The following is a 249205-nucleotide window of genomic DNA, read 5'->3' as shown; positions in this document are numbered from 1 at the left end:
CCTACATCCTGCAGCAACATCTCAGGACAAGTGCTGGATTCAACCACTGCCAACCTCTCAGGACCCTCATGCCATCTTTCTGATCCATGTACAGGATGCTTCTCCAGTTTAAATCTGCACCTTGGATGCACTGGCAACCATCATTGCAATGTGGCTGTATGGACACTTTTCACATAGGGATAGTCATTCAGCTCACCGATTGGACCAGACTGCATCTACGGGCATTGTGCTTGCTCTCTTGACACTCACTCACCTTTAGTCTCCCTGGATGTTCATGGCGTCTCTTCCATGCCTTACTTTTTCCCCTCAGTCGGAGATACCACGCTCACAATATAGTTTTTTACCTGGATTGAGAGAATGGGAGGGATTGAGTGAAATGAAAGAGATCAGCACAGCTAGTACTGTGGGAGAAAAGTGGTGAAGTGCCCTGAGTAAATGAGTGGGCAGCATAGAGGAGACATAGGGTTAGGAGGGAGGGGGGATAGGGTGGGTGTCAGCGAGTGAGAGAAAAGTCTGTAAACAACAGTGAGAGTTGTTAACTATGAGCTTTGCTGGAAGGTGGGTGGATACATCAGCAGAGATGGATTGAGTGTGAGATAGCAGAAGGAGGATGAGGACACTCTCAATGGGTATGCAGAGAGGATCATTGACATTCTTCCTTCACTGCCGGCCAGTCCTCCTGATGGCAGAGACTGCAGTGATCTATGTCGCAATTTTGGACCAAGCTAGCAGGGTCTGGTATCATGGTCTCCTTTGCCAGACCTTGGCATCCACCCCATCCACTTGACCTCAACAACACAGGGCACCAATTTCCCCTTACCTGCCGCATCTGGGGCTGATGTCATAAATTGTCCAGCGCAACTCTAGTGGTACCTGGCAGCCTTTGGAAGATGGCATAGGCATCAGCGATCTGGGATATCCTGGCAGCAGCAAGTTCTTCTGGCTACAGTGAGCAGTAGGATTGGGCTCGTGCTGGATGAGAGAGGTGCCATAGGGATGCAGCAGGTATTAATAAGGCAACCTTAAGATTAGCATGACAAAATTGTGAGGCTCATTGAGAAACCCTCCACTCACACATGATACTTGACAAATCTGACACTAACTATTCAACTGGCCCCTCCCAATCTACTTCATTCATTCTCAACTATTCTTCCTACACAGCCCTTCTAGCCCTCAGACCAAGACCTCATATTGCCTCTTTCCACTTGAGACCTGGCACCTCACTGGCCTAGGACCCGAACCCCCAACCCACTAGGCACCCCTCCATAAATAAATAATCAAATAGCAGTAGGGAGGGACTGTTAGAATGAAAATACGGCTCTGCATTTCTGAAGGAGACTTGACTGGAATCTCTTGCTGTAAATGCGGAGCATGTTCATGGTTACAAAAAAGAATGATTTATATGGCAGTCTGCGTGTGATTGTCACTCCTTGGAAAATACATCCCAAAGGCTTTTGTTGGCCTGTCTACTATGGTTGTGGCTGTGTATTTGGGGTTTTCAAAAGGGTATTGTTTAAGATGTATTGTAGTAGGTAAGAAATCCTTTCTTATTCTGCTTTTATTGCTAAAGCCAAGTGTCTTACAACAAATAGAGTTTTTATTTTCTGCTGCAGTCAAAACCTGGTAAGAATTACTTTTGTCCTGAATAGTAGTCAATCAGGCGAATTTGTTCTTTTGGTGGTCTAATTGGGAATTGTACATTTTGTAATGGCTTGTGGAAAAATAAGGCTTGATTATCAGTGAACTATTTCCAGTAAAGTTATAATAATCCTTGGAACTTGGAATGATATCGGATATTGTCGTGTACCCAGAACAATTGGGCATAGTCTTAAAATTCCGACTCGGATGTTTAGAATGGAAACACTTTTCCATGCAATGTTTGGTGGAAATTTGGAGCTTTCTCATCCAAAGGCTGTGAATACTGGCTCTCTTAACAATTTTAAGGTAGAGATTGACAAATCTTTGTTCAGCGTTGGTATCATGGAGCAAAGATACCTAACTGGAATAGGCTTGGAGTTCACTTATAATTTACTTGAATGGTCAAACAGACTAAAGGGACTGAATGTCCTCTTCCTGTTCCTATGCTCCTATATTTAGGAATTTGTGTTTTATAGAATAAAGCAAATGCTTATTTTTGTTGTAATTTAAAAATAACCTCGAGTCAGTTTTCTGACGAAAAGGCAATTGCATTATTAATTTTCATACAGAAGAAGCATGAAAAGGACCTTCCAACTGTTGTCTTTTAGCACTCTTAGTATATTTTATAAATAATATTTAAATATTTGATGTGAAATGATTTGAAAAATTACAATATTGAAAATATCTAGCACGAGGTAGGTTCTAGAAGATGAAGACTATTTGTAAGCTGCCCATGTTTGAACAATCAATAACTTCAGTATGGAGAGACCTTTCAATTCTGGTTCTCAGATGTGCAAGCAAAGACTGTGTGCCAAAACCATTCTTAATTTGTGAAAAAATTATGCTGGGGAGAAAGTAATCCTGCTTGTCCTCCCAAGTTATCATCTTGGGTATCAGTTGGATTAGAGCTGAAAATGTGTTGCTGGAAAAGCACAACAGGTCAGGCAGCATCCAAGGAGCAGGAGTTTTTTATTTAGCATCCAAGGAGCAGGAGTTTTTTTTCCCTTTTAGTTGGATTACTAAAGTAACTCCAATCAGCACCATTATCAAAATGTTACTCTCGGGTCCGGCCCAGGATTCCAATGGGGTTGGGGTGATGACTCCTTGAGCCCAGAGCTGCGAAATGGACTAAGTGCACTTTGTCTTAGATTCACTCTTTTTAAAAAATGGCTCTTTTATTCCTTTATTAATTTATCGTGGAAGGATGGTTATTCTGAACTTTTTAATCTTTTTATTTTTCTTATTATTATTGTTTTGTATTTTTGAAGCTCCGTAATACTGGACCTTATTTCTTTATTTTCAAACGTTTTGTTTTCTAAGAAAATGTGGACTCAAGAACCTATACCGAGGTACCTTTGTACCTAAGGTGGTGCCATAAGTGGCAATTTGTAAACTTTTCACTGTACTCATGAGAACATGTGACAATAAAGCTAATTCGATTTAAAAAAAATGTTATCCTGAAGACTTGAACTAATGCTTCAGAGACTTACCTTCAAATCCCAGTTCCACAATTAGGGAACTTTAATATCGTAAATTAAATAAGTTGGAGTAATAATGGCCTTTATATATAAAAAAAACTGATATGCATACCTAATCTATTCAATGTGTTATTCCAGTTCCACAGCAATGTAATTTTCTTTAAAATGTCCTTTGAAATTATTTACTCAGTCATTTGGTCATTTTTCATGGAGGCAGTTCATTATCATCTTCACAATAACAGTTAGGGATGGGCAATATATGCTGGCTTTACCACTCTGAGAGTAACAAAATAAATTAAGGAAAAAGGTGGATTTGTGAGATATTAAGGAAAGCAACAAATGCTTGTGTTAACAACCATGGTCCCCACAAATAATTTTGGGGAGGACTAAAACATTTCCCCCCAAACGTAACAAGCGTTTATACTTAGACTTTACCAAAGGTCCTCAGCAACGATCATAACCAACTGCTTCACTGCAAACAATGAAAGGCGACATTCAGGTTAAATGCCTATTCAAAACTCGAATCAAATGAAGCTATCAACAAGTTTTCTTCTTAATGGGTATTCAAACTAGAATGTTAACAGTTCCTGTGTAGACTTTTCCTTTCATCACACTTTGATTGTTGGTTGAATGATTGCTCACCATTTCATCAACACTTTTTTCCCCACACAGAAAGAATAATTTTATTATGTCCGTCACATTTTTAATTTCACAAAGACTAGTTTTTACAGAGTTTGTGTAACACAGTAAGCCAAAGAGAAGATTTAGTTTTAATTTTCAGTATGTTTGCCAGTCATTTTTGAATTTGTAAATTTGAGATTTAAACTGCCCAACCCCCACAAAAAGAAGAGTGAAAAGAATAAAATCGGACCAATTTAGGATGGATATTTCTAAAAATAATCCAATGTTACACATCAACTTGAGCTAACAGTCTCACATTATGTTCAACTATCAACTGATCAAGGAGAAACAGCCAAGAAAAATCAACAAATGACAAAGAAGTAATCAATTGAACCTCTTATTCCAAAACGAATAGAAAACAGTCATGAATAAAGCTATATCTGAATTGCCAACTTAAACACTATACATTAGGAAGCAATACTTGGATGCAATAATAATTTTTGAAGTACTAGTATGCTTACAAGTTAGCTTTATATATACGTATAGAACTTTCAAATGGACAAATGACACTGGAAACCAGATTGAAATGATTTGGTTTCCATGGTGTGTACTTAAGAGATTTCAGATAATGCTGTCCTGAGATTTTTAGACAAATTCTGACATCAGAAAGCTTGAACACAGTAGGAACACTGGTACCACTTGTGAGCTAAACATTTCCTTCATAAAGCCCTGAGCCAGAAATTACTGCTGGAATGCAGAGAATAAAAGGTATCACATCAGTTAGACACATTATGGTAACAGTACATCATATGCTTTGCAATAAAAGTTGCTATTGGCTGATGTCCCTATAAGTATTACAAAACCTGGTTGCACATTGCAGAAAGTTAGCTCTAGGCTCTGAGCTCTAGGAACCAATGTCTTATTCTTAAGCAATTTTGGCAGCACTGGTGAATCCTGGCCTCAATGTCCAAATTAAGTGGTTTTGATGCTCCATCATATCTTGGGTTCACCATCAGTTATATCTCAGTTGGAGATCTCACTGGTATATTGTTCTGATTCTGTTCTGGTAGTACCTGCACCAGATGGACTGCAATAGTTTGAAGAGGCAGCTCACTACCACCTTCTCAAGGTCAATAAGGGATGGGCCACAAATGCTGGTTTTGCCAATAACATCTTCATCCCACAAAAGAAGCCTAAAGAATAATAATCTGTCATAATGTTTAATTGGGTTGGAGTTTTCCTTTTGCATTTGGAGTGTTTTGTCAACTGAGATTCATGGCACCTGGTCCATATTGATTCAGAGCGATTTATCTCATCCAATCTTCACCCCATTAATTGTGCAACCAGGCTTTTCAGTGTCCTTATTGGTGGATGTGCTCACCAATGCCAGCACTTTTGAAGTTTATACTGTTGGTGTCATACTTAAAGCTCAGCTACAAGCCAGTAACTGCCTCTCACACTGTGATACTGGACAATCCTGGCACAGACAGGAAAGCTTATATCTCATTAGTGGACAGAGATCTGGAGGTGTTGATAGATGAGTAACACCAGGGATAACTCATTCTTAATTTGCACAAGCCTTTATCCTCTATTACAACCAGCTTCCTAGTGAGGTTCAATAATTTGTCATGGTTCCAGAAGGGATAGCATAAATCATTGAGCTCCCAGGTAAGCTGGACTGGTTCGCTATTCATCCTATCCATGATCCATTTCCCTCTGACTAATGCACCTAGCACTATTGACAAGTAAGCATGGCCAATTCACCTGACATGCACACCTTTGGAGTGTGGGAGGAAACCGGAGCACCCGGAGGAAACCCATGCAGACACAGGGAGAATGTGCAAACTCCGCACAGACAATTGCCCAAGGCTGTAATCGAATCTAGGACTCTGATGCTGTGAGGCAGCAGTGCTAACCATTGAGCCACCATGCCCCCCAGAAGTGAAACATAGAGAGAGCTTATTGCCAAAACTCGGATACGAACCGAGGTTGCTGCAGCCACAATGCAGAGTACTAACCATCGTACAAGCACGGCACCCAGTGCTGGTCCTTGACCCACCACCTGAAGTGATAGATTACTTGGACCTTCATGTGCTTGCTGTTTGCAAGATTGACTATTGGGTCAGCTGACTGCATTTTCTGGAAGAGGGCTTCCAGTTGCTCGAAATGCTTTTCTCATGTATCACGATATACCATACTGATATCACGATGGAATACCAGGCAGGAGTCAGGTCTGGTCACTGCAATAACTTTTTACTCGCCCATGCAGAGCCTTTTGGATCCATTTCACTTGGCATGAGCAAAACCGCACATAAGATGTATCCTGTGCAGATGCATAGAATGTATGCCTGTCCTCACATGCAAAGCAACCTGACAGAGGCATGGAGGTTATAGGTGTCCCTGAGCTCCACAGTAAGGTGTTGAAGGGATGAAGAGATGTGTGAGTTTGTTTGAATGGATATATGATGTTGTGGTAAGGTCAGTGGTTTGCCAAGGACAATACAGTCAGTGGAGCATGCTGGGACTTTGTGGTGAAGACAATGTTGCCTGATGGTTGGGCCAAATTGCAGCAGCCAATTATCTGGTCTGATTTATAATGAAATGCAAATAAAGGTAGTCAACGCTCAATTGTGAGTCTCTGAAGTTGCCATTTTAAGCTCAAGAGAAAAATCAGTAAAATTTTTCTCAGGGTCGAGATTCTGATTTTTTAAATTCTTGCTGTATTTTCGGAACTTTCTCACCATTGCTCATGCCGCACCAGGAAGGAGAAAATTCTGACCTGAGTCTTAAACGAAATACATTAAATACAGAGAGGTAGCAACATGCTCATAGATTATGAGGTCCAGACAGCTGTTACCACCATCTACCCTCCTCCAAAAAAAAATCACATTCATCCATCCTCTTCCCATATCCTTCAAACCCTATTTTTTCATCCAGATACTAACCTAATGTTGAATATTGATAGATTCTGTCTCACTAGCCCAAGCAATGTAGACTGTGGCCTCAGATTTCTGTGCAAAGTTTCACTTGCCTTGTTCTAAACCCCCAATTTTACAAATAAATGCCTCAAAAAGACTACAATAGAATTGAATCTCAAGGCCAGTAATATTGAACTTATCCAAAAGTAGCCAAGAATCGTTACGTATAGTTTAAAAAATCAAATAAGACTGATGAGTGATGGATCAAGAAGACAGGTAGAACATAAATCAGGGGAATTCATTTCTAAACTGTGTGGAGTTCTGGTCAAATTACACCTTGATTGTTGCGTTCAGTTCAGGACACCAAATGCAAGGGACATTCAAACATTGGAAGTGTTCCGAAGAGTCACAAGTCGGGTCCCACACATCGGAGGATCGAGTTGTAAGCAGAAGCTTGTCAGCTTTAAAAGGAGGTGCCAAAAGTGGATCTTATTTGCAAGAAAGCATAGAAATGGTACATGCAAGACACTATTTCGAACTGACAGCAGGAATTGATGCCAAGAAATTCTGCTCAGTGGAGAAGTGCTGATTCCACAACCGGACAGGGCAACACTTTCAGGAAGGATAGGGTGGAAAATCACAGCCTGGCATCGATTGATTTCCCAGCCATTAACATTTCCTGATTGGCTGCTATAGTATCTGAAATAAAGCAATATGAGTTTAACAAACCGTGAACACTAGACTCTCTCGAGATTGTTTCATAAAGGGAAAAAGCCATAGCCATATGTTGTTTTCATTATTTTAATGCTCATCTTTTTTTATCTTGTGCTGCTCTGCAGCAGACTGTAGCACACAGTCCTTTTGAGTTCAAACAACATTAGAAACTTTTGATGGCGCTTTTCTGGCAATAAAATTCTAATCATGTCAAAAGCTTTCAATGGTAGGCTTTTTGCTTTTTGTGCTGAAAATAACTGCTGTCATCTTGTAAATGCTTTTCCAGACAATAATAGTCTAAAACAGATTATTCAGGTTTCTGCGGGGCCTTTACGATGAATGCCATTTTCCTTTGATTACCACTTGTCTTGAATGGAAAAGTCATTTACATAGGTCAAGTGCTTTCCTTCATGTACTTAAGGCAATAATTTCCAATTATTACATCTGAATTTGGATTGATTACCTTACAATCTGTTTACAGAAATGTGTATGCTATAGTGGGCGATTCACTAGAGAACACTGGGTGGATTTCCCCACCCCTTAAACTAAGTTTAAAGGTGCTTTCCTGTTCATCACCAGAAGATGATCCACCAGCAGGAAATTCATCAAGAAGAAATTACTAATGCAAGAACCACAAAACGTTCTCACGAACAATTATTCATGATTACAGAAAATACATGGATTCACCATTTTCATAAGTGAGAACTGAATGTATTGATGACTTCAAGTTTCATTTACTAGAATTTAAGCATCCCACAAGCAGTGATATTTCTTCACTGATTTCGAAGTGTAATAGTATGTTTTTCCCCTCTGCAGTTATTCTCTTACTGAAGGTTCTCCCTCCTCACACATGGGGATGGATAATGCTCTGGGGAACACAGGACTCCCCCATCAGCTGCAGAATTACAGAAATTGTGTGTTACTTTCAAGGGGGAGGCCTGTGGCAATTGAGTTCCTGTCAGGCACTTGATTGACCAGTATCAGGCCTCCCACATGAATAAGGCCCCTGGGGTGGGGACAGGAGCAGGGGCAGAAAGCTTGGCCCCCCAAAGCTACCAGCCAATCAGAGGTCATTAGCTCTACATTATAGCCGGTGACCCCAGGAGCAGTGGTGACTGTGGGTAGTGCAATGAGGATCAACCCCAGGATTGAAGGCCAGATGCTAGGCCAGTGACAGTGAGTCTTTTTCACTCAAAAGGTGCAATGGAATAAATTGCAGGGAAACCATCCCAACAAGATAAACATTCCCAAAAGACAATGGGCAGAATTTTCCCAACCCAGAGACAGGTGTTCCTGGAGACAGTGTGAGGACAAGTCCTAGAAAATTAAATTGGATCTCAAAGCTGCTGCCATCCTCTTCTCCTCTGGCTGTCTCCCTAGTCAGGTTCCAAGACCAATGAGAAACCCTCACAGATCTGGCAGGAAAGATATTGAGGTGACTGAAAAGGGTCATGAAGAGTTGGTAGGAAAACGTTGTGAGTCAACGTTGGGGGTTTTGGCACAGGGAAGTGCTATGCAAATCATCTGTCACGGCCTGCCGAGGTCCTGCATTCCCTTAGAGCACCATTTCCAACTTAAGGAGGCCACATATCAGCTGCTAGTTTTCTTGGCCACTTCCAACAAAGCTTGGTTGGTTGAAAAGCTAGTCCTCTTCCTCCTGCCCTTGAGAGAGCTGATCCCACTGTGACTGCTGCAGTCAGACCTCCAGGTCAAAGTGATTCCTAGCCTCCTCTCCATTCCTATTGTAGCTGCAGCCTCAAATATCCAGGTTCCTGTGGGGTCCTGTAATTCATGTCTCAGTCCCTTTAAACAGAAACCCTTCTGTCCACACTCCCTGACTGGCTAGAGAACCCAGAAGCACTACACTAACGGCAACCCTTTGGAATGGAGTTTTTGCAAAGCTCATCCATTCGGAGATTGGATTCCTGACAAAGAAATAGCCCTACCATTAAAGGTGGCATCAAGTTGTGTTTCTGAGCAGGTAAGGAATAATGAGTTACATTACTGGGTCAGTGGGGTTGATCTACAAGAAAGTGATGCATTTGATTTGGTCTACTGACCTTTTCTCATTCCTGAAAATCTTTTGTCCTTACACAAATAAGTAGCATGAGACAAATATTTCTTTTGTTCAACTTACGTTCAACACAATTTATTTGCGTAATCATATCTGACACACAGAGAAATCCACAGAGTGATTCCAAGTACAAACATAAATCTGTTCAACAGCAGCTGTAAACTGACAGAAAAGATAACTAATGGAAAACAAATATTATTAAACCTCAAAACTATCTGTAAACCACCTCCTATTTCTTTCAAATGTTTATCAGTAGGTGACAATATATTCCATAATTAACTGTCTTCACTGTAAACTTAAAGGCATGCCCCTTTAATCAGCAGTTGAAAAGTATTTAATAATGTAAAGCAAAACCATTAGTTAACGTGTTGGTTCATTTCCTATTCCTTCAGAATTATTGTTGATGATATCAGCATTTACATGTTTATAGATTGAAATCACTCTTTTGCTTTTATAATGAAGATATCAGCCCATGAAAATGAAGAAAGAATATGATTTAAATCCATAACAGTTTTATTGGGTGGGGGTTGTGTGTGCAATTAGCTCAGTTATCTTTTATTTTTTCAAGGGCTGCGATTGTCACAGGTCAACACATATTCCCCGTCCCTAATTGCCCTGGCCCTGTTTGGCTCGATGGCTGACATATGGTTCAGAATGAGTCAACAACATGGGTTCATTTCCAGATCCAACCAAGACAGAATTGGGATCTACCCTGTCACCTGCCCCATGCTTAATGTGAAATGGTGCCTGTCAGAACTATGTAGCCAATTGTCTCTAATAGAGGTAGATAGATGCCTGTGGTCCCTCATGGAATATGACTAATTATCAACCTATCTTCTGGTTTGCTAATAATGGCAGCATAATTTCTAGCTTCTGATTGCATTACTTACACAAGGCTAATTATGAAGTCAATTAACATTCTGCTAGTCTGTGTATTAAACTGACCTTTGAAACTTTGCTGTTTAACCTTTGGAAGTTTAAATGATTATAGTGCTTTAACTTAACACTGAATTTAATTCCAATTATTTTTAAACTTTATATTGCTTAAAATTTACTTAAATTTACAGTTTTGCCTGTAGAATATAAGGTGAGAACTACAAATATCTTCTGGATTCCCCTCCCCTCCTCAATCTGATTAGCTATGCCTCATTAAGGAATGAGACAGAAAACATGAAAAGGACCACGAGGCAAGGAAAAAAAAGTAGACTGTTTACCACTGGTCCTCAGGGCATGGGGTAAATGTGTAAGTGAATACCTCCTGCTGTTAGCTAACTGCACAGTACACATGTTCACAGACACAAAAAGAAGGCAAGAAGAAGGAAGGGGCTCAGTTTTCCACACTCTGTTCTAGAAATAATGCCTGAGAAGAAAAGAAAGATTGGGCAAACTAGGCCCAGATTTTCGAAGAATGAGATGTGACCTCATTGAAATATATAAAACAAGTAAAGGGATAAACAGGATATATGTAAGGTAAGATGTTTCCCTTGCAGGGAAGGTTATGCCAGGTGGTACAACTTAAAAATAAAGGGAATGCCATTTCGGACTAAGAGGAGGAGAATGTTCTTTTACTCACACCGTGTTCAATTCTTGAACTTGTCTTCCACAGAGGACTCAGGCTTTGATGTTGATTTTTTTTATTAATGGGGGTAATAGGTATTAACGTATTCATTCAGCCACGAGCTAATTAAATGGCACAGCCGAATAAATGGGCTGAATGCTCTACTTCTGTTCCTCTGATAAACGGCAGCCCTCAAGTTTCAAAGGCAGTCAAACTATATACCATTATATACCATTTGCCACATCTTTGCTCACACACTTAATCTATCAATATCTTTACATAACCTCCTTACATCCTTTCCTACCTGTTTTTATGTTGTTTTCAAATTTGGCAACCATATCATCTATTCATTCATCAAAGTCTTTTTTTTATTCATTCACAGGATGAGGGCATCACTGGCTAGGCCCAGCATTTAATGTCCATCCCTAATTGCCCAAAGAGTAGTTAAGAGTCAACCACATTTACTGTGGGTCTGGAGTCACATGTAGGCCTAAGGGAGTTTAGTGAACCAGATGGGTTTTTCTGACAATGGACAAGTGATTCATGGTCATCATTAGACTCATTAATTCCAGAATTTTCTTGAATTTAAATTCCACCATGTGTCGTGGCAGGATTCAAACCCAGGTCCTCAGAACACTGGCTAGGGTCACTGGATTAACAGTCCAGTGATAATACCACTAGCTCACAGCCTCCCCAATTTATCTAAATTGTAAACAATTGAAGTCCAGTATTGGTTTCTGTGGCTCACCATTTGTTATATGTGGCTGACCTGAAAAAGACCCATTTACATCTACCTTCTAATTTCTGTTAGCCAGCAAGTCTCTATCCACGTTAGTATGCCACTAGACGCACCATGAGCCTTTATGTTCTGCAATGACCTTTGGTGTGACACTTTATGTACTTAAATTTCCAGAAGGCAATACGTCTTTCCACTGATTCCCCTTGATCCACAGCACGTTACTTTCTCAAAGTACACCAACAGATTGGTTAAACATGTTTTCTCTTTTACAAAATCATTTTCATTCTGCCTAATTATCATAAACTTTCTTAAATGCTCTACTATAACTTCTTTAATAATTGTTTCTGACATTTTCCCTATGATAGATGTTAAGCTTAACTAACCTGCAGTTTCCCACTTTCTCTCTCCCTCTTTTGAATAAAGGAGTCACATTTGCTGTCTTCCAATGTAATGGAACTGTCCTCAAATCATGGCATCTTTAGAAAAATAAAACCAAGACCTCCACATTAGCCATTTTTTATTAATACCTTAAAAAGAACTCTGTCAGGATCTGCTCACATCTCAGCCCTCAGCTTCAAGAATTTTCTCAGTAATATTTCCCTGGTGATTTTCAATCATTTTATTGAGTTGCTTCCTCCATTCCATTTCCTGATTCATAGCTACTAATGGACCACTATGTAGCCTCTGGAATGAATACGTTCAATTCATCTACTATGTCCTTAATTCCTACCATCAGTTCTCCAGACTTCTTTACTGGATGTCCAGTGCTTACTTTGTGAAGTCTTTTCTGTTTATAGAATCTCTTTTTTTGTTTCTTCATTATTTCTCGCTAGCTTTCTCTCAGATTCTAACTCTTCCCTCATTCATTTCTGGTCATTCTTGGCTTTTAAAAAAATATTCTGACTTGCCACCTACTTTTACATTATTATATGCTTTTGCTTCAAGCTTGATACTATCTTTAACATTTCTTGGTGACCACAAAAATTGCATCCAAACCTTGGAATTTTGCTCTCTTGCAGGAATGTGTTAGCTCCACGTAAATCAACTGAAGAATGTCAGTGTCCTTCATGATATTAATCTCTTAAACTGGGAGAGATTTTCTTTCCATTCAAAAAGATGAACCTAAATTAAAATGTTCCATTAAGTTGGAAACTATAGTGACTACAACGAAGTGGACTACTGGAATGCACTATGGAAAGCCAACAAAGAAATCTGAATGATTTGGAAAGCTCGGACCAGACAAATTATAGCATTTGGCCAACTAAAGGACTGTAAAATACTTGCATTTTTCTCAGGTAGTGTAATTAGGTGAGCGAATGGAGCACTGGCTTCTTACAACCTGAGGCAATAGTGCTGTAAGTTGTAATGAACTCTGGAAATGACATCAAAAAGGAGTTGGATGACTGTCAACTCGAGATGCTCTTTGAACTCTGCAAACCCCGCACAGTTTGCATGGCATTTTCGCCTACCGAGAAAAGTGAAGGGAAATGTGGCAGGAGGGTAAGATAATTAGACAGGAGGGCTTCAGGAAGATTCCTGCTGCTTTCCTGTCACTACAGAAAGTAAATTCTAGACAGGAAAGCCCAAGTTCAACTTTTCCACCCTGTTTGACGACCTGCAGTGGTCAATTCACGACCGCATAGAGGCCTTATCCTGTCTCCACGGCAATTCCTTCAACTCCATGCAGGACACAAGAGTTGCAGAGTTTACATTGCTCTTGATAAAGATGCATGGGAGACATTACCATGGGGATAACATTATGCCAGAAACTCTGGAAAATGGCTTAAAGATTGCTCATGGAAATTTGTTCCCCAGAGCACCATATAACTTGAGGCGAGTTCTAAAGTGGGTTTGACTATAAATTTGAAGTAAACAAGCAAAGTATTCTACTGTCTTAGCTATAATGCATAGCAAGAATTGAATCTGGTACCAACTCATACTTCGTGTTAAATTTAATTTGACCATTCTAACAGCCCGTCTATCCTATTTATAACCCTTCCAAGTTGTATGCCACCTGCAAATTTCAAAATTATACCATGCATTACCAATTCAAGTCACTCAGACAAGTTAGTCTGTATCAGTGCCAGTCAAACTGGATAGATGGAGAGGGGTCGGGGCAGGGAGGTAATCTGGATGTGAATCCGCCAAGCAAATCCAAAACAATTATAAGAAAGAATGAGGAACTAGCATTGTGCCAACCTCATGCAAAATGGGACATCCCCACAATGTGAGTGAATTAAATCAGGAGGTTGTCCTTATACTAAATCAAGGGGAAAATCACTATACACTTTCCCCCAGCCTGTGAAACAGCCAATTTTCATAACATTCCATATTCTGTCCCTTCATCCATGCTATTACTGACCATTTTGCCCCATGGGCTTCAATTTTGTTAACAAGTCAGCCATGTAATATAATTTTATTAGCATCATGCAAAGTTGAAGTATTTTGCAGTGGAAATTATAAGAAGAGTTTTAAGCCCTTAATTGGCCACAGGAGAATGCTAAACTCCGAAGATTTAAATTATCCAACAAAAACAAAATCTGAGAATTCACTCGGGACTATAAAAATGTAGCCAAGTGACCTCAAAGGTTGTTAACCAAGGGTAAGGGTGAAAGTGCATCAGAAAGGAAAAGCAATCTACTTTCACCTTTCCGCGAGGACATATTTTGCCTCAAGTTTTGCTAAGTCTTCTCTAGTAAAATAGGGGTGTATTCTGGACTTCAATATGCAAAATATTCCTACGTTTACTGAGCAACACAACAGAATGTCAAGAATAACTTCCTCAGAGGAAACAAAATCTGCTCGTATTCAATGTGTGCTCTTATCCACACATTTGTTGTTTGCAGTTTCAATATTTTATGCAATAACATTGCAGAAACTTGAAAACATTGAATTCTGAACTGCTTATATATGAATTATTCTTTCATCTCTATGTGTCTCTCACTTCATGGCTTAATGCACCTTTCATTATAAGGCAACTCCATCCATGGATCTGAAGTACAGGATGAATTTATGGGCGTGTACCACAGATAACATTGAATACTGCAGCTCAATCACAAACCTGGTTTAATTTCCAAGATTTTATTATGACTTACAGCATATAATATACATTTACAATATATGTGGAGCCAACTAAGCAGATTCTTATAAATTAATGGCAAGTCCAGTTGCACAGGCATGCAAATTAATTCAACTCTGCACTTGATCACTTGTTCATTCAATTAGAAATGCCATCCAATAGGTGAGGATAACAATAACATGGAAGAAAAAAAAAGAACATTTGGGGTCAGGAGTTTCTCCACCACCCCAACATCACTTCAGCACGTGACTATCCAAGATATCAAAGGTGCTACAGTACTTCTGAGTCCCGCACAGTTTGCATGGCATTTTCTCCTACCGAAAAAAGTGAAGGGAAACGTGGCAGGAGGGGAAGATAATTTAGAAACGAGGGCTTCAGGAAGATTCCTGCTGCTTTCCTGTAACTACAGGAAGTAAATTCTGGACAGGAAAGCCCAAGTTCAACTTTTCCACCCTGCGACTGTTTGACGACCTGCAGTGGTCAATTCACAACCGCGTCGAGACCTTATCCCGTCTCCACGGCAATTACGTCAACCCCATGCAGGATGCAAGAGTTGGCCTAGCTTCCAGGTTAACCAATGGGGGCAAGCTGCCACTTTGGAACAGGGAAGGATATCCCCTGAATTGCATTAACTTGCGCAAGACTGAAGGACTGGATCGAGGTCAGAGGGATGTCTGGTCAAAGCCAACTCAATTCTGAATATTCGAGGGACAAGTTTTTCAATGATGCATATTTTCAATGGCTTCCCCACTGTGCCAGTTCTTGGGACAATACCAATATCCTGCCTTACATGGAAGTCAAACTTACTTCACAGAAGTTAATATGATTTTATCTATCATAAATAATTAATATTTGACTGTCAATAAAGAATTCAAGTTTTTATCCAACAGTTTACTTGGGTGCTGAAACCTTGAAAAAAATGCATAATGTTCTTTCCGTAATTATTTTAGACAAAATATTTCAATTAAAACTGCAAAATAACTGTTGGACTCATGCCAGGAAACTCTTCAACACAGTCATTTCTACAAGTTATGAGTGGGCCTCCATCGCTGACATATCATATTAAAATCTGCTGTCATTAAAATGCCTAAAAAGTAATTTGAATGAAAAACTGAAAAAGACTGGAGGTGTTAAAAAAAAAATCAGCTCAATGAGAAATTTGACACAAAATGTCCTGGGGCAGGCCCGAGGTAGTTCACTGTTTTCAGACTGCGGGAGGCAATGGTGAACGATGATCCTGGGAAAGGTGTGGACTGAAGCTATGAGAGAGGGTGAGCCGAGGAACCCAGGCTGATAGCAGCCTCCTGTAATTTTGTGGGAACCCATCAACACGACTAAATATGTGTTGTCTTATGCATCTTATGAAGGGTTTCCCATCAGAAACAGACAGGCTTCTTCAGTCACCCAGTAGCATGCTCCAGTGAAAATGAAAGCAGGTTGATCATCAAGGTTAGTGACTTATCGAAGTTGACGCAACACATGTTGAAGTTATGTAACCACAGTGAATGGATTAGAATTGACGATCTATAAACTTAATGTTGGCAGAAAGTCATATCCTTCAGTCACTAACATTATTAGGAATAGGAAACACTTAGCACAGTTTCAACACCAAGGCACTCCAGTACTTTCAGTTACAGAATTGTCCAGAGATGCAAGATCAAATTCCATGCACCCATGGTCACAGTGGCGACTTCATGTTCACAGGCTATTGAATCAGGGATCCAGTGTTTGAGTGGCCGTACTGTGATCCCCGTCTGGCAGTTTCCCCAATAGGAGTACAAGTTTGCAGAATTCACTTTCAAAATTTCGCTTTTGAATTACCTTCAAAAGAATGAAGGAAAAGAGGATCATGGGAGGTGGAAGATAGTGTGGTGAAGCCCCTCAACTTTCTATAGGTAAGGTGAGAATTCTTCCTCAATGTAAACAGAAGAACAGCCTTGCTGTCATTTCACATGCAAGCCATATTAGAAAATAACAGTGTAAGGCACAGGAGCAACACAAAGTTCTAGTCTGTACACAGATTCATAACTGGATCATATACAGAAAATAAATGTTTTGGAGAAAGAACTCTCAGACAATATGGACTTAATGGTGCAATGCAATTCCTATAGTTACCTACAAAACACTGGAATTCCAACACAGCAGCATATTTTAGGCTGTAATCAAACTATGGCGAGAATTCAAATAATAAAGGAACTAGCATAAAGGAATTCTCATCAGAGGCAGGAAGTTTAAGTCGTCGTGGAAAATCAATGCCTTAGGAATGATGGGTGCAGCTCTATAAATTACAGCGAGGCTGTCGTGAGTGAACAACTGAAGAAAGAAAAGAGACCGAGGGAAGTGGAGAGAAAATCAGGAATTGAAAAGTAACAATGTGATGGAGAAGGCAAACTAACCAAAAGGAATAAACAGAAATGGTGACACTGTAGGACCAGGAACTGACTATCAGTCATTTCTTAATATCCATAAAAACACAGGAGGGAGAATGTTCATCTACATACTTTTTTGGGCGTGCTCATACATTATTTATACGGAAAGTCACCGAAATAAAACAGAGGAGTGGGGAAGGTAATAACGGACATTTCAGAAAGGTCCGTGTTTGATACGACAACTAAGAGTCAGATTAGATGTTTCACAAAAATTTCCAGGTCGTAAGTGAAGGCACAGAACGGCCTGTGTAGAAACGAAGCCACATCTAAAGGGTATTAGATTGCATGACTTGGTGGGGTAAGTGGGTTGAAAACTATGCAGCAATTTGTATAAGGCAGAAACCAATAGGGAAAGAAAACAAACACTAGATTTTTCTCTGCAGTTTCTCCAGCACATCCAGGCACTGCCTTCCTCCCAAGGCATGTGGTCACCATATTAAAACAGTATGCAATATTTATGGAGCTGATGGAAGATTGGCCTTAAGAAAAGCAAAGATGGAGTACGAGCTGGATAAAAGTCTTTATAAATAACCTCCCGAATTGTACATGCCACCTCATACAACTCCATTTATTGCATCACAGCACGATGTCCTTCGTTTTATTTTCATCCGTGATGGACTGTTTTCTTTTATTTGTGTTCAGAGATGGGAGACCGGTAGTTTCTGTGCCATTGGCGATTTCCTCATCCCTTTTTCGTTTACACTTCAATGGATTTTCTCCATCACACAATTTTCCCTCAGAGAGTCCGAGAGATCGCAGACACACTATAGCTGAGGATTGTTCCACTACCTTCTTTGTCTTATCCCTGAGAAAGGAAAAGAAAAACGAGGTTCATTTTATAAATATACAAATCAGGAGCTGGAGTAGGCCATTTTAACTTAATAGCCTCCTCCATCATTTATCAAGATCATGCTGGTTTGATTGTGGCCTCAAATCGTGCATTGCCTCTAATAACGAACTCTCTCATAGGGAGCAAGTTTCAGATCATTATCATTCACTTATGTGTGAAAAAGGTCTTCCTCACATCCCCCTCCACCTTTTGCTGAAAGCCTTAAAATCTGCATCCTTTGCTCCTTGTATTATCAGTGAACAAAAATAGTTTTTCCTAGTCTACCTTATCTAATCATGTCATAATCTTATACTCACTTTCTCCTCGATAATCTTACACTCCCCTTTCAAATCTTCCCTCAATCCCTTGTGCTCCAAGGAGAACAACTCTAGCTTCTCCAATCAAATCCTGTAACTAAAATCCCTCATTCCTGGAAGAACTTTGGTAAATCTCCTCTGCAACTTCTCAAAAACCCTCACACCCTCCCAAAGATGTGGTGATCAGGCTGAGAGAAAACACTCAATTTGAAGCCTCAATGGAGTCAAAGAACTATACAGCATGGAAACAGACCCTTCGGTCCAACTGGCCCATGCCAACCAGATGTCTTAAGTTAATCTGTTCCCATTTGCTAGCATTTGACCCATATCCCTCCAAACCCTTCCTATTCATATAACTATCCATTGCCTTTTAAATGTTGTAATTGTACCCAGGCTCCACCACTTTGTCTGGCAGCTTGTTCCATACATGCACCACCTTCTGCATGGAAGTTGCCCCTTAGGTCCCTTTTAAATCTTTCCCCTCTCACCTTAAAACTATGCCATCTATTTTTGGAATCTGCTACCCCAGGGAAAAGATCTTGTCTATTTATCCTATCCATGCCCCTCATGATTCTATAAGGTCACCCCTCAGCCTCTGACGCTCCAGGGAAAATACTCCCAGCCTATTCAGCCTCTCCCAATAGCTCAAAACCTCCAATCCTGGGAACATTCTTGTTAATCTTTTCTGAGCTAAGTTTCACAATATCCTTCCTATAGAGGAAAACCAGAATTGCACGAGGTTCAGGACAACTCAACAAAAACTGAAAGAACCGCAAATGCTGAAAATCAGAAACAAAAACAGAAATTGCTGGAAAAGCTCAGCTGAGGAAGGGTCATCAGATCCGAAACATTAACTCTACTTTCTCTCCATAGATGCTGCCAGACCTGCTGAGCTTTTCCAGCAATTTCTGTTTTTGTTCAGGATAATTTCACTTCCTTTGTATTCAATGCCTTTACATACATACTTCAAGTCTTCATATACTTTGCTAAAAACTCTCTCAATATGTCCTGCCACCTTTAAAAGCCTATGCACACCTAAATTCTTCCGTTCCTGCACACTCTTTAGATATTTGTCACAAAATCTACTTGGTATTTGCTTAATCACCTGCCAAAATGCAGAAGTACACTTTTCTATGTTCAGCTCCATCTAACACTGGCCTGCCTATACTGCGAGCTCACCTGTATGCTGTTGCGGTCAATTGGTGTTATTCTCACTGCTTGTCACTCCCCAGGTTTGGTATCATTGGCAGAGCTTGAAATTTTACTCTGCACTCCAATATCCATGACATGTATACATACCTATCAGAGCACTAGGCCTGGCACCGATCATTGTGGTCTATCACTGTTCACTTTCCTATCTGAAAGCTATCAGATTTAGTTTATTTTTGTTCTTAAGCCTTTTTCTCCAAGTTGACAATCATCCTCCTCCTTGACTTTTTCAACAAGCTTTTTATATATTTTGTCAAAGTCTACACAGACCACAGTCACTCTGTTCCCTTCAAGAACCTTCTGTGTTTCTCCATGAAGAATATTCAATTAAATTGTAACATTTGATTGCTTTATCCTATAAAAATTGTTATGACTTGACAAAGCCAGCATTTATCCAAAGAATTACTGTGTATAATGCAATAGCTCCAACAAAAACTTGAAGTTGAATGGAAATGTGATCCTAACTAAATGTTATTTTAAACTAGCTGCATAAATGCTGCAGCGTACAAGTGCGCCTCAGTAATCAAGCAAGGACTAAGCACATTCCAAAGAAATTCAGTATGTGACTGATTGTCATTTGAACATATGAACCCAATAAAAATTAACCCTCAATCAAACAGATTACAGAATTGGTGGACTCAAACCACAAAGGGCAAATTAATTTATTAAGGTCATATTTTTTCAAAGCAAAACAACTCTTAAGCAATTAATTCATAAATAAATACATAAAGGAATCATGCAAAGTTTTCAAAATTCAGGCAAACTTCTGAATATTCCAGTTCAGGAAAAGAGTGCATATCAAGTCAGAATTTGGGAAAATGATAGCATTGTTGTTTTGAGGTTTTTTTTCTTATGTTAATCATTTGCTTGGAGGTCAGTTATTTGCTGCTACCAGACTATAAATAGTTGCAGTTTACCCTTGTACATTGTACCAGGCAAGAAAGACTAAGGAACCATGCCAATATTAGCGAACATCCAGTCTCTTGTTAAAATGAACTTCGGTTAACCCTCAGATTATTAACTGACTGGACAGAGTCAGGATCAAGTAAAATTTCACTTGCTCACACAGCTGGAAAACAAACTGATTAAACTTTCTGAACTTGTGTTGGTTCCTCTTTAAAGTATGGTGCTGGAAAAGCATAGCAGGTCAGGCAGCATCCGAGGTGCAAGACGGTCAACTTTTCAGGTAGGTAAAAAACAATGACTGCAGATGCTGGAAACCAGATTCTGGATTAGTGGTGCTGGAAGAGCACAGCAGTTCAGGCAGCATCCAAGTAGCTTCGAAATCGACGTTTCGGGCAAAAGCCCTTCATCAGGAATAAAGGCCAAGATTTTCAGGCAGGCCCCATCATGGCCCCGGTCAACTTTTCAGGCAGGCCCCATCATCAGGGCCAGGGAGGGTGAAGGGGGCTGGGGAATAAAAAGAGGGAGGAGGGGTGGGGCTGAGGGAAAGGTAGGTGGGAAGGCAATAGTTAGATGCTGGTGGGAGGTGATTGTGATAGGTCAGTGGGGATGATGGAGCGGATAGGTGGGAAGGAAGGTGGACAGTTAAAACAGGTCAAGAGGGCAAATCTGAGTTGGAGGCTTGGATCTGGGATGGGGTGGGGCGATTTGGAAACTGGTGAATTCAAAGTTGAGGCCATTTGTGGTTGTAGGGTCCCATGGCAGAAGATGGGGTGTTCTTCCTCCAGTTTGCGGGGTGGCCTTGTGAAGGCGATGGAGGAGGACCAGAATGGACATAACATGGAAGGGGGGGGGGGAAGCAGGAGTTGAAGTGGAAGGTGGAGTTGGTTGGTGTGGATGGATCAGAGATGTTCCTTGAACTGTTTCGCGAGTTTGCACTGGGTCTCTCTGATGTAAAGGATACATCGTGAGCATCCGATGTAATAAATGAGGCTCGAGGATATACAAGTAAATCACTGCTGGATTTGGAATGACCCTTTGGGGCCTTGGACAGAGGTGAGGGGGGAGGTGTGGCCACAGGTTTCACACCTCCTCTGGCAGCAGGGGTAGGTGCCAGGAGTGGAGGAGGAGTTGGTGGGGAGTGTGGACCTAACGAGGGAGTCGCAGATGGAACGGTCCCTATGGAATGCATAGGGACGGGAGGGAAAAGTATTTTTGGTGGTGGAGTCTGACTGTAGGTGGTGAAAATGGAAGAGGATGATACACTGCATCTGGAGATTAGTGGGGTAGAAGGCGAGAATCAGGTGGATTCTATCCTTGTTGGAATTGGCGGTGTGTTTGAGGGTGGAGAAGCGGGAAGTGGAGGAGATGCACAGGAGGGCATTGTTCATCATGTGGGAAGGAAATTACAGTCCTTGATGTGGGAGGCCATCTAGGGTATCCTTGAGTGGAATTGCTCCTCCTGGGAGCAGATACGGCAGAGGAGGAAGAATTGGGAGTAACGGATAGCATTTTTACAGACCAGGGTGGTGGTGGATGGGGGGGGGGGGGGGGGGGGGGGGGGAGAGCGGTGGTGGAGTTAGGAGGAGGTGTAGTCCAAGTAGCTGTGGGAATCGATGGGTTTGAAAAAAAATGTCAGTTGCTGGAGACAAAGACGGAAGTCCAGGAAGGGGAAGGGGAGGGAGGTGTTGGAGATGGTCCAGGTAAATTTAAGATCAGGGTGGAAAGTTTTGGTTAAGTTGATGAACTGTTCAAGCTCGTGGGAGCACGAGGTGCCACCAATACAGTCATCGTAGTGGAGGGAAGGGGGGGGGGGGGGGGTGTTGATGTTGCCGGCGTAGCTACGGAAGAGGGACAATTCCACATATCCTACAAAGAGGCAGGCAGAGTTGGGGCCCATGTATGTGTCCATTGGTTTGTAGGAAGTGAGAGGGTTCAAAGGAGAAGTTGTTGAGGGTGAGGACCAGCCCCAGCACCACTTCTCCCCCTATTTACTTCCCAGCCCCCTTCCCTGTCCCCAGTCCTGATGAAAGGTCCTGCTGACTTTCCTGCTCCTCAGATGCTGCTTGGCCTGCTGTGCTTTTTCCAGCGCCACAACTCTGACCCTCTAGCATTGCAGTCCTCACTATCTCCTGGTCTCTTTTTAGCCCCATTCTTCAGTTTAGCTCCTTGAATCATTGCACAGTGTTGCTCAGCTCCAGAGGGAGGGGGAGGCAGGTCAGCTCCCACGTGGTATAGCTATTGCTGTTCTGTATCTGATTGCTGCTGCAAAATGCCCACTATATCGTCCTGTACTGCGGGGATGCACCAAAAGCCCAGGCAGCAGACAGCTATGTGGGAGCATGGCGTCCATCAGTGCTGGGCTGCTCAATGACATTGCATGGTGATAGATAAACCTAACTGCAAATTTTCAGACAGAGCTGTCATAGAGTCATAGAGATGTACAGCAGGGAAACAGACCCTTCGGTCCAACCATCCATGCTGACCAGATATCCCAACTCAATCTAGTCCCTCACGTCACTCAAATGTACAAGATGTGGTTAAAGCAACTTTAAGATTAAGTATAGGTGTGCATGCAAAGATATTCTCAATAATAAAGTTCTATTACTTTTATAACAATGTCATATTTAAAACTCTGAGCTTCAGAACTTGCCATTTTCTGAAAGCGAGTGGAGATATGAAATAGAATACATGCAGAATCACAATACAAGAAAAAGCCAGTCTTCACAAGAGAAATCAGTGGCAGCACTACTGTCTTTGTATCAGACGTGCAGAATTTGAACTCCAGGCCAAACAGTCCCAGCAATTGGTGCCCGGACTCTGGCTTGATGTTCATGATTGAGATCCAGAAAGATGTTCATATCTGGCGGGTGAGGGAAACCCACATCTCAAAGTACAGGAAGAGGGTACCTAGAAACACTACATGTGTAGGGCTAATTGTTCTAGGAATGCGAGACTCATTGGCAAAAATCAACATTTCTTTGCCCATCTTTAAAGTTATGTTGAGGAGCTGACGGTGAGCCACTAACTGAATGCACCTCTGTCTGTGGGGTGCAGGGACACGTGGATTGGACCTACCACTGAAACTGGCCTAAAGTCAAAGTTAACAAATATATTGCTGAATGTCAATCCAGAATGAAGAGCCAGGGCCATGATGCATTACCCTCTTCTTCTCCCTCCTCAGAAAGGTAATGGCGCAGTGGTATTATCACAATTGACATTATTATCAACCACAGTTTCATGGAACAGCATTAAAATCTTTTATCCAGTTTTTTATTGAATAAAATTCCACTGTCTGCTGTGATAGGACTCAACTCAGTCTCCAGAACATTACCTTGGTCTCTCAATGAATAGCCTAGTGTCCCCTAGGGAAGGAAGGAAATCCCCATCCTGATCTGGTCTGCCCTACATGTAACTCCACTCTCACAGCAATGTGCTTGACTCTTAACTGGCCTCTGTATTGGCAACTAGGGATGGGCAGTGAGTGTTGGCCTAGACAGCAACGCCCATATCTAATGAATACATTTTTAAAAAAATTCTGTTTGTTGCTTTCTTCACACCAATCACACTACCCTTTTCCAGCACTCAACTCATGGCAACTGATCCTTGCATGTTCATTTCCAGAAACACTCAAGGTTCTGTCTTTTTTTTCCCCTTCTCTTCCTCACTGTATGTTGGTCCTTGGAACACAAGCAAACGCACATGGGCAGGCCATGAACTGTGACACTGAGAAATGCAGCAGCCAAAGTTTAGATCAAACTATCCACTCATTTGTTTTTTTAATATCTATTTGAAAAGAGGAGAAAGTGAGGACTGCAACACTGGTGATCACAGACAAAGAGCGTGGTGCTGGAAAAGCACAGCAGGTCAGGCAGCATCTGAGGAGCAGGAGAATCAACATTTTGGGCATAAGCTCTTCATCAGGAAGCTCGAAACGTCGACTCTCCTGCTCCTGAGATGCTGCCTGACCAGCTGGGCCTTTCCAGCACCACACTCTTTGACTCTATTTGAAAAGAGTGTAATAGTTAATATGTAGATCCCTAAAGTAAAGCTGTGGGGTCTTTAACTGCACATATTAGGACAGTCTGTTCCTTGGTAGTTACAGCTTTAAACTTGCTCATCATTTGATTATGTAGCTTTCAAGTCAAAATTCCTGTGCTTCGATGTTTCAGACAGAATTTATTGTCTGACATGGCAGGAATGATAGCCCCCCTACTGCTCAACATCATGAGATGCTTTATCAAAATATCTGGCCATGGGTTTTCCAATTGCTGAAAGTCTGCTGCTTGACTGAAATCTGCTGGGAAGCCAACATTTCTAGAAGTGCTCCAAAGAAACCGTTTATAATCTAGAAGGGAAAATGAGTTTAGAGATTTTCGAAGCCTAAATGTTTCTCATATTTTTGCAACTTAAGCGGATAATTTAAGATTTTATAAATGCTACTAACATGGCGGGTGGACTATTACAAATATTTGCTCTTCGATTCTGCGAGAATAATGTACTTCATAAAGTTGTTTTCTTCCCTGCCCTCATTGTCATGATGCAACACTAGAGCCTAAACAAACAACCTGCTCCAGTGCTAAGTCCGTGCTATTCTGAACTGATTGACAGGATGAGAGAGAGAGTAGGACATCAGGGATTTGGTCTCCAAAGTTTCTGTGGGAATGCACTTGGCCCCTGGCCAGCTCATCCTTTCCTTCCTGCCAGCTTTTATTTCCAAAGGACAAGGGGGTGGGATATTAGACTGTACCCCTTTCAAGGGAGCCTTTGATGAAATAAAGGCCGAGATACGGAGTGGCACCATGCAATCTGACCTCAAATGGGACAGCAGGATAAGTCTCCCTCTGGGTTGATCACTGGTGAGCATACGAAAAAAACCCAGTAACAAAAGGATAGGATCAATGATCATTCTCCTCCAGAAGAACAAAGCCAACTGGAGCATCCCAAATTAGCACAGTCCATATCCACACAGGAGAAACCTCGGTCTGTGCATCCAGCCTCCAAAATATCATTCCAATGAATTACTGGGGGTAGTGGGAGCCCTATCCATTCTGGCGGTGATGTAGCTAACACCCCAATCAACACTTCCCATCACCTAACAAGAATCCCCAACAAATTCCCATCTGCTCACATTCGGAGTTCAACGCCTGCAGTTATTTGGGATTACAGAAAGTCGACACTGATTGAGTTCAAAGTGTTGCAACGACTCTGACTTGTTGCAGAAGGGAAATCTCCCAAGTCACAGAGGGGCCGTGGACACAGATAGAAGTTATTTTGTACCATGCTGCCATGCAGAACCGTGATGATAATTCCCCGAATTTGTTTCACCAGAAGAGAAGACATCCACTCAGAACTGTATAAATAGCTCATGCAGTAAGTTCATTGTTGGCCACTCACCTCTACAAATGTAGAACAAATACAAATCAGAAAGATGAAACAAAGGGCTCCATCTGCTGGCAGTAAGAGTTCAAGACAATGTCAGTGTTTTTTTTAAATACAAAAGCAGCATTGCTGGCAAGGTTGTTACCGTCCTGAAGTACCCTTGAGAAGGCAGTGATGAATCGGTTCTTGAGCCACTGCAGTCCAGGTGATGTAGATACACCCACCATGTATATGGAAGCTCCAGGACTTTGACTTGGCTAGAGTGAACAATCAGCGATATAGTTCCAAATCTGGATGGAGAGTGACTGAAGACAGGTGCTGGTGTTCCCATGTGTGTACTGCCCTTGTCCCTCAAGGTGGTGCAGGTTGAAGGTTTGGAAGGATGTTTTGAAGCAGTCTTGAGGGTAATTTGTTGAAGTAATCTTAACTACAGTACACAATTCTGCAATTGTGCACAGTTGATTGAGGAAGTGAATGTTGGATGGAAGTACCGCTGATCAAGTGTACTGCTCTGTCTTGGATGGGGGTGAACATCTGGAGTGCTTTTGGAACCACAGTCATTGAGGCAAATGGAGAGCATGCAGCTAAAGTATTGACTTGTTGTTGGTGAGGTGGACAGATTTCGAGCAGTCACGTTATTCCCTGCAGAATTCCTAGCTTCTGATCTGGCCCTTTCACAATCATTCATACGGTAGGTGCAATGCTGTTTCTGGTGTTGATAGGTGGGGAATTCAGTGCTGTTAATGACATTGAGTATCAAAGAAATATGGATTATTTGTTTCTGTTTGTTATGACCAGGTGAGGCGGGTGAATTGCCTCCTCCTCAGTTGGGTTGCAGCAAACATTAAGTTATTTTTAGCACATGGCTTTATATTTCTCCAATTAATGTGTGCTTAACTATTTCTCCTGTAAGCTATGAGCCATTACAACATTTACTTGAGTGAACGAGAGAGCAATTTTATTACCTGCTAACCCAGAGAAAAATAATAAGGGCACAACATCAAGCATATGGACTCCATGCAGTCACATCAGCACTCCCCCCCCCATCCCCACAACCTCTCTCACATACACACACATACCAAGCTAAAAGCAAGATAAAACAAAAATTTAGTTTTTTAGTAAAAACTAACAATGCTGGAAATCACAGCAGGTCAGGCTGCATCCATGGGGAGAGAGCAAGCTCATGTTATGTGTCAAGATGACTCTTCATCAGAGCTCTGAAACGTTAGCTTTCTCTACCTCCACAGATGCTGTCTGACCCATTAGGATTTCCAGCATTTTTCTGTTTTCAGTACAGATTCCAGCTTCTGCGGTAAGTTGCTCCTTTATAGTTTTGAGTCCTTGGTCATCCTCGAGGCATTAAGTTTTAGCTCAAAACCACGGTTGTCTACTTGCCTTCTTGGATCATCAGCTGGAGTAAAGGTCGTGGTTACTTGTAAAGGTTGCAGCTCCTTGCTGTTTTCATTAACTGCTTTCAAAGGGTGGATTTCTTTGAGGAACAGAAAGAGAGTCTTCTCTCACCTGCTTCTGTTCTGCAGTCTTTAAAATCCATCTCTCCTGTTCTACCAAAGAAACTCTTCAAAATAGCAACTGGTTGTACATATCCTCTCCGTTCAGGTTTGGTTTTTGGACTTAACAATTGCATGGATGTTTCAATTTCTCATAAGGATGTTAATGAGACACTAAATGAGGACTCTTGATGGTTTCATTGCCTTTGGTTAAAATGTTAATTTCAATTCAAGCCATCTCTTGTTTAAGCTACATTGATTTTATTAAAGGTGGCTATTTTAAATTAGTACTCTCAGTGCCTCTTTAAAACCATTCCAACATTTCAATGGAAACCAGGTACTAAACTGGATGATGGAATCTGAAGGTCATTAGCTCACATTTTGTGTCACTGTGATATGGTGTAGATGGTTATTGCTTCAGGTCCTTGTACAGCCACAACTGGTGACTGCCACAAATCTGCCCAAGCCAGAATGTTGTTCGGGTCTTGCTGTATGAAGCTATGGAATATTTGAGCATCTCAGGAGTTCTAAATAGTGTTGAATGTCTCCACTTCTGATCTGGGAAAATTACTGATGAAACAGCTGAAAGTGGCTGAGGCCAGGACACTAACCTGAGGAGCTACCACAGTGATGTCCTGGCTTGAGATGATGGGCCTCCCAAAACCAGAACCATCATCCTTCATGCGAAGGATTATTTCAGGCAGTGGAGACTTTTCCCCTCAACTTACATGGGCTTCATTTTCACTGGGGCTCCTTAAGTCACACTCGGTCAAATGCTGGGTTGGTGTCAAAGGGCAATCATTCTCCACTTACCACAGGAGTTCATCGCTTTGATCCCCATTCAGGCTAAAGATGTACGTCTCTATGACTCTGTAATAAAGCCAGGAGCTGAGTGGTCCAGGCAGAACCAAAACTGAATATCAGTGAGCGGTTTGTTGGGAAGTACTATTTGAGTCAGCACGTCAATTCCTAATCAACCTGTCCAAGGATGTTGCAACACATCGCTGAGGTACCTTTAACCCTGGCCTCCTAGCTCAGAAGTAAGGACACTACCACTGCCCCACAAAAGCCCTTGACGATACATTCCATGACTTTGTTAATGGCGGAGTACAGACCCTGATGGGGCCTAACTGGCTACATTCCAGTTGTGTAGGTGGTGAGAGTCACCATTATTTCTGGAGCACAAGTCTTCAGTACTTACAACTAGAATGTTGGAAGGACTCATAGATTTTGCTGTTTTTTACACAACCTTAATTAAGTTCCTAGCAGGCATGAGTATATATTGTTCTATTCAGAACTAATTGACAGTCCTACTCAAATGCCAGACAAAACTTTACTGCAGGGCTTGACTTTAGCATTAGGTTGCGCTATTTCTGGTGGGTTTACTTAATGTCAATGCTTCCTCATCTCCCCTCGTTTCACCTCATCCCAGGTCCAAACCTCCAACTCGGCACTACCCTCCTGACCTGTCCCATCTGTCCATCTTTCTTCCCACCTATCCGCTCCACCCTCCCTCCGACCTATCACCTCCAAATGCATCGACCTATCGCTTTCCCAGCTTCCTCCCCCCACCCCACCTTCCTATTTACTTCTCAGCCCCCTTCTCCTCCACCCACGCCCTGACAATCCTGATGAAGAGTTTATGCTCAAAATGTCGACTCTCCTGCTCCTTGGATGGGGCCTGGCCTGCTGTGTTTTTCCAGCGCCACACATTTCAACAATGACGTAATGTCAATGTGACTGAAACAAGGAGAGTTTCATTCCCTTACCTTGATGAGCCCCCCAAAAATTCTTTGTTTCTGAACATGTGAGCTGAACAAGTTTAACAACCAAAAGTGAACTATTTACGCTGTCAAATGAGATTTTAGTTACTGAAATCAAGCAACAAGCAGTGGAAAATACATATATTGCAAATGTTATCTCAAATACCTCATCAAACAGCTAAATAGCAATAATTTCTTCCAGGTACTGAATACTGCGCATTAACAACTGAAAACCAGGAAAAGACTGCTGCATTGTCAAAAAGATATCAGCAAAGTATACAAGGTGAGTGGAATATAAGGAGGCTGTAGGAATTTCACCAACTGCTTTCAGGAAATGACCAGGAAAGTATGAGGATCTAATGGTTATTTATGAAAAATATCATCGACCTGAATGAATGAATTGATCAGGGTAGAATCCAACAGTTAGTCCACCCCACTGGAGAACGATTTGACCCATTTTACATACATCTAGCTTTTGGAAATTTTGATATTTGCTGCTGCGTCAAAATTCTGAAACTCTGCTTAATAACAGTGTCCTTACACTGCAAGGCAGCTAACCAACATCTTTCCCTGGGCAACAGGGACGTATAAAAGGCCCAGTCCGCAACAGCCCTCCTCAAGAACAAATAAAAGAAATTACATCCTCGGTAGATCATAAAACTGAGCAAAGTAAGCTCATAAAAATAAATATTCTCACCTCATGTGTAGTTTCTATTTTAACTAACTAATCTTTAGCACAATTTTCTTTCCTGGTTCAAGAGTCTGCAAAGTTTTGCTTTCAGGCTAAAAATCCATAAAGTGAGATCTTAAATTCAGTGCTTAACAGTAAAATGAAAACACAAGTATAGCTTAATGCACACCAAATCAATGCTAACAGCCTATATAATAATCATAATTATTTAACTAATTGAACCAAAAATGTTAACATGGACAGATGAAACTATCTTCGGGATATTGGACATCAACTTGATTTTGGAACCAGTTGTAGGAATTAGACAGAGGCAGAAAATCCAACGCCCCATCACTTACCAACAGGAACTGCTGTAGTGTTTGTCTGCTACAGTCACGACTGAATTAAATAATCTGTCTGAAGGTCTCTGTACCTAGCACAGAACAAAACATGCAGTAAAGTAATCTCTCTGAAGGTGTTTCGACCCAGTACAGAACATCCAGTAAAATAATCTCTTTGTAAGCCTTTGTGTCTCATACAGAAAACATTCAATTAAATAAACAAATTACTGTAAACACTCAGCAGGCTTGGTGAAGCCTGTGGAGACAGATAAACAGTTAACATTTCAGGTCAATGACCTTTCTTCAGAACCAGCAGAAATCAGGCATTCAACAGTTTTTACCTAAGCATAGAACTCCATCATAACTATAACTTCTTTCTGTTCGGATAAAATGCTCTTGAACTGAAAGGTGGACTCGCTTCTTGAACTCTGATTTATATTTTCAGCATCCACAAGTCTTTGAGTAAAGTTGTTCACTTGGGTGCTTCGATTTGATTTGATTTATTATTGTCACATGCACCTAGATAGAGTGAAAAGCTTTGTTTTGCGTGCAGTATAGGCAGATCATACCATACAAAGTGTGTAAGGGTAATAGAACAGAACGAGGTATACATTACAGCTCCAGAAAAGATGCACAAAGAGTGAGATCAACATGAGATTTAAAATTTGAGATGTCCACTCAGCACTCTAATAACAGTGGGGGAGAAGCTGTTCTTGAACCCGTTGGTACGTGTGTTTAAACTTCTGTATCGTCTGCCTGATGGAAGAGGTTGGGTGAGATTATAACCAGGATGCGAGGGGTCTTTATTGACGTTGGCAGTGAGATCTATGGATGGAGTCAACGGATGAGAGGTTGGCTTGTGTGATAGATTAAGCAGTGTTCACAACTCTCTACAGTTTCTTACAGTCTTGGGCAAAGCAGTTGCCATACCAAGTCATGATACACTCAGATAGAGTGCTTTCTATGGTGCATCTGTTAAAATTGGTAAGAGTCTTTACAGACATGTCAAATTTCCTTAGTCTCCTGTTGTTGTGCTTTCTTGACCATTCATTGACATTGGTGGACCAGGACGGATAGCTGGTGATCGTCACATCTAGGAACTTGACGCTGTCGACCATCTCCACCTCAGCTCCAGAGACGGGCATATCCTTCACTCTGTCTCCTGAAGTCATCGACCAGCACTTTTGTCGTGCTGACATTGAGGGAGAGATTGTTTTCTTTACACCATGCCACCAAGCACTCTATCTCTTTCCTGTATTGTTGTGTGCTGGGTACCATCATGTCAGTAAGTCATCTGAGTTAGAACAACAGTAGAATGGCAACATCCACCCTGGTGCAAAATAAAGGAACATCCCAGTGCTAAGTGTGGTTCCTATGACCCACTGCAAAATGCGCGGCTTACTTGTTATCACATTAAAACCTATCTTAAAACTTTCAAATTATACACATTTTTGTTTCAGACCCAAATGTTTTCTTGCAGGACAGTCAGTACATGTGAATAGTAGTGAACAAATAAACAACTAACAGGAGACTGAGCTCCACAAATATCCCTATCCACACCAAGGCAGAAAGACAACCTGAGGAATTTGAAACCATCTTCAGCCAAAACTGACAAGTGCATTATATACCTCTGCGTCGACCTGAGGTCCCCAGCACCTAAGTGCTAGTCTATAACCAATTTGATTTGCTCCACATGATATCAAGAAACAGCTGAAGACATTGGATACCACAAAAGTATGGGCCCCAACAACATTCCAGCAATAGTCCGCAAAACTTGCCCTCCCCAACTAGCTGTACCCATAACTAAGCTGTTCCAATACAGCTATAATATAGGCATTTAATTGAATGTGAAAAATTGATCAGGTACACCCTGTGCACAAAAGGCAGGACAAATCCAACATGACCAATTACTGCCCTGTCTGTTTACTCTCCATCATCTGCAAAGGGATCACCAACCAGCACTACAAAGGACTGCACACTGACACTCTGTTTGGGTTTTGCCACGACCATCTGGATCCTGACCTCTTTACAGATTTGACCCAAACATGGACAAAACAGATGACCTCCAGAGGTTAGGGGAGAGCAACAGCCAATGACATCAAGACAGCACTTGACTGAGTACCGAATCCAGGAGCCCTTGTTAAAGTGGAATCAATGGGAATCAGGGGGAAAACTCTCTGCTGGTTGGAGTCTTACCTGATACATAGGAAGATGTTTATGGCTGTTAGAGGTCAGTCATCTCAGCTCCAGGACATCTCTGCAGGAATCCCTCAGGGTAGTGGGCTAGGCCCAACCATCCTCAGCAGCTTCAGTGATGTTCCCTCCATCACGAGGTTGAAACTGGATGTTCGCTGATGATTGTGAAATGTTCAATATTTTTTGTGACTCCTCAGAGACTGAAGTGGTCCATATGCAGCAAGATCTGGACCATATTCAGGCTGGGATTGATTAGTGGCAGGTAACTATCGTGCCACACAGGTGCCATCCCCTAAGAACAAAGTTAACCATTGTCCCTTGCTCCATTCATTCCCCACAGGTTGACTCAAAAAGGCAGCAGTACATACTATCTACAAGATGTCCTGGAGAAACTGAACCAAGGTTCTTCTAGTAGCACCTTCCAAACATGTGAGCCCTGTCACTTAGAGGGACAAGGGCAGATGTATAGGAACACCATCAACAAGTCCGTCTCAAGACACTCCCTGTCCTGATTTGGGAACAGATTGCCGTTCCGTCAGTGTTGCTTGGCCACTCTCTAACAGCACTATCGGTGTCCCTACAAACCAAGGACAGCAGCAGATCAAGATGACAGCTCACCAGCCCCTTCTCCAGGACAATCAGCGATGGGTAATAAACCAATAAGAGACAGTAGTATTTTACAGCTTTTGAGATGTGATCAGTTGATTTCAAAGCAATGCGCATGATAAAAATTCAACTTCTATTAAGAAATGAAGCAGTTCATTCTTTATCTGCTGTAGAACAACTTTTACTTTTCAGTTCTATTTAAATGGATTTAAAGATCTAACACTAACACTCAAACAAAGTTCCTAGACACGACTTCTAAGTAGCATTATTAGCGTATCAATGGAGAGTTCAGTTAAAAACACGCTTGCCTGTACAAAAATGTAAATCACTGTATAAAGTAATGGATGACACTTACTGTGACATAGACTGGCTGAGGAAGCTTCTGTTTCCGACACCACTCAAGTAGTATCATTTTGGGTGTGATTTGAGGTGGGTATTCACGTCTGGAGGAGGCAACATAAATTAGTGACTGGAAATGTGAATGGTACAAAATGACTTTATACTGACCCCATCTCAATTTGCTGGGGATTGACAAAAATAAACTAAACTAAATAGTTTCAATAAAACATTTGTTGAATGGATAATTCCTTGGGCATTGACTTAGATTTGGAGCAGAGCTTAAAGACAGGATATCTGGTGGAGGACTGATGATGATGGATTTTGGCTGCTTTGCAGTTACCTGCTCAGTCAGCACACTCACATTCTTTGGCAAATGATTGTGGCTGCAGGTCTCATTAAATGGTATTTAAAGCTGCCAATTGGCTTCTGCGGCCAGTTGGAAAACATGGAGCATGATGGAAAAGTGGTTAGTGGACAACTGCCACTGGCAGCAGCTCCTTCTACATTCCGTGAGCCGTTTTTCTTGATTTGTTTTGTCCTGGGTTCACTCAAGCTTTTCCTTCCCAGAACACACATTGTAATCCCTGACTCAATGCATTCTGTATTCCAGCCATGATCGATGTGCAATAAGACAGAACATCATTACTACCCTCTGTGTACAACAGGCTGTGGAAAGGATTCTACACTGCAAGGCCAGGGAAGAGCTTTCCCGATATGTATGTATGTCTGCGCGCATGTGTAATTCCTGTGAAATTTCCATCTTGACAGCTTATTAAATTTGAACCTATGACTCAGCCATAGGCTACATTGCCTCACATGGAATCATATTCCCTTATCCAGGCACCACCTATATCGAGGTTCATGAGAAATATGTCTCAATTGTAACTGATAGGACTTTGGTCAGGAGCCAAAGCCAGGAGCTGTGTATTACTTCTGTATAAATCTGTTACGGTTAGTGGTTGGTGCAGTTCACAGACCTTCCTGCAGGGAGACTGAAGCCCCCAGTGTGTTGATCTTCAGTCACTCCTTTCAGCAGTAGTTGCTGCACAGTGATTAGTAAACCCTGAAGGTCCCTCATGCCCAAACCGCTACCCCCCTCAACGTCACCACCACCCTCCTTGCCCAGATCCAGAGAACCCAAGTGGGAGAGCCATTAAGTTAGCAAACTTTTTATGCAGTTAGAGAAGGCAGTTTAATCGATGACCTTCCTATACCTCATCTACTTAATAAACAACCACACTGAGGCATCCCTGTTAACATAACATTTACCTATTCTAATCAAAATAATCATCATCCTTCTACAGTCTGAAAGAAACCAGTTTTGAACCCATTCTCTTTAGTCTATTTTTTTAAGATTAGATTCGATTGCCCGCAGCGTGGAAACAGGCCCTTCGGCCCAACAAGTCCACTTTTGCCCTGGCTCACTCACATTATGAAAAATTACTATAAGAACAGGTGACAGTAGGTGTAGCTCTTAAGAGGCAGAAGATCATAGGATGACAAGGTTCTCCTGATTCAGGAAGGATTACTCAGCAACAACTAAACATCTTCACAGTTTACCCAGACTATGGCGAGGAAGTCGGTTCTTGAGATAAGATTACACTTTTCTACATCTCACTAAGTTAAGACAAAGTGCTTTGAGTTAATACATAGAGCTAAAAATACTAAAACTTGATAAATATACATTAGGAAATCAGGGGAATCTAATTATGCGGAAGGCTTCAAACCTGATATATGTTTTCCTGTTCGCCTTTGAAATGTGATCAGCTACAAAATCAATTGGAGCACTGCTTGTTTATTACCGTGAGCAGGGTGAAGAAAGTTAAAAATAGCAGCAAAATCCTGGAGAAGTCCCCGTCCAATCAATTAACTCAAGAAATCTGATCAGGATTTCAAATGGACTTCCATCAGAATGTCCTGTTGGCAATGGGCAGAACATATCGAACAGATTTTGCAATACAAAGTTTGATTTAAATCTGACGAATGACAGGATAAGACTATATTAAAGCTATTAAATAAATTGATACCAAAGGACCATCCTGAAGAAAAAAATGCATTTGCATTGGACATCCCAAACATTCTCTTATTGCACCGTAATAATCGTGATTGTACTGAGTCCTTACTTGTTGAACCTGACTGCCATTTGTATGGTATCAGGTGATCCGTTATCTCCAGGCAAATGTTCGGATTTCTCTTGATTTATTGTGTTTAACATGTCCCTCTTTGCTTCCATGCAAGCCTTGGCTTCTTTATAATACACATCCATTTCAAAAGCCTCACTGTGCACAGGAAGAAGGCAGCAATGGTTATCAAACATGAGTCACAAAACTGGAATGAGATTTAACAATTTACATTCCAAACATTCCTAACCCTAACCTGGCAGAGTTTGCACCAATATCTGCGTGCACAGGGGAGATCGTAAGCCAAAAGTATTTTCATTGTTAGATATATTTTGGAGTTATCACATTAATCCTATGACAGAGTTGTTAGCGACGGTGTTGCACCCCAGGATTAAGACAAACAGTCTTGGGGCATCACTCTGGCTTTCGTACCTGAACATTGTGACCACAAGCCCTACTCCAGGACTTGCGCACATAATTTAGACTCACACTGGAGTAATCGGAAATGAGGAGTGACAGGATTAAGAGTAGCTCTTCATATTCCTGAAGAATGAAGCAGGACGTGGTTGAGTTGTCATCCACGTGAAGCCAACATCACAGTAAAACGCGGCAGGAAGTTCTGCCAGGGAGCTTGAGGAGGCAGGGTTCAAATTAATGAGAAAAAAACTTCATGACTTGGTTGGTATTTCCGAGCAAACTGGCACAGAATTAAATAAATCATGGCTGAAAATGTGGCACAATGTGCAAGACAGGGATGATAATTCAGGGTACGCGAACACCAGCAATCAGCAAAGCGGTGGCTGTCGCTTTGGGATGGGGTCCATTTAAACTAATTTGGGATTAGAGTCCTGTTTAATTAAATGAAAGGGCTTCAAAATAAAAAATATTGTGTATGTGTTTGGGGGAGACGTGAGAAGGTTCCGATGAAAACTTATTTATAAACGTAAAGAGAAAATTCAACAGCAAAACTGCTTGGATAAAGATAGGCAGATTATCACAGGAAAGAGCAGAGATTAACAGTGATGGAGTTCCAGTGAGTAAGACTAAATCGGGAGAGGGGGATGATAAAAAGTTGAAGTTATCATTGTTTTATTTCCGTGGGCAAAGCAGTTGTAATGCACAAAGGTAAATCCATCTGACAGCCATTGGGTTGATGTGGTGGAAGGGGACCTCACTGAGAATGAAATATTCCAGTAATCTTGGTGTGGCAAGAATAGAAGACTGTGGGAGAGGACTAGTCCTGGCAGTAAAGCCTGGTGACATGGCAGTAGTAAGGAAGGATGGTGGCTCAGAGAAACAGGATGTAGAGTCAATGAGAGGAGGTGAATGATAAGGGGTGGAAAATACAACTGTTAAACTTTGGCTACAAGAACAGGTCAGGGGCTAGGAATCCTGCACCATGGAACTCACCTCCTGACTACTCCAAGCCTGTCCAACATCTACAAGGCACAAGGCAGGGATGTGATGAAATAGTGCCTACTAGGTTGAGTTCAACTCGGAACAACACTCAAGAAGCTTGACACAATCGAGATAAAGCAGCCAGCTTGACTGGTGTCAGATCCCAAACATTCACTCCCTCCACTACTGATGCACAGTAGCAGCAGAGTGCACTATTTGCGAGATGCATTGCAGAAATTCACCAAGGCTCCTTGCTGTTCTCGAACAGTCCTAACCCATGGCTGCTACTGTTTATAAGGACTAGGGCAGCAGATACACTGAAACATCAGCACCTGCAAGTTCCCTTCCAAGCCTCACACCATTCTGACTTGAAAATATATCACCGTTCCTGCCCTGTCACTAGGTCAAATTCCTGCGACTAACTGCATTGTGGGTCTACCTACATCAAATGCAGTAACTCAAGAAGGGAGCTTAAGGCAATTAATAAATTAGCAATTAGCTTTAATCAATCACAGCAGCTTGTAACAAAGCAAATTTTTAAAAAAATCTTTCGTGGGGAATATTAGCATCACTGGCAAAATTTACAGTCCATACCTTGGTGCCCTTGAACTCATTGGCTCTTTATGCTATTTTGGAGTGGGTTAAGGGTGAGACCAGGCAAGGTTGGCAATTTTCCTTCTCAATCGCAATTGCTGTAGTCTAAAGTCTTCCTCCTCACTATTCACCACATCACCATATTTTTGTGTCATCTGTACACTTACTGATTACACCTCCTCCATTCTTGTATGGATCTTAAAAATGTACATGATGAACAAGGGGCCTAATACTGAATCCTGTGCTCCACCACTAAGAAACAGGCTTCTAGCCATAAGTACATCTTTTGACCATCACTCTCTGCTTCTGTCCATGAAGCCAATTTTGGATCCAATTTGCCAACCACATTTATAATCTTTGGGATTGAGAAGAATGAGAGTTATTTCACAAAACATAAAAATACCTGTGAAGGCTCAACAGGGTAAACATGGAGAACTGAGGTTTCCCATTTGTGGAGTCTCAACAAGTACACATGGTTGCAACATAAGGACAGATTTTGCAGTCATTGATTTTATTGCTGTTTGTTGGCGTATTCTGTGTGTGCAAACTGACAGCTGCATTTCCCTATACTGTATATTTACAGAGACTACATTTCAAAGGCAAAGCACTGGCTGCAAGTTACTTGAGGACATCTGAAGAATGTGCCATGTTACCTCAGTGCAAGTTGTTCCAGTGGAAAATGCTCTCTTCAGACCAAATCTCACCTTGGAAGGACAAAAATGCATAATTTTATTTTTGGTGTTTTATTTCAGCCAGAATGGAAATACAGGAGGAACACATCGGTATTTGCTGTCTCAGCAGGAAAATGTTCAAATTGGAAATTCAGATGTAAATTGCCTGCAATTTGCTGTCTCCAAAGAGGAATATTTTGGGCAGTGCTACTGCTGGAACATTTACCAGCAACAGAAGCTCCAACGTTCATATCCTAGTTCTGTCTAACATGCAGTTATTTATTTAGGTTTCTGCAATAGATTGGGAAACTCTTTTTAGTGTGTGTCTTAAACTGAATGGAAACTTTAAAAAATGAGCAACTCCAACTTATTTTCTTTGGACTTACTGATCCATTTAATTTTACCTGACTGAACAACAACTTAGGCCTAATCAAAGTCACAATATAAATATACGGAGGAAATGTTTTGATAAGTTCTCCAGAAAATTTCAAGGATGATTAAAAATCTTTTTTTCCCCCCTCATTGCTGACACAGCCTGATGGATTTGAAAAAAAAAGTAGTGGGTGCAATAGGGTAGCACTGAACACCTCTGAGTTAAATAGAATGTAGAGCCAGTAGATTGGAAAAAGAGTTTTCCATTAGCAAAGTTTAAAAAAAAATTCTAACTAGTCCTGTTTATACATAAATGATCTGGAAGAGGGCACTGTTGGTATGATCAGCAGGTTTGCAGATGATACAAAGATTGGTGGAGTAGCAGAAAGCATAAAGGACTGTCAAAGAATACAGGAGGATATAGGTAGACTGAAGAGTTGGGCGGAAAAGTGGCAGATGGTTTTCAATCCAGACAAATGTGAGGTGATGCATTTAGGCAACTTATCCTAGAGCCGATTATACAATGAATGGAAGAGCCTTGGGAAAAGTTGATGGGCAGAGAGATCTGGGAGTGCAAGTCCATTGTACCCTGAAAGTTGCTGCACAGGTGGATAGAGTGGTCAAGAAGGCATATAGTGTAATGACAGGGTAATGAGTAAAAGAGCTGGCAAGTCATGTTAAAATTGTACAAGACATTGGTTCAGCCGCATTTAGAATACGGTGTACGGTTCTGGTTGCCACATTATCAAAAGAATGTGGACGCTTTGGAGAGGGTGCAGAGAAGGTTTAAGAGGATGTGGCCTGGTATGGAAGGTGCTAGTTATGAAGAGAGGTTGAGTAGGTTAGGTTTATTTTCATTAAAAAAAAAGGAGATTAAGGGGGGACCTGATTGAGGTTTACAAAATCATGAAGGGTATAGACAGGGTGGATAGAGACAAGCTTTTTCCCAGGGTGAAGGATTCAATAACGAGAGGTCATGCTTTCAAGTTGAAAGCTGGAAAGTTTAAGGGGGGTACACACGGCAAGTACTTCACACAGAGAATGGTGGGTATCTGGAATGCACTGCCAGCAGAGGTGGTAGAGGCAGGCACGGTAGATTCATTTAAGATGCGTCTGGACAGATGCAGGAGTAGTTGGGGAGCAGAGGGATACAGATGCTTAGGAATCGGGCAACAGATTTAGGACAGTAGATTTGGATCGGCTCAGGCTTGTAGGGCCGAAGGGCCTGTTCCTGGGCTATAAATTTTCTTGTTCTTTGTTCTTTTAAGACTTTTGAAGTCTTTAGTGAAATACCTCATGGTTTCCTCTATTCCTTCCAATATGGTCATTTGGTCATGTCTTAGGTCAACATTTAAAACTGTCCCTTGAAACAGTTCAGCTGGAAACTGCATGTGTAAACCATTGCCTGTTACACTGCTGTTACAAGGTCTGGTAAGTCCTGGTGTTAAAGAGTGAACATTTAAAGCTCCCTCCCAATAGGAGAAATAGGAGCAGGAGTAAGAGTAGGCCATTTGGCCTGTTGAGCCCACTCTGCCATTGAATAAGATCATGGCTAGTCTTTTCGTGGACTCAGCTCCACTGACCCGCCCGCTCACCATTCCCCTTAATTCCTCTACTGTTCAAAGATCCACGCATCTTTGCCTTAAAAACATTCAATGATGTAGCCTCAACTGCTTCACTGGGCAGGGAATGCCACAGAATCACAGCCCTTTGCGAAGTTCTTTCGCAGCTCAGTCCTAAATCTGTGCCCCCTTATTTTGAGGCTACGCCCCCTAGTTCTAGATTCATCCACCAGTGGAAACAACCCCCCCTGCTTCTATCTTAGCCATTCCCTTCATGATTAGATTAGATTCCCTACAGTATGGAAACAGGCCCTTCGGCCCAACAAGTCCACACCGACCCTCCAAAGAGCAACCCACGCAGACCCATTCCCCTACATTTCCCTCTGACTAATGCACCTAACACAATGGGCAATTTAGCATGGCACATCTTTGGACTGTTGGAGGAAACCCACGCAGACACGGGGAGAATGTGCAAACTCCACACAGACAGTTGCCCGAGGCAGGAATTGAACCCGGGTCCCTGGCGCTATGAGGCAGCAGTGCTAACCACTGAGCCACCGCGACGCTATGTTTCTATAAGAGATACCCCCTCCCTCCAAATGAGTATAATCCCAATCTACTCAAATCTCTCCTCATAAGATAACCCTCTCTATTCCAGAATCAACCTAATGAACTTCCTAAACTTCCCTTTAACCTCACACACCTTAGCATCCACTCAGCAACAAGAAAGATCCCTCTGCTTATGCTATTTAACACTGCTAAGTTACTAGAAGGTTGCTGTTTACCGACTGTTGCTGACTTTGTAGGCAGCTTATTGTATGAAACGTCAACAGGGGGAGAAATGGCATGTGGTAAAGGCATGTGGTAAAGGCATTAGTTTCAGCTGCAAAGGTTCCGCCTGGGACCACTTACTGACAGTTACCATTCTCCTTGGAGAAGGCAAAGAGGAGATTTGATGGAAGTTTTCAATGTGAAAAGAAAGGTCAGACCGAGAGTAGTTGTGGTGTCGAAGGCACAGCCTGGAAGTGTAGTGCTGGCAGGTTCAAAGGATATTGGATGATTGTACAAGACAGGAAAATGGCATCAAATCATCAATCTCCTTCAGAGAGTCAATGTAGGAATCCCAGGCTGAATGGCATTCTGCTGCACTGTAACAGTTTACTGTTTGCCTAATACAGAGTTCAGGTCCTGCTTTTTTTGCTTCATAATGTAATCTTGTTTAGAACTATCCCTTCTGATTACAATAATGATGTGAACTTTAGTGTAAACTTGAGTGAGGGACAGTAGCAACGGCCTGTTGCATGTACAGAGATTGAATCAACGCAACGTAGAACAAGAAAAGCTGCTGTCTCTGACCCATGGAAGGGTAGACCGACCCTCACCAAGAGGCCCAATTGACTCTGTGCCTTCGGAAAGCAACTCTTGTTAACTCAGTGTCAGCGAGAAACATAAACCCACTTTAGAATAGTGCATACACTGTCACTGTTTAACTTAGAAGGTGCTCACACAAGCTAACACCAATTGCAGACAGCAAGACAGCAAGGAAAGGGCAACACAGCCAATGGCTGTGGACACCTTTGTTTTGGAATCATTCCAAAATGGTTATGTGCCTTTGGACTGCATTGTCTCACCATGAACAGCAGCAGCCCCACTATCTAGGTTGACTGGCTGGGCTGGACAGAGGGAAAAGGACAGCAAAGGTGCCAGCTCACCAGAGATTTTGCTGCAAGGGAATTTTGCTGTGAGGACCTTTGATAGGGCAAGGAACAGAGAAAAAATGAAGAATACAGATTCACAAATGCTTAGTGCATTAGGTGTCCTGCCAGATAGCCTGCAGTCACTCTTATGGCTCTGCCCCAGAGTGGCAATTCTCATTGTTCACCACTGCTACTCCACAAGGGCCCTTGCTACTGTCCCTCATCCAAATCTACACTAAAGGTCACATCATTACAATAAACAGAAGATATAGTCCTGTTACATCATTAATTACATTATGAAGCAAAAAAAGCAGGACCAGAAATCTGTATTAGGCAAACACCAAAGACTGTTTTGCTTCCCTCTACACCAACTTAGACTGCAATTCTATATCTGTGCCATTAGGTGGCAAGCTTAGTTGACCAATGTAGTCATGATTTGGAGATGCCGGTGTTGGACTAGGATGTACAAAGTTAAAAATCACACAACACCAGGTTATAGTCCAACAGGTTTAATTGGAAGCATTAACTTTCAGAGCACTGTTCCTTCATCAGGTGGTTGTGGAGTACACGATTGTGGGACACAGAATTTATAGCAAAAGTTTACATTGTGATGTAACTGAAATTATACATTATACATTTTTCAATCTATAATTTCAGTTACATCACACTGTAAACTTTTGCTATAAATTCTGTGTCCCACAATCGTGTACTCCACAGCCAGCTGATGAAGGAGCCGTGCTCCGAAAGCTAATGCTTCCAATTAAACCTGTTGGACTATAACCTGGTGTTGTGTGATTTTTAACATCATCAATGTAGAAATGTTTTTTAATAAGTGAATGTAGAAATGTTAGTTGCCAGTAATAACTGCACAAATCAACAACTCCAAACCCATCTCCACCAATCCTTAAATTAGAAATTGATTTTGCAGTTATCAGAGCAAATTATGAATTAATCAGCATTGATTCTTTTAATGTCTGGTGAGGCCAATTATTTTCTTTCTAGTTTTCCATTTCAGAGCTTACTGCAGTTTGTAACTATATTTTTCTTGGGAATACAGCAACTGTAATACAACTTATTATTACCCTCATGTCATTAACAGCTGAATACAAAAAAAAATCAGATCGTTGTGAATTCAGTAAAACATGGAAGCACTATCAGTGTGAGTCACACCAATATTAAATGCAACTCTACAGATCAGGACACTGTATGAGACACCAAACAGTTTGGCTTGGACCACATACTTCAATTCATTAGAGAACTATATGTGAGTTGAGACAATTCAAGATTTAAAATTATTTTAAAGGTAAAATCTTACAAGTCTAGGATTCTCTGTGACAAATCTGAAAGTGAGGCCTGCAAATGCTGGAGTTCAGAGTGGAGAGTGTGGTGCTGGAAAAGCACAACAGGTCAGGCAGCATGCGAAGAGCAGGAGAACTGACGTTTCGGGCAAAAGCCCTTAATCAGAAACGGCATGAATACGGATTCACAAATGCTTAGTGCATTAGGCGTCCTGCCAGATAGCCTGCAGTCACTCCTGATGAAGGGCTTTTGCCCAAAACATTGATTCTCCTGCTCCTCAGATGCTCTTCTCAGTGACAAAGCCTGCTGGCAATTTGTATTTAGTTTGAGTCTATTGTCTCTTGATGTTGAAAGGGCAGTCATGCAGAAATGCAGTAAAATGCAAGTTTTGTCATCTCCAAGGAGAGCTTATTGTACCTGAGGTGTCAAACTGTCATTTCCTTTTTTTATATAGGAGCTGACAGGTTTTGTATTCACAGTAAATTGTTCTCTTCTGATTTCAGTTTCCAACATTTGCAGTATTTGATTTTGCTTCTTTAGCTGTTTAAACCTTGCATGGTTAGTTACAGTGTAACCAGCTAGGCACCTCAGTCTAAAGAGCCAAACAACTTACAGCATGATAACCCAATTGAAAAAGGCATCTATGACACTATAATGTGCAGTTGTCCTTTGATCCAACTGAAAGTCAGTCAGTTGATTACCCTCCAGTGTTTTGGAATGCGTGGGTTGTTAGGATATTTGACTTGTTGACCTAAATGACTTGTGGCAAGGTTAAGCGAAACAATTTCCAGTGTAGAAAAAAATCCAGATCTATCACCTCAAGTTTAGATTACTACTAGAATGCTTTTGGAGCATCACTAGGTCATTAATATGCTAATTTATTAAAACAGGTAAAAGAAATCTGCAATTGGAGGCTTTAAAAGTGCAGCAGCGCCAAAATAATTAAACTAACATCTCAACAGGTTGTGACAGCAACATCAGAATATCACAAATTGATCATCATGAGCTAACTTGCCCCCTTTTTTTTTTAAACAATTCTGGTGACTCTAATGGTTTCTTTGCAAATCTCCATTAAAACTACAGTTATTTATTTATTCCTCAGCTGTTTACAATTGTAGGGTTTAACCAAAGTCACATTATCTATTTTGTGCAACTCTACCTTACATGGTTCAGGTTAATTTTGTTAAGATGCCAGTAGGTAATTGCCCCAGGAATTCCACATTCTATCAACAAATGGCATAAACTCAAACTTAACAATCAGCCAGTTCATCTTACATGGTTAACTACTGACCGAGCTACACATCTCTAAATAATGTCAGTAATAAAATCGTTAAAAATGCTGGAGGTTTAGCACCATCTGTAGCGAGCGAGAAACAAAGTTAATGTTTCAAATCTAAATGACTCTTTGCCAGCAATGTCTGGTTGAGCAGGATTTGAATATGTTGCATATTGTGTTGTCTTCCATTGTTAGACTGGCTGTAATCCAAACAAAACTTTCAACTGAATGTATGTTCATTTGAATTAAAGAAAAATACAAATAGATTACGCTGAGTGAAATGGTAAACTGCTGCTTCTCAAACAAAGGCACAGAATTGAGTCAGAGTTCATCAGAGGGCCATCAAGAGAAAACAATATTATTTTAAAATTAGAGTTAGGTCATTCAGAAGTGAAATCACAATGGGTGGTAGTCACAGAGTCTTACAGCACAAAAATAGACCCTATGGTCCAATTTGTCCACAGTGACCCAACACCCCAATTTGACCCAGTTCCATTTGCCAGCATTTGGCCCATATCCATCGCAACCTTCCTACTCACATACCCATCCAGACACCTTTTAAATGTTGTAATTGTACCAGCCTCCACCACTTCCTCTGGCAGCTCATTCCACACACACACACACACACACACACACACACAGTGTGAAAAAGTTACATTTCAGGTCCTTTTTAAATGCTTTCCCTGTCATTTTAAATCCATGCCCTCTAGTTTTGGACTTCCCCTCCCTAGGAAAAAGACCTTTGTAATTCACCCTATCCATGCCCCTCATGATTTTATAAACCACTACATGGTTACCCCTCAGCCTCCGAAGCTCCAGGGAGAAAAGCCCCAGCCTATTCAGCCTTCCATATAGTTTAAATCCTCCAGCCCTAGCAACATCCTTGTAAATCTTTCTGCACCCTCTCAAGTTTAACAATATTGTTCCTATGGAAGGGCAACCAGAATTGTACACAAGCTTGGACCTCCAATTCGATCATCTCTCCCCATTATTCAAAACTCCAGATAATATGGTCCCAGTTTCTCTTCATAGCACAATCTCGTCATCCCAGGAACTTATCTGATGAACCTTGTATCCCCTTCTTCAATGGGGATCTCCCCTGAGGTAAGGACACCAAAACTGCACCCAGTTCTTCAGATATGGTCTTACCAAGCTCCTATACAAGTGAAGCAAGATGTGGTTACTCTTGTACTCAAGCCCACTCTTGTACTCAATAAAGGCTGGCATTCCATTAGTGTTCCTAATAGCTTGCTGCAGCTGCATGTTAACCTTCAGTAACTATTGACAAGGACACCCAGCTCAAATACATGTACCAACAGATTCAAAAACAGCTTCTTCCCCTCTGTTATTAGACTTCTGAATGGACCTGTCAAATTTTAAAACTTTAATGCTGATGTCGCTCTTTTGTGAACCTTCCCTGCAGCTGAAACATGGTAGTCTTCACTCTGTCCTATTACCCTAATGCACTTTGCAAGGCATTATCTGCCTGTACTGCACACAAAACAAAACTTTTCACTGTACTTAGGTATGTGACAATAATAAATCAACTCAAAAAATCCACACTTTCCGAACTCTTACCATTTAAGACATAGTCTGCACATTTGCTTCTCCTATCAAACTGGATCACCTCACACCTTTCCATATGATATTGTGCAATCACTAAGCCTGTCCAAATACTCCAGAAATCACTTTCCATCTTCCTTGTAACACACTTAGCTTCGTATCGTGTGTGTGTGCGCGCGACCAGAGTGCTGATACTTCTGCTACCCAGCTACTCATATAGCCTGCTAAACAGAAATTGACCATTTATTCCTATTGGTAAAGACAATAACTGCAGATGCTGGAAACCAAATTCTGGATTAGTGGTGCTGGAAGAGCACAGCAGTTCAGGCAGCATCCAACGAGCAGCAAAATCGACGTTTCGGGCAAAAGCCCTTCATCAGGAATAAAGGCAGTGAGCCTGAAGCGTGGAGAGATAAGCTAGAGGAGGGTGGGGGTGGGGAGAGAGTAGCATAGAGTACAATGGGTGAGTGGGGGAGGGGATGAAGGTGATAGGTCAGGGTGCTCTTCCAGCACCACTAATCCAGAATCCATTTATTCCTATTATCTGTTTGCTGTCTGTTAGCCAATCATTAATCTTTCCAGTACATCACCTCCTATCCTATTCCTTATTTTTCCTCGTCACTTGGATCTCTAGCTCTGGGGAAATTCTGATGTCTTTTTCAATGAAAACAGACACAGAGTAATCATTTAGCTTCTCTGAGCAGTGGTAATGTCATTTGAGGTGCAGGTTTATGCTTCGTGGACATGAGTTGAAATCCCACTTTGGCAGCAAGTAGTGCTATAAAAAATCTGGAATTGAAAACTAGTCTCAGTAACGGCAACCAAAAAAATAGCACTGTCTGTCGTAACAAAAAAAAACCTAGTTCACTAAAGTCCTTTAGGGAAATGAATTTGCCATCCTTATATGTTCTGATCTACAGGAACCTTTGAATTCACAGCAATGGGACTGAGTCTTGAACACCTGCCGTTCTGGCTTGGTAAGGACCAGGAGTGTTAAAATATAAAATTAAAACTGAATAGCACTGTAACCTGAAATGGTGAATGTCTTTTTCTTATGTTCCAGGCACTAACAATAGATACTTGTGTAAGTAATCACAGGTTACTTTACATTTTTAAGAAGGGTGAAAGAGGAAAACTAGGGAATTACAGACATCGTAGTCCTCATTCTGTCCTATTACCCTAATGCACTTTGCTTAAGTCTGCGGTGGGGCAATTGTTGGGGTCTATAATCAATAATGGGGCAATTGAACATATCAAACATTTCCAGTTAATCATGGAGATCCAGCTGCAGATTTATGACAGGTAGGTCATGCCCGACAAACCCCACTGAATGATTTGAAGAGGTCACTCAGGTAGTGGACAGAGGAATGTCTATGTATGTTGTTTATATGGACTTCCAGAAGGCACTTGATCAAAGGCCTACATAAAGATTCCATTAATTCAGGTAGAAGCCCACAGAATTGAGGACAAATTAGTGAATGGCTGAGAAATTGGTTGAGTGGCAGATGACAAAAAGTAGAGATAACGGGTATGTATTGAGATTAGCAGGATTAACACAAGGATGTGTGTCAGGGTCTCAATTATTCACATTGTTTATTAAGAACTTGGATAATGGCTTGGAAAGTCATATATCCAAATTTGCTGATGACACAAAGTTAGGCAGCACTGTAGACAATGTAGATGATATCATAAAATGATAAAGGAATATTGATAGTCTAGATGAATGGGCAAAACTGGGACAATTGGAGCTCAATGTAAGAAAATGTAAAGTGGACTATTTTTAACTGAGAAATGATAGATCAGGGTACTTTCTAGATGGTGTGAAGTTAAATACAGTGGATGTCCAGGGAGATTGGGGTTCAGGTGTGTGGGTCCTTAAAATTCCAGAAACAGGAGTCACAAATAATCAAGAAAGCTTATGGAGTGCTGGCCTTTATAGCTAGAGGACAGGGTAAGGATGCAGAAGTTATACAAAGCCCTGGTTAGAGCCCATGGAGTACTGTGAGCAGGTCTGGGTACCGCACATTGGAAGGAGATATTGGCTTTGGAGGGAGTACAACATAGGTTTACAAGAATGACATCTGGACTTCAGGAGTTAAGGTATGAGGAGGGATTATATAAACTGGGCCTGTTTTCTCTAGAATTTAAAAGGTTAAGGGGTGATCTGATTGAAGTTTTCAAGATATTAACAAGAAAAAAAACAGATAAATAAAGATAATCTATTTCCACTGTCTGGGGACTTTAGAAATGAGGGACATAGGCTGAAAATTAAGGCAGACCGTTCAGAAGAGACGTTAGGTAACACTTAAAACAACAGAGTGATCAGGTTTAGAGCTCTCTTCCACAAACACCAGTTGATGCTAGAGAGGTCGTTAATTTTAAATCGGAGGTAGACACATTTTTGTTCAGCAAAGGTATTAAAGGATATGGTCCAAAGTTCCTAAATACAAGTCAAATGTAGACTACATCATTTCTCGAGAACATGACTTTCCTTGTTTGTACAAAGCCTTCTTATTCACCATAAGATACAATATTCCTTCCTTAAATTAAACATTAATGAAATATTTACCAGATCTCTTTATTCGATTGTGCAGCATGCAACTTCTTCCCTTGAGCTGATTCTAATTTCTCTCTTAACATTTGGCACAGACAGTATTTAGTATTTGTGTAATGACTGTCATATTTAATTGCCTGGAGAACAAAGAAAACACAACAACATCATCCTTCTCTAAAACAGTGTTTGCTGATTTACAAATCTCTATCCACTGTTTTATAGTGTGGCTCAAACCATACAAAATTATTTGTAATGTTCATAGAATTAATATAACAGAAACTATAAAGCATAGAGTAGTTCTCCTAATCATTGAACCAAAACTTTTCTCCTTTTTTATGGCTTTTTCTTAATTCGGTGTCTGCTGCTTTTCATGGGACAGGCTAATTTGCATTGTGGGCAGGGCTTGGATTAAAACATGGGATTCCTATCCGCAAGGGGGATAAACCACTGAGCAACTGGACTTGGGTTTTGTTCTTTAAGGAGTTCTGTCACTTTCACCAACCTGTTGGCCTCTATAAGCAACATTCATGTTAACGAAAGGCAAAGAGAAGTAAGGATGCTGGGAGAATGAAGGATGGTTGGATAGTGATTGGCCATTTAGTTGTAAATAGTACAAATAGGACAAGTTAATAAAATATGATAGTTTCACATTTAGATACTCTTTTAAGAAAACATTTACCAACGATTTAAGATATTTTTGATAAAGAGACACAATTTGTTTTGTCCTTGAGAATTATACTGAGCCTTTTCTCTGTTTAAGTTTATTTAATTATTCTGTGGAGTGCTGATACTTTGCCAATGGGTTGGAAAGTTTTCTGGCTGAAAAGGCGGTTTCACACATGACAGTGTTATAGAGATGTACAGCAAGGAAACAAACCCTTCAGTCCAACTTGTCCATTAATCTAGTCCCATTTGCCAGCATTTGGCCCATATTCCTCTAAACCCTTCCTATTCATATACCCATCCGGATGTCTTTGAAATGTTGCAATTGTATTTGCCTTTACCACCTCCTCTGGCAGTTCATTCCATACATGAATCACCCACTGTGTGAAAAGTTGCCACTTAGGTCCCTTTTAAATCTTTCCCTTCTCACTTTACACCTATGCCTTCTAATTTTGGACTCCCCTACCCTCAGGATAAGACCTTGGCTGTTCACCCTATCCATGCCCCTCATGATTTTATAAATCTCTATAAGGTCACCCCTTGGCCTCTGACGCTCCAGCGAAAACAGCCCCAAGTCTATTCAACCTCCCCCCAATAGCTTAAACTCTCCAACCCTGGAAACATCCTTGTAAGTCTTTTCTGAACCCTTTCAAGATTCCCAACATCTTTCCTTTAGCAGGGAGACCAGCAGTATTCAAAATATAGCCTAATAAATGTCCTGTACAGCCGCAACACGACATCCCAATTCCTACACTCAATGCACTGACCAACAAAGGCAAGTATACCAAATGCCTTCTTCCCTACCCTGTCTATACCACTACTCCACTTTCAAGGAACTATGCATCTGTACCGCAAAGTCTTTTTAGTTCGACAAGGATACTGTTTCCATCAGATTTTGTTGATGGCATCCTGGCCAATTTTGCCTTAATTTACAGTTACAAAAAGCTAAATAGACAGTAAGGCAAAAAGAGATAGATAATAAATTTGTCAAGGGCAAAAAAAAACCCTTTAGCCCTTTTTCTTTAAGTCTTCCCCCTATCTGGCTATTTGTTTCTGGATTCAAAGAAGATCCACTGAACATTGAATTATAAACAATTAGAATTGAACAAATGGAAAGCAGACAAATCGAGTCCTCTTGTGTTTGTGTTCTCCAGGTTTTTCATTTTTAATGACTTTAATCAACAGTTCACATTAACTATGTTAAATTGACTGCAAGGCAGTGGCAACAATAGATACTCACATATGTTAGATATTCCTTTAGAACAGTCTCTGTTGGTAACAATCCATCTTTTCTGAAGACGGAAGGGTTCCACATGGCTGCACGAGCTACCATGACTGAAGACGCATTTGTGACCCGCTGAAATTCTTCAATGCCTGAATATTCTTTGATGATCTCCTGAGATCCGCCACTAAGGTGAACAGTAAATTGATCGTAAATTGAACACAACTGCAGTGATAACAGAGCACACAAAACATACAGTACAGCAAAACAAAACAAACAAACTACTTGACTAGTGGAACATTTTAGAACTGAGATAACATAACATTAACCTTTGGACAAACCCTACTTAACTAATAGCTGACTGGCAAACCCCCTGATTTTTACAACAAATATGTTACAAATCATGTACAATCCTTTCAAAAAGATTAAACTATATCTTTTAGCTATGTAGATGGGTCATAGAATAAAATCCCAACAGTGTGGAGGCAAGCTAATCAGCCTATCAAGTCCACGTCGACCCTCTAAATAGCATCCACCCTTACCCAACCACCACCGCCCCCATCCAATCTGTGTAACCCTGCATTTCCCATAGCTCATCCACCTAACTACACATTCCTGGACAGAATGGGTAATTTAACATGGCCAGTCCATCTAACCTGCACATCTGAGGGGTCACCAGAGCCAAAATGTTAACTCTTGTTTTCTCTCCACAGATGTTGCCAGACCTGCTGAGTTTTCCCAGCAATTTCTGTTGTTTCAGATTTCTGAGACTGTATAAGACTGAGACTTTCTAAGACTACACAGCAATGGAACGGACACCCACCCTTTTAAAATAAAGACTTATCTTTTTCTCCTTCCAATTCTCTGCACTCACTGCACAAGCTGGCATTTTTGACAATCTGCAGAAACTAAAAGTAGAATGCTCACATTCTTTGAAACTCTCTTGCTAAGAGACCTGGTTCAAAATAACCCACGTTAAGTTTCAGGTTTCAGCAGTAATGCCATAAAGGAAATATCCTCTTATGGCCTTACGGTAAAATGTACTTTTTCAGGCAAAGAAAGGAAGAAAAACATAAAAAGAGGGTTGTTTCGTTCACCAAATCATCTGAACACTTTTTCATTTTATACTGGGGGTTTGTGAAACCACTGGAACTAGGAAACAATGAACGATGAAAATATACATGCTGAATTTTATTAAGCTAATTATGAAGAAGCAAAAATTGGCCTAAACTTTACTGCAAGGCACTTAAGCTCAATGTTTTGCTCTGTAAGTTGCTTCTAGCAGTAAGCAAGGAGATTCAAGGCTTGAGATTGGAACAGAACACAAATGGAGGAGCAGGGTAAATTAGATACAGAAAGAGAAATAATGATAGACACCCAAAGAAGGACGGCACGATGGCACAGTGGTTAGCACTGCTGCCTCACAGCGCCAGAGACCTGGGTTCAATTCCCAACTCAGGCGACTGACTGTGTGGAGTTTGCACATTCTCCCTGTGTCTGTGTGGGTTTCCTCCGGGTGCTCCGGTTTCCTCCCACAGTCCAAAGATGTGCAGGTCAGGTGAATTGGCCATGCTAAATTGCCCATAGTGTTAGGTAAAGGGGTAAATGTTGGGGAATGGGTGGATTGCGCTTCGGCGGGTCAGTGTGGACTTGTTGGGCCGAAGGGCCTGTTTCCACACTGTAAGTAATCTAATCTAAAGAATAACAGAACTGGAAAAGAGTTACAGAACTTAGGTTGACAGATACTGTACTTTATTAACAGTTATCATTAAATAATAAACCAAAGAACTGTGGATGCTGGAAAAGGTCAGCAGGTTTGGCAGCATCTGAGGAGAATTCTGAAGAAGCGTCATTGGATCCTTAACATTAACTCTGCTTTCTCTTCACAGGTTTTACCAGACCTGCTGAGTTTTTCCAGCAACTTCTGTTTCTGTTAACAATAATTACGTTATTAAAGAGGGAGTTGTTAAGTACTAACTCTGAACTGTAACTGATTTTAGAAACAATATAATGCTATTTTGTTCCATCGAACAGAATCTAAACTTGGGAAGATGAAAGAAAACCCATTACTTAGGAGTTAAGAAAAAGAGTTAAATAAAACAGCAGTACTTCTACCTGAGCATGAGAGCAAAAAATGAATTTCTCCAGACCAAATTATTGGCTGCCTTACGATAACAAAGTCTCAACAGAAATCAGAAACAGAGTTATCTAGACAAAACACTAAAACAATTAACATCAAATCCTGCTAAGATACATGCAAAGCTGTCTTCAATAGGTTGTTATGATGAGAGATTGCTGGGGCTTATTGACATGTGTGTTAGCATTGACCTCTCAGCTACCGAATCCCTCAAATTAGCTGAAATTTGGCAATGGCTACAGATTTTGTGTTTGCCAATATTACCGCGTTGTGCAGCACTGGATGATGCTGTAGTATAATGGGCAATATTTGCTTTATGATAACCAATTCACCCACGTCTTTTCTGGATTCAATGTTACCCTATTGGCTGAACACTTGTGATGTTGAAATATAGATTTTCGGCCTTGGAAAGTGTTGGGTCGAAATCAGCCATCTTGTGATTTATCAACCTAAACAGAAGAAGTTTTTTTTTGTTTCAATTTAACTAGTTACAAATAACAATTAGTAAACAGTGAAATAGCTCATCTACTGATTCCCAAAATATTTACTGAAATACAAGGTCATTCACTGGTACTGAATTTGAGTATTGCTGAGAAGACATTTTAAAAAAATCATTCATGGGGTGTGGACGTCATTGGTTGGACCAGTATTTATTGCCCATCCTTAGTAGCCCTTAATAAAGTGGTGTAGCGCTGCTTTCTTTACCGATGCAATCCACTTGGTGGAGAGGATTTTGACCCACTTACAGCAAGAGAATAAGTGGGTCAAAAGCCACTTTGACCACTAAATCCACTTTTGCTGTTGTTTCCTAGACAGGGTAGTGTTTGGCTTGGAGGGGAACTTGCAGACGGCAGTGTTAACATGTATCTGCTGCCCCTGTCCTTCTAGACGGTAGCGTTTGTGGGTTGGAAGGTGCTGCCTAAGAAGCCTTGATGAATTTCTGTAGTGCATCATGGAAGTGGTACACACCGCTGTGATTGTGTGTCAGTGGTGGAGGGAGTGAATGTTTATGGATGTAGTTCCAGTTAAACATGGTTTTCTGGATAGAATTAAGCTTAAGCAGTGCTAGAGCTATACTCATTCAGGCCAGTGTGGAGTATTTCATCAGACCCTTGACTAATATTTTGCTGATGTGGATAGCAGGCTAGTTCCTCGCTGTAGGATTTCTGGCCTTTGATCTGTGGAAAACTTTTGTTACATCTTTTCATCCTGTACTCATTAGGATAATCAAGTATTACCAAAGGGAAAGCAACACTCATACTGTATGAGAGGAGAGTGCTGATTGGCTGGCAAGTGAACTTTGATTGGATATGGAAATTTCATAGAGAATGCACCAGTTAACGATGACTGGCAGTCAACTGCCATCTCTTAAAATAAAATCGAAAAGGTTGACTCTGATCGTTTAAGCATCATAATGTGAAATTACTCAGAATTGCTGTCACCTATTTTATCGAGTAAAAACAGGTGCAGTGTGTGTGTACATGCTCTTACTGTGTGTAAAGACGAAGGCTGTGCTACAATATATAGCTTCCAGTACACGCAAGTGCAACGCATTATAAACTCAATTAGCAATCTTAAATTGATTGTCAGTGTAACTCTTTGTACACTGAGAACTATTTAGCAAATATTGTCCAATCAAAAAAAAACTACCCAAACTACTTTTCTTTTGGATGGCACGTAAAAGGCTGGTTCTTCCAATACTGCATGTGTCTTGCAAACTATAAATAGTCCTGAAATGCCTGTGGACTTACCTTTGTGCATTAATGGACTGGTTTATTTTACTTACTTTGCTATCACAGGGATGGACACAGCTTCAGAGATGGCTTTAATTACATCGCAGTGCACAGGATGTTGTGGTCTCTCTTCTTTTCTCCTGTGGAAAAGATATTTTGAGATAGTACGCGATAGTTACAGATGAGCAAAGTGTTTCAACATTCAATGTTACAAACACATCAAGCAATTGGGGCCACTATCCTTGCAAATTCCTTTTCTGTAACCTCTGATAGATGGAGTTTAATTTAGATAAATGTGAGGTGCTCCATTTTGGAAAAGCAAATCTTAGCAGGACTTAAACACATAATGGTAAGGTCCTAGGGAGTGTTGCTGAACAAAGAGACCTTGGAGGGCAGGTTCATTGTTCCTTGAAAGTAGAGTCACAGATAGATAGGATAGTGAAGAAGGCATTTGGTATGCTTCTCTGTCACACTCACGCAACTCTGGCCTCTTGTACATTTCCAATTTTCAATATTCAATCATTGATGATGTCTTCAGGTGCCTAGGCCCTAAAGCACTAGAATGCTTCAAAGCCTTCTCTGAAAGTTCCCTCAGACCTGTGACCATCTGTCCTAATATCTCCCATGTGGCCCCGTGTGAAATTGTGTTTGGTAATAATCCTGTGAAGTGCCTTGCAGCTTTTTTTTTTAACATTAAAGACATTTAATGATGGTCAAGGTTTATTATTCACTGCGGTGATGTAGTAAGCAGCTTTACCACAAGGACAGGGGTAAGGGAGCACAAGGACGGGAGGGAAGGGAGCACAAGGACAGGAGGGAAGGGAGCACAAGGACAGGAGGGAAGGGAGCACAAGGACAGGAGGGAAGGGAGCACAAGGACGGGGGAAAAGGGACTACAAGGACAGGGGTAAGGTAGCACAAGGACAGGGGTAAGGGAGCACAAGGACAGGGGTAAGGGAGCACAAGGACAGGGGTAAGGGAGCACAAGGACAGGGGTAAGGGAGCACAAGGACAGGGGTAAGGGAGCAGGGGACGAGGGAAGGAAACACAAGGACAGAGGGAAGGTAGCAGGTGGATGGGGGAAGGGAGCACAAGGACGGGGAGAAGAGAGCAGGAGAACGGGGGAAGGGAGCAGGGGGACGGGGGAAAGGCAGCGCCAGGACGGGGGAAGACAGCGCCAGGACGGGGGAAGACAGCGCCAGGACGGGGGGGAAGAAAGATGTTGTGAAACTTGGATTCAGAAAAGATTTACAAGGATGTTGCCAGGGTTGGAGGATTTGAGCTATAGGGACAGGTTGAATAAGCTCAGAGAGTAGTAAGGGTATGGAATGCTTTGCCTGCAACGGTAGTAGATTCGCCAAGTTTAAGTGTATTTAAGTCATCATTGGACAGGCAAATGGATGTACATGGAATAGTGTAGGTGAGATGGGCTTCAGATTAGTATGACAGGGTGGCGCAACATCGAGGGCCAAAGGTCCTGTACTGCGCTGTAATGTTCTATGTTCTATAAGCTGGGGCTGATTTCCCTGGAGCATGGAAGGCTGAGGGATGACCTTACAGAAGTTTATAAAATCATTAGGGGCATGGATACGATAAATAGACAAGGTCTGTTACTTGGGGGTGGGAGAGTCCAGAACTAGAAGGCATAGGTTTAGGGTGAGAGGGGAAAGATATAAAAGAGACCTAAGGGGCAATGTTTTCATATAGAGGGTGGTACATGTATGGAATGAGCTGTCAGAGGAAGTGATGGAGGCTAGTACAATTACAGCATTTAAAAGGCATCTGGATGGGTACATGAATAGGAAGAGTTTGGAGGAATATGGACCAAATGCAGGTAAACGTGACAGATCAGTTTAGGATATCGGGTCGGCATGGACGAATTGGACCAAAGATTTGTTTCCATGCTGTACATCTCTCTGACTGGTTTTGAAGTGGAGCCAATTGTAATTTCCGCACTTCACTTATACCAAGTTATCATCAATAAGAGAGTGGTGAATGTCACAGAATCGCCTACCATCACAAATATTTTAAGTTAGCAGCATCATGTGAAAGCTCTAATTTCAAACTGAGACTGTCACAACAAACCTGATGGAAGAAATATGACAACAATGTTTTGAATTAAACATTGGATGGTTGGTACAAAGTGCCTCAGTCACAGTTCCTTTGTGAAGCCCCAGGAATACCAAACACACTATATTCCAATTGATTATAATCTCACAAACCAGATCTACAAAGATGGCCTTCTTTCTGAATACTGTGTACAGGAAGTCTGTTTCAATAGCTCCAGGTCAGCACTGAACCAGACTCAGTTATGCCAACTGTTACAAAGGGCAGCAATACCTTCTTCCATCCAGGGGTGGCACTGGTTAGACATGAGCTGAAACCTAGCTCCAACACGGTCTCTCTGGGATAGTGCTATGGAATAGTAAATGGGGCAAACTCTTCAGAACTTCCCCCAAAGTATCACCAACGTCACTCCGACAACCATTAAACAGAGGGCTCAGAATCGCTCACCTGCTCTGTCACCCACATGCAAAATGTGCCTTTCCTTGCCATTCAACTTAGATTGTCAATTGACAGCCCAGTCCCCCCCTTTAACCTGGGCTAAGGGCTGGTAAGAAGCTGATAGGCCTTTTGAATTTTTACAACCTTTGAAAAGATCTTGATCCCCTTTCTATTTCCTTTTAATTATTTGCATCCGCTTGAACTTTTTATTCATTACCATTTTCGAGAAACATGTCAGAGTAACTACACAAATGGTCTGTTCCAGTCAATGCATGCAGCTGCAAGCCAGTAACTCTTGTTCTGTGGTGTAACAGATAGCAAAGCTTCTTGGGAACCAAAGTTCCAAGGCCAACCTCATGACTGGATGGGAAGGTGGGTGCTTTCATACTGCAACAAACGTGATGGGAAGAAAGTTGAAGCCTCCATCATCACAATCGGTAACTCCAGACTACAACTCCTATGTAAAAAGTACATGATGGCACAGCAACTTGGACTTCAGACAGTAGTGTGCAGTGACACATGTTGGAGAGACTTCATTTAACACTCCACTGTTGAGTGGAGTTACGATATCAGGACTGGAAACCTTTAGCATTCCTATTTCTATTATTTATGCCTTCACTGCTGCCATCACCCCAATGATCCTGTGCAGGAACCCCACATTGCAGGCTCATATCAGAGTGTGTAAGACATAGAAAGGGCATGAGTGTGAGAGATTTACAGAGAGAGGGAGAGAGAGAGAAAGAGAGAGCAAACAAAAGAGCATGAGAAAGAGTGGGGAAGAGGAAGAGTGAGAACATGGAAAAGAGTGAGAGCAAGCAAGAGAAAAAGTGACAGTGAGAGAAGGTGAGCAAGGGAGAGAAGGTGAGCGAGGGAGAGCAAGGGACAGAAAAAGTGATAGGGAGGGAGAGAAAGAGAGAGAGTGCGCAAGAGCAAGAGAAAGAACATGAGAGTGAGCAAGGAAAAGAGTGAGAGATCTGCAGCCAGCCAGGGAGGACACCCCCATGAAGTGATGACTCTAGCAGTAGCAGTAAGGAGGGTTGCTGCACTCTCATGTTTTAGTCACAGTGCAGCGAGGGACAAGCGACTGCCTCAGCAAGTGGCCAGACCTCCTCAGTGAGCAAAGACCCCCACTCCTTTGGTGCAGACCCTGAGCAGTAGCCCCCGGGCTGCACTCTCTGAGGGTCCAACTACAGGAGGGATTGGAAGTTGTGTGTTTAAATTTAGAGTACAGTTATTACTGTATTTCAACTTAGGATAAAGATTAAACATTTCCCATTATATTCCTTCTAAGGAAGGCATTAAGGAACCTACCTCCATCTTTAACACTTATTGCTGTGGAAATCAATGCTTCACTTGAGTCATGACTAAAGTCATGATTTTCAGGAACTTGAAGTGAGGGCACCCTGTACCACTAACACAACAGCATAATCTATGACAGAGGCACTACCTCCAATAGAGTAGCAATACAGCCTGCTTGAGTCCTTACCAAGGATCAGTAACCATTACTCATGTGTTATAACACAATGTCAGCCTAGGCATTAATGCTGTTGTCTAGACAACAGTTTGAAAGTAACGTGACCAGCTTGTGCCAGCAAACAGTTCCAATTAAAGGTCTTCTCTTTTGGAAAGTCTTCGACATGCCAACTACTGATAAGCAGTGCTCTCAATTATTGGGGTTTTGTCCAGGCAAGTAGGGAAACAATTTAATTGGCTCATGAATCAGTAGTTAAATTAGCATAAGGTTGTCAAAAATGGAAAACAAAGGTTGCTAATCCAGACAGTAGTCAAGATTTGCAGTGTCTTCGCACAAAGAATAATGTAAGCAGAATGCAGAAAGGAACTTATAACTCGTGTGGATAGTTCAAATACTGAGGTAAAATACTAAAGCTGAAGCAATGTGCCACCTCTTCAATTCAACCTTTATTTTATATATTTCTTACATGAGCCAAGAAAGATTAAAATGCTAAATTTGATGATGATGGCTCTCTAATGTCCACCTGATCAAACACCAAAAGGACTTCCATTTACAGTTTCAACCACAAGGCAACATATTCCAATTGCAGCACTCCCTCAACGTGAAAATGAACTGCCAGTCCAAATTATGCGCTCAAGTCCTGGAGTGGAGTTCATGATCAAGTACCTCAGAGCCTCAAGTAAATCAAGCTAATAGCTGGATATTGAGGAAAGGCCTCTATATTATCAGAGGAGCCTCTACCACACCAGCTTCATACTTTTGTGTTTTGCTAATTCAGTCTTCTTACTTATGAATGTGGAGGAAGGTGAAGTGGTATTAAAGTGCATTGTTAACACATGCCAATTAGTCATCTCGCTGAAAGCTGTAGAATTCCAATCTGAAATGAACTAAATACTAGTTCTGAAAGTAACTGGACAAGCCATCTCCTCAAACTTCTCAGGTGTTCAATCCATTTCACTCAATAAACATTCCTATAACTTAGTTTACTCACGAAACCAGCAACCATAGCAGAACACCTAGAGTTCGCTTTTACCTTCCATGCACTGCCACAGCTGCAACCCCTGTCCTTTCAATACGTTTCACGAGGTTAATGGTGTCCTCTAGCTGCAAAACAAAATTAAAGAATCATGAGATTGAGGGCTAAACATCAGTTTTATATTCTGCTTCTTAATTTGACGAATGACAGTTTAAATTGTGAGTGTCACCATTATTATGCCTTTTAAATGTCCAACACAGAATTGTAAACAGCATTGTTTGGTGACCTTTGATCGAATATCTGCTGCTGCCATTGGCTTTTAAATAAAATCAAAGTGCTGGAGAAACTCAGCAAGTCTAAAGCATATATTCTGCAATTTCGAGACCAACACGGCTCTTCTGACATTGTTTAGCAGGATTACTGAGCTAGTAGTGGGAGGTGGTTGAAGAGAGCTCCTTTTACAGTATACTCATAGGCCTCGAGGCCATTTTTCCGAAGAAGAACTATGACGTTTATTGATTAGAAATATTCAGCAGTTGGTCTGGAAATGGCAGCTAAGGGAGAAGCTCTGATCAAACAATCGCTGGGACCATATGCTGCTGAGGCAGACGTGGGTACTGCAGATGCTGGAAATCAGAGTCAAGATTGGTGCTGAAAACGTACAGCACGTCAGGCAGCATCCGAGGAGCAGGAAAAGTGACATTTCAGGCAAATCCCTTCTTCCTGATGAGGGGCTTTTGCCTGAAACGTTGATTTTCCTGCTCCTCGGATGCTGCCTGACCTGCTGTACTTTTCCAGCACCAATCTTGACTATATGCTGCTGAGTTTATTCTTAATTTCCTTTCTGGTGTATCTAAAGAAAATGTGAATATCAGGTTTATAGAGGTAATTATTATATGAACATTAAATGATGGTCATGGTTACAATAGCAGAGTGAAAAGCATCTTTCAGTGGAAATGCAGGCGATTCAAAGTTGAAGATGCTGGCAAAGCATATACAAAAATGTGGATTAGCCATGTTAAATTGCCAATAATATCCACAGATGTGCCATGGGAAAGGCAGGGTTGCAAGGACTGGGTAGCAGGGTAGGTCGAGGTGGCATGGGGACTTGATGGGTCAAATGGCCTGCTTCCACACTAGTGATTCTACAATCTCCTCTAAACCAAAAGCAGCTTTTTTGGGTTACAAATTAAAGTTGGGCCAGATTTTCTGAGGATTTGCAACCGAATTGCTACTCTGCCCAGTTTGTTATTGTACAAAACCAGAGAGCTCCTCATTTTGGAGAGGAGATTTCAATGAGGCCGGAATGAGCCTCAGAAACGAACAGCCGGAATGCAATACTGTCAGGGGAAGGTAAACCAAGTCTCCTTTTCATAGTAATCAGTTGACATACTCTCAAGTAATTAAACTTCATGCAGAAAATCAGCCAAGGTTGTTATTCGTGATTGTAAACAAGGAAGAGATCACTGCACTTTAAAGCACTTGAGCTGTTTCTGACAGATACAAGGCTGAACTGGAGTGGAATGCTTTAATTTTGTCATTCTTGGGCTGTTAGCCCCACTGGTATGATTAATGTTCATCGCTGATCTGTCACTGCTTTTGAAGAGAGTGTGTTCAACCTTCTTCCTGAATCAATGCAGTTGAGAATTTGCTCAGCTACTTCAGAAGGAAGCTCAGAGTCAACCATATTGATGTGTGTCAAAGAATATTAATGAAGTATTTGGGTTTTTAAAAAAATTCAAAACCTTTGCCCTCGTTTTTACTCCTTCCAGCATTTTTATTTACTTATTTTCAATTTAAATTTCAACTGAATGGTTGGATTTTAATTTACTTCCTCTGGGTCGCAAGTCCAGTTCTTTGGCACCCCAGACCAGCAATGGCCACATGACTGCAGCTTTTCCATTAGTTGCAAAAGCAATAAAAACAGATTATGAATGTGCAAGTTACTTTAGAAAGAAGAGGAGGAGAAAATACAGAGTTGCTTACAGACGGCAAAATTCGAATTTTGCAGGTCACTGGCTTTGAAATTCCTTTGACGAGAGTGGATAAGATCTGAAATTGGAGTACAAAAGTGTACAATTACTTTAGTGCCGTTACTGATAACTCCATCAAATTGTGATCTGCTATAGAGTCTATGAGGAATAGAGTGAATAGATCCGACAATTGGTGTGAAAGTAGCCATGTACAATAGGCACATCGCCTCTGATTGAAACAAGGGCTGCACCCAGGTTTGTGCTTCCTGCTGATCAGTGCCTGTTGAAACCAGGCACCAGTAACCATGCTCTTAACTGGCTGCAGGCACCTGCAGGGGAGGCCACAGTTATGACATCCTAGCACCACTGTAAGCTGGCTTACACTGGCACAAGCAAACAGTGGTTAGCACTGCTGCCTCACAGCGCCAGAGACCCGGGTTCATTTCCCGCCTCAGGCGACTGACTGTGTGGAGTTTGCACATTCTCCCCGTGTCTACGTGGGTTTCCTCCGGGTGCTCCGGTTTCCTCCCACAGTCCAAAGATGTGCAGGTCAGGTGAATTGGCCATGCTAAATTGCCCATAGTGTTAGGTAAGGGGTAGATGTAGGGGTATGGGTGGGTTGCGGGTCGGTGTGGACTTGTTGGGCCGAAGGGCCTGTTTCCACACTGTAAGTAATCTAATCTAATCTAAGTTCACCATCCCATTTTTCATAAGAGTTTGTGGTTTGCTAGTTCATTACAGATGGCAATTAAAAGTCAATCGACTGTTTTGGATCAGAAGGCCTGGCTGATTTCCTTCACTAAAGGACTTTATCTAATTAAATCGATTAATTTTTCATGAGTTGAGAGCTCTGAATTACTAGGCCAAGAATAATTGCTACACCCACTGTGATTTATCTTTCGCTTTATAAAACAAGATTCAATTCTAATGTCCATAATTTTTGGCAGCTCAGATTAGACTCTCTGATCATTCTCCAAGTCATGCAGTATTTCAAGGGGACTGCCAATCCATTGCAGCCATGGCTGGGATCAACAGGTTTGTACAAAAGTTGTGAAGTCAGCAAAAAGCTCCTTTCATTCACCGTGAAACTGTGCAACCTGAAGGAACTATGGAAAGTCCCAAATACTTGGAGAGTCATAGCAAAAGTCAGAAGAAATTAACCAGAAACAAATGTGTCACTAGATAGTGATCTTAGCGCTGACAGGGGAATAGGCGTAACAAATACATTCACAAGGCCAAAAGTACAATATGAAATCACATAAAGCAAAAAGGTGAAAATCTTGTTTTTGTACCAGCCAACACTCAGGAAAAACGAAATTAATCACCCACACAGTGTAACAATTAGAAACACTCCAGACGCTGTTTCTCTACCCAAGTGAATCCCAGTGACCTGAACAAGCCAATGCTTCAGAACACAAGGTCAGAACATTCACAGCACCGATTCCCAAGGTAAATCAACAAACAGCAAAACTAAAGCTTACTTTCAAATCTTCAACCCTCTCACATCTACTACTTGGTAAGTATCAAGTCAGATCTGCTACAAAGGTACATATTTTATATATTAAGAAACCTGGGAACTCACAAAGCAAATTGCACACGGACAATGATTAAAACTAAGTTTATTTCCACTTTGATTCGTTCATTTGTATTCAGAGAATGAAGTTTTGCTTATTATGCATTTATGCTGAATTTCTGTCATGTGGTAGTTTGAATAATATCTGCCAATAAACAGTGTACATATTTAAAACTCATTAATTCTCAATCACATTTCTACTGCACAATTTTGTAGATAATATGCAATATATACTCAGCTGAATAATACATTTGTCCCATGTGTATTATGAATAAATTTGACAATTGTTAACATTATTCATGAACATTAACAGCTTAAAACATCTCCACACAATGAAACCAACTTTTAACAAAAAGCGTGATTTTAATCACAAGTGATATGCAGATAATGTCCAATTAAAGTTTACAGATTTCCACTGTCACATGAATTATCTGCCTCACTAAAAACACGTTTAAAAAATCCCACAACACCAGGTTATAGACCAACAGGTTTATTTGGAAGTACTAGCTTTCGAAGCATCGCTCCTTCACCCACACAGTGTGGGTGGTTGTGTTTTGGAGCGGTGTTCTGAAAGCTAGTGCTCCCAAATAAACCTGTTGGTCTATAACCTGGTGCTGCGTGATTTTTGACTTGTCCACTCCAGTCTAACACCGACACCTCCAAGTCATAAAAACACAGTCTGACAGAAACCAGTAAGGAACACTACCTTTTTAGAGCTGAATTGACCAGCTGTTGTAATAGTGATACTAAGGCCTGGGTATTTTGGGTAGAGCGCTGTCACCAATCCTCCTGCCTGTATTAGTCTAAGGGCTTTCCAGGAGTTTGTGGTGAAAGATGAACCACAAATGAGTCTTAGGTAATAAGACAAAGCATCTGAGTAACTATACACAGATAACATTATACACCTGGTAACATGAGGCTGAATATCATGATGTCTCCAGTTATGGCTGACATACAGTGTGCGAAAATTCAACCGAAACTCTCAACAACTTCAGCAGTCCACAAGTATATGGAATAATGCAGCAATCTACAGGCTGCAGTAATTTGAATCAACTGCAATGAATTAATAAGGACCTCCACTTTTACACTGTTTCACTGTGAAAACCTCTAAAAATTATATCTTGTTAAATGTAGTACAATTGGGTTTTTAAATAATTACCGCTAAACATCTTCACTGAGAAACCGAATCTTATACTTGTGGAACATCGATACAAATGCCCGAGGGCCTGTTTACCTTCCTAATTTGTATATTCGTATGCAAGTTGTACTTCAGGGACTGGAACACAATCTAGGCTGACACTCTGCTGCATCTTCATGGCCAATATGTATCTCACAACCAACTACCAGGAGACATCATGAAGTGAATTTTAAGAGGGAGTCAATTCTGAGAACATTTGGTTTGAAAAGAACTGCCTCACAGTGGTAATACAATGGATCGAGTGTAACTGGATGATAATGGGACTGCTGCCCTTCAACAATATGGGGCTTGCTGTCCAGAGCCACTGGGCAATCAGAAAGCCAGCAGCTGCAAAAGTTCCCCATGCCTCTTTATCTCAAAGCAATATTACACTCGGTATTTGCACTACAAGGAAATTCATCCATTTCAAATGAATAAATCACACCACCCCAAAACAGTCAATAGGCCCACTATTTAAATGAGCACCTTTTCCTCTATAAAGACCACAGATAGTGGAAGAGGAAGAGGCCATTCAGCCCCTTAAGCGTGCCATTTGTTTACACCATGGCCTAACTGCATTTAAACTCCATCTATCTGTTCCCTAACTATCTTGTCACTCAAGAAACCTCATGAATGAAATTGCCAAGAATTGTCACCCTCGATCTTCGCGCTCCCACCAAAGGGAACAGTTTCTCCATTTTAAGCACTTTAATTGAAGAACAATATTAAGAACATAGTTTGTAAAATCTATTGCCCTCAAAGTTCACAGTGCAAGGTTTGCATCAGTGTGGTCAGAGTACAGTTTAATTTGTGTGCACTAAGAATCATGCAATTTCCTTAGAATTATAGAAGGCTTAATGAAGTGGAAAACTGGTGAAGCAAGTTTAAAAAAATATAAAATGTGACTTCTATGTTGTCCACTGAAGAATGTAATTTTCCACTATTCCGATATTACAAGTTGCAATAAGTTTACTTCAATTGTATGTAAGGACGGTGCAGGTTTATGCTCCCAACCCCAACTCTGTTACATGGTAAAATTGCACAATTTCAATATTCTTTCATTATGGAAATCTCTAACTTCTAAATCCAAATTGCGCTCTGAATGGCTTGGATTGATAGGAAGGTGTGGTGATAGTAGAGATCATTCTTGGTTAGCTTGCACCAGTCACAATCACATCACACACACATATTTCCAGAAAAATGCAACGTAACCAGATTATTGTTTCCCCTCCTGTCCTTTGCACAGCTCAGGTCACCTCAGTCCAGGTCACTTAGGTCACCCAGGTCACTCGTGCTCCCTGATTCTGAGCTTGTTGAATTCCACTGAGGTAAAAACAATGACTGCAGATGCTGGAAACCAGTTTCTGGATTAGTGGTGCTGGAAGAGCACAGCAGTTCAGGCAGCATCCAAGGAGTTCGAAATTGACGTTTCGGGCAAAAGCCCTTCATCAGGAATGAAGGCAGTGAGCCTGAAGCGTGGAGAGATAAGCCTAGAGGAGGGTGGGGGTGGGGAGAAAGTAGCATAGAGTACAATGGGTGAGTGGGGGAGGGGATGAAGGTGATAGGTCAGGAAGGAGAGGGTGGAGTGGATAGGTGGAAAAGATGATAGGCAGGTAGGACAAGTCCGGACAAGTCATGGGGACAGTGCTGAGCTGGAAGTTTAGAACTAGGGTGAGGTGGGGGAAGGGGAAATGAAGAAACTGTTGAAGTCCACATTGATGCCCTGGGATTGAAGTGTTCCGAGGCGGAAGATGAGGCGTTCTTCCTCCAGGCGTCTGGTGGTGAGAAAGCGGCGGTGAAGGAGGCCCAGGACCTCCATGTCCTTGGCAGAGTGGGAGGGGGAGTTGAAATGTTGGGCCACGAGGCGGTGTGGTTGATTGGTGGGGGTGTCCCGGAGATGTTGAATTCCATTGTTGAATTCCACTACTGGCTCCTTCAGCATTTCAAAGATCTTAGCAGTTGTTCAACGCTCTGACCTGTATGGAACCTAATTAGGTTAGGTTCCCCTAATTAGCCAAGCTCCTAAGCTCATACACCTCACACAATGAACTATTCTGTGTATCTTTTTCAGATTAGATTAGATTCCCTACAGTGTGGAAACAGGCCCTTCGTCCCAATCAGTCCACACCGACCCTCCGAAGAGTAACCCATCCAGACCCACTTCCCTCTGACTAATGCACCTATCACTATGGGCAATTTAGCACGGAGGAAACCCACACAGACAGTCGCTCAAGGCTGGAATTGAACCTGGGACACTGGTGCTGTGAGGCAGCAGTGCTAACCATTGAGCCACTGTGATCTATTTTTCTAATCAACCTGTTTTTGCTATGATTCACCTCTGGACCAGGTGGGACTCGAACCCAGCTGTCTCTGTCCAAGGGTAGGGACTCTACAACTGCACCACAATAGGGCTCTCTTTTCTTACCATCAATTTATAAACTTGCCAGAGTAAATCATACTCCTTGTAAGGCTTAATTAACTTTATTTATTTATTCATTCACGGAATGAGGACTAGGCCAGCATCTATTGCCCATCCCCAATTTCCCAGAGGGCAGTTAGGAATCAACTACTTTGCTGTGGGTCTGGAGTCACATGTAGGCCAGATCAGGTAAGGATGGCAGTTTTCCTTCCAAGCGGGTTTTTCCTGACAATTGGCAGTGGATTTGTGGTAACCTTTAGACTCTTCTTCATCTTTAAATCTTTTTTTTTTGTAAATATATTTATTAGCAATTTTTTTTAACTTTACAAACATATAAAATTATTGAAAAACATCAATAACAATTATCAGTATAACAAAAAGAAAAAAACCCGCAAATTACAATACAACTATTATCTACCAACCACTAACCTACCCAATAATACAAAGCAAACCCTAACACTGTGCAAAGCAACACCAAAAAAAAGAAAAGCAAATAAAAACAAAATACAGAACAGCTATGCTCGGCGCAAAGCTCCCAAACAAAAGAATGGGAGCATTGTATATATACCCATATTAACTCAGGAGACCCCCCTCCAGAACCCAGGGCTTGACAAACCTAACCATCCTGGTTAAACAAACACCCTAGTTAAGATAACTGACAAATCTATATCCAAATAACTCAAGTAGGGCTGCCATGTCTTATAAAATTTGTCTGTTGTGTAGTGCACAATGTTTGAGAAAAAGTTCAAGGGAATGTGCTCCATAATTAATTTCTGCCATCCTAGCAAGCCCGGTTTCTCAGACACCCAGTTCATCAGAATATTCTTCCGTGCACAGTATGCAAGAATATTAAATAGTTTTTTCCCATGCCCATCTAAAGATGGTAAATTCGGTAGACCTAAGATGAGAGATATTGGGTCTACTTTGACTTCAGTCCTCAATACCCTCCCTATCTCTCCTGCCACAGCACTCCAATAAACACGGAGCCTCTGGCATGTCCAGAAGCAATGGGTAAGAGTACCTACACTTATTTTACATTTAGGGCACACTGAAGATGCCCCTTTTTTAAACTTCACCAGACGGTCTGGTACCAGATGAGCTCTGTGCAGAACTTTTAACTGTGTAGCGCATGTCCTGTTACAGATTGAGATCTTTCGAGTATTCTCCCATATGTTCACCCACATTTCAGAAGAGATCTTCACTCCCAACTCTTACTCCCTGACCTCACATAACCGGTTAATATCCTGCCAGGCCCTGCCACCCAGCAGGCAATAGAGGGCACTAACCGAAAGGGTGCTTGTGGAACGTAGCAACAACCTCTCTGTATCGGGCTGTTAGGGCTTAGTGAGAAGCATAGTCTTGCGGCTCAGTTGCTCAAAAGACATCATAACCTCCCCCTCAGTCACGTCTCCCAAACTAGAAACTCCTTTCGCTGCCCATAGTTTGAACCCTGAGGTCTCCATCATCCCTGGTCGGAACCCTGGCATGCCAACTATAGGTGTAAGTGGCGAAGTCTTGGATAAACAACCCTCACTCTGACGCTTCGCCCTCCATGCCTTGACTGTACTAATGACAATGGGTTTCCGGTAGTAGTCCATAACTGTCCTCGTCTTATCCATGAACAACAGGTTAATAAGAGGGCACTTTGCTTGGGAAGCCTCAATATCCAGCCATATTGAGTTTGGATCGTTACCTACCCAATCGCAGACAAAGGACAGCAGGGAACCCAACTGATACCTCCTGATGTCTGGGAAATCAACTCCTCCCCCTCCATGAGGCAACTGCAATTTAGTAAGTTTGATGAGGGGCCGCCCACGATGCCAGACAAAGGAACCAAACCACGCCATAAGCTTCCGCAGCATTGACCTGGGAAACATTATAGGGAGCATATGCATGGGATAAAGCAAACGAGGAAGAACATTCATCTTAATGAGAGATATTTGGCCCAGCCATGAAACTGGAAGAGCCTCCCATCACTGGAAATCTCGTGTAATATTGTCGAGCAAGTGAGCAACGTTAGTCCGAAATAACAGATCACACTTGGGGGTAATAAAAATGCCTAGGTATCGGAACCCTGCCCGTGACCATTTAAAAGGGAACTTCTGGCACATCCTTAAGGTTCCCCAAAGGCGTAGCCTCCGATGTTGCAAAGTTAATCTTATTTCCTGAAATAGCCCCAAATGAATTGATACATTGTATCAAATGGGGTACAGAGGTCATCGGGTTCGATAAAAACAGAAGAACATCACCTGCATACAGTGTAATCTTGTGAGCCCTCGATCCCACTTCCGGAGCGGTTATGTGGACGTTCTAACGAATGGCCTCTGCCAGCGGCTCTATCACCAACGTAAACAACAATGGTGAGAGGGGGACAGCCTTGCTGACTACCCCTACCAATCCTAAAATTCCCAGACTTCACCCCGTTGGTGATGACCGCAGCCAGAGGTTGGCGATATAAAACCTCCACCCACCTCGCAAAGACCCCCCCCAACCCAAACTGTTCTAAGACATAAAAAAGATACGGCCATTCCACCTGCTCAAATGCTTTCTCTGCATCTAAGGAAATCACCAACCCCTGAAGCAATCATTGCTGACGAGCTTGGACCACATTCAGCAGCCTTCTAATATTATTAGAGGACCTACGGCCCCTTATAAAACCTGACTGGTCCTCTTTAATAATATGGGGCAACACCCTTTCCAATTTCAACGCCAGGATCTGAATTGAATAGAGAGATGGGCCTGTATGAGGCACAATCCTCAGGAACCTTCCCCTTCTTAAAAGTTAGGGAGATTTTAGCTTCTCTCGAAGATGGTGGTAAGCATTCATGCATATAGGAGTGATTGTACATCTCCAACATCGGCCCTGACAGAATCCCTACAAACTCCTTACAAACTAAGTTGCCTAGCTGCCTCCTGTATTTCCTGAACTGTCAAGGGGGCATTAAGGAGAGAGGCCTGTTCCAAGGTTACCCCTGGGAGGTCCAGGTTCTTAAAAAAGGTCTCCATTTTAGCCCCCCAGTCCTCGCAACCTTCAGACCGATACAATTCAGAGTAAAAGCTCTGAAAAGCCACATTAATCTTTTTAGCATCGTATGCAAGGACCCCGGCGCTGTGTCTGATTGCAGTAAAGGATTGGGGAGCACGCGTTTTCCTAGTCAGGTATGCTAAATACCTCCCTGGCCTATCCCCATATTCGAACGTCCTTTGTCTAGCAAAAGCAAGTTCTTTCCCTGCATTTTGTATCGGTATTGAATTCAAGGCAGCCCGGAGGGCCGTGATCTGCTGTAGCTTAGTCACTGATGGCCGCAAAAAATGTGCTGTCTCGGCGGCTTTCAACCACGTCTCAACTCGACGCTACTGTTCCTCCTCCTGTCGTTTCCGGCTAGCCGAATAGGAAATAGCTAAACCCTCAGCAAAGGCCTTAGCGGTCTCCCACAGCATAAATGGACTACTAGCCGTGCCCGAGTTGATAGTCAAGAATTCCCGAAACTCTTTCAAAAAGTATTCCACAAATTTGGAATTCTTAAGGAGAAAAGGGTGCAAACGGCAGTGCCGCAAACCAAGCCTCTCACTCTTGGTCTTAACCTCCAAATATACTGCTGCATGATCAGAGATAGCTATATTCCCAATTTTACAATCGAATCCAGAAGGGCCGAGGGAGCCAGAAAGAGGCCAATCCTCGTGTGACATTTATATGGGTTTGAAAAAATGGTGAAGTCCCTGCCGGTAGGGTGAAGACATCTCCAAATATCCACCAGCCCAAACTCCTCGCATAAGTCAACCACCTGGTTGGTCTGTGAAGAAATAATTGGGGGCCCACAAGGCATCCTGTCCACTGTCAGATCCAAAAGATAATTAAAATCTCCCCCCTATAATAAGGTGCTGTGTTCTTAAAGCACTCAACTTAGAGAGAGCACTAATCAAAAATTTGAGGGGATGCGCCGGAGAACAGTAGACATTTAAAATGCCATATTCCTCCCCATGTATTAGGGCTTTAAGTATCACAAACCATCCCTGCTCATCTTTCACCTGCTCTAATAATGTGAACGGAAGATTTTTCTGGATAAGTACCGCCACTCCCCTACTTTTAGTAGTAAAGGATGAAAAGAATATCCGGTCATAACTCCCCTGTTGTAATTTCAGGTGTTCCCCATCATCAAGATGGGTTTCCTGCACAAAGCGATATCAACCCTTTCCCTCTTAAGGCTAGAAAGCACTTTTTTCCTTTTAACAGGTGAATGACTTCCCTTAATGTTCCAGATGCGACATTTAATAAGACACTTAGCCATATCCCCGTTCAGAGACCCTTGAACCCCTGGGAGGGAGAACCCTGCTTACAAAGCGCCAAGCATAAGTAAATAAAGACTCAAGAGTCGAAGAACTACATATACAAAAACTACTCTATCATAACTATAAACTATTACTACCAAAAACCACAAACAAAACCCAACTCTAAAACCTTGAATGGAAGACTCTTCCCCCTGCCCAGAGGGGGCACTCACCCTACCCATCCCCTCCTTCACAGCTCCTTCAAACCCAGACTGTGCGCCAGCCTTAGGCCAGAAAAAACAACAAGGAGATGATCGTTAAGTCAACAGAAAAAAGACCAAGTCAGGATGAGCACTCCAGCTATCCCTGGCTTCATGTCACCCCTCCTTGTGACTAAAAGAAACAGAAGAAACAAAAAAAAAGGGAGAGAGACAACAAAGAACATCCACAAAATTTCCCAACAGAAAATCCAGTTATTAAAAAAAAAGGAACAACTTATTCCAAAGTCTTTTCCCCCCTTTCCAAAAAGGAAATTATTAGGGAGAAAGAAAGGAATTTTAAAAAAAGGGAAAACATGGGGAAAGATAGAAAAGAGAACAAATATTAACCATATTCTTCAGGCCAATCCATCTATTTTAAAGTGTCTACAAAGTTTTTACTTTTATCCGCGAGTCAAATGTATAAACTGAGTCCTCGTGGCTGAAATGGAGCACTGTGGGGTATCTCATGGAGTATTGGATGCCCAGGTTCCTCGGCCTCTTTTTAACTTCATCGAAGGACTTCCTCTTTCGAATTAAAGCTGCAGAGAAATCCTGGAAAAACATGATTTTTGACCCCTTGTACAGCAGTGCCTGCGGGTCTTTTCCCAGGGATCTGGAAGCTTCTATCACTTTTTGCTTGTCCTTATATGAGTGGAAGTGCACTAGGACTGGCCAGGGGCGCTGCACCGGCCCTGACCTGTACACTGTAACCGGATAAACCTTTTCAGTCTGTAGCCTGCTGGACTCGATGTGAAGGCCTAAAAACTTCAAAGAAGCTGACTGACTGCTCACCTTCCTCACCTTCAGGAAGCCCGACAATTCGGAGATTTATCCCCCGACCTCGATTTTCGAGGTCGTCGATATGGTCGCACAAGGCCCGCACCTCTCGCTCCAGCATCTGGATCCGACTGGATGAGGACTCCATCGCAGCTTCCGAGGCCTTAGTTTGACCCTCCACCTCCTCCAGCCTCTCCCCGAGGCCCTGGATCTCCTGCTCGTGCTTCTGCAGCATGGATGCGATAGGCTGGACCTAGGCACGGATCTCCTCAATCGCAGCCCCAGCTTTCAAGGCAAGTCTCTCCATCGCTGCAGTCAATTCCTGTGAGTCTGTCAGGTCTCCAGGGGGTTCAGGAGAGGCTGCTGTTACTGCTCTCTCTGGTATTCCTGGTGTTCCAGGGGAGTGTCCTCCCTTGCTGCTGCTTGCTTGCTCCCTTTCCCTTTGGCATCCTTCCCACTGCCAAATTTTAACAAATAGGTGTTCTGTAAGGTTTTAAACTAATATTTCCACCACATAAGTTGGCCAGGGATGGAAAAAAACACCAGTATGCCTTGGCTGTTAGGCGGAGCTGTCCACAGCAGTTCTACAGAATCGCCACCATCTTGCCGAGTCCCATCCTTAAATCTTTAATTCCAGATTTTTACTGAATTCAAATTCCACCAAATTGAAATTTGTGGCAAGATTTGAACCCAAGTCTCCAGAGCACTAGCTGGGTCTCTTTATTAACAGTCCAGTTATAATACCACTAGGCCATTGCCTGCCCTCACGTTCTCACTATTTATAATTGTTAAAAAGATTTGTAAATATATCGAATTTATTTTAGTTGGGTGTCTCAATATCAGCAAACCAGATAACGACTCAGATTTTGGGGAGGAAAACAACAGTGTTTTAAATCAGTGAAAGAACATAAACGAATAGATTTAAGGATAAGTAACTTTTAAACAAAAACTACTTCTATGATGTTTCAACAAACACTCTTCAGAAGGAAAAACACCAACTACTGATTCATCTAAAGCATAACCAACGTGAGAAACCTCTGGCCAAGGTTTCATGCAATTTTTTGACATTTTATAAAACATAGTAAATTTTAAAAATAAAACCAAAACCAAATCCTGTTCAATTCACCAATTCCTACCCACCACCACGAACTCCCAGCTTTCAGAGAGGTAAGGCCTCTGTACACAGGAAAAAGCAATGGAGATATCCAATTCCAGTAACAAAATACATTACAAAACAGCACAAGTCACAGGCTTATATGAACTCATCCTCCACCAGTTTATACTTCTCTGTCGCACCTTTAGCCAGATCTGGAGTTTCTTGCCTCACAGTGCCATGAATCCGGGTTCGATTCCAGCCTCGGGTGACTGTCTGTGTGGAGTTTGTACATTCTCCCTGTGACTGCGTGGGGTTCCTCTGGGTGCTCTGGTTTCCACCCACAATCCAAAGATGTGCAGGTTAGGTTATTTGGCTGCACTAAATTGTTCCATAGTTTTCGGGGATGTGTAGGTTAGGTGCATTAGTCGGGGGTAAACGTAGGGAAATGGATCTGGATAGGTCACTCTTCGGAGAGTTGGTGTGGACTTGTTGGGCCGAAGGGCCTGTTTCCACACTGTAGGGATTTCTAATGATTACTTATATTGATCCCAAAACTGTCACCCTCCCAAATAGCAACGAAGCAAAGAGCTGCGAATAACCGGGGCACCAGCAGAACTCAGATAAGGCGATTTGTAACCAGAGCACTGCACATGCTCAAACCACAAACACAGTGATCCCTTCTCCTCTGTCACCAGCAGCAACAATGAGGAAATTAATTGCTATCGCTGCTAGACTCCCCTCCAAACTGGGTAGTGTTGGGAACTCTACCTCTGCTAGGAGAAGGTGAGGAATGCAGATGCTGGAGATCAAAGCTGAAAAATGTATTGCTGGAAAAGCGCAGCAAGTCAGGCAGCATCCAAGGAGCAGGAGAATCGACATTTCGGGCATAAGCCCTTCTTCAGGAATTTTTCTGAAGGGCTTATGCCCGAAACGTCGATTCTCCTGCTCCTTGGATGCTGCCTGACCTGCTGCACTTTTCCAGCAACACATTTTTCAACTCTACCTCTGCTGCCAGACATAGGTTCACATTAAGAAAAGGGTTTGGAGGAGAAGATGTTCCTTTCCAATTTTGCTTTTCCTTTCTAAGCTTTACTGAAGCTTGCAGATTTCTGTAACTGGGGTACTTTGCCTGCAGCCAATTTCTGAATTGTTCCTGAAATGTTATTGCTATTGCAAGGTGAGCTCAACGATAGAGCAAGACCCCACACAAACCACCAGACTGTTTTTTTTTCAAAAATTGGCTTTTGGAGGGTTGACGTGTTTTGCATTCCCCTGATGATTTTTTTGACATCTCATCCAAAGGTCAGCACCTCCAATAACCCAAACTTTACGGTGCACTGAAGTATCAGCTGAGATTGAACGTTCAGGTCTGTTAACTACAGGCAGTGTCCTTCAGCTACCTAAGATTACTGCAGTTTGTTATTTGTCGATGCTTAAAGAATAATGTGCTCAACTAATATCACACAAGTGAGACTTAGTCTCATCTTACAACAATGGAAAAGATAATATCTGTAAGCAGTTTGATCAAATAAACAGCTGCACACTTAGCACAGCTAAAAATTGTAGATTAGATGCTTTCCCAGCCAATCTTCAACAAATTGAAACATAGCAACAGATTTCACTGCAGCCAACACTGTCTGTTGGTAAGGCTTTTAATTACAGTGACACTTTGGACAGGGAGTTATTGTTCATGGGAGAGGAAATTACCATAGCGCTTATGAAGGGCGAGCGATGTTAAATGTCATTAGCCGATCAGAACAAAAAAGATTGTGTGGCGCAGAATCTGAAGCAAACAAGGTAAATTAATAGCTGATCCAGAAAGGGAAAGAAAGGGAGGGAAAGAAAGAAAGATTCAACAGCGAGAGAAAGACAGGGAAGCAAAGAAATTTCTTCCCTGTGCCTATTTATTAAAGAAAAATGCTAAATAAAAACCATTTACGTTTGTTCCAGAAAAATAACAGCCCATTATCGTGGGAAACTATTTGAAGGATTTGGAAATATTTAGAAGAACTGTAAAAAAACACATCAAACATTTACTACATTCCCTGTTTTCCTATTCGCCTGCTTCTGTACTGTAGCCTGGCAATGATTCAGCTCCCTTAACCAAGTAATGATGCTCAGGACAGACAGGACCTTTTTGTTTAATTTGAACTGTTGAATCCCACACCTTCCCACTGCTTTTTTGACTAAAACACTAATGGATACAACACTATAATGAAACCATCTTTGAGAAAGCTAAACAAAGTTGACAGATATTCTGCAATGACTTGTTGGCAATTTACCCAATAATAGCACAGAGGACAGCCTTCAACCAGAGAGAGAGAGAGAGAGAGAGAGAGAACAAACAACCTTTCAGCACACTTTTTCATGGACACGGAGATTACCTTGGAAATGTCAAACCCCTCTGAACTTCAAAAGATTCAGAAGGAAGAATCTGTTTAATTTTGCTACTGGGAACATCATCTGAACTGCTTTATGGCATAACCCAAAATGTATGAAAACGGCATAAGGTGATGTACCTAGCCCAGTGAAATGATTTATATGGTCAGTCTTGCTCTGACTGATGTTGGAGGTTATCCATCTTTCTGCAAACCACCTGAAGACTCTGCATTATTAAACAGTTATGAGGGGAAGAAGGGCATTCATCATCGGGTGAACAGTTCAGTGAAGTCAAAGAAAATGGCAGAACTATTCTTAGTCTGGATCAGCTGAGCAGTGTACAGGAATGTTCTGCTGACATGACATTCAGAATCTCTCCGCACATAATTTTTAATGATATTTTGCAAACAAAGGCAGGACTAGCTTTTGTGAGCCTTCCAGCCTGCTCCACTATTTAATCTGATCTGATTGTCACCTCAACTCTACATCCCTGCCATCCCAGATAATCTTTCACCTCTTACCTGCCCTGTTGACCAAACATCTATTCGCTTCTATCTTAAGAATATTCAAAGTCTCTGCCTCCACTGGATTTTAAGGAAGGAAGTTCTAAAGACCCACACCCTCATCGAAGGCCCCTTATTTTGCAATCAGTGATCTGTGGTTCTAGATCTTAACACATTCTTTCCACATCCCCTCAGTCAAGTTCCCTCTGAATGTTTTAAGTTTCATTCACACTTCTAAACTCCTTGCCTGTCCAACCTTCTGTCGCAACCTGGCCACTCTAAGTACTCGTCTTCCCTGACGTGTTCTGAAGCAGGGTCACTGGACCCTACCCATTAACTCTGACTTCTCTCCACAGTTGCGGTCAGACCTGCTGAGATTTTCCAGCAGCGTGTGTTTCGGAATTCCAGCATCCACTGTTCTTTTAGGTTTTTTTTTGTCTAGTACATAAGCTCCTAACTTTTATATTTTATTTGTTTCAGAATAAACAATGATATTCAATAAACTTTGCTCATGACTTGCTGCATCTGTACACTGGCCTTTTGTGATTCATGCACTAGGACACCAAGATCCTAGATTTAAAAGCTCTGCATTCTCTCACTAGTTAGACAACATGCTTCTTCTTATCCTTCCTACCAAAGTTGACAATTTCTAATGTGCTTACATTATATCCCATTTGGCACATCTCTGTCCATTCACGTAACCTACGTATATCCCATAGTGGCCCCTTAAGCCCCCTTCACAACTTACTTTCCTATCTACCTTTGTGTCATCAGCAAACTTAGTCGCCATACCTTTGATCCCTTTATCAAAGTCATTTGTATTAATAGTAACAGGTTGAGGCCCCAGCACCGAGTCCTGTGATATACCACTTGTCAAAGATAAATTACCCATTTATAATTACTGTCCGTTTCTGGTTAGTGAGCCAGTATGCAACATTCTACACTAGAAGATTTTATGTTCTACAATAAGCTTTGATGTAACACTTTGTCAAATCTAAATGCAATACACTCTTTGGTCCCCTGTTATCCAGAGCACATGTTACTTTTTCAAAGAACTCCAGTAAGTTGGCTAAATATGATTTCCCTGTCACAATCACATTGACTCTGTCTGATTCCTTTGAAATTCTCCAACTGCCCGGTTATATGTTTAATAATATTTCTAATGACAGATAGATATCAAAACTGTTTCCAGTTTTCCATCTCCCCCCGCTGCACTTTTTGAACAAAGGGAGGTTACACTTGCTGTATTCCAGTCAAATGGAACCTTGACTGAATCGAGGGGTTTTGGAAAATCAGAACCAAAGCATCAATTATCTCAGTCGTCACTTGTTTTAATGTTTTGGGATGAGGACCAGCTGGATCCAGCCACTTGTCAGGCCACAGTTCCAACAATCAGCTCAGTAACACTCCCTGGTGATCATAATTTTCCCAAGTGACTGCCTGCCTTCCACATCCTGTCTTAGTTATTTCTGGTATGTCACTCTACTTATATTTTCTAAAAGTGAAGACCAATTCAGCAAAAAAAAAATTCAGATCATTTCCTATCTACTTATTTCTCAGTATTAATTTCTCAATTCACTTTCTGTTGGACCAATCCCCACTTTGTTAACTCTTTTTAAAAAATATTTACAGAAACTCTGATTTTATATTTTTGGCTAGTTTTCACTTCTATTCCAGTTTTTAAAAAAAACTCTTTAATAATTGTTTTTGCTATTTGCTATTTTTATTTTTAAACATACTATTGAATCTTCTGCCCTATCACCTATCTTTACACAATTATATTTAATTTGCCAGTTCACTTTAGCTAGCTACTGCTTTCATGACCTTTTAAGTGCCTTTATTTAATATACAAATTGGATTCACGCTTTTCTTCCTCAAATTCAATGTAAAATTCAATCATATAATGCTACCCACCTTTACTCTGAGGACAGGAATTAATCCTATCTCATTACACAGTGCTAGATCTAGAATATGGGAAAATTATGATCACCAGGGAATGTTATTGAATTAATTGTTGAGACTTTGGCCTGACAAGTGGTTGGGTCATGGTTGGTTTGAGAAACCACCATTCTAAGACACTACTCCAAAACTGTTCTATGAACTCATCAAGACTACCTTCGCCCATCTGATTTTTCCAATCTATTTGTAAATTAAAAACTCTCATGACCAATGTGGTGCCTTGTTGACAATCTGTTCCTTTATCCTTGGAGTGCATGGAGCTGGCAGCCATAGTGGCTGTTCTTCAGTATTCTCTAAGAAGTTGGTGCCTACTGTCCAACATGGAGGCCCAATGCCTGTCCTGAATTTCATGTTGAGAGTTCTTGTTGCCTAGCTGGTTCGACAGAAAGCTGAATATTACTGAGGTGATGATTTGGAGATGCTGGTGTTGGACCGGGATGTACAAAGTTAAAAATCACACAACATCAGGTTATAGTCCAACAGATTTAATTGGAAGCACACTAGCTTTCGGAGCATCGCTCCTTCATCAGGTGATAGTGGAGGGGTCTATCCTAACACACAGAATTTATAGTTACATCACACTAAAGTTTTGCTATAAATTCTGTGTGTTAGGATTGAGCCCTCCACTATCACCTGATGAAGGAGCGACGCTCCGAAAGCTCGTGTGCTTCCAATTAAACTTGTTGGACTATAACCTGGTGTTGTGTGATTTTTAACCTATTCCTGAGGTGAGTTGTGCCGTCAACAAGCCATTTAACAAGCAATAATTCCCCGATAGTTGGTAATTTGACACTGCCCAGCAGAAAACCCACCACACCCACTCGGTAGATATATGCAGCAAGATGCTCTTGACCTTGAGACAGGTCCTGTTGGATATCTCCTCTGATTTAGCCACAAACCTCACCAAAGGCCACATCACTCAGGCCCATGTAAAACTCCTCCAAGTCTCTCTTTCATATTGTTTCATTACTTTTGTAAATGCATCAATTTTCATCCCTGAATCATCACAGAATCCCTACAATGTGGAAACAGGCCATTTGGCACAACAAGTCCAAACTGACCCTCTGAAGAGTAACCCACCCAGACACATTCCCCTACCCTATTACTCTACATTTACCCCTGACTAAGGCAGCTAACTTACACATCCCTGAACACTATAGGCAATTTAGCTTGGCCAATTCACCTAATCTGCACATCTTTGGACTGTGGAAGGAAACCAGAGCACCCAGAGGAAGGAAACCAGAGCACCCAGAGGAAACCCATACCGACATGGTGAGAATGTGCAAACTCCACATAGACAGTCACCTGAGGCTGTAATCGAACCCAGGTCCCTGGTGCTATGAAATAGCAGTGCTAACCATGGAGCAACCATGCTGCCCTAAAAAGGAGCATCCCAAAAAGCGCTGCTCCCGTAATCATTGTTGAAGGATCTATACATTATTAGACCAATTGTTTGTCTAACACCATTGATTGAATCTGAAATCTCAAAAACAAAACAACCAGAAGCAGTAAATTTGACCATCTAAAATTGCTAATCTATATTGTATCAAGCTATAGTTATCAGGTTACATTGTGTGGCTTTCATTTCAGATTACAGATGATGACTTTGTTCTGCTTTATTCGAGACTTATTGTTTATCAGCATTGTTTCTACACCTCTTCCATCTAAAAATCGGCATGCCATTATTCTTGGCTGACTGGACCAGTTGAACTCCTGCAGTTATATGCAGTGAACCATCCATTGGGAACACATCAGCCCTTACTTTAGAGAGAAACCTCCCCTCCGCCTGCAGACATGTTAATCCTTTCCCTATCTTTAATGTTCTTGCATTAAAAGTGGTGCTCCTTCGAGACAGCGTAACAGATAATGATTTTAAGTTTCAGAGTCATAAAGCATGGAATCTAGCCCTTCAGCCCAACTCGTCCATGCTAACTAGTTTTCCTAAGCCAAACTAGTCCCATCTGCCTGCGTTGGCCTATACCCCTCAAAACCTTTCCTATCCACATATCTTTTAAATCTTATAATTGTACCTGCCTCCACCACTTCCTTTGGAAGCTCGTTCCATATATACCACTACCCTTTATGTGAAAAGGCTGTCCCTCAGGTCTCTTTTAAATCTTTCCCCTCTCACCTTTACCGTATACCCTCTAGTTTTGGACTCCGCTACCCTGGGGAAAAGACCTTGGCTATTCATCCTTTCTGTGTCCCTCATGATTTTATAAACCTCTACATGGTCATCCCTCTGCCTCCTACACTCCAGGGAAAGACATCACAGCTTCTCCTTGTATCTCTAACCCTCCTGTCTCGGTAACATCCACAACGTATTTTTATCACTGGCTGGCTATCAGTTACTACCCATCCCTAACTGCCCCTTGGAGATTCTCTGCTGCAGTTCATTCAGTGTGGGTTTATCCACTATGCAGTTAGAAAGGTGGTTCTAGGATTTGGATTCAGTAACAGTGATGGAACAGGAAATATTTTCCAAGAATGGTGAGGGACTTGGAAGTGAATCAGTGCATTGTACCAGCGTATTGTAGGTCATATTTGATCACTTTTCACTTTTTTACAAAATAAGCACATCACTGCTTATAAACTGCTGTGGGAACCCCACAGGTCATGAAAGGTGCATGAGAGCTATCCCAGGCTATTGAGAGAGGCAAGAGAGGATATTGCTGGAGCACTGACCAAGATCACTGTGTCCTCGCTAGCCACTGGACAGGTCCGAGAGGACTGATGAATGGCTAATGTTGTTCCTTTGTTCAAGAAGGGAAATGGGGATAATCCAGGAAACTGTAGACTGGGGAGTCTCACAATGGTGTTTAGGAAGATATCAGAGAGAATTCTCAGGGAGAGGATTTATGCACATTTGTTAAAGCCTGGCCCAATTATGGACAGTCAGCATGCTTTGTGCAGAGTAGGTTATGTCTTGCTAACTTGATTGAATTTTTCAAGGAGGTGACAAAGGTGATTGATGAGGGGACATCAGTAGTTGTTGTTTACATGGATTTTAGTAAGGCTTTTAACAAGGTAGGCTCATCCAGAAGATTAACATGCATGGGATCTACAGTGACTTGGGCACGTGGATTTAGAATTGGCTTGCCCATAGACGGGAGGGGGTAGTGGTGGAAGGGTGTTTTCCAGGCTGGAGGTCTGTGATTAGTGGTGTTCAGCAGGGATCCATACTGGAACCTCTGTTCTATGTGATATATATAAATGACTTGAATGAAAATGTAGATGGGTGGCTTAGTAAGTTTGCAGATGATTCAAAGATTGGTGGAATTATGGGTAGTGTAGACAGTTGTCAAAGAATACAGCAGGATATAAATCAGTTGCAGATATGGGTGAAGAAATGGCAGATGGAGTTTAATCCAGGCAAGTATGAGGTGCTGCCCTTCGGGAGACCAAATGTTAAGGAAAAGTACACAGTTAATGGCAGGGCCCTGAAGAACATTGATGTACAGAAGGATCTTGGGATTCAAGTCCATAGCTCCCTGAAAGTGGCCACACAAGGTGGTAAAGAAGGCACACTTAATTTTATTTGTCGGGGCATCGAGTACATGAGTTAGGATGCCGTGGTACAGCTTTATAAGACTTTTTGAGTATTGCGGTCAATTCTGGTTGCCACATTACAGGAAGGATGTGGGGGCTTTGGAGAGGGTGCAGTATGCTGCCTGGATTAGAGGGTATGAGTTCTAAAGAGAAGCTAGTGATATTCAGGTTTTTTCCCTGGAGCAGTGGAGGTTAAGGGGAGACTTGATAGAAGTCTTTAAAACAATGAGATGCATAAACAAGGCTGGCAGTCAGAACCTTTTTCTGACAGTTGAAATGTCTAATACTCGGGAACATGCATGTAAGGTGAGAGGGGGAAGTTCAAAGGTGATGTACGGGCAAGGTTTTTTTTTGCAGAGTACAATGTGAACCTGGAACTTGCTGCCAGGGGTGGTGGTGAAGGCAGATAATAACAGGGGCATTTAAAGGACTTTTAGATAAGTACATGAATATGCAAGGAATGGAGGGATATGGACTAAGGATAGGCAGAAGGGATTAGTTTAATCAGGTGTCATGTTTGGCACAACATTGTGGGCCGAAGAGCCTGTTCCTATGCTGTTCTGTTTTATGTTTTAACTCATCTTATTTAAATGTAAATTTCACTCATACATTCTGTATGGAGGAAATCTTTGTCAGATAATACTTTTGTACGCTTGAGTGTGCACGTTGAAACACCTCGAAAATGCTACATTTTAATGCAAATCTTGCCTTTATTGATTATTAATGAAACTGTAGCATTTTGTTCTTTAGAAAACAGAGAAGATAAAGGTAACACCAGTTTCCAGCAAAGTCATTTTTTTCTCTCTCAGAAAGTCTTTTGTCAGTTGGACATGTCACTTTACCAGATACAATGTGAAACCCTCTTCAATATTATGACACTAAGGAAATGAAATATAGAGTCAAGAAACAGCCATTTAACCCAACCAATTCATATCAGCATTTAATTTCATTTGAACCTTTTACCGATCCTTCTGACCTTAATCTCTAAGTATAACCCACCATTCCCTCTCCCTCCACGGTGAAACAGAATCTGAGCAAGCTGCACAGTTTGAGCTCTGTGATGAGCTATGAGTAACAGGTGGTTTGAAACACATTAAATTTCCTCAGTAAACCATAAGAGCATTTTCACAAAGAATTACTTAGTTGCTTACAAGCTGACAACAAACAACTGAAAGAATTCAGCCCAAGTACTTACAGCTTCAATTTTGTCAGGGTTGGACAACAGTGCTACTCCCATACCGCCCTACACAAAAGCAGAGCAAAACAAAGAGATTAGTTGGTGTCAAAAACTGCTTACATTAAAAGAGAATGTACTGTATATAATAAACAAACCATAGTAATAAACCTCACATCTTGAACGGCAAGTATGAAGTGCAAATGCCTCAGCAGATTCCAACCTCCTCCTAAAGAAGTGGTCTCTCTGAAACATCTTGAGACAATATGGTATTTTACTCTGTTAATAACGGTTATATAAATGCAAGTTTTTTCACTGCATGCCTCTGAAGTAAGGCTGATCTTATTAAATGTTAAATTCAATATTTCTGTCTCAGAAGTAAGGTAGCAGGTGCAATCTTCACTGTTTCCAACAGTACGCTGGAATGCAATTAGAAAGCCAACAGAGGAATTTCATGTGTAAACATTGATATAGGATTGTGTCCCATGCATGTACACTTCAGAAATGCAAAATCTAAGGAATTTAAGATGCTAAGCCCACTGGCAGCTTTATAATGTAATGAATGGAACACAACTAATCTTAAATTGGAGGAAGGCCAATTTTGACAGTATTAGGCAAGAGCTTTCAAAAGTTGATTAGGGACAGCTGGAAAATAGGAAGCCTTCAAAAATGACATGAGAGTCCAAAGACAGTGTATTCCTGTTAGGGTGAAAGGAAAGGCTGGTAGGTGTAGGGAATGCTGGATGACTAAAGAAATTGAGGCTTTGGTTAAGAAAGAGAAGGAAGCATAAGTCAGGTATAGACAAGAGAGATTGAATCAATCTGTAGAGTATAAAGGCAATAGGAGTATACTTTAGAGGGAAATCAGGAGGACAAAAAGGTGACAGGAGATAGCTTTAGCAAATCGGGTTAAGAAGAATCCAAGGGGATATTATAAATACATGAAGAACAAAAGGGTAACTAGGGAGAGAATAGGGCCCCTCAAAGATCAGCAAGGCAGCCTGATGGGGGAGATAATAAACAAATATTTTGCTTCAGTGTTTACTATAGAGAAGGACATGGAAGACATAGAATGTGGGGAAAGGGTCTCTGTCTGTATTCCTGATGAAGGGCTTTTGCCTGAAGCGTCGATTTTACTGCTCCTCGGGTGCTGCCTGAACTGCTGTGCTCTTCCAGCACCACTAATCCAGAATCTGGTTTCCAGCATCTGCAGTCATTGTTTTTACCTACATCTTGAAAAATGTCCGTATTACATAGGTAGTGGTGTTCGATGTCTTAAAATACAGAAAAGTGGATAAATTCCCAGGTCCTGATCAGGTGCACCCTAAGCTCTGTGGGAAGCTAAGGAAGTGATTGCTGGGTCACTTGCTGAGATATTTGTATCATCAGTTGAAATGGCGGAAGACTGGAGGTTGGCTAACATGGTGTCACTATTTAAGAAAGTTGGTAGGAAAAGCCAAAACTATAGACCAGTGAGCCTGATATCGGCGGTGTTCAAGTTGTTCAAGGGGATCCTGAGGGCCAGGATGTACATGTATTAGAAAAGGCAAAGGACTGATTAGGGATAGTCAACATGGCTTTGTGTGGGAAATCATGTCTCACGAACCTGAATGAGACTTTTGAAGCAGTAACAAGGAGGATTGAGAACAGAGCGGTAGATGGTGATCGATATGGACTTTAGTGAGGGGTTCAACAAGGTTCAACAAGGGAGACTGATTAGCAAGGTGAGATGTACGGAATACAGGGTAAAAACAATGACTGCAGATGCTGGAAACCAGATTCTGGATTAGTGGTGCTGGAAAAGAGCACAGCAGTTCAGACAGCATCCGAGGAGCAGTAAAATCGACGTTTCGGGCAAAAGCCTTTCATCAGGAATACGGGCAGAGACCCTTCAGGCTCTCTGCCTGTATTCCTGATGAAGGGCTATCGCCCGAAACGTCGATTTTACTGCTCCTCAGATGCTGCCTGAACTGCTGTGCTCTTCCAGCACCACTAATCCAGAATATGGAATACAGGGAGAACTGAACATTTGGATACAGAATTGGCTTGAAGGTAGAAGGCACGGTGGTGGTGGAGGGTTGCCTTTCAGACTGGAGGCCTGTGTCCAGTGGTGTGCTGGGTGCACTGCATTTTGTCATTTATATAAATGATGTTGATGTGAACATAAGAGGTAGTTAGCAAGTTTGCAGGTGACACCAAAATTGGAGGTGTAGTGGACAGTGAAGGTTACCTCACATTACAACGGGATCTTGATCAGATGGGCCAATGGGCTGAGGAGTGGCAGCTGGAGTTTAATTTGGATAAATGTGAGGTGCTGCATTTTGGGAAAGCAAATCTTAGCAGGACTTATACACTTAATGGTAAGGTCCTGGGGAGGGTTGCTGAACAAAGAAACCTTGGAGTGCAGGTTCATAGCTCCTTGAAAGTGGAGTCACAGGTAGATAGGATAGTGAAGGCAGCATTTCGTATGCTTTCCTTTATTGGTCCGAGAATTGAGTATAGGAGTTGGGAGGTCATGTTACGGCTGTACGGGACATTGGTTAGGCCATTTTTGGAAGATTGTGTGCAATTCTGGTCTCCTTCCTATCGGAAGGATGTTGTGAAATTTGAATGGGTCAGAAAAGATTTACAAGGATGTTGCCAGGGTTGGAGTATTTGAGCTATAGGGAGAAGCTGAATAGGCTGGGGCTGTTTTCCCTGGAGCGTTGGAGGCTGAGGGGTGACCTTATAGAGGTTTATAAAATCATGAGGGGCATGGATAGGATAAATAGACAAAGTCTTTTCCCTGGGGGAGGGGAGTCCAGAAGTAGAGGGCATAGGTTTAGGGTGAGAGGGGAAAGATATAAAGAGACCTAAGGGGCTGTAGGATTCTAGGACACTAGGGGCAATTTAGCACGGTCAATTCACCTAACCTACACATCTTTGGACTGTTAGAAGAAACTGGAGCATCCAATGGAAACCCGCGCTACATGGGGAGAACATGCAAACTCCACACGGACTATATTCCTTTAGCCTATTTTTTTCACGCTGAGGTTGGCGCATGTATGGAATGAGCTGCCATGGAAGTGGTGGAGGCTGGTACAATTGCAACATTTAAAAGGCATCTGGATGGGTATATGAATAGGAAGGGCTTCTTTGATTTTTACAAATTTAAAAATCACATAACACCAGGTTATAGTCCAACAGGTTTAATTGGAAGGACACTAGCTTTTGGAGCGTCGCTCCTTCATCAGGTGATAGTGGAGGGCTCGATCCTAACACACAGAATTTATAGTTGCATCACACTGTAAATTTTTGCTATAAATTCTGTGTTAGGATTGACCCCTCCACTATCACCTGATGAAGGAGCGATGCTCCGAAAGCTAGTGTGCTTCCAATTAAACCTGTTGGACTATAACCTGATGTTGTGTGATTTTTAACTTTGTACACCCCCAGTCCAACACCAGCATCTCCAAATCTTGATTTTTACAGGTTTAGATAGTGGATCTGGACTGGCGCAGGCTTGGATGGCCGAAGGGCCTGTTCCTGTGTTGTAATTTTCTTTGCCCTTTCTTCTTTAGAGGGATGTGGTCCAAGTGCTCACAAATTGGACTAGGTTAGGTAAGGATATCTGGTTGGCGTGGACGAGTTAGTCTGAAAGGTCTGTTTCCATGCTGTACATCTCTAGGACTCTATGGAGTGACACATCTGACCACACAGCTCTAGATCAATGTTCACCAACAAAGCCACAACTATGGCCTATTCATAATCAAAATGTGTATATTTCCAATGTTTTAGACTCCCAATCCAATACTAGAATACACAGAATTATTTAAATTCATGGTTAAGTAAATTGACGACATGTTATTTTATTTCCTTAGGGGCAGATGTTTACTTTGATTTTAAAGCCATATTTGAGATATGCAGCAAGGCATTAGAAAGGTTTCCATATTGTAAACAGCCCAAAAGGCAATTTGTCATCTGCAATGAACTCTTGATGTGAAGATTACTAAGAATGCATGGATCTGTTCAGTGGACTTTAACTATCAATATTACAGTTGTTCACAACCTTTAACAACTGACTGGCCATGATCCATTTTGTTAAATGCATTTTTACGTACTCATGCATTATATTAACCATTATTGGAAAATTTTAACGATATTAAAAATTGTAACGATTTTGCTGAAAATATATTTTACTGCTAAATTGTAAAGAATTTTTAAAAAAACAAAATAATGATTTAGCCACTGGCGTGAAGCTTGTGACTGCATTTCAGTGATGTGTTAATAACTCAAAGAGCTGCTTCGAGTTGGAGACACTTTCTTTCCTGCGTTTTTATGGTTGTCATGGCAGCAAAGGCTTGCTCTCAAAGATACGTGAAGGACAGGGTAGTGGTTTCTTCATAACCTTTTTGCTCAAGTGTTCACATCTAGTTTCTGATACAAATGAGTACACAGTTAATACCTTAACTTTTATTCTCAATGCCATATTTTTTTCAGAATTCTTAATAATTATTTTTGAAATTGGGCATCCCACTTACATGCCCCACTGGTTTGGGAACATTGCATAAGTGGATGCAATTCCACAAATTCTACCAAAGTAACAGCGTTATTCAAGAGGAGTTTAAAATCCATCAAAGCTATTTCAGTGGAACATAATTTTACAAGGAACTGAATAAATTGAACAGCTTGAAAGTGGGCATTAATAACAGTAAAAGATCCAATTCATTGCTATTGCTGATCATTGAATGCTAATATTCCCAGAAATCTCCATTACTGAAGAGTAATGGACGGGCAAAAGCTGATTCGATTCATAACTAAGTGGCTAAAGCCAATACTTGAACACCATGGTGAACATCTTGAGAGTATTTGTAACTATCACGATTAATCTCTAACCCATTTTAAATAATTGAAAATCAGTTCAGTTTAAAAAAAAGACTGAATCATTTAAGTTTTGTTGGTATATACCAGTTAGCTTTTTAAAAAACATAACTTTTTTAATAAGATGAACTTTAAAATGTACTCCAAAGACCCTATACATCTAAGAAAACAAGGGCAGTTGGCAGAGCTTTCCAGAGACTGTGCCTTTGGCAGAACCTTATGACTTATAGAGTACAGCATGGAAACAGACCCTTCGGACCAAACCGTCCATGCCGACCAGATATCCCAACCCAATCTAGTCCCACCTGCCAGTACCTGGCCCATATCCCTCCAAACCCTTCCTATTCATACACCCCTCCAACTGCCTTTTAAATGTTGCAATTGTACCAGCCTCCACCACTTCCTCTGGCAGCTCATTCCATACACACCACCCTCTGTGTGGAAAAAGTTGCCCCTTAGGTCTCTTTTATATCTTTCCCCTCTCACCCTAAACCTATGCCCTCTAGTTCTGGACTCCCTGACCCCAGGGAAAAGACTTTGTCTATTTATCCTATCCATGCCCCTCATAATTTTATAAATCTCTATCAGGTCACGCCTCAGCCTCCGACGTTCCAGGGAAAACAGCCCCAGCCTGTTCAGCCTCTCCCTATAGCTCAAATCCTCCAATCCTGGCAACATCCTTGCAAATCTTTTCTGAACCCTTCTGCAGGGTAGTTTGGCCAATTTTGGAGTGTGGGGCCTGGTTCAGAAAAAAATTCATCTTGTGTCAGTGTAAAGGATCATGGTACAAATGGGTGTGCACTTTCGAACATCATTGCCTTATGTTTAAGATGCCCCAAACGCTTGCACTGATTTGATCTATTTCATCTGAATTGTGGCAACAGAACTAGCAAGACCTTAGCCCCAGTATTTAGCATTCGACAGGCACCGTTTTTTATAAATGTATTTGCAAATCTTAAAAAGGTTCACCAGACATTGCATTGCAATTGCTACAAATGATCGTAGTAACTGACGTTATTTACAAGATACCATGCAAGAACTGTAAAAAACACTACAATGGACAAACTAGCAGGAAACTAGCCACCAGGATACATGAACCCCAATAAGCCACCAAAAGACATGACCCACTCTCACTAGTTTCCCTACATACAGGCAAAGAAGGACACTACTGACTGGGACAACACACACATCCTAGGACACGCAAAACAAAAGAAACGCATGAGAATTCTTAGAGGCATGGTATTCTAACCAGAACTCCATCAATAAACACATCAATTTAGATCCTATTACCTTCTCTTGACAAAAGAAAAACTGGAAATAACATCTTCCACCTTAAGAAGCCAAGACCGATAAATAGAGAGGCGGGACATACCACCAGGGCTTCACCAGAGACTCTCACTGATGACATCATCTAGTATGGTGACGAAACGTCTGAAAGCAAACTTTCCAGCTCAGCGAGCTAACTTACATACTAGTCATAGTAACTGATCACAAACTACTCTGGTGGTACGGTAGGATGATACATCCAATTGTATCTGCCCCAGTTCTTTGAAAGAGTGAGCCAATTATTCCCACGCTTCTGCTGCATTTCCATGGCTCTGCAAACTTTCACCTTCAAGTATCATCCAATTCCCTTTTGAAAATCATTGTTCAATATGCTTCCTTCATTGTTTCAAGCAGTGCACTCCTGATTCAGTGTCAATGCTTATTTCCTCTCACCTCAAACTGTCTCTGGTAACTTTGCCAATAATCATCAAGTTTGTTTCTTTTTACCCTTCTGCCACTGGAAACTGTACGCTTTGAACATGTGGCAAATATTCCCATCATCATCTTTGCTCCAAGTAGAACAGCAGCAGTTCCTGTTCCAAGTCTTTCACCAAAAATTCCATCCCAGTAGATTTCCTTTGCGACCTCTCCTTGACCTCCTTTCTAAAGTGTTGAGCCCAAAATTGGTCACAGTACTTCCACTGGGACCGAACTAGTGGTTTTTAAGAGGTTAGTGTAAGTCCTTGCTTTTTGTACTCCATGCCATTAGTTAGAAAACTAGGAATTCTACATGCCATTGACATAAACTTCAAAAATCCTTTTTCCTAAATATGCATGTTCTCTGTTCTTGCACTTCCTTTAAAATTTAAGCATTTTGTTTATGTTGGCCCCCCCCCATTACTCTTCACAAGTGAAACTCTTCAGGTTTCTGTGCTCAATTTTATCCACCACACACCTCTCCATTTCATCACTCAATCAGAAGCTTAGGATCATTGTAGCAGAAAGGATGTAGGTGTTCTATAAACTGGGCAACCATTTTGCAGAACACCTAAATTCTGTCCATAAAAATGACTCCGATCTTCCTGGTGCCTGCCATTTCAACACACCACCGTGTTTCCTGTTCAATGTCTCTGTCTCAAGCTTGCTTCAGTGTTCCAGCGATGCTCCATGCAAGCTGGAAGAACAGCTCCTCATTTTCTGCTTGGGAACTTTGCAACTTTCTGGACTCAAGGTCGAGTTCAATCATTTTAGGACTTGACTCACCTTCTCCCATGTCCTTACCCCCAGCTCCCACACACCAGTCCTTGTCATCACATGGACTGCTACCACCACTAATGGTCCCAATTAGCAGCTATTCACTCTCTCAGGCTGACCTTTACCCGTTCCTATGTCTGCCCAATTGTTTTTCTCTCTCTACCTGAGCTCCATCTCCATCTATCATCAATTCCTTCTCTCTCCCCATCTTTAGCATATATAACAACCTTCTCCTAGCTAAAATCAGCTCTGAAGAAGGGTGACTGGACCCAAAATGTTATCTCTGCTTTTTCTCCTGGTGAGTTCCTCATTTTGTTTCTGACTTCCAGCATCGGCAGTTCTTTGCTTTGTTGTGTAGCCATGAGCAATCTTTGTTCAATTGGTATTAAAGATTTCAATCAGTAGTATGGGGTACACTCTCTCCTGATAGAAATCACATGAATATAATTCTTTAAAGTAGGGCATAGCCACTGTGATGGTCGAAAGCTAAGTGTAGTCTTACCTTGGTAGAATATTCTTTCGGACAGCCCATATTCACATCGATTCCAGCTACATCATTTTCTCTGTGTGAAAAATTAGAAATATGTTTATAAAAATATAAATGGTTTTCAAAATATTGACCAAACACTCTGGTTTCATAGTACTTTCATAAGGAATATGTTTTCAGCTAAATCCTGTAACATTGCATTCAGTTACACACAAAATGCAAGAACTAAAGTGTGACAGAGTGAAACATTTAGGGAGTAAGTGCAAGACTCTTAGGTAAACAGAATGTTCCTTTTGCATTGCTTATGATGAATGAGAGGAAATGCTGTCTGACAATAAGATAATTTGTCATCACGCTATTTTTGTGTTGCTTATAGATTTATCTTTGAATTGAGTGACTCAAGAGGGCATTATGAAAGTGGAATCAATATTCAGCATTATAGGGGAAAATACAGAAAAATGGCATTGAGTCATAATGCTCTCTTTAGAGAGCCAGCACGTTCATGATTGGCTGTACCAATTCTGTGATTCTCTAGATTTTCTTTGTACAAAGCCAGAAATATTGCTTTTAACAGAATTAACAGAATTTAGCCAAGAAAGTGGAGTTGAGGCCACAATCAGGTTAGCTGTTACCTTACCGAATGTCAGAGTGGGCTTGAGGGGCCATGTGTGCTGACTGGAGGCAGGAGCTGTGAACCGGAACACGGAGGTAGTGAGGAAGGTGGCCACAGCAGTGATTTTTAAAATGGGGGGCTCCCTAGACATGATCCTGGAGGGGTGGGAAGAGTTACTGCTGCCTGTGTGAACGATCACTATCACTCGATCCTCTCCCTGAGCCAAATATGGCTGCTCGCCAAGCAAAAGCCCAGTCACCGCAGGAATTGAGCCTTACCAGGCCACTTCATTCAATTCGCAGGTAACTGGCTTTTTGCACTTGCCGTCAGTCAACTGATCCAACCCAGTGATGGTGTCTTTGGAAATGGGGTCAAGATCATGGCAAGGAACTAGCACAATGGCCAAAGACACCAAGGTGTGAGTCTACCCAACCCCTAAATCGCAAAGGAAAATTCAAGCCCTATTCTGCATGGTAAGGTCACTCAATGAAGAAACTCAATAAGCCAGCAGGTTATATTGATAAATACCTTTGGTGGAAGTTTTAAAGCAATATTTCTGGCTTTGTACAAAGAAAATCTAGAGAATCACAGAATTGGTACAGCCAATCATGAATGTGCTGGCTCTCTAAAGAGAGCATTATGACTCAATGCCATTTTTCTGTATTTTTCCCTATAATGCTGAATATTGATTCCACTTTCATAATGCCCTCTTGAGTAACTCAATTAAACCTGCATCCACCACACTTCCAGACAATGTGTTCCAGACCCTAACTACTCAGTATCATACAACATAGAAATGAAAGATTATGCTCGTATCACAGTTGCTTCTTTTGCATATTACCTCCTATCTGAGCAAGCACGGTTTCTGTACCTCTACCCAGCACACAACCCTCATGGTTTTGAAGACTATCAAATCTTCTTTTAGCCTTCTCCTCTCCGAGACAATCAATACCATCATGTCCAAACTGTCTGAACTGAAGCTTCTCATCATCCTCTTAAACCTCTTCTGCACTCTCTCCAACGGCTTCATGCCCTTCCTGAAATGCGCTCAACTAGTGCAATATATATTAACTCAGCCTCCTTGCCCTGAAATAAAGTCTGGTGTACTGTAAGTTTTACTAACTGCTCGCTGTACTTGTCCTGCCACCTTTAATAAGATCTCTCTACTCCTGCACACACTATGGGACGCTGCCCTTTATACTGCCTTAACGTGTTCTTTCCACCAAAATGCATCTCCTTACACTTCGCCCCACTGAACTTCATCAGCCACTTATCAGCCTATTCCACTAACTTCTCAAAGGTCTTTTGCAGTTTTAAATTTTCCTTCTCACAGTTTACCGTGCTTCCTAGTTTTGTATCATTTGCAAATTTGTCCCCGGCAAAACCTAGATTATTACCATACATCAGGCAAAGCAAGTGCCCCAAACCCGACCTCAGAAAAACTCATCTACAAACTTTCTTTCTGATAAAAAAAAAATCCACGAAGCATTACTCTTCATCCTTTACTCTCTCAGAAAACTGTGTGATTACGTTGCTACTGTCTTGCTTATTCCATGATTCCCAAATGATTGGTTCACAAAGTTTCCCTACCACTGAAGTTAAATTCACTGGTTCATTCTCACAACCGGTTTTGAAGAGGATGGTACATTCCCAATTCCCCAGTCCTCCAGCAACTCCCTCTGAGTCCTGGGAAGACTAGAAGATTATAGCCAATGACTTCAATTTCAATTCTCACTTCCTTCACTTTCATTGGCTGTCTCTCATTTGGGCTCCGAGCCCTACAGCTTTCAGTACCAAAGGCCTATCCAATACCTCTCTTCTTATCAATGTTAAACACTTTTCAGGACTCAGTTTCCTCCTCTGTCACTATGGCCTGGGCAGCATCTCCCTCATTCGTTAAGACAGATACAAACCATTAATTTAACATCTCAGACATGACCCTTGCCTCCAATTCCCTTAAGGTCCCTAATTGGCCTTTCTCCTCTCGTAACCAGTCTTTTACTATTTAATGTGTTGACAGAATACTTTAATTTAGCTACTTGTTTTTTCACATAATTCCTCTTAGTTGTTTCTTCACCACTCTTCTGAACCTTTAAAATTCAGATTGGTTCTCAGTTATAGCTTCTACCCGATACCTGTCATAAGCACACTTTTGCTTCTTTATCTTAATTTTGTTATCTTCTTTCTCCAGGGAGCTCTGGGTCTGTTCAGCCTATCCTTTCCTTTTAAGGAAATAAATGTTGACTGTGCCTGAACACCCTCCTCTTTCCATTATTCCATAGTTTTTACTGTCAATCCACCTCTAGCCTCGACCAAACATTGTCGGCTGCTCCTCAGTTATTTCACTCTCACTCTGGATTGTCTTTTTCCACCGTCATCCTAAAACTTATGACACAATAATAACGATCTCAAGAGTGTTTTCCCCCACTGTCGTATGGTCTACTTGGCCCATCCATCATCACTGGAACAGCCACAATATAATTCCAATATCAATCTGCATAAGTGACTCACCAATCTCATTGACTACACTCTGTGCATTCACATACGTGCACACTAACCCTGATTGAATTTCCATTTCTTTCTTCTTTTCTATAACGTTACCTATTAATGTATTATTCTCCATTCTAATATGATCAGTCTCATAAGAACATAAGAACTAGGAGGAGGCATGGCCTTATAAAGGTTTACAAAATTATGAGGGGCATGGATAGGATAAATAGACAAAAGTCTTTTCCCTAGGGTCGGGGAGTCCAGAACTAGAGGGCATAGGTTTAGGGTGAGAGGGGAAAGATATAAAAGAGACCTAAGGGGCAACTTTTTCATGCAGAGGGTGGTACATGTCTGAGATGTCAAATTAATACTTTGTATCTGTCTTAATGACTGAGGCAGATGCTGCCCAGACCATAGTGACTGAGGAGAAAACTTCACTTCACATGGAGGTCGCCACTGATGATGTTACCTAGCCTGGTAATGAAACGTCTGGATATCAAATCTACAGCTCAGCGAGCAAACCTACACCCTAAACCTCAACCTGAGCTACAAACCTTCACAAACCTTGCAGAGGAGAAAACTGCTGTAGGCCTCCGGGCCCAAATAATAGACAGCCAATAAAAGTGAAGGAAGTGAGAATTGAAATTGAAGTCATTGGCAATAATCTTCTAGTACCCTCCCGATTCAGAGGGAGTCATTTGGCCCATCAATATATGCCCCAGGCCTCAACTCCTCTTCCAAAACAGCTCCTCACAGCTCTCAACTCAAATTACTTCAAACTCCTCATTAAATACTTTCAGTAATCTAGCCTTCATAAAACTGAGTAGAGAACTCGAGAGGTTCCCTATCCTCTGAGAGAAGACATTTCTCTGATTATTTAAATGAGTATCCCCTTATTAGAGTCATAGAGATGTACAGCATGGAAACAGACCCTTCGGTCCAACCCGTCCACGCCGATCAGATATCCCAACCCAATCTCGCCCCACCTGCCAGCGCCCAGCCCACATCCCTCCAAACCCTTCCTATTTATATACCTATCCAAATGCCTCTTAAATGTTGCAATTGTACCAGCCTCCACCACATCCTCTGGCAGCTCATTCCATACATGTACCACCCTCTGCATGAAAAAGTTGCCCCTTACGTCTCTTTTATATCTTCTCACCCTAAACCTATGCCCCCTAGTTCTGGACTCCCCGATCCTAGGGAAAAGACTTTTGTCTACTTATCCTATCCATGCCCCTCATAATTTTGTAAACCTCTATAAGGCCACCCCTCAGCCTCCGACGCTCCAGGGAAAACAGCCCCAGCCTGTTCAGCCTCTCCCTGTAGCTCAGATCGTCCAACCCTGGCAACATCCTTGTATATCTTTTCTGAACCCTTTCAAGTTTCACAACATCTTTTCGAATAGGAAGGAAACCAGAATTGCATGCAATATTCCAATAGTGGCCTACCCACTGAACTGTATAACCACAACATGGCCTCCCAACTCCTGTACTCAGTACTCTGACCAATAAAGGAAAGCATACCAAACGCCTTCTTCACTATCCTATCTACCTGCGACTCCACTTTCAAGGGGCTATGAATCTGCACTCCAACATCTCTTTGTTCAGCAACACTCCCTACGACCTTACCAGTAAGTGTATAAATCCTGCTAAGATTTGCTTTCCCAAAATGCAGCATCTTGCATTTATCTGAATTAAACTCCATCTGCCACTTCTCAGCCCATTGGCCCATCTGGTCCAGATCCTGTAGTAATCTGAGGTAACCCTCTTCGCTGTCCACTACACCTCCAATTTTGGTGTCATCTGCAAACTTACTAACTGTACCTCTTATGCTCGCATCCAAATCATTTATGTAAATGACAAAAAGTAGAGGGCCCAGCACCGATCCTTGTGGCACTCCATTAGTCACAAGCCCCCAGTCTGAAAAACAACCCTCAACCACCACCCTCTGTTGTCTTCTACCTTTGAGCCAGTTCTGTATCCAAATGGCTAGTTCTCCCTGTATTCCATGAGGTCTAACCTTGCTAATCAGTCTCCCATGGGAAGTCCATATAGATCACATCTACCGCTCTGCCCTCATCAATCTTCTTTGTTACTTCTCAAAAAACTCAATCAAATTTGTGAGACATGATTTCCCACGCACAAAGCCATGTTGACTATCCCGAATCAGTCCTTGCCTTTCCAAATACATGTACATCCTGTCCCTCAGGATTCCCTCCAACAACTTGCCCACCACCGAGGTCAGGCTCACCAGTCTATAGTTCCCTGGCTTGTCTTTACCACCCTTCTTAAACCCTTCTGTAGCACTGATCTCTAGTTTGAGAATTCCCGCACTCAGGGGCACATCTTCTCAACATCGACCCTGTCAAGTCCCCTCAGAATCTTGTATGTAGCAAAGAGATCACGTTCATTCTTCTAAACTCTAATGAATAAATGCTTAAGCTATTTAATTGAGTCCTCACTGTCAACATTCTGGGGGGGTTTGCACTGACTAGAAATTCAAATGGGCTAACCACATAAATACAGTGGCTATAAGAAAAGGTCAGAAGCTAGAAATTGTGAGTAAATCACCCCTTGAACCCTAAAGCCTGATCACCACTTACAAGGCACAAATCAGGAGTGAGGTGTAATATGCTCCACTTGCCTGAATGGGTTCTCCATCAACACTCAAGAAGCTTGACATCATCTAAGACAAAGCAGCCTGCTTGTTTGGCAGCACGGTGGCTCAGTGGTTAGCACTACTGCCTTACAACACCAGGGTCCCAGGTTCAATTCCAGCCTTGAGCGACTGTCTGTGTGGAGTTTGAACATTCTCCCTGTGTCTGTGTGTGTTTCCTCTGGGTGCTCCGGTTTCCTCCCACAGTCCAAAAGATGTGCAGGTCAGATGAATTAGCCATGTTAAACTGTCCATAGTGTTAGGTGCATTAGTCTGAGGGGGGGTGGGTTGCTCTTCAGAGGGTTGGTGTGGATTGGTTGGGCTGAAGGGTCCACACTGTAGAGGATCTAATCTAAATCCACAAGCATCCACTCCCTCCATCATCGATGCTTAGCAGCATCAGTGTGTATATCTACAAGATGCACTGCAGAAATTCACCTTAGACAGCATCTTCCAAACCCATGACTATTCCATCCAGGAGCCTGAGGGCTGTAAATGCAAGTATTCTAGTCTTGGTCATGTAAGATGTCCATAACTTCCCAGGTACTACACAATGGGAATTCTCTTGTCTGAGCTGCTTTTGCAGTATTTATTAAGGGCATATTCGTTGTCTTAAAAATGTACATTTCAGAGTTTTTGACCTTTGAGACAGAATCCTTAGCAGTGGATGCTCATGAGAAGCTCCAGCATCTCACTTCATTGAACTCCATACTCAGCAGTCTTACCCTTTACAATAAATCTCAGTTAAAACACATCTTTCCCACGATGTGTAGAATTCCCCACTTTGAATTAAATAGCCCAGAACTCACTCAGTTGCCCTCACACTCTAGTGCCCCTATATTCACTTTGAGTGATTGAGACGTACATCACAGAAGCAGACTCTTCAGTCCAACTCATCCATGCCCACCAGATTTCCTAAACTAATGAAGTCCCATTTGCCAGCATTTGGCCCATATCCCTCTAAATCCTTCCTATTCCTATATCCAACAGCGTCTACACTTCCTCTGGCAGTTCATTCCATACACACACCACCCTCTGTGTGATAAGTTGCCCCTTAGATACCTTTTACATCTTTCCCCTTTCGCCTTAAGCCTATGCCTGCTAGTTTTAGACTCCACTACCCTGACTATTCACTTTACCTACAGCCTTCATGATTTTATAAAACCTCTTTCAGGTCATCTCTCAGCCTCCGACACTCCAGGGAATATAGCCCCAGCCTATTCAGCCTCTCCATACAGCTTGAACTCTCCAACGTCGGTGACATCCTCGTAAACCTTTTCAGTAATCTTTCAAGTTTAACAATATCTTTCCAATAGCAGGGAGACCAGAATTGCAAACAGTATTCCAAAAGTGGCCTAACTTTTGGAATGTCCTGTACAGCTGCAACATAACCTCCCAACTCCAATACTCTATGCACCGATCAATAAAGACAAGGATACTAAATGCCTTCTTCATCACCCTGTCGAACTGCGACTCCACTTTCAAGGAACTATGAACCTGCACTCCAAAGTCTTCTCATGTGAGTGTTACTTGAGGGCACTTTATAGCAAGTTCATTCAGTAGCTATTGGAGCAGTGATAGGCTAGTTAAAGACTTACACAAGCTGTGCGACTGTAAGCGCTCTCTGAGGATCAGATGTGCCCTGCAAGGAACAAATTTGAAAAAAAAGACTAACTTCCAGATGAATGCAGACAAAAAAACAAGATGATGTTAAAGGGTTGAGAAGCTTTATTTAAATATAAGCGGAATTACTTTACAATGAAAACAATAGCAATGGATAGTGAAATCCAAAACAATATGGTGAATTGACAATATTGTCAGATTCTTAGCATGAAATCACAGTAACCAATATCATTTTCTAACTTACACTGGGCTCAATCTATTTGAACATAAAGCTGATTTAGTTTCAGGTGACAATGAATTTGAAGAATTATTATTTGTTTAGTGTAAAAGGTCCCATGACATGACTTTAAAGGAGGTCAATACTTATCTCCCAACCAATACTGCCAAAGACACATCACATTCTCTTTATGGATTCTGTGTACAAACTGACTGCCATGCTTCTGATGGTACAACAGTGGCTATTCAAAAGGAATCAAATAGTTAGGAAGGACTGGGATCGTAATGAGGTTTGGGATGCTGTCCACCCATAAGAAGTTCCCCACAATCAGTGTATCAAAGAGCCTCTCCTATTCAAAAACCTACTGGTCAGCTTCATGTGTCAATCCTTGTTTGGAACTGAGAAGACAGGGAATATAAAAGGTGGGCATTTGGCCCCTTTAACCCTGATAGCTCTTGGTCCGCAGGATCTGTCAGCCTACCTTGGAAAAGGCAACTGTGATTTCACAGCCCTGGAGGAACAGGTAAATCAAAGTACCTGTCAGCTGACAGTGCAGATGATCACAATACTGCCAGTGGGTAGGACGCTGATGGTATGGGTGAATGAAGCTCTTCAGCTTGCTCAGAGAAGGCCAGCCTTTCTCAGCTGCTGAGCTTGTGTCATATTCACTGCCTTGGACAAACGATGGTGAGGTACTGACAAACCATAGCTTCTTCAATTACCCCAAGGTGCAGCTTGTTCCTTATGTTATCATCAACAAAAACACCAATCATACCAAGGCCTGCGGTGATGGGGACAGGTACAGGATGCGATCAGCAATCTTCAGTCAGAACCCTAAACCCAGGCAGCCTCAGGGTGACAGTCACCCTCCACAGATAAGGGCAGTTATGAAGTTCACATCCTCCTGAGGCAACACAGCTGACCTCTTCAGGTACAGTGCTGTGCTCCCCAATCTGAGGCAGGAGAATGAAAAGGAGCCTCAACCCCAGGACATTCTACTCGCCCTGCAACTGCCAGGTTACTACTCCCTGCTTTATCATCTGGTCATTGCCAAAATGTTAATACAGACTGATGTTCATTGTGAGAAATATTGTTCATGGAACACCAGAACACCGAGAGGAGAGCACAGAATGGCCCTCATTGCCAGAATGATGGGCCAGTACAGCATCAAGATAGCTGCCCAAGAAACAAAGCTCGCTGAGGAGACTCAACTGGAGGTCACTGGAACCACACCTATTACCGAACTGGCAAGTGCAAGGAGCAGCCTGGATTGTCAGCTGTGAGCTTTGCCATGTGATTTGAACTGTGCTGTACAATCCTGACTCATTTCCTGCAGGGGTCAGCAATCGTCTTTGTTCAAGTCTTGCCGGAAACAATCTATAGCCGTCATTAAGTGTCTATACACCAACACTGATGTTCAGAGGAGAAGCACTCGATGATCGTCATGGCAATATAATTAGGGGTGTTCCCCATCAGGACAAACTCTCAATTCTTGCTGATTTCAAAAACCAAGTGAGCACAGACTGTAGCAGATGGAAAGGAGTACTTGGATATATGCACTGACACAGCAAAACCCAGTGGCCAGCTCCTTCTCTATAACTACAGTGAGTTTGGCATAACCGTCACACACATTGTTTTCCAACAAGCAAGCAAACTGAAAACAGCACAAATTTCCCAGATCCAAACACAGGCACATATTAGACTATGCTATTTGTACAGCAGAGCGATCTCAAGGATGTGCACTCATCCTGTATGCCCAGAGGAGGAGGATGCTAGTCTGTCCATCAGCTCAACAGGAAGATTGTTTCTGAAATGAAATCTAATATACATCGGCATTGACTCAAGGCACTGAAAAAGGTTAACTTTCTACACATTGGAAATGGAATTAGGAATGAATTTGTCAAAGGGAGTTGGTAAATCTGAAATAGCAATATTCTGAAATTAATGCAAGGAACTTCCTACATCTTCACATTCCTGTTTCTTTTAAGTTTGTTATTATGCAAATCTAAAGGTTTCTAATCTAGAAATTCCCATCACGTGCAACACACAGAGCAGTGCAATTTCTCCAGGGTTAACTTATGCATTTGCAGCTATTCAAATAGACTATATTGAACCATCCGTCAGTGTTTGAAATTTTCACCAGAATGGATGAGTAATTCTTACCATTTGGAAGACAACATGATTCTTTTCTCTTTCACAAGTCCTAAAAATGACTCGCTCATCTGTTGCCACATAATCTATGGTGTCCAGCACGTCTGAGAAAAATAAATGCAGACAGGCTTAGGAAGATGAATGAGAGCATGTGTAGGAATGATTATGGATAGTGGTGGTTAGAAAAGGTATAAACAAGGGTGTGACATCTTAAATAAATAACTTTCCTTAGAGTTTTGCAGTTGTATTTGGTAAGAGTGCCCAGTAATGAAAGAATCAGAACTTATAACTCAAGTGATGCCTGTAACCACTTACATTACTCATGATTGCGCAGATCAGGCCCCACGCAAAAAACTGGCCATGCCCCTGTGGTACTCGGCTGATTCAGGAAGGCTTTTCAAGTTGCACCTATTTTCCAGGGTGCATAGTGCTTTATGCATGTTACAACTGGTCATCAAAATGATTGACTGTTTAAGCACAGTTTTTCAAGCTATCACCAGTAGTTTTAACGTTAAGTTACTCCCCAAGGCTGGCCACTAATTAATTATGGTTATTGCTGATCAGTACACTGGTACCTACATGTTCCCACTTTTAAAGTATTGAGAAAAACTTGTTACTATTGGAATGAAGATTAAAAGGTAACACAGGTTTTGTTTTAGAATGCTGCCTGATCACATTGGTTTGTGAAAAAAAAACTTATGCATTTGATTCCGTGAATGAATGGAAATTGAACAGAAACTTCAGTGCAACCTAAATAAAGCAAGTTCAGGGACACTGTGGTTCCAACATGCCATCTGCACCAAAAGAAGAAACTCTAGGCCACTGTGTGCAAGCCAACTGAGGTCCTATTCCCAACCCTTTACAGTTATGTGTTTAACTCCTACTTGGAAGGCCATTCCTGTTTGCTGTAATACCAACAGTTTACCCTTTCGTTCTGTCAACTTCCTTTGCTAAATACCAGAAATCTATTTAAAACATTCATTCCAGAAAGGAAGAGAGAAAAACCATATGAAGAAAGAATAAATTTGTCGACTCACCATTCACGATTCTTTTGCACTGTATCATTTTCAAGTCAATCAATTCCTATTTAAAATGGAAGAGAAAGGATAAATCACAAGCTGCCCACAATCTCACTTCTCCGTGGCACCCTGATAGCTCAGTGGTTAGCACTGCTGCCTTGCAGTGCCAGGGACTCTGGTTCGATTCCAGCCTCAGGCAACTGTGTGGAGTCTGCACATTCTCCCTCTGTCTGTGTGGGTTTCCTCCGGGTGCTCCGGTTTCCTCCCACAGTCCAAAGCTGTGCAGGTTAGGTGAACTGGCCATGCTAAATTGCCCATAGCATTCAGGGATGGGTAGGTTAGGTGCATTAGTCAAGGTAAAATATAGGATAGGGGAAAGGGGTCTGGGTGGTTTACTCTTCAGAGGGTCGGGTGGACTGGTTGGGCTGAAGGGTCTATTTCCACAGTGTAGGGATTCTATCTATCTCATATTATCAAGGCACTGTTAAATTCAGGTTGGTGAGAGGCATTTGACCCAGATTATCATCATGAAAGTTGAAAAAAATATAGTCCAGGAAGATGAAATATCACCTTGATCCAGTGATGTGAAGCTCACCTGCACTCCATCTCTGTCAGATTGGTGTCAAAATGCATCGTGCACTGCCTCATTGTTGCAAACAGTTAAACCCTTTGTTCCACACACCAGCTTGTAACTTTCTTAGAGATGAAATTGCATTTATATAGTAGCCAGCATGGCCTCACAAAATCCTAAAACATTTCAAAGTTAATGAAGAGCTTCTGAAGTATGGTCCCTGTTAACAGTAGAAACAAGAGAACCAAGAGGTGTACAGCCAAGCCCCACAAACAGCAATGAGATCATAGCTATATTATCTGGTGTAGTGTTGCTGGCTGAGGGATAAATACTAGCCAGGCATTTCAGTTCTTCCTCGAATTGTGCTTTGGGCTCTTTGCTCTCCAACTGAAAAGACAGACAATGTCTCTGTTTAATGTCTCATATGAAAAACAGCGCTTGACAGTGCAGCACTGCTTCAAAACCAGAGTGAAGAGTTAGCCTGGATTATATCAACTCAAGTCTCTAGTACGAGAATTGGACCCTTATCTTGTGAAGCCACTGTTGAGAAAACTTGACTACTTTACCTTTGGAGGGACACCTGAAAAGGTTAGCTGATCGACTGTCTCTGTTTTGAAATCCAAGCCCCAAAATATTACTTGTATTATCCAGTTTACATTGCAAAATATTATTTGAATGACATACATAAATTGTTCCGGGATTGATAAATTAGTATATTATTTAAAATTAAATTGTGACCGGGCAAAGGTTCATGTAAGCAACGAGTAAAATCCAAGTATGAAATCAAGAAGCTCTTGCTACGTATGTCTATATGTAGAATAAAGTTTCAGATAGATTAGTGAAGATCTAAATCTGGAATCACTCTTTTTAGACAGTCAAATCAAGACGGCTTATATGACTTCAACAATCTGTAATTATCTTCTGACTGTGTCCAGATTTATGAACAGATAAACTTTGTTTTAAAAAAGGAATATCCTGACCAGTATAAAGCGTCATTTTGAGGTGGGACTAAATTTACAAATGGGTCAGACCCTGTAGAGGTAATAGGTTACTTTTTCAGTTCAGTTTTTACTAACTTCTTTTTCATTTCCAGTCTTGGTAAACTGACGTCAAGTTACCACAGTAGGATTTTGAAGTAATGATTAGATTAGATTAGATTCCCTACAGTGTGGAAACAGGCCCTTCGGCCCAACCAGTCCACATTGACCCTCCAAAGAGTAACCAACCCAGATCCATTTCCCCTCTAACTAATGTACCTAACACTACGGGCAATTTAGCATGACCAATTCGCCTGATCGGCGCATCTTTGGACTGTGGGAGGAAGCCGGAGCACCTGGAGGAAACCCACGCAGACACGGGCAGAATGTGCAAGCTCCACACGGACAGTCACCCGAGGCAGGAATCAAACCTGGGACCCTGGTGCTATGAGTCAGCAGCGCTAACCACTGAGTCACCGTGCCGCCCCATTTTTTAAATCACCATTTTATTTTCCTCAGCTCTGGTTCCAGACCTTCCTGTCATGATGTTGCTATGTTTTTTAGATTAGATTGGGAATATTCTGTGAACTTCTTGGAGGCCTCTTGTGATATAGTGGGGTCTGATTTAAATATATATTAATACAATTTATATTATAATTTGGATTTTGAACTGGTGGTATGTGGATTTTGGCCCATGTAAAGATGGGGTTTACTAATTGCCAGTCTTTTTGAAGGCATAATCTTAAACCAGTAGAATGTTAGACAGCAGCTGACTGAATGCCCTCCTGGTGCAATAGTGGGAAACTTGTGAGTGTTTTACAATCAGAAAGAGTAAATATTGAACGGCGTTGGCTTGCTTTTGGTTTAAGAATCAAGAACTGATCATTGTTTTGAAAAAAAGCAATAGATCGGAAAACCTCTGGGAGCATTTCATATAACTGGAGTTAAATGCAAGAGAAAGGAGTTTGTTCAGAATAGTTAGCCAAGAGGTTATCCCAGTATAACTTTGAGAATTCCACACCAGAAGTGACTTGTTTGAAACATGAAGTGGTATTTAAAGCTGGGAAAGCTAAGCATAGTTGTGTGAATAATTAAGGAAGAGGCTATCAAACTCTCAAGACTCGGAATTAAAAGAAAAATATAAGCTCAATTCTATAGATGTGACAGAAAAGGGACCCTTCCCTGCCAAGTATTTGAATGGTGAAGTGTGATAGTGTTGAGAGTCGATGGGATTGCATTTTGCTGCGTGTTTTGAAATCTCTCAAATGATACTAAATGTAAATTGCTGCGTTTGTTCTAATGTATCATCATTTATTTTACATAACAAGCACAGTTTAATTGCTAAAACTAAATCTGAAACATTGGTCGCTTATATTTCAGTGAAAGGCCATCACATTAAATTCAAAAAAATCTATGAAGAGAGGTTTCAGTCTGGGAGCTGACTTGTTAAGTAGGAACAATAACTGGAATCACAACACTAAATTACTAGTTCCGTGATATAGCCATCATGACCACTTCACCTTTCTTCATCAGGTCTTGAATTTTGAAAGGATAACATTAGCATTCATTTCAAGAGGGCTAGAATACAAAGAATACAAATGCAGAGATGTACTGCTGAGTCAGCAGAAGGCTCTGGTCAGACTGCAGTTGGAATATTGTGAGCAATTTAGGGTCCCATATCTAAGGGAAAACGTGCTGGCATTGGAGGGGGTCCAGAGGTGGTTTAACAGTATGATCCCGGGATGAAGGGCTTAACATACAAGGAACAGTTGAGGACTTTGGGTCTGAACTCAACAAAGTTCAGAAAGATTGGGGGCGGGGGGCGGCAGTAGGATCTCATTGAAACTTACAGGATACTGAGAAGCCGAGATAGAGTGGACATGGAGAAGACCTAACAGCTTTGAAGACCTAAGTTTTGAAAGTTAAAAATCACCAGGTTATAGTCCAACATGTTTAATTGGAAACACTAGCTTTCAGAGCACTGCTCCTTCATCAGATGGTTGTGGTGTTGTGTGATTTTTAATTTTGTACACCCCAGTCCAACACTGGCATCTCCAAATCATAAATTTTGAAAGATTGCACAAAGTGCATTTATTTCAAGTTTTGTGGAAAAGTCTGGAGTGGTTTCTTTAAAAGGGATCATTGAAAGTTCACTGTAGCCATTGGAGCTCGTGTCAACAAGGCTTCCTGAAAATCCCAAGACTGATGATAACCACTAGCTTTACTGCAGATGCCTACTGGGAGCTGTCTTAAACACAGATGGACCTTAGCATGTTTTCCTCCAACTGAACCAAATAAAAACAAGCAACTATCCAAACTGGCTGAATCAGAAGAAGCTTTGTTTAGAACCTGTTGCCAAGCTGATCTCTCTCATTCTGTGGAAAGTTGACCCTCTCTGTAGATCCAGAGTGAACATTTTTTGACAAGAAATTGAAGGGAACTCTTAAGATTGTATTTCCTGAGCAAGTTGTGGCTCCAGAGATAATGAATCATGATCAAATATGGCAGAACAGCAGAGCACCAGACTTTGGAAAATTTTGCAATTGATCCTTTTGTGTTTGGCTAAGACGGTTTGTTGTTTCAAAAGTCACTCGCTCGAGAGAAACCTGTTCTTTTCTTTTTTCCTGAAGAGTGCATACATATTTGTGTCCGCCTTGAGAATAGTTAAATGGACAATCATTTCTACTTGAGCTGAAAAATGTGTTGCTGGAAAAGCGCAGGTCAGGCAGCATCAAAGGAGAAGGAGAATCAATGTTTCGGGCATAAGCCCTTCTTCAGGAATCAGGAGGGTGTGCCAAGCAGGCTAAGATAAAAGGTAGAGAGGAGGGACTTGGGGGAGGGGCATTGGGAATGCGATAGGTGGAAGGAGGTTAAGGTGAGAGTGATAGGCCGGAGAGGGGGGTGGGGGCGGAGAGGTCGGGAAGAAGATTGCAGGTCAAGAAGGCGGTGCTGAGTCCGAGGGTTGGGACTGAGAAAAGGTGGGGGGAGGGGAAATTTGCATTCATCCCTTGTGGTTGGAGGGTTCCTAAGCGGAAGATGAGGCGCTTTTCCTCCAGGCGTTGTGTTGCCATGGTCTGGCGATGGAGGAGGCCAAGGACCTGCATGTCCTTGGCGGAGTGGGAGGGGGAGTTAAAGTGTTCAGCCACGAGGTGGTTGGGTTGGTTGTTGTGGGTGTCCCAGAGGTGTTCTCTGAAACATTCCGCAAGGAGGCGGCCTGTCTCCCCAACGTATAGGAGGCCACTTCGGGTGCAGCGGATGCAGTAAATGATGTGTGCGGAGGTGCAGATGAATTTGTGATAGATATGGAAGGATCCCTTGGGGCCTTGGAGGGAAGTGAGGGGGAATGTGAGGGTGCAAGTTTTGCATTTCTTGCGGTTGCAGGGGAAGGTGCCGGGAGTGGAGGTTGGGTTGGTAGGGGGGTGAGGATCTGACGAGGGTGTCGCGGAGGGAGTGGTCTTTCCGGAACGCTGATAGGGGAGGGGAGGGAAATATATCCTTGGTGGTGGGGTCTGTTTGGAGGTATCTGCAGTCCTCACTTTCTCCTAATCATTTCGACTTCTATGTTAGAGTCTGGTTTTCAATAAAACTGCAATAATTAGTTACGTTTTTTGTTGATAATCAAATCCATTAGAGTGGTTATTAAGAAACCTGGTTGATCATTCTTGTTGTTTAGAACTAGGTGTAGATAAAGATATTAATTCATCCTCTTGGTAACTGAGGAAAGTATTTTTATTTTACGCTGTGACCCATTGTGTAGTGGGACCAGTGCACTCTTCCAGCCTTGGCCATTGTAGTTAGCAAGGCAGGGAGCCTGGCAGGTGTCACTGCAGGGAGTTGGCATTGCCCCCAAGATGGAACCACCTTATTTAAGCCTCCATCTATCCATCTTCTAACACAGGACACTCCATCCCCTCCTCCAATCCTTGCTGGGCTTCATCTGGTCAGGCAGGCCGTACAAAATCGCTGGTGTACCTTAAAAGCTGGAGACCTCGGGATTATCACCCCCAAGGACTCCTTGTGGTCGCAGTAGTGACCCTGGCACAGGCCTGAGTACAGATTGCCCAGTCAATCAGATCAATTGGGAGCTCTGTAAGGTAGGACTTCCCTCCAAAGGTGGGTCGAGGTTCGTCCTGAAACAAGCAGCTTTGTCCTGTCATCCCCCTGCATTATCCATCTGGCCAACCTTTCCGTGGAGATGTTTAATCCTACCCCTCATAAAACCCATCTCGGTGTTGTTGGAACTGCATAGGAGCCTTCTCCCTTTCTTGCTGCAAATCATTAGAACATATCGGGCCAATTTCACATGTGAATTTTCCAACTCAAAACCAGAAGTCAATGGAATGAAAGTACAGAAGAGGCCTTTTTGAATACATCACCATCTGCTAAAATCAGGGGCGAGGAGGGGAATACGATTTTCCGATTGAGAGCTCAGAACCTGCTCACATTTCCAATATGCATAGCTGACAGGATGGGTCCTGCTGGGGGATCATGATGTCGGAATGCTGCCCGAATGTGTACTGAATGAGTTCTTTCCCCACTCAGCGGTTAAAAGCCAATAAGAAGGTCCAGTGTAGAATGCAGCTTTCAATGGAACTTGCAGAGGCACACGTGCAACTTCAAACTGCGTTCATAAGTGAAAACAGGGAGATGCAGATTGTGAAATTGCTGAAAGTTCACTGATCCCAATATTGCTGTTAAAAATCTCCCGTTTGGATGGAATGGGTGAGGAGCACTTCAAGCATAAAAGCAAAATATCACATGCGCTTTAAATAGCTGCCTTAATTCAAATATCACGGAATGATAGATTCCAGATCCTTTTTTCTCCAGCATGAATGATGTGACACCAATATTTTGAATTTCCAATCTGCTGTCATGCTCTTTATATCACATCTGGCCTTAATTAGGATAATTCTTTCCTTGAACAAATTGAAGCATTGTTACAGGAAATAACATTCACAAAGGCTTCTGGTAATTGAGGTTCATATTATATTTTGGGAATCCAGCTATAAATTTAGAGAAACAGAAGGGGTTACGTGCCTAGTTGTACAGCTGCCTGACAGTAAATCCAGATGGTTTGATTGTTAGTGGTTAAAGGAGATCCCATATTGATTGCGTGTGTGATTATCTCAGTGAAACAATGGCAGCATACTCTAAACTTACCACAAAAAGACAAGGAGTCTGCCAGAGAGGTGTTTTTGTGATTGGGATGCACACAGTTACACTTTAAGCCATTCACTGACTTGTAAAACAAAAGGGAGCTTAGGTCAGAGATAGCTAATTAGCATTCAGACCAAGATACAAGGTCAATGTATTGCATGGCACCATTGGCAAGAGGGCCAATCCTTACAAATGAGTGAATAGTATGTTCAGATAGCAGAAGATTCTGATAGCCAGCAGGGAGGAAATGCTGCTTAACTTTGCAAACTATTGCAGCTAGCTTAGAATAGATTCTAGATTACATTAGATTAGATTCCCTACAGTGCGGAAACAGGCCCTTCGGCCCAATAAGTCATCATCAACCCTCCAAAGAGTAACCTACCCAGACCCATTCCCCTACTCCCTACTTCCTCCCACAGTCCAAAGATGTGCAGGTCAGGTGAATTGGCCGTGCTAAATTGCTCAGTGTTAGTTGCATTAGTCAGAGGGAAATGTGTCTGGGTGGGTTAGTCTTTGGAGGGTCGGTGTGGACTGGTTGCGCCAAAGGGCCTGTTTCCACACTGTAGGGGATCTAATCTAATGCACCTATCACTACGAGCAACTTAGCATGGCCAAATCGCCTGAATTGCACACCTTTGGACTGTGGGAGTAAACCGGAGCACCCGGAGGAAACCCACGCAGACACAGGGAGAATGTGCAAACTCCACACAGACAGTCACCCGAGGCTGGAATCGAACCCGGGTCCCTGGCACTGCGAGGCAGCAGAGCAAACCACTGAGCCACCGTGCCGCTCCGCTTCTCAGCCTTTTGGCTTGGAATATGTGCAGATTCTATCTATTTAATTTCAATACAGAACAAATTTGGGAGTTTAAAGCATTTATAAATACTATTTCTATCTGGATACAAGGCCTGTGTGATTTAATTTCCCATGGATATGGGCTGACAGTGGAAGTTATGGGAAGAGATAGATTAGATAGGAAGCCCTTGCAGAACTGGCCTCCAAGGTATTTTTTTTCCACAAATCTCACTGAATCTCACAAACTCATAACCTGAGAATCCGAGAGAGAAAAAGAGAGAGAACGTCTATGGTACATAGAGTCATAGAAATGTACAGCACAGAAACAGACCCTTCGGTCCAATTCATCCACACCAACCAGTTACCCTAACTTAATCAAGTCCTATTTGCCAGCATTGGGCCCATAGCCCTCTAAACCCTTCCTATTCATATACCCATCCAGATGCCTCTTAAATGCTGTAATTGTACCAGCCTCCACCACTTCCTCTGGCAGCTCATTCCATACATGCACCACCCTCTGTGTGAAAAAGTTGTCCCTTAGGTTCCTTTTATATCTTCCCACTGCCACCCTAAACCTATGACCTCTAGTTCTGGATTCCCCCATCCCAGGGAAAATACTTCTCTCTATTTATCCTATCCATGCCCCTCATGATTTAATAAAACTCTAAGGTCACCCCTCAGTCTCCACGGCTCCAGGGAAAACAGCCCCAGCCTATTCAGCTTCTCCCTATAGCTCAAGTTCTCCAAACCTGGCAACATCCTTGTAAATCTTTTCTGAACCCTTTCAAGTTTAGTACATCCTTCCATTAGGAGACCAGAATTGCATGCAATATTCAAAAGTGGCCTAACCAATATCTTGTACAGCCAGAACATAACCTTCCAACTCCTATAATCAATACTCTGACCAACAAAGGAAAGCATACCAAGCGCCTTCTTCACTATCCTATCTACCTGCGACTCCACTTTCAAGGAATTATGAACCTGCACTCCAAGGTCTCTTTGTGCAGCAACACTCCCTAGGACCTTACCATTAAGTGTATACATCCAGCTCTGATTTGGCTTTTCAAAATGCAGCACCTCTTATTTATCTAAATTAAACTCCATCTACCACTGGTCAGCATCCCATTATAATCTGAGGTAATCTTCTTTGCTGTCAACTACACCTCCAATTTTGGTGTCACCTGCAAACTTACTAACTTATACCTCTTATGCTCACATCCAAATCACTTATATAAATGATAAAAAGTAGTGGACTCAGCACAGATCCTTGTGGTACTCCACTGGTCACAGGCCTTCAGTCTGAAAAGCAACCCACCACTACCAGTCTCTGTCTTCTACCTTTGAGCCAGTTCTGTATCCAAATGGCTAGTTCTCCCTGTATTCCATGAGATCTAACCTTGCTAATCAGTCTCCCATGGGGAACCTTGTCAAGTGCCTTACTGAAGTCCATATAGATCACGTTCACTGCTCTGCCCTCATCAATCTTCTTTGTTACTTTATCAAAAAAATTCAATCAAGTTCATGAGAAATGGTTTCCCACACACAAAGCCATGTTGACTATCTCTAATCAGTCCTTGCCTTTCCAAATACATGTAAATCCTGTCCCTCAGGATCCCCTCCAATAAATTGCCCACCCCTACGTCACGCTCACCGGTCCATAGTTCCATTGTTCTTCCTTGCCACCTTTCCTAAATAGCGGTACCATGTTAACCAACCTCCAGTCTTCCGGCACCCCACTTGCAACTATCAATGATACAAATATCTCAGCAAGAGGCCCAGCAATCACTTCCCGAGTTTCCCACAAAGTTCTAGGGTGCACCTGATCAGGTCCTGGGGATATATCCATTTTTATGCATTTCAAGACAACCAGCGCATCCTCCTCTGCAATATGGACATTTTTCAAGATGTCAACATCTATTTTCCCACATTCTATATCTTCCATATCCTTTTCCATAGTAAACACTGAGGCAAACTCCTTGCTTAGTATTTCCCCCATCTTCTGCAGCTCCACACATAGGCTGCCTTGTTGATCTTTGAGGGGCACTATTCTCTCCCTAGTTACCCTTTTGTCCTTAATGTATTCATAAAAGTCTTTTGGATTCTCCTTAACCTTATTTGCCAAAACTATCTCATGTCCCCTTTCTGCCCTCCCGATTTCCCTCTTAAGTAAACTCCTACTGCCTTTATACTCTAAGAATTCACTCGATCTCTCCTGTCGATACCTGATATATGCTTCCTTCTTTTTCTTAACAAAAGCCTCAATTTCTTTAGTCATCCAGCATTCCCTACACCTACCAGCCTTTCCTTTCACCCTAACGGGAATATACTGTCTCTGGACTCTATCAAATGTTTGAAGGCTTCCCATTTTCCAACCATCCCTTTACCTGCAAACATTTGCCCCCAGTCAGCTTTTGAAAGTTCTTGCCTAATACTGTCAAAATTAGCCTTCCTCCAATTTAGAACTTCAACTGTTAGATCTGGTCTATCCTTTTCCATCACTATTTTAAAGCTATTTTTATCTACCCCAGGGAGATACTGAGGAAAGAGATCAATCTGAGACTGGTACAGTTGGGAAAGGGAACAAGTCAAACAGTCAGGGTAGGCAGGGACAAAGCACAAAATAAGGTAGGACTGATAAATTAAACTGCATTTACTTCAATGCAAGAGGCCTAACAGGGAAGGCAGATGAACTCAGGGGCATGGTTCGGAACATGGGACTGGGATATCATAGCAATTACAGAAACTTGACTCAGGGATGGGCAGGTCTGGCAGCTTAATGTTCCAGGATACAAATGCTACAGGAAGGATAGAAAGGGAGGCAAGGGAGGAGGGGGAGTGGCATCTTTGATAAGGGATAGTATTACAGCTGTATTTAGGGAGGGTATTCCTGGGAATAAATCCAGGGAAGTTATTTAGGTAGAATTGAGAAACGAGAAAGGGATGATCATTTTACTGGGATTGTGTTATAGACTCCCTAATAGTCAGAGGGAAATTGAGAAACACATTTGGAAGGAGATCTCAGTTATCTGTAAGAATAATAGGGTGGTTATGGTAGTGGATTTTATCTTTCCAAACATAGACTGGGACTGCCATAGTGTTAAGGGTTTAGATGGAGAGGAACTTGTTAAGTGTGTACAAGAAAACTTTCTGACTCCGTATGTGCATGTACCTACTAGAGAAGGTGCAAAACTTGACCTACTCTTGGAAAATAAGGCAGGGCAGATGACTGAGGTGTCAGTGGGGGAGCACTTTGGGGCCAGTGACCATAATTCTATTCGTTTTAAAACAGTGATGGAAAAGGATAGACCAGATCTAAAAGTTCAAGTTCTAAATTGGAGAAAGGCTAATTTCGACAGTATTAGGCAAGCATTTCCAAAAGCTGACTGAGGGCAGATGTTCCAGTAAAGGGACAGCTGAAAAATAAGAAGCCTTCAGAAATGAGATAACGAGAATTCAGAGATAGTATATCCCTGTTAGGTGAAAGGAAAGGCTGGTAGGTGTAGGGAATGCTGGATGACCTGAGAAATTGAGGGTTTGGTTAAGAAAAAGAAAAAGAAGGAAGCATATGTCAGGCATAGCCAAGATGGATCAAATGAACCCTTAGAAGAGTATAAAGGTAGTAGGAGGATACTTAAAAGGAAAATCAGGAGGGCAAAAATGGAGTTAAAGAGAATCCAAAGAGTTTTTACAAATATACTAAAGGACAAAAGGGTAACTAGGGAGAGAATAGGGCTCCTCGAAGATCAGCAAGGCAGCCTTTGTGTGGAACTGCAGGAGATGGGGGAAATACTAAACGAGTATTTTGCATCAGTGTTTACTATGGAAAAGGTCATGGAAGATATAGAATGTAGGGAAATAGATGTTGAGCTATAGGGAGAGGTTGAATAGGCTGGGGCTGATTTCCTTGAAGCGTTGGAGGTTGAGGCGTGACCGTATGGAGGTTTATAAAATCATGAGGAGCACTGACAGAATAAATAGACAAAGTCTCTTCCCTGGGGTGGGGAGTCCAGGACTAGGAGGCATAGGTTTAGGGTGAGAGGGGAAAGATATAAGAGAGACCTAAGGGGCAACATTTTCATGCAGAGGATGGTACGTGTATGGAATGAGCTGCCAGAGGAAGTGGTGGAGGCTGGTACAACTGCAACATTTAAAAGGCATCTGGATGGGTATATGAATAGGTAGGGTTTGGAGGGATATGGACTGGGTGCTGGCAGGTGGGACTAGATTGGGTTGGGATATCTGGTTGGCATGAACAAGTTGGACCGAAGGGTCTGTTTCCATGCTGTACATCTCTATGACTCTCAGGAATCCATCTGATGAACCACTCCCTCTACAGCAAGTATATCCTTCATTTGGCAAGGGAGCCAGAACTGCACACAGTACTCTTAGTGTGGTCTTACCAGTGTTCTATATAATTGAAGCAAGACCTAGCTGCTCCACTACCACAATCTTGCAATCAAGGCTAACATGTCCTCTGAATGCTTCCTACATTGCATGCAAGCTTTTAACTAGGTTAAGAACAAGAACATATGGGCTCCTTTGAACATCTCTCATGATTTATGAAATACTTTTGCACTTTTGTCTTCCCACCAAAGTGGAAAACTTCACATTTATCCATGCTGTCCTTCATCTGCCAACTCACTCAGTCCGTCTAACTCACCATGAAGCCTCTTTCTACACTCCTCACAACTCACATTCCCACCAAGTTTTCCATCAACCGCAGACTTGGAAGTTTGCAATTGGATGTGGGCACCAAACCAGTGATTTAGATTTTGAAAATATTTAGCCCCAGCACTGATCCTTGCAATGCCCCAGTGCTAACCTGAAAATGCTGAAAATGTGTTGCTGGAAAAGCACTGCTGCCTCACAGCGCCAGAGGCCTGGGTTCAATTCCCGCCTCAGGCAACTGACTGTGTGGAGTTTGCACGTTCTCCCCGTGTCTGCGTGGGTTTCCTCCGGGTGCTCCGGTTTCCTCCCACAGTCCAAAGATGTGCAGGTCAGGTGAATTGACCATCCTAAATTGCCCGTAGTGTAGGTAAGGGGTAGATGTTAGGGGTATGGGTGGGTTGCGCTTCGGCGGGGCGGTGTGGACTTGTTGGGCCGAAGGGCCTGTTTCCACACTGTAAGTAATCTAATCTAATCTAATCTAAAACAGGAGAATCGACATTTCGGGCATCAGCCCTTCTTCAGGAAACGTCGATTCTCCTGCTCCTTGGATGCTGCCTGACCTGCTGCGCTTTTCCAGCAACACATTTTCAGCTCTGATCTCCAGCATCTGCAGTCCTCACTTTCTCCCCTAACCTGAAAATGACCCATTTGTTCCTACTACCTGCTTTTTTGGCTGTTGATCAATCCTTAATCCATGTTAGTATATTCCCCAATCCTACATGCTTTGATTTTTTTCCAAAGTTCCTGTGCAAGACATCTTCAAAGTTCTGAAAATCCACATTGTTCTTCTACGCTGACAAGCCTGCCAACTCCCCGCTCATTCCCCACCCTGAATTCTTACTTTATAGGACGCAACTGTAATTGATCCCTGTTTAAATGAAGCTGCTCCTTCTAGCCATGCATCTGAAGTATACATCTACCAGCAACTGACCATACAACACCTGAATCCTGACCAAGTTACTAACCACCCTTATGTCCATTGGAGCCCATCAACTTTAAGAGGAGTAATCCTGTCACATGACTTCACTTTGACAACTCCAATACAAGGCACTGTAAAAGTCAAGTTCACTACAGTCATCACTGACTTATTGGGAAAAGTGACAAAGGTCAAGCATACCCTCAGTTCATTCCATTAGGCTTCATCCATTGTTATTTTTAAATTAGGGATATGTAAGTGCAGTTAAAATACTGATCAACGACAATTTAATTGAGATGGGGTACTGCCTACCCCTGTACTACTAATGCTGTTCAACTCTACTCAGGGATGAGAAAAGGCATAAAAAAAAGTTTGAGATTTTCTCCAGCTTGAGAATTTAGCAAATCTCTGCATGCTGAACATGACTGTCACAGTCTACTTTCTTTCTTTGCGCAATAACATCGCAAAGTTTCCCTCTTTATTACAAACCAGGCCAAACCAACCGAATGAGGTCAATTTGGAGCAGTTAAAAAATACACAAAAAAAAATCACCAATTACTGAAAACATCAAGGCTTATTAAAATCATATTTTAAGGTTGACACATCCTATGGAGCATCGAGACCGTGGTGCTGGAAAAGCACAGCAGGTCAGGCAGCACTGGAGGGGCAGGAGAATCGGCGTTTTGGGCATAAACCCTTCATCAGGAATGCCACAACTCTCAATCACATCAATGCATTGAACAATTAATTAATCAGACTACTGAATAAAGAGAATACCATGAAAACTTTGGATTGCGCAGCACAGCAGGAGGTGCTATAGAATACTTTGAGGAATTTAAATCTGGTACATATATTTCATATATCTCCTTTCAGTCAAGGCACCTCCAACTCTATAAGAAGCAATTTGAGATAATACAGGAAGGTAAGAAGGTCAAGCAGAAAACGTTTGGTCATGGGATTCACTCGTGAATTGAAACATTGTCATATTCCAAATGTTATTTCTCCAATATCTTTAAATGCTTCACGTACAGTCAGTCAGTTAACTGGCAGCGCTTTGGCTGAAAGCAGGTAAGAAATATTTGTGCCAGATTGAAATCCACAAAAATGTTCTGGAGTATCTGCTACTGTGCTGAAAAACCAACTAACTGTGAGACTTTTACGAAGTAAACAGTACAAATGGTTTGAAAGTACTTATAGTGCCTCTTGCAGATTGAAAATACAGCATACGTTATAATCTTACCTATGTTTCTCTACATTTCACTCATGTACGTTTGCATTAACCAGCATTACCTCAGATTACTACGGTCACTCCTTTAATCAAACCAGAAGTTCCAAGTCAGGTTAAAACACAAAGACAGACAGAAATTTTCCACATGACAATAAAATAGGTCAAAGCCTTGGAAGACGAATTACATCATCAATGTCTGCAAACTGCTACAAGTCTAATGACGATCAATTCTTATTAAAATTACGTCCATAATTTGATGCCACTACAGCTAGCATCACCCCTAATTAAAACAATTCGCAGGCGCATACTGTAACTTAAAGTAAGGTGACAGTGTTATGACAGACACAGAGGTATTGATGTCTGCAATTTTTACCGCTCCATTTTGGTTTCCTAGCTCTAACACTGGTTTTTAAGTAATCAGGCAGGAACAGGACACACAAATCAGCAGCCATCTCTGTTCTTTTAAGAGACTCTGTTCCCTTTCCCACATGCCTTCCCCTTCTCATGACCTATATGATGCCCCTATACAACACATATTTCATTATTTTTGTTCTGTCAATTTGGCTCAGTCAGAAAGTAAGAAAGAAAACATCTTTTCAGCAAGGCTGACTTCCAGACTCTTGTCAAAACTTTTTTTTTATTTCTGCAACCTTCATTCCAATTTGAAAAATTGCAGATTTCCCCTGGGTCCAGGTTTCAAAACTTCCACAATTTATTGCAGCCAAAATCTCCCAGAGACCCAGTGGTGCAATGCATCATTTCCAACACAAGGGCCAAGGACAACTTATGAAAAAGGGGGAAATGCATGTAGAGATTTGTAATGATTGAAATGGCAAGATGATTTACAATCGACCAACTGAAACATTCCCATTTCTAATTCCACAAATGGCTGCAAACAGTGAAAGGGGATCAAAACAGGGAAGGGGGGAAACACAGAGAGAGAGAGAGAGAGAGAGAGAGAGAGAGAGAGAGAGAGAGAGAGAGAGAGAGAGAGAGAGAGAGAGAGAGAGAGAGAGAGAGAGAGAGAGAAACGCAAAATGGAGGGAGTGATCGTTGTAGAAAATAATAGAAGTACATGGGGAGAGATACAGAGAGAAGGAAAGTGAGATAGGGTGAATGAACAACTTTGAAAAAATAAAGAATGCAAATGAGCAAGGAAGAGTGAAAAATTGCTTCAGAGAGCACTGAGCAAGTGCATGTTTAGTGCATCACTTCAAACGCGATTATAAAAGTTGGTGATGTACAACTGATCAATCAGCATCTGAAGGAAAATAATAGATCAGTGATTCAGATGTGACCTGTGTTACACAGGCAGCTGCAAACTCTCCAGTTGGAGAATTTAAAACATTACAAGTCTGTTGCAGCTTGGACATCTGTTTTAGGATTGAAATCTGCCCACATAAATAAGACAGGGCAGCACAGTGGCTCAATGGTTAGCACTACTGCCTCACAGCGCCAGGAATCCAGGTTCGATTCCCGCCTCAGGTGACTGTCTGTGTGGAGTTTGCACGTTCTCCCTGTGTGTGTGGTTGTCCTCTGGGTGCTCCGGTTTCCTCTCACAATCTAAAAAGGTGCACTTAGGTGAATTGGCCACGCCAAATTGCATTAGTCAAGGGTGAATGGGGAATGGGTTTGGGTGGGTTATTATTCGGAGGGTCAGTGTGGACATGTTAGGCTGAAGGACCTTTTTCCATACTGTAGGGAATCTAATCTAATTACAGCACCTTTGAAGCTCAGTAATTCTCTTCTCGTATAAAAGCTTTTGTATTTGGTGGCAGGATAGGAAGAATGTTATATGTATCTGTGAAATCCACCAACCAATCCTTCACAGACTCAGTTTCCCAGGGTTGACTGCAGCATTGCCACCTGAATATTGTTCTCTCTGGGCAGAGTATTTATTCAGAATCCTCAAACATCCAGTAAAAAACCCGTTCAACTAAACCAGCTCACTGACCACAGTTTTCGATTATAGTCTGCTTCGACAGAAATTATTAAACCAACAATTTCAAGGACGTCAGAAAAGGCCAAACAGCATCTGTAGAAAAAAAGATACACTTCTAGTTCTATTGTAGATTAAACAGCTGAATGTCACAACCTGCCTTTGCTGCTAACTGACCATTTTCAGTAGTTTCTCAGTGATCACCAAGTGATATTAGTTTGACAGCCTGCAGAACATGCTCATCCACTCCAGTTTATCATTTCACATGATGACAAGCTGACTGGTGGTGTATGACTTAAATGCTCATTGAAGATAGTAGTTCATAATTAGAGGAACAATTGTGTGCTTCCAATGTAGAAAACATGGTATGTGATTTTTTTTTTTTACAAATCTTACAATGCTAAGGTGTTCCATCCATACACCATAGGAGAAAGTTTAAAAAGGTGTTGCTGGAAAAGCACAGCAGGTCAGGCAGCATCCAAGGAGAAGGAGAATCGACGTTTCGGGCATAAGCCCTTCTTCATAGGAAGATGAGTAAGCCATTTAGTCCCTCGAACCTGTTCCATTATCCAATTGTATATGGAATGAGCTGCCAGGGGAAGTGGTAGAGTCTGGTACAATTAGAACATTTAAACCACATCCGGATGGGTATATGAATAGGAAGGGTTTAGAGGGATATGGGCCAAGTGCTGGTAAATGGGACGAGATTAGATTGGGATATCTGGTTGGCATGGACAAGTTGGACTGAAGGGTCTGTTTCCGTGCTGTACATCTCCATGACTCTATGAGATCGTGGCTGATCTGTGACCTAACTCCATAGGCCTGCCTTTGACCCATATCCCACGGTGGCACAGTGGTTAGCACTGCTGCCTCACAGCGCCAGAGACCCGGGTTCAATTCCTGCCTCAGGCGACTGTCTGTGTGGGGTTTGCACATTCTCCCTGTGTTTGCGTGGGTTTCCTCCAGGTGCTCCGGTTTCCTCCTATACTCCAAAAATGTGCAGATTATGTGAACTGGCCATGCTAAACTATCTGTAGTATTCGGTGTAGGGAAATGGGTCTGGGGTAGGTTGCTCTTCGGCAGGTCAGTGTGGACTTATTGGGCCGAAGAGCCTGCTTCCATACTATGGGTAATCTAACGGATATGTTTGTTCAACAAAAATCTACCAATCTCAGATTTAAAATTAACAAGTGACATAGCATCTACCAAGGAAGAGAGTTCCAAATGCCTATCACCCCATGTATAGAAGCACTTCCTAACATCTCTCCTGAACGGTCTAGCCCTAATTCTCAGACTGTGTGCACCCTAGTTACAGAATGCCCAATCACTGGAAACAATTTTTCTTTATCTATACTCGTCAATATAGCTTTATGTGTGAGAAATCATGTCTCACAAACTTGAATGAGTTTTTTGAAGAAGCAACAAAGAGGATTGATGAGGGCAGAGCAGTAGATGTGATCTACATGGATTTCAGTAAGGTTCCCCATGTGAGACTGGTTAGCAAGGTTATATCACATGGAATACAGGGAGAACTGGCCATTTTGATACAGAACCGGCTCAAAGGTAGAAGACAGAGGATGGTGGTGGAGAGTTGCCTGTCAGACTGGAGCCCTGTGACACAAGGATCGGTGCTGGGTCCATTACTTTTCATCATTTATATAGATGATTTGCTTATGAGCTTAAGAGGTATAGCCTGTAAGCTTGCAGATGACAACAAAATTGAGGTGTAGTGAACAGCAAAGAAGGCTACCCCAGTGTACAACAGGATCTTGATCTGATGGGCCAATGGGTTGAGAAGTGGCAGATGGAGTTTAATTTAGATAAATGTGACGTGCTGTATTTTGGAAAGGCAAATCAGAGCAGGACTTATACACTTAATGGTAAGGTCCTTTTTTTTTTTAAGATTAGATTACTTAATGTGGAAACAGGCCCTTTGGCCCAACAAGTCCACACCGTCCCACCGAAATGCAACCCACCCATACCTAACCTAACCCTTTACCCCTTACCTAACACTACAGGCAATTTAGCATGGCCAACTTACCTGACCTGCACATCTTTGGACTGTGGGAAGAAACCGGAGTACCCGGAGGAAACCCACACAGACACAGGGAGAACGTGCAAACTCCACACAATCAGTCGCTTGAGGCGGGAATTGAACCCGGGTCTCTAGCGCTGTGAGGTAGCAGTGCTAACCACTGTGCCGTCCTGGGGAGTGTTGCTGAACAAAGAGACTAATTTATATAGAGACTAATCCCTGACATATACATATCATTCTTGTAAACCTACACTGTACGCCCTCCAAGGCCAATTTGTCCTTCTGAAGGTGTGGTGCCCAGATCTGCTCATAGCAGTCTAAGTGTGACCTAACCAGGGTTTAATATAACTGGAGCATAATTTCTGCATACTTGTACTCCAGTCCTTTGGAGAGGTAACTGGGAGGGGAGTGCGGCTGGGAGAAAGTAGCTGAGAGTGCAATGGGTGGATGGAGGTGATAGGTCAGAGAGGAGGGTGGAGCGGATAGGTGGGAAGGATGATTGACAGGGGTAGGACAGGTCATGAGGATGGTGCTGAGCTGGAAGGTCGGACCTGGGGTAAGGTGGGGGAGGGGAAATGAGGAAACTGGTGAAGTCCACATTGATGCCCTGGGGTTGGAGGGTCCCCATGGTGGAAGATGAGGCGTTCTTCCTCCAGGCGTCGAGTGGTGAGGGAGTGGCAATGGAGGAGGCCCAGGACCTGCATGTCCTCGCAGAGTGAGAGGGGGAGTTGAAATTTTCAGCCACAAGGTGGTGGAGTTGATTGGTGCGGGTGTCCCGGAGATGTTCCCTGAGGCACTCTGGGGAGACTGGATGCCTTCTCGCAATGTAGAGGAGACCACATCAGGAGCAACGGATACAATAAATGACATTGGTGGATATGCAGGTGAAAACTTTGATGGATGTGGAAGGCTCCCTTAGGGCCTTGGATGGAGGTGAGGGGGGAGGTGTGGGCACAGGTTTTGTAATTCCTGCGGTGGCAGGGGAAGAGGCCAGGACAGGAGGGTGGTTTGTTAGGGAGGAATGGAAGTCGTGGAGGGAATCGTCTTTGCGGAAAGCAGATAGGGGTGGGGAGGGAAATATATCACTGGTGGTCAGGTCCATTGTAGGTGGCAGAAATGTTGACAGATAATGTGATTTATGTGGAGGTGGGTGGGGGGGGGGGGGGGGGGGGGGGGAAGAGGCGGTTCTGTCCTTGTTGCGGTTGGAGGGGTGGGGTCTGATAGCAGGTGTGTGGGACGTGGAGGAGATGCGTTGGAGGGCATCTTCAACCACGCAGGATGGAAAATTGCGGTCTCTAAAGAAGGAGGCCATCTGGTGTGTTCTGTGGTGGAACTGGTCCTCCTGGGTTCAGATACGGCAGAGGTGGAAGAATTGGGAATACGGGATGGCATTTTTGCAGGTAGGGTGAGAAGAGGTGTAATCCAGGTAGCTGTGGGAGTCGGTGGGTTTGTCAAAATGTCAGTGTTGCGTCGGTCCTGGTGGATGGAAATGGTGAAGGGGAGGGAGGTTGCTGAGATGGTCCAGGTGAATTTGAGTTTGAGGTGAAAAGTGTTGGTAAAGTTGATGAACTGTTCGACCTCCTCGTGGGAGCATGAGGTGGTACCAATGCAGTCATCAATGTAGCGAAGGAAGAGGTGGGGAGAAGTACCGGTGTAACTCCGGAAGATAGACAGTTCTACGGAGCCGACAAAGAGACAGGCATAGCTCCTCCAAGACTTTGTTTCCCCAGCCCGCAATACCTCATCTTCACCATGGACATCCAGCCTCTCTACACCTCCATCCACCATGACCAGGGCCTCCAAGCCCTCCGTTTCTTCCTCTCCCGACGTCCCCACCAGTACCCTTCCACTGATACTGTTATTCATTTGGCTGAATTGGTCCCCACCCTCAACAATTTCTCCTTCCAATCCTTCCACTTCCTCCAGACGAAAGGGGTAGCCATGGGTCCCAGCTATGCCTGTCTCTTTGTTGGCTACGTAGAACGGTCTATCTTCTGAAGCTACACCGGCACCACCCCCCACCTTGTCCTCCACTACATTGATAACTGTATCGGCTCCACCGCATGCTCCCACGAGGAAGTCAAACAGTTCAACTTTACCAACACACTCCACCACAAAGTTAAATTCACCTGGACCATCTCTGACACCTCCCTCCCCTTCCTAGACCTCTCCATCTCCATCCACCGGGACCGACTCAACACTGACATTTTTTACAAACCCACCGACTCCCACAGCTTACCTGGATTACACCTCCTCCCACCCCACCTCCTGCAAAAATGCCATCCCGTATTCCCAATTCCTCCACCTCTGCTGTATGTGCTCCCAGGAGGACCGGTTCCATCACAGAACACACCAGATGGCCTCCTTCTTTACAGACCGCAATCTCCAACGCATCGCATCCACGTCCTGCACCTCTGCCCTCGAACCTCACCCCTCCAACCGCAACAAGGACAGAAGTCCCCCAGTCCTCACCTTCCACCCCACCAACCTCCACATTCCACCACTGCCAAACAAACCCACCACCAGGGATAATATTTCCCTCCCACCCCCATCCGCTTTCTGCAAAGACTGTTCCCTCCGTGACTACATGGTCAGGTCCACGCCCCCCCCCCCACCCATCAACCCACCCCCACCCATCAACCCACCCTCCCTTCCTGGCACCCTCCCCTGCCACCAAAGGAATTGCAAAACCTGTGCCCACACCTCCTCCCTCACCTCCATCCAAGGCCCCAAAGGAGCCTTCCACATCCAAAGTTTCACCTGCACTTCCACAAGTCATTTATTGCATCCGTTGCTCCTGATGCAGTCTCCTCTACATTGGGGAGACTGGACGCCTTCTTGCAGAGTGCTTCAGGGAATATCTCCGGGACACCCGCACCAATCAACCACACCGCCCTGTGACTCAACATTTCAACTCCCCCTCCCATTCCGCCGAGGACATGCTGCTCCTGGGCCTCCTCCGCTGCCGCTCCCTCATTACCCAATGCCTAGAGGAAGAACGCCTTATCTTCTGCCTCGGGATCCTTCAACCCCAGGGCATCAATGTGGAGTTTACCAATTTCCTCATTTCCCCTCCCCTCACCTTACCTCAGTTCCAACCTTCCAGCTCAGCATCGTCCTCCTGATCTGTCCCACTAGTCAATCCTCCTTCCCATCTGCCCGCTCCACCGTCCTCTCTGACCTATCACCTTTACCCTCACCTCCATCCATCTGTTGCACTCTCAACTACCTTGCCCTCAGCCCCAACCTCCTCCCATTTATCTCCTCACCCCCCGAGACTCCCAGCTTCACGAAGAGCTCAGGCTCGAAACATCGATTTTCCTGCTCCTCGGATGCTGCGCTTTTCCAGGAACACACTCTCCACCCTGTATTTAACTTCATACCATATCCCCAGGTATACTGCCAATATTACCCATTTGGAGTATTTCAGGAATAATACACAAGCCTTTCCTTACCTCACAGTATACAATATCTGCTCCATAGTCTAGTGCAAGTAATCTCATCGGTAAGGTACCAACACGCACCATGGGGGCCAGGATCACCTTGTTTCTATAACAAAGTCTGGTAACAGTTTGGTTGATCATTTCTTCTGTGACCTGCAGGAGGGAATAAACCAAGTGTTTGACCGAATGTCATCTGTGATTCCACAAATTTGATGTGATCACCACCACCTTCCACATTTACACTTCAACTTTAATGGGGAAAGTGGCATTGTAGAGCCACAATTGAACGAAAATGGAAACAGAATTAAATGAAATGTTAGGACGGGCAACTGAAACCACACAGTTAAAGAGTGAGCTTAAAGCAGGTGATAGAATTTGGAGAAGGTTATTCCAGAACTTCAAATGGCTGATGGAACAAAGAGTAATTGTGGGCTGTAGGGGTTAGAGGCTACAGGCAGGTGGAACAGACTACAGATGGTGAAAGAAATAGGCAAAGTGAGCTCACAAACAGATTTTCGACACGATAGTGAGAAATTGACATCACTGCAGACCAGGAGCCATTCAGGTCAAGGGAAGACAAGTTAAATCAGTTTGTTTAATTTCTAGTAAAAGCAAGATAGCACTAGGTGCTGGAAATCTGAAACAAGAACAGTGGAGAAACTCAGCAAGTCTTGGAAGCACCTGTAGAGAGAGAGAGAAAAACAGAGTGAAATGTTTCGAGTCTGGTGTGACTCCTCTTCAGAAAAAGCCCACAATGCACTGGTGGCACACTGCCTGTGTACACTGGTGTGGATAGCACACTGGCTGGATAACAATAAATAGAGAGGAAGCATAAATGGGTCACGTTCTGGTTGGCAAGATGTAACAAGTGGTGTGCCAAAGGAATCAGTCTGGAACCTCAACTGTTTACAAAACTATACAAATATAACTTGGATGAAAGGTCCAAAGGCACGGTTGTTAAATTTGCAGATGACACAACTCATGAAAAGGATTTAAAGCGGCAATAAGAGGAAATGGATCAGTTCTGGGAGTGGTCAAGTATCAGGCAAATGGAATATGATGTAGGAAAATGTGATGGTGTTAATTTTGGCAGGAAGAATGTTTTTTAAATTATCTAAATGTTGAGAGTTTACAGATGCAGAGGGATCTTGGTGTCACAGTGCATGAATCACAAAAATAGTTATTACGCAGGTATAGCAAGCCACTAGAAAAGCTAATACAGAATGTTATAGTAATTTGCAAGGAGAACATAAGGAGGGTATGCTTCAGTTTTACACGACACTAATGATGCCACACCGTGGATAGTATTAGACTCCTTACTTAAGAATGTAAATGCATTGAAAGCAATTCAAAGAAGGTTCTAAAGTTATTGAATTTGATGTCGAGTTCCCAAGCAGAAATAAGAAGCAGTTCCTGTACTGAACCTCAGCAGGCCAGAGACAAAAACGTTGGCCAGGGAACACAGGGGTGTGTTGACGTTGCAGAACCGAGAAGTGTTAAAGCATATGGGCAAACATTTCAAAACCCAATAGGACAGCCATAATTGATAAGTTGTCACAGAATGAATATGAACCTAGATGCCAGATTCCACCAGGATTTCATTAGGTTACAATGTATAATTGTCACAGATGACACAGGCACCCATCTGTGACTGCACCTGGTTTCTCACACCATTCCCTGTCATTTCACACGGAGTATCCAGCAACCAAATTTCTATGTCTCATCAATCTAATACATCAAACTGTAATTTTTTTTCTTCCCAGGCTAGACTATTTCCAACAGGGAAATCACCCAGTGGGCCAAATGAAATAGTCGATATAGACACCACAATTAAAGTTTGCTTTAGTGTGCACAGAGCCTGCTGATGGTGCTGCTCATACAAACAGAGCCAAGTTGCACACAATATCATTATGTCCTACAGAAATGTTGTACTTATAACAGTATGGCGCTGGAATCAGATACAACGGCATATGTCCACAAGAAAAATTTCTCTCTCAAATATGACTACATTATTGTCCAACTGTATAAAATACTGACATTTAGTTTGAGAATACAATGGATTAACATGCTGCACAATAGATTAACATGCTCCACAGATGTATTACTAGAGAAACCCAGTTTCCCCACAAAGCATGTCACTAAACTGCATGGCAGCAAGATTACGGTTTCAACAATTTACAATCTCTCAATGAATTGAAATATAAACTCTGGACATGAATGCATAATGACATCACCATGTTTATCTCAACAAAGTTATTTAACCAACAAAATAAGTAGCAACTGTGTAAATCAGCAAACAAAATACAAACTACAAAATAACATATGGATAATTCAAAAAAATACAATGACACAACATGAAGCAAAGCAATTAAAAAAGTTAGTTGCCAAATAAACAGTCACAAGTCCCATTTGCCGGCATTGGACCTGTACCCTTCCTATTTATGTACCCATCCAGATGCCTTTTCCATGTTGTAATTGTACCAGCCTCCACCACTTGCTCTGGCAGCTCATTCCATACATGCACCATATCTCTTGTGAAAAGGTTGTCCCTTAGGTCCCTTTTAAATCTTTCCGCTCTCACCTTAAACTTATGCTCTCTGGTTCTGGACTTCCCCACCCTGGGGAAAGATCTTGGCTATTCATTCACTTTATCCATACCCCTTATGATTTTATAAACCTTGATATGGTCACCCCTCAGCCCCCGATGCTCCAGGGAAAACAGCCCTAGCCCATTTAGTCTCTCCCTTTCGCTCATATTCTCCAACCTTGGCAAATCTTTTCTAAAACCTTTCAACTTTTGAACATCCTATTGTAGGAATTGGACTAAAGGGATCGTAGGGTAATGGGAGAAAGTGGGAAGAGAATTGGATGATCAATCATGAGCATACTGAACGTTGGAGCAGACTCAAAGCACTGACAATCTACTCCTGCTCCTATTTTCCACGTTTCCATTAAATTTTTATGTACATAGAGATTGTTCAGTAACATTAAAAATTTACACTACTGACACTAACAGGTCCTTTGATCTGAGCTATGTACATGCTAAACAAAATGCCAATTGCTGAATCACACTCTACAAACAACTGGTTACATTATTCTGTGTCAATCTTCAGGTACTGCAGTCTTTCTTATGCAAAATCTAATGGCCTGAAATGCTAATAATGTCCTTCTATGCACCCGAACGTTTCCGGCTTTCTGTCTTTATTTTGGATTTCCAGCATTCGTAGAACTTTACAGCACTGCAAGAATTGTTCAGACGTTTGAATATATTAACTGATAAGTTTGAATATATAGCACTGATTTGTTCATGCCTCGTGTAATTGTGCAGAGATGACCAAAGCTTGCGTGACTACATGCTGAACTGAAGGACGATATTGAATTACGATGTGGAGGTGTCGCCGTTGGACTGGAGGGGACAAGGTTAAAAAGATCTCACGACATCAGGTTATGGCCCAGCAGGTTTATTGGAAGTACAAGCTTTCGGAGCCCGGCTTTTTCATCAGGTATCTAGTGGAGTAGGATTATATGACACAAAGGTTTTAGCAGAAGATCATAATGTCACACAACTGATGCAATATATTGAACAAACCCAGATTTGTGTTAAGTCTTTCATTTTTTAGAATGGGTTGCAGATTTTAATTCATCAATATGTAAATCCCAGAATTTCTTTCAAGTCATATTCCAAGATAATTTAAGGTTTTATAAAAGAAAATCCTGAGATGTCACTTTGTTTTTTTAAAATAAAAGCTTAAGTCATTTCAAGTCAAGATCTGAGAAGGAACTGTTTAAAGGTAAAGTGACCAGAGTCTTACCAGGTTGCTCTCTCAGTGAAAGAGGTGACGGGCGCTGGTTTAACCTGAGGGTCACCACGCTTCAGGTAAGGGAGAGGAATCTTTTCCTTCACTACAGCTTGTCACATCCCATGTCCTGCAAGGACTCCATCCCATTCCCCCAGTTCCTTGGCATCTGTTCAGATGATGCCCACCTTCCAAAACATAGCTGACATAGCTTCCTTCTTCCACGACTGTTTCCTCCACCCACTGGGGTTGACACAATGACCTCTGCCCTCACCCCTTCCCAGCACTCACCACAGCGTGATATGGTTCCCCTTATCTTCACTTTTCATCCCACCAGACTCTGCATTCAAAAGTCCATTCTCTGCCATTTTAGACAACTCCAGCAGAATGCCACCAACAAATACATTTCCCCCTCACTCCCCCATCTGCATTTCACAGGGATCATTCCTTCCAAGACACCCTAAGCCATTCCACAACCATCAACACCACCCTCTGCTCCACTCCTCCACCCTCACAGCACCTTCCCATGTAACACACAACCTCAGAAGGTGCAATACCTACCCCTTCACCCCCTCCCTGCTCACCATCCAAGGGCCTAAACAGTCTTTCCAGGTGTAGTAGTATTTCACCCGTACCTCCTCCAATCTTGTCTTGTGTTCTTGCTGCATCCAATGTGGCCTACCCTACATTGGGGAAACCAAAGTAGACTGGGTGACTGCTTTGTGGAAAACTTGCAGTCTGTGCCCAAGCAGGACCCAGACCTTCCCATGGCCAGCAATTTTAACACAGTGGCCTGCTCACATGCCCACATGCCTGTCCTGGGGATGCTGCAGTATTCCAGTGAAACACAGCGCAAACTGGAGGAACCACATCTCATCTTCAGATGAGGCACTTTAAAGCCTTCTGGAGTTTAATATTAGAGTTCAACGCTTTCAAATTGTGATCCATTTCTTCCCTTACCTTTAGCTTGTTATTATGTCCTCCTCCTCCTCTCTCCCCCCCACCCCAGGGGGACTGTTATTTCAAGTCTGGCAGGAGACACACTATTGATCTGCCATTCTCACATTACCATCATCTAATCTGAACTATTAACACCTTTTTTGCCGCCAGCACCTGTACACCCACTACCCCATCCCAAAATATAGCATAAATGTTGCCCCTCCACACATCAGCTCTAATGAAGTGTTATCTAGACTCAAAATGTTGCTTGCTCTCTCTCCATGGATGCTGCCTGATCCATTGCTGACCTCTAGCATTTGTTGTTTTCAATACAGAGTCCAGCACCTGCAGTTACTTACTCCTTCCTTTCATGGTAACTTCAACCAGTGTGGGAAAGGAATCCACGCTATTAGCATCCCTCTGCATTGCAAACCAGCCAACTGAGTTAACCAACCTTTGGATCCTTTTAGAGAGTTTAATTGTTGCTGTTGCACAAATTCTGTTACTTCAGCCGGATGAAACTTTAGTTGGCCCATATAGAGTCATAGAGATGTACAGCATGGAAATAGACCCTTCGGTCCAACCCGTCCATGCCGACCAGATATCCCAACCCAATCTAGTCCCACCTGCCAGCGCCCAGCCCATATCCCTCCAAACCCTTCCTATTCATATACCCACCCATATGCCTCTCAAATGTTACAATTGTACCAGCCTCCACCACATCCTCTGGCAGTTCATTCCATACATGTACCACCCTCTGCGTGAAAACGTTGCCCCTTAGGTCTCTTTATATCTTTCCCCTCTCACCCTAAACCTATGCCCTCTAGTTCTGGACTCCCCGACCCCAGGGAAAAGACTTTGTCTATTTATCCTATCCATGCCCCTCATAATTTTGTAAACGTCTATAAGGTCACCCCTCAGCCTCCGACGCTCCAGGGAAAACAGCCCCAGCCTGTTCAGCCTCTCCCTGTAGCAGATCCTCCAATCCTGACAACATCCTTATAAATCTTTTCTGAACCCTTTCAAGTTTCACAACATCTTTCCGATAGGAAGGAGACCAGAATTGCATGCAATATTCCAACAGTGGCCTAACCAATGTCCTGTACAGCCGCAACATGGCCTCCCAACTCCTGTACTCAATACTCTGACCAATAAAGAAAAGCATACCAAATGCCTTCTTCACTATCCTATCTACCTGCGACTCCACTTTCAAGGAGCTATGAACCTGCAATCCAAGGTCTCTTTGTTCAGCAACACTCCCTGGACCTTACCATAAGTGTAAAAGTCCTGCTAAGATTTGCTTTCCCAAAATGCAGCATCTCGCATTTATCTGAATTAAACTCCATCTGCCAGTTCTCAGCCCATTGGCCCATCTGGTCCAGATCCTGTTGTCATCTGAGGTAACGCTGTCCACTATCTTGGAATGTTGAGTGCAGTCCTTATCCCCATATTATAGGAAGGACAAGGAGACTTTGAAGATAGTAGCATTAGGAGAGGTTGGATAAACTTTAACTGTTTTCACTAGAACATCAGAGGCTGAGAGGCGATCTGATTGAAATATATAAAATTATGAGAGACATGGTTAAGGTGATTAGTCATAATTTTTTTGTTCCCCCAAAGGTGAAATATCAAATACTAGGGGGCATTGGTTTAAGGTGAGTGTGAAACAGTTTAAAAGGAGATGTGCAAGTTACTTTTTTGTTTACATAGAGGGTGTTAGGTGCCTGGAATATGCTGCCAGGGAGGAAGTAGAAGCAGATATGGTTGCAAAGTTTAAGAGGCATTTAGACAGATACATGAACTGGCAGGAAATAGAGGGATATGGACTATATGCAGGTAGGTGGAATTACTTTAGAATGGCATCATGGTCAGCACAGACATGGTGAGCTGAAGGGCCAGTTCCTGTACTGTTCTGTTCGATTTCTCAACAATCCAAAGTGATAAACACTGGCATTCCAATTATAAAAGGATAGAAAACTCTTACACAGCTTCAGTCCGACGTCCTCCATGTTAATACAAAAAATAAACAGATAAAATTTGGGAAATAAATCAGATCTCCAGCACTGTAATTTGCTTTTGTAAATGAAAATTAACAAGTGGAGAGCCAAGGATATGATCTTCTAGGAGAAAGTGAGGACTGCAGATCAGAGCTGAAAATGTGTTGCTGGAAAAGCACAGCAGGTCAGGCAGCATCCAAGGAGCAGGAGAATCGACGTTTTGGGCATGAGCCCTTCTTCAGGAATCCTGAAGAAGGGCTGATGCCCGAAACGTCGATTCTCCTGCTCCTTGGATGCTGCCTGACCTGCTGCGCTTTTCCAGCAACACATTTTCAGCCAAGGATATGGGCAAGGAAACAAAAATGGGCAAGGGTGGTGGTAGATGGAGGAACAGAATGATTAAATGTCATGGAGTGTAGGCAAGAAAACAAAATATAGGTCACTAACGGATCTGTTTTCCAAAATAATCACAGCAATTTTTTTTCGGTTGACCGAAAATCAATGATGATAATTCAAGATGGGCTACAGTCAACTACAATGACTGGCTTTTTAAAAAAAAAGTCCGATATTCATTCTGCTTACTTAATAGAAAATAAAGACTGGATGATCTCCACAAAACTTCAACAAAGTCCATTTACGGGGGACCCAGGCGACTCAAGACCCAGGAGTCTCCGTTCAGGAGGCGGTGGAGTTCCCTGTGTAGATCCAGACACGTTATCATATAGATATCACCTTCACGCCGAGAGTCTAGGCAGTATAATATATACCTGTATTTAAAATTAGCCCTTACCTTGGATACAATTTGATGCCAAACGCAGAGAGCTGCCCTAGGAAAGGGTGTAACTGCCGCATACCAGAAACACGTGGGGGGTATTGGTAGCGATCATTTCCGGAACGTCATTTCTAGGCGCCGTTTCGTTACATTTTCGAATTTTGAGGAGCCGAGTGTTCCAGGGCCGTCACGCGGGGAGGGGATCCCCGTTCCATTTTCGAATTTTGAGGAGCCGAGTGTTCCAGGGCCGTCACGCGGGGAGGGGATCCCCGTTCCATTTTCGAATTTTGAGGAGCCGAGTGTTCCAGGGCCGTCGCGCGGGGAGGGGATTCTCCCATTCCCACCCCGGGACCATGTTGACGTTGGGCTGGAGATTCCTTCTCCAGCCGCAGGGCCCCGGAACTCCGGCCACTCAATGCGGGACGCTGCTCCGCAAGTGTCTGGCCTCTGGCTTCTCGGACGGTGCCGCTCCGGGCGGCGGGCTGCCTGTCATCCGCATCCCCCAGAAGACGCGGCTGCGGGTGGAGCGGAGGCTGAAGCGAGTGGCGGGGAGCAAGGTGCCGGCGCTGAGGCTGGCCAGACCGGGGCGGCTACTCATCATGGGCAAGCGGCCTGGGCTGAACCAGCACGCCGGGTACACGTTCGGCAAGTTCGACACAGTGCCCCTGGTCTCCAAGGGCTGGAAGCACAGGAAGGCGGCAGGAGATTATTTTGTTATTAACAACACTCGGAGCCAGCCACCCTCTTGTCCGGGAGAGGAGCAGTGGGAGAAGCCGCGAAGTTTCAGCTCGCTCGGGCTATGCAAGGAGCTGCAGGACGCCCTGGACGGGATGGGTATTTCCCAGCCTAACCGACTGCAAGTCCGGACCATTACCGCTCTGTTGAGGGGGAGCAATGTGCTGTGTGCGGCCGAGACCGGCAGCGGCAAGACCTTGAGCTATCTCCTGCCCATCCTGCAGAGCCTGACCCGAGAGAGGGCGGTAGGGGAAGCCCGCGAGAGTGACGGGCTGCGCGGCCTAGTGGTGGTTCCCTCTCGGGAGCTGGCCGAGCAGCTCCAGCGAGTGGCCCGAACGCTGGCCGCTGACTTGAAGTTGAACGTGCGGGCGGTGTGCGGGGGCCGGGGTATGGGCAAGTTGAAGCGGAGTCTGTCCCGAGGGCCCATCGACCTGCTGGTGTCCACGCCCGGGGCGTTCTGGAAAGCACTAAGGAGAGACTTGGTCAGCCTGGGCGGCCTGAGCTACCTGGTGCTGGATGAAGCGGACACTCTGTTCGATGAAAGTTTCGTGGACCTGCTGGAGGGTATCCTCCGGCACTGCCGAATTGCGAGCCATCCCCGGGAGAGTGATGGGCCGGGGAGGAAAGCCCAGCTGGTGGTGACAGGAGCCACTTTCCCAGGCGGAGTGGGGGAACTGCTCGGCAAGGTCACTGACCTGGGCAGCATCATCACCATAAAGAGCAAGGAGCTGCACCGCATCATGCCCCACGTCAAACAGAAATTCCTGAAGGTCAAGCGGACGGATAAAGCCAGTGACTTGCTGCAAATGCTAAAGGAGTTGGTGGACCAGAAAGCTGGAGTTCTGGTGTTTTGCAACAGTGCCTCAACAGTTAATTGGCTTGGCTATGTCCTAGACGATCATGGGATCAAACACTCCCGTCTCCAAGGCAGCATGCAAGCCGCGAAACGCAGTGGCATCTTCAACACCTTCCAGCAGGGGCTGATAGATGTACTTCTCTGCACTGACATTGCATCTCGTGGATTGGACACTCAGAGGGTGGGTGTTGTAATTAATTACGACTTCCCCCTGACTCTGTGTGACTACATACACCGCGCTGGGCGAGTGGGCCGGGTTGGCAGCAAGGTTGTGGGCACCGTCGTTAGTTTTGTGACACAACCCTGGGAGGTTGAACTGGTCCAAAAAATTGAGACTGCCGCTCGGCAGAAGCTGGTGCTGCCTGGTCTGGAGTCTGAAATCAAGCAGCCTGCAAAGAAAAGCATAGCAGAACAATTGAACCAAAACAGAAATGAACTCTCTCCAGAACCTTTTGTAGAATCGTGACTGTGGCAGCTTGATTTTGCCGTTAAATATTATTTAAGTAAAATGTTTGATTTGCTGCTGAATGTTAACTTTGATTTTTACAAAAGATAGAATTACCGATGCCTGGCTGCTGCCTGCCTTCCCTGACTATCCTCTATATGACATTCTACTTTCCACCCACACAGTTCTCGAGTGAGGGAGATCACAGTGGCAGGATCCATGGAGAGAGAGCGCCAGCTGATGATTCGAGTCTAGATGACTCTTCATCAGAACTGAGGTGAAATGTAGAGGGACAGCATTTATGCTATAGCTCGTGGGGATGGAGTGGAGTGTTGGGGGAGGGAGACTGGCAATAGCACACATTAAGTGATCAGTGTGTGAGAATGGCAGAACAAAGATGTGTCTAACTGCCAGACTGGAAAGGAAAAAAAGCAGAGGAAGAAAATAAACTGAGTAGTGGTATATCAGCGGCGGCCGAAGCCTCCCAATTATTCTCCACCTCTCATGTCTCTTCACAGTGCCAGACTAGAGTCAAGCTCAACAGGGTTTTCTTTCCCCGCTAATTCTGCCAAGCCTTTGGCTATGGTTTCCCTAGATAGAAGGTAAGGACAGTGGGAATCTTGTTCATCCATTCAAGTGTCACTAGTTAGATGACGAGGCATTTGGCTATATTGAACACTCGCCATCTATTGCGTGGGTCGTGTCTGTTTTGAGTTTTGTTAATATCGCTCGTCAACGCAAGAGAAAATCCCGATCTAGCTTCACCACAGCCAGGTGTTAAAGGGGACGGTTCATGTCATTGTTTAGATTACACAAAGTGAGGATTGAGCAAGGGTTGTAAAACAAACAGATTAGTTACTACTTGCTATCATCATCTGTTTTGTTTAGTGAAAATTTTATTTATCACCTGATTACCCTCCACCTTAACTGTGCTTTAAAATACAATTACTAAAATTAAACTAAAATATTAAAATTATTAAAACAGTTTCATAAAATTGTATCTAAAATAAAATTTAAAACTAAAATTAGAGACCCTATAAGAAGTCCATAAAAATGCAAAGTAACTCCAACGTTAGAGAAGTTGTAAGACTAATTATCTCTCTGGCAAATGTCTTATAATGTTTAATTCCCAATGACTTCATTATTCTTCTCATATCATTTGCCCTTGCTCCTATCATAAAGCCATAAAAGGATACAATGGCACCTCTAGTTAGGTCCAAAATCTCCTCCTTTAAGTGTTGATACTTCTGTACCTTCTCTTCCCATGCTACTTCCAACGAGTCATTTTCATTCTCGAACCATATAGCGCCGTATACTAATACTGCTCGATTATCATTATGCAAGATTTGATCAGGAATCCATAGCTTCCCTTCCATATCTTTTAAATGGATTTCAATAAAGATTGTCCAACTGTTTTTCTTTGTAAATTGAGTTAGTGCTCCTAAAATTTTGTTGTGTCTCTTAATCCTGATGTTCTTCATCATGGGACACCATCCTGAAATACGAGGAACCATTTCTATGGCTACATTGCATCACCTACAGTTCTTATTACTTAAAGGCCTTCCATAGAGTAGAGTTGCCCTTGTGGGATATAAATTGGTTCTTAGTCAAATAGTATTGATCACCTTCGATGTCTTTGTATATAATAGTGATCTAGTCCAATTATTAGGCTATCGATTTTTAACTAGTGGATGCCAACCCCTTGACTAGGCAATGCCATTCACTTCTGTATCTCTAATTCCCTCCATTTATCATCATTTCTCTTTATGGTCTCTTCAATCTCTTCACAATTATCTACATGCTGTGTAGTCCTGGATCCATCTGACTGGGTGCTAATTTGAGGATTCCAGGTGTCAATAAGAATCTTCAGCTTACTCAGTTCTGTAATTCTTTCAGATATTTCGGATTCATTCAATTGGAATGAGGCCTGTAGTATCTCATCAGAGGATCTCGCAAACGCCTCATACTTAGGTATTACTGCGATTGGAATTAAAATTGCTAACTTGTTTATCCGAGTCCACCCTCTTTATAACGGGCATATAAAATGTCATCCGTAATAGGCTGTAGCAGATGTAAACTCTCTTTAATGAAGCCCCTAATTATCGTATCTAATCTGTTAAAGTAATTTTGTGAAGCTTCTAAAAGTGTTAAATAGTAGTGTAATTCGGGGATAAAATATTTTAAACAGCTCTACTTTCCAGGCTGGTTTCAATAAAGATTTTTTAGATCACTTTAGACCATTGGGGAGGGGGGAGAGAACATGGTGACAGAGAATGCAACAAGTAAAGCTGAGAAAGGGAAGAAATGGGGGTCCATTTACAATCTGAAGGTTGTAAAGTGCCTAGTCTAAGGTGCTGAGTACTTAATGTGCACCAGCGCTCTTTACAACCCACCATTGCATAGGTACTGCTGCCCTCCAGACTTCACATCAGCTCTGATGACGAGTCATCCAGACTCGAAACATTAGCTTTCCCTATCTTCATGGATGCTGCCTGACCTGCTGTGATTTCCAGCAATTTATTTTTTGTTTTCGGTACAGATTCTACCATCTGTAGTAATTTGTTCCCTTGTGAAGGGCTCCATATAAGGGAATCCTCCCTCTTTCCCATTGGGAACCTGGGCTGGAGAGTGTTGCATGCAGCTGCAATAAGTATTTAAGTAGGTTCACTTGGATACCTTCTAAATATTATTGCGGTGGCCTGGATTTTCATGTTCTCATGCTTTTATTTGCAGCTAATTCAAGGGGCTGTTTTTTAACTTTATTGGTTGGACCTCTACCCCATGCTCCCAATCTGTGGGCACCCTATGCAGGGTTTTGTTTTGGAGGGGCCACTGGCAGCTCAAAATGCCTGCTCCTAGACCTCTCATAGGTGGATATCAACAGGTCTGGGCAGCTAGCTGTGGAGGAGTCATAGTGTGGGTGTCTCCTCTCTGCCATGGCTGTATTGTGCTTGGAGAGGGATCATGAGAAGTCCACCAGTATAGTAGAGGCCTTCTGAGAGAGGTGGAACCACAAAGGCGTTGTCACCCTGACCTGAATTTAAGTGCCTTGAGAGGGCTGTCTAATTGACTTTTTGTAATTCTCTTAAGATTAGATTAGATTTCCTACAGTATGGAAACAGGTCATTCACCCCAACAAATCCACACCCACCCTCCGAAGAGTAACCTGCCTAGACTCATTCACCTACGTTTACCCCTGACTAATGCTCCTAACACTATGGGCAATTTAGCATGACTAGTTCACCTGGCCTGCACATCTTTGAATTGTGGGAGGAAACCAGAGCACCAGTGGGAAACCCACGCAGACACTGGGAGAGTGTACAAACTCCACACCGTCAGTTGCCCGAGGCATAAGAGTAGAGCGATGGATGGTACTGTGCGTTAGAACAGGGTGTCCTGTTATCCAAGGTGTGGCTGAGCAATCGCCTCTTGGGCTGACTTCAAACATGACTAGCACAAAATCTGTAATGCTGAATTCCTGAGGGGTGCTGAATGGAGAAGTCAAACCGAAGCCCTGATTGCCTGCTGTTATTTCAAAGATAATCACAGGAGTCCTCCCCAATTCCTTACCAATATTAATCCCTCTGCCACCTTCACTAATGAGCACTTGCTTGTGTTTATCACCTAGCTGCTTCTAAGAGCTTGCTGTTTACCAAAGGTCTATAAAGCACTTCTGAATTTCACAGAGATGTACAGCACAGAAGTAGACCCTTCAGTCCAACTGAACCATGCTGTTCAGATATCTTAAATTAATCTAGTCCCATTTGCCAACATTTGGCCCATATCCCTCTGAACGCTTCTTATTTATGTACCCATTCAGATTGCTTTTAAATGTTGTAATTGTACCAGCCTCCACCACTTCTTCTGGCAGCTCATTCCATCACACATCACCCTCTGTGTGAAAAGGTTGTCCCTTAGGTCTCTTTTTAAATTATTTTCCACTCTCACCTTAAACTTATGCCCTCTAATTTTGGAATCTTCTACCCTGGGAAAAAGACCTTGTCTGATAACCCTCCTGTGATTTTATAACTGTCTATAAGGTCACCCCTGAGCCTCTGACACTCCAGGAGGATAAAAGTCCTGTCTATTCAGCCTTACCCCTATAGCTCAAACTCTCTAACCCTGGCCAGATCCTTGTAAATCATTTCTGCACCGTTTCAAGTTTAACAATATCTTTTCTATAGCAGAGAGACTAGAACTGAAGGCAGTATTCCAAAAGTGGCCTAACCAATGACCTGTACAGTCACAAAATGACATCCCAGCTCTTGCACTTTATTGGTTAGAACAATGAGTATATGAAACACCTGCTTCAGTACCCTGTTACCAGTGACACCCCTTCAAGGAACAAGTTCTCTTTGGCAACACTCCTCAGGACTCTACCATTAAGTGTCTAAGTCCTGCCCTGATTTCCCTTCCCAAACTACAATACATCGTGTTGAGCTTAATAAAACTCCATCTGCCCCTGTTTGGCTGTAAAAGGTGATGCAAGAGCAGGTCAGAGTTCATCCTTGATTAGTTGTATCAGTTTGTAAAATTGATGTAAGGAACTGAATAGGTCTAGTAGAATTGGAATTAAATATGGCAGATAAATTCTAATATGATAATTTTGAGTATTGTAATTCAGAAAAATCTCTTGCTGTATCCTTTTTAGGTCCAAATTGGATGACCTCTGATTTGCCTACATTGGAATCCTGTTTTGCACATGTCTCAGCTTATGATGTTGCCTGTCTTTATGCCATCAGCAAGTTGGGATATGTCACTTTCTATGCCATCATTAAGTTAGTGATAAGTAGTGGAGCACCTTCAGTAATTTCCTGCCGATTTGGGGACCTGCTCATTATTCCTATTGTGTTCTGCTCAGCCAGATTCCTTGCCAGTGCAATAATTTGGCTATTATTCTTAAACTTCAACTTTAGCTAGCTCACTCAGTGAGGGACCTCATTAAAGTCTCTCTCCAAATCCGTATAAATACCATCCATAGACATTCCCTTTTTTGCTTCATGCTCTTCAAAATAAAAGTGCAGTTTCAAGTACTTTCAAATGTGTTCAGGGTTTCTGCCTCTATAATCATTTCAGGCAGTGAGTTCCAGGCTCTCTTGTGTTATCCTGCACTCTTTTTAACTCTGAGTAGTCCGTTCTTGCACCAAAAGCAGATATGTAAACATGTTTTAATTCATAACCACAATTACAAATTCTTGTCTAATTGTATTTTAAGTCAGCAGTCACACAATACCAAATCATAGTCTAACAGGTTTATTTAGAATCACAGACTTTTGGAGTGCTGCTCCTGAGAGCTTGTGATTTCAAATAAACCTGTTAGACTATAACCTGGTGTCGTGTGACGCTAACTTCATCCATTCCAGTCCAACACTAACACCTCCATGTCAATTGTATTTTAATCATCACAATTAGCCAAAATCATTTTAAAAGAATCAACATGTCTGCTTTTGAAAAGTTAATAGGATCTTGAGTGTTTGTGAATTCATATGAAGAAAACTGATAAATATTTGAGGACTTGACTTCATAAATAATGCAAAATTATTCTTAATCATGGCATCAAGATGTAAGGCACAATGAGAGGATGGTGGACAGCTAAGATTTAATTACATTCTTAAATAATTCCAGAAATAACTAAATGAACATCTGGCTCATCTGAAAAGTTGAAGTGTGACTAGAAAAGAAAAGTTGTTATTCCAATTCTGAATTTCAACAAACAAAGACTTAATTTTTGGAACATTTGCTTGAGATAACTAGTACTTTAAAAGACATTTTAAAGTACTAGTTATCTCAAGTAAATGTCCCAAAAATTAAGTCTTTTTAGGCCAAATGTATTAGGACGATCTGTTTTCCTCCTATCAATTTTCTATGAATTCTGAACCATTTTTGTGATAATTTGCAGGAATAGCAATGCCGATGTTCATTAATTTCTCATGTTTCTCTCCTTCCCTGCAGGAAAACAGTTTGGTCAGTATGTAATGTCCTCCCCGCAGTGTGATTCGTGGTGTGTGTGTGTTCATGTATAATTGGGGCTGTGGGATGGATGGTAGTGATTGTGGGGTTGGTCTGAGGACCCTCTTGGCTCCATGCCACTTCCCACACTGTTCCATTGATGCCTTTAAGTGGGTAGTTGGGGCCTCACCTCCCCCCCACCTTGCCATCAGTATGAACCCAGTGGTGTATGGCATCTTGTCATGTGTGAAGCATTGACACACGTGTTAGCTTGTCAGCTCCTTGAGGAAAGTTGTCAGCATGGTGAGGATCTCCGTATCTTATCATGGGATCAGATGCTGGGAAAGATGGATGCCCATGACAGCCATCTCTGTCCTTTGCTGCTGGTCCCCCATCCCTAAAATACACACTCCATGACCCCACAAGTGCCATTGCTCACCTGTGCCCCAGCAACAATCCTTGGCCGAGAGTTAAACTAGCAGCAGCAACCACTTCCCTGCTGGTGTTGTCATTCAACAGCTGACAGCTATGATGACTGGGGCTTCTGTTCCCAGAATATTTGATAGAGTAGAAAGTCCACCATTGTCCAGGTAAGTGGCATTTACTATGGCATACTTTCCCTAAAAGCAGCATTGTAGGGCTATCACCAGCTTTCCAGTCAACAGGCAAGACGCCAGTTGCCCTCATTAAATCATGCCCCTCATCCCACATGGTACCTTTTGACTGAGATTGGGAACTCACTTCACAAGATAGCTCAAGATGTCACCCAGTATCATATTTCTGCACCCCCAATGCATTGGCAAGCTCTTTCTACTGAACCATCATGGATGAGGCAAAGTTCCACAGATCACTGTTAGAAGATTATTTTAAGATGCAAGGCAAGTCTTTTTCATTTGAAACCAAAACAGAAATTCCTGGAAAATCACAGCAGGTTTGGCAGCATCTGAGGAGAGAAATCAGAGTTAATGTTTCAGGGCATTTGACCCGAAATGTTAACTCTGTGTTCTGTCCACAGATGCTGCCAGACCAGCTGTGTTTCTCTAGCAATTTGTTTTTGGTGCTAATTTCCAGCACCTGCAGCTCTTTCTCTTATTCACTTGAACCCACTTTGAGATTTCTGCTTTCTTGCATGCATTAGGAAATAAAAAAAACTCAAGAAATGAAAACATTTTTCAGCAATGGGTCTAGAATTGGTGTACCAGTAACAATTTAATTATGTCAACCATAAACAGCTCAACATTATCAACTCACAATGCAGACAGTGTACTTAAACAACATTATCAAAGTAGAATCATGTACCTTCATGGAATCATTAATCCAGAGAACTGTACAATTTGTTGTCATGTAAAATCTTAAACACTGCAAATCTGTATTGAATATACATTAAAATATTTTAAAGGAACCTTAGGATTTCAGTCCTTCTTGCAAATGTCAATTCACTTTATAAATCTCAGTCCTAAGTGTATTATTCTGACTTGCAGGAATTCTTTTTAAAACTCACAAATACTAATGGATGCTGAACAACACTGATCCTTGATTTTGTACACATCCAAGCTTTAGTTGCTGTTTCTTTCAGGCAACCAAAGACAGTAGACAATATCAAATATTTCTGAGATTATGCAAGTAAAGGTTAAAAATGTATATGTTTGAACAGTTGTGTAGAACTTCAAAAAAAAAACCTTGCCATGTTCAGTTATTTATAATTAGTAGCAATATCATGAAAACCTCTTTCAATGAATGTGAAGAAATACGTCATTCGTGTCGGCTACAGAAGCCATCCTATTCTGTCTGAACTCAGGCTCTTAGTCATTCTACCACACTGACAAAAATTTATCCATGAAGTTATCACAATAGACTGCATTTGAAAAACAACTATTTTACTCATTCGTTATATTTTCTTTTCATCCTCAGTTTGCAAATTTCTCTCTGTTAGCTCCAGGAAACCATTACTATAAAGATGCCTCAGCTTTCCTGTTTGGATTAGTACTGTTTAAACATCTCTTCAATAACCTTAAATGGTTATTTGCAAAGGTTGAGAGATCTGAGAATCCCAGAAAGTTTTGCAGCTTAGTTTTTGTTTGAATGGTGCTAGCTAGTTCTTTACACCAAGATTTCAGATGTGAATTTGTAATTACATGCTGATAAAGTACCCAGCCTCAACATTACAGTGTCCATCATCCACCTACATTAATGACCAGTTGTACTAATTAAAGGAACTCTTGAATATTGAAGAGCAATGAAAATATCTTGGCGCACAGTAGCGCTGCCATTAAATTGGCGTGGGCTTGGATGATTGATGTCAATTATAAACCTAATGACAACACCCTGCAAGCAGGTACGTTTCCCTTATGGGTTCTTCCTTCCTTAAGCTTAATATCAGGATATTTTCAAACCATTAGGAGGCAGACAGGTAACCTCTCCCAGGCTAAAAAGTGGGCACAACCATATATTTCCCAACACAACAGGTTACATTACAATCCAGCCCAACAATTTCTATCAGAATCACAGAATGCAAGACTGCAGTGTTGAACTACCAGATTTAATAGTGTTTAATTAGTTAATAATTAAAGTCTTATTGAAAAGCATATTTTTGCTGCTTGGAGCCACACCTGCCAGGAAATCTGTTGGCATGGCATGCCAAGTATGTTTGCCTTGCACTACCCTCACTTCCACTGTAGCTCATCACAACTGCATTGTGTCAGTGTTATCATCATCCAGTAATTCCTAGGTCAACCAGTCTTTCGGCTTGCCTCCACTTTGCCCTCTGATCTCTGTAACTTTTCAGCTCTCACTGATTTGCTTATTATTCTATTCCTATCAACAACAAAAAAAAAGGCTGGAGATTAGGAATACAAAGATTTTTAAACACTTTAAAAGATTTTAAACTAATTTAGACATAACAAGCATGGCAGAAGAAAGGAAAATTATTTGTTGCACTAATTTGTGAACAGGATTATATGGTTGTGAGCTCATTTGAGTGTATAATTTGATCTTCTGAATGTGAAAAGCTGTCAACATAAAACTTAAACAAAGCTCTCAGTGCAAGTGGTTTATTAGTCAATTATAAATATACATGGTATAAATATTGAAAAGTTAACTAACCTAGCAAAGGAATGCTGAGCATCTCTGCTTAATAAATTGAATGACAATATCTTGCGTAATCCATGAGAACTAGCTTGACAATACTCTTCTATTCATTGCGTAGCAACATCAATGCTTCATAATCTATCTGAAAAAGCAATATTGAACCTATCATTAAATGGCCACTTTTCCCACTTCCAATATTGGCCCATAGACCCCATTTGAGTTCGATATTTGATTTGTCTTCACTTTTGCCTGGCACTTCTTCCTTGAGCAAAGGGGGAACAACTGTTAATTTCATTGCTCTCACTTGGCATAATTAACTGGAAGTTGCTGAATTTCTATAAACTTTAAATTCTTTGAGCTTCTTGAAATGCACCAAAGTAAATAAAGAAAAATCATCTGCAAAATTAGAATTGCAACATTGGCAACTCTAAGCAGCAACTATTGAAGATACATGTTACTGAAGACATTAACACAGTAGATTCATCTGTTTTAAACAAATAAAGTTAATAGATGTTTTAATACATTTCCCAATAAAGTGGTGTTAAGCTGATAAATCCCTTTATTTGAATAGAATCTGGGGATTTAATGAGACTCTTTCTGGTATGTAGCAATATTTAGCAGGGAACAATAAAATCACAGGATTAGGATTAAGAGGGAGAGGTAGGGGTTTACTCATCCAATTTTCTTTGTATTATTTGTGCCTTTCTTAGTGACAAAGTGTTGAAAAATAAAACAAAAGCCTTTGTCAGGAAGATCAAAGCGTGAGATCATAATGGACTTTAGGTTTTTTAAACATATCTACTTTCACATTATTTTATTCTCCATGTTATGTACAATTACATATTATTTATTTAAAGCAGGTTATTTTCTTTGTTTTTACAAAGTATTGGTCATAATGCATCATGACTCGATGTAACTTGTAGTAAAGATAATTTAAGAGAAACCTGTGGTATGCTGTGCTCATTCCTGCTGCCATAGTTTCTGCAGTCTCAGTGTCTCTCGGTGTGGGACAGCGAATTAAAACCATTACCTTTTATGCAACATTAAATCACTGCTTGAACAGAAAAGGCTCATTTGCCCACTGCATACCACACTGGTCTGCACAGACACGCACACACGCTGAATAATACATCTTGTGACTCAGAAGTATGAACTTTTGCTGGAATTGATAATTCCACCTCAAAAAGGAAGTAAAATATGTGGTAACATCAGTTGTTTGTTATTTAATGCCATCAGTCTATTCTTTGACAAGTAGTTTCAACCACTGGAGTATGCAGAAGAATTAAACATATTGGATAAAAAAAAAGCAGATTTTCTCTCTCAAAGTTTAAAATTCAGATTATTTTGTTATCCCTACTTGTTCCCTTCCGTGGTCATAAAGGTGAAGTCAGTGTTTGCGAATGAATCACTTCAGGCAATAAAAATGAATTATAAAGTCGCTTCTCTTCCTCAACCTCAACCTCATTACTTGCTGCACCAGGATTAAATCATTGAGGGGTGACCTTATAAAGGTTTATAAAATCACAAAGAGTATGGATATGATGAATAGCTGGGGGTATTTTTCATGGGGGTAGGGAGTCCAAAACTAGATAGCATAGGTTTAGGATGAGAAGGGAAAGATTTGAAAAGGACCTCAGGTGTAGCTTTTTCAAGCAGAGGGTGGTACATGTTTGGAATGAGCTGCCAGGGAAAGTGATGGAGGCTGGTACAATTAGAACATTTAAAAGGTATCTGGATGGATATATGAATAGGAAGGGTTTGGAGGATATGGTCTGAATGCTGACAAATGGAACTAGATTAGCTTAGGTCATCTTCAGTATGGACGTATTGGATTGAAGGGTTTGTTTCCAGGCTGTAAGACTTTGAGGCTTGAGATGAATTGCTAGTAAAGACCAAAATCATGAACAGTTGGATGTCAACTTAAAATTAAACTGAAAAGGTGTAAATGTGTTTACTTAGGACCTTTAATAGCTTAGATTGACTACATTCCCAGTAGCATGGGCTGGGTTGAGAAGTGGATGCAAAATCATTGTATGAACCACTCTTCTACTAAGTTGGAATCAGTTTTATTGGCTACTAATCTTCTTAGTACAGTCACTGTGTAATTGCTAACTTGGAACAGTCAAAGTGAGATTAATAATTCATTACTCTGAAATAGACAATCATTTGTTTCAGAAATTTATTTCTAATGAAAATCTCTGACAGAACTACAGTGCTTGACTAGAGCCCGATTTAAAATTTTTTTTCTATCATTTTAGCCACTAACATCATAATTATTTATTGAATTTATTCAGGTCAAACTATGGCAACATTGATGAATGAAACTCTAGTTTCTTTCTTAGACGGTCAAGCTTCTTGTACAAATAATCAAGTCTGACTGCATGAAATTAAATCAAGTCAACCATATCTCGTCTAAATCAAAACAAACTGAATTTAGAAACCAGTCTGGAATTCAACTAGATTCAAATTGAGCTAATTGGATTGAGTTGTCATCCACATTTACAAGCAATAACCCAAACTTTTAATATTAAATAAGATAGACACTAAAATTGTCATAGAAATGACAGTATTCAGTGTAACTTCATTTTTGGTGTCAATACACCAGCATTCTAAAAAAAGTCCAGTTCTATAACTGATTAGAATTTTCTTCAGTGATTTAATTTATCTCATCATATCTCCATACCTCAAACTGCAAGGGTACTGAACACCATATTCACTAAACCCCAAGCAGACAAGTGAGAACTTTTATTAACTATTTCTGAAACTCAAATGGATTTTCAGATAGTGCTGGAACCATCCATTAGGCTATTTGATACCCCTTTTTAATTTATATATCATGAACATGCCTTGGGACATAAACCTTCTGGATCAACACAACACTGACATCTGTTGACATCATTATCAATTGTTCTGAACATTTGAGCTCTTGATCCAGTATTTTGACTGCTTGTTCTCACCAGATGTGCAATTTCAGACTGCACAGGCATGGCCTCCATGCTTGGTCACAATACTCAGAACAAAGTGCAATGGCTTCAAGCATTTGTTGTTGAAGGTGTTGTCGAAAAGTTCTCCATTCGAATCCTGACCACTTTCTCCTCAATGGGTTGTGGGAAAGGGAATTTGCAACTGAAGACTTGGCGACTGGCTTTCCGAAAATTTTCCGAGAGGAATGCATATATTATGGGATTAATGCAGGAGTTCCCATACGTCATGCAGTGAGAGATGATCCTGAAGGCGAACGATGCATCGTTCAGGGGAAAATACCCAAATTCAACCCACATGTTTATGATATGGTGGGGCAGCCAAGACAGAAGAAACACAGCAACAAGCAGCATCACAGTCTGGGCAGTCTGAGAAAAGAGTAAAAGGGTAAAATCATATATCTTCATAGTTACCAAAGTGCTAATATTAAAGTCACAATGACATTATTTGATTGCAAAAGGCATGGATGCATTCCATGTAGATAATCTTAATTATCTGAATTGTGCAAATTTGTATCTTAGCCATTTGGCAGTTTAGAAATTAAATATTGCAGAAGAAAGTAAAGCTTTGACTGTACCCAATCAGCTTGCAAAACAATAACCAACATTAGATAAGATTCCGCAATTGGACAGCATTTGCAGCATAATTCTGAATGTGGGAAGAATTACAGTGATAATTAATTTAGAATTGTCAATTGGGCTTGCAGTGTGGCACATTTGCGTGTCCTGGAAGCTGTATATATTGACAGAAAGAACATATAAAAACAGCGTCTGTTTCGACTCAAGAGAAGTAAGTGACTGCAATTTGCTGATTCATTTCTTAAGCAATGCACTCGCCAATCAGAGTCAATCTGTCTGGTTGAAAATTCAATCAAGGCCTGGCAGTGAACTACAATCATCATTAATTGGTGCATTCTTTATTGCAAATCCCCAACCAAAGTCAACTTTTGTCAACCAATTGGCACTATCCTCCAATACAGTTTTGCCCTCGAATTGATATTCTTGCAAATTGCCCTGATTAGTTTAAGACACAAAGCTTCAATACAATGTTTTTCTAGTAATACCCAACTCAGTTTTAAAATACATTTGTAGAATGTTTTGATTTTCCCAGTATTCACTCACTTTAGGCAACAAAAATGTTTGTGTTTATCATTTAAAATCACCTCATGTTCAGCATCAAGTCCTTAGTTAAATACAAAGTTAAAAATCACACAACACCAGGTTATAGTCCAACAGGTTTAATTGGAAGCACTAGCTTTCGGAGCGACGCTCCTTCATCAGGTGGATACTCCACAACCACCTGTTAAACCTGTTGGACTATAACCTGGTGTTGTGTGATTTTTAACTTTGTACACCCCAGTCCAACATCCGCATCTCCAAATCTTTAGTTAAATACAATCTTTGAGTTAATTAAGGAGTTATTCAGAGCAACAAATGTGCTTGTTCCTTCTCCAATTTAAGAACAATCTTATTGTGCTAGTATGAATTTTTCAATATCCTGATTGCCTTACAAACTGAAGATTTAAATTTCCAGAGGCCACCTCAAATGAATCATATAACAGTTGTGAAACGTGAAAGGGTTCAGAAAAGATTTACAAGGATGTTGCCAGGGTTGGAGGATTTGAGCTATAGGGAGGGGCTGAACAGGCTGGGGCTGTTTTCCCTGGAGCGTCGGAAGCTGAGGGGTGACCTTATAGAGGTTTACAAATTTATGAGGGGCATGGATAGGATAAATAGACAAAGTCTTTTCCCTTGTGTGGGAGAGTCCAGAACTGGAGGGCATAGGTTTAGGGTGAGAGGAGAAAGAAATAAAAGAGACCTAAGGGGCAACATTTACATGCAGAGGGTAGTATGTGCAAGGAATGAACTACCAGAGGATGTGGTGGAGGCTGGTACAATTGCAACATTTAAAAGGCATTTGGATGGGTATAGGAATAGGAAGGGTTTGGAGGGATATGGGCCCAATGCTGATAGGTGGAACTCGATTGGGTTGAGATAGCTGGTCGGCATGGACAGGTTGGACCGAAGAACCTATTTCCATGCTGTACACCTCTATGACGAAGACATTTATTGTATTCAGCAAACTAAAATCACCATTGATTAAATATTTTTAGTTGGAAACTAGTATTCTCCCTCATTAGCGTGTTAACCCCTTCGATATCCCCATATTACATTTTATATAATGATCTCCACAGAATTGCAATCTTAGATCAGAAGACAATAAGAAATGGGAACAGGGTAGGGCATTCAGCCCCTCGAGTATGCTCCGCCATTCAATAGATCATGGCTGATCCAACATTCACCACTTCCACTTTCCTGCAACCCTTGAATTCCATACTGATCAAGAATCTATCGCAGCCTTAAATAAACCTGATGAAGGACCGGCGCTCCAAAAGCTAGTGCTTCCACTTAAACCTATTGGACTATAGCCTGCTGGTGTGATTTTTAACTTTGTACACCCCAGTCTAACACCGGCATCTCCAAATCTTAAATATATACAAGGACTATGCCCCCACAGCTCTTTCTGGCCAGGAGTTCCAAAACTCTTCAGTCCTCAGAGAAATTCTCCTTCATCTCAGACTTAAATTGGTGCCTCTTTATTCTGACACCATTGCCTTTTGTCCTAGATTCTCCCACAAGTGGAAACAGCCTCTCAGCGTTTACTCTGTCCAGCCCCTTAAGAAACCTATATGTTTAAATGAAATTGCCTCTCATTCTTCTAAACGCCAGTGTTGAGTCCCAACCTGTTTAGCCTTTGTGCATGAGAATCCCTCCATACCAGCGATCATGTGGCGAACTTTCTCTGAAATATCTCCAGTGAAGTATTATTCTTTAAATAAAAGGGGACCAAAATTGCACACAGTATTTCCAGATCTGGTCTCACCAGCATCTTTGCTATGACAGTAAGACTTCCCTATTCTTATACTCAGACACCTTGAAGTAAGGGCCAAGATCCCATGAGCCTTCCTGATACCTGCTGCACCTATGTACTAGTTTTCTATGTTTCAGATACATGTATCTAAGTCCCTTTACATTGCAGCTTTCGGTCGTTTCTCTCCATTTAAACAGTGTTCTCCCTTCCAAAGTAACTTCACATTTTCCCCACATTATACTCCATTTGACAACTTTTTGCCCACTTAACCTAACACTATCTCTTTGTAAACTCTCACAACCTGCCTTTTTACATATTTCAATATAGTCTGCATATTTGGTTACAGTACATTTGCCTCCTTTCTCCAAATCAAAACAGACAGAAGCTGTTCCCAGGTTCCAATAGGTTTTCATGTGTCTCCATTAAATTGAGTTGTAATATCCAATAATCCCATCAAGTCCTTTCCCTCAGTCTTTCTCAAACTTCCGAATTCTTGTGATTCCATGCCATGGCAAATTTTCCAACGATTTAAAATTTCCAAAAGTACTTCTTCAACCGGAAAATGTCTTATTACTCACATTTTATGTAGTTAACAGAGAAAACAGATCTTTTCCATTTGCTGACTTATGCAATGATGTTCCTGCCTCTTTTAAACCATGAACTGCTGCCTCTGGCTTTGCGTTGAGGTGCGATATTCAGCAATTGGAGTTCAATAAGTCTTTACCGGTCCTGATCCCTGTGGTAACCATCACCTGGTCTACTGACAGCAGAAACCAAATTCACACTGACTTCTGTTTCAGGGTATCTGGTTTTACCACAGACAGGAAAAAAAATAGTGCAAAACATAGCCATCTTATAAAACCTTGCATTATAATAAGCGATAACAATGACGAATATCTTATGAGAGACAATTAAGCCACTTCCCACTCAGTTGAGGCAGTCCAAATCTACCTCAGAGTCAATCCTTAGAGGCATCTATTCAAAATGGGTGTGAGCCAATAGAAGGGTATCCTAACTAGCTCCCAGTCTCTCAAAGTGTTCAAACAAATCTCTCCAGTTAAGAGGTTGATCTGGTAATCTGGGTGTCACCCTGCAATCTTTGCTTCCATCAAGGAGTTGCACTCAGAAGGGACATGAGTTGGAGCCGAGCTTCTCGATATCAGGGCTTCCTGTGAAACCAACATCAGCTAATGTGGAGTTCATGCTATGAGAATATCTCACTAAGGCATCAAAGCCTTAGTTGAAAACCAAGATTTTGATGGAAAATACACTTTTTAAATATCTTGTTTCTTATTAATGTACAACCGTTAACGTTTAAAGGCCCTCGTAGAACACAAATTAAATACAGGGTCCCTGATTTACGAACGTTCAACTTACACACATCATCAAATACACAATAGTGTAATTTTAAACGTATGAACATTCCCTGTACTGAGAAACAGCTCCTGCATATTGTCCTGCACTGTGTACAAACCCACTCGTCAACGGACTCCAGAACGGAAACCATTCGTAACCCAGGGACTGGTTGTATCCAAAGCAATGTGGATGAATCTATTGGCTGCAAAATGCGAATGCTGGATTCACAATAGACTGCAAGGGTGGAATTCACCCCTCCCCAGAGTGGCTTGGGGAATGGCAAAGAAGTTGGGAAAAATATAGCAAGAGCGAACCTTAGTTTCCCCCTTAAGCTTAAAACAGCGACTTCAGAATCTTGCCTACCTAGCGCCCACCTATTTCCATCTCATTGTTTGCCAATTTGCCTCATTTTTACACAACTTCCAGTTCCCCTTCCTCCCTTGAGAACCTAAATGGCATACATTCCTGACATGAACCTGGGGGCTTGCCAATTGCTGTATCAATCATCATGTGATGCTGCCCTCACCACAACATTCCTGTGTGCTCCATGGCCACCACCCTCCTCTAGCCTTCATCCATGCAAACTGGCATCAGCATACCACTAGCCTCACCATCACCATGACTGCTCTCATGTGCCAGTCCACGTACTGTGGAAGCTTCAGCTGGGGGTTGGGCACCTTCAGTTAGAGGCTGCCCTGTTAAGTCAGTTCAGGGTGTGGTTGATGATCAATCAGGATGGTTTAGTCAATACTGGTCAGGAGACTTTTCATCGCGAGGTCTATGGAGTCCTGGGAAAAGCAGGCAACTGAAATCTGGGGATGGACTTCCTTGGATTGGGTCACTGATGGACTGATTTCAATGATGGGGGTGAATTTGTGACAGAAGGGTGGAATCTAATAGAATGGTGGAATCGAACAGAATATAGGTGGGCCTTAGAGACTCCAGGATTGAGAGTTCTTACAAGTCACTATCACTTTGGTCTCTACATGGGGAGAGTGTATAGCCACAAGAATGCAGCAATTCGCAAAGCCATAGGCTTTGGGGTAATTTGCGGTAACTAGTTGTTATTTAGATGGGCTAAATCGAAACAGGAGAAGGCTGAAAGATTATTGGGGCCATAGGACTAGCAACCCAAAAAAAAAGGGGCATAAAGAATGGGGCATCACCCTGTGTGTCAGGTAGACCTTGCAAGACACAAGAACAGAGTTGAAACCAAGCTATATTTAATCCAAAGTCAACTATGCAACATTGATACTGCAAGGTTTGTGAAGATTTGTAGCTCAGGTTGAGGTTTACGGTGTTGTTTTGCTCGCTGAGCTGTAGGTTTGATATCCAGACGTTTCATTACACGATACACGAACACCAGCTAGCCACAAAAAGACACGACCCTCTCTCCCTCGTAGCCCTACACACAGATGAAAAAAAAAGCACCATTTCGACTGGGACAACACATCTATCCTGGGACAGGCTAAGCAAAGACATGCCAGAGAATTCCTAGAGGCCTGGCACTCCAACCACAACACCATAAACAAATAAATAGATCTAGATACCATCTATTAACCCCTCAGAAAACAAACAGGAAATGACATCACCACAAACCCCAGGAATCCCACCCAGGACAAACATATAAATAGAAAGCAGGAGACAACAACTTTGCTTCACTTGGAGGTCACCACTGATGATGTTGCCTCGCCAGGTAATGAAAGGTCTGGATATCAAACCTACAGCTCAGTGAGCAAACCTACACCCTAAGTTGATACTCACTCTTCATGAGGTGACATTTTGTAAGCTACTGTCTTTCTCTTAAGGAGCAAGTTAAATGAGTGAATTTGAGCTTGTGATAGAGACAGCTGCATTAATCCTGCATCCACTAATTTAGTAATGTCAATCATCTGAAATCAATTTGCATTTCATTGGCAGCTCATTGGTTATCCTATATTGCACATTACAAACTAGGCTTCAGGTACTAATGCATCCTGGGTGACACTGACACCATTTTTCTCCAGATCACAGCTGTACATATCTGTCCCCTGTGATGGAGAGAGTTAAATAGTGGCAGTGCCATTCTCACTATTGCTGGCTTCCCCTAAAGTAAAGGGTGCTACCACCTACACCCACATTGCACCTTGAGTGCACTCTCAAAGCAGAGTTCATCGACAGAAAAGCCTTCCACATCAATGTTCAAATTATATGTGACTATCGATGCCAGATGATTTTGGAGGACTATGTTAGATATCCTGGGAGCTGCCACTTGTGTAGTTCAGAACTCACAGGTTCATGCCTTCTTTCAGATTAAAGATGGCTGCCACCAGAAAATGGGTGGTTCTTCCATCTTGGCTGAATGACACCTTTACATAACCTTTAGACTGCTAGCACTACTTTGGCTCCCTGAGAGGAAATTGCACATGGACGGAGGTCCAGGTCCCTTGTCCCCTTCTTGCCTTGATGCTGAGCACTTATGGCTCTAGTGATGGAGTGCAGATCCATCTGTAAATCTGACAGACACTGATTTGCTACTCCTGGCTGTCCATGACAGTCACCAACCCCACCATGGAGACAGCCAAACATACACATGTTGGAACAGCACGGTGCCGAAAACATTGGTGGAATCCTCTGTTCTTCATCATTTTGATGAAGAACAGGTGTGTGAAATGTGGACTCTCCTGCTCCTCAGATGCTGCCTGACTGGTTGTGCTTTTCCAGCACCCCACCCTTGACTTTGATCTCCAGCATCTGTAGTCCTCACTTTCTCCTCTCTTCTTCAACCCAGTTTACTGACTCCTTCTGTCAAATCTTTCGGCCTTTCCTGTGCCTGTCAGCACATTTTGATAAAGTTATCAACAGTCGTGACCCTGGGATTGGCTCCTGTCTGGGGCTGAGCGAGTGCCTGGTCTCTGTCAGTCCTCGGACTGCCAATGGCCTGGAGTGTTTCTTCCTCGACCAGCTTTGGAAAAGTGCCAGCGATATGCTCATCAGATTGTGCTCCTGAGTACAATCCAGAAAGCGAGCCCAATGGAGTGAGAGTCTGAGCTGGCGGAGGGTGCGGGGAAAACCTTGCTAGTGAAGGTTGAGTGGCTTCTTCCTCAGAAGATAGAGGTGGAGCTGAGGGTCCCTTGGCACAATCCACCTTCTGCCAGAGAATTAGTGGGTGCCATTAGTGCCTGCATTTGAACTGACAAGGAATTAGTTGTGCTAGAGGAGTGACAGCCTATGCAGGTTAAAGAATAAGTAAACATCGATAGTGATTGGAGAACAGTAGAACATGCTTGCCCATTGAGTTTTCTTTGTCTTCACAGTCATTATTTTTCCAGCCAGCTCAAGAATATTCTCCTCAAATCCGTGAGAAGTCTTATGTCTGCCACCCCACCTGCTGTCAGTCTTGGCCTTTTCAACCCAGTTGTGAGCCAACTTTTCTTTCAAATGAGTCAAAAGAGGGGTTTCAGGATCATGGGACTAGCTTCTAAAGCAGTTAGTAATGATGTAGGAGCAAGAGAGATGGTGAGATGACCCAGTGAGTGAGTAGGAGGTGCAGTGGGCAGGAAGGATTTGTAGTTTGGGAGGACAAGGTGATTAATAGCTGTTGAATTCTCAATGTATACAACAGTAAGAGTTGTAGTCCATGAGTCTTGGTGAGAGGGGAGTGCAGTTGCAAAGGCAGACTGCCTGGTGGCCCTGTGAGAATGATAATGCACAGAGAAGACGGTGGCATGTACCCTTGTGAAGGGCAGAAGATCACCAATCTTCTTCCTGTGCTGTTGTATATTACTTTGCTCCACAAAGACCACCAAGTCCCAGCAGTGACAATCACTTCTAACTCTGGTGATTGTGTGAAAAGGCTGTGACACAGCCTGGAGCCACAATGAATGAAGTAAAGAGCAGAAGATTGTGTTAGAAAAGTTGCATTCTCACTCAACTAAATATTTCTGTTCAAAACAGGAAAATTCTATCATCTTTACTTAAGCTTTTGATGGTTTAACTATTCAAACATTATTTCACTAATTTGTTTAATCATGCCTCCTTTCGACTGAACAAAAGATGATAGCAATGTCCCACCATCCTAGGCAAGGGAGGGCATCTATAGGGACTAAATTGTGTAAAAATATAAAATCTCTATAATCTTTCTGCAATGCCCAATGCCAACAGCTTTGACACCTCTGCTCATTCTTCATCGTTTTCATTAAATTAATTCTCCATTATTATCGTTGGAAATGTTCACTTAAAATCCTGTAATGTTCTTCTAATAAATTGTGAACTATTTTTAGGAGTAAATGCAGACATAAATCTAGATTAATGTTATTCCCAAGCTGTTTATGTTGGCAGACAGCCTGAAATTCTCCCCCAGCTGAGTTCTAAAATGGCTTGGCATCCTATTGAACTAGCTAAATTAGCTGTACATCTATTTTAGATGCCAATCCATTTTCGGAACTCTTAGCAAAATAGTGATGGCTTTGTTCCAGAGAATGGAGCAAAATTCTCTTTGCTCTCCAAAATGCTACTGCCCATTCTACCAAGCAGGAGTCCTCAAAGTCGTCCCAGTCTCAGAATCTGCATGCATGATCAGGTCATACCTTCATTGTCCTAGTAACTGGACAGAATTGTCTTCATCTTCAGTTCTGTTCAATGATGCATCTTTCAGGATTGTCATATTGGCAATCATCTGGTAACCATAGCATCATAAACTTTAGTGTCTACTAACTAAATTCTGCAACAATTTGTTCAAGATTTTTTTCCAACTTCCAATTTTGAAATACCATATTTGTATTCTGTTCACTAAAAAGCACTGTTTTAAATCATTTCCATGCAAATTTTAATTCCAATAAAAGTTTTGGAATCTGCTAACAAAACTAGAATAAACTCTTCATTTCTTAAATCAATTCACATCAATTATCCAAACAGTTCTTTCAGTCATAGAAACCATCTCCAGCCTGCTGTGCTGTCAAAGATGCATGGACCTGGCAGTAGGCTGTATTCCCTGCTCGACCTCTTCAATGCACCAATTCAGATATTCAGGTGGTTAGTTTGGGTGTAAATGAGGGGGAGCCTGTGGTAGTGGAGTAGAAGGAGTTGGCATCAATGTTTTCATCCAATGTTGCTTGTGGGCTATCCAACCATACGTTAGTCTGAAATCTCCTAAGCAGCTTGTGGGTGAGTCTGCCCCTTTAACATATTGTGGGTGTGTGACCATGTCAAAATAAAAATTAAAGGGCTGCCGATTTAAACAAATTGCTTTTGTATTGCAAACAAAAAGATTAGAATGAACTTTGCCTGTGTATTCCCATTGTTGAAAGCATGGGTCTCATTTATTTCAAAAGATATTCTAATTTCAGTATCATCAATGTAAGGAGTAATTTGAAGCAATCAACTCAAACAATCATGTAGGGAGAGAACAATACAGTGTGATGAAGGCTGATAATATATTATAACTGTAATTTGGCTAGTTCCAAAGTGAGAAGAAATGATTTTAATTTTCTGTTCTGTGGAAGTCTGACCATTTTTTTTTAAGAAAGCCATTTTGAAGAGTGAGCTGCAAACAGCCTTTCCAATAAATAAATAAATGTAAGCTCAACAGTTAGCAAGTCATCAGGGAGGATATTCGCTTAGGTGTTTACTGACTTAGGTTTTACTATCCAGGGACAGGGATGGTTTGCCCAGACAGAAAAGGTCTACAGCAGCAGAGGTGCTATTCATAGTCAGCTTCAGGGCTGGGGAGAAACCTTGAGTTTCTCAGAAGAAAACTCCAGAGGCTGAATGCAGTGGGGGTGTCTCTAAGACTGGGGTAAAACAGTGGAATCTATCTTTCCAAGATCTGTAATTAGTTTGTTCCAATAGTTGTTTTATAGTATAATACAATACATTTTTTTTTCCTCATGTAATAGACTTGTGTGTCCTTTAAATAAAATAATTTGGCAGCCTCTTCAGTGAGTGACCTCCAAACAAACTCAAAAAAGTAAAGCTAATGATCTATCAAGTCAGGTCTCTCTTTGGGATCTGACCCATCCAATATTACCCTCAGCTGGGATTATAACATAGTCACCAGAGGGGTATTTGGCAATTCAAGAGGCACCTGCAGCTGGACCTTTAGTGACAGAGATAGTCAATAAATTGGGAGTGCCTCTTGTATTTTATAGGAGCCTGGGCTCAGGTTTCAACAGAGGACGTGGAACATGATGTAATGATTGTCCATCTCATTGCCCACCACAAATCAGTTTTCATAGGGAACATTGCTACATCTGATTCACCTCATTTCAAATGGCAGAAGGTGCACCAGTAAGTGGGTACTGGCAGCTACCTAGCATGACTGCAAACTTGGAATCCATTCTAAGGTTATCGTTTGATCCAGAATGAGGAGGTACTCATCCAGGATGAGTAGAGGTCATTTCAATCCCTCTACTCCCATGGACCAGATTAAACAGCTGTGAGGAGCAGTAGGATATGTTTCAGAAGTTGTACACTAAATACTTTCAATAAGCAACATTCGTACCACACAAATGGTCGGCAATGGTTATCTCCAACAAGACAGAATCTAACTATTATCTCATGATATTCAATACCATTATTGAATCCCCCATTATCAATATCTTGAAGGTTATCATTGTTCAGGAACATAACTGGACCAGCCATATAAATGCTGTTGCTATAGGAACAGATCAGAGGCTAGGAATTATGGCGAGTAACTCACCTCTTGTCTCCCCAAAGCTTAACTGCCATCTACAAGATACAAGCTAGCAATGTGGTATAGTACACTCTACTTACTGGATGAGAGCAGTTCCAACAATGTTCAAAATGTTCAACATCATCAAAACAAATCAATCAATCAGCTTGCCCACCATCTTAAAGATTTACTCCCTCTCCCACAAGCACAAACTGGTAGCAGTAACACTATGTACTATTATGTAGTAACTTACTGAGACAGCTTCAACTACATCTTCCAATTGTGGCCTCTACCATGTAGAAGGACAAGCTGCACAGGAACCACCTGCACGTTGTCCTCAAAGCCACTCATCTTTCTAAATTGGAACTTGTCGTTTCTTCAATGCTGCTGGGTGAAGTTCCTGGAACTCCCTTTCTAATGGTATCCCAACTCCCCAAAGACCACCAGTGGTTCAAGAACGCCATTGGCTACCACATTCTCCAGGGTGTTACAACCCACTGAGGTAGAACACTGGAAAGCAAGTCCCAATATTACTGGAGTCAAGTTTTTAAAAAAGCCACAAAGCTCTCCAATTTACCAGAGTTACAGACCTAGATTGATATAAAGCACCGACCAGGTTTCTGTATTGAACAATGATCACTATTAATTACAAGTAACTAGACTCTAGCTGATTGGTTCCAAACCTTTTCAGTAACATGGCAAACTTCATTGAGACAAACAATTCTATGTTGCACTCATTTTTTCATCTGAATTAATTGCTCATAAATGTCACATTTACTTGTATTTACTATAGTTATGGTCTTATTAGAGAGATGCATTAATGTTTCAAATCATTGGAAGCAATACACTATCTTCAACTGCAGGCACAGACACATTTGAAAACTCTGCTCACCTCAACTATATCTGACAGTTTGTGGTCCTAAATCTGTTCCACACAGCGCACTTGGTTCAGGGTCTGAATTTTGCAAATGACATTTCATATTTGTAACAATATTTTTTAGAAGTGTAATTTTTTTATTGAATAATTGAACCTATCCATCATTGAAATTCAATGGATCAAAGCAAAACACAGAGTAAATTGCAGTTTATCGGGTTCGTGGGAAACCTGGGCCTGCCAGTGTTTTCACTTTTTTCCTTTGGATTCAGATATTTCAAGAACAACTGAATTAGCAGAGGGATTGCCTCTTCTGACAACAAACATACCCATTTCTTCTTATATCGGGGAAATAAACTAGATTTTCCAAAGGTCAATTTAGTTATATATGCTAATGTTAGCTCGTTTTATCTTGTTTGCTTTCAACAAGAAATTGTGCAAATTCCATTGCTTGGTTTGTACACCCACTGATGAAAATTATCATGTCATCTCAATTTTGGGGATCTTTGGCTGCCTCTGTTTGGAATGTTCGTGTTTCAGAACCTAAAGACTGGTTTTTCTCTTTTAATATGAAGATCAATTTTCACAAATTTTTATGAGTTGTAATTTAAGTTGGTTAGAATATTGTTTAAGATGAAACAATGTTTGTTTTACATTTATTTTCATTGCCTTTGTACAAACTTTCACGGTATGCTTCTACAGCGCTCACGACACACCAATTGAAAACCATTGCTCTAGCTTCAGGTTAACAATTATAAACCTTCACCATTTAATTCTATTAATTAAAATTCTAATCCCCTTATAATTCCCCTTGCATGCACACAGACAGACAATTAGATGGAGTTAAATAAGTTATGGGTAGAGGAAAAGAGTGGTAAGACATTCAGGAGCGCTTGTTCCGAGGTTCTGTTGTTGAGATAATCTTTCCTACTTTTCTGCTGGCCAGCACATTACTTCAGTTACTTTTTTTCTAGTTGCATCCACTAGTTGGTTACACAGTGACAGGTTCCTTTATAAAAGCTTTCTGCCCTATTAGTTAAAAGTCACAGCTTACAACAACTGTTGCAGGGAAGACAAACTAAGTTTCTCCAGGTTCACAGTGTGTTTTGGCTGCAGAGAACAGAGACACCACTCCTGAACAAGGGATAACTGAACACTTCTGTCTCTGTCTCTGTCTGTAACTCATTTCCATCTTTAAGCTGAGAAGCAATCACACAGTTGTTGGCAGCCAAAAAGATCTCTGTCATTAATAAATGGTCACTAGTCCATAGACCAATTAAATTTTTGTTGCCATCAAAAGCTGCATCAGTACATCCCCATGGTCCCAAATCATCTGCAACTTGAACTCCAAATTATGCTTGTTCCATCAAACATGGGTTTTTGCTTGCTTTTCAAAACTGCAGCCACTTTTTCAAGTACTATTACTTTCCTTTTTTTTCATTTCAGTCACAGTTTCAAAAAACATAAAATGAAAACACATGGTTCTTACAAGGGCAATTAGGAATGGGCAATAAATGCTGACCTAGCCATGGGCACCTACAGCCCGTGAGTTAATAACAAAAAAAGGAAATATTGGGGTTACAAAAGATATTATAAACATTAAATTTTATGAATGTTGTGTTTTATTTTAATTTTGTCCTTAAAGATTTTAACCTTAACCTTAGTTACATCTAAGGATGAATAGTTGAAGTACTGTCGATGATATTTGTAGATATTTGCTACTGGGCAGCATGGTGGCTCAGTGGTTAGCTCTGCTGCCTCACAATGCCATGGACCTGCGTTTGATTCCAGCCTCGGTCTGTGTGGAGCTTGCACACTCTCCCAGTGTCTGCGGGGATTTCCTCCAGGTGCTCTGGTTTCGTCCCACAATCCAAAGATGTGCAGGTGGATTGGCCATGCTAAATTGCCCATTGTGTTGAGGCATGTGCAGGCTAGGTGGATTAGCCATGGGAAATGTAGAGATAAAGGGATAGGTAGGGAGTGGGATGCTCTTCAGAGAGTTGGCATGGATTTGATGGCCCAAATGGCCTGTTTTGAAACTGTTGGGATTCTATGAGTCTTTGCTAAAGGAGAATCTTATGAATAGGGTAACCATCAGGAGCAATGACCCTGCTCCAGGCTGGTCTGAAGACAGTAACAGGGAGAAAAACAATAAAATTATAAAGGACAAATAAATTGTGACATACACATTTGATAAAAGAGTTCAACATGTCAGTAGGGGTTTGGTGGCTTTTGCATAAATGTATTGATAAGGTTAGATTGGAAAGATTTTTGACAGTCAGTGAGATCAAGATTGAAAAATACAAAAATATGAAACCTGACTTTACTGTGTAGTGAATCTAGATAATAAATTACAGAAAAGACCTGCATGAAATGAAAATTGAGAATAGGTTTCACCATTCAAAGAGTAAATTAAGAGCATTAGAAATCAGGTTTCTTTTGTGATGGGAAAATGGGATGGGGAGGGGATAAATACAGTGATATTTAAGTGCATAATTCCATAGCAGAGAGTTTCCAACAGGTAGCACTGAAGGGAGCTAACATTACTGCTATCGTCCATCTATAATGCTTCATTTATACCAGCTGTTTATGCAGGATTTAACACATGATCAGATCTCTGCATTCAATACTGTGTAGTCAGCAGCAGACATTCATTTTCCCTCGTTTTTAGCACACATCTGCAATACCTATGATAGTTGTGAGTTTTACTGTAAGCAGCATGTGTAATGAACATTACTTTGACAAAATGGATGTAATATGAGAGTGTGACAGAAAGCAGAGAGATACGATGAAAGGATTTCTAAGATCCATTACTCACAATGCGCCATTATGTCATTTTGATTTAGTTTAATGACTTTTTTACTGCACCCATCACCAATGTCCTCCTGTTTCCTCAGATTTGGACATGACAATCCTGTAGGTGTGTAGACCAGGGACAATGTTGAGATTGTGAACCTGAGCAAATGCACAGTGCTCTGAACCAGCCAAGGGCTCAAACTAGATCTGCCAATGAGTGACAAGTATTTCAAATCACCATTTACTTCTATTTACAACTTGTAATAGATAAATTCAGGTCATGTCTGCAGGCAATAGGATCTAGACAACATCCCGACTTGGACTGTTAAGTGGAAATTAATCTTCACAGGTGCCACTGTTTACTTTATTCTTCAGCTTCAGATCCCAAGAGCCACCATTGACTAGAGACTCAAATGGACTAACTCATCTCCCCATACCCAGAAGTCTCTCCTGTACCTACAATTTGTAAGTCAAGGATTGAATGGATTGCTGTCCACTAACATAGCTTCTTTTTTTATTGTGCAAGAGCAGTTTATTTCAGTATTTTACATTATTTTTGTGAAACCGTGGTTGCATGTTAACTTAAACTGGTGTTCTTGTGCATGACTTATACAGGAACAAAAATTAAAATCACACAACACCAGGTTACAATCCAACAGGTTTAATTGGAAATACAAGCTGTCGGAGTGCTGCTCCTTCGTCAGGTGGGACGAAGAAGCAGCATTCCAAAAGCATGTACTTCCAAATAAACCTGTTGGATTGTAACCTGGTGTTGTGTGATTTTTAACTTTGTCCACCCCAGTCCAACACCGGCACCTCCATGTCAAATATAGGAACATTTAACTTCCTATGTATCCAAAAGGGACCATTAGTCTTCACTCGTTTGGATAAATGCAGCTCCATCAACATTCAGGAAACTCATCATTGGCTAATGCAAAACAATCGGCCTGATGGACAGCCCATCCACTACCTTAAGTGTTCACTCTCTCCAATACCGTGGCATCAGCCTGTATCAACAACTGAATGCATTCACTAGCTCTATGACTGTACCTCCCATCTGCTGACAGTAACCACCTGGAAGGAGGACTGGTGCCTGGGAACATAACTAGCTTCAAGTTCCCCTCTGAGTCACATAAGTTCCAGAGTTGGAACTGTAAAATCTTCATTGCTGTTTAATCAAACCTTTATCCTACTGATGCAAAATATGATCCACAGATCACCAATGGTCCATTGGGATCTCCAGGTAGCCGACAGGTTGATTCAAGGTTTAGGTCGCTGATGACCAATGTCATGACTGGGAGCATGCATGATAAAAAGCCACAAACCTCAACACTGACCATTCCCACGACAATTTGGAAGTGGACATCACCTCATTGAGGTCTAATTAAAAACACCAATATTCTTCCCATCCATTCTGATCAAATGTTTTGCAGTAGCAACTGCAAGGGATGGAGTAGGACTGGTATATCATTGGCCCATGAGTCTTTTGCCCCAATTTAGCAGTCCGCAGATGACTGGATTTGAGAACTACATGGACAGCAGCAGCTGATGAAGGAGGTTTTCCACTACCGTCTCAAGGCCAATTAGCAGCAAGTAATTATTGCTGGCTTTGCCAAGAATGATCCATCCTGAGAATGAATTTTCTACAAGTATTCTACAAATCTAAGCTATGCACAGGAGCTCCACAAAGCAAAGGTCAGGTACGTGACATATGCCGATGTCTCTATAACTACCTCTGAATTGTTTAATTAGATTTGGAGAACAAATATTTTTCAAACTGCCCTTCACTTTATACTTACTTGCAACAAGCCAGCTGAAATATGGTAATCAGTGAAATTACCTCAGCAGCTACATCTCTACCTATCCTGGTGCAGTTCATTCTTTAAACACTTTCAATTTTTGCATAACACACAATTTCTTTATTACAGCTGACATTTTGAGCAGACCTAGACTAAGATGAGAAAGAAAAATACTCAGATTGTGATTAGTTCTTTCAGTGCTGTAAGCTTTCGAAATGCTCAAAATGTGAGGGTTGGTTAATAGGATTCTATGGATAAGGTTTGAGAAGCAGACTGAATATATTTCACAGAATAGTGTGAATAGATCAAGACAGGTAATAGGTCTCAAATAGGTGTTAATAATAGCTGGCCATTGCAAGACATAGGTTAGTTCTGCAGCAAAACCAAGGGAACCAGACATGGGGTTTGTAGGGAAGGCAGAGGGACAAAAAGAGAGGAAATAGATCATCATTCTGTCCTCTATTTCATTTTCCATGCCTTGCATCCCCTAATATCCACCATCCCCCCTCACCCCCGACTCCTCCAAAAAGCATGATGTCTGGTTTCTTGGTTTTACTTTTAGCAGAACTGAGATATATTCTGCTAATCACATCTACCATTAACACCAACTCTCAACCTATCTGCACTCTCTACAACCATTACCATTCCCTTTGCCTTTTGCTCTGTGACACTAAGATCTCTGATTTTTCTCACTCTCTGACTCTTGTTCCACTTGCTCCTCTCAGGTCAATGTATATGGACCTTTGGTTTGCAGTTCTGTGAAGGTGACATTTTTATAAGAGCCAGAAACCCGTGTCCTTCAGCCATGGATCAAACATCATTTCCAAGTTATTAAATGATTTAAAGTGCATATCTGGACATGTTTTCTTATCAGATCTTTGCTGAAGTTGAGCTTTTACAGCCCAGGGAAAGAGAGGCCAAAACAGGTTCAGTTCAGAAAAAATGATCCATAGCAGAACATCTACACTTAATGGCCTCAAATTATTCAAAGTAACTGGAAAAGTCTTCATGATTTTTGCCCTTACTGTTCAGTGAGACAGATCAGTGAGTTCATCTGTGTCAGTGTGTCTCAGGGAGTGACAGAGAGGATCACAACTGGTAAATGTACCAGAAACTCACTAAAAGGAAACGTATGTTCCTTGTCTGTTGAGTAAGGAAGAGTGATGATTGAATGATGTTTCAATGGGGTTGAGTGTCAATATTGGATTGGATCCAAGTTCTGCCACACACAGTCTTGAGTGATGGTGAGCAATTATATAATTCACAGGAAGAGGAGGCTTCGCAAATATCCCCATCATCAATGATGGAACAGCCCAGCGCATCTAGTGCAAAATATAAGGCTGAAGCATTCATAGCAATCTTCATCCAGAAATGCCAAGTGGATGACCCATCTTGGCCTCCTCCAGTGGTCCCCAGCATTACAGATACCAGTCTTCAGCCAATTCAATTCACCTTACGTGATATCAAGAAACCACTGCAGGCACTGGATAATGTAAAGGCAATGGGCGCTGATAAATACCCGCAATAGTACTGAAGTCTTGTGCTCCAGAACTTGCCACACCCTGAGCCAAGCTGTTTCAATATAGTTACAATATTGCCATCTACCTGACAATGTGGAAAATTGCCAAGATATGTTCTGTACATAAAAATGAGAAGAAATCCAACACAGTCAATTACTGTCTCATCAGTCTACTGCTGAACATCGGCAAAGTGATGGAAGGTGTCAGCAACAGTGCTATCAAGCAGCACCTGCTCAGCAATAACCTGCACAGAGACACCCAGTGTGGGTTCTGCCAGGGCCACTCAGCTCCTGACCTCATTACAACCTTGATTCAAGAGCTAAATTCCAGAGGTGACGTGAAAGTGAAGTGGAGGTGTTCACTGTTGATTGCAAAATATTCAGCACCATTCATGACTTCTCAGATACTAAAGCAATCCATGTCCGAATGCAGCAAGACCTGGAAGATACCCAGGTTTGAGTTAACATGTGGCAAGTAACATTCATGCCACACAAGGGTCAGACAATGACCAAGTCAAACAAAAGAAACAACCTAACTATCAACCCTTGGCATTCAAATACTTTACCATCACTGAACACCCCCTCTCCCCACCCTCCCCTCCACCAACTATCAATATCCTGAAGCTTACCATTGACCAGAACTGGATTGCCAAATAAATAGTGACGACAGGAATGGGTCAGAGGCTAGGAATACTGCAGCGAGTAATTTACCTCCTAACTCCCCAAAGCCTGTCCATCATCTACAAGGTACAAGTCAGGACTGTGATGGAATGCTCCCTATCTGCCTGGATGAGTTCTGCTCCAAGAACAGCTTGATATCATTCAGGAAAAAGCTGTCCATTTGATTTGCACCACATCTTCAAACATTCATTCCCTCTACTACTGCTGCTACTCATTAGCAGCTGAACATACCATTTACAAGATGCGCTGGGGAAATTCACCAAGGTCCTTAGTCTGCACCTGTCAGACATATCATCTAGAAGCAGTTACATTAGACTATGGCCATCTGCAACTTCCTCTCTAAGCCACTCACCATCCTGACTTGGAAATATATAGCTTTTCCTTCAGTGTCATTGGGTCTAAAGTCTGGTGCTCCCTTTCTAACAGCAGAATTGGTATCCCAAAACCTCAAGGATGTCAACGTTTCAAGAAAGCAGCTCACCATCACCTTCTCAAGGATAATTGGGGAAAGGCAATAAATGCTGACCCAACCAGCAAGGCCCTTAAATGAATTAAAATATTCTTGGGAAAAGGGTTGAATTTTTCTTATTGCTTGTCCTATAGCTTTCTTTTCTTTCACATAATAAACATACGTTCATTTATTAGAATTACACTTGCAGCCTCATGATTATGTTCGGTGCCTGCCAATCATGGTAACCAAATTACAAAAATAAAACTTATTGTCTATCAAGTAAAGTTGTTTCCAGTCTTGATGTCATAATTTGACTCCCAATCTTAAAATCCTTCACTGCACCAGCTCCAACTACTGAGCTATCCCTGGGGCCATGACTGCCTCCTGTTGGTCACTTGGTCTATCCTAATCAGGGCATCAGTCCAAATTGTCATGGTCCTGCCACCAGCCTCATTAGACGATGGGTTCCACTTGATTCAGGGACAAAACAGTTTCCAGGCCCCCGAAACTGTATTTAAGTTAATCGTTAGCTGCTTCAGCACATCAATTTGACTTGATATACTTCTCATAAGGCTCTGTCCAGTTCACTGAAAGATTTTGTGAACATGAATATGCAAAATGTAATCTATGCATTATGTAATCTATATTCTGGCACTTTATACTGTTATTTTATTCCAATTATAAAGATCCTGCTGTTTAGGCTAGTTTTGATGATTAAAAATCAAAATTGGAAGGGGCATTCCAGTGGCTGCATTCTTGTGCTTTCAAATCTGATTCTGTTCTGGGAAATAAACACAGTTGGAACTCACAGTTGTGTCTGTGGTTCATGTTCAATTAAACCTCTAAAGCCTTGTAGTCATTGGCATATGGAAACATAAAGAAATCACTGAATTAGTAAACACTACCCGTGACAGAAATATTGACAGCATCCCGCTTTGAATACATTACAAATATTTTACAGCAACATTTAGCCACACAGAATTCTATTATCACATCAAAATACAGGTCGTTCTTCTCTAACGCACGTTTCATCAATGCGATTTGTCTGCAATGTGCTTGTTAATTTTGGGAATGATTTTTTAAAAACACAAACTCCTGTTAGCTATTATGCAATTCCATCCCCAGTTACCTTAAGTCCACTCGCGGTGTTTACCTTAGGTCAAGCAAAAGAGGTCGGATGACCGGGCAAATTTTTTCTCACCTTATTGTTGATATTTTCGAGGATGTTTTTAGAAATTATTGCAGGAGAAAAGATTTGGATTTAGAGATTCTCCTCATTCTGGACAATGCACCAATGCACCATTCTCCCACCACTGGTCAGCTTTCTGAAAACATCAAAGTGCTATTTCTACCTCCGAACACAACCTCTCTCAGACAATCCATGGACCAGGGTGCACTAGCAGCTTTTAAAGCTTATTATTTAAGGAGCACATTCAGGAAGCTGATTGCAGCTACTGAAGGGGAAAATGAGGACAGTGTTCTTCAATCTTGGAAAAGTTTTCACATTAAGAATGCTATTGACCTCATTGTTGAGGCCTGGGGTGATGTCAATAAGGACTTCTTTCATGCAGTTTTGTGGCAGCTTCTTCCAGATTTTCTCCATGATTTAAAGGCATTGAACCATCAGAGGAGTTTCCAGCAATCAAAGACCATTAGGTCACTCTTGCAAAGCAAGTTGGACTTGAAGAAGTTGAGACTGATGCTGCAGGGAAATCGAAGCTTAAGATGAAGACAACGAGGTCCAGGATGCAGCATCACAAGGGTTTTCCATTTCCCTTTTGTCTTCTATCCTGAGAGAAGTTGAGAAGCAGTTGCAACTCTTAGGAGATAATGACTACAACACAGAATGCAGCAGAATAGCAGTTTGTGGCATAAATTCTTATCTGGTACCCTATGACCAGCTTCTTCATGAAAGAAGGAAGATGGCAAAGCAGCAAAAACTAGATGCCTTCTTTAAGCCAGTCCCCAAGAAATAGTGCTGAGGACAATGAACCACAGCCATCCACTTCTGGACTAAATAATTTCTTTCATTGTAACCCTGCACCTGAAAGTAATGATAATGCTGATGATGACCCTCAGTCCCTGTCTTAATACAGTACTGTAACTCAGCAAACTTAGAAACCTCTTAAAGTGTTAAATCTATTGTTCTATTTCATTAAGAAATGTATGATATTAACATTTACTTAGTCTGTGCTATCGTTTGTGTTAGGCTAACGACTATTTTTATTTCAATTCTCACTGATATTTTTGGTACTCCGCCCCCAACCCTGTTTTTCCCATAGGCCTCATTAATTCTATTGCGCAATTTTCTATAACACAAGCTTGCACAAGAATGCAACTACCGTGTTATAGCAGAACACACTGTCAGTAACTTCTTGACTTTTGAATAACTTACCTCCTATACTTTCATTATTTTAACATAATTGTTTGTTGGTTCATCATTTGATAGTTGTATAATTTAAATAAAATGAATGCAACCTTTGGGCATGTTTAGAGGGAGAAGCAGGCAGAGAAAATGGATGGCAGATAGACAGGATGCAGTTGGTTTAATGTGAATGGGTATGGGTAGCACGGACAGGCAGAGGTGGAGATCCATGGCAGTCTAGCTTCCGGGGAGAATGAACAAATGTACTTCATACCAACTGTACTCTTTAAATTGTAAAGCGCGCATCTTTTTCCTTTTCTGTATTTTTGACCATGGACTGAAATGGGAAGCAGACTGGTTTTAAGAAAAAGGATTGTGGGAAAGACGACTGCACCTTTTAAAAAGCAAGTCACCATTGTAAGAGTGGTTTCAAGCAAATGTTTTTTCAACCAGTGTGTGAGGCTACTACAGACGAACTGAAGCACTGCAGTGGGTACAAATGGAGATTTGACTGACAAGTACCTGCTCTGAAGAGGGGTAATACTGGACTCAAAATGTTATTTGTTTTTCCATCCACAATTGCTGCCAGATCTCCTGAGTTTGTCCAGTATTTTGTGTATTTGATTCAGATTTCAAGCATCTGCATTATTTTGCTTTTAACAAGTGGCTGATTGATCTGTGGGTTGGTGACCAGTTGCCGATGAAAAAGGCATTCTGCCTGTCAACAATTATGTGATTGGATTAGAAGTAACAGAATAGTTTGTTGGTGTGAATCTTTGGACAGAAGACAGTTGTAAAGAAAACTAGCTGTCTTTTTATCTGCAGTAACAGAAAACTCAATCCTGGAAAAAAAAGCTTATTTATTTTCCTTCATCAGTTGCTGTAAGTTATGGCTTTTCACCAATAAATTAGAAACTTTGTCAGTGTGAACCAGTCACCCTGTGTCTCCTACAAACAAGTCAAAGTACCTGGAGAAGGAAGATCAAGGAGCAGTGGGACCTGGCAAGCCAAGGAAATCGTTGCTGCAAATTCTGTGGACAAAGACCATTAAACAGCTTTTCCAATCTTTCCTCTGCCCTCGACTTTCATGTTTTTGTTTTTGTTTTCATCTGTCTATGTACATGTGTAGAAGAATTTGATAAGGCAGTTAGAGTTTTAACCAGTAGAGTTACATTTTCATAATTATTTCCCTTTAGCTAGAATCTATCTATTTGTAATAAATAGAAGGTATTGTTAAATACAGAGAGCTGATCCATGTTTTCTGTCAGCCTTGGTTGAAAAGGAAATAAGGGAGACTGTCAAATTAAAAGAAAAGGCATACAAAGTGACAAAGACCAGCAGGAAACTAGAAGATTAAGAACACATTAAAAGTCATCAGAAAGCCACAAGGAAAGCTATAAAGAAAAGTAAGATTGATTATAAGAATAAACTAGCTCAGAATATAAAGACAGACAGCAAAACTTGCTATAAATATATAAAATGAAAGAGGGATAAAGGTAAACATTGGTCCTTTACAGGATGAGAAGAAGGCTTTAGTAATAGGATATGAGGAAATGGCCGAGGCATTGAACAGGTATTTTGTTCAAGTCTTCACAGTGGAGGACACTAATAACATGCCAGTAATTGACAAAGAGACAAAGGTAGGTGAGGATCCTGGAAACAATTACGGAAGTGATAGTGTTGGACAAGCTATTGGAGTTAAAGGTAGACAAGTCTCCTGGCCCTGATGGAAGGGCTGATGCCCGAAACGTCGATTCTCCTGTTCCTTGGATGCTGCCTGACCTGCGCTTTTCCAGCAACACATTTTCAGCTCTGATCTCCAGCATCTGCAGTCCTCACTTTCTCCTGATGGAATGTATCCCAAGGTACTAAATGAGATGGCAGGAAAAATAACAAATGCACTTCTGGTAATTTTCCTAAGGTTGCTGGACTCTGGGGCAGTTTCAGCAGATTGGAAAACAGTAAATGTGACAGCATTGTTTAAAAAAGGAGGTAGACAAAAGGTGGGGAATTATAGACTGGTTAGCTTAACTTCTGTAGTGGGAAAAATGCTTGAGACTATTATCAAGGAAGAAATAGCCAGACATCTAGATAGAAATTTTCCCATTGGGCAGATGCAGCATGAGTTCATGAAAGGTAAGTCACCCTTAACTTACTGGAATTCTATGAAGACATTATGAGTATAGTGAACAATGGGGACCCAGTAGATGTTGTATATCTAGATTTCCAAAAGGCATTCGACAAGGCGCTGCATAAAAAGCTATTGTATAAGATAAAGATGCATGTCGTTACTGGCAATGTATTAGCTTGGATAGAGGATTGGTCAACTAACAGGAAGCAAAGAGTGGAGATAAATACATGGCAATCAGTGACGAGTGATGTGCCTGAGGGATCAGTGTTTGGGACTGCAATTGTTCACAATTTACATAGATGATTTGGAGTTGAGGATCACTTGTAGTGTGTCAAAGTTTGCAGATGTCACGAAGATAAATGGTAGAGCAAAGTATGTGGAGGACTGTGAAACTTTGCAAAAGAACATTGATAATTTAAGTGAGTGGGCAAAGGCCTGGCAGATGGAGTACAATGTTAATAAATGTGAAGTCATCCATTTTTGTAGGAATAACAGTTGAACGAACTATTATTTGAATGGGAAAAAGTTGCAGCAGCTGCTTTACAGAGGGATCTGGGTGTCCTTATGCATGAATCACAGAATGTTGGTCTGTAGGTGCAACAGGTAATTTAAAAGGCAAATGATATTTTGTCCTTCATTGCTAAAGGGATTGAATTTAAAAGCAGGGAGGCTATGTAGCAGATGTACAAGGTGCTGGTGAGGCCACACCTGGAGTACTGTGTGCTGTTTTTGTGTCCTACTTGAGAAAGGATACACTGGCACTAGAGGGGGTGCAGAGAAAGTTCACTCGGATTCCAGAGTAGAGAGGGTTGGCTTATGAGGAGAGACTGAGTAGACTGGGATTATATTCATTGGAATTTAGAAGAATGAGGGGGGATCTTAGAGAAACATATAAAATTATGAAGGGAGTAAAGAAGTTAGAAATAGAGAGGATGTTTCTATTGGTGAGTAAAACCAGGACAAGAGGTCACAGCCTCAAAATTAAGGGGAGCAGATTTAGGACCGAATTGAGAACGAACTTCTTCACCCAGAGGGTTGTAGATCTGTGGAATTCCATGCCCAGTGAAATGGTTGAGACTTTCTCATTGGATGTTTTAAAAGCAAAGATAGATAATTTTGTGAACAGTAAAGGGATTTTTGGTTATGATGAGAAGGTGGGTGAATGGAGCTGAGTCCATGAGAAGATCAGCCATGGCCTTAATAAATGGTGGGACCAAGCTCGAAGGGCCAGATGGCCTACTCCTGCTCTAGTTCTTAAGTTTATGTTATGTTCTTAAGACAGGTAGATCGGGGAATTCTGCACACTTCTACAAAATCTTTAACTATTATGATGATTCCACCAATATTCGGGCTGGATTTCCAGCGTATTACCCCAGTGAGGCATAACAAAATCCACTCCACATTTTATATAGCACTCTGCAATGCTGGATAGCAGACACCTACTTTATTTTGGCAAGGTCAACTCATAGAGTAAATAAGACGATAACAATGATAAATGGCATCTGTGACAACCTCATATATGTTTGTCTTTTTCAGGTAGGGTTTTCTGTTGTAATCAACTGCAGAGTATCAGCCAGCATTTATCAGGAAATATAAGAGTTAGGTGTGAAGTAGAATTTCCTGACACCAACTCTATATTGGCACAAACAAATAAATTTATGCTGAGATTTATTGCACTTGTTAGTGTAATACCAACAGGCTGAGTTTATAAATGTTGTTAGGTTCAGTACCTAGTGAAATAACTCTACAGGGGCCAATATATACTGTCACCCTTTATCTACTTGTGGGAAGTCCTTGACACTGATCCAGCTCTCTCAGAGCCAGGTCTTAGAGTGAACAGGATGTCTGATACTCCTGTTTTTATCTGTCAGCTTGGGCTCCCTGATTGGACCAGAATAACAGACCCAATCAGGGAACTCATAATCTGAAGTCCACCTAGCTGACCTCATCAATCACCACTTCCCTCCCCCAGGTCCAAGGACATAAGGCAGTTCTGTATCTTGTAGCTGCTTATAGGGTGTTATAGCACCGGGTCAGGTTCCTCCGTCTCTGCCTCTGATACAGGCAACACATAACGCACCATAGCTTGCCTGTCACAGCCGGAGGATCTCGGAAGAAATTCATGCTCCACTTCAGGCGGTAAAGATTAGAGGCGGCGACATCCACCATGTCCATTTCAGATTCCAAGATATCTTCAACACTTGACAGAGAGGGAGAACCAATGGGTTCCAGAACAATCAGAAAGGCTGTCGAGAAGCCGAGCACACTGTGCTCCCGCACCGTTTGTACATTTGCAGATTCCATATGGCCCATGTGTTTGTTCAGGACCATCACAACTACCAGAACTTTATAAATCACTGGACTTGACCTCACGTTAACAGTGCCTCTTGACAGGGCCATTCACAGGGTTGCTACACCAAACTTCGTCCACTGAAGTAAAGTGCCCCTCTCTTAGTAGATTCTTTTGTCTGGCATTGGTGTTCCTGGTGCCGTTTCACCTCCCCTCCCTAAGCCCAAGGAAGATTCGATTTAACCTGGTGTGGAGTCTTCTCCACATTAGCATCTCTGTTGGAGCTAACCCTGCAGTTCCACGAAGGGTGGTCTTATAATCAAATACAAACTGGGACTGTTGGTACCTAGTGAAGCTGTAAGCTGTTTCTGTAAGCTTACCTTCAAAGTTTGGACTGCTGTTTGTGCCGGACCATTGGACAGTGGATGGTATGGAGCTATCCTTGCATGTCAAATACGATTCAATTTTAGGAAATACTCAAATTCCCTGCTGGTAAAAGGTGGCCAGTTATCTGTGACTAACACTTCTGGGAGTCCGTGTGTTTCAGTTTTTCTATTGTTGTCCTCTTGTTTGATGAATCAACTCTATGCATGTTCAACCATTTTGAGTGGGCATCCACATTGGCTAAGAACATGAAAGGACCTGCATTGTCAATGTGTAACTGAATCCAGGGTTCATCTGGCCATTCAAACGAAGGTGGGGGACCTGCTGGAGGTAACGTTTGTCCTTGTTGGCACTGGCCTACCACCACGGCTGTGTCTGCATCCAATCCTGCCCACCATACATAACGTTGCACCAACATTTCATTTTGGAAACCCTTGGATGACGCTGGGGAGTTCAGCCAGTATCTGGTAGCGACATTTACTCAGGACAATCACACTTGCTCTCCATAATAATGTGCCATTCTCTAGTGGGATCTGGTCTCTCTGGGTCCAAAACAGTTTCAATTCTGGTTGTGACAATCCTTTGGCTTCCCCCATCACCACTAGCTGGTTAAGTTTTGCCAGAACCGGATCTTTCTGCATCCATAGTCTGATATTGTTAGCTGTGATGGAAGTGTGTCCAGAAAAGTTAGCAATGTGGAAGTGACAGTGTTGGACTGGGGTGGACAAAGTTAAAAATCACACAACATCAGGTTATAGTCCAATTTATATAGGTAATTTGGCAGTACAAGCTTTCAGAGCACCGTTCCTTTGTCAGGTAGCTAGTGGAGTAGGATCACAGGACACAGAATTTATAGCAAAAGATTACATAGCATCTGATGCAATATATTGAACAAACTTAGACTGCTGTTCAGTCTTTCATCTTTTAGAACAGGCTGCAGGTTTTGATTCATTAATATATAAATCCCAGAACTTCTTTCAAGTCACATGCCTGAGATAACAAACGTTTATAAAAAAAGGTGACATGTCAGCTCAGACAATACATTGAAGGTATGAGGTTAGAGTCTGTTTGTATCCCAATCTTGAATTAGATTGGTTCTACTTCCAAAGTTGGAATTTATAAAATGTCACATGGATTATAAAAAACATTGACTGCCTATAGATTGTGTGCTTTTTGAGCAAAATAGAATGTATCTGCAAATACAATTCTGCAAATGCAAATTCACCCGTAGACTTATATATGTGTGTGCTTGCGTGTGAGGGAGAGAGAGACTGAGAGAGAGAGAGAGAGATTCACTCAAGTGATGTTGCCCAACTCAGTCAGACTGGTGAGGGTGTCCACTTTCATCAGAATTCCCAGCAACTCAAATGTTACGCTTGCCTTATTTTCCAATGGCAAAGCCAGTTGTGGTGTCTGTTTGAAGTCCAGTTGGGCTTCAGCTAGTAGCTAATGATGCTTGGTCACATCATTAATCACATATACCAAATGATCTCTCAGCATTGCATTAAGGGTTAAACCAAAGGCACATGGCATATGTCTTAATCTCATCAAAAATCCCAATTACAATTTCCCAATTCTCAAATTGTTCAGTAAATCTGATAGCGACTCAGAATTAGAAGAGGCTTGGTGTCGTAATATTCCTTAACTAAATCCGTCAATTCTTGAAAGGTCTTAGAATCTGGTGCCTCAGGGAAAATTAGGCTCCTAGTAACAGAAAAAGCAGCAGGTCCACAAGAAGAATTACACATTGCTTTTCATCTGCCCGAACATCATTTGCCTTGAAAAAAATAATGCATTCTTTCCATATACTGGGCCCAGTCTTCGACAGCATGATCGAATGGGTTAAGCTTCCCAATTAACAGCTGATGTCACAAATGCTTACCACATCTCAAAGATGACTGTTGTGAGCAAATTTCTTCAGGAGCATCTTTTTCTCTCTTTGTGATTAAAAAAACTCCACAGAGGCCAGTATCGTGTGACCAAGTCACCCTTTATTTAGATGTGGAGTGTTCTTGATAGTGATCCAGTTCCCTCACAGCCATCTCTCAGAGTGAACTGGGTGTCTGACACTACTGTTTTTATCTGTCAGCCAGGGCTCCCTGATTGGACCCGATCAGCAGCCCCAATCAGGGAACTCATATTCTGTGAGGCCCACCTGGCTGACCTCATTACAAGCACTACACCCAGATTAAACAATCTTCAAAACTTGGTTTCACAGCAATAGTTCCACTGGAACAGTTCACATTACAGCCTATATGATATGTAATTTTATTAGGGCTGTCTTGATTGGACAGAATAATAGAATGACACAGCGCAGAAGGAGGCTATTTGGTCCATTCTGATTGTGCCAGTCTGATGAAAGAACTACCCAAACAGTTGCATGCTCCACTTTTTCCCTGTAAATATTTGTGAAAGGTTTGAAACTTGTAAATGTTGGTGTTTTGAGAAATTTGGATGTAGCCTTGGGTATACTCGTACAAGGAACATATCAAGTTAGCACATAGGGACAGCATGCAAATAGGAAGGCAAATGGCATGTTGGTCTTGTTGCATGGAAATTGGGAGAAAGGAATAAGTAAGACTTGCTGCAATTGTAGCAGGCTTTGGTGAAATTACACTGTGTACCATCTAGAATTTTGCTCTCCATGTTGAAGGGTTGCAATTGGCACAGTGAACATTCATTCAATTTGCTTCTATGATGAAGATGTTAACCTTTAATGAGAGACTGTTTCCATAATCTCATTGAAGCACACAAGATCCTGAAGGAAATTAACAGGGTTGACACAGAGAGGTTGCTTCCCCGATTGGTAATAGGAATACAGCCTCCGGAGAAGAGGACAATCACTTAGGATGGAAATTAGGAGAAATTGTTCCAAAGGGTCGTGAATCTTTGGAATTCTCCACTTCAGTGTGTTATGGATACATTATCATAGATTGAGGTAGACAGACCATTTTGTTTGTCAAGCAAATAAAGGGAGTACATAGGAAAGTGAGTTTCAGGCCAAAGATCAATCATGATTGTATTGAATAGCGGAATATTTTATGTTCTTATCTTTTTAACGACTGTGTAAAGGTAAATATATGACTGCTTTCCTGTTTAGATCTGTAAGATTGCCCTTATGGAATAAAGTTTAAGAAAAGAAACACCATTTTTGTTAATTGCATAAGAATTAATGCTATAATAAGCAGACTCCTACTGATCAGCAGGATTTGGAGAGGCCGGTGTTGGACTGGGGTGGACAAAGTAAAAAATCACACAACACCAGGTTATAGTCCCACAGGTTTAATTGGAAGCACTCGCTTTTGAAGTACAGATTCTTCATCAGGTGGTTGTCCTTACCTGATGGACAAGCAGCACTTCGAAAGCTAGTGCTTCCAAATAAACCTGTTGGACTATAACCTGGTGTTGTGTGATTTTTAACTTACTACTGATACCTAAGTGAATCATTATATTTATATGGGAGTTTTATCACAATTGCGACATACCAGTCTTCACCGCTATTATGATTCCATAAACAATCTTTTATAGAGATTATAACAACTTCATATCATTATTCATCACTGACATGATCCAATCTGAAATGTATTATACTGGGTTTACAAATGTTGTGCAAAGTTCTATTAAATTGCCTTCAGTTAACAAAAAATTGCTGAAATTGCTTGAAAGGGAACTTGGTCAGATCAATTCACAAGCAAAAATATTTCAGTAAAACCAATCTATAGAAATCTTCCCTGTGGATAGCAATTCCAGGTGTGAAGTGATTCCAATTATTTGGATTTCAGGAATCATAAAGAATCATGGAATCCCTACAAATGGGGAAGCAAGCCATCTGATCCATCCAGTCCACACTGACCCTCTGAAGAGCATTCCGACCAGATCCTATCCTATCCCTGTAATCCTGCAATTCCCATGGTTAACCCACCTAGCGTGCACATTCCTGAACACTAACCTGCATATCTTTGGACTGTGGGAGGAAACCAGAGGACCCAGAGAAAATCCACGCAGACACAGGGAGAATGTGCAAACTCCACACAGGGAGTCACCCTAGGGAGGAATCGAACCTGGATCCCTGGCTCTGTGAGGCAGCAGTGATAACCACTGACCCACCATGTCACCCTAATAACTAGGAAGTAAATGAAAAAAATTGGAAGCAGATTTGTAAGTTTGCTCACTGAGCTGGTAGATTTGTTCTCAGGCATATCGTTACAATGCTAGGTAGCATCATTAGTGAGCCTTCGGTGTAGTGCTGGTGTTCTGTCCCATTTGCTAGGTATGGGTCTCGGTTTGCTGTGGTGGGTGATATCATTTCTGGTTCTTTTTTTTGAGAGGTTGGTAAATGGGGTCCAAATCGATATATTTGTGAATGAAGTTTCGATTTGAATGCCAAACTTCTAGAAATTCCCATGCGTGTCCTTGTTTAGCCTGTCCCTAGATGGATGTGTTTGCCCAGTTGACCTGGTGTCCCTCTTCGGCTGTGTGCATGGACAGAATACATCCATTCAGGAACAGGCTAAACAAAGACACACATGGGAATTCCGAGAGGCCTGGCATTCAAACCAGAACTCCATTAGCAAACATATTGATTTGGACTCCATTTACCAACCTCTGAGAACAAGAACCAGAAATGATATCACCCACCATAACAGACCAAGGCACATAAATAGAAAGTGAGACAGAACACCAGCGATTCACCGGAGGCTCACTGATGATGTTACCGAGTATGGTGACGAAATGTCTGAGAACAAATCTACCAGCTCAGCCAGCAAACTTACAACCTGATCCACAGCCAGCTACAAATCTTCTCGAAAATCATAAATTGTAAGCAGCATTTAGATACACATTGCAGAACTGGATTTGAAGTTTTCAATGTTTGTGAAATAAATTTGTTAATTCCACACACATTTTGCAAGCATATTCATGTCTTAATATACTTAATTCCAATAAGTCTACATTGTGAGCAAGTGTGCTTACTTATAAAGGGTGGAACATTAAGGTGTGTATTTTAATTGCTATAATTGAGCAAACACTGCTCAGCCATTGCCAACAGAATACAATCTTTATTTCTACTCCTTCTTTCATGTTCTTTCCATTGTAATATAATTTATTTCTTTGAGTATCTTTAGTTTCACTCATTTTTATTCAATCATTATATTGCTGGGTAAGCCAGCATTTATTGCTCAACTATTAATTACATTGTATATAGTACTCAAGTTCTATCCTTTCTTACTTTGACAAAAGGCTTGAGATACCAGTTGGATAAATATTTGCAGAGAAATTAAGGAGAAAAGTGTGATATTTTGCAACATTTAAAGGAGAATTGTTTATATCAAGCTTATAACGTTGGTACTAAAGCTCCTCATTTGCAGCTCCAGTAACACTCAGTAAGTTTGACACCATCCAGGACAAAGCAGCTCCTTTGATTAGCACCACATCCACAAGCATGCACTCCCTCCACCACTGACACTCAGTAGCAGCAATGTGTACCATCTACACATTACACTACAGCAACTGCTCCTTAGATAGCAGCTTACAACCACAAACATCTAAAAGGTCAAAGGCAGGAGAACGCCACCACCTGCAACTTCCCCTTCAAACCATTTACCATCCTAACTTGGAAATAAATTAGAATTCCTTCAGTGTCACTGCATCGAAATCCTGGAACTCCCTCCCTAAAAGCATTGTGGTTTACCTTTTGCTCATGGACTATGCAGCGTTCAAGAAAGCAGCTCATTATCACCTTCTCAAGGGCAACAAGAAACGGGGAATAAACACTGGTCAAGCCAGTGGCACCCATGTCCCAGTAATGAATTAAAACATAATAATGGGTTGAATGGCAGCTCTTGGGATAGATTTTCACTTATGTATCAGTGAACATGAAACCTGATCCTTTGTTCACTAATTCATAGGATATGGGTACTGCTGGCAAAACAACATTCTTTCTCCGTCTCTAATTGTCCTTGAGACGGTGAAGGTAAACCATCTTCTTGAACCATTACATTCCACATTGTAAAGGTAATGCTGTTTTAGGGAATGGTGCAAGGTTTTAACCCATTGGTCACTTGTTTCCATATTGCCATCTTGTTTGTTGACCATAAGATTTGTTGCAGATTGCTGGCGAATATATGGAAAACTCCCAACTGCAGGCAAATGTCAGTGGGATTTTTAAAAGAGGGGTTAGTGAAATACTGGGGGAGACTGCTAGGGATGGAAGGGTTTCAGAAAGTGGATTTGTGTGGCATTCTTACCTTCTTGGATCGCTTTGATTTCTTTGACATGTTCTTCACTTTCTTGTGGAGGTGAAACAGAACCTAGAGGAGAGGCAAAGACCATGAGACTGCAGTGGTCTGAAGGAAGATGAAGTATGTTGCATTTTTCAAACCACACACAGAGTCATAGAATCATAGAACATGGAATAAGATCGTTCGGTCCAACTTATCCATGCCGACCAGATATCCTAAGCTAATCTAGTTCCATTTGCCAGCATTTGGCCCATATCCCCCTAAATATTTCCTATTCAATATATCCATCCAGATGCCTTTTAAATGTTGTAATTGTACCAGCAACCACCACTTCCTCTGACAGCTCATTCCATAAACACACCACCCTCTGTGTGAAAATGTTGACCCTTAGTTCCCTGTTAAATTTTTCCTCTCTTACCCTCTAGTTCTGGACTCCCCACCCCCAGGGAAAATACCTTGTCTATTTACCCTATCCATACCCCTCATGACTTTATAAACCTCTAGAAGGTCACCCCTCACCCTCCAATGCTCCAGGGAAAACAAAATTAATTTAGTCCCGTTTGCCAATATTTGGCCCATATCCCTCGAAACCCTTCCTGTTCATATACCCATTCAGAGGCCTTTTAAATGTTGCAATTGTACCAGTCTCCACCACCTCCTGCAGCTCATTCCACACACACACACACACACCACTCTCTACTTGAAAAAGTTGCCCCTTAGGTCCCTTTTAAATCTTTCCCCTCTCACCTTAAACCTGTGTTCCTTACTGTTATGCTTGCTGGTGAAATTTAGCAGACCAGTTGATGGACACTGAGGCACTGCTTTAGACTGAGCCATCTGTTAGGAGGCCCTCAGCAGGTCCAGCCTGGGTAAGGAGACCTTCCCAACAAGCCAGCTGCAGCCACCCGCCTGTCGGCTCTCAAGATTATATGGAGCCTTAAAACAAAAATACAATGCAAGCCGTGCCCACATTTTATAAGCCCTTACACTTTGGAATCTTGTCAGGAGTTCACAGGCTGTCGGGAAAGTCACCTGCTGAACAAAAATAGTTTTACAGAGAGACCGTAATTAACAAACTCCGCGTTTGCAACCGAATGTAAAAGTGAACCTGCTGCCTCCTGTATTCTGCTCCCTTTTACGGTTCCCCCAACTCCCCGAGTTCAGTTTCTACACTTGCTTCTCAGGGGGGGGGGGGGGGGATCAAGCTGCTGAGGGACTTCAAACCGCAACAATCACTGCAAGACCGCTCTCATTTATTGACCTTCTCCCCCGTTACCTTGGCGTAGCAGCAGCAGATGAGCAGCAAGGGCAGCAAGTAGCCGATGACCAGGATGGTGACCTTGTAGAGCTGCTTGAGGGTGCGGTCGTGCCAGACTTCCCAGCAGAAGGAGCAGTTGGGGGCGCGGTGGTAGCCGGTGACCAGGCTCTGGTGCTGAGCGACCGGGACGGCGCTGAACAAGGACAGCAGCCAGATCGCCGCCACCGCCAGAGAGGCGTTCCTCCTGTTGCGGATGGCCGGCGGCCGCTTGGAGTGCACCACCGCGATGTAGCGGTCCACCGACATGGTGACCAGCGTGAAGATGCTGACCAGCATGGAGACCGTGAAGGAGTAGTGCACCGACTTACAGAGGAAAGCGCCGAAGACCCACTCGGGCAGGGAGTAGATGGTGGCTTGGAAAGGCACACAGCACAGCAGGAAGGACAGGTCGGCCACACTGAGGTTCAGGATGAAGGTGTTGGTCGTGCTCCGAGACCTCCTGGATTTGGTCCGCCCCAGCACCACGATCACCAGGCTGTTACCCACCATGCCCAGGACGAAGATTAAACTGAAGGCGACAGGCACGATCACCACCTCTGGTCCTCCAGCCACCCCGATTAGGCTCTGGTTCACCCGGGACACACTCTCGTTACTGGCCTCCAAACTGTCCAGGTCCATCTCTCTCTCTCTCTCTCTCTGTCGGTCTGACCCTTGTCGCTGCTTCCGTGAGGAGACGCTGCTGGATGGAGATACGGTCCAGGTTGGAGCTGATCTCAGGGAGAAAATCAAAGAGTTCCTTTTTCCCCTTAACCCTCCCTCCCCCTTCACTGGCTGGGTGTCAGTCACATCTGAACGCAGCACACGGTAAAGCAAAGGGCGCTTTTACTGTATCTGCCCAGCATCTCCACAGGAATCGCTCAGATATCAGCTTCTTAAAGACGCACTGCTCGCAATTCCTGCCTCAAAACACAACCCGAATGTGGCAACAGTCATACTCAACTCGGAGTGTGGTTCTTCACACATTCGGTATTTAAAACATGAACGCATTAAATTTTATCCATGGACTGAAATTCGCCAGTGGGTCATATTTTCGTCCCACTCTTTTGAAGTTCGATGTGTTTCTATCTAGTCGACTTGTTCAAAACAGGGACCACGACTTAGAATTCAATCCTTTGCGACATCTAACCGGCTCATACTGCGCATTGAGTGAACTAGGTGCAAACAGACTGGGGAGTACAAACATCTCCTGTTGACACTCAATTGCATGATCATCGCCTAACTCCTCCCCATTTTCACACATATTGCAGCAAGATCCTGGCTGGGGAAACCATTGACCAGAAAGTGAGCTGCAACAGCCACATGAATGCTGTGGCTACAAGAGCCAGTGAGAGGCTAGGAATCCTGCAGCCAGTAGCTCACCCCTCTACTTCCCAACCTTCTCCATCATCCACCAGGCAGGGAGAACACACCAGATGGCCTCCTTCTTTAGAGACTGCAATTTCCCTTCCCATGTGGTTAAAGATGCCCTTCAATGCAACTCGTCCGCATCCCGCACCTCCGCCCTCAGATCCTACCCCTCCAACCGTAACAAGGACAGAACCCCCCAGGGGTAACCTTCCACCATTCGCATAAACCACATCATCCGACGACATTTCTGCCACCTCCAAACGGACCCCACCACCAGGGATATATTTCCCTCCCCACCCCTTTCCGCCTTCCGCAAAGACCGTTCCCTCCATGTCTACCTGGTCAGGTCCACGCCCCCCAAAAACTACCCGTCCTGGCACCCTCCCCTGCCACGGCAGGAATTGCAAAACCTGCGCCCACACCTCCTCCCTCACCTCCATCCAAGACCCCAAAGGAGCCTTCCACATCCATCAAAGTTTTACCTGCACATCCACCAATGTCATTTATTATATCTGCTGCTCCTGATGCGGTCGCCTCTACATTGGGGAGACTGGATGCCTCCTAGCAGAGCGATTTAGGGAACATCTCCGGGTCGTCCGCACCAATCACCCACACCACCCTGTGGACCAACATTTCAACTCCCCCTCCCACTCTGCCGAGGACATGCAGGTCCTGGGCCTCCTCCACCGCCGCTCCCTCACCACCCGACACCTGGAGGAAGAATGCCTCATCTTCCGCGTTGGAACACATCAACCCCAGGGCATCAATGTGGACTTCACCAGTTTCCTCATTTCCCCTTCCCCAACCTCACCCCAGTTCAAACCTTCCAGCTCAGCACTGTCCCCATGACCTGTCCTACCTGCCTATCTTCCTTTCCACCTATCCACTCCACTCTCCTCTCTGACTTATCACCTTCATCCCCACCCCCATTCACCCATTGTACTCCGTGCTTACTTCCCCCACCCTCCTCTCTGACCTATCACCTCCATCCCCACCCCCATTCACCTGTTGTACTCTATGCTACTTTCTCCCTACCCCACCCCCCCTCTCATTTATCTCTCCACCCTGCAAGCACCCTGCCTCTATTCCTGATAAAGGGCTTTTGCCCGAAACATCGATTTTCCCGGTCCTCGTATGCTGCCTGACCTGCTGTGCTTTTCCAGCACCACTCTAATCTAGACTCTGGTTTCCAGCATCTGCAGTCCTTGTTTTTACCAGGGAGAACAAAACAGAGATTATTTTTGGGGAATGTGCTAGAAAGAAAATTAAGACCCCAGCTAAAATCTGGAATGTTTTTTGCTTTAATATATACTAAAAACAGAAATAATTTACAATGTGATGGAATACCCATCACTTGCCTGGTTGAGTGGAACTCCAGCAATATCAAGAAGCTCTACACCAAGTGGACAAATCAGCCTGCTTAATCAACTTTCCATTGCCTACTTTATACATTCACTGTATCCATCACCGATGAACAGTGGCAGCAGTGTGTACTCTACACTCATTGCACTATGGAGAAAGTGAGGACTGCAGATGCTGGAGATCAGAGCTTAAAAATGTGTTGCTGGAAAAGCGCAGCAGGTCAGGCAGCATCAAAGGAGAAGGAGAATCGATGCTTCGGGCATAAGCCCTTCTTCCGGAAGAAGGGCTTATGCCCGAAGCATCGATTCTCCTTCTCCTTTGATGCTGCCTGACCTGCTGCGCTTTTCCAGCAACACATTTTTAAACTCATTGCACTATGCAACCCACAAAGCTTTTTCAAAAGCACCTTCCAAACCTACAAACTCTACCATCTAGAAGGACTTGACCAGCAGACGCCCTTTAATTCTCGCACCATCCTGACTTGGAACTGTATTGCCAATCTTTCACCGTTGATGCATCAGAACTCTGGAAGTACCCTCACAGCAACTTTATTGGTTTATCTGCATCACGTGGATTGCGACTGTTCTAGAGGGTGACTGACCACTACATTCTCGAGATCAATTAAGAATGAACACTCCGTGCTGGCATTGCCAGTATCACCTACATCTTATGATCAAATAAGTTAATGCACACAGATTCTTTTTTTTTCAGCAATTCATAATTAAACCAAAGTACCTAAAGTTTTTGTATATCCTGATAAAGAATATGTATTCAGGATAGAAATCCAACTGTACACTTGCACAAGAGAGGGTTAAGATTCCCAATGAAACAAATTTCTACAATCAACCAATAAGTTAACTATAAACACCAACATTCCCAATGTGCCTAGATTATCTGCAAATAGTCTCAATTCACAAGGAAATTAACTGCTAAACGTGGGCAGCTCTTTAATTTAGTTCATCTCAGTCTTTGATGTGGTGTTAAATCCCTGCTTGCTCAGAGATATGAGAAGCTACTGGAATTGGGATGATTCATTTCCCAAAGGGTAGTTTGACAGGCACGGAACAAATAACACACCCCCGCAGTTTTGTATCACTTTACGTTCACCATTCTGAAGGGCCACCTGATGGTCAGATAGTCCTTAAGTTCTCAGTCTTACAGTATCCTATTTCACATTTGGACAAACCCCAGGACCATCTTCCATGTGTGAAGGTAACAACCATAGCTGAAACTAAAGTACTGGTAAATAGATACCAATTATTATATTGCAGCTAGTGCTATCTAAAGCTATTGGCAGCATACAATGCTGAATAAACTCTGAAACTGCCTGGTTTTCATATGCAAACCCATACCAAGGAGGTGGCTGCTGGTGCTGAGAAGCTAGGCAAGAGCCAGGCCAGGGAACATCCTCACGTATTCCCGTTCTGGAGGGGGCACAACAAAATGGCATATCCAAGGCCTTATTTAGGGGTGATTTTGCAGCATCACTAGCACTTTGTCATTGGCAGAGTAGATGCTCGCCATGTGCAGAAGCCAACAGCTCAATGTCTCTGGCTATCTGGAGTCCATCAGTGTTACAAGAGGGGCTTCCCCTTCTCTCCACCAATCAGACCAGATTGCATTTTGTGACGTTAAATACTACAGAGCCCAGCAGAGGCACCTCTGTGTTGAGGTATCTTCACGCTCATTGATCTACCTCTGGCTCTCCTATTGGGGAGTATGAGGTTGCAGAGCTGCTGGCCCCCAAATTAGACACACAGCATCAGGAGCCAGACAGCCAATAAGGAGGTCTGCACTGAGGAGATCAATGAACAGGGAGAAAGAGAGGATTGCAGATGCTGGAGATCAGAGTCAAAAAGTGTTTTGAGCATAACCTCTTCATCGGGACGTTGAAACGTCGAAATGTCGACTCTCCTGCTCTTCGGATGTTGTCTGACTGGCTGTGCTTTTCCAGCACCACACATTTTGAGATCACCGAGCAGCCTATCTTCAAGCAAGCCTGCATTGGGAACCCCCATTTGGATTCCAGGTTGATGTGCTGAAGACCATAGTAAATTACAGCCATATCTGCTTCAATCTCACCCAAAGAAGTTATGAAACTAAGTTAATAGAAATTAGGAGCAGGGGGAGGCTACCCTGCTCTTCAATTCAATATAATCATGGCTGACCCTCTATCTTAATGCCACATTCCTGCTTTCCTCCTATACCCCATGGCGCCTTTAAAAAGAAATAAAAAGTATCTCTTTCTTAAAAATATTCAGTGACTTGGCTTTTACCCATCCTGTGGTATAGATTTCTATAGGTTCATGACACTTTGACTGAAGAAATGTTCCCTCATTTCAGTCATAAATGGCCTTCCCCATATCCTGAGACTGTGATCCCTGGTCTAGACTCCCCAGCCAAGGGAAACATCCTCCCTGCATCTCCTCTGTCAGACCTGTTAGAAGTTTACACATTTCAATTGACGCAAACACTTTTGGGTGTTATGGTGGCTCAGTGGTTAACATTGCTGCCCCTCAGCCTCAGGGACCCAGGTTTGATTCCAGCCATGGATGACTCTGTATGAAGTTTACATGTTCTCCCCGTGTCTGTGTGGGTTTCTGCCAGGTGTTCTGTTTTCCTTCCACGGTCCAAATATGTACAAGTTAGGTGGATTGGCCATGGTAAATGTGGGGTTTAAGGAGGTGCTCTTCAGAGGGCCATTGGTGCAAACCTGATGGGCCAAATGGCCTCTATCTGCACTATAGGCATTTGATGATTCAGATTCCTTCAGACCCTTTTCTAACCTCTAGTGAATATAGTCTTATTCAAACCAATCTCTCCTCACAAAACAGACCTGCCATTCTTGATATCAGTCTAGTCAACTTCCAGGACACTCCTCTCCATGTCAAGTAAATCCTTTCTTAGGTATGGCGATCAAAACCGCATTCCCCACTCCAGGTATAGTCACACTAAGGCCCTGTATAATTGCAGTAACACATCTCTACTTTCAACTTCAAATTCACTTGCAATGAAGGCCACTAGGCCAACATTTTTGCCTTCCTAATAGCCTAGGAGAAAGTGAGGACTGCAGATGCTGGAGATCAGAGCTGAAAAATGTGTTGCTGGAAAAACACAGCAGGTCAGGCAGCATCCAAGGAGCAGGAGAATCGATGTTTCGGGCATAAGCTACACTGGCACCATCCCCCACCTTTTCCTTCACTACAACGATGACTGTATTGGCGCTACCTCGTGCTCCCACAAGGAGGTTGAACAGTTCATCCACTTTACTAACACCTTCCACCCCGACCTCAAATTTACCTGGACCATCTCAGACTCCTCCCTCCCCTTCCTAGACCTCTCCATTTCTATCTCGGGCGACCGACTCAACACGGACATTTACACAGACCGACTCCCACAGCTACCTAGATTACACTTCCTCCCATTTTGCCCCCTGTAAAAACGCCATCCCATATTCCCAATTCCTTCGTCTCCGCTGCATCTGCTCCCAGGAGGACCAATTCCAATTCTGAATAACCCAGATGGCCTCCTTCTTCAAAGACCGCAATTTCCCCTCAGACATGGTTGACATTTCTGAAGAAGGGCTTATGCCCGAAACGTTGATTCTCCTGCTCCTTGGATGCTGCTGCCTGACCTGCAGCGCTTTTCCAGCAACACATTTTTCAGCTTCTTAAATGCTTGTTGCACTTGCATGTTCACCATCACTGACTGACTGATGAGGCCACCCAAGTCCTTTCCAACTATCAATATTGGTCAAACATCACAGTTAATAAACCTTGGCACTTTCCCCACTGTTGTGAGACTACCAGGTCTGTTGTTCCCTGTCTTCGCCTCCATTTTTAAATCGTGAGTGGAATTTACTACGTTCTAATATATCAAATTTTGGAAGGCAATCGCCAATGTATCCACCATCTCCACAGTTACATCTTTGAAAACTCGAGGATGTAGAATATCAGGGAATGGGGACTGATTAGCCTTTCGTGCCCTTAATAACAATATTGATTTCCTTCAAATCGTTATACTCCTTAGACCTTTGGTTCTGGGAGAGTTCTTTTAATTTTTCAGTGAAGACAAGTAATTGTTTAGCTTCTTCACTGTATTTCTATTTTTCATTATAAAATCTCTTGATGGGCATAGCGGTAGTGTTCTTATTTTTGACCAGGAGACTCAGGTTCAAGTCCCTGACCAGGTTGATTAGGAAATATCCAAACTCACCTGTCTGTAACGGACCTACATCTGTCTTAGCCAAATGTTTCCTATTCACCTAACTATAGAAGATTTTATTGTCTGTTTTTATGCTTTTTATTTTGCTAGTTGACATTCATATTCCATTCTCTGTTTCTTGGTCTTCCTTTCCTGTGTTGTAAAACATTCCTAAGCCTCAGGTTTATCATTATTTCTGGGAACATTGTAGGTCTTTTCTTTTAAAATTGTGCAATCCCTATCTTCCTTTATTAGCAATTGACTGACATTTTAGAGTCTTCGAGTCTCAAGGAATGCACAGTTGCTATGAGCTATGTGATAACCATTCTTTAAAGACTATCCATTGCTGATGTACCACCATATCATTTCATGTATTGAGCCAATCCCCCTTACATACTTTCTTAATTCCCTTTGTTCTTGCCTTCAGATGGAACCACCTCACTTTTGGACATATTGTAAAGTTCAATCTTGCAACAGTCACACATTTTACACTAGTACATTAGAAAAGAATATTTTTGCCAATTTTGGATTTTTAAACACTAATTGGTTTTGAGTATCAGTCGTACTCCAAAGACTTGAGCACCAAATCTAGGTTGACCCTTTAGAGCAGTACAGAGGGTATGCTGTTTCAAGTGCCATTTTAAGACTTTGTAAGCCTCCACGAGTCCGTACAAAAGATCCCAAAGCAGAATTTCAAAGAGGCCCTGGAGCTCTGCCCAGCGTTGCTAAAACAGAAGCAAAATACTGTAGATGCTAAAGATGTGAAATGAAAGCCCCAACTCTGCAAAGCTGATGCATCTGTGGAAAATATGTATTTAAAATCTAATATGACTTGTCTTGCAAACTGACATCAGTCTGTGCAATATTAACAATAAAGGGATCTACATCAATATTAATAATAAAGGGATCTAGGAAAGGCCCTCCATTGGATTGATATCAGATACTACTGCAGCCTCTATTCAAGTTAGCACTCTCAGTAGCTTGCTTGATGGCTCCAGACAGTCACAGGGAAGGCATTTTCAATGGCCTCAACACATGCTATGGGCCTACTCCACCACTGGCAATGAGTTCCCAAGAACATCCATATTGGTCTTGAAGTGTTAATCCTTGTTTCTCTCTATTGTAAGACCCGCTAAGGTCTCCAACTCTCTATGTTGCTCCATTTCAGCTCTCCCTAGTGGCCTGGCCAATATTTATACTTCAATCAACATCACAAAAACAGTTTATTTGGTCTTCTGTTTAGCTGTGATTTGGGCAACCTGCTGAGTACAAATTGACTGCCACAAGATTCAAAATAAGTTATCTTTTTTTCGTGGTTGCTCTGTGAGATTTTCTCAGGGCTACTTTGTAATTTTCAAGGACACTTTCAATTTCAGTGGCTTTTTAAATTTTCATTTTTCATTTTTACCTACACCTCGATTAGTGGATGCATATTACCTTGTGTATTTGTGAATTTTTTTAAAGAAATTCATTCCAAGATAGATAAGATTGCACAGATACCAATGCTTGAATACATATATTATATTATCATTAACTCTTTTAATTTGGAATTGACAAAATTTATGTTTTTTCTTACTTTATTATAAATCAATCCCTGATACTCTATATTTTACCTGCATTCACCAAAATAAATTGTTAAATGCAGATCTTATATAAAATATGATGCAACGTTAATACTGATTTTTGAAGAATTATTATTTCTGCAAGTAGGGAAAATATATTTTGTAAGCAGTTTCCTGAAAACCCAAATACAATTTGAATGCAAAACGTTGAATATCATCTTGGACAAACAATTTGCAGATTACCTACCACTCTGTATTTTATGTCTTTTCCAAACACCAAAAAAAAGGTCACAGCTACCCCAAATACATCCCCTTTGCAGAAAGCACTCCTGTGTGCTCTCTTATTTCAGCAAGAGGTGAGCTACTTTGTACAGAACAACCTTGGTTATCAGAACATTAATTATCCGAATTTTGGATTATTCCAACAAGATCTCAAAGTCCTGTATATTCTTCCTTTGTTCACGATTAGATCAGTTTTTCAAATAATCAGTTATCCGAACAAAATATTCTCCACTCATCTCGTTTGGATAATTGAGGTTGTTCTGTATTACATGCTACCCATATCAGACGCAAAGTTAGAGGAACCTGACCCTGGTGCTAAAACACCCTGGGCGGAGCTACAGAAATAAAACAGACTATGTCATCGAACACAGTGGGGAAGGGAGGTAGTGATTGTAATGAGGCCAGCTAGGTGGACATCATAGAATATGTGTTCCCCGATGGGGCTGCTAATCTGGTCCAATCAGGGAGCCCTGGCTGATAGATAAGAACTGATGTGTAACTGGGTTGGCTTTTTATGTACAAATGTCATTGTCGCTGACCTTTATATGTGGAACTGGGATTTGGGGTTTGTGCTCATCTCCCTGTAAACTGGTTGAGTGGTAGGGTTTGGTGCCTAGCTTTGCTGCTCCTCTCCCTTGTAAAATTGCTGTTGTAAACAGCTGTAAATGTTAACTGTTTTTTGTAAACTGTGTTTTGTAATTTGGTTAATAAAATAAAAAAAAAAGAACTGATGTGTCAGACATCTGGATCACCCTGACAGCTGGGCTCTAAGGGAGCTGGAGCAGTGTCAAGGATTCACCACATGTAAATAAAAGGTGATTTGGTGATAGGATAATAGCCTCTGTGGAGTTATTTCAGTGAGAAATAAAACTACACAATGCCTAAACGTTGTGGTATCAAGTCATAGAGTCACAGAGCACAGAGCACCCTTTTGTCCAATCAGTCCGTCCTGAACATAATTCCAAACTAAACCAGTCTCACCTGCCGATTCCTGGCCCATATTGTGATGAAGTTGTCCCTTCAACAAGGTTATGCTGTCCTTGGTTTTTTTCCCCCAAGAGGTTGTAAATGATACAGACTCTGAAAAGTCTGGGGTTGAAGGGTTTTAGGACCAATTTGATAATAGCTAATAGATACTGCTGCAGGCAGAAGGTGTTCAAGTTTTAAGAATATACTCTTGTACAATGAAAGAGGCCAGTTCTCCCAGTTTAGTTTTTCTCTGTTTTATTTTAGTGGGGAGAAAAGGCTGCTAGACACAAGAAGCAGGTCCAGGTTGGTACTCTCTCTCTCTGACTTCTATCCTGTAAGAACCTGTTTTTGATTTTACCTTTTGTGCCTAGGATGTTTATGGGGATTGTTGCATACATTTAGAACAGCAATATTAAGTTGGTATGATCAGTTGGGTTTTCAGAGAGGTAGAGAATCTAATCAAAGTGGCTGAATCAGTGTTTACTTCAATGCCAAAGTTAAGTTATTTGGTATTCCTTTTTGTGGTTGTTTGTGTTTCATTCAGTAATCTTGTAAATAAATTCATTTTTGTTTAAAACTAAGTGGTTTGTCAGCAGCATTTCTCCTGGAATATCCACTTTGCACCTACTTAAAAGTTAGAGGCTACCTTCTTGAGATATTTTGAGAGGTCTGGTCTGGTCCATAACAATATCCCTCCAAATCTTTCATATTCATGTACTATCCAAATGTACCTGCATTCACCACTTGCTCAGGAAGTTCATTCCACATATGAATCACTCTCTGTGTAAAACAAATTGCCTCTTATGCCTTTTTAAAATCTTCTCTCAGCTTAAAAATCTGTCCTCCCCTAGTCTTGAAATTCCCCATCTTAGGGAAAAAAACAACTACTATCAATGCTATCTGTACCTATCAATTTTTTATAAACTTCTCTCAACTGCCTACCCTCTTGTGAAAAGGTCCCAGCCTATCCAGTCTTTCTTTATAACCCAAACATTCCATACCTGGCAACATCCTGGTTAATCTCTTCTGAACCCTCTCCAGCTCGCTAATACTTCCTAGATACCAGAACTGGATACAGTACTCCAGAAAAAGCCTCGCCAATGTGCTATACAACCTCAACATAACATCCCAATTCCTATACTCAAAGGACTGAGCAATGAAGGCAAGCATGCCAAACATCTTCTTAACCACCCTGTCTATACATGTCACAAATTTTAAAGAATTATGTACCTGAATCCCTAGGTCCCTCTGTTCTGCAATGCTACCCAAGGCCCTACCATTAATTGTATAAGCCGTACCCTTGTTGTTGCACCAATATGCAATAATTTGCATTTATCCAGATTGAATTCCATCTGCCATTTTTCAGCCCATTGACGCATTTGATCAAGATCTCTTTGTAATCTTAGAAAACCTTCTTCACTGTCTACAATGCCACCAATTTTGGTGTCATCTGCAAACCTATGAACCATATCTTCTATATTCACATCCAAATCATTTATATAAATGACTAATGAAAGAGGACACAGAACCAATCCCTGTGGAATACTTCTGGTCACAGGCCTCCAAAGTCCAAAAAACACAACCTCCCCCACTACTCTCTGTCTCCTGCAATTAAGCCAATTATGTGTCCAATTGGCAAGCTCACACTGAATTCCATGTGACCTAACTTTATTAATTAGTTTACTATGCACAACCTTGTGAAAGGCTTTATTATAATCCAAATAAACAGTGTTCACTGTTCTGCCATCATCAACCTTTTTGGTAACTTCCTCAAAAATCTCAATCAAGTTTGTGAGACATAATTTTTCTTGCACAAAACCATGCTGACCATCCATAATCAATTTCTGCATCTCTAAATGTCCATAAATCTTATCTTTTAAAATTACCTCCAACAAGTTACCACAACTGAAGTCAGACTCAAGGTCCTTACCATCTTCCTCAAACAAAGGTACAACATTAGCTACCCTCCAATCATCAGGCACCTTACCTGCAGTTATAGATGGTGCAAATGTTTTTGCAAGGGGTCTCGCAATTTCCTCCCTACTTCCTATGACATTCTAGGATGTAGTAGATCAGATCCTGGAGATTTATCCATCCTTACATTTTCTAAGAACTCCCGACTTTCTCTTTTGTAATGTGACCTATTTTTAAAACATCTGTTTATTTCTCTGCATTATCTAGATTCCATTTCTTTCTCTACAGTAACAAAAAGAGGCAAAATATTCATTTAATATCTCTCTCATTTCCTGGAGTTCCACACAAAGACAAGCTCCTTGATCGTTAAGAGGTCCTACCCTCTCTCTAGTCATCCTCTTGCTGTATTTGTAGAATCTCTTTGGATTATCCTTAACTTTAACTGCCAATGCTATCTCATATCCCTGCTTTGCCTTCCGATTTCTCTTTATATTGATTGAGAGATTCACGTGAACAAAATTGTCTGTATCTAAAATAAGATTCTCTTTTATTCTTGACTAGAACCTCAATATCTTTATTCATCCATTGTTTCTTTATCTTACCAGCCTTACTGTTCACTCTAACAGGAATGTAATGCCTCTGAACTTGCAGCATCACACTCTCGAAAGTCTCCCACCTGTCAGACGTCCTTTTACCTGCGAACAGTCTACTCCAATCAACTTTTCAAAGTTCTTGTCTCATACCATCAAAATTTGTCTTATTCCAAATGCAAACTTTAACTTTTATGGAAGGCTTATCCTTTTCCATGACTATTTTACAACTAATTGAATTATGATTGCTAGACGCAAAGTGTTCCCCCACTTTTACTTCAGTCACCTGCCCTACAGGCAGGTCTAGTTTTGCTCCTTCTCTATTGGAGTATCCATATATTGATAAAGAAATTATCTTGAACACACCTAACAAATTCTTCACCATCCAAACCTTTAACTCTATGGTAGACCCAGTCAATGTTTGGAAAATTAAAATCCTACATTATTACAATCTTATTATGCTTACATATATCTGAGATTTCCCTACATATTTATTTCTTAATTTCTCTCTTACTATTGGGGGTCCTATAGTACAATCCCATCAAAGTGATCTTTCCTTTCTCATTTGTAATTGCTACCCATAAATTTTTACTGGATGATTTTCTAGATAACCTCTAAATAACTTCCCTAGTTACTGCAGTAATGTATTCCTTAATTTAAAACGCTACCCTCCCCCACTCCTTTCTTGCCTTATTTTTAATCCTTCCGATAGAAAAGTAGGCAAGAAAGGAGGAGTGGGTGGCATGTTTGATTAAGGAATACGTTAATTAGTGGACTAATCAACATCACCTTCTGGCATTACCCCACATGGATTTTGGATTAGTGGTGCTGGAAGAGCACAGCAGTTCAGGCAGCATCCGAGAAGCAGCAAAATCGACGTTTCGGGCAAAAGCCCTTCATAATTACCCCAAATGGATCAGCTCAGGCTCCTCGCCCTCCATCTCCAATCCCCACACTCAGGCTCTACTGTCCTACCCCCATAACTGTTCCCTCACTTAACCGCACCTCCCCCTCCACAACCCCTTCACTGGCTGTTATAGAAGTTCAGCTTCCCATGGCCTGGCCAACACTCTGTTCCAACCGGAATGGTTACCCACCTCTCTAACTAGCTCTGGACCACAGCCTCCTGTTACACAACTGCATGAAGGTCCCTGGATCAAAAAGGGAACTCTTCCTGCTCATCCACTTACAGTTTGGCTCTCACCATCACCCCCACCCTTGTTATCTTCTAATCACAGATTATGTATCCAAAAGAACAACAAGTGTGGGAGAGAGAATTTGTGATTGATGGAACAGAAGCAGCAGCTTTGGTTTGAAAACAAACATAGTGTATATTGGATGAGCAGCTCCTCACAGATCTGTCTCTCTGACGGGAGACTCTGTTTTTCTAATTGATCTCCCTTGTGATTGCAAACTTATAAGCCGTTTGGGAGTGAATTCATCTTCCCACCTTCAATTATTGTGAGCATTGATTTGTCATGTTTTCAATGTTACAAACAAATAACACATTTAAAAAAGTACATTCTTTGGCTATAATGTGCTCTGGATCATACTGAAATCATGAAAGGAGCCAGATTACATTTTTTAATAATCTGGCCTGCTAAAATGTTGTTGGAAAATAACATATATTTAATTCAGTATTAACAAATAAGGGTAAAGAAAATCAAAGATCCCATTTGACAATTCACTTGAAGTTCACGTAGAATTTGTAAATAAGGATCCACTTTGAGTGTTTCTTCATTTGAATTATGAGTTTAGGCAAATCCTTCAATGCAGCACCCAGGGAGTACTGCAATCTAACATAAGCGGCTTTATAGATAAAATGTTCTCAGATGGACATAAGAAATCCCATTACACTATTTCATTGCGAGCAAAGCTTTTTCAGTATTTAGCTTGATATTTACCAGCAACTATTACCGAAGCTGATGAATTGGCCAGTTAGTGGTGAATGTGTGATTTTGTTGTGTACAAATTGGCTGCAGAGTTTGCATAAAAAACAAATGTGTCTATTCTTGTAAAATACTTCATCACCTTTAAAAGTTGCTGGAATACCTTGAGAATGTGTAAGGTGTTATATAAAGACATTTTATTTATTTGTCATTTTCAATTCAATGATTAAAACACCAATCAGACTAACTTAAACAAAACATGGAAGCTCCAGCATTTATACTGCATTGACTTCTACTCTGTGCTATCTACTCATCTTTCTGTTACTGATCATGATATATTTTGTCCTCAGGAATTCTCCAGTAGCGATCTTCTCCACCCTGACTGGGCTGATAAGGGATTACCCCTGAAAAATTAACCTGTCTTTTTCTTTCAGATGCTAACTAAGCTGATCTACATTTCTAGAACTTTTCTTTACATCACTTAAAGAATGACTTCCACCAAATAGCAATTCTTGGATCAGTGAGATTCAAATTTTGCTATTCTACATGAATATAGATAAATTTGTTAATTTCACATTTTAAATTTTGATTTAAAAAGCAAATGTACTTCTTAATTATCGTCTCATCTCCAAACATAATGTAGATTTTTAAATCTCCTGAAGTAATTTGTTGAGAGTTATTAAATTCTCTTAAATGTCTGACACTAGATACCATCTAGAAACAAATGCTTTTAAGTCTTACCATAATGTTTGTTCTACAGTTAGTAACAGACATCATTGACATAACTAATGGGAAAACAAACAGTGCAGTCTCATTCACTGCTGCACAGCATCTTTGACATAAAAAATGCTTCATAATTACTGTCTTATTATAGCCTCTGCATTCTGTGTTGTTTTTCAGACAAAGTGAAATAATAAATCAGAACAAATTTCAGTTTAGGACTTGGGCAATCTTTATTTTGAAATACAAAAATACCTATATGTATTTTTACAATAATTTGTGTGTACAATTTGCATGTATATAATTTACATGCATTTATTAAGGTTATACTTCTTTGCTACCAAATTTTTATTTGCTGCTTCTTTGAATACATTTAACAAAGGGCCAACATAAGTCTTTGTTATTCTTCCAAACTGGACATTTGCCAGCACTAATCTTAATTTATCCTCCTCCCAAAGTCAGGTTAATGTTTTGTTATTGAATATAATCACCATAAATGAAATGGTTATAGCCATATGGAAAATTGCCATTAAATAGTAAATCTAGATAAAATATAAGTTCTATTCAGTTAGCAAACGGCAGATGTTTACCCCTTACACGGGGAACACAGTTATCACTAACTAAAGTTTTAATAATTCCATAAAGTTCAAGCTCCAAATAACAAATGATTTCCATCTGGTAAAACAAAATAATAGGTTAAACTATCAGAAACCACATTGCAATAGAAGAACCTTAATTCTACACCATTGAAATGTATAGAGTCTCATGGTCTTTCCTTCACATTGCTATTCCAATGATTATTCAGGAAGTTCAAATGTCACTGTCAACAAAGATGAACTCTGTCAACAAAGATGAACTCTGTCAACTGATTGTGATGAAATCCTCTTTTTATATTCATTTTGTATTCTGCAAGGCAGCAATCTCTGAATGTTGTGGGATTAGAAGAATAGGCTGTTCCAAGAGGTTGCTATGTCTGACTGTTCCAAAATATTAATTACATTCTTTCCTACCGAGCTGTAGGGGTGGGGCTTGATGTGAGGTTTACAATAGGTCACTCAGAATATTTCAGATGCTAGAATTAGAATTAGGTTTTATTGTCCTGTGTATTCAAGTACAGAAGTACAAGAATACAGTGAAAAGTATGCAAGGTCACCATGCCTGGCGCCATCTGAGGTGCAAAGGTACCTTGGCACAAAATCTTAGGTACAAAGTAGAAAAGAAATAAAGTTAAAAGTTTGACATTACTGTCCTTATAAAGTGGGAGATGCAGTAGCAAGCTTTGAGTTCATAACTCAGGAGCTGACAAGAACTCTGGTGAAGTGTTGGGCTAGGGCTCACAAGGAGTTCTGGGAGCTGTGTGGGCTCAGAAGTAGCTGTGCCCCATCAATAAGCTGTGAACAAGAGTGAGCGAAGCTGACAAGTAGCAGTTACTTTGTACTGTTGAGAAATGTAGAGTTCAGAGAAACCCAGGGACTTGATGAGATATCTGTCTGTGAAAGAACTGGGGTAACACTTATATGTTGGTGCTAGAAAGAGGTTCCCAGAATTCAGGGGGCGGGGGTGAAATGCCACAGCATAAGCAGTCATTAAGGTAATTTGTGACAAAGTTGATTTTGAGGGAGTTCTGGAGTTGGGTGTTCAAAACAGAAGAAATTGGAATCCCTTGGAAAGTTTTAATGACATTTGATGACCTACAGTGTAATTAACACCTGGAGGGATGCTGCGAAATCAATAGGATCTGTTTCGACTGTGTTTTCTGTTTGATTAAAATGCACTGAAAGGAAAACTCATAAAACATAACAAAGATTGATGGTAGGCCAGAGAACTGGGTAAGTTTTAAAACCCAGGAAAAGACAACCAAAAATAATAAAGAGGGTGAAGGTAAACTTTGAAGATAAACTTGCAAGCAATATCAAGACAGACAACAAGAACTTCTTTAAATATCTAGAAAGGAAGAGAGAAGCCAAAGTGAACATAAGCCCTTTGGAGAATGAAGCTGGGAAAATAATATTGGGCAAGCTGGCAATGACAGAAGAGCTGAATAAAGAGTTGGTATCAACTTAATAAGCGAAAGAATTGTGGATGCTAGAGATCTGAAACAAACAAAAACAGAAATTGTTGGAAATACTCAGTTGGTCTGGCAGCATCTTTGGAGAGAGAGAAGTAGAGTTAACGTTTTGAGTCCAGTGACCTCTCTTTAGAGCTCATACTCAAATACATTGCATCAGTCTTCATAATAGAAAACAGTAGCAGCGGTTCAAAATTACTAAACAATCAAGGGCACAAGGAGGAGAGAAAATAAATACAATAACTATCACTGGAGCCAAAGTGCAAGGAAAAATAAGGGGGTTAAAGATGATAAGTTCCCCAAACCTCATGGGATGCATCCTAGATATTAATTGAAGTAGCTAGAGAGGCAGTGGATGCACTGGTTCCGAGAATGCTTAGATTCTGAAAAAGTTTCAGAAGACTAGAAAACTGATAATGAAACATCTCTATTTCTAAAGGGAACGAGACAAGATAAACAGGTATCTATAGGTCAGTTACTTAATGCTGGGAAAGAACTGGGGTAACACCTATATGTTGGTGCTGGGAAAAAATAAGAGTATATTATAAAAAATACAATTGCAGAGCATTTAGAAATATATATTTAGCCCATCACATCTGCTCCTCCATTCAATGAGATCATGTCTGATCTGATAAGCCTCAAACCCACTTTTCTGTCTTTTCCCTATAACCTTGATTCCTTTTCCTTGTAGTTCAGCCTTGAATATATTTGAAGATCCAACCAGTACTTTCCTGTATGGTAAAAAGTACTGCAGATTCACTGCCCTCTGAAAGAAGAAATCCCTCCTCATACAACCTGCATAGAACATAGAACGTTACAGTGCAGTACAGGCCCTTCAGCCCTCGATGTGAAAATAACTGATGCCCATCTAACTCACATCATTCCATTATTATCCATATGTATGTCCAATGCCCATTTAAATGCCCTAACGTCGGCAAGTCTATTACTGTTGCAGGAGGCCATTTCACTCCCCACTACTCTCTGAGTGAAGAAACTTCCCTTAATATCTCTCCTAAATCAATCTCCTCACAATTTAAGCTATGTCCCCTCAGGTTAGCCTTCACCATCAGAGGAAAAAGACTCTCACTGTCCACCCTAGCTAACCCTCTGATTATCTCATACGTCTCACTTAAGGCACCTCTCAACCTCCTTCTCTCCAACGAAAACAGCCTTAGTTCCCTCAGCCTTTCCTCGTAAGAACTTCCTTTCATACCAGGCAACATCTGAGCAAATCTCCTCTGAAGCTCCTCCTTCCAAAGCTTCCACATCCTTCCTATAATGTGGTGACCAGAACTGTACGCAATACTCTAGGTGCAACCTTTCTAGTGTCTTGTACAGCTGAAGCGTGACCTCGTGGCTCCGAAACTCAATCCCCCTACCAATAAACATCAATACATCATATGCCTTTTTAACAACCCTATTAACCTGGGTGGCAACTTTCAGGGATTTATGCACCAGGACACTGAGATCTCTCTGTTCATCTACACTGCCAAGAATTTTATCATTAGCCCAGTACTCTGCATTCCTGTTACTTCTTCCAAAGTGAACTACCTCACACTTTTCTGCATTAAACTTCATTTGCCACTTCTCAGCCCAGCTCTGCACCTTATCTATGTCCCTCTGTAACCCACAACATCCTTCAGCACTATCCACCCTGCCTTCCTTAATGTCATCCGCAAATTTACTAACCCATCATTCTACGCCCTCATCCAGATCATTTATAAAAATGACAAACAGCAGTGGCCCCAAAAAAGATCCTTGTGGCATGCCACTGGTAACTGAGCTCCATGATGAACATTTCCCATCAATCATCACCTTCAGTCTTCTTTTAGCTTGCCAATTTCTGACCCAAACTGCTAAATTGCCTTCAATTCCATGACTCCGTATTTTGTGCAATAGCCTACTGTCTGGAACCTTATTAAGTGCCTTACTGAAGCTCATATACACCATATCAACCACTTTACCTTCATCCACCTGTATGGACACCTTCTTGAAGAACTCAATAAGGTTAGTGAGGCAAGACCTAACCTTCACAAAACCGTGTTGACTATCCTGAATCAAATTATTCCTTTCCAGATTATTATAAAACCTATCTCTTAAAACCTTTTCCAACACCTTCCCCACAACTGAAATAAGGCTCACTGACCTAATCTCTGTCTTAAATGTGTGACGTCTTATCCTGAGAATATGCCGTCTGCTCCCACAAGGGGAAACAACCTTCCTACATCTTCCTTCCTGGCAAGTCCCCTAAGAATCTTAAAAGTCTCATTAAAGTCATCTTTTATTCTGACAATTCCAATGAGCATAGGCCCAACCTACTCAGCCTTTCCTCATAAGACAACCACCCCCTACCCAGTGTCACCATACCTTCTTCCTCAGGAGGCTAACGAAATGCAGCATGACCATAAGGACTCTCACCAGCTTTTACAGATGCATCATAGAAAGTATTATGTCTGAATGCATCACAGCTTGGTACAGCAACTACTCTGCCTAGGATTGTAAGAAACTACATACAGCTGTTAACACAGCCCATCACAGAAGCCAATCTTTAATCCATTGACTCCATCTACACATCTTGACACTCAGAAAGGCAGCTAACATCATCAAAGACCCCTCCTACCCCAGTTATAATCTCTTCCAACCTCTCCTGGCAGGCAGAAGATACAAAAGCTTAAGTACCAACAGGTTCAAGAACAGCTTCTTCCCTGCTGTTATTGGATTTCTGAATGGACCTCTCAAAATTCAAGTCTAAAGTTGATCTTGCTTTTTATGCACCTTCTTTGCAGTAGTAACTTTGTATTCCTCATTCTGATCCTCAATCTTTGTATGTTATGATCTGCTTGTACTGCATGCAAAACAAAACTTTTCACATGTGACAATAATAAACGACATCAAATGAAATGAAATCAAATCAGCATAATGAATCTTTTTCAGACTGCTTCCAATGCCAGGATATATTTCCTTGGATAAGAGGCTCAGAACTGTTCACAGTATTCCAGCTGTGGTCTTGGATGGTAGCTTTTTCTGGTTCATCGATCAGGATTTCCAAATTCCTCTGTTCTATAGCTTTCTGCTATTTTCCTGTGGGAAGTCCCACCAAAGTGCTCATCTGAATTCTTGGCAGCAGAACCCCTATGCAATCTTATCTTCTGATGAGCTGCCATCTCTGCTCTTTTCATACCTATGTTAGCTGCAGCCCACTCATGCCTGATGTTTCACCTTGTGCCGGTCTTAACTCAAATCCCTTCTCTAAGATAGTTGACCCTCATTCCTGATGAAGGGCTCATGACCGAAACATCGATTCTCCTGCTCCTTGGATGCTGCCTGACCTGCTGTGCTTTTCCAGCACCCTACTCTCAACTCTAATCTCCAGCATCTGCAGTCCTCATTTTCTCCTACATACTTGACCTGGCAGCTTTGAGTACAAAATCAAGTCTTTGTCATCAATCTGTTTGTAGGCCACTGGAATGATATCTGACAGTTCAGTTGCCTAAAGATAAGTTTATGGTGTTGGAGGGAGTATAGGGGAGAATAAGGAGTACAAAGTTCTTTCTATCTATAGTTTGTGAATCAGAAAAAGGGTATGGGATGCTGAGGAAGTGGAAGATGAGAAGGAGGAATAGGCTTGCTTGCCACAATCTTAGTAACGGCCATCCCTAGTCTGGTTGTGTTATGTCTCTCAATCAGTATGTCAGTATACCTTCAAAAAACACTATATATAAATAATATATATATGTCTGTACACCTTGAAGAGACACCATATGTACACATTTAAGAGACATTCTGTTGGGGATAATTTGTCATTTTTGGAAAAAGGGGCATGTTATATTTTGTCTCACAATCAGTAAACATTTAAGAGACAACCTTATGACATTGCTGCAAGTATAAAGTTCTCAGATGGCTGAATATCTTAAAGTGAGCTCAGACACTGATATGTCTGTGAATGTAATATTTGCATGTGTTAGATAGCTGTAATAAATACCTTCTGGATCCGTGAGTATTTCATTATTCAGGTCTATTTGTGCAGAGGGAAGCCTCTCAGTAGATGTGGTGCACTTTGTTTGATTCAGTTACCAACATGACAATGCAAGTAAACTTTAAGATTGGGGGTGAGCCAAGCAGCAGTTTTAAGTGTGCGAGGGAACTATATAAACATCAGATATTAATCCTGATTATTGGAGTTGGTGGTAGATGAATGAAGATAGGATGGTGTGGTGATTTGGGCAATATGTGAGGTTAGTGGTACAGTTAGTACAATGTGTCAAATAAAGGTGCATACACTGATCTTGATGACTCATATGAGGTCATTGAAATTCTTGCAATACTGCACACAGGTCCTTGATACATGACTTCTGGAATTAACATTAAACTTCCTTTTCACTGTCTGTCTACAGGATTTCATGACTTAAGAACATCTCTTTTTCTTTCTACCTCCTCCATCAAAGCCTCTATTACAGCGTTCATTTGGAGCCTCCAGTTTCCCATTTAGACCCATTTCATCGCAGTTTCCCAGATCTGAATCCTTTCTTGCACAACTCTCAACACTTGTTCCAGCCATGATACACTTTTTCTATTATCAGAGCTGGATCACTAAGTGATGCTAGAGAAGAACAATGATGGATCTCCTGCAGCCAGTCCATGAGCAGTGGGGCTACTGCTGGCTGTATTCAGCAATCATTCAGATGGGTAGGCAGCTCAAACTTGGTGTGTTGTCTGAATTACATTGAATGGGTGAGGGTTAATCACTGACTAATGGTATGTAGCTCAGTGGTTAATACCTGCTGCCTGACAGTGCTAAGATTCAACCCTTGGGTGACTGTGTAGAGTTTGCAAAGTCTCTGTGTACATGAGTTTTCTCCTGCTGCTCCAGTTTCCTCCCACTGGATTAGACATACTAACTTGCCTATTGTGTGCAGGCTAGATGGATTAGTAATGGGAAAGGTAGGAATAGGCAGGGTCTGAGTGGGATGCTCTTCAGACGGTTGGTGTAGATGTATAGAGTCATAGAGATGTACAGCATGCAAACAGACCCTTCAGTCCAACTCGTCCATGCCGGCCAGATATTCCTAACCCTATCTAGCCCCACCTGCCAGTACCCAGACCATATCCCTCCAAACCCTTCCTATTCATATACCCATTCAGACACCTTTTAAATGTTGCAATTATACCAGCTTCTGGCAGCTCATTCCGTATACGTACCAGCTTCTGTGTGAAAAAGTTGCCCCTTAGGTCTCTTTTATATCTTTCCCCTCTCACCCTAAACCTATGCCCTCTAGTTCTGGACTCTCCCACCCCAGGGAAAATTTGTATATTTATCATATCCATGCCCCTCATGATTTTACAAACCTCTATAATGTCACCCCTCAGCCTCCAACATTCCAGGGAAAACAGCCCTAGTCTATTCAACCTCTCCCTATAGCTCAAATCCTCCACCCCGGCAACATCCTTGTAAATCTATTCTGAACCCTCTTGTTTCACACCATCCTTCCGATAGGAAGGAGACCAGAATTGCACGCAATACTCCAACAGTGGCTTAACCAATGTCCTGTACAGCTGCAACATGACCTCCCAACTCCTGTACTCAATACTCTGACCAATAAAGGAAAGCATACCAAACACCTTCACTATCCTATCTACCTGCGACTCCACTTTCAAGGAGCTTTGAACCTGCACTCCAAGGTCTCTTTGTTCAGCAACACTCCCTAGGACCTTACCATTAAGTGCATAAGTCCTGCTAAAATTTGCTTTCTCAAAATGCAGCACCTTACATTTACCTAAATTAAACTCCATCTGCCACTCCTCAGCCCATTAGCCCATCTGATCAAGATCCCGTTGTAATCTGAGGTAACCTTTGCTGTCCACTGACCCTCCAATCTTGGTGTCATCTGCAAATTTACTAACTATACCTCTTATGCTCATATCCAAATCATTTATATAAATGACAAAAAGTAGCGGACCCAGCACTGATCCTTATGGCACTCCACTGGTCACAGTCCTCCAGTCTGAAAAACAACACTCCATCACCAACCTCATTCTTCTACCTTTGAGCCAATTCTGTATCCAAATGGCTAATTCTCCCTGTATTCAATGAGAACTAACCTTGCTAACCAATCTCCTATGGGGAACCTTGTCAAATGCCTTACTGAAGTCCATGTAGATCACATCTACCACTCTGCCCTCATCAATCCTCTTTGTTACTTCTTCAAAAAACTCGATCAAGTTAATGAGACATGATTTCACATGCTTAAAGCCATGTTGACTATCCCTAATCAGTCCTTGCCTTTCCAAATACATGTACATCCTGTCCCTCAGGATTCCCTTCAACAACTTTCCCACTACTGATGGCAGGCTCACTGGTCTATAGTTCCCTGGCTTGTCCTTACCACCCTTCTTAAACAGTGGCACCACGTTAGCCAACCTCCAGTCTTCCGACATCTCACCTGCAACTATCGATGATACAATTATCTCAGCATGATGCCCAGCAATTCACTTCTCTAGCTTCCCACAGAGTTCTAGGGTACAACTGATCAGGTCCTGGGGATGTATCCATTTTTATGCATTTCAAGACATCCAACACTTCTTCCTCTGTAATATGGATAATTTTCAAGATGCCACTATCTATTTCTCTACATTCTATATCTTCCATGTCCTTTTCCACAGTAAATACTGATGCAAAATACTCATCTCACCCATCTCCTGTGGCTCCACACAAAGGCCGCCTTGCCGATCTTTGAAGGGCCCTATTCTCTCCTTCGTTACACTTTTGTCCTTAATGTATTTGTAAAAACCCTTTAGATTCTCCTTAACTCTATTTGCCAAAGTTTTCTCATGTCCCCTTTTTGCCCTCCTGATTTCTCTCTCAAGTATGCTCCTACTGCCTTTATACTCTTCTGAGGATTCACTCGATCTATCCTGTCTATACCTGACATATGCTTCCTTCTTTTTCTTAACCAAACCCTCTATTTCTCTAGTCATCCAGCATTCCCCACATCTACCAGCCTTTTCTTTCACCCTGACAGGAATACACTGTCTCTGTAATCTTGTTATCTCATTTCAGAAGGCTTCCTATTTTCCAGCTGTCCCTTTACATGCGAACATTCTTGTCTAATAACATCAAAATTGGCCTTTCCCCAATTTAGGACTTCAACTTTTAGATATGGTCTATCCTTTTCCACCACTATTTTAAACACATAGAATTATGGTCTCTGGCCCCAAAGTGCTCCCCCACTGACACCTCAGTCACCTGCCCCGCCTTATTTCCCAAGAGTAGGTCAAGTTTTGCACCTTCTCTAGTAGATACATCCACATACTGAATCAGAAATTGTTCTTGTACAAACTTAACAAATTCCTCTCCATCTAAACTCTTAACACTATGGCAGTCCCAGTCTATGACTTGATGAGCCAAATGGCTTGTTTCCATGCTGTAGGGCTTCGATAATCATTTTCAAACATAATTTACAATGTCTTTTTTCCAGTTTTTACTTTCTTCAGAAATCATGATACAGAATCTGTGGAACGCAAAATAAATTACAGATTAGACTTAATTAAATTGATAGGGGTAATGTATAACTGGAAATCTGAAAAACGTATTCATCTATTTTCATCAGACAGCTGATCCACAAAATTTTCTCACTTTCTAGCTAAATAATCATTCACAAAGATTCCAGAACCTTAGATTGGCCATTTATTACAGGAAAACGAATACCAAATTCAACCAGCATAGATTTAGAAAGATCTGTCAGAAGTATTTCTGAAGGCAGGGAAGGGAGAATGAAGTTTTGCCGTGATCCCATGTCAAGGTTTTTTTATGGAAGAATTATTTGTGTAGGATAAGCAATTTTTGAAAAAGATAGGAACGCTAAGTGATCCGTCATTCAGGAAAGTGAAGCAAATTTCATGAAAGTTCAATGCCAAGGATACTGCAGGGATTCTATGACACACTATTCTTCTCCTTAACAAGTAGAGAATGAGTCTCTGGACACCTGCTGAAAAACAAATTGCACAAAATCTAGGTAATATGATTGGAAACTGGAGGCTATCATCAAAGAAAAGTACTGGAAAGTCTCACTTTGCACTCACTGTAATAGCATTCACAGTACATGCAGGAGGGGAAGGAAACTGACCATAAAAGTAAGTAAACCAAATCAATAAGAACAGTGGTTGTCAAATGCTTTAGATTTGAGAACAGGACAGATGGCAAGAGAAGGCAATAGAAAAGATATCGGCTGATACATGCTGTGAATTGAATTGAAATAACTCCACAAAGGCTAGTATCCCATCACCAAGTCACCCTTTATCTACACGTGGAGCGTCCTTGACATTGATTCAGCTCCCTCAGAGCCAGCTCTCAGAGTGAACAGGATGTCTGACCCTCCTGCATCTATCAGATCCACAGTGGGCCGCATTGATCCAGTGTCGCAGAGTTCCAGGCGAGAACATCGCGCAACTGCTCACACCCATACTTAAAGCTTGCTTATATTGCCACATTGGCAACTACAACAACTGCAGCTTGTTCAACACAAGGTTCACAGTCCAAAGGACTGATTAGAAAATCGATTAATACTTCTATATTGTGAAAAATGTGACAACAATAAAAATAGCCCTTTTGACTGGCAGGTGGGGAATGATGAAGCCCATTGAAGGTAAGCAAACAAACAAATTACACATTTGCCAATTAGTTTGGCCTTAATGATTCCAATATGTGCTTTCTGTATAATGCCATCGATCATACCTTAAATAGAATTGATGCATATAAAAATGAAAGGAACATTTACACTATTCTAGTTTCATCTCAATGCAGTGTGTGTATTTCTGAATTTACATGTATATTGTTGACTGATAAGTGCTGTGTATGGAATTTTACCAACTTCATCCCTTTGGCTAAACATCAGACTGTAACAAACGCACTAGTGTTGTACAAGGCACCAGAAGTAAAACAAAATTAACTGTACCACCAGAACACAGTAAATCACATGCACAAGTGACCTCAAGAATACTTCACCAAACATTGACTGTAACACTACTATAACTGATTTGGTGAGTTGATACAATTGTCAACACTGGGTGGAACGGTGGCTCAATGGTTAGCATTGCTGCCTCACAGCAGCAGGGATCTGATTCCAGCTTTGAGCGACCGTCTGTATGGAGTTTGCATATTCTCCCTGTGTTTGTATTGGTTGCCTCCCACAGTCCAAAGATGTGCAGGTTAGGTAGCTTGGTCAGACTAAATTTCCCACAGCGTGTAGGATAGGTGGATTAGCCATGGGAATTACAGTGATAGTGTGGGTCTGGGTGGGATTTGCTTTGGAGGGGTGGTGTGGACTTGATGGGCTGAATAGCCTGCTTCTGCACTGTAGGGCTTCTATATTGTATACTGTGTCATCCTTCTATACGTTTCCTTTTGTTATTAAGCAACACTAAAAGAAGGATGTATCAATAATTGAGGGAACACCTTCTCCACAAAGTACATCTTAGATTTTATGCTCATAGAAGATAACACTTTGATTTGAATTTCTCCAAAAAGCTTATGTTCCCTTATCGGATTAGGATTCAAGCAGTTCCATCAGTATTGCAACAGTGAACAGAAGAGCAAGAGCTCGCCATTCAGCCCCTTGAGCCTACTCTGCCATTCAGTAAGATCACAGATGATCTGTGGCCTAACTCCATCTGCTTGTCTTGGGCCCATAACCTTCGATACCCTTGCTTAAAAAACACTTGGCTACCTCAGATTTAAATTTAGCAACTGAATTCACTTGAACTGCCATTTGAGGAAGAGATTTCCATACCTCCACTATGCTTTGCACGTAGAAGTGCTTTCTAACATCTCTCCTGAGTGGCCTGGCTCTAATTATTAGACTAGTCCCCTGGTTCTAGAATCTGCAACCAGTGGAAATAGTTTATCTTCATTTATCTTGTCTTCCCCTGTTAATATCCTGAAGACCCCAATTACATTATCCCTTAATTATAAAGAATAAAGATTTAATTTGCCCAATCCCTCCTCATAATTTAATCCCTGAAGTCCAGGTTTCATTCTTGTACACCTGCATTGAATTCCTCCAGGGCAAAAACATCCTTCCTAAGTTGTGCTCGGATCTGCTCACAATATTCTAAGTTGCCTCTAACTAAGGTTTTGTGTAACTGCAGCATAATGTCTGCATCCCTATACTCCAGCCCTTTTGATATGAAGACCACCATTCCATTCACCTTCTTGACTACTTTCTGCACCTGTTCATGGCATTTTAAAGAGCTATACACTAAAACAACAAACTCTCATTGAACATCCACTGTATTTAACTTTGTGCCATCTCAGAAAATGGCCTGATCAATCCTTTTGCATTCCAAAATGGATAATCTCATACATGCTGATATTAAAATCCAGATGTCACAGATTCATCCATTCCCCTAACCTATGAATATCAAAATGCAATTGTGATGATACTATGGCTTTAAGAGGTGTATTTTGTCCTGGATTTTTTAAAGAAGAAAGTTTGAGACAAAAGATCTGAACGGTCTGCTTCAAGACAATAATGCATACAGCTTGTAAATCCTTGTCTTTTTTAAAAGTTGGAACAATAGAAGCAGCCTGAATGGGTGGGGGCAAGCTCTCATAGAACCAGAATTTTAATTTCAGTAGCAGATGGGGTTGTGAAAGCTGCTTTATCTCTCTCTTTCTCTCTCTCTATCTCTCTCTCTATCTCTATCTCTGTCTCTTTGCTACAACTAAAAGTTTAAGTTTTCTTCCTGCTCCTAGAATTGCACGTGAGATAATCTATGTTACTGAATTTGCCTTTGCCAAGGATGTGTTGATGGGATGTTACTATACTGGAACAGTTAATGAGCAGTTTATTATTTTGTAAAGTGTTTCGATAGTTACAGTTAAGCCAATTTTGGTTATTTTTATTTTGTCTGTATTTTAACTGTAGTGTACAAATAAAGTGTGTTTTGTTTCAAGCCTGGTAGTTTAACCTATCAAAGTGCATCTAGATTGCAGCACCTGCTATTTGGCTTTAAAGTAAGAAATAAATTCATGTGTCTAGGTTATCTCCTTGACATGGTTTGGGAGTTTGGTCTTGTCCATAACACAATTTTAAGCCGTCGTCAACTCTGTCTACAAAGTTGTTCAATTTTGTGTTGTCAGCAAATTCGGATATTTGAGTTTTTATGCCTTTATCAAAGATGTTAAAGAATATTGTGAGTAATTGAGGCCTAACACAGAACCCTGCAAAACACCATTACTCATATCCAGCCAATGTGAGTAGTGACCAATTTGAGTAATAGATTTCAACTCTGTTTCCTGCCACTCAACCAATTTCTTATCCATGTCAGTAAATTGCCCCCAATTCCATTGGCTTCCACTTGAGCTGAAACTTATTGTGTGGGACTTTATCAAATCCTTCTGATGGCCCATATAAATAAAATCCATTGACTTGCCTCTATGCACCACATTTGCCAAATCATGAAAAAACTTTGAAGTTTGTCAGGCACAACCTACCCTTCATGAATCCATGCTGGCTCTCCCTGATTAACTGAAATGTTTCATGTTGATCAGTTACCCTATAGACTCCAATAATTTCCACAACACAGATTAAATGGTCTGTAATTCTCTGGGTTTCTTCTGTGATCCTTCTTAAAGAACAGAGCAACTTTCTAATACAGAGGTTAGTTGTGTTAGTTTCTTTGGGACAGGCAAGCAGTCTTTTTCTGATGTGAATGCTAAAACAAAGTAATGGCTCGGCATGTTTGTATTTCCCATGATCTTTGGCAATATTCCACTCGAACATGAGTGGACCAATAATATTCTTAACCAGCTGCTTTCCATTTATATAACTGTAAAACATTTTATTGGTGCTTATGTTCCTTGCAAGTCTTGCTTCATAATCCTTTTTAGCCACTGTTTTAATCCACTTTGCAGCTTTTTGTTGGTGTTGTTATTTGTCCTACTCTGTGGAATCTGTACAGTTCTTTGCATTTTATATGCCCTTTCTTTTAATTTTATACTGTCCCTCACCTCCTTAGATGGCTATGGCTGAATTTTTGTAATGTGAAATGGAGCTTTTCCTTCTCATGGGGAGAAAGTGATTTTGAATGGCATTAAATTTTTTTTTGAACATCCTCCAATGCTACTTGGTTGTTTTACTTACTAGCTGAGCTTCCCGGTTTACTGCGGAAAGCCTCTACAACGTCCCATTAAGTTTGACTTCCTTAAATCCAAATTTCTAGCATCCATCCTTTGCTTATCTCTTGCAAATGATGAAACTCAATCATGTTATGATCACTATTTGACAAATGCTCACGGACAACTAGTGATATCTTATCAGCTGACTCCCAGTCCTTCAATGGCATTTCTGTCTCGGACATGCTGAAGATGATTTCTGTCAATGATGACTTTTCATTCTCCCATCTCCTTGAATAATCCTTAATTGTGTGTTAATTGATTCAGCTGTACCCAGCCTCCCAATTTTGCTTTTATTTTGAAGAAAATTCTGTTCTCTTTTTGCCCTTTAATAAAATAAAATGCAAAGACATGCAAGCACCTGGGAAAGTGCCATAATAACCAAAGACAGTCCTGCAATATTAATGAGATTCTAGTTGAAACAGGAGGAACAATTAAACTAAATCTCGAAATTCATTCGAATGCAACAAAAAAACATTTCTTACCATTGCAATATTAAAAATCCTACAGTGATTGAAACTGATGTGTATTTACCTTTGCAGATGTTGCAATATTATGATAAAAATATGGTACAGGAATTGGAGATGTCACTTGTGTATTTGTGATTAAACACAAGCTATTGAAAAGATCAAGCAAGTGCCTCCTAAGGTCACAAACATAAACTGACTCTCATTAGGATAGTCCTCCACATACTAAACCCACAAATGCACAATTTAAACATGTTGGCATTTATACTGTACTTATTTCATCATTATTTTTCTAATCTATTTAATTTATGAGTGAATTCATTATACAAAATATGAAGATTGAAAGACCTTTAAAATGAATGAATTAAAATGTCTAGAAGTAAAACAATGGAGACTTATTTCTGTCTGTGCCAAATCTATTAAATGGGGATTATTTTTTTCAGTATGCATCTGTCACTTTTAATGTGTCATAAGAACGTAAGAAATAGAAACATGATTAGGCCAAACCTATTTGTCATTCAGTAAGATCATGGTTGAACTTCTTGATCAACTCCATTTTCCTACCTTATCCCAAATTCCTTGAGGATCTAGAGATCAATTGGTCTCAATCTTAAATACATTAAATGCCTTAGTATTCACAGTTCTCTGGTAGAGAATTCTGAAGATTCATAAACATTTAAATGAAGAGTTTTCTCCTCATCTCAGTCCAAAATGGCTAAAGCTGGTTCTGAATTCTCCACCTAGTAGCAACTTCTCAACCGCTATCATGTCAGACTCTGTAAAAATTTCCAGTGCATCAATGAGATGACCACTATTCTTCTAAACTCCTGAGAATAGAGACTATTTATACTCAATCTCTCTTGATACAATAATCTTTTCATCATGGGAATTAAACTAGTGAACTTTTATAGTTCCTCCTTGTAGACAGGTATATGCTTCCTTAGGTACGGCAATCAAAACTGTATGAGATATGATCTCACCAAAGTCCTGTATAATTTCATGCAAACAGACAAATTAAGACTCTAACCTTGTTCTATACAATGGCAGCAAGATATCCTTACTTTTACATTCCAATCCCTTTGCAACAAACAGCAATATTCCATTTGCCTTCTTAATGGCTTGTTGTATCTGCATACTAACTTGTTGTGACTCATGTACCAACACATCCAAATCTCTCTGTACCTGAGAGTTCTGCAACCTCATTCCATTTAAATAATATTGAGCTTTTCTATCCTTCTTACAGAGGAACACAGGGTTACATTTTTGCACATAATACTCCATTGAACAAACCTCTGCCCACTCATTAATATCCCATCTGTTAATTGATCACACATCTATATGCCTTTGCAGACTCCTTATACCTCTTCATAACTTACTTTCTTACCTACGTTTGTACTAATCACTACATTTAGCAAACAGACTCTTGGCTCCTTGAGTCTGGTTAGAGGTAACCTTAGTTCAGGAGATCAGGATGTAGAATTGGTTTAGGTAGAGATGAGGAAGAGGAGGGGAAACAAGTCACTAATGGGAATGGTTTACAGGCTCCAATACAGTCCCCAAAATGTGAAATAAGTATACAAAAAGGAATATTGGGTGTTTGTCAGAAAGGGGCAGCAATAATCATGGGTGATTTTAATCTGGATGTAAGTTAGAAAAATCCAATTGGTAATGGTAGTCTAGATGACAACTTCATGCAATGCTTTTGCAACGCTTAGAGCTGCACATTCTAGAACTAATGAGAGAGCAGGTTATATTTGACCTGGTATTGGCTAATGAAACAGAATTAATGACCTCACAGTAAAGATACCTTTAGACAGTAGCAACCAAAACATGATGGAATTCAAAACCCAGTTTGAAAGGGTGATAAGTATGTCCAAAATTGGTGTTTTAAATGTATATGGGCATGAAAGTTGAGCTAGCTGAAATGACCTGGCATATTAGGCTAAGAGATAAATCAGTACAGCAACAGTGGCAGATATTTAAGAGGATATTTCAGAATACTTAGAATACATACATTGCTGGTATAAAGAAAAATTCCAAGGTAGGACCTACAGTTAGTGAAAGAAGTTAATGAAAACATCAAACTGCAAAAAGCATATAACTCTGTAAAGGTGATTAGCAGGTCAGATGGTTCATCAGAATATAAAGAACGGCAAAAAAAGCCCAAATATTAGTCAGGAGAAAGGAATTGAATAAGAGAAGAAGCTAGCTAGATCTGTTACAATGGTTAGCCTGAGTTTCTGCAGGTATTGATAAAAGAAAAGAGTAAATAAGTTGGATGGTTGTGAAAATGGGAAGTGAATACGAGAAAATAAGGAAAATGGTAAATGAAATGAATAAATATTTTACTTCTGTCTTCATTAGAGAGGATACAAAAATCATTCCAGTAATAGCTGTAAATTGGGATGTGGAAAGAAGAAAGGAATTTAGTGACGTTACAATGACCAGGGAAGTGGTACTGAGCAAACTGATGGAACTATGAATGGGAAAGTCTCCGGGTCCTGATGAAATGTACCCTCGGGTCCTAAAAGAAGTTACTGAAAATGTAGTGGATGAATTTGTGTTAAATTAGCTTGATGTCAGTCATGGAAAGGTGTTAAAATTGATAATCAAAGAGATTATAACCGTGTATTTAAAAAAAAACTCAAGGTAATCTGGAATAGTCAGCATGGTTCATAAGGTCAGAAGTAGAAATGCTCACTGATGATTGGAGAACATTCATCACCATTCACGACTCCTCAGATATTAAGCAGTTCATATCAAAATGCAGCAAAATCCAGATAATACACAGGCTTGGGCTAAAAAGTGCCAAATAATATTTGTGCCACACAAATGCCAGGGAATGACCATCTCCACTGAGAGGCAATTTAACCATTGCTCCTTGATGTTCAATGGCATTACCATCACTGAATCCTCCACTGTTAACATCCTCACACTCACTAACACACCCTCAATCATCTCTAATTCACAAATTGACACTCACTCACTCAGGAAGAGAGGAGGCATTATTGTGAGACCACTAATGCAGAGACATACATAATGTTCTGGGCACCAAAGTTCAAATCCTGCCGTGACAGAAGGGAAATGTCAATTCAATAAAAATCTGGAATTAAATCCTAGTGACGATTGTCAGGAACAAAAGAACCTGGCCTTCAGGGGAGGAATTCACCATCCTTGCTCGGTCTGGCCTTCAGGAGAAAGTGAGGACTGCAGTTGCTGGAGATCAGAGTCAAAAGGTGTGGTGCTGGAAAAGCACAGCCGGTCAGGCAGCATCCGAGGAGCAAAAGAATCGACATTTCAAGCATAAGCTCTTCATCAGGAATGTGGGGATGGGGTGGGGGGTGGGGGGTGGGGGTGGAGGGGGGGTGGGGGCGGTGGTGGTACGAGTCTGGTCTTCATGTGACTCTGGACCACATCAATGTAGTTTACTCTTAACTTGGATCTTGGATTAGAGAGGGACAAGAAATGCTGGCCAGACAGCGATGCTCATGTCACTTGAACATTTTTTTTAAAAACTCACTCAGATAGTGGTGGAATCTTCTGGGCTTACCTTGAATTTCAAAAGACCAGGCAGAGGCACCTTAATGGACAGGAAGCAAACAATCAATAGAATACATTGGCAGGAGTATGTATCTTTTACAAGATGCACTGCAGCAACTCACCAAGTCACCTCAGATGGCATCTTTCAAACACATAGCATCTACTACATCAAAGGGCAAGGTAACATGCATAAGAACAGCAGTATTTGTAAGTTATCCTCCAAGCCACCAACCATCCTGACCTGAAAGTTTATCATTGATCCTTCATTATCATTGGGTCAAAATCCTGGAACTCCCTTTTGACCAGCACTGAAGGTATAACTACACCACATGGACTGCCACTGATTAAGAAGCAACTCATTATCTATTCAAGGGCAATTAGTAATGAACAATAAATGCTGACCTAGCCAGTAGCACTCACATTCATGATTGAATAATATATAAAATGTTGGTTCTTCCTGGTATGATGGTAGCAGTAATAATAGTGCCTTATTTTGATAAAGCCAGTGTAACCTGATTAAAGTATGGCCACCAATTTCTTATAGTCTTCTCCTGCTCCACTGACAAACCTCCCCTGCAGTGTGACTGCAATGGAATAGTAGAAACCATAAGGAAATGAGCCTCTAAAACTATCTGCTTCTTCTCAACCAGAGATAACCTATTTTCTGCATATCAGAAACAAGCTCAACCAAGAGATAATAGTCTCTTCAAACTAAATTCCCTCATAAAAGAGCATCTAAATGATGAACAACCTTACTTGATTTGAGCTGTGTTTTGCCTTGAATCAGTGGTAAACCTTGCTGCAATCAAAAGCAAATTACAGTTAAACTGAAATTTATAAAGAAATAAAAGAAATCAATATAATCAATGTTAAAAAAATCACCTTTTACTCAACGTATATTGAATGATTTCTTATGGATATTGTATCTTCAATGTTCAAGTAGAATGACTCTTTCATTTTACTTCATTTCAGAATAAGTCACTCAATGCTATTACTATTTAGCTTCTGCACCAGCTTTAATTTTGTCTGGAGATGATCCCTTCAGACTCGATTCATCCCCTATACAGAAATTGTTCAAGGTCTTGTCAATTTAGTATTGTCATGACGGTGCTATGAATTCTGAAAAACTATATTTTTAAAGGTCACCATTATAAAATCAAGAGACTAGCTTTAAGAATGGCTCCCACTGCAGCCAACCAGGATTGCGAATTCACACATTCCCTTACCTCTGGAGAAACAGAGAGCAGAATCCTATAGGAGTCGGATCGACATGCGCTGTGATGAGATGAGTGCTAGAATCAGCCAATAAATCCGATGAGGTCCATCTCAACCACGAAGCAATCTTACTCCATCTTTTGTGCTTTTCCAAAGTGTGTGGGGTGTTTCTTGCTAGGGACCAGCAAGTTACCAATTCAAAAGAATTATTGCTAGTTGAATGCCTTGTTGATGGTTCAACTCTCCTCATTATTATTCAGTGTTCTATCTTACTGAACTCCCCTAAGCAAACCAGATGCCAAGAAAACTCAACATGGAAACCAGAGTGGGTACCTGGTGGATTCAGTTCTCTGCTTCTAAGGAATGATTTCCATGTTGTGATTGAACAAACTGCAAAATCAACAGGCCGTGCTGATGCCCCATCTGTGAATTTAGGCCTTCAGAGGAGATGATGACCAAGGGGCATTTTCGGTGCACTATTAATTCAGAGACCCAGCTAACATTCTGGGGACCGTGGTTTGAACCCCTTCATGGCAGATGGTGGCATTTAAATTCAATAAAAATCTATAATGAAGTGTCTATTAATGTCGACTGTTAGAGAAAACCAAACTGGTTCACTAATGTCATTTAGGGAAAGAAACTGCCATCCCTATCTAGTCTGATCCACAGCAATGTGGTTGACATTTAACTGCCCTCTGGGATGGGCAATAAATACTGGCCTAGCTAGTCATGCCCCCATCCCACAAATGAATGAAAAAAACATCTGCCGGACTCTTATGCCCATCATGGTACCCGATGCACTGGCAGGGTACTGAGGAAGCGCCTGCAGAACACACCTGCAATGAGTATTGGAATGTTGGATTGCAGGTTTGTTCTCCTCTCCAGCCAACCCTGAGACTGCTGGGCCTGGCTCGCCATGCCAGTGGCACGGTGACTCAATGGTAGGCACTGCTGCCTCACAGGGCCAGGGACCCGGGTTCAATTCCAGACTCGGGGGACTGTTTATGTTGAGTTTGCACATTCTCCTCGTGTCTGCATGGGTTTCTTCCAGGTGCTCCAGTTTCCTCCCACAATCCAAAGATGTACAGGTTAGATGAATTGGCCATGCTAAATTGTCCATAGTGTTCAGGGATCTGTAGCTTAGGTGCATTAGTCAGGAGTAAATGTGGAGTAAGAGGGTAGGGGAATGGGTTTGGGTGGGACATTTTTCGGAGGGTCGGTGTTGACTTACGGGTCTGTTTCGGCACTATAGGGATGCTATGATTCTATGGAGGCAGCCAGATGGTCACATGACTTACTGCACCACTACAGTTTCAGGATACTGAGGGCCGTTGCCTCCTACATCCCTGTCTGCTGCTCCTGTTCCTCCCTGTGACTCTGGGTGAAGTCCCCAATCGCTGACACTACAGAGGTCTCTCTTGCCTGGGGCTGAGCAGGTACCTGGTTTCTGGTAGGCCTCTGAATGCTAGCAGCTGGGCTGTTTCTCCCTCAGCAGCTAGGGAGCTGTCACTGGAAAGTGCTTAACAGATTGTGCTCCTAAACTCTTGCAGGCTAAGCCTTTTGTCAAAGATCATTGGCAGCCTTGCCAATCATCAAGCCAGGTTTCATTCTTGGATTAACATCCACTGGTATCATTACACTGCATTAGAAACATTCAGTGACAAGTGTTTGAAAAATAAAAGAGTCTTACCGAATGGTAACCTTCCCTGTCTCGAATGATAGATTGCTTGTTTTTAGACTTTTCCCACAATTCTTGTGTCCCCAACAAGGAGAATCTCATGCCAACATCCACTTTGTCAAGTCCTCTCAGGATCTGGTCTATTTCATTCTTAATAGGAAGTGAATCATTTCAGTGGCTCTGTTCTTTGCCATGAGAAGGCTTTAGAGCATCACTTGTATCGGACAATAACACCTATTAAGAAACCAGGTACAGCAGGGAATTGTGATGTATCAATAAGATTAATGAATGGATTTAGTATCTGGTTATGATATCCATAAAGCAGTACAGTATAAGCTGGTAATTCATTAAAACATTAGTAAAGTGATTTATAAAATGCTTTGTGAAGTTATGATGTGGTTGGTAAATATTACATGTATAAGGACTATGGATTATGAGCACTGACGTCGGTGGTGGAGAAATTGCTGGAGAGGGTACTGAGAGATAGGATCTATTTATATTTTGAAAGGAATGAGCTTATCGATGATGTGAAACATGGTTTTGGGCAGGGGAGATCGTGCCTTAACAACTTGATAGAGTTCTTCGAGGAAGTGACCAAGTTGTTAGATGAAGAAAGGGCTGTTGATGTCATATACATGGACTTTAGTAAGGCATTTGATAAGGTTCCCCATTGTAGACTAATGGAGAAAGTGAAGTCACATGGTGTGCAGGGTGTTCTAGCTCAGTGGATAAAAAATTGGTTGGGCAACAGGAGACAGAGTAGTAGTTGAAGGGAATTTCTTGAAATGGAGAAAGCTGACCAGTAGTGTTCCACAGGGGTCAGTGTTGGGGCCACTGTTGTTTGTAATGTACATAAATGGCCTAGAAGAGGGCACTGTTCGTATGATCAGCAAGTTTGCAGATGACACAAAGATTAGTGGAGTAGCAGAAAGCATAAGGGACTGTCAGAGAATACAGGAGGATATAGATAGATTGGAGAGTTGGGCGGAAAAGTGGCAGATGGCTTTCAATCCAAAAGGATGTGGACACTTTGGAGAGGGTGCAGAGAAGGTTTAGGAGGATGTTGCCTGGTATGGAAGGTGCTAGCTATAAAGAGAGGCTGAGTAGGTTAGGTTTATTTTCAATAGAAAAAAGGAGATTGAGGGGGGACTTGATTGAGGTTTACAAAATCATGAAGGGTATAGACAGGGTGGATAGAGACCAGCTTTTTCCCAGGGTGAAGGATTCAATAACAAGAGGTCATGCTTTCAAGGTGAGAGGTGGAACATTTAAGGGGGAGACACGCGGCAAGTACTTCACACAGAGGGTGGTGGGCTTTTGGAACGCGATGCTAGCTGAGGTGGTGGAGACAGGCACGGTAGATTCATTTAAGATGCATCTGGACAGATGCATGAGTAGGTGGGGAGTATTGATGGTGAAGTATTTAATCTCTATCTGAGAAAGAATATCTGCTGTAAAGTTTTGCATTCAGTAAAACATATTCACCAAATATTCATAACTGCATTGGCAGTCATCCTAACAGAATTTGCGTGCCCATCCGAATGCCAAGTCAGCCAGAAAGCCTGTAGTCACAGAGCCACTACGACGTGGAAGTGAGCCATTCGACCCAACGAGTCCACACTGACACTCTGAAGAGCATCCCACCCAGATTCATTTCCCTACACTATCCCTGTAACCCCGCATTTCCCATGGCCAATCCATCTAACCTGCACATATGTGGACTGTGAGAGGAAACTGGAGCACCAAGACAAAGCCCGCATAGACCCAAGAAGAATGTGCAAACACCACACAGACAGTTGCTCAAGGGTGGAATAGAATCCAGGTCCCTGGTGCTGTGAGGCAGCAGTGCTAATCGCTGAGAAGATGGTCAAGAAGATGAGGAATTCAGCACCAACCATGTGCTTGGCTTTGCGAAAAACACCAGTCCTATCTATTTCCAAAATGGCATTAATGGGCAATTCCAATTCCTGCATTAGCATTTCTTAGAAATGATGCTTGCTGTCAATTTTGCATACATGTCAGAGGTAGATGGAGATATTGAAATATTTGCGATCCAAACTTTACAATGGGCTGTTAGGAGAGAACTGGATATACAAAAGTAATAGGCTGGGAAGGACTAGTTTGCATATCTGGCCCCAGTCATGATGTTCAGTACAATTTCCATAAAGGTCAATGTATAAATCAGAATGTATTGCTGGACCATCCAATTAATTTTATCTAGTATGTAATATTTCTTTGCAAATCTCACTTACCTTTCCTGTTACCAGCCTATTTCAGATTCAACAAGCTGAAATAAATGAAAATATAACTTTTACAATTACTTCTCTGCAACAAAATAATATTTCATTTCATTAGATATGACTCATATATATAGGTAGAAACTGTTGTTCTCCCCTTGAGAAGCAAGTAGCAACAATGTTTTACTACATTTATTAACCATATACCCAAACCCAGGTGGCAACCAATACCATCATTTTAGTGGTTGATCCTCCCTCCAGTTGTTAATTCATTCAAAATATAATTGGTTTGAATAAGCACCAATGAGAATCATGACAATTCAAAAGTGATGTAGACAAAGATCAATAATAGCTTTATGGAGAGTGACCAAAACCTGCCATCTTTATTTTCCTTTCTGAGAAAGAGGCACTCGACCTGAAACTTTAACTCTGATTTTTTTCCACAAATGCTGCCAGACCTGCTGAGCTTTTCCAGCAATTTATGATTTTGTTTATTTTTCTTCAGTTGGATTTGACCTTTTTGATGTCAATAGTACTGAGCTATAATTTCTGAAGCCACATGTTTATATTGGAAGTTGAATCATCTCCAGATATATAATTTTAACAAAAATTACTTTAAATTTTAATTTTCATGAAACAACTGCATTTCCACAATTATAGAAAAATATTGAAGGAGGAGTGTTGTCAATGCTACATTTAATCTATTTGGTTTTATTTGCAATTTGGAATAATTGCACTGTTCTATTGAGCTGTAAGCTTGAAACCCCTTTAATTCAGAAAAGCAGCGCAGACAGAATGGGAATTAAATAATATTCTCTGAAGCCAACTTTCATTTGAATTCTACAAGCATTGTTAAATATACAACAGTTTATGAAACTGGCCATCTGGTGTTTTATGAACGTTAATTATTTGTCAACACAATACACTTTTTGAGCTTTGGGCGTTTTGCTAAAACAACTTTATGAGAAAGCCTTAGCTGTAAAGGTTGATATTTACTTGTGCTCTATAAGGTAATACATTCTCCAGGAGTTCAAAATTAAATCTGAGCTAATGAAGATAAAATGTCAATATTGCTCTGCCTCGAATTCTAATTCTAGTAGCTGCAGTGTGAAGACAGGCTGGACTAGGGTAAGATGTCCATTACCACTGATTTGAACAGGGGAAAGATGGAGCCATGATAATGACTTTCTCGCAGTTTCCATGGGGTAGTGCCAAAGACCAAGGAGATGCTGGAGTAGTATTAAGTCACCTACTCCATGCTTTCCTTTCTTTTCCGAGTTTCAAGGCAGCCTATGTCTTAGATGTGCTATTGTACAAGATTCCAGCACAACTTTGGGCCAATAATATAGGGGCATCTCCCTGCTTAATAATAAGGACTTCAAATGCTTCAAATTTTCTAAGAAAACTGGCAGACTTATTGATACTAACCCTTATTTTGTAAAAGTTATCTATCTGAGCATTTATCAATCAACAGTAGTGCTTTTAATGTGACTTCCTCTTCAAGTCTGCTTTAGGTTGATTCAACTGTGTAATCCAGAACTGTCAGTAACAAATGTTCCTGTGAGAAACAGGCTGCAATAAACATAAAGATAATAATGGATGGAAAACAGACCAAGAAGATACTCAACGGCTGTTCAGAGGCGAGTGAATTTATTTTTATACACACTAAAACAAAACCTGCTTATGTTTCTCAAAACTGTCAAAATAATAAACAAAATGTACACTTTACTGCATCATTTATCCCTCTGTCATACGTGACACTATCACTGTGCTAAATGGGACAGACTTCAAATAGAATCTTAACAGCTCAAGACTGGGGTATCAGTGAGGTACCTTGGGCCATCAACAGCAGCAGAATTGTACTTCACCACAATCTGTAACCTCATGGCTCAGCATATTCCCATTCAACCAGCAAGCCTGGGGATCAACCCTGGGTCAATCATGACTCCAGGAGGGCATGTCAGGAGGCAAGAGGTGTCAAACTTGTGAAGCCACCAAACAAGACAACTTGCATGCTAAATAGCATAAGCAGCAAGTGACAGTCAGAGCTACACACTCTCACATCCAACAGATCAGATCTCAGCTCTGGAGTCCTGCCATATCCAGTTGTGAATGATGGTGGGCAATTAACTCACTGGAGGAGGAGGCTTCATAAATACCCTATCCTCAATAATGGAATAGCCCAGCCTGAAACATTAATTCTGAATTCTTTTCAGAGATGCTGCCAGACCTGCTGAGCTTTTCCAGCAACTTCTGTTTTTAGTTTAGGCATATTTTATATCCCAACATGCTGTTATTGGCACAACATTCTCTTGAATATCTACACCTCCAGTTTATCATTTTTATTTACTACAAGAATCAGTTCTGTTTCTGCAGTGGATCTATTTTGCATGTGTATTGTTACAGTAGGGAAAAGCTGTCTATTTGACAATGAGAATTTTAAAGGACAAATAGTGATAATGCTGAAAAGCATCATAATTGTCATAGCAGTCTAATTTTATGGTACCAATTGAAAAGTAACATTGCTTTATATTCTTTTATAATGCATAGGACACTATTATTGTGCAGTGATAAAGAACCACTAATCCCCAGACTGAATTACTGTTTATCATTTTAAAGTCTTTGTTCAAAACAAGATTAGATTGCAGCTTTGAAGTCACAACGTGGAACTCAGTGCTTTTAATACGTATTGTGGATGGTTATGAGTGTTTTTATTCATGTTTTGTTCTTACCTTGATGACAGCAGCTGCTATCATTGTGGATACTGAGTGTCTGCTTTCTGTGCTGTTCCTCATTTTAGATAGAAAGTTGCCTTCAATCTGTAAGTTTAATAATCATGGCATAATTACTCCAACTCTAAAGAGAAGTGATTCTGTTCTCCAGAAACTACAGAAGGAGTTCATGCAGGAAATAAGAGTGTTGAATGGCAGACATAAATAGCTAAATGGGAATTTGATTCCTCGTTTTGCTTATCTTAAGCTGCAATATTAACCATGCATTAGGAATGGCCGACTCCATTTTTAACCTGTTGCTTTGAATCCATACTCACAACATAATACAATCTCTCCAATTTTTTTTCTACAATATCAAAACACGGATGAAAAAAAACACCATTTCGACTGGGACAACACATCTATCCTGGGACAGGCTAAGCAAGGTCATGCCAGAGAATTCCTAGAGGCCTGGCACTCCAACCACAACGCCATAGACAAACACATAGATCTAGATACCATCTATTAACCCCTCAGAAAACGAACAGGAAATGACATCACCACAAGCCCGAGGAACTCCATCCAGGACAAACATATAAATAGAAAGCAGGAGACAACAGCTTCGCTTCACTTGGAGGTCGCCACTGATGATGTTACCTAGCCAGGTAATGAAACGTCTGGATATCAAACCTACAGCTCAGCCAGCAAACCTACACCCTATATCAAAAAAAAACTCTTAGGTTTTAAGTGGTGACTATCAACCTTTTAAGCTTAGCATAAATTTGTTTGGTTTTTCTCTGAGACTTTCCCATCTTTTGTATGAGGAAGTCAACCCTCAGTGTAATTCAAAAGGAATCCTGACCAACCTCTTCTATAATGGTTGCATCATGTTTTTTATTCATGATCATATTCTATTTGCTTTTGCTGTAGCCCATAGTGTTGATCATGAGCTGTGCACTAGGATGGCAAAGATTACTATCTCACTCAATAGTGCTAAGTTCAGACTAGCTGCATGAAGCCTACAATGCAGGATTATCACCTGACACCCACAAGATTCATCTTAGTAAGATTGATTTTTCCTTTCTGCAATATTTATTTGAATATTTGTATCACCTACAATCTTATCATCACTTTGTCTAAATCAGTAATTAAGTCGACGAAGAGCAGTGAGCCCAAAATTGATTCCTGCAGGGTTCCTCTAGTAACCATTCCTCACACAGAAACCCCCCCACCCCCAGCACAGGTAACAACCTTCGATCTACATGAATGCAGCCCCATCATTTACACTGCCCTAGAGCAGCTCACTTAATCCCACAAGCCTCTTGCATTGAGTATCGCGTGTCATCCTAAAAAGATTTTTTTTTTCAAAATCTAGATACATAGTGTCACCCAGAGCACTTACAGTTGCTAATCCAGTAAATTCCTCAAAAAACATTCAATCAGGTCAGTCAGGCATTATCTTGCTTTTCAGAAGATGTATTGAAAATATATAATAACCCATTCTTTGTAAAATTCATTATCTCTTACATTCCCTTTTAGTAACCTTCCTACAGGAATAGGCCAGTCAGACTTCTCCAGCCTTTTCCACCATTCAATGAGACCATGGATGATTAATTTTAAAACACTATTTGCTTTCAAACCTCAGTTACATTTGCATGAAATTTTACAATTTTGTCTTTAAAATTAGTGCGCACTGCATTATTGGTAACTGAGCGGTGTTCACTGGAGTAAAAGCTCATGCCAAGACACCACTTAGAACCTTCATTGCGCCCTGTGAGACGACAGCTAATTTCTTAAGAGGAATGTTCCAAAAGCCACATACAGTTCATAATAGCTCTCTAATTCCAAGAAAAATGTTAGAAGTTTGCTCCTGCAGTTATCCACTAAAGTCTACTCCAATGACATTCTAATTCCAGAGCAGCAGTTTTTTTTTGCTTAATTGAGCTTGATCTATATCCCTGATCTTCCGAAAACAGTTTTCTTTTCGTCGATGTAAATGTTTAATTTAAATCTGATTACACAAATTCACTTTAAAAAAACAGACTTTGGTTGAATGTTGTATCTTTCTCAGGACATTCTGAAGCAGCTTACAGTCATCAGGTTTTTTGAAGTTAAGAAACAGTTGTGCTACATGAAAAGCAGCATCGACAGGTAGCATCCACAAACTATACAGTAAATGACCATATAATCTGCTTTTTATTTAAGTAAAGATGATTGAAGGATAAATGTTGACCAGGGCAAAAAAGGACAAATCCGTTATCTGCTTGGAAATAGTGTGAAAGTAACTTTTCCAACCCACAAAACAGCAGAAGAGTAGTCAATTTGAAATCTTTTCTGAAGACAAGACTGCCTTAGTATTGATCAGGGCAGATTGTGTTTTTAGAAGGATGCTTATTTTGGGAATAGGGGCATGCATTGATTCTTTTGGGATTAATACATCTTTATATGTATTCCATTGGTAATTTCACCTCCTCATAGACAGGCCATTTGGCCGAACAAGTCCACACTGACTCTCCGAAGAGTAATCCACCCAGTCCCATTGCCCTCTGACTAATGCACCTATCACTATGGGCAATTTTAGCATGGCCAGTTCACATGACCTGCACATCTTTGGACTGTGGGAGGAAACTGGAGCACCCAGAGGAAATGCGCAGGGAGAATGTGCAAACTCCACACAGACAGTCACCTGAGGCTGGAATCGAACCCGGGTCCCCGGCACTGCGAGGCAGCAGTGCTAACCACTGAGCCACCGTGCACTTTCTTTGCAAATCTAGCCCTCATAAAATCTGGAACAAAGATTAAAATGTTGTTAAGTTTTTTGATCGATGAAGTTAAATTGAGAAAGGTGTAGTTATTGTTAACTGGGTGTACCCCACATGGACATTCTTAAGAAATGATACCTGTTCGATTCAAACAAAATCACAAACTCTCATTCTACAGAACGAATATGATTCACCATATTTGACACACATGGAATTGTCTTATTTTGTAATAAGTGATTTTACGTCTAGTAAGAAAAATCTAAATTTGTTAGGCCGATCTTGTTCCCAGGAGCAAGGCTGGAGTGAAAGAGTAAATTTTATTTCAGAGAGGGATGTTAATGTCTGAGAACTAAAGTAGTGTTTGTCACCAATCAGTGTAATGATCACAGGAATTACTGGCAGTTAGTTCATGCACTGATAAATCATAGTCAACTTCAAGGAGACTGATCCAAGGGATTGATGTTTATTCCATTTGCAAATAAATGTAAATGTTGGCGATTTTAAATTGTGCTCAGGGCCAACATAAATCTCTAATGACTTCATAATATCTTATAATAAATTGATGGTTATGATAGTAGTAATTAAAATGGTCAGTAATGATGCTGTGAATGGATTGTTACTGAGATCTGAACAACATGAGTTATGTTGAGAAATATGTCAGAATCGCCTAAGAAGTTCAACAAGGTGTATTTCAATGTTGGGTACTTCATTTGGCAACATTTTTTTAAAAATTATTTGTGGGACTTGGGCTTCACTGGCTGGCCAACATTGATAGCCCATCCCTATTTGCCCTTGACAAGGTGGTGATGAGCTGCCTTCTTGAATCGCTGCAGTCCACTTGTTGTGGGCTGCCCCACAATGCCCTAGGGAGGGAATTCCAGGATTTTGACCCAATTACTGTGAAGGGAGTGGCGGTATATTTCCAAGTCAGGGTGGGGAGTGACTTGGAGGGGAACTTGCAGGTGGTGGCATTCCCAAATACCTGCTGCCCTTGTCCTTCTAGGTGGAACTGGTCATGGGTTTGCAAGGTGCTGTCTAAGGATCTTTGGTGAATTTCTGCAGTGCATCTTGTAGATAGTACACACTGCTGTGACTGAGCGCCAGTGGTGGTGGGATTGAATGTTTGTAGATGTGGTGTCAATCAAGTGGGTTGCTTTGTCCTGGATGGTGTCAAGCTTCTTGAGTGTTGTTGGAGCTGCACCTATCCAGGTAAGCGAAGAGTATTCCATCACACTCATGACTTGTACCTTGTAGATGGTGGATAGACTTTGGGTGTCAGGAGGTGAGTTACTTGCCACAGTATCCCTAGTCTCTGACCTGCTCTTGTAGGCACTGTAATGAGTCCAGTTGAGTTTCTGGTCAATTGTATCCCCAAGGATGTTGACAGTGCGGGTGGCGGGGGGGGGGGCGGAGGCGGGGTGGTTTAGTGATGGTAATACCATTGAATGTCAAGGCACAGTCGTCAGAATGTCTCTTATTAGTCAGAGGGTCTCTTATTGGACAGAGTTCCTCTTATTGGTTAGAGTGTCTCTCATAGGAACAGGAGTAGGCCATTCAGTCCATTGAGCCTGCCACACCATTTTATATGTTCCCAGCTGATTGAACACTACAGTACCTTTTACCCATCCCATTCTCCTAAACCTATTCATCCCTGGTAATTTGGAATCTATTCATCTTTACAGTAAACATTCTCAAAGACAGAACCTCCACATCCCTTTATGGTAGAGGATTCAAATAGTTCACAAACCCCTCAGTAAAATTTTTTAAAATCCTTATTTCAGAACTAAGTGGATTCCCCTTATTTTTGTAAATTGTACCCCTGGTTCTAAACTCCTGACCAGGTGAAACATCTTACCTGAATCTATTCTATACCTTTAAGTATTGAGTAAGATTCAATGAAATCACATCTCATCCTTTGAAACTCTCGAGAATACAGGTCCAATTTGTTCAATTCTCTTCATAGGATAGTCCCACCGTCCCAGGAACAAATCTGGTGAATATTAATTTCACTCACTTTGGGGCAAAAATATATTTCCTGAGATAAAGAGACCAGAACTGCACACAGTACTCCAGGTGCAGCCTAACTAAGCTCTGATACATGTGAATCAAATCTTCACTGCTCCTGTACTCAAATCCTTTTGTGATATACACTATTGCTCCATTTACCTTCTTAATAGCTTACTGCACCAGCAAGTTAGCCTTCAGTGACCTACTTACATCGATAGCCAAGTCCCTTTGCACATCTACAATTTCCAACTTCCCACCATTTAAGAAATATTCTATCATTTGTTCTTATTCACAAATTGGTTGACCTCACATTTTTCACATTATATTCCTATCAAGGAGCTCTATCAAACCTTCATGTTCCTTACTTCCTGGCATGTCCTGTTGAACTTGAAAAGATAGGCAGGTGGGCAGAGGGGGTGGGGTTGCCTTATTAGTAAGAAATGAAATTAAATCAAGAGTAAGAAACAGTAGATTCAGATGGTGTAGAATCTTTGTAAGTAAAATTGAGGAACCGTAAAGGTGAAAAAACCATAGTTGGAGTTATTTACAGGCCTCCAAACAGTAGTCAGGAGCTGGGGCTCAAGCTACACCAGGACACAGAAAAGATGTGTAGGAAAGGCAAAGTTACAGTGATCATGGGGGATTTCAATATGCAGATGGGCTGGGAAAATCAGGTTGGTAGTGGATTGCAAGAAAAGGAATTTGTGGAATGTCCACGAGATGGCTTTTTGAAGCAGCTTGTGATGGAGCCCACTAGGAAACAGGCCATACTGGGTTTGTGTTGTGCAATGAGGCAGACTCGATAAGGGAGCTGAAGGTGAAGGAACCCTTTGGAGGCAATGATCATAATATGGTTGAAGTTAGTCTGCAATTTGAGAGGGAGAGGATAGAATCAGAGGTACCAGTATTACAGCTGAATAAAGGCAACTACAGAGGCATGAGGGGGTAGCTGGGTAGAATTGACTGGGAGAGGAGACGAGCAGGAAAGGCAGTGGAACAGCAAAGGCAGGAGTTTCTGGGACTAATTCAGGGGACACAGCAGAGATTCATCCCAAGAAAAAAGAAGCATGGTGTAGGGAGGATGGGGTAACCATGGTTGACTAGGGAAGTCAGGGATAGTATAAACGCAAAAGAGAAAGCATATAATGTGGCAAAGGGCAGTGGAAAATCAGAGGATTGGGAAGCTTACAAAGACCAACAGAGGGCAACAAAAAAGAAATAAGGAGGGTGAAGATTAAATATGTCGGTAAGCTAGCCTGGAATATGAAGGACGACTGTAAGAGTTTCTTGAGATATATAAAGGGCAAAAGGGAGGCAAAAGTGGACATTGGGCCACTGGAAGTTAACACTGGAGAGATAGTAGTGGAAAACAAGGAAATTACTTCACGTCAGTCTTCACAGAGGAAGACACAAGTAATATCCCAATTATCGAGAGTGAGGGGGCAGAGCTGAGTATGGTGGCCATCACCAAGGAGAAGGTGCTAGAAAAACTGAATGGCCTGAAGGTGGATAAATCACCTTGACCAGGTGGACTGCACCTCAGAGTTCTAACAGGGATAGCTGAAGATATAGTGGATATTGTGACCATTGATAATCACCCACTCTCCTGCAGTATCCCATGTCCTCCAATCATCTCACACATGTGTAAGCCCTCTTATATGTTGTGGTTCTGTTCGCCGAGCTGGGAATTTGTCTTGCAAATGTTTCGTCCCCTGTCTAGGTGACATCCTCAGTGCTTGGGAGCCTCCTGTGAAGCGCTTCTGTGCTGTTTCCTCCGGCATTTATAGTGGCCTGTCTCTGCCGCTTCTGGTTGTCAGTTCGAGCTGTCCACTGTAGTGGCCGGTATATTGGGTCCAGGTCGATGTGTTTGTTGATAGAGTCTGTGGATGAGTGCCCAGAAGAGGCAGCGAGAGGCCACTATAAATGCCGGAGGAAACAGCACAGAAGCGCTTCACAGGAGGCTCCCAAGCACTGAGGATGTCACCTAGACAGGGGACGAAACGTTTGCAAGACAAATTCCCAGCTCGGCGAACAGAACCACAACGAGCACCCGAGCTACAAATCTTCTACCAAACTTTGAGCCCTCTTATATGTTCAGTTTTCCCTTATTTAAATTCTTGCCCCCTCTACATCACAGCACCCTCCTTCTACTATCCAGCGCTGACTTTGCTCACTTCCCCAACACAGTGATGACTTCTGATAACCCCCTGAAACTTTGTGACATGCCCATTTGGTTAATGTGCATGCAGTATATTTGCCACATAAGTTATTGACATTTGGTACAGGTGTAAGATTGACATAGCAGGTGTCATACAGCGACATGTTTAACCATACACCCCCACCACCCCATGTCTGATCACTGCTAACAACCATGACAAGCTGCCTGGCTTTGTGTTTACACTAAAAAAGCAAAACAAGACAGAACTAATGTGAACCCATAAGCTGAGGGGGTATGGTGCAAAAAGACAGGACAGTGAGGAGCCTAGCTGGCATGACATAAGGGAGCCCTAAAGAGAGCAAGGGAAGATTCCTGAGATGCAGCCTGATTGAATCCATGAGATGGCTATCTGTCCCTGCACAGAAAGTATCTCTGCAGCAGCATTGCAATGAGAGGTACTGGTGTGCTCCAAGGTTCCACAGAAATGCAGAACCATCTTGCAAATGGACCAGAGTGATGCCGTGAGAGTGTGATGTGGCTGTACATGTCTGATGCCGACATCCACGGTCAGTGGCTGTGTGTGGCCACTGCCCATGGAGTGTGCCCTGAGATACTGGTGACTGATGGTGAACTGGAGGAACAAGTGCCAAGCTGCAACCACCAAGAGTAAACTGCTCTGTCTATTGTCTATTTCTCCTACTTAGCTTTTATCTAGATGTTGGGAAAAGAGTAGGCTGCATGTGAGTCAGATGAGATTGACAAAATAGAGGAGACATTAAATTGGCCCATCACCACTCACTACTGAGAATATTGACTCACTGTTTAACACGTGGCTGGAAAATGGAACAGTTTGCTCTTGACACTGAGAATTTCCTTACTGCATATCTCATCTGACTTGCCCAACCTTCTCTCCAATGCCCATGTTGTTTAGTGCCTGGAAAGATTTCATCCAAGGATTTTTGCTCAAGCAAAGTTCCACTCTTTCACAGTTAAATACCGTGCATGTCTCCATTTTTATAAGCCAGGAAGATAACTCTTTCTGCATTGCCAGAGATTTAATGTTTCTGGAGGGATTCTTGTAGCTCCGCCCTCCACCGTATCTCCATCCCAATCAAGTGAAATATGGATTATTTAAAATTGCGAATTGTGATTGCCATTTTTACTTGCCTTCATTCAGGTAAAAACTGCCTTTGTAATTAAGTCCAATATCCATTTTCAACTAATGAATGAAAAATTAATACTTGAAATGGATATATCTTCATACAATTTATTGCAACTTCTGTGCTGACTGTGAAAACAGATCTCAGGTGCATTCTTATATCTATAGGTGCTCATACTCAACAAAAGTCGGTTTATGTAATAGTAACTCTGTTATAAACAGAAACTCTAAGCCGTGACAAAGGGAATTATAGCTCTGTTCTTAACTCAGGAAAAAGGTAATAACATTGGAACCACACCACAGGATCCACAAACATTGGTCCCCTTTGTATTATAGCACAAGTGTCTGTTGAAATGTCCATAGATATCAGTGCATTTCCATTTTAAGATGTCCCTGTGCCACTGGAAGATGAAGTTCACAGGAGCGAGAAATTGTTATTTTGCACTGAAGGACCTGTCAGAGCTTTTGTGTATCCAGCTTGCAATCGCTCTTAAAAATAAACACAGAAATGAAATGACTTGCATCTACTCATGAATATTCTTTCACTTCTCCTTTATTAAAACATCCAGACACAGCAAAAAATCTTGCATAGAATTGTCCATCTCTGAAATCTCAATATTCAAATGAAACATTTGCCTTAATAATTGCCCGTAATATGATTGAATTGTTTCTCTCTAATGATAATTGATTGAAGAAATGATTTCAGACCAACACTTGTAAAATGGCCACCAGTGAAGTTATCCTTAGAATATGGACTTCAGCCACCTTACAATGATGAGTTTAGAAGTGGTTTTATAGCATTCCTTTTGGGGCAAGAGGAACAGGAGAGCTAACCCTCAGTCACCCAGTTCCATCTTCACTGATGAGGGGTCTGGCCGCAATACCGCAGTGTACTCCCAGTAGCTGCTGCACACCTTACCACTTGTCCCTCATGGAGACGCTTAATTTGAAAAACATCTTTGAACACAAGTCTATCAGGCTGTGGTCAGCAAGTAAGGTCCTTGAATCTCTGTGGGAAAAGGGGATTGTCAGTGCAGTCAGATTCTTTCCTTGAACAGACTGTCAATGCCATTTGGCAGAGTGGCTTACTGCCAGAAATTAGAAATAGGTAGACAGGCAGGAGGCTGGAAGAACACAGCAAATCAGGTAGCATCAGGAAGTAGAGACGTCAATGTTTCAGGTGTAAGCCTTCTTCTTCACCTCCTGATGCTGCGTGGTTTGCTGTGTTCTTCCACTCTCCTGCTTGTCTACCTTGGATTCCAGCATCTAGAGGTGTTTTTTGTCTCTAAAGAAACTATAAATAAGCTTTGCAACATGATTTGGCTGGTGGTGAGAATCTGATCACTGGAGTCTCTCTCCCTGTGAGCCCACCCTCAAGGTGGGCTGTTCTGGGGAAGATACTATTGTCCACCTCCTTGTGGACTACGCACTTGTAAAAGGAGATGGTGGTGTAGTGTTTATTTCACCAGTAACCTACCAGCAACAACCACCACACCCACTGTCCGCCCCACTCTGAGTGCAAGTTCAAGTCCCACTGTGCTTATTGGTGAAATTTGTATCTCTGATTTAGAGTCATAGAGTCATAGAGATGTACAGCATGGAAACAGACCCTTTGGTCCAACTCGTCCATGCTGATCAGATATCCCAACCCAATCTAGTCCCATCTGCCAGTACCCAGCCCATATCCCTCCAACCCTTCCTATTTGTAGACGCATCCAAATGCCTCTTTAATGTTGCAATTGTACCAGCCTCCAGCACTTCCTCTGGCAGCTCATTCCATACATGCACCACCCTCTGCGTGAAAACGTTGCCCGTAGGTCTCTTTGATTGACAAAAAAGTTATTTGATTCACTAATGTACTTTAGGGAAGGAAATCTGCCACCTTTAGCTGGTCTGTGCTACATGTGACCCTGGCTCCACAGGCAACCAGCTTAGCCCCCTCCTCCACAACCCCAAGAGCAACACTATTCCTCCCTAATTTATGTCTCTAAGAGTATCCATAGATCATCGAACCCAAGCCCACAATCTATTTGCAAAATACTTTGCATGATTTTATAACTGCTTTGTAAATATTCTGTTGGAGAGGGTGGGGAAGCTTTTAGAGCTTCTCATTTAGAATGAATTATACAGTGTTTGTTTCAACAAAACACACAGCCCTGTCAGGAAATTGTCAACATTAGCATCCAGTCCTTAATGCATGCGATTTAAATTATTTAAACTGTTTCTTTTAATAGTTGCGCTAATTACTATAGCAAGTGCATTAATCTGTTAAAATGAATGGGTTGAGGCTGTTTTGACATACCTATTAAATATTAATATTCTAATTCTTCTGCGAAAAGGAAATTTTCCAGTACGAGAGGATAAAAGACGTAGATCGTGACACCAACACACAGAGACCAGAAACAGAGAGATATCAGGAACCACAGCATGTGCACTGTAAGAAGTTGGTTGGTGAGTAGGATTGGTGAATATTTCTAGTCTTTAACATGGAAGTAAGATCTTCAATTTGTTTTTAGGTTCCAATAATTTTGTTCCTCCTTTTCATAACAGATTAAGTATAAGTTTGATACTGGTGGTTTTCTTTTACCACAATATCAATTACAGTAAAGTGTAAAGAGCAGAGAATATTGAGTAATTAAGTTATAAATTACTTCAGTACCATAGTGATAGCAGGACGAGAGATGTGGAAGAGCTGCAGTATAAGTCTAAACGATAGAGGAGCAGAATGTGGCGATTTCACCCAGTTGAGCTTGCTGCACCATTCGATCATGGCTGATATGTTAGTCAACCCTATTCTCCAGCTTTTTCTCCATAACCTTTGATCCCCTTACTAATCAAGAATTTATCTATGTCTGCTTTAAAGACACTCAGTGACTTGGCCGCCATTACCCTCTATGCCAATGAGTTCCACAGATTTACCACCCTCTGGCTGTAGAAATCCCTTCTCATCTCAGTTCGAAAGGGTCATCTCTTCACCCTGAGCGTATGGGAGCTGCTGGACACCACTGGTCTACAGTGAACACATATATAATCAATATTAACAACTCAAGGAGCTTCAGATCTCTGTTGGGTAGTTAGAATCTGAGCTTCAGATAATGCACCACATCAGGGAAGGCATAATTTTATTCTTCATATAGATTGGGTTTGTCAGATTGGCATCCCTGGCATGGAGGGATTATGAGGGGAGGTTGAGTCGGTTGTGCCTGTACACATTGGAGTTTAGAAGAATGAGAGGTAACCTTATTAAAACATATAAGATATTTAGGGAACTTGGCAGGGTAGATGCAGAGAGATTGTTTCCTTTTGTGGGAGAATCTAAGCACAATGTTAGAATAAGGGGGAGTATATTTAAGAGAGAGATAAGGAAGTATTTCTGTAAAATTCAGGAAGCAGTAGATCAAATTCAGACAACTATGATCTTAGTTATCTTCACACTGAAGCAGTTCACATCCTTTAGTTTAATATGGACAGAATGACAGCAGCAAATTGCTCAGTAACAGAGAACTTCTGGCCTCTCAGGAAGTCAATAACATTGATCTCTGAGAAACAAATGCCAGTTACTCCTGTCTTTGCCAGTAAGCTGTAAAATAGTTAGTTCCAATTTTCAGAGAAAGCATGGAAACATCACCGGTATGTGATATGATGATGTTTGTGTAGAAGCTACACAAATTACCCACTTCCAGTCATCTCAAAAAATAATCCAGTATTGTGGATGCCTGGCTTCAAGAAATCAAGACTTCAATATGATTGGGAACAACTTGAATCAGGATGTGTCAGCAAATGTCAATTATTATAAGGAGAGAAGATATTAATCCCAGGATGTCAAAGACAGCACTTCCACACACACACACATTTTAATCATGCAAATATTTCTTAAAATGTCAGCAGTTTCTTAAATAACATTGTCTGTTAATGTCACAAACTCAGCATATGGAAGAGTAGTTCTAATTTGCATCAACAAACACATCATCAAATTAACTCAGAAGATTAAGATTGAATATTAATCAATTTGAATATTGGGTTGATTTTTATCCTTCCAGGAGTTGTGTAAGCAGGGGACAAAAGGTGGGAAAGCTTTGTCAGAATTTTTTAAAAATTAGATTCTAAATGGTGAGAAAATGTCTTCTGATTCTCCTATTAAACTGTAAATGGCAACTTTTGAACAGTGACTCTCATATTACCATGCATTGACACCTGACTAAAGTACCAGCTTACCTTATTTAAGTGCCACTTCCAAATCCTCCTCTCCTTCCCTGAGAAGTTATACAATACAAAGTTCCAACATGTAAATCCGAGCTACTGCAGATTGCCAAATACTTGTCCAGGCCACCATCGAACTGTTCCTGCTGAGCAATATCCAGCATATTCCACGGTCACTGTCCTCCTTGATGCTTCATTCATGCAATTCAGCATCAACAATTTACTAGACTCAATGCATCAACATTCCTCCTTGTGGAATAATTCAGACATCACTTCAGCCCTTCAGAACGATTCTTTACAGCTCAGGGACACCTACAGCGTACATGCTTCTAACAGATCACTCAGTGCATGGACACATCTCATGTATCTAGAAAAGTTGCTTCTTATGGCCTTTAGATTACTTCCTTAGCAGTCACTAGGGCACTTGAAAGCTGCCATCGTCTGTATACTTCATATTGCTTTCTTCAATACTGACTGATGGTTTGCCAGTGCTGGTCACATTTCTTTCTTAATGAACACTGTCTTTAGTGCTCAGCTTCCCCTGTGTGGATCATAACATTTTTAGCAAAGGCAAATACAGGCAGCTTGTGATGTTGGGCAGCACTGAAAATTCAATCTATCAGTAAGGCAAGGAAGTAGGTATGTTGTTGCATGGACCTGTGCTATATCAATGTCACATCTGCAGCAGTACCAGCAGTTTACACAGCAAGTACACTGCCTGTGCTTCAAGCAAATAACTATGTGTGAAAGTCAAAGGAGAGTGGTCTTCACTGGGTGAAAGGGGTCTGTAGTTAGTCAATGGGTACTGCCACATTCACTCAAAGAACTCACCTAATTCTCATCCAGGGCTTGGCTATGGTCTGTCCTGCAGATCTTGTACCATCAGTCCAGGGACTACAGGTAGGCCTCTCTGGGTGATGTGGACATATTGGTCTGAGGGGTATGCCAATATTTCCTGTTCCTTCACTGTTACTGAATCCAAATCCTGGAACTCCCTCTTTAGTTGCATGGTGGATAGACCCACACCAAATGGACTGCATCAGTTCACCAACCTCTTCTCAAGGGGCCATTAGGAATGGGCAATAACTGATGGCCAGCCAGCGATGCCTGACTCTATGAGGAATTTTTAAAATACATTGTGGATGTTACCGACAAGGGAAGGTTCGAATAATAAGGACAGGTTGGATTGGCTGCTTTTTTTCCCCCTGGATAGGAGGCTCAGGGGTGACCTTACAGAGGCTTATAAAATCATGAGTGGTATAGATAAGTTAAATAGCTTTTCCTGGGGATAGTGGAGTCCAAAACCAGAGGGCATTGGTTTAAAATAAGAGGGGAAAGAATTAAAAGGGAACTAAGGGGCAACATTTTCACATACAGAAGGTGGTTCATGTATGGAATAAGCTACCAGAGGAAGTGGTAGAGGCGAATATAATGTCAACATTTAAAAGACATTTGGATAGGTACATGGATTGGAATGGTTTGGAGGGGTATGGGCCAAACACAGGCAATTGGGACTGGTTCAGTGTAGGTGCACTAGTCAGGGGAAATGTAGATTGGGGAATTGGTCTGGGTGGGATACTCTTCAGAGGGTCAGTGTTGACTTGTTGGGCCAAATCGCCTACTTCCACACTGTAGGATTCTATGAGAACCTCCAGCAGCAACTTGCAGGCGGAGGTTGTTTTGAGCAGTCCTATCAAGAGCTCTAGCACTAGCTGGCAGTAGTGAGGCAGTTTGAGCCCTTGTGTTGGGATCTCCACCAGCAGCTGGTGATAGTTGAAGGAAGGCACTGATCAGGACAGCTGGAACATGAGACTTATGATTACTGGAGCCAAAGCTGCCTTTGGGGGAAGGAAGGGTCATGGGGAGAAGGATCTGACAGAGGATTTTCTCGAACAAATATAAATCACAAATGTAAGTCCATATAAATACTGCACTTTCAATGTTTAATCTTAATTTCCCTCCAATTTTGTAATGACCTGATGTCACTGGAAATAAGAATCCTGACTTCATGATCTTTGGGGCGATCCGTTTGTTCAAATCTTATGTTACTGGAAGATTACATGATAAAAATCACTCCAAGGAATGAGTCTCACTGGAAAAAAATACTTCAAATGCAAATGGAATGACTTAGTCTACTTTGCTGTTTGTCGTTCTTCTGCTGCTACCCAGTGAGCCAAAATTGGGCTCCACACTATTCCATTCTACACAAAGGCATATCAACACACAGAGTAATAATAGGAACTATAAGTCCCAAAGAAAACTATTTACCAATGCCCTTCTAACATCAGGCATCAAATTTAAAGCGTAGAACCTCTTTAGAAATAATCAGGAGATGTTACAACTGCCAATTTCCACAGATGTACTAAACAGCTCACTACTGATTCATGTACAGACCAATCTCAATGAAACTATATCAACAATTTTCATTGTGTTAAGTATCTCATCATGGTGAACAGAATGGTTCCTCCTTAGAAACTCCCAGCTTATTGATTATGTGCCTGGTTTCAAGCCCAGTGGAACCGGATTATGTTAGATATGAAGTGTAAATGACCACAGTTGGTGATTAAGTACAGTCAAAAGCATCCTTGGTGCATTTACACATGCAGATGAATCAGTAAGCAGGAGCTCATTGCACGCTGATCTACCGGGACAACACTCCATTTTCCACAACACTGACCTTACAGCAGCTGAAGATCTGTGGTGTACACCACACCAAACTAAGTCCCATGACATGTTTGACATATAGGAAATCTTCGTACTCTGCAACTTGTACCTGGAATTTCTCCCCAGCCATACGTAGGATCATTCACAAATATACATAAATTGACAAACTGGGGATATGAACTTTCCATCCTACTTTGAGTCCTAACTCAAGTAAATTCTGCAAAACACTATGAATAATATAATAATTCAAAGAACTGCAAATGCTGGAAACCGGAAACAGAAAGTGCTCGAGAAGCCCAACAGGCCTGGCAGCATCTGTACAGAGAGGGCCTCACAGAGTTAATGTTTTGAATTGTTGGATCTGTTCTGAAGAAGTGTCACTGAACTTGAAACATGAACACTCAATATTGGAAAGTGTTCACAGGGTAATGCTTGTGGTGTGAGTTGTTGTTTCCCTGTCTCTGAGGCACGTAGGCCTACATTTAAGTTCTACTTGCTCAAGAGCTATGTAATCATATCTCTGAATCAGTTAGTTAGACTAATACATACAAAGTGTAGTGAGGAAGTGGTTCACATTTTGTCTTAAAGAAGGGCATTCTTTTTAAAAAGAGAATCACTTCTAGCTGAATTCACTTTTACATAAAATTAGTTATAATGTAACGGAACAATGAGGTGCTGCATTTTGGAAAAACAAGTCACAGCAGGACTTATACACTTAATGGTAAGGTCCTGGGGAATGTTGGAGTGCAGGTTCATAGCTCCTTGAAAGTAGAGTCACAGGTAGATAGGATAGTGAAGAAGACATTTGGTAAGCTTTCCTTTATTAGTCAGAGTATTGAGTACAGGGGTTGGGACATCATGTTGCGGCTGTACATGACATTGGCTAGGCCACTGCTGGAATGTTGCGTGCAATTCTGGTCTCCTTCCTATTAGAAGTTGTGAAACTTGGAAAATTTCAGAAAAGATTTACAAGGATGTTGCCAGGGTTGGATGATTTGAACTATAGGGAGAGGCTGAACAGGCTGGGGCTGTTTTCCCTAGAGTGTTGGAGGCTGAGGGGTGACCTTATCGAGGTTTACAAAATTATGAGGGGCATGGATAGGATAAATAGACAAAGTCTTTTCCCTGGGGTGGTGGAGTCCAGAACTAGAGGGCATAGGTTTAGGGTGAGAGGGGAAAGATATAAAAGGGACCTAAGGGGCAACTTTTTCACACAGGGGGTAGTGCATGTATGGAATGAGCTGCCAGAGGAAGTGATGGAGACTGGTCCAATTAGAGCATTTAAAAGGCATCTGGATGGGTATATGATTAGGAAGGGTATCAAGGGATATGGGCCAAGTGCTGGAAATGGGACTAGATTAGGTTAGGACAGCTGGTTGACATAGACAAGTTGGACCGAAGGGTCTGTTTCCATGAGGTCCTTCTCTATGACTCCATGGCTTTGATTAAAAAAAGACTTGAAAGGCTGAAAAAGTAGTTCTATTTGATGTAAGCTATTGATTTGCACTTTTGTAATGCAGTTGTTTTGACCAAGAAAACAGTTTGCAGAATGAGCAATGATTGACACTGGCATAATAATCCAGACAATCAGTAATGAAAGCTTCAAGAAGAATTGTTAGTGACTTACAAAGGCTTTTTAATTAGACGGTCTATTATGATGACTGTATTTAAAATCATGTGCTCGTTCTTATGTGCTGTGTGCTGTGTTATAATTAAAATTAAGATCAAGACTCTTCATTATTCATTTTCTTCCTAATATAGCATAAGTGTTCAATTTATTTTGTATCTGACTAACTCAGGCTAATTTTTCAAATTATTATTGGACATACTATTAGTTAGCATCAATCTCTCAATTTTCAAGTGGATATCAGCTGCAAGAGCACATATGCAATCCATTTGTCAGAATGTATCTTGAAGTTCCCAGATAGTGAGGAGGTTCAATAACTTTAAGGGATTGTTAAAGTATTTCCATGTCAAATGGTGTCACTGCCAATATTGTGTATTTCCTGAAAATTGGAACTCCAAAACCATTGGTTTTGTACAGTTGATTTATCCTCTTCTTGAGCTAATTGTTCATATTAGGGACAAAAATACATTGCTCACTATTAAAATGCACAGTGAAAAATTGTACAGTAGCGACTTCAGGACCCTGGAGTAACTTGTAGATGATACCATGGAGCTACACATTACTGACTATAAATAACACAGTCTGGACAGAGTTAGAACATGCTGCACCAGGTCAGACACAGCATGGGCATGAATTCACAAAGTTTACAGATTAGTCCTTACGTAATGCAACTATAAGACCAGAGCCTGATATTTCTATGATTACCATGTATCTCCATGGAAAAGCCCTGGGGAAAATTGATGTACAGAGAGATCTGAGCATTCACGTCCATTGTACCCTGAAGGTGGCTGCACAGGTCAATAGAGTGGTCAAGAAGGCATATGGCATGCTTTCCTTCATCAGACAGGGTATTGAGTACAAGAGTTGGCAGGTCCTGCTACAGTTGTATAAGACTATAGTTCAGCCACATTTGGAATTCTGGTCGCCACATTACCAAAAGGATGTGGATGTTTTGGAGAGAGTGCAGAGGAGATTCATTAGGATGTTGCCTTGTATGGAGGGTGCTAGCTATGAAGAGAGGTTGTGTAGATTGGCATTATTCTCATTAGAAAGACTGAGGTTGAGGAGGGACCTGATTGAGGTCTGTAAAATCATGAGAGGTATAGACAGAATGGATAGCAAGAAGCTTTTTACCAGATTGGGGGACTCAACTACTAGGGATCACAAGTACAAGGTGAGAGGAGATAAGTTTAGGGGAGATATGCGTGAAAAGTTTTTTATGCAGAGGGTGGTAGGTGCCTGGAATGTGTTGCCAACGGAGGTGGTAGCGGTGGGCACGATAGCATCATTTAAAGTGGATATAGACAGATACATGGATGGGCAGGGAGCAGAGGGGTACAGCTTCTTAGTTGACAGAGGATCTGGATCGTCACAGGCTTGGAGGGCTGAAGGACCTGTTCCTATGCTGTAATTTTCTTTGTTCTTTTTATGATAGTATTTTGTTTTAATGTAAAATAGATGATGCTATTTTGGAGACTACGCCTTTAAGTCAGTTCTTAACTTTGTCTTCTCTTTGACCAATCTTTCTAGAACACTTTTTAATTCTGTGACATCAAACCACATGTTAGAAGAGAAACCAATATGTTTTGTTGATTTGAAACTGATCTAATTGAACTGAAAACCCAATTTTAACTTCCTGAATAAAACTCGAGTGTGTGATTGAAATGGAAACTGTCTGTACTTGAATGGGTACATTGTAAAATCCATATGAGATTGCAACCTGAATGAAGTAACCAAACAACTAGTAAATAAAAGCACATCTCCGTCACCCTGCTCAAGCCAGTCATAAATGGCTGTGGACAGTTTAGCAATTAAACAGGAGGAGACTTCTTAAATATCGAACCTTAGCTGTGTTGGAGTTCAAAGAGAATAGAAATGATGGGGTTGAAATGGTTGAAAGGATCTGCAGCCAAAGAATCTCAGTGTCCAAATCCCTCAGCGTCCAGTGTCCAACCAACTTCTTCAATTCCTATGGCAGTAAGAGGTAGCTGAGTACATTACTCATAGCAAAAGCTCTGGGTCCTGACTGCATACTGGATGTAATACTGAAGGCATGTTCATAGCCAGCATTGGCTGATAAAAGGTTCTGACCTAAAATGTCAACTCCCCTCCTCCTGTCATGCTGCTTGACCCGCTGTGCTTTGTCCAGCTTCACTCTCTAGCTACCCTTCAGGTCTGAACTACTTCAGTGTTGCAATGAAACTGACAATTAAATACCCCTGGGGAAATTGCCCAGGCATCTTGTATCTATAATAAAAAAGGGCAACACTAAACTGAACAATTAATGTCGTGTCAACATCCTACTACCATTCGTAACTTCATGTGAGGCAAGGAAGAATGGGCACCAGATAAAAAGAGTGTGAGGAGAGAGAGAGAGAGAGAGAGAGAGAAAGTGGGCACCTGATCAAATAGCGCAAAGGAAGCAAAAGAAATCTAAATGGAATCTATAGAAGTAGAAATTAAATTAAAGAGGAAAATGCGTACTTATGACAGGTGTAGGTAGTCAGTACAGTCGAGAACCACGCTGAACACAGAAGGTTCAAAAAGGTGGTGAGGAAGAAAATTCGAGGAGCAGAGAGCATTATGATGAATTACTGGAACTGACATAAAAAGAAATTGCAAAGTCTTCCACAAGCATATCAGTAATGAAAGGTATTAAAAGGAGGAGTAGGGTTTTTAGGAAGAAGCAAAAAGCAAGGAAAAAGCATGGCTGAAATGTTAAATTAATACTTTGCTTCTGCCATTACCTATGTGGCATGATGCTGCCCACAGTTTGGTGACAGAGGGTCACTAAGAGAGTTCAAAATTTCTAAGAAGCAAGTATAGCATAAGCAGTCATTACTTAAAGTTACTAAGGCATCGGGACCAGATGAGATGTGTCCACAAAGATTGAAGAAAGTGAGAGTTTCAATTACAAAGTCATTAGCAATGATCTTTCACTCCTCCCTGGATTCGAATGTTGTGCTGGAAGACTGGAGAATTGGAAATACTTGGCTGGATTTTTTTGAGGAACGGCAACCTCGTGCAAATTACCCCCTTGCCCTTTCTTTATTCCAAAAGGAGAGAGCTTAGTATTTCAGGCAGGAGTTACAGATCAGGGCGCTGACAGAAATGCAGGTCTGTGCTTCCATTCTGGCAGTTCTCACATTGTGCAGAATTGTCAGGGGATGGCAAACTATGCCCTCTTTCCATAACAATCCGTCTGTAATGATGCAGAATCACAGACTTCTATTTTGTTAGCTGCTATCAAATGGTTAGTACTTAAGCCTACAGTACTAGGATGGCAAAGTGCTGACTGGCTAGGCAACATGGTGTCGGGGTGAGGAGGGGGTGGTGGTGGGATGCCAAGTGGGTAGGGGTTAGGTGCCAGGTAGGTTCAATGCCAAGTACATAGGGAGTAGGGAGCAAGTTGACAAGAGACTCAATTAAGTGTTGAAGTGTTTAGTGTAGGTCAGGGTGAATGGGAGAAATTTGGTCCCACAGGAGGTAGGTGTCAAAACCAGGGGAGGGGATGGGGGCTCACATTTACCTTTTCCTGAGAAACTACTTACTTAATTTCATCAGAGTTCTCTGAATGCTCTGATTTCAATGGTAGCTTCCAGAGATTTGTAAGTGAAGACAAATCGCCCAGTAGATTCTCCAATTTCTTGAGCAATTCCTCCAGGATCATTCACAATAGGGATTCCACCAGTCCCTGTGTACAATTCCCAATAATGACTGTCTGGCCAGGGGAAAGTCCAGGCCAAATATTTGGGATACAATTAATAGTCACATAAAAATATATGGACTGATATGAAAGGTTTGTTCAGGGAAATTAGTTTCAAACTAACTTTTGGACTTTTTGTTTGAAGATGTAACATAGACAGCAGCTGAGGTGAAGGATGTTGAAGTGGTGTACCCAGACATCCGAAAGGTTTTAGATACATTGCCATACAAGAGGCTGGTGAGGAAAGTAATAGATCATGAAATAAAAGCAGCATTAGCAATTTGGATGCAAATTGGTTGAGGGATAGGTGTTAGAGTTTAACAGTTGATGGGATTTTTCAGGTCGGAAGACAGTTTGTAATGGAGTTCCCAGGGATTGGGATCCTTATTATAATCTACTGTGCATGGGACAGTTTTAAAGTTGGCAAACATCAAAACATTTGGGACAATTGTAAAGTGTGAAGATGACAGTGTACAACTTCAAATGGATATTGATAAGTTGGTGAAGTGGGTGGATAGGTGGTAGATGAGGTCACAATACTGACTCCTGGGGAACTCCACTATAAACTTTCCACTAGCCCAAAAATATCCATTGACCATTACTCTCTGTTTCCTATCACTCAGCCAATTTTCTATCGATGTTAATACTGCTTCTTTTGTGCCATGATCTATAACTCTCTTCACAAGGCTGCTGTGTGGCGCTGTATCAAACTCCTGGAAATCCTTATATACCACATCAACAGTATTACACACATAGATTCCTTCTGTTACCACTTCAAAAAACCTCCAGCAACATAAGTAAACAAAATTTCCTCTTTAGAAATTGATACAGACTCTCCCAATCAACTCACCTATTTCCACATGTTTACTAATTCCACCCCAAATAATTGTTTCTAGATATTGTTTCTAGATATGAGATGAGAAAAACCTTTTTACTCAGCAAATAGTTGGGCTTGCACTGCCTGGATGTGTGGTGGAAGCAAGTTAAATTGAAGTTAAAATGCAAGTTAAAGGCACTCAGGAGAGCATTGGATGATTATTTGATTGGAAATAATTTGTAGGCTTATGGGAAACTAATAGTAGATTGGCAATAAGTTACATTCCTCGGCAAGACAGTGTATGTATGAAGGGCTGAACAGCTTCCTTTTTCACAGTAACAATTCTGTAATATGTATGTGTCTTCAAAGGGTGTAAATTATCCAGATTACAAGCTCAACTGATCATCTTGAGCACACTTCACCAACTTGTCAATATCCATTTGAAGTTGTATATTGTCATCCTCACACTATACAATTGTCCCATATGTTGTGGTGTTTGCGAATGTTAAAATTGCTCCCTGCACAGTTGATTATAACAGTGCAGGAGATGGAGAGTTGCCTCAAAAATGGCCACTACAAAGCCATCTTCACATGTGTAGTGTGCCCAGAATACTATGCCTTAGTGGGAGAGGACAATAACTGATTTTTAACAAAGATCTGAACAATAATTTTAGAATGCATGGATGCACTCTCATTTTATCTCTGGCAAAATGACAAAGGTTCTTAACAGAATAATTACCAGACCGCAGAGCAAAGGATTTTAATTTTTCTTCAACTATTTATAGGATTAATTGTGTGTGACTGGCAGCAGGTTTATGGGCAATTCTTTGTATTGCTTTCAATCAATTTCAGCATCACTACGTAGACACCAACCACCCTGCTAACTGAAGGAGCTTTTCACTAATAAACTAACTCCAAGGTATGACAGTGTTAGTGATATTTAGAGCAAAGAGAATGTTTTCAGGCAATTTACTCGATTGACAGAACTTTGGAATGCTAATAAATCTGTTTCTATTGAACTGGCATCACAGCAAGTGATGCTCTAGTTTTGTGCATGTTGGCATGGTGCTCCACCTAATGGTGTGCTGGCTGCAAACCCAGTCTGGTTGTTCATGTAGTTATTGGCATCTCTCATTCTTGCAAACAAAAGGAATACGTTCAAGCTTTGTGGCTTTGCTTCCCCTCCTTTGCCACTATGTTACTTGCTGTCATGAGGTTCATTTCTAAAACTATTTCCATGAGGCATTGAAACAGTTGATTGTCTATGAAAGTAAATGCTTTGCAACCAAATATGGTGCAAAAGTGAAGAGGAGTGGAGCTTCCTGTCAGGGCATCCAGCATTAAGCCCAGAGCAAACCAATTCTCCGGATTCATTTTATAGCTAAAGTGAAACCACATGGAATGTGGAAGAACAAACTGCAAATGTCTTGAGGAATGGGAATCAATATTCAAGAAGGAAATTGTGAGAAGTCGCATGACACCAACAGAGTTATTTAAAATCAGAAGCTTTTGAAGCGTTCCTCCTTTGTCAGGCGAAGGAACAATGCTCCAAAAGCTTGTGGTTTTAAATAAACCTGTTCAGCTGTAACCTGGTGTCGTGTGACTTTAGACTTTGACCACCCAGTCCAACACACGCACCTCCACATCGAGAAGGAACTTGTCTTCCTTTCAAAATTTCAATTACCACGACTGCTTCATTCCCTAACCGTGGGGAGATCTTAATACAAGGAACAAGGCTTGATGATTTAAATAAGAAATGTGCATCCCTGAGAATTCAATTTCCAGTTTAGAAGTCTGTTCCAGACAGTTCCATGGAATCTTCTGCATCTAGCTGCACAGATAACTGGACAACCTTGGGTTGAGGTCCCTTCTGAAAGATGGTGCTGCAACAATTCAACCCATCTTGGTTTTGAAAAGCTGAATTCTGAAATTATTTATTTTATCTTTCAAAGCATTTTTGATTATTTAATTGATTGGTCTGTTTTGGGATTTTAATGTGTAAACAGGCCATTTGGCCCAACAAGTCCATACTAACCCTCCAAAGAGCAGACCATTCAGACTCACCTTCCCAGCCAATCTCTGCATTTCCCATGGTAAACTCACCTACCCTACATATCCCTGGATGCTATGGGCAATTCAGCGTGGCCAATGACTATGGGAGGGAACTGGAGCACCCAGAGTAGTGTGCAAACTCTACACAGACAGTCACCCAAGGTGGGAATTGAACCCAGGTCCCTAGCTCTGTGAGGCAGCAGTGCCAACCACTGAGCCACTGGACCCCTGCTGGCGACAGTTCAGTTACGATTGAATTTTTCTATACTTTTAGTAATTTATGTCTGATCGATTTATAGATTCTTTTATCATTCTTTTCATCTTCAGTTCAGTACTTGTAATGACTTACGGGGGGGGGGGGGGGGGGGCAGTGTGGTGGCTGGACTATGCACTTACTCTCCACAGCAAGATTTAAATCAATAGATTTCCTTACATCTTAACTTGTCTTTTTCTCAGGAACAGTTGAGTTACGTCATGATGTGATCACAATTCTCATTTCATAATTGTTACAAATCTTTGTATGGATGGGATGTAAAGATTACATGACATCATTCTTGTTCTTCTCCCCAGCCTTGAATGACTTCATCCCTATTGCCCTCAGCCATCTTTTTGCTCTCCATTCCCTTCTCCAACACTCAATATACAGTCACCCAGATCTGATTTCTCTCCAGCCCCATGACTGGCTTTGATGGACAGACCAAATCTCAAACTCTGGTACATGTAGCTTCCAGACTGATGACGTACCATTCCCCTACCTGCTTACTTTGATGCTACAGGACTGATCGTAGCCCACTCCCTGGACTATGGGTAGAACTTATTCCTTGACCCTGATCATCCCAAGTGGATGATTGACAGTGACCCAGCTCCTGTGACAGTGTACCGACTCCATCTTTGATTGCCAGTACCAGATCTCCTTAACTTGATGGAGCACCAGCCTTTATGTACTTTTAGACATGTTCATTTGGTTGAAAAATCATGCAGTGTGTTTACCAGGCACGTACCTGGCACATACTGGAGATATGAGACTAATGTCTCACTGTACCACGCAGCAAGATGTTAGCCCCTAGATAAGGTGGCACGGTGGCACAGTGGTTAGCACTGCTGCCTCACAGCGCCAGAGACCTGGGTTCAATTCCCGCCTCAGGCAACTGACTGTGTGGAGTTTGCACATTCTCCCCGTGTCAGCGTGGGTTTCCTCCGGGTGCTCCGGTTTCCTCCCACAGTCCAAAGATGTGCAGGTTAGGTGAATTGGCCATGCTAAATTGCCTGTAGTGTTAGGAAAGGGGTAGATGTAGGGGTCTGGGTGGGTTGCGCTTCGGCGGGGCGGTGTGGACTTGTTGGGCTGAAAGGCCTGTTTCCACACTGTAAGTAATCTAATCTAAAATAAATGCCTATTGAATGGCATGACAAGCAGCCTGCCACTGTGTGTATGAGAAAAAGCAATTCAATATGGCAGCACTGTGAGCCTTCAGGCTCTGACTGAAGTGCCATTGCAATAAAAGGCAAGGCTAGACAGGGATTGTGATCATGCAGGTCAGTGCTAAATGAGTTAACACTAAGGGAGCAAGTGAGCAGCCCTGAGACTGAGATGTATAAAGTTATGAGGGGCATAGATAAAGTGGACCGGAAGAAACATTTCCCCTTGATGGAGAGATCAATGACCAGGAGGCATGGATTCAATGTAAGGGGCAGGAAGGATTGAGGAGATGTTAGGAAAAATATTTCCACCAGAGGGTGGCAGAAATCTGGAACTCATTAGTTGTAAAGGGTGGTTGAGGCAGAAACCGTTGTAACATTTAGGAGGTATTTAGATGCACACTTATGATGCCAAGGTATGCAAGGCTATGGGCCAAGTGCTGAAATGCGATTTGATTAGCCAGATGCTTATTTTTGACTGGCGCAGACTCAGTGAGCCAAAGGGCCTTTGTCTCTGCTGCAGACCTCTACAAATCTGTGAGATGTAACCTCATCCATTCTGCAAGCTGTGCGCATGTCTCTGCATAGGAGAAAGTGAGGACTGCAGGTGTTGGAGACTAGAGTTGAGAGTGTGGTGCTGGAAAAGTGCAGCAGGTCAGGCAGCATCTGAGGAGCAGGAAAATCGACGTTTCAAGAATAAGCCCTTCATCAGGAATGTGTGATGAAGGGCTTATGCTCAAAACGTCAATTCTCCTGGCCGACCTGCTGTGTTTTTCAGCGCCACTCTCCCACATGTATCTGCATGCACTGTATCCCTGCAGCAGCCTTTCAGAGTGAGCTTCCACACTGAGGTGTGGTTTTAAAGTTCAGAAGCTTCATGCAAGTGGATAAAGAGAGTGGCCATGGGAGTTCTGACAGTGGACAGATGCCAGCATCCGTGGATGTGGGATATGCGCTGCTGATGCCCTGGAACATGCCCTGAGACATTCATGCTCAGTGTCCAAGATGGCAAATTGGAGGGACCAGCAGCAAATCCAAGTTACCACATACCCACTGTGACGTTCACACCAAGAACTGTTGACATCTGGTTTTCACACAGCAGCTGGTAGAGTAGAAGTCTGCATATTAATAAGGCAAGATTCAATGTTAATGAGGCAATTAACAAGCTATAAACTCCATTAATAGGCACCTCACTGCTTCCTAAATATAACCTCATCGCAACACCCAGGACTCTGTTTCAAAAATGCAACAAGCTGCTCACAACATGGAGAAGGACCTCACCTGACTTCTCACTTTGTTCTCTCAGGTTTTCCCACCACGTCATTCAGGCCCAGAATACCAGCCAATTGTCTGATATAAAAGCTTGGCACCAGGCGCAGCTTTCTAATTCCCAGAAAGGATGGTTAACTGAGGAGAATGTCTGACTTTAATGAACTGAGATTTTATCTGTGTTTGTTCATGTATTTTATGCACAGGTGCAGCAAGACTTTAAAACCAGGCGTGTGCTGTAAGGAAACATGCTAAACAATCATCTTTTCCTCAATGTAAATAGAACCAGCCATTCACGTTTCCAGCTCAGATCATGTCGCTATTTGTAGACTTTCCATAAAATAAGAACTGGATATCACCATAATTATCTTTCAAAATTGAACATCGGAACCTGTAAAACACAGTGATATTTTCATACAATCTTGTATGCTTCCACACCTTTCATAAAGTTTGAAGTGAGTATTGATAGGTCTCATTTAATGAAGGATGTTGTGAGGCGTATGTGAAATTTGATGCTGTATTTGCCAACTTGGACATGGATGAGGCAAAAAATAAAAGTTATCGGTGGGTCCCTCTTATCATCAAAGAAGAATTTTGATGTGATGATTCTCAAATTGGACACACAAAAGAGATTCTCATACTTGACCCTCCATGATTTATTTATTTACCTGAGATCAAGATTTGCAGGACAGTAGAGTGAAGGGTGGCCAAGATGAAAATCTCACTGTATATTTTTAACAGCAATGGAAGAACTGCTCTGATTAGTACTCCCTTGGATTAACGCTTACCTGCTGAACCATCTTCTATTTCAATTAAGCTTGTTACAAATAACAGAGCACATGGCGTACTGTTGTTCATTAAAAGATAAAGAGAACAGTGAGATATGACTAAATAGCAAGGTGGCTTATTGAAAGATCAAGACGATAGTATGGTGCCTTATTGCTTTGAAATGAGTCTTGGAGAAATAATGAGCACATTGAAGGAACAAATTTACAAAGAGAACCTGTATACTAAATTTATGAGTGGATTCTGTTGTCACGTTTTGTCCATTTTTTTGTTAGGCAAAGTTAGTTCATTTGAAAGGTTACTGACATGATCAAATGTTATTCATAGAAAATGACAGATATATCCCCACCTTTGGAGCTTTTGGCCTGTCTGCTTGAATATGAGAACTGAGGTCAATAGTGTGGTGCTGGAAAAGCACAGCAGGTCAGGCAGCATCCGAGGAGCAGGAGAATCGACGTTTAGGGCATAAGCCCTTCATCAGGATTGCCCAAAACATCAATTCTCCTGCTCCTCGGATGCTGCCTGACCTGCTGTGCTTTTCCAGGACCACACTCTCGACTCTAATCTCCAGCATCTGCAGTCCTCACTTTTGCCTATGGGAAATGAGGTGTCCTGTGTATGGTTATGCAAATCCTGAAACATATAACATCATAAAACCATACAATAAGTAAAAAACCACAATATAAACTATTAAAATTATGAGATTCCCCCAAGCATACAAATACTGAAATGCCACTATAAACTAAAATTATGTCAGTGTTACAAATGCAGGCCCACTTCAGGTCCAAAAGAACAGCTCCAGTATTGACTGGGAGAACATGTTGCTTGTTGGACTTTCTAATAGGGGCTGGGTTCTTAACAGGTGCAGGAAGTGGGCTGTGGAGGGGATTGTATCTGTCTACTGTCTGCTCCGCTTCTGTGGTTATGGTAGTGCGTAGGTTTCTTTGGAGAGGGAGCACTCAATGTCCATCGATGCTCTCAGTACCTTTAGAGAGAGGTGGGCACTGCAGGAGATACAGTGGCTTATTTGCCCCTCCATCTCCATTTTGGTTTTTCCCCTTCCCTCTCTCCCTACCCCACCCTACCTTTTATTGTTTGCATTATCGTTAATTTGCATGTAAATTTTAATTGGCTGCGCGGGTAATTACTGGTGGTTAATAACTAAAGATTTTTAAAAATCACAGTGATTCAGTGATGGGAAATCCCCTTGGATGTGTGTGATAATACTCCTGGATATTAGAAAAGAGCTAAGTTCTTAACAGGCTCGGGCAGCATGCTGTGGACGGGGTCATCACTGTGAACTGTCTGCCCCTCCTCCACGGTTAAGTGTGTGCCCGGTTTCCTTGGAGAGAAGGCACGCAGTGCCCATCAATACTCTCTTTAAAGAGAGGTGAGTACTGCAGTGGGTGAAGTGCTTTATCTTTCCTTTCAACTCTATTTTGATTTAACCCCCTCCCTCTCGCTCACTTTTGATGGTTTGCATTGCCTTTAATAGGCTTTGCATGTAAATTCGTCAATTAGAAACAGGCTGATTTCCGCAGTTAGGCGGTAGTGTGGGGGTTAAAAAGAAAAAGGAAAAAAAAAAGCTTCATTTGATGTGAAGGGCAGTGCTTGTCACTGCCCACTCAGGTGTTTTCCCCATTTTGTGGAGAAATAAAAAAAAGAAAAAAAAATAGAAACAGGCTGATGTCATAAGACCATAAGACCATAAGACATAGGAGTGGAAGTAAGGCCATTTGGCCCATTGAGTCCACTCCGCCATTCAATCATGGCTGATGCGCATTTCAGCTCCACTTGCCCGCATTCTCCCCGTAGCCCTTAATCCCTCTAGACAACAAGAACCTATCAATCTCGGCCTTGAAGACATTTAGCGTCCCGGCTTCCACTGGACTCCGTGGCAATGAATTCATGATAATGGTTAATACATAGACAAAAAATGCCACTGTTGATTGGGAAAAAAATAAAGTTGTGTTAGAGCACTTCTGGATATATTAAAAAAGTGGAGTTCTCTTGGAGAGGGTTGTTTGTCTTGACCGACCACATGCTCCTCTTCTGCAGATATGTTCGTGGTTGGATGTCCTTGGAGAAGGAGCATGTGCTGTCTTAATGCTTTTAGAGAGATGTGGGCTCCACAGGAGTTGGAAAGCCTTATTTTCCCCTAAATTCTATTTTAATGTAATCTCCACACACTCTCTCTACTGCTCACTCACCTTTGGCACTATTACATCGCTCTTAATGGGTTCTGAATGTAAATTAGCTATTCATTGAAAACCCAGGTGATATAGTAGCGGTGGGTAATAGGTGAAAATTTACACTGATGATTTGGCAGTGGGAAAAACTCGTGTGTTATAACACTTCTGGATATATGAGAAAAACGAACATTTTAAAATGGTGACAACTAGAATTGCTGTTGGTAATTCAGTACATGGGACTGGAAGGAATTGCATGGACTGGATCAAGAGAGTTTACAGGTGACATTTATTGGATCATGACTTGCTGTGTGAGATACTGTTAAGGGGAGATTCAGCATTGATTGCAGAAGTTAAAGATGTGCAGTGAATGAAGCCCATATTTTCCATATAATATTACCTCAGGTTGTAGCAGAACATCCCAACTACAACAAGAAAACACAAACTGAAGCAATCAGTAGAGGCCAGATCTGACTAGAAGAAGGAAAATACTGTACTGTGAGGAAGTAAAACAGAAGAGATCACGTGCAATGTTTAGGCGCAGTAAAAGATTGTCCAGCAATGCTTAAACTTCAAAATCTCTTAATTGAATACAAAGCATTTTCGGACCTTGAAGTTGGGAAAATGCTACATTTATTTCTCTCAGTGAGGTAAGATTAAGTAATCCCCTGCTGCAGTAATTCTTATTGCCATACCTCTAAGTTTAGAAGTGCTTCTAGTTAATTATGTATTTCCCTTTTGTCAATTGGACTTTGCAATAGCAGAGAACAGTTGGAGAGCGGAAGGGTTAATTTTATCCCAGGACACAAACAAAAGGATGCTTCTTGATTGGACTGCAGAGTATCGATTGATTTCATCTCACTATATTTGGATTCACTGAGATCTGCTAGGTACAAGGAGGCTACTAAAAATCACCTTTCTCAATGATAACAACATCAGCTTTACTGCAATGACACTACAGCTAGCTACATTTGACCGAATCAAGCTCTATGATACATGATACTCAGTCAACAATCAATAAATAATATTCTATTGGCACTTCATCCATCTAGAATCATCATAGAATCCCTACAGTCTGGAAGCAGGCCATTTGGCCCTTCCAATGCACACCAACCCAATGAAGAATATTTCACCCAGACCCACCCCATCACTGTAACCCTACATTCCTCTTGGCTAATGCATCTAGCCTGCACATCCCTGGACACTATGGGACAATTGAGCATGGTCAAATCCCCCTAACCTACGCATCTTTGGACTGTGGGAGGAAACTGGAAATCCTCAGAGGACACCCGGAAAACGGGAGGAGAATGTGCAAACTCCACACAGCCTGAGGCTGGAATCAAACTTCGGTCTCTGACGCTGTGAGGCAGCAGTGCTAACCACTGAGACACCATGCCACCCTGACCTTCCTTTTATTCTGAGAATTGAGGTTTGCTTTTTGGCAGTGGCTTATCACTTGCACTTGCAATTGTAATTGTAATGCTGTAACGGCCTTGTAACTTATGCACAATTGTCAAGCTAGTGAAAGCTGTATTGATTTGATGCCTACCGATTCTGTCACAGGCTCAATTGTAAATAT

General features: G+C 41.7%; 3 protein-coding genes across 4 annotated transcripts; 1 reads left to right on the top strand and 2 right to left on the bottom strand.

Annotated features, from left to right (window-relative positions):
- Nucleotides 1-14808: 14808 nt before the first annotated feature.
- On the bottom strand, nucleotides 14809-130284 carry dus2 (dihydrouridine synthase 2). 2 transcript variants are annotated; one of them, XM_072547411.1, is made up of 17 exons: nucleotides 130127-130284; nucleotides 129919-130031; nucleotides 122616-122756; nucleotides 100892-100937; nucleotides 99867-99958; nucleotides 97462-97505; nucleotides 90118-90178; nucleotides 82257-82304; nucleotides 61114-61179; nucleotides 59185-59255; nucleotides 54226-54312; nucleotides 50321-50489; nucleotides 48433-48554; nucleotides 35435-35590; nucleotides 33328-33415; nucleotides 30189-30262; nucleotides 14809-18053 (listed from the first exon to the last, which is right to left on the bottom strand). In XM_072547411.1, the coding sequence occupies exons 3-17, from the start codon at nucleotides 122742-122744 to the stop codon at nucleotides 17825-17827; spliced, it is 1482 nt and encodes a 493-aa protein (XP_072403512.1). In that variant the 5' UTR covers nucleotides 122745-122756; nucleotides 129919-130031; nucleotides 130127-130284; the 3' UTR covers nucleotides 14809-17824. The 2 variants fall into 2 exon arrangements, with proteins under 2 accessions (XP_072403512.1, XP_072403511.1); XM_072547410.1 differs by lacking the exon at nucleotides 129919-130031.
- ddx28 (DEAD (Asp-Glu-Ala-Asp) box polypeptide 28) lies at nucleotides 130241-132227 on the top strand. Its single transcript, XM_072547409.1, has one exon. The coding sequence runs from the start codon at nucleotides 130462-130464 to the stop codon at nucleotides 132163-132165; it is 1704 nt and encodes a 567-aa protein (XP_072403510.1). The 5' UTR covers nucleotides 130241-130461; the 3' UTR covers nucleotides 132166-132227.
- A 7056-nt stretch (nucleotides 132228-139283) lies between these two features.
- Nucleotides 139284-179000, bottom strand: galr1b (galanin receptor 1b). The gene is made up of 3 exons (XM_072547412.1): nucleotides 177847-179000; nucleotides 176577-176639; nucleotides 139284-144530 (listed from the first exon to the last, which is right to left on the bottom strand). The coding sequence occupies exons 1-3, from the start codon at nucleotides 178504-178506 to the stop codon at nucleotides 144213-144215; spliced, it is 1041 nt and encodes a 346-aa protein (XP_072403513.1). The 5' UTR covers nucleotides 178507-179000; the 3' UTR covers nucleotides 139284-144212.
- Nucleotides 179001-249205: the final 70205 nt, after the last annotated feature.

The sequence above is a fragment of the Chiloscyllium punctatum genome, chromosome 26 (assembly GCF_047496795.1).
Source record: "Chiloscyllium punctatum isolate Juve2018m chromosome 26, sChiPun1.3, whole genome shotgun sequence".
NCBI classification, from domain to species: domain Eukaryota; kingdom Metazoa; phylum Chordata; class Chondrichthyes; order Orectolobiformes; family Hemiscylliidae; genus Chiloscyllium; species Chiloscyllium punctatum.
The sequence above is the reverse complement of the archived record's forward strand: the minus strand, read 5'-3'. Positions and strand labels throughout refer to the sequence as shown.

Coding starts and splice junctions, on each gene's coding strand:
- dus2 (XM_072547411.1), bottom strand. CDS start 122,744: ATGATCAACCAAACTGTTACCAGACTTTGTTATAGAAACAAGGTGATC. Junction 100,938..122,615: donor CAGATATTGTATACTGTGAG/GTAAGGAAAGGC, acceptor CATTTTAAATAG/GAATTGATTGACTTGAAAAT. Junction 48,555..50,320: donor TAAAGGAATATCTAACATAT/GTGAGTATCTAT, acceptor TTTGTTCTCCAG/GCAATTAAATATGACAGTCA.
- ddx28 (XM_072547409.1), top strand. CDS start 130,462: ATGTTGACGTTGGGCTGGAGATTCCTTCTCCAGCCGCAGGGCCCCGGA.
- galr1b (XM_072547412.1), bottom strand. CDS start 178,506: ATGGACCTGGACAGTTTGGAGGCCAGTAACGAGAGTGTGTCCCGGGTG. Junction 176,640..177,846: donor TCTGCTGCTGCTACGCCAAG/GTAACGGGGGAG, acceptor CCTCTCCTCTAG/GTTCTGTTTCACCTCCACAA. Junction 144,531..176,576: donor AATCAAAGCGATCCAAGAAG/GTAAGAATGCCA, acceptor CTCTTTTCTCAG/ACTGCCCAGACTGTGATGCT.